General features: G+C 51.0%; 20 protein-coding genes across 47 annotated transcripts in view; 14 read left to right on the forward strand and 6 right to left on the reverse strand.

Moving 5' to 3' along the window:
• The window catches only part of POLR2G (RNA polymerase II subunit G), a 3134-nt gene extending 2865 nt beyond the window's left edge, over positions 1 to 269 (reverse strand). The window contains exon 1 of one of the 2 annotated variants that reach the window (XM_079930385.1): positions 118 to 269. In XM_079930385.1, coding sequence (XP_079786511.1) covers positions 118 to 129 — 12 coding nt within the window. In that variant the 5' untranslated portion in view covers positions 130 to 269. The remainder of the gene's footprint in view (positions 1 to 117) is intronic. The other variant, XM_079930384.1, reaches the window with a different exon arrangement.
• A 7844-nt stretch (positions 270 to 8113) lies between these two features.
• Positions 8114 to 10557, forward strand: ZBTB3 (zinc finger and BTB domain containing 3). Of its 3 annotated transcripts, none has more exons than XM_079929524.1 (2): positions 8114 to 8136; positions 8579 to 10557. In XM_079929524.1, exon 2 carries the CDS (start codon positions 8630 to 8632, stop codon positions 10184 to 10186), a length of 1557 nt encoding a protein of 518 aa, XP_079785650.1. In that variant the 5' UTR covers positions 8114 to 8136; positions 8579 to 8629; the 3' UTR covers positions 10187 to 10557. The 3 variants fall into 3 exon arrangements, with proteins under 3 accessions (XP_079785650.1, XP_079785648.1, XP_079785649.1); XM_079929522.1 differs by lacking the exon at positions 8114 to 8136 and adding an exon at positions 8141 to 8283; XM_079929523.1 differs by lacking the exon at positions 8114 to 8136 and adding an exon at positions 8145 to 8238.
• A 2912-nt stretch (positions 10558 to 13469) lies between these two features.
• On the reverse strand, positions 13470 to 21562 carry TTC9C (tetratricopeptide repeat domain 9C). Of its 3 annotated transcripts, none has more exons than XM_079930387.1 (4): positions 21331 to 21562; positions 20271 to 20563; positions 16661 to 16843; positions 13470 to 15717 (listed from the first exon to the last, which is right to left on the reverse strand). In XM_079930387.1, the coding sequence occupies exons 2-4, from the start codon at positions 20506 to 20508 to the stop codon at positions 15623 to 15625; spliced, it is 516 nt and encodes a 171-aa protein (XP_079786513.1). In that variant the 5' UTR covers positions 20509 to 20563; positions 21331 to 21562; the 3' UTR covers positions 13470 to 15622. The 3 variants fall into 3 exon arrangements, with proteins under 3 accessions (XP_079786513.1, XP_079786512.1, XP_079786514.1); XM_079930388.1 differs by lacking the exon at positions 21331 to 21562 and adding an exon at positions 16107 to 16211 and having other exon boundaries at positions 15635 to 15717; positions 20271 to 21318; XM_079930386.1 differs by lacking the exon at positions 21331 to 21562 and having other exon boundaries at positions 20271 to 21318.
• A 262-nt stretch (positions 21563 to 21824) lies between these two features.
• On the forward strand, positions 21825 to 31631 carry HNRNPUL2 (heterogeneous nuclear ribonucleoprotein U like 2). Its single transcript, XM_079930425.1, has 14 exons — positions 21825 to 22808; positions 24681 to 24816; positions 25110 to 25186; positions 25377 to 25516; positions 25826 to 25916; positions 26004 to 26116; positions 26338 to 26601; positions 26775 to 26897; positions 27277 to 27405; positions 28104 to 28272; positions 29616 to 29816; positions 30881 to 30954; positions 31219 to 31326; positions 31445 to 31631. Exons 1-14 carry the CDS (start codon positions 22268 to 22270, stop codon positions 31523 to 31525), a joined length of 2247 nt encoding a protein of 748 aa, XP_079786551.1. The 5' UTR covers positions 21825 to 22267; the 3' UTR covers positions 31526 to 31631.
• A 4725-nt stretch (positions 31632 to 36356) lies between these two features.
• Positions 36357 to 48682, forward strand: BSCL2 (BSCL2 lipid droplet biogenesis associated, seipin). Of its 8 annotated transcripts, none has more exons than XM_079930537.1 (12): positions 36357 to 37071; positions 38898 to 39119; positions 40632 to 40948; positions 42794 to 42875; positions 45774 to 45917; positions 46725 to 46859; positions 47047 to 47144; positions 47600 to 47741; positions 47884 to 47950; positions 48124 to 48210; positions 48306 to 48386; positions 48530 to 48682. In XM_079930537.1, exons 2-12 carry the CDS (start codon positions 38931 to 38933, stop codon positions 48670 to 48672), a joined length of 1485 nt encoding a protein of 494 aa, XP_079786663.1. In that variant the 5' UTR covers positions 36357 to 37071; positions 38898 to 38930; the 3' UTR covers positions 48673 to 48682. The 8 variants fall into 8 exon arrangements, with proteins under 8 accessions (XP_079786663.1, XP_079786664.1, XP_079786661.1 ...); XM_079930538.1 differs by having other exon boundaries at positions 48130 to 48210; XM_079930535.1 differs by having other exon boundaries at positions 47884 to 47949; positions 48120 to 48210.
• On the reverse strand, positions 37240 to 39725 carry GNG3 (G protein subunit gamma 3). Of its 2 annotated transcripts, XM_079930546.1 has the most exons (4): positions 39497 to 39725; positions 38310 to 38510; positions 37815 to 37914; positions 37240 to 37539 (listed from the first exon to the last, which is right to left on the reverse strand). In XM_079930546.1, exons 3-4 carry the CDS (start codon positions 37911 to 37913, stop codon positions 37411 to 37413), a joined length of 228 nt encoding a protein of 75 aa, XP_079786672.1. In that variant the 5' UTR covers position 37914; positions 38310 to 38510; positions 39497 to 39725; the 3' UTR covers positions 37240 to 37410. The 2 variants fall into 2 exon arrangements, 1 of the variants encoding a protein (XP_079786672.1); XR_013829573.1 differs by lacking the exons at positions 37240 to 37539; positions 37815 to 37914; positions 39497 to 39725 and adding an exon at positions 39165 to 39251 and having other exon boundaries at positions 38278 to 38510.
• Positions 48683 to 49060: 378 nt separating the features above from the next.
• LRRN4CL (LRRN4 C-terminal like) lies at positions 49061 to 52049 on the forward strand. Of its 2 annotated transcripts, none has more exons than XM_079930545.1 (2): positions 49061 to 49110; positions 50127 to 52049. In XM_079930545.1, exon 2 carries the CDS (start codon positions 50132 to 50134, stop codon positions 50822 to 50824), a length of 693 nt encoding a protein of 230 aa, XP_079786671.1. In that variant the 5' UTR covers positions 49061 to 49110; positions 50127 to 50131; the 3' UTR covers positions 50825 to 52049. The 2 variants fall into 2 exon arrangements, with proteins under 2 accessions (XP_079786671.1, XP_079786670.1); XM_079930544.1 differs by lacking the exon at positions 49061 to 49110 and adding an exon at positions 49444 to 49581.
• A 1680-nt stretch (positions 52050 to 53729) lies between these two features.
• Positions 53730 to 56448, forward strand: UBXN1 (UBX domain protein 1). The gene is made up of 10 exons (XM_079929823.1): positions 53730 to 53797; positions 53898 to 53985; positions 54125 to 54178; positions 54267 to 54361; positions 54460 to 54529; positions 54691 to 54882; positions 54977 to 55028; positions 55145 to 55261; positions 55793 to 55985; positions 56159 to 56448. The coding sequence occupies exons 2-10, from the start codon at positions 53927 to 53929 to the stop codon at positions 56206 to 56208; spliced, it is 882 nt and encodes a 293-aa protein (XP_079785949.1). The 5' UTR covers positions 53730 to 53797; positions 53898 to 53926; the 3' UTR covers positions 56209 to 56448.
• Positions 56449 to 57097: 649 nt separating this feature from the next.
• Positions 57098 to 59118, reverse strand: UQCC3 (ubiquinol-cytochrome c reductase complex assembly factor 3; the record flags this gene model as incomplete). The annotated part of the gene is made up of 2 exons (XM_079928211.1): positions 57098 to 58800; positions 58891 to 59118. 2 exons carry the CDS (start codon positions 59116 to 59118, stop codon positions 58651 to 58653), a joined length of 378 nt encoding a protein of 125 aa, XP_079784337.1. The 3' UTR covers positions 57098 to 58650.
• A 14-nt stretch (positions 59119 to 59132) lies between these two features.
• On the forward strand, positions 59133 to 67663 carry LBHD1 (LBH domain containing 1). 2 transcript variants are annotated; one of them, XM_079928208.1, is made up of 7 exons: positions 59133 to 59293; positions 60283 to 60322; positions 60399 to 60564; positions 61388 to 61615; positions 63913 to 64037; positions 65760 to 65857; positions 65942 to 67663. In XM_079928208.1, the coding sequence occupies exons 1-7, from the start codon at positions 59262 to 59264 to the stop codon at positions 65970 to 65972; spliced, it is 720 nt and encodes a 239-aa protein (XP_079784334.1). In that variant the 5' UTR covers positions 59133 to 59261; the 3' UTR covers positions 65973 to 67663. The 2 variants fall into 2 exon arrangements, with proteins under 2 accessions (XP_079784334.1, XP_079784333.1); XM_079928207.1 differs by lacking the exon at positions 59133 to 59293 and having other exon boundaries at positions 59805 to 60322.
• Positions 62108 to 63619, reverse strand: CSKMT (citrate synthase lysine methyltransferase). 2 transcript variants are annotated; one of them, XM_079928209.1, is made up of 4 exons: positions 63552 to 63561; positions 63173 to 63260; positions 62938 to 63071; positions 62108 to 62774 (listed from the first exon to the last, which is right to left on the reverse strand). In XM_079928209.1, the coding sequence occupies exons 3-4, from the start codon at positions 63002 to 63004 to the stop codon at positions 62119 to 62121; spliced, it is 723 nt and encodes a 240-aa protein (XP_079784335.1). In that variant the 5' UTR covers positions 63005 to 63071; positions 63173 to 63260; positions 63552 to 63561; the 3' UTR covers positions 62108 to 62118. The 2 variants fall into 2 exon arrangements, with proteins under 2 accessions (XP_079784335.1, XP_079784336.1); XM_079928210.1 differs by having other exon boundaries at positions 63173 to 63619.
• A 2726-nt stretch (positions 67664 to 70389) lies between the features above and the next one.
• INTS5 (integrator complex subunit 5) lies at positions 70390 to 75010 on the forward strand. The gene is made up of 2 exons (XM_079930389.1): positions 70390 to 70491; positions 71838 to 75010. Exons 1-2 carry the CDS (start codon positions 70412 to 70414, stop codon positions 74815 to 74817), a joined length of 3060 nt encoding a protein of 1019 aa, XP_079786515.1. The 5' UTR covers positions 70390 to 70411; the 3' UTR covers positions 74818 to 75010.
• Positions 75011 to 75203: 193 nt separating this feature from the next.
• Positions 75204 to 91973, forward strand: GANAB (glucosidase II alpha subunit). Of its 3 annotated transcripts, XM_079929527.1 has the most exons (25): positions 75204 to 75292; positions 78640 to 78744; positions 78894 to 79002; positions 79253 to 79380; positions 83088 to 83267; positions 83745 to 83810; positions 84621 to 84694; positions 84869 to 84952; positions 85032 to 85128; positions 85382 to 85562; positions 86148 to 86301; positions 86507 to 86742; positions 86825 to 86951; positions 87055 to 87134; positions 87376 to 87519; positions 87617 to 87713; positions 87993 to 88094; positions 88270 to 88513; positions 89604 to 89668; positions 89863 to 89939; positions 90050 to 90124; positions 90302 to 90415; positions 90539 to 90651; positions 90794 to 90894; positions 91012 to 91973. In XM_079929527.1, the coding sequence occupies exons 1-25, from the start codon at positions 75255 to 75257 to the stop codon at positions 91119 to 91121; spliced, it is 2901 nt and encodes a 966-aa protein (XP_079785653.1). In that variant the 5' UTR covers positions 75204 to 75254; the 3' UTR covers positions 91122 to 91973. The 3 variants fall into 3 exon arrangements, with proteins under 3 accessions (XP_079785653.1, XP_079785651.1, XP_079785652.1); XM_079929525.1 differs by lacking the exon at positions 83745 to 83810; XM_079929526.1 differs by lacking the exons at positions 75204 to 75292; positions 83745 to 83810 and adding an exon at positions 76116 to 76166.
• Positions 91974 to 94560: 2587 nt separating this feature from the next.
• On the forward strand, positions 94561 to 99059 carry B3GAT3 (beta-1,3-glucuronyltransferase 3). Of its 2 annotated transcripts, none has more exons than XM_079930205.1 (5): positions 94561 to 94704; positions 95835 to 96009; positions 97336 to 97696; positions 97867 to 98157; positions 98563 to 99059. In XM_079930205.1, exons 1-5 carry the CDS (start codon positions 94623 to 94625, stop codon positions 98659 to 98661), a joined length of 1008 nt encoding a protein of 335 aa, XP_079786331.1. In that variant the 5' UTR covers positions 94561 to 94622; the 3' UTR covers positions 98662 to 99059. The 2 variants fall into 2 exon arrangements, with proteins under 2 accessions (XP_079786331.1, XP_079786332.1); XM_079930206.1 differs by having other exon boundaries at positions 95874 to 96009.
• A 455-nt stretch (positions 99060 to 99514) lies between these two features.
• On the reverse strand, positions 99515 to 101538 carry ROM1 (retinal outer segment membrane protein 1; the record flags this gene model as incomplete). Its single annotated transcript, XM_079930459.1, has 3 exons — positions 100483 to 101538; positions 99848 to 100094; positions 99515 to 99733 (listed from the first exon to the last, which is right to left on the reverse strand). The coding sequence occupies exons 1-3, from the start codon at positions 101070 to 101072 to the stop codon at positions 99515 to 99517; spliced, it is 1056 nt and encodes a 351-aa protein (XP_079786585.1). The 5' UTR covers positions 101073 to 101538.
• An 83-nt stretch (positions 101539 to 101621) lies between these two features.
• EML3 (EMAP like 3) lies at positions 101622 to 111067 on the forward strand. 4 transcript variants are annotated; one of them, XM_079929423.1, is made up of 22 exons: positions 101622 to 101929; positions 102761 to 102932; positions 103014 to 103274; positions 103373 to 103486; positions 104516 to 104583; positions 104753 to 104876; positions 105094 to 105264; positions 105429 to 105498; positions 105585 to 105695; positions 105938 to 106033; positions 106400 to 106562; positions 106761 to 106850; positions 107267 to 107418; positions 107501 to 107626; positions 107714 to 107845; positions 108297 to 108364; positions 108918 to 109006; positions 109079 to 109176; positions 109296 to 109383; positions 109915 to 110013; positions 110297 to 110427; positions 110514 to 111067. In XM_079929423.1, the coding sequence occupies exons 1-22, from the start codon at positions 101908 to 101910 to the stop codon at positions 110715 to 110717; spliced, it is 2649 nt and encodes an 882-aa protein (XP_079785549.1). In that variant the 5' UTR covers positions 101622 to 101907; the 3' UTR covers positions 110718 to 111067. The 4 variants fall into 4 exon arrangements, 3 of the variants coding, with proteins under 3 accessions (XP_079785549.1, XP_079785547.1, XP_079785548.1); XM_079929421.1 differs by having other exon boundaries at positions 106400 to 106555; positions 106709 to 106850; XM_079929422.1 differs by having other exon boundaries at positions 103017 to 103274; positions 106400 to 106555; positions 106709 to 106850.
• A 159-nt stretch (positions 111068 to 111226) lies between these two features.
• MTA2 (metastasis associated 1 family member 2) lies at positions 111227 to 119839 on the forward strand. Its single transcript, XM_079929424.1, has 18 exons — positions 111227 to 111754; positions 112506 to 112573; positions 112996 to 113089; positions 114683 to 114800; positions 114934 to 114997; positions 115182 to 115299; positions 115576 to 115678; positions 115860 to 115959; positions 116134 to 116322; positions 116426 to 116500; positions 116620 to 116678; positions 116841 to 116938; positions 117055 to 117194; positions 117462 to 117690; positions 117887 to 117976; positions 118311 to 118429; positions 118530 to 118672; positions 118901 to 119839. The coding sequence occupies exons 1-18, from the start codon at positions 111727 to 111729 to the stop codon at positions 119064 to 119066; spliced, it is 2001 nt and encodes a 666-aa protein (XP_079785550.1). The 5' UTR covers positions 111227 to 111726; the 3' UTR covers positions 119067 to 119839.
• A 1420-nt stretch (positions 119840 to 121259) lies between these two features.
• On the forward strand, positions 121260 to 137183 carry TUT1 (terminal uridylyl transferase 1, U6 snRNA-specific). 3 transcript variants are annotated; one of them, XR_013829512.1, is made up of 11 exons: positions 121382 to 121469; positions 122602 to 123009; positions 123087 to 123277; positions 131241 to 131556; positions 131741 to 131841; positions 132896 to 133365; positions 133933 to 134042; positions 134211 to 134321; positions 134505 to 134597; positions 134967 to 136180; positions 137077 to 137183. XR_013829512.1 is itself a non-coding variant. In XM_079929915.1 (9 exons), exons 1-9 carry the CDS (start codon positions 121388 to 121390, stop codon positions 136109 to 136111), a joined length of 2619 nt encoding a protein of 872 aa, XP_079786041.1. In that variant the 5' UTR covers positions 121260 to 121387; the 3' UTR covers positions 136112 to 136974. The 3 variants fall into 3 exon arrangements, 1 of the variants encoding a protein (XP_079786041.1); XR_013829511.1 differs by lacking the exon at positions 122602 to 123009 and having other exon boundaries at positions 121260 to 121469; XM_079929915.1 differs by lacking the exons at positions 122602 to 123009; positions 137077 to 137183 and having other exon boundaries at positions 121260 to 121469; positions 134967 to 136974.
• EEF1G (eukaryotic translation elongation factor 1 gamma) lies at positions 137138 to 147234 on the forward strand. Its single transcript, XM_079929916.1, has 10 exons — positions 137138 to 137263; positions 138366 to 138524; positions 139209 to 139272; positions 139429 to 139571; positions 140081 to 140224; positions 141885 to 142014; positions 142402 to 142606; positions 146367 to 146539; positions 146633 to 146757; positions 146997 to 147234. The coding sequence occupies exons 1-10, from the start codon at positions 137252 to 137254 to the stop codon at positions 147153 to 147155; spliced, it is 1314 nt and encodes a 437-aa protein (XP_079786042.1). The 5' UTR covers positions 137138 to 137251; the 3' UTR covers positions 147156 to 147234.
• Positions 147235 to 157485: 10251 nt separating this feature from the next.
• Positions 157486 to 240577, forward strand: AHNAK (AHNAK nucleoprotein). 4 transcript variants are annotated; one of them, XM_079930267.1, is made up of 6 exons: positions 157486 to 157652; positions 167347 to 167450; positions 167717 to 167873; positions 168293 to 168480; positions 205924 to 206023; positions 234358 to 234440. In XM_079930267.1, exons 3-6 carry the CDS (start codon positions 167717 to 167719, stop codon positions 234423 to 234425), a joined length of 513 nt encoding a protein of 170 aa, XP_079786393.1. In that variant the 5' UTR covers positions 157486 to 157652; positions 167347 to 167450; the 3' UTR covers positions 234426 to 234440. The 4 variants fall into 4 exon arrangements, with proteins under 4 accessions (XP_079786393.1, XP_079786394.1, XP_079786395.1 ...); XM_079930268.1 differs by lacking the exon at positions 234358 to 234440 and adding an exon at positions 240263 to 240577 and having other exon boundaries at positions 157487 to 157652; XM_079930269.1 differs by lacking the exon at positions 234358 to 234440 and adding an exon at positions 216149 to 216519 and having other exon boundaries at positions 157487 to 157652.
• The last annotated feature ends 31260 nt before the right edge of the window (positions 240578 to 271837 follow it).

Consider the following 271837-nt stretch of genomic DNA (forward strand, 5'->3'; position numbering starts at 1 on the left):
ATGGAGACCAGGCTAGGAGCGGCAGGAACGTGAGGCAAGAAGCGGCCCCTAGTCCCGGTCCTCCGCTTCTCTCCTCCTCTCGACCCTGCCCTCGCCGCCACCCCGTGCCCTGCTCACGTGATAGAACATCGTCCCGGAGGAGCCTGGACAGCAGCCGGGCCTACAGCAGCGACGGCAGCGAGCCTCCACACCCACCGGAAACACAGCAACTACCTCGAGCCCGCTTCCGGGACTGCCCCGGAGAAGTGGGAGGGACTCGCCTCCTCCTCGGACCCCATTGAGTCTCGTTGTCGTGGGCGGGGAATCCGTGAAGCTCCTCCCCTCTGTGCAGCCCAACCGTGGTCGAAATGCCAGGCTCGCACAAATTATCAGTGTCCGGCGTAGACTATATGCTCAGTAAATCCTTTTAAAAGGAACTAATTGGGCTTCCCTGGTGGCGCAGTGGTTGAGCGTCCGCCGGCCGATGCAGGGGACGCGGGTTCGTGCCCCGGTCCGGGAAGATCCCACGTGCCGCAGAGCGGCTGGGCCTGTGAGCCATGGCCGCTGAGCTTGCGCGTTTGGAGCCTGTGATCCGCAACGGGAGAGGCCACAACAGTGAGAGGCCCGCGTACAGCAAAAATAATGATAATAATAATAATTAATTAATTAATGAGAGATGGCATAAATAAAGCGCTTTAGCAGAATCTATTCATTCAGCAAATAGCTGAAGACTGCTTTCACATAGTAAGTATAGTAAGTAGCTGTTCTTATCTCATTTAATCCATACAGCAACCCCACCAGGCAGGCTTTGTTATTACTCCCATTTACAAGAAGGTCCCAGGCTCAGAAGGTTGAGGTCACTCAGGGTCGGAATTCAAATTCAGGATGCCCGACTCCAAGACTCTTGCATATTCAGGCATTCATTGCCTGGCTCTGGTAGTTTAGAGATGAAACCCGCAAAGTCAGAGTCCAGAAGGTAGCGCCCCCTGCAGGTGTGACGAGAACCTCAAGTCACTGCGCTCCTCTCAACGCCCTCTCGCCCCTTCGTCCGCCCCCTTACACCCAAGGACCTAGAGAACTGGTGAGCCTTGTCTGTTCCTTCAGCTCTGCTCGCAGTTCTGTAGATAGTCCCTTTATTAAACTCGCCTCAGGTAACCAGAGTGAGCGTGCAATCTGTGCCCTGCTGGGACCCTGACTGATAAAAGGGCCATGGGAAGAAAGGCAGAAACACCATGAGACGCGGACCTATAATAAAGGCTCAGCAAGAGCAGCTGTTTCTAAAGCCCAGACAGTCTCTGGGACCTTGAGCAAACTCCCTGTTGCCTAAGTTTTTGTATGTTGTAAGAAATCCTGACCTTCCCTCCTGCAAGAACAGAGACTTCATGCTTTCTTAGAGCCGTCACACACCAGTTTCCATTGACGCTGCCCATTTCCTAGAATGATTGAGGTCACCAGTCAGCTGCTCAGACTCCTTGGGGATCCCCTGCACCTGCAACCACATAAGGAAGCAGATGGCGGGACGGAGGGCAGGGCCTCAACAGCCGCGACTCCCTCCTTTCCTCTTTTCGAAGCCAGCCTCCCCGCAAAAGCAACCTTACCTGCTGACAGTGGTGTGCTGGAGCCCCCTACAAAAGCCAGCTGTTAATATTTCAGGAATTTTGCAAGCCAGTGGGTAAACACAACCATTATTAAAAAGCTAATTGTCTTGGGACTTCCCTGGTGGCCCAGTGGGTAAGACTCTGCGCTTCCAATGCTGGGGGTCCGGGTTTGATCCCAGGTAAGGGAACTAGATCCCACATGCCTCAACTAAGTCTGCATGCTGCAACTAAAAATCCTGCAAAGACCAGCGCAGCCAAAATAAATAAATAGATATTTTTAAAATGTTAACAATAATTTAATTGTCAACTTACAATTAAATGAATTATACTAAAAAAGAAAGGCAGAGGTGTAGATGAAACAAGTTTGGCAATATATTGATAATCGTTGAAGCCAGATGATGGATAACGGTGGTTTCTTACACTTTTCCTACTACTTTTGTGTGTTTGAAATTGTTCATAATAAAAAGTTAGAAAAAAACAAAACTGTGATACTGTGATTTACAATAAATAAATAAATAAATAAATAAATAAATAAATAAATAAATAAAATATATATATATATATATATATATATATATATATATATATATTTGGTCTTTTCCCCCCGTTTCTGTCACAGAGCTCCTAAACCCTTGGAATTGCCTAAGTGATAAGATGATGAATGTGTCTTGATATTCATAACAAACCCCTTTCAACCACACACGAGTTTATGTTAATGAGATGACTTTTGGAAAGCACCTAAACCAGGGGAAACAACCAAGTGACTGGAGGATTGGAACTTTCAGTGTCAGCTCCTTGACCTGGCTAGTGAACTAATCAACCCTGCCTATGTAGTGAAAATCTCCATAAAAACCCAAAAGGATGGGGTTCAGAGAGCTTGGCGTTTGTGAAGACGTATAGAACTGGGGAGAGTGGTGAGCTCAGAGAGAGCATGGAAGCTCCACGCCCTTTCCCCATCCCACACCCTAGGCATCTTTTCTATGTGGTTCTTCCTGAGTTAGGGTCTTTTATAATAAAGTGGTAATCTAGTAAGTGAAATGTTTCTTTGAGTTCTGTGAGCCACTCTAGCAAATTAATTGAACCTAAGGAGGTGGGCGGGGGTGGTCTTTGGAACCTTCAATCTATAGCCAGTCAGATGGACAGATGACAACCGGAACTTACTATCGCCATCTGAAGTGGAAGGCAGTCTTGTAGGACTGAGCCCTTAACCTGTGGAATCTGATGCTATCTCCGTGTCGATGGTGTCAGAATTGAGTTAAATCATAGGACACCCAGCTGGTGTTTGAGAATTGCTTGGAAGTGTGGGGGGGAAAAAACACACATTGTAATTAGAGTCAGAATCATTAGCAATAAATACTTAAAACTCATCATTTCCTATTTAACATAGTTTACTATTATCAATGCTCTTGAGGTTATTTACACCTACTGTGTCTGTGTGGTGTACATGTTATATAATTGTCTACGTAGGTATAAGAGTTCCAGTTGCTCTGATATCCTCACCAGCACTTGGTACTGTCAGCAGGGTTTATTTCTTTGTTTGCTATTCTAATAAGTGTGATGGTATCTCATGGTGGTTTTAATTTTCATTCTCCTAATGACTAAGGACGTTGAACATCTTTTCATGAACTTATTTGCCAAGAGTGATCTTTTCAAAACTCACCTCAAATCATGTCAATCCCCTACTTAGGGCCTGATGGCTTCCCAGGGCACTAGAATAAAACCATCACTCTGACCAACCAGGCAGGGGCCAGATTCAGCCAACTCTATTTTCTGCCTCTCTTCCTCTTGCTTTCTCCACTCCAGCCACATTGGCCTCCTCTCCCACCTTGAGACCAATGCGTTTGCTATTTCCTATGCCTACAACGCTATTGGCTCTGATTTTCACCTGATGGGGATGGGGGAGCTCCTTCTCATTTTTCAGTTATAAGCTCAATATCACCACTTCCAAGAGGCCTTCCATGACTACCCTGACTCAAGTAGCCACACCCAATCACTCTCCTGTTGTATTGCTTTGTTTTATTTTCTTCATAGAACTTAGCCCTATTTAGCGTTACCTTATTAATTTATGTATGTGCAGATTGCCTGTTTCCCCTCAAGAAGGGCAGGAATTCCTGTCTGTTGTGTTCCTAGATGCCTAGAAGAGCCCCTGGCACACAACAGGTGCTTGGGATCTATTTGCATCACTGATCGAATCTCTAGCACCTAACAGTGCGCTTGGCAAATAATGGAGTTTAACAAATATGGGTTGACTGAACCTCATTCTCATATTGAATCTATTATGATCTCTTCAAGCTCCCCAGGCACGGTTTGGCCCTGATAAATCCTCCCCAAGCCCTAATCTCTTTGCCTCCAAAGCTTCAGAATCAGAGACAAGCTAGAACAGAAAGAAAATAGCAATGGAGAACAATCAGCTGAATTGAGATTCGGAGTACAAAGAAAGTCTACTGAAGGATTGTTTTACTTTACTTTTGTTGCACAATAAACCACCCCAAAACTTTGTGGCTTAAAACAACCACAGTAATTTATTTATCTCATAATCTACAGTTGGAGCAAAAGACTCAGTGGGGAAGGTGTGCTCCTGCTTCAAGCAAAGTCAGCTGGGCAGCTCAGCTGGGCACTGGAGGGTCTACTTTTTTTTTTGCGGTACGCGGGCCTCTCACTGTTGTGGCCTCTCCCGTTGCGGAGCACAGGCTCCGGACGCGCAGGCTCAGCGGCCATGGCTCACGTTCCCAGCCGCTCCGCGGCATGTGGGATCCTCCCGGACCGGGGCACGAACCCGTGTCCCCTGCATCGGCAGGCGGACTCTCAACCACTGCGCCACCAGGGAAGCCCTAGAGGATCCGCTTCTGAGATGGTTCAATCACATGGCTGGCAAATTGAAGCTGGCTGTTAGCTGGAAGCCTGGGTGTGGCTCTAGCTGAAACACTTACAGGTGTCCTCTTCGAGTGGCCTGGGTTCTTCACAGCATGGTGGCTGGGTCCTAAGAGCAAGCATCCCAAGAGGACCAGGCGGAAATTCTATCCCTTTTTATGACTTAGCCTCAGAAGTCATACAGCATCACATCTCTCTGAGGGTCACAATCTCTCCCGGACTCAAGGTGAGAGAACTTACCGGATGGAAGGAGCATCAATGTCATATTGTAAAAGGAGCATGTGGGAGGGAAGATCTTGTTAAGGCCACTTTGGAGAACACAATCTGCCGCAAGGATAGGTCTTACCAACCTACAGAGTAGTAGAGAGGAGCCCTTGTGATGATGTCTGTCACTTGTCTCCCAAAGATTTATATACAAGCAGCAGGTCCAGCCCCTGGAGGGCAACTCTGAGGAAGGATCATCCATCCTAGCTGCCCCTCTCGCTGGTTCTAGGTTCCTGCTTCTGTGCCACCAGTTCCTCCAACAGCTAGGATAATCCTGCCCCCAGTTGAGTCTGAATCCTCTGGCCATGGGTACAACAACCCTGAGGACCACCTGGGGGACACTCCAGGAAGACAAATCTACAAAGTGGTTAAGGGTGTGACTTTGAAGATAGGTAGACCTAGATTCAATTTCAGCTCTGCCTTTTATTAGCTTTGTGACCTTGGCCAGGTTACTTAACCAAGACTCACAAGAACCTCAGTCTCTTCTTCTGTCTAATGGGGATAAGAAAGGCTATAATGGAATTAGAGATCATATGTTTAGCACATTGCTAGCAGTTAACAACTACTAAATATACGGTAGGTATTTTTCTAATTTCTACTAATACAAAAACGCATAGAAGAAAGCTTTTCAACCTCTTTTCTTGGGGGAAAGTTACTGCAATAAGTATGAAATTTCTTTTGTTTTAGCTTTAAAATTTACATACTTTTTTTTTCACGTGCCATAGTCTATCTATGCCAGTTTAATATGCCTATTCCCCAGATAAAAACTTCTATCAAAAAAATCTGACTGAATGGTGCTCTTGAAAGATGTTTCCTGGCACCCTGTAGCTCTGTGTACCCCAGGGTGGGGGTATGTATATTCCAGTTTTTTTGTTTGTTTTGTTCTGTTTTTTTTTTTTTTTTTTAATGAGAAGACTTGTTTAAATTGAAGACACTTTTTTTTTTTTTAATTTATGACTGTGTTGGGTCTTCGTTTCTGTGCGAGGGCTTTCTCTAGTTGTGGCAAGCGGGGGCCCCTCTTCATCGCGGTGCACGGGCCTCTCGCTATCGCGGCCTCTCTTGTTGCAGAGCACAGGCTCCAGACGCACAGGCTCAGTAGTTGTGGCTCACGGACCCAGTTGCTCCGCGGCATGTGGGATCTTCCCAGACCAGGGCTCGAACCCGTGTCCCCTGCACTGGCAGGCAGATTCTCAACCACTGCACCACCAGGGAAGCCCTGTATATTCCAGTTTTGAGAAGCAAAACCAACAAGTTGTGCCCTGCTTAATGGTGCGCCTGGGTGTGAGAGAGGCTAAAACCTAGCACACACTAGGCTTATTAAGCCACAGTGGCCACTAGTCTGTGTTGACCAAAGGGATTTATACAGAGGTTAAAATAAATGTTATCTTTTTTTTTTTTTGGCTGTGCCGCATGGCATATAGGATCTTAGTTCCCCGACCAGGGATGGAACCTGTGTCCCCTGTAGTGGAAGCATGGAGTCCTAACCACTGGACCACCAGGGAATTCCCCAAATAACTATAATTTTAAAAACCTAGGTCCAGTATGTTTAGCAACCCCAGAGTGTGTCAAGCATACAGTCTTTGTGCCCAATCTCAGATTCATCTTCATTCTGATCTCTTCTGAACCTGTAGAAACATGATCGCTTAAGCTTCCTGAACAGCCTGTGCTCCTCACTGCTTAGCAGCTCCACAGCCCTCTCTCCTACAAGGGTTTTCCCTCCAGTCCCCTGGCTTTAAATACCATCCATATGACGCTGATGACACTCCCAATGTATATCTCCAGCCCCAGTGTTTCCCCTGATCTTCAAGCTCACAAGTCTAACCGGCTGAGGGGAAGCTCTACCTACAGCGTCAAAACAGAACTCCCCATTTTCCTATCCCATTGTCCCCATCTCAGAAAATGGCTGCCAGCCACACCATTGCTCATGCAAAGATTTTAGCCATCCTTGACTCCTTTTTCCTCTTGACTCTCATCTCCTATCCTAATTTTAGCAAATTCTGTTGACCCAGCACTTCTCCCCAGCTCCACCATCACTACCTTTGTCTAGCCACCATCATCTCTTGCAGAACAATTTGCACAGCTCTCTCCCTGCCCCCACTTGGATCCCCTATGTTCCTTTCTCCAGACTAGGCAGGCTAAGCCTTTAAAAGCAAGAATCGTATCAGAACACTCCCCTGCTTAAAACCTACCAATGGCTCCCGATTCTACTCAGAATAGAATACAAACTGCTCACCATGGCCAATGAAATTCCACACCCACCCATTTGTGTGAGGTCAGATTTTAATCTTCATATAATCAAAACAATATCTCATAATAGTTTGAAAACAGAAACAGATGTGAGACTCCAGCTGTCTTATATTAAGCCAGACATTAAAGAAATTGGGAAAAATGTAAAACAATGCCACTATTTTCACTACATATTTTTTTGACTTTGGAAAATAGAGTTATTTTTCCTAGAAAATGAAAATGTTACTTATGTCGGGGTTTTTTTAAATTAATTAATTATTTTTGGCTGCACTGGGTCTTCGTTGCGGTGCACGGGCTTCTCGTTGCAGAGCACAGGCTCTATGCATGCCGGCTTCAGGAGTTGCAGCACGCGGGCTCAGTAGTTGTGTCTAGACAACTAGCTGTTGTCTAGGAACTCTGGAAGATCTCTTCAGAAGTAGTCACGCTCTTTATTCTCCCGCCCAGGGACACTTTAGGGCCTTGGCCCACTCACTCCTTTCCTACCAGCTACTGCCCACTACGCTCCAGACAGAGAAGGACACTCATCTCTTCCACTGTAAGTTGGCTATAGAGTTTAGGCTAGGGACACTACGACCGCATTCGCACAGCTGCTAGTTCTCTGACACCACCACTGCTGAGCCAGGAGCCCAGAACCATCAGACTGGAGGGAGTGAGGCAGCAGGACATCTTGGAGTTTTTGAGAGAGTAAGGGCCCTACAAGAAACAACTGCAGTTCAGAGGTGCAGCTATCGCCCACGGTTACAGCAGAGCCAGGTCTAAGACTCGGGCCTCCGGGGTACCACACCAGCTTGTAGGTTCTCCTTTTCCCGGTCACCCAGCAGCGAGGGTGACGTGCTGTCCGCTAAGACACAACGCTCTGCGCCGTGGCGGGCCTCGCGGCCCGCCTGGAGGACGTCGCACTCCTACTGCCTCAGGTAGCTGGAAAAGCTCAACCAATCCAGAGGGCTCTGAGGCGAAGAAGGAGGTTAGAAAAGGAAAAGTTTAGGACAGGAGCGCTAACCAATAGGGAGCCCACCTGCCTGAGTGACGGCCACCAGCACCCACTTGGAGAAGCCGCCCCGAGCTGGGGGGATGGTTAGGGGAGAGTGAACCAATCCCTGACGAGGGAAGGCAAATTTGAGCCAATGACAACTGAGAAGGTGGGAAGGGGCGGAGCTCTCCCGGTGGCTGGTCGGTGGTGAGTGAAGAGATCAGCTTTCTCTGCTAGTTCCCACCCTCGGACTTCTTAGCCCCTGGAATGCGAGAGAGGCTCAGGGAGTTCCCGGAGTGGGGCGTAGAGGTATCGCCCGCAAAGGCCTGGGGGCGAGACTTCTTGTTGAAGGAGGTGCTGGAAGCTACCGGGTGGGCATCGAGGAAGCGGAGGCTGCTTAGGAGGCGGGACTTCCGGGGAGGGGCTTTGTCGACAGGGCGGGGCCTGCTGCTAAGGTTAGGCCGAAGGGGCGGGGCTAAAAGTAGACCACTGGGTGTGACCTGGGAGAACGAAGGGTAGTAATTTAAGCGAGCGTCTTGGGGTCAGGACGTTGCTGCCAGAGGCTTTGGGGTGGCAAGTAATAGCTCAGAGGTGACGTTATGGTTTATGGGAGGGTCACCTGCCCTAACCCCCTGTCCTCTTTTCCCAGGGAGCCACTGGTGGCGACCTTCCTAGGGTCCCTTTCCCTTCGTGGGGTGCTATGGAGTTCCCAGAACACAGCCAGCAGCTGCTGCAGAGCCTCCGAGAGCAGCGGTCCCAGGGTTTCCTTTGTGACTGCACGGTGATGGTGGGTAGCACCCAGTTCTTGGCCCATCGGGCTGTGCTGGCCTCCTGCAGCCCGTTTTTCCAGCTTTTCTACAAAGAGCGGGAACTGGACAAGAGGGATCTGGTGTGTATCCACAACGAGATTGTCACAGCTCCAGCCTTTGGGCTGCTTCTGGACTTTATGTATGCCGGCCAGCTGGTCCTGAGGGGGGATACCCCTGTGGAGGATGTGCTGGCAGCTGCCAGCTACTTGCACATGAATGATATTGTCAAGGTGTGTAAGCGGCGGCTGCAAGCCCGGGCCCTGGCAGAGGCGGATAGTACCAAGAAGGAGGAAGAAACCAACTCACAGCACCCTAATTTGGAGTTTTTGTCCAGCACTTCCCGTGGCCCCCAACCTTCGTTGGCATCTGCAGAGACATCAGGCCACTGGGGCAAAGGGGAATGGAAAGGCTCAGCAGCTCCCTCACCTACTGTCTGTCCTCCAGATGAGCCACCGATGCCGGCTGGGGCTGATACTACACAGCCTGGCGTGGAGGTTGACTCACCGCATCTGCGGGCACCTCCTCCACCAGTGGCTGATGTCTCTCTTGCCAGCCCCAGTAGCTCCACAGAAACCAACCCTGCAAACTACTTCTCTTCGGGCCTCCCAACGGTTTCAGTGGAGCCACTGGCTCCCCTTGATGTGGTTTCTGAGAATCTGAGGGTGGTGGAACCAAGGGGAACTGGAGGCCCACTGCAAGGCTTCTATCCCCCAGCTTCGGCTGCAGTCCCAGTCCCAGCCCCAGTTCCATCCCAGGCTCCAGCCCCAGCAGAAGCGGAGCTGGTCCAGGTGAAAGTAGAAGCTATCGTGATTTCCGATGAGGAGCCCGATGCCTCGGAGGAACAGCCTCGGGGTCCTGAGGGACTGTTCCCACCCGGAGGAGCAGTGTATGGTGAACAGCCCCCCCAGCCAGAGGCCTTTGAAGAGCCAAGGGCAGCAGGACTGGAGGAGGTGGGGGCCAGTGACCACTTCCTGCCGCCAGATCCTCACCTACCCTACCATTTGCTGCCAGGTCCAGGGCAGTATCATCGAGGACTGGTGACCTCACCCCTGCCTGCTCCGCCCGCCCTGCACGAGCCACTCTACCTGCCTTCCGAGTATGAAGCAGCCCCGGGAAGCTTTGGGGTTTTTACGGAGGATGTTCCCACTTGCAAGACATGCGGGAAGACCTTCTCGTGTTCTTACACACTACGGCGCCATGCCACAGTGCACACGCGTGAGCGGCCCTACGAGTGCCGCTACTGCCTGCGCAGCTACACGCAGTCCGGGGACCTGTACCGCCACATCCGCAAGGCTCACAATGAGGACCTGGCCAAACGCAGCAAACCGGATCCAGAGGCTGGCCCCCTCCTGGGAGTGCAGCCCATCCCCGGCTCCCCGACAGCAGACAGACAGAACAGCAGTGCCGGAGGGCCACCCAAAGATTTTGTACTTGGCCCCAAAAACTAACACGCCCTGATGCCAGGCCGGCTCTTGCCCCCGTTAGGGGGCAGCACGGAAGGTGGGAAGCATCTCATTTCCCTTGCTGGGGACAGAATGAAGATTCTGCCCAGGCTGTAGTTTCCTACCCTTTTCTTTTCCCAGCCAGATAGCAGGACTTTACGGGGCATCGCATCTCAGTCAACTCCTCACCAAGGGCACTGGGAATTTTCCTGAGGTGTAATCGCTTCTCATTCTGCGTTTGGACCCATAAAGCTAGCAGTGAAAAGTATCTCTCTGAACTGGACTTGCCTGGTTTCTTCCACAAAACTGCACACCTGCTGGTTCTTTCACAGCTCTCCTCCAGACCTAGGAATCTGATACCTATACTTGGGGTAGGGGTGGGGGTCAGGTTGTTTATGAGGAAAAAAGTGGGAGAGGCAGAGGGCAGTGTAGACTTTACTTAGGAAAAGTGTACAAATTAGGGAATTTCACACAATTACGGTTTATTGTTGTAGTTGAGCTCCTCCTGTGTCCCGGGCTGTACTGGGGACTTCACATAAATACTCATTTAATCCTCAACAAGTTTATGAGGTATTATCCCTCTCCCCGCTTTTTTCCCTACAGACAAGGAAACTTGAGACTGAACAATCAACGTTAACTTGTTCTGGGTCACAGAGCTAGTTAAGGGGCAAGCCAGAATTTGAACCCTGGCTTATGACTTCAGATACCATGCTGGTTTAAAACACTGTTGAAGATGGTTAACTTTGAACTAGAAGTTGTTTTCTTTTTTGACCTTTTGAGTGTTTGGTTTTGTTGCCTTACCCCTTTCTCTCTGCTTTCCATGTAGAAAGGCCTTTGATTGACTGTTTCAACAACAGATACCTTTTGAGTGTTTGGTTTTGTTGCCTTTTTTTTTGAGTGTTGCCTTACCCCTTTTGTTGCCTTACCCCTTTCCCTCTGCTTTCCATGTAGAAAGGCCTTTGATTGACTGTTTCAACAACAGATACCGTGTTGATGACTTGAAATTTTTGCCTGCACGTCTTAAATGTGCATTGAGGTCTCTGAAGATGACAAACTGGAAGGCAGAAAACACTAAGCTCCACGGTGGTAGGCGTGTGGGGGCAGACTGAGGACTTGTGAAATGGAAACGATGGGCGCTTGGGAAAACTAAAGCAAGAAACTCTAGATGAGACAATCTTAGAGTTCATCTGGTCTAACTCCCTCACTTAAAAGTTGTGATGACGGCCTAGACAGGTCAGATTACTCAGGTACGGTCACACAGGTGGTTACTGACAGTAGAGATAGCAAAGAAATGGGAATTTGGGGTGTTGGTGTGGCATGGGGGGAAAAAGCATTCTAGGAATGTAAGAGAAGGGTCTGCCCCTGCCTGTGGTGAAGAGTGGTCTTTGTAGGATGGACCAGAGGGCTCCCCACAAACTCTCTCTCTTTGGCACATAAGGAACTGAATGCAAAAAAAGCAGGAAGGAGTATTTAGAAAAAGATGAAAATATGAGTGAATTTTCTGAATTTCTTCTCTCTCTTTTTGGATTTGTCACATTCAGCCCTGTGAACTCACACTAGCAAGCTGTTTTTGAGTCATAGGAAGGAGACAGAGCTGAGCATCAAAGATTTGGCCAAAGAAAGCTCCTTACTTGGGTATGATGGGAAGCAAAAGTTGACGCTTAACATTTCCATGGCTGAGAGACTGAATTCTGCTTTTCATTTTCCTTGTGTTGGAATAATCTTTTCTTTTATTTTTCAAATGGCTGATTTTATTTATGCAAATACATTACTGCCTTAACTCCTTGGTGAAACAAGGCAAGATATACATACATACAGTAAGAGCTATTTTAGCTGACTGGAGCACCTTTTCCTGGAGTAAGTATCACATCAAAATGCCTATAAGAATCAGTTGCCTTTAAAAGAGTGAAATTTATGGTATGTGAATTAAAAAAAGGAGGGGGGAAAAAAGAAATCGGTTGCCTCAGAACATCAGTTCCTAAAAGCAAGGCATAATAAATATGTGTACATGTATATATAATGTATATAATTTCTCTGGACCATCTGGGGAACACAGGAGCCTTGTTACTGTCTCGGCCAAGTGCAATACTTAACTAAAGAGGATGTGTTAACTTGGTGAGATTCTCCTGAAGAGCAAGCATTTGCCTTTAGTTCCCAGCATGGAATGCTTTCTTCATTGGAGGTGGCAGCCAAGAATTTGCAAGATGTTTAAGCAGCAGCCAACACAATTACGGCCACAGTTGCCTCACTTTATCTATCTGCTGGACACCAAGAACAGTTTAGGCCTGTTCTGTAGAGGTGTGATCAAGAGAACTTTCTCTGGTTTCCACTACTCTTGACAGTCCCATCCATGGATTCAACGAACCATAGACCAGCTCATCTAACCTCTAGTCCAACACTGGATCCTCCTTTTGCCAGGTGTTGAAAGAGAACTCACTATTCCCAAAGGAAACATATTCTACTGTTGGACAACCCTAATTGTTGGATAATTATTCCTTCTACTGAGCCAAAATCGGCCTCCTTTTATGGTGGGATGGGCCAGGTCCCAGGCTATTAAGAGTTTAACCCTGAGAAGTTATTTGCTTTTGAGCTACAAGCTGATTTAGTTTTCAGACGACCACCCTTTGCTCTCCAGTTTTAGAGACCTCTTGCTAGTTTAGGATTTCATTTCTTAATTGGTATTTTGTAAGTGTATGCCTTCACTTGCTCTTAGCTTCACAAAACTCACCATTTTAGCCCTTCACATTAGATTTCACTTTCTCCAAAGCCAGTGTTTCCGAAGATGGTTTACTTCAATTACTAATACTTTTTTTTTTTTTTACTGTAAAATACATTTATTTTTATGGTCGATTGGTTGTTTTGTTTTGGGGTTTTTTTTTGTGTTTTTTGGCAAATGATATGAAGTGCTCTAAAGTCCCCTCCCCAATTTTATCAGTAAGCAGTTTCAGCATGCACCTCTAAAAGAACTCTTAAAAAGACCAAATACCATGATCACACCCAGCAAAACTGTTAATAATTCTTGTTCAAATTTCCCTGATTGTCTCGCAAACTTTTAGTTGTTTTTTCAAATCAGAATCCAAATTCCAAGAGTTTTAGGAGATCTGTGCCAGGAGCTGGGAAGAGACCAATATATATATTTTTTCTTAATTCACACACAGTCTCATAAAAACTTTTAGTTGTTTTCTTCTAATAGAGTCACATTTATTTGGTTGGTGGCTCTTAAACTTCTTTTAATTTATAGGTTCCCCTCTCTTTTTCCTTGCAATTTATAGAAGAAATTGGTTTATTCATCTTATGGTTTCAGCCTGGGATTTGCTGATTACGTCCCCATGGTATCATTTAACATATTCCTCTGTCCAAAAATTCCTTTCAAAATATATATTTAAAATATTGACTAAAAAGTAGTATAGGTAGGATGTGATTTTGGCAAAACTGTAAAGATGATGGGTATTGGTTTGGAGGGAAACACTGTTCTAAACTGTCCCTTATGTGCAGTATGAATCCTCACATCACCATGAATGCTTTCTCTTCAATCAAACCCTCAAATCCTGTGTGGAAACCATTAAGGATTGGTAAGGTGAGCAGCCTCCCCCCTCCACAAACTTCTGAGTACAGAGATTGAGGTACCTCTGGCTGATTCCTTCAGGATGTGGGCTGGCCAGACCTCCTCCAGACCCACATCTGACTGCCTATCTTTGTCCACTTTCCCGTTCGTTAACATCTCTGTTAGGAGCTGGCCTTCAAATATAAGGCGAAATGTAAGTCTGACCATTTTGTGTCTTAGAAGTGCTAAGAAGGGTTAGTGCAATAAATTTGTACAGTACATTTTTAAATATCAGTTTTATTTTTTCCTCATTGATGCAGAACATAGCTTACTGTAACATCAAGTCTTAGGGGAAAAGAAGAAAATCAGAAAGCAAAACCAACCCCAAACAAACATAACACACAACCATGCATGACATAATCTGGCAACAGTCTAGGCTTAGAAATTTAAGAAACTTGGAAGAGGAATAAAATATTCCACTTTTGTTAGTTCTGTCCTTGGACTTAAAAGATTATTTGGTATGAAAACTTTTTGTTTGTAAGTTGGTGGCTGTATTATTTAAGGGTACAGGGAGACTCAAAAGAGAAGCCTAGCTCGTTGAGAGAGAGGCATTACTGATAAAGGGAGAAGAGCTTGTGTACACTTGGCAAGACTAAGGGGTTTTTGTCTGAAATCTGTCTGTGTATGATGGCTAATGATACATGCTTATTACCTTCACTCATAAAGGTAGAAGCAGTGCTATTATGGTCTTATCTACTCTGTACAACTCATACATTGTGGACATTAGCAGAATGACAAAAGAGCTCCCGGTTGATGAAGCCTCCTACTGAGCCATGACTGCACCAGATCTGCGCCTGCACCCATGCCCAAAAAATCTTCCAGAAAGTTCGTTGGTGCTTAAAAGGCCCTAAGGGAAGAGAACCTTTTCTCACTGTTTCCTTCCTCTTTAAGGAAGTGAGCTCCTGCAAAATACAAGGGGGCGGGTAACAAGTAAAGAACAGATCTATGTTTTTATCCTGTTCTTTTATGGTATTGTTTCTAGAAGACTTGGTAAACTGTCTTTCCTATGTTTTTTTAGAGAAATGAGCATACTATAGATATGCACCTATTAAAAATTAAAATGTTTACGAGTGTTTTTTTGGCATGAGAGCTTTTAAAAGATTACAAAATATATACTTAAATGCTTGACTCCAGAAGTTTTAAGACAGAAGGGTTTAATAAAAAAATAAATAAGTATACTATATTAATGATCTGAGTGTGAACAATAGCAAGGACTAGAAATTACCAAGAGAAACAAGAGGAACTAGACACTTTTGTGGGGGAAAAAGAATCTGAATGTATGTGGAACATTAAGACAAAGGAATTATTTTAGTCAAGATGGTTAATTTCAAATCTTTCATTCTGAGCCGTGTGGGCCCAATTTATAATTGCCTAGTTTCACAGTATATATATTTGCCAGTTTGTGGCCTGTGTAAGTTTGGCTTTGGACATCTGAGGAAACGAAGGAAGAACCTCCTTTCTGCCTTCCTTATTACTTCATCCTCTGCTAGCCTTCTCCTTTGTATATGACTACATCTACCAACATCTATCATTAAAATCTATGCCAAAGATATGATTAATTCCACCCATAACTGACGAATGTTTTCTGGTTGTATTTCTCAAGGCAAATATCCCTAATAATACCACATACTAAAAGCCGTATAAATACATAGATGGAGAAACAAAAACAGACACAGACCATGTAAGCAATAAAGAGTTCGTGCAGAACTAGAAACAAAATACAAGTTCACCTCAGTCAGAGGTATGGGGTTAATTTCTCTTGCTGAGGCTCAGGTTTCCCCTTGATGGGTCCTTATTGGTTCACCGAAGTTCCAGTGGAGGGGTATCTTTCTTCTTTGCTAACCAAACATGCCCAGGTAGAGCTGCTTCTCTTTCCGATGGTAGCTGCTGAGTTCCGACTGCGTTAGCTGAAGGTACCGCCGGACACTGGCGTCTTAGAACAGGGCAGAGAAGGCAATTAGAGACAGGCCATAACCGTACCTCTGGGCAGAAGAGAATTATGAACACACTTCCATTTCCTAAAATCTTTCCATTTGCATATATCACAACAATTCTATGCAATAGTAAATCTCATTCATTAATTATGTGCATTATTAAAAAATCTTGTACAGGGATGCTAACTTAATAATGAAAAGGAGCTTGGAGAAATAGTTTTTGTCAAAGCAAGTCTCTAAAGCTACTATACATGGCTGGCAGTTAATCTATGTACTTGAAGGTAAGAAATGTGAACAACGGCTCATATATCTTCATTAATTCATAATGGCTTTCCCGTTTAATTAGAGAGATTTTGCTGAATTTTTGTAAGTTTGGGGACCCTCTTACTTCAGTAGCCGCTCTAAGCCAGAATGCAAAACGGGAGACAATTTTCAGTGCTGAACCACCAACACAGGAATGAGTCTGTCATTCTCTTCACAATATTCTTTTTCCCTTGGAAACAAGGGAAACAAGGCTCAAATTTTCTGTCAGGAGGCCTGTCCTTCTTCTAGGTCATACCTGGGGTTAGCTGAGCTAAAGGATGAATGGATAGTTAAGCAAAGGCCAGACCCCAGCTGGAGAACTGGTAGAAATGAGGATTATCATGTTTATTCATTGGAATCCAGATCCTATTTTTGTCCCCATCTAGGAACTGAAACTTGAAAAACAACATTTTAAGATTATTTCTGGAGCACATACAATATTGCTTTCCTGTGGAGGCAAGAATACAGGAGTAGAAGGCCTGTTTATCATGTATCTTTTTACACTTTTTGAATTTTGAATATGTGAATGTATTATTACCTATTTTCAAAATTCAATAAATGGAAAGCTAAAACACTCCCACAGATACTACCTCAGTGGAACAATTTTTTGTACTTACTACTTCAATCCCCTTCTCTCACCTTTTGGTTGCCTGTTGACAGCGGCCATGAGGTAATGCCGAGCCTGGTCATAGTCCTGCAGGTGGAAAAAGGCCACTCCAGCCCGATACAAGGCCTTGGCATTATCAGGCTGTCGCTCTAGGACTTTCTGACTGTATTCTTTCACCCGTTCGTAGTTTACTGGCTCCATCTGAAGAAGACAGGCTAATGGGACCAAATGGAAGGAAGAGAGAAGAGGGAACACTAAGTTCCATTGCCCAACTCAAGGCAGTACCAAACCTAGGATGATGTCAACAACATTCACTCATCCAACAAATACATTTAAGTGCCCACCATATGCCAGACATTCTTCTAGCCATTGGGGATACAGCAGTGAATATAAGCTTTACATACCTCACAGTTTACTTCACTATCTACCAAATGCCTAGCACGTACCTAGTGTGGGTCAGGCCCAGCTGTAAAAGTTGATAAGAACATATTTTAAAATTTATTTATGGGGACTTCGCTGGTGGTCCAGTGGTTGGGACTTTGCGCATCCACTGCAGGGGGTGTGGGTTCGATCCCTGGTCGGGGAACTGGGATGTTGCATGCTGCGTGGCACAGCCAAAAAAAGAAAAAAAATTATTTAAAACTCTTCATTGTATCTCTTCTACCCAAGGCTCTCTGTCTTGAATCTCCCATTTCACCACAATGCTTGTACTGAAGCTCTGTTAACAACAACCGTTGCCATTAATTGTGTGAGGAAATAGTAAGCGCTGTGCCATGTGCTTCTTTAATCTTCTCATCCACCCTCTGAAGTCAGTATGTGTTACCATCTCCATTTAATGGATGAAGAAATCAAGGCTCACAAGGGTCAAGTAAGTTGTCCAAGATCCCACAGCTTCTAGGTGGAATGAATAAGAAATCTGAACCAAGGACTCTCTAACTCAAAAATTACCACCATTCTCAATGATGATATATTACTTCACTATTCCCTTGGATGAAAGATGGGACCTCAAACCACAAATCTGTTTAGGAGGCAATGTTCAGGTCAGTGTTCTGCCTTTCTATAAGTAAGAAGGGAAGTGCATTCCCTGTTTCATAACTGTGGGAATTAAACATAGCATTATTAAATCACGGTGCTGAGAAGGAAGGAGAATCAGGGCTGATGTCTGCAACCCTTCTACAACATCCCCACCAAGTGGCCATATGGTTTATATCAATACTTCGGTACTCCCAGGCGGTCAGCTAACCCATCACTGTAGCTTCATTCATTCATTCGACAACTAGTTATGGAACACTGACCATGTGCTAGGCGGAGTTAGGAGCAGGAGAGGAGAGGAACGAGACAGACACCTTGGCGAGTAAATAGAGCTTGCATCCCAGTTCCCAGGTAGGAGGAATGCACTAAGAAATTCACTTATTTATTAGTGCTTTGAGGAAAACAGAACTGTGCTGGGACAGAGAGTGAATGAGGTCAGAGTGATGTTTGATTACAGAAGGCCTCCCTGAAAAAGTGACTTTTGGGCCAAGATCTGAATGACAAGGGTCATTCAAGGGACAGGGCATTCTACCTGACAGAAGAGATCCTACAAAGCTGGAAGGTGGACGCATGCTTTGTGAATTTGGTCTATGGCGGAGCCAGATCAGGTCAGGCGGTGCCGGGGAAGGTCAGAGTTTGAATATTTTCCTAAGTGTAATGCGATGCCATTGGACAGTTTTAGACAGTGACATGGTCTGATTTCCTTATCTGTAAAATGGGGAAAATCATAAATACCTTGCAGAATTTTTATAAAGATGAGAGATACTATAAATAAACTGCCCAACACGTAAACTTCACTCACATGTAAGTGAAATTTAATTTTAGTGAGTCTTTATAGAACATCTACCAAGCACCCCCAAGCAGAGGGTCTATAGATGGATAAGCTACAGTCTCTGCCTTCAAGTCCACCTGGAGAGTCACGATATTTACAAGTACCTATCTCATTTCCTTGATTTCTGGTCAATTCCCCAATGTGTATTCTCTTCTCTAATAATGCACAGTATTCTGCAATAAGAGCTTAAGCTCTGCAATTAAGACTTCCCATGTTTAATTTTAGCTCCAGCACTTATTAGATGTTTCCTTAAATCTACCTCAAAGGATTGCTGTGACACTTAAATAGGTTTATATGTATATGTGTACAAAGGGCCTAAACACGGTATTTCATAAATGTCACCTTAACGAGCCTTCCCTGACCCCTACCTAACACTTCCATGCCTATGGCACTCACTTTCCCCATTTTCTTTTTTTGGGCCACTCCACACAGTATGTATGATCTTAGTTCCCTGACCGGGGATGGAACCTGCACCCCCTGCATTGGAAGCATGGAGTCTTAACCACTGGACCGCCAGGGCAGTCCCTATCCCCATTTTCTGCTTTATTCTTTTCCACATTACTCATCATCTTCTAATATATGTTACCTCTTCTGTTAATTGTCCATCTCTCCATGAAAGCAGGGATCTTTATCTGTTTTATAATACTGCAGTATCCTCAGTACCCAATAAATAATTGTTGAATGAACTGAAATATTAGCTCCTCTAGTTACTGTTACTTGAGTCTAAGAGGAGCTCTGGACACACACTGTAAAAAAGCTAGATTTTCACCAAATCACAGCTGATGAGTGTTGTAGAAAGCAAAAAAAAAAAAAAAAAATCATTTAAACAACTATTACAAAGTATAAAAACTACCCCTGGGCTTCCCTGGTGGCGCAGTGGTTGAGAGTCCGCCTGCCGATGCAGGGGACACAGGTTCGTGGCCCGGTCTGGGAAGAACCCACATGCCGCGGAGCGGCTGGGCCCGTGAGCCATGGCCGCTGAGCCTGCGCGTCCGGAGCCTGTGCTCCGCACGGGAGAGGCCACAACAGTGAGAGGCCCGCGTACCGCAAAAAACAAACAAAAAAAAAACTACTCCTAATAATTTCTATGGCCTCAACTGGGACCATTAGAATACTTTAATATACTTCAAAATAACTTAATTAGCTCTATGGTTATTTTGCCTGCCATAAAACAGACCTAAGAAGTCTCCCTTCTTTTAGCAGATTAATCCTAGCGATACTAACTCTGGAATCCACCTCTTCATTCAAGGCCAGCTGGATAAGGAAGATATTGGTTACCCAGGTTACCATCTAGCTGATTTATAGGAAGAAGGAAAATGAGGAAAAGCTATCCAAAATATCTAAGATGGATAACTTACACCACCAGTTAAAGCAAGTGCCTTCTTTCCTATATTTTAAATATTAAAGAAACAACACTCTAAACGTAGGTTCAGTATTTTCCCTATAGCGTGCGAAATTCCCTAAACCTATCAGCATCACCCGGGAGTTTGTTAGAAATGCAAATTGGTACACACATCGCCCAACACACAAACCTCCGACCCATTAAATCGGAATCGTGGGAACAGGGCTCAAGAAGTTGAGTTTAACAAACTCTCCAAGTGAAGTCTGAGAAGCACTGCTCTACAGAAACTCAATTAGACCCTACAGATTGAAAATAAATTTCAATTCATGGCAGAATAACTAGATGACGGCAGAGGAGCACGTCAGTTTTCCCCAATGTTCTCAGACTTTCATGTCCCGGCCTTGACACTCTACCCACCCTTCAGCCCTGTTCTTACCAGCTAGGTTGTTGTAGCAGTCTGTCTGGGTGGTGCGCAGTACGTTTTCTTGTTCAGGTGTGAGGGCCGGGCCCTGGGGTCCCAGATTAGGTATCGGGGAGGGCAGACTTGGATCCAGACCCCGCAGCTGCAGCAGAGCTCGATGGTACCCACTCACAGCATCTCGGTACTTCCCTTCCCGGTAACATTGGTTCCCTTTCTCCTTGTACAGCTGGGCCTCCTGCAGGCGCTTCTCCATAACTTTGTCGCCCAGTGCTCTTGAGGAATTGGGAAGTGAAAGAGCAACCGAAGCTCTGGGGATAGGAGCGAAATAACCGATTTTGGTAGCCGACTTAAAAAAGCAGGAAATTCTCCTTCTCCAGGAGGCCTCTCAGGGAATGTTTCCTTGATTCTACTACAGCCCCTTCCTTTCTTCTCTGCAGTTATTTTTCAATCTCTAGAAGTGCAGGGCATTGATCAGGGAGAGGACGTGGGAAGAGTAAAGCCAGAGATTAATTTATTTCCTAAAGCGGCGACTCCGGGGGGAGGAGACTGCACGAAAAAGCGAAGGCCGTACTATAAAATTGTGGCCGCCGTGCAAACGCCAGCGGAATTTGCTTCCTCCTTTCCTTTGGACACACCTCCCTGACCTGGAAATGGAAGGGAGTAAGGCGGGGACAACTGCTAAACGAGGTCTAGAGGGCTTGCCTCCATCCCAGCTCTTTGTTCGCACTTATTCAACCAGCATTTGTTGACCTCCGGGCCAGGAGTTGGGGAACCGAGGTGAATGCAGTCCGTGCACCCCAAACAGCCCGAGGGTGACGCGGCCGCAGCGCCGCTCATGCAAGCCTCGCATGCCCCGCGGCCAGCCCCTCGCCCCCAGCAAGTGGCCGAACCCGAAGTCTCCCCGCTGGGCTTCGATTTACCGGCGGGGAGTAGGGAGAGTGCAGGGTCAGGCCTCCCTACAGCTTGGTGTCTAAATGGTGGCGCGCATTGCTCCACGCCGCCCAATCAGAAGCGGCCCCGGAAAAGTAATCCCGCAGAAACGACCCCGCCTCTCCAGCCTCCCCAGTGGACCAACCGTGGGGTGGGCGGAAATCCTCTGGCAGCTTCGCCAATTGAAAAAAAAAAAAACAAAAAAACCGAAAGCTCTTGAGGGACCAATCAGAATTGCAGATGACGATTCAAGTTGGCCAATACGGCGAGGCCAGGGTGTCTGTTGCTGGGTAGAAGTTGAAGGATTGAGGGGAAAAAAGAGGGCCGGGGTTAGTTACTGCAGTCCTTGCAAGGTTTTAGAGAGCCCTTTTGTGGACTAACGAGAAAGACAATTGCCAGTAGGCGTTCACGTTGCAAGAGCTTCCCTGCTTTCCTTCTGGCTTTTTTCTCTCTCAAGAAGTGGCTGCACGAATAGACACTAGGGAACAGAGATTAGCGAGCAAGCCCTACGACAACAGTGTGATCGGGTCAGACGGAAGTAAGGGTGGTGACGGGGTGGGAGGGGCGTGTGGCGAGGGAGGTCCGGGCGGCTGCGCGGAGCCCCGGCTGGAAGTACGGAGGGACGGGTGCGCACACGCCTCGGTACTACGAGGCACTTGAGCTGAAGCCAGCCTTTCCCGTCTCCGGCTCCGGTGCGACTGCGCCGTGAAGCCGCTGGCGGCGATTGGCCCAGGGGGTGAGAGGGGGCGGGAGGTAAAGAGAGGGAAGTCCACCGTCCTCGGCGCGCGCCCACCCGCCCGCGGCAGGGGAACCAAGGGGGCTGGAGAGGAAGCAGCTCCCTGCTGCGTTGTTTTGGGCTCCGAGGGCCGAAAGGGGGAGGGAGGAAGGGCGAGAAACAAACACTACGTAGCGGAGGCTGCGTGCGGCCTTCTGCCTGCGTGCCTACGTGCGTGCGCTCGCTCGCGCGGGCTCAGTGCTGGCGCGTGAGGCGGAGGCGGGCGGCGGCGGCGCCTGCGCGGTCGGGCTCGGTCGACGGCTCTCAGGGGAGGAGGCGGCGGGAGGCGGAGGAGGCGGCGGCGGCGATGGAGGTGAAGCGGCTGAAAGTGACCGAGCTGCGGTCGGAGCTGCAGCGGCGCGGCCTGGACTCGCGCGGCCTCAAGGTGGATCTGGCGCAGCGGCTGCAGGAGGCGCTGGACGCCGAGATGCTCGAGGACGAGGCCGGCGGTGGCGGGGCCGGGCCCGGCGGGGCCTGCAAGGCGGAGCCTCGGCCTGTGGCCGCGTCGGGCGGCGGCCCGGGCGGGGACGAGGAGGAGGACGAAGAGGAGGAGGAGGAGGACGAGGAGGCGCTGCTTGAGGACGAAGACGAAGAGCCACCCCCTGCCGAGGCCTCGGGCCAGGCCGCACAGCCGCCGCCGGAGCCCCCGGAGGCGGCAGCCGTGGAGGCCGCGGCCGAGCCCGATGCTTCCGAGAAACCAGCGGAGGAGGCCACAGCCGAGTCAGGTGGGGTGAACGGTGGCGAAGAGCAGGGCACCGACAAGGGGGAGGAAGATGAGCCGGAGGATCGGAGCGGAGACGAGACGCCGGGATCCGAGGCGCCGGGTGACAAGGCCGCAGAGGAACAGGGTGAGGAGCTGGCAGCGGAGCGGGTGCGCCCCTGACCCAGCACCAAGCCCTGCATCGCGGGGTTCGATTCCCATCGCCATTCGGTGGGACTCCCCAGGGGAGGTGGCTTTCGTCCTCTACCCACCTTTTTTGGGGGTTTGACTACCTCTGGTGGCCCCACTCTCTGCAGGCGGGAGGTTCCTGCCTAACTCGGTTGCTTGGTGGTAGTGGATGGAAGTAAGCGATGTTGCTTGCGAACTGCTTATGAGCTACCTGTTGGAGCAGCCTTCCGCGGTGCTGGTTATCTTTTCCTAAACCGAGAATGCACTGAGGAATTGTTGATTACACGGACAGCCAGACCGACTGTTGGAGGCTTCGGCCCGACTGTTGACTTTTTCGCCATAAAATTAAGCAATAAGCTCAGTTCGTCAAAGTTCGCTCCATCGAAAGCTCAATATTAGAGTTTGAGCCACACCGAAAATCTGGAAATCTAACATTGCTCCTGCTTTAGCAGCCTGTGGTGTGAGGGTGTCAAGTTTAATCGTTAACTACGGAAGAAAAAATTTTAATCTACAGCATTTAGAACGTTAATCAACATTATTTGGCTAGGGGTTTAACCTTGCCTGAATTCTTACAACTAAATTTTAATCTTTCATCTGAGTAGCTGGTTGGGCAAATTTGTATATTTGCTGCACACTTAGCTAGCTTTTTACATTTCGGGTCCTTGACTTCCTGAATTGAAATGGTTGGGCTGTTGGTGGGTCCATTGAGTAACCTTGTGGAAGAGACTGTATAGAGTTGCCCTAGGGAGTTAGTGACCTTTCTCTCTTTGAAGTAATTGGATGGTTGGAGCTGATCCATAACTGTCTTGTCAGAGTAGGGAGGAAAACTAGAGCTGCTTCCCATTCTTCATATGAAGTGGCTTGCTTTAGTTCCTTTTATAATACATTTTTTAGGCTGCTGCTTGGTATGATGGTATAATTGGAACCCATTCTACAACAGTCACATGCAACTTGCAGATTGTCCTATGTTCTGGAACAAAAATCCCATTACATAACCTTTGACTTAACGTGTACCGCCAGATAGCAGATAAAAAAGGTTGAGGGATAAAGGACTTCTTTAAAGAAGTTGTTATTAAAAACTTTAGTGTTACAAACCAAAAAAGTCCAAGGAAAAATTGTTTTTCTTCTCCTTTTGTGAAGAATGTTGCGAAATGTATGACAACGCTTTTCTGCCCCAAATTATGTGCAGTAAAGATGCAGTATTATTTGTGGGTCTCTTGTGACTTAATGGTTTGCTCCTGCAAGTTTCAGTAAAAATCTGTGATAAAAATACAGCTCTGTATATACACCATAGTCCATTAGCTATGTAAGTAAAGCTGTGGATGGCTGTGCGTTTCAAAGCTGGAAAGGCAAACCCTTAAAAAAAAAAAAAATTGAGGCTTCTGTAACATGAACCTGTGGAAAAGTGTTGGAAAACATATATTAAGTGTCCAGCTTAAATCCAAATTTGATAGTCAGGAATCGAAGTTAAGCTATGAAGTTTTTAAAAAACTCATGGGATGTTTCTTTTATGTCATATTGGTGGGAAAATCTGCAAGTTTGACCTGATTTAAGCAGATAAATTTAGAATGCAAAAATTGCCGAATTTTTAATCTACTGCTTGGCTGTAATTAGCCCATAATGTCCCTTTTTTTTAAAAAAAAAAAAAAATCCCAGCCAATGACAGGAAGATGATCATCTTTGGAAATAAAACATTCTGTGAATGCCATGGGAAAAACCTGGCTCTTCTGACTAGACAGATATGCAGGTCCTCCTTTAGTTTCTGTTGGTTCTGAGCTTATTCTACACTCCAGTATGAAAACTGCTGATTTTCTTTCCCTCCTTTTTGTAGGAGATGACCAAGATAGTGAAAAGTCAAAACCGGCAGGCTCAGATGGTGAGCGGCGGGGGGTAAAGAGACAGCGGGATGAGAAGGATGAACATGGCCGAGCTTACTATGAATTCCGAGAGGAGGCTTACCACAGCCGGTGAGGGAAATAGTCCCTTTCATTGAAGGGAGTGTCTGCTCTGATTTTGGTATACCTGATGTTGATTGGAGAGTTTGGAAAGAGGGGTGGATTAAAAATGGAATAGGTTTTTACAGGCCTAAGTTTTAGATTAAATCTACCCTGAGAGCTCCTGTTGCCCTTTTCACATTTGTTGAAAGAAGCTGTCTGCTGGAAGTTTATATTTGCTGATAAACAGACCTGATGTCATGCAGACACCTCTCCAATTAGAGGACTTTGGTTACACTGTATTTGCTTTTCTCTCATATGTATAGTTCAAAGTCTCCACCACCCCCGGAAGAAGAGGCAAAAGATGAGGAAGAGGATCAGACTCTTGTGAACCTGGACACGTGTATGTATAAGGCAGACAGGTTGAGGTTTTAAACCAATCAAAAGTGATTTTGGAGATTAAAACTTCATGGCCTGCAGCTTTGAAAAGATTTAAACTTTGTATCCATTCTTGAGAACTGGGTATACTTGTGTTCTATTGGTGGCTTCAAGTGTTGGGCATTGGAGTAAACAGATCGCTTCTTTCTTAACAGATACCTCGGATCTCCATTTTCAAGTGAGCAAAGACCGCTATGGAGGGCAGCCGCTTTTCTCAGAGAAGTTCCCCACCCTTTGGTCCGGGGCAAGAAGTACTTATGGAGTGACAAAGGGGAAAGTCTGCTTTGAGGCCAAGGTAGTGTGTACAGCTCATTAGGACCGTTCATTTATTAAATTAGTCATTAGACTACTATGTAGTGGGCTCCAGTACATAGTAGTTTACTGCCCACCAGTATTTTATTAGTGCAGAAAAAGGCACCACGCTTGAATGACAACCGTAGCGCCAGTAACCGAGAAATTGACCCTCATGGCTTTGGTTTAAGTTTATTGACAGTTGTTTTTCTGACGTTGAGTTGTGATAGTTGTCGTTTTCGGTTTGTATCAAAATCTTGTCTAACTCAGACTTTGCTCGAGTATCTGAAAGTTCCTTTTCTGACTTGGCCAGGTAACCCAGAATCTCCCAATGAAAGAAGGCTGCACAGAGGTTTCTCTCCTTCGAGTTGGATGGTCTGTTGATTTTTCCCATCCGCAGCTTGGTAAAGTTATTTTTAACATAATCATTTTAATGTTTGCTGCTCTGTGGGAGGTTTGTGTGTAGGTAACTAATTTGCTGATTATTCTAGGTGAGGATGAATTCTCGTATGGTTTCGATGGACGAGGACTCAAGGCAGAGAATGGGCAGTTTGAGGAATTTGGCCAGACTTTTGGGGAGAGTGATGTCATTGGCTGCTTTGCTGTAAGTGCTCCTGAAAGTTGTAGATTTGTAGCAAGGAGTAAATAGAGGGCACTAGGGATCAATTTGCTTCCCATCGACTGCTGTCTTTTCTGTCTTTGATGCATTGCTCACATAGTTGTTTAGTACAGCAGTTGGAGTAGAGAAAAAAAAGATTAAATTGTAAGATTAATCAACCTCCAGCTCTGTGTGCCCATAAATGCTCTTGTCTTTCGTCGTTGTAGAATTTTGAGGCTGAAGAAGTAGAACTTTCCTTTTCCAAGAATGGAGAAGACCTTGGCGTGGCATTCCGTATCAACAAGGAATCCCTGGCTGACCGGGCCCTCCTACCCCATGTCCTCTGCAAAAATTGTGTTGTAGAATTAAATTTTGGTCAGAAGGAGGAGCCCTTCTTCCCACCGCCAGAAGACTTTGTGTTCATCCATGCCGTGCCTGTGGAGGAGCGCGTGCGCACTGCGGTCCCTCCCAAGACCATAGAGGAGTGTGAGGTATGCTGGAGAGTGTGCAGAACCTTGGTGCTCGTGCTTGGAATGGTGGGTGGGTCGCTTTTCTTCTGAAAACTTTACCCAGCTGGGGGAAGGGGAGGATGTTCTTAAATTGGGCTTTGTAAACATGACCCTCACTTATTTTTTATAGCATTCCTGGTTCTGTTTACTTGCAGGTGATTCTGATGGTGGGACTGCCTGGATCTGGAAAGACCCAGTGGGCACTGAAATACGCAAAAGAAAACCCTGAGAAAAGATACAATGTCCTGGGAGCTGAGACTGTGCTCAATCAAATGAGGGTGAGTTGCTGGGAGGGGTTAGTCAGCTGTGATGTTAGCTCTTGAGGTACCAAGAAATGGATATAATCTTTTCCCAGTGGAGTTGGTCTTTCAGGTGTCTGAGAACAAGGGCCCCACAAATAAAGAAATGCGTTCTCAGTATGTGTTTATGGTAGATTTTTTTCTTTTCCTTTGCTGTGTTGTCAAATGTGAAAGCTGGTAAAGTCTGGAGTTTATCCAGATTGAGACTGGAAATGAGTTCTGTAGGAAATGGACAACATTCACAGCACTGAGCAATGTCAGTGAACTGATGTGGTGGTGGTGTGGCATTTACCAGTGATTCTTGGGCTTTAACTTAGTGTGTAACTCCTTGTGTTTCTCTTCTTCTCAAACTCATTAGATGAAGGGGCTCGAGGAGCCACAGATGGACCCCAAAAGCCGAGACCTTTTAGTTCAGCAAGCCTCCCAGTGCCTTAGTAAGCTGGTCCAGATTGCTTCCCGGACAAAGAGGAACTTCATTCTTGATCAGGTATTGTTCAAACATTCAAAAGAAACCTAATTTAACAATAGGTCCAAAGATAAAAGATTTGGTATCCATTTAATCTGATAAAATTGCTCAGGGACTTTGCTGGTGGTCCAGTGGGTAAGACTCCGTGCTCCCAATGCAGGGGGCCTGGGTTCAATCCCTAGTCAGGGAACTAGATCCCGCGTGCATGCTGCAACTAAGACCCGGCACAGCCAAAATAAATAATATTTTTTTAAATCCCTTTAAAAAAAAATTGCTCAGAGTCAAAATAGGGTGCATATATAGAGAAAGACTGAATTAAGTAACAGAATCAGGTTACCTGATTATGACTAAGTGGTTGTGTTACGGTTGTAATGTGTTTTGAGCTCAGAGATACAACTCTTAGTGTTTTTACCAGAGAGTGTATGGACCCAGACTGTAAAACACATTCTAGAGGCAATGGAAAGAGCGTTGGAGCTTTGGATTCATGGCTCCACCACTTACTAGGTTTGTGACCTTGGACAAGTCTTGGCCTCTCTGAGTCTCAATTTTCATGTTGTGTAAAACAGGATAACATCATGTAGCTTTTGAAGAATTCAAAGAGATTGTGTAAATAAGACCCCTAATCTAGTGCCTCACTTGTGAAAGATGCTCAGTAATTGTTGGTTGAATTAGTGTTTAATTTTTATTCCTAAAACGTCTATTACTCCTCTTGTTCCTAGTGTAACGTGTACAACTCTGGCCAACGGCGGAAGCTATTGCTGTTTAAGACTTTCTCTCGGAAAGTGGTGGTGGTCGTCCCTAATGAGGAGGACTGGAAGAAGAGGCTGGAGCTAAGGAAGGAAGTGGAGGGAGATGATGTGCCTGAGTCTATAATGCTGGAGATGAAAGGTGGGCTAAACTCTACAAGTTAGGGGTCCTGTCCTTGGTCCATGCACACCTCACTGGAGCCTCTTAGCACCTGGAGGATTCTCCACATGTAAAGTGTAAATCTGTGGAATAAATTAATGGGTGTGATCACTTGAAGATTAATGAATGAGCAGAGTGAATGGTGAAGCAATAACTCCTTGATTCATTCTGATAAAATACAAAAAGAGAAATGGTGATAGATCACAGGATGATAGCCTTAAGGCAGAGGCTTCAACGAGTCAGTTATTCATTTAGTAAGTACTTAAAGTGTCTACTATTTGTCCAGTACTGTGCTAGACATAGGGAAAGAATGAATGAAATGAAGCTCTGCCTCCACCGAATTTATATTCTAGAGATGGGCCATGCTTGTGGTTCAAATTAAAATGGTAGTGGTTGGAGTGAATGATCTCATCAGTATATTTTGATTTCTAGTATCACATTAGGCCTGTTTTTTATTTTTGTTGTTTGTTTGTTTTGGTTTTTGATACGCGTGGTACAAAGCCTTACAGCAAGGTTCCCTAGAAGGCAAAATTAACTATCTTGATTGATCTAGTTTTGTGCTGTTCACCTCAGAGTTTGGTTTTTCCCCTTGCTGCCTTCAGCGCCTGACATCCCACCTGAGCTGTCAACTACTGGCTCTTTGAATTCTGATAATGCCCAGGCATGGGAGCTGGTTACACATTTAAGAGCTGGATTCTCCAAGTTTACTTAGAATGAACTAGGCCAGTCCATACCGGTACTCAAGCACTTGGAGGAACTTAGTTCAGTTTTATAAAACGGAGGGCTAACTGGATTCATCTCAGAATCAGGAGAGCCACATTGAACTGAATTCTGCGGGGACTCAGCCTCTGAACTTGATGTCTAGAGACTGGCAAGTGTGCTGGCCCATCATACCCAGGTGGTTTTAATGAGGACCCCGTACTCTTGTTAACTGTTTTTCTTGTATAGATGAGTAAGTGCCTTTAGGCTGGGGTCAGTTTCTTCTTGAGTCTCTTTAAAAGTGTATTTCTTATCTAACCAACACCAAAAGTTTCTCAGTTACTTTTAGCCTCTGGCTGCCTGCTTCTGTCCTGATAAGAAACCTTAACCCAGTTCACTCTTAATTTATTATGGATCACTTGAGAACTTGTAAATCTACAGTTTGCAGATAGCCCTTTGCCTGGGGCTGTTGCAGTTTAGGGAAAACCCATAGAGTGAACCCAGCACACTTCTGTGCATTAGTACATGAGGCTTAGAAAATCCTATTCTTGTAGTGGGGTTTTCATCATGAGATCTTACCCGTCTACGTACTTGGAGGCCCACAAGCTTCTCTCTTACTCTTACAGCCAACTTCTCTCTGCCTGAAAAATGCGACTATATGGATGAGGTGACATACGGGGAGCTGGAGAAGGAGGAAGCTCAGCCCATTGTCACTAAGTACAGGGAGGAGGCAAGGAAGCTGCTGCCGCCCTCCGAGAAGCGGACAAACCGCCGAAACAATCGAAACAAGCGAAACCGGCAGAACCGAAGCAGAGGCCAAGGCTACGGTGAGTCCTGGGGACCTGCCAGCCCGAGCCTCAGTCTGTTCTCTGTGCTGAGTGCAGCAGGACCCACAAGGAAAGGGCAGGCAAACCAAGTCAGGTCACCAACAATAAGGAAGCCCCTTCTTATGGAGCTTATTTCTTCCTGTGATCTTTACTCCCAGCTTCTTGTGCTTTTTCCATAATCCTTCAACAAAAGGTAGTTATTTTTCAACAAAAATATTTGTTTCCTTGAAAAGCAATGCTTGAGCCTGTTCATTTATCTAGTTTTCATTTTTACATGTGGACTCCCCATTCACTATTGTAGTTTATTTGAAGGATTTGTGCAGTGAAATCAGATTCTTATCTTTTTCCTTGCTACTTTGTCAATTGGATCAACCCAACTGTATAGAGCAGAAAGTGAATGCATTATTCAGTAATCTGGGGGGGGGGTGTTAGACAGTAAGTTAGCTTATTAGTGGAATTAATTTCCCTCCTGAATGTCTAGTTTGTCAGTTAACACCCCCGGCCACAGTGTGCATTCACTGTGCATTAAAAATGTGTGTGTGTGTGTGTGTGTGTGTGTGTGTGTAATTATAAGTGTAAGTCAACAAACTTTTTGAGTGCCTGCTCTGTGCTGGGCAGTGGGAATACCAACAGTTCCTACCCTGGAAGAGCTTATCATTTAGACTTTGTTCATTTGTATAAAATGATGGGTCTGGGTTATATGATATCCAGGATCCCTTCCAGGGCTGAAAGTCTGTGGCTCTACGAATGGCAGTTTTTACTCATGTTTCTAACTCTGCCATGTATCCTTTTGGCATCTTAAATGTTTTGCAGGAATTGGGGAGCTTCAAAAGGTGAAACCAAGGTGGCTTGGTTTTCTTGTGTCTCTATTCCTCTGCCCTCCCCCACCTCAGACTTTTTAAAAGATCCTGGCTGGTGCTTTAATTAACATTGTGTGAGCCTGGCAGAAGCAGGCCTCCTATTCCCCCAGAATTGCCTTTGGCTCCGACTTTTTGATTTCCACTCAGATGTGGAGCCAGGACCCCATGCCAGCTGTCTGAGCGCGCTCTCCATTTCTCTTCCAGTGGGCGGGCAGCGCCGAGGCTACGACAACCGGGCCTACGGGCAGCAGTACTGGGGGCAGTCTGGAAACAGAGGGGTGAGTGCAGCTCTCCTTCTGCTCCTCCCTCTGGGCCGTGATAGCCATTCCTATTGGCTTGGGGGAGCAGAGTGGTTTGGGCTGTTTTCTCAGGGCTTAGGGTTTTGCCCATTTAATTTGTTCCTCTGGAAGACTTTATCCTGGGAAGGTTAAGCTTGTTTATAATATCAAGTGAAGATGTGTCTCATTTAAGACGGGGGATAGCAGTGGCTTGTGATGCTGAAAGCCCATACATCTTCGCTCTTTCTCCTTCTCCTTTCTCAGGGTTACCGTAACTTCTACGATCGATACAGGGGAGACTACGATCGGTTCTATGGGCGAGATTATGAGTACAACAGATACAGAGACTATTACAGACAATACAGTCGGGATGTAAGTATCATCTGGGGATAGAGAGATGAAGGGGGGCAGGGCCAAAGGGATGAGTGTCGTGCCTCTCCATCCTTAGCCAGCTGTGGCTCCAGGTGATGGAGTTTCCCCTTTCTTCTAGTGGCAGAATTACTACTACCACCATCCCCAGGACAGAGACCGATACTACAGGAACTACTACGGTTACCAAGGGTATCGGTGAAGCCCCTGCCATTGTCGCCTGTCAGCCATGAAGCTGAATCTCTGGGGGTGCCAAGCACCCCCCAAAACACAACCAAGGAAAACAGGGGCTGCCGGGGTGGGGCTGAGCTGCCGGGGAGGGGCGGTGGGGGGAGGGTGCGCAAGCGGGGGGGGGAGGGGTGGAAACAAACAACAAAACTGTACATTTTTTTTTAAAGTTTGTTGAAAAGAATATTGTCTTATTCTATAAAACATTTCAAACCTAGTTAGATATTTGTAATCAAAAAACCATTTGCTCAGAAAGCAGCACTTAGGGCTGCCTGTCCTATACCCTGCAGTCAGACAGGAAAAGAACTGAAAATGTCACCCTTCTGACATTCTGAGGCAGCTGGACTGGCAGCCGAGTAAGGGAGAGTGATGTCGAGGTAGTGCGGAGCGGGTGGGGAGGCGTGTGAGGGTACTCTCCATACAGGCAGGAGCGGGGACAGAGGGAGAGCTTGTGACTGGGGCAGTGAAAATAAACGATCAGCTCTTATCAATCACTTGCACCAACTAACCGTTTGTATTTTCTTTACCGACCTTTCCCTCTTGGGATATCTGGTCTGGTGGGCTGGGAGGCCATAGTGTCCCTGTCTCCACGTTCCTGTGCCTTTGTGCTGTTTGGCTGAGGCATGGAGACCACCAGTTGGGCGGTTCTGTTATAGGATCCCCACGCCAAGGAGGCGTGGGGACTGTTCCTGATTGCAGAGCAGAATAGCTTGCAGCCTCTCTGTGTCTGTTAATGGATTTCCGTAAAATCCGGGGGAAGAGTTGGGGTTGCAGCCCTCAGCCTGAAGACTGTGATTTGCCAGTCTCTACTCTCTGTCTTCCAAGGTTGAGACAGGTGGGAAGTCTCTGAAATCATCTCTGTTAGAGAATCTGTCCTCTTATAGTTCAAGAAAAGGAACGTTTCTCAGGGTTTCAGCTCACACAGAAACGAAGCAGGATTCTTTTCACTGCAGCAGGATATGTATATAGGTGAATCCTGTGGTGTGGGCTACCAGGCCCAGGCGCTGAGAATAGCAGCTATTTTCTACAGTGTGGAGGGCCGGGGCCCTGCTGGCTTTTTTGATACACAGATAGAGAGTGAATAGAAAAGGGGAGGGTGGGGGGCGGGAGGCAGCTCCGTGGGGCTGCTGGAACTTGGGAAGAGCATGAATGTGAGCGTGTGCAGCGTGTGCATGAAAGAGAGCACCCCTTCCCGACTTGTTGAAACAGGATTCCTCCTGGGGTGCCTTCCCTGTGTGTCCCAGAGAGGCCTCTAGCCAAGAGACTTCAGTCGGGAGAGTTATTGTTTTGTAACTTTACCAGCACCCTCCCAGTTCTTGACAGACAGCTTCAGGTTGTGGGTTCAAGAATACAGGTGGATTATGGGAATGCTCTTTCAATACTGAGCTTCAGTTTTCATTCACCTTCCTGCTCAGCATTGTGTCAGCCAAGAGCTTACTCAGCGAACACCACACATTGCTGCACTTCCTGGCGAGGGGAGCCCTGGGTTGTGCTACTAGAAGGTACTTCACTTCCATTTCCTTACCTGGGCAGTCCTCTGTTGAAAATTTTGTGCTGAGATTTGACCTCTCTCCCCCTCTCCCACGGTTACTGCCGTGCCCAGGAGGGTGCGCAGGCCCTCGTCCTGGCCCTCTAGTCGCCCTTCTGCTCCACAAGGACCTCTGACCCGGAGGCTGGAATGGGGGCTGGTAGGCAATACGTTTGCTTGCTCAAAATGATGTCCTTTCTCTGGGCACCTGCTTTTTCTGTGGTGCCGTCAAATGGATTTGTGTGTGGCAGTGGGTGAAGTGATTGCATGAATTTTTCTGTAACCCACTAACTTTTTATTATCATTAAGGGGAGTTTTTGAGAAAGTTTTGCTCATAGTGTCAGGGAGGTAAAAAGGAGGAGGTAGAAACTGGAGCCTAAAGAGATTCCCTTAGGGCAAGATTATAACAGAAAATTGACTCTGAGGCAGAAGCTGCCACCCCTATTCAAACGTTTAGTTCTCCAGCAAATAGCATCTTTTTATAGTCTACAACACAGTTCGGGGATGCTAGGCCCTCAGGACCAGGGGGACAAAGCTTAAGCCGCTTTGGGTTTTTTGGGGGGAGGGGAGGTACTTGCTGTTAATTTTTGACACTAGAAAGTCATTTTTTTTTAAAAAAAAAGCTTTTTCTAGGTGGGTGGAGAGTGAAACTGCCACGTCCTTGTCGGTTTAGTCCAAGAGATCACTCGCAACAACAGTAGATGTCTGGGTTTTGTTTCTGTCTTTTTTTATTATGAAAAAACAATGTTAAGGGGGAAAATGTGGATTAACAGGCGGGATCCCTACCCTTGTTTTCCTTAGAAGACTTGTTTAGTGTTTTATCAGACGTCTGTTGTAGTTGTAGATGGAAAAGCTTGTGAGAAAAACAAACACCACATGGAGCCTGTAAATGTTATTGCACAACCTGTAAAGCATTCTTGGAAGTGGCCAGTAAAAAAGGGTTTTACCATTTAAAAAAAATGTAACTGTGTCATTGTTTACATCTGTAACTTTTTCCTCCCCTGTTCTCATTACAACATTATGGCAAAAATGTAGGCACGGTAGCTTCCAGTTTTAGAATAAATAACCATTTGGATTGAATTCACCCTCTCTCCTGTCGCTGCACTGACTGGGTAGAGTGTGTCATTGGGGGCTTTATTTCTGATGCTGCTCCTCAAGTTGTACTGGGTTCCAACCAAGGTTGGCTTTCCTCTTTCATGGCTTTTCTCCCTTCCTATTCTGCCATGCTTTCACTTGGGAACCAGCCATACCTTCACTCGGGGTCACTCGGGGTTTGTTGGCTTACTTAAGTGCTTGCTTGAGCCGTTGGAGTAGCAGAAAATAAATGATAACCATGACCTCTGTGTATTTGGCCTATACTAAAACCAGTTGGATGCTTGAAGTTAAATGTAGGGTTCCATTTAGGAGCCAGATTAAGGTTATTCGTAATTACCACATAAGAGGAAAAGCCTACTTATTCAACAGAAGAGGTTTGATGGGGATTCTTTCCTAGTGACTATGTAGAATGAGAAGGTAACTTTGACAAAAGCACTACTGCATTACTAGCGCCGAACGGATATTGATTGTAACTTCTGATAAATGGTCAAGGACTTATTAAGGCTGGGCTCCCACAGGCTTATGACATCTAGTGTTTTGAAGTAGTGGTGACCCAGGTATAGTTACTGCTCTAACTCCTCCCACTGTACATGATAGAGATTCCCACCCCAGGGGCTTACAGCTTTGGGCCCAAAGGCTATCCTTGATTTCAGTGTCTGCCCATTCTCTAGGGTATTTAAAGTTACTCAGTGTTACAGCTAATAATTTAAAATGGTTATTTATAGCTCATGCCTTGTCTCTAGTAACCTCTAGACACCCCCCTTTGCCCCCAGCAAGGGCTGCAGCCATTCACCCCTAATCTGATGAGTATGAAAATTGAATGTGTAGAAAAACTGAGCAGAGGTTGCTTTTTTTTTTTTTTTAAATAACCTAATATCAAGATTACATTTATTGAGCACTTCTGACTTCTTACCAAGTCTGAGCTGATGTGGGCATTTTCACTTACCCCTCTGGAATTTGCCCAACACTGTAATACCTTAGGAAAAGAGAAAGATTCTTTTAGTGCTTTCTATGCCCTGCTTGCCATTTAAGCATGTATAGTACAATCGTTGGATATCTGAATGCCTGTCATATGCCAGACACTGACAGGATGCAGGGATTAAACAGACTTGATCCTTAGAGGAGTCAACGGGCACTAAGAACTAAGCAGGCTCCTGAACAGAATGGGGGTAGGTCCCCACTTCAGGAGGGCAGCCAGGTTACTTTCCTTGGTTTCTTCCTCTCCAGGATGAGGGAATTAAATATCTCCAGGGCGTATTAGGGCTCAGGAATTCATCAACAGCGGGGAAGCTGCTATTCCTGAAGGTGCCTCAAGTTCACTGGGTACTCCTGGAGCCTGTGGAGACGTCCATAGGAAACTTAAGTTCAGTTCCTGGTAGAACCCCCTTTATTCCTTTGGTTTCCTCTTTGTCCCCCTCCCCTGCTGTCTTCCTGTGTGAAGGTGTGGGGAAGCTGGGGGCGATGTGCTGTCTCTAATATAGGTCACCCCCTTCTGCAAGGCAGCCTCCGGCAGCCGACCCTACCCGCAAGTGTATCCCAGGACAAAGCATGACCCAGGCTTGCCCCGGGAAGCATGTGTCACTGGGTAGGGGGTGGGGAATCTTGACAACCCATGAGGAGCAGACCTCCTGAGACTTACTTTCTCTGCCTTGGCCCTGGTCCCACCTCCGTATGTGTCTTTCTTTCCCTTGGAAGGTAACGGCTTCTGGAAAGGTATGCTGGGGCTTTATAAACCTCCGCCAAGTTTGAGTCCGGGAGGCGCTCGTGAGACAAACCTCTGGCCGGGCAGCTTGCTGGACCACTACTAGGGGTGGTAGGCGCACCAGGGGCGGGGACACTGCTCCTGGCGGATGTGACAGAAGGGGCCTGAATGGGAAGTGGGAGAACAGCAAGCCCCAGTTCTAACAGGAAGCCCAAACTGAACAACTAAGGGCTTATCCAACTCCTAGGGAGAACAGGAAGCGACCAAGGAACAGCGCCCCGAGCCGAACGGCGCCGGGCATTGTCCTCACACTTACGTTTCCGCTCCAAGGGAGTCTCTACTAGGCAAGATAACAGAGACCTAGGTTCTCTCATAAGTTCCACGCGACCGGCGCCTACTGCAAGCGTGCTTGCTGGGACCCCCTTGTCCCATGATCCTTGGCTATAGCCACCAGTGTGCCTTCACCTGGATCGGGTGGACGTCGGCTTCCGGCCTCCGGGGTGGGTAGGAGTGGGTATCGAGTTGACGAGGGAAGGAGCAGCCATTTTGAGACAGATGAGCACGGAAGGGACCATATTGAGAACTCTGGATGCCTGGGGCCGCCATTTTAAGTATGGGCCCAGCCGAGAAGCCCTGTACGGTGAAACGCTGTGACATGCGGCGGCCATATTGGTGCGGATCCCCTTGGCGGCGGCCATCTTGAACGGAGACCTGCTGTGGGCGTCGCCATCTTAGAAGTAAAACGGCCCCTTCCCAGGAACTGGAACCAAGCTCCTCCCCTCTCACTGGGTACCTCCTGTCTGCGAGTGCCCTTCGGAAGCCCTCCCTAAGTCCACCCCGTTAGGTCTGTTTTCATTTTCACTTGTCTTCATTGCACTCGTGTGTGTGTGTGTGTGTGTGTGTGTGCGCTCTCCGTAGCCTCTGAGTGTCTGTCTGTAACTTAATTCTTCCACTTGAGACGTTCTCTCATGCCCGCCATCCACCCTAAGCCGGTGGATCTCCGATCCTAGACAATGTCTAACCCGCTTTGACTGGCCCTGTTCCCTGGTTATGGCAAGCTTTTCCACCTGCCGCACCCACTCCCAAATCTATTGACTGATGATCCTATCCCCCAAGAACGGTAACACAGGAACTGTCCTCTGAGACTCTGGATGACTTTATTCTTCAAATGGCTTTACACTTCCAATAGTTCCAGGTGAGACTGAGAGCCAGCACCCAGCCCATCCCTCTCTCCATTGTCTGAGCGGGTCACAGAGGGAAGCGGGCAGGACGCTGGCAGAGTCTGACAGCCCTTCTGTGGGTGGAGCTAAGGGTGCCCCGAGTCATGGGGTGCTTTGGGTCCGCCTCAGTGGGCGAGGAAATGGGGTCGGCAGATAGGTGAGGGAGGGCCTTGTGCTTCAGCTAACCTCACAGGGTTGGGAAAGGGCTACGGATGGGATGCAGGGACCCTAGTGGGCTCACCACAGTTCCTGACATAAAGAGGAAGGGTCCGGGAGAGGGAAAGGTGAAGAGTTGTGAGGAGGGACAGGGCAGCTCAAAGGAGGGCACAGAAGAATTTCTTCTCCCGGAAAGGGTTCTCCGAAGTGGGCACAGGGGTGATGAGGGGATCCTCACAGGCGTGGGCATCACAATAAGTCATCAGGTCTGCTGCTGCCTTGGACACCTGGGGCACAGCCAGGAGGGGAACTGTTAGCCAGAAACCCTGAAATGGACTGCAGCCTCCCTCCCCAAATGGAAAATCTTTTGCCGTCTCTAGGGCTCCCTAAGACAGTCTTCTCTTCCCTCATCACCCACAGAGACCTGGGGCCAGCTCTCCTTACAGATCCCAAGACTCCTCCTGTGATCTCAAGGAGTCAATGAAAGAAAGCATCTCTTATCCTGAGGTTTGGGAACCTACGATACAGGCTGCCAACTAATGGGATCCAGGGCCCCACCCACCTTTATCCGGCACAAGCTGGCTTCAATCTTAAGCTGTTCCACCATCTTGCGGGCTTGCCCAATACTCATAGTGCTGTTCACAGGGGTCTCCCCTTTCATCCTGGAGAAGAGAGCTCAGAGCATGATAGGGGGCCCTGCACAATCTCAGCTGAAGGCCCCCCTCTGTGCTTACTCCTCATCAACCTTTACAAGGCCGGGTCATATGCCCCAATATTTTATTCCCCTCTTATCCCCAACCTCCGTGGTCTTTCCCATTCCTGTCTTCCTCAGCTAAGGAAATGGAGAAGTGGGATGAGATGCTCCCCAAACTCCTACATGGCCTGGGCCACAGATCATTAAACATATAAATGATCTACGGCTTCCGAGCCCTCAAGTTATGTGTGTTCCCAGCTCTGAAAACCACAACTAGAAAGAGGCCCACCCTAATGAGAGTACTGAACCCCCACCTGCCCCCTTGAGCCCCAAAGGGAGAAAAGCAGGATGCTCGCTACTCACCTGAGGCCACGGGCAGCGACAGTCCTGGGGAGAAGGATCGTGGGGTGCACCAAAACCTTCTGCCTGAGATGGGTGCCCCACCTTGCAGGGAGTTGCAGCTGAGAATATCTGACGCAGCAGCACAAGGCCACTGGGGAGGGTCAAGTCAGAGGCCAGTGGAGGGCTGGTCCCAGTTTTTGCAGCTCCAGCACTGGCTGTTACCTGAAAGATGAAGGATGCTAGAAGGAGCTGCTCAGATCCTGGCACATACCAACTGTCTGGCCAGTGGGGGAGCCTGGCTGCTGCCTGCAGCCCCTGTGCACGCCCCCACTGTTACTGTCTCACTACCTGCCCCTCCCCCATTGCAGGCATTCAAAGTCTGGGCTAGAGACCTCCTCAAAGGAGCTGGAAGTAGCTGAGTCCCAGGTAGATTCCCCCCTCAAATGGGGTGGTCTGGACCTGTGACAGCCCCTGCAGTGGAGTCAGTACTGACTGCGTGAGACCCTGCTCATTTGAAAATCTGACATCAGCTGGGCAGTCGCCCCCTCCATCCCTCCTCCCTCTACTCTGACACAGCATTTAACACCTGAATCTTCACTTCTCTCCCAGGGGCCCTCCATTCCCCATATCCTGGAAAATGTGATGAGCTACAGGTATCAGCTTCTAGATCACCACTTTAACGTTCTAGCTACAAGTACTCGAGCAGAAGATCCAGGGGCAGCGAGGTCCATCAGGAAGATGTCTAAAGAAATGGCAGACCAAAGAGAAGAAGGAGCAGCTGGGGAAAGAGTGGCATGCAGAGATCAGATCAAAGAATCGGACAAAGACGAGGTAGAGGGGAGAGTCGGTGGGTGTTTCTGGAAATAGATGGGCTACCTGGGTGTGTGTGTGTATTGGCTTGAGATTGCCTCCCACGTCTGCAGTGTTGTGCTTGGTGCTGTGAGATGTACGCAAAGATGTACACAACACTGATCCTTCTGAGGGATCTTATTTGGGGTGAATAGACATATACAAAATAGAAATGCCACCCGCCAAAACCTAGTCTAGATAATGCGCTGTGGGGACTCTGAGGGAAAGTCTAGTTAGGGTCGGAGGAGGTCGATCACGCATCGTAAAAGCTGGAGACAAAACACGGGCCTGAAATGCTACCGCTCTTGTGAATAGGGGACAGCCAGCCCGCTGGCGCAACGCGCAAGATGCACAGGTACCCGCAGATTGCAACGTTCTCGGGGCGAATGCTCTCTGCCTTGGAAGCCCACGGATCCAAGGAGCTGTGGGCAATGAAAATCAGCGCCAGCTGGATGCCCGCCTCTCCCCCTCTTCGGGGGTTAAATGGCGGATAGTGAAGGTGTGGGCGGAGGGCCGTTATTGCGGCCTCGAGGGGCGGGCTGAGGGATCCTGCTGACTCATATCTGGAGCATATCTTGGGGCCTGGAGGGAGGCGCCTGTCCCCTTTGATTTTGGTATCCGGAGGGTAACGGACCGCAGGAACGGACAGCGCCGGGCGCGAGGAGGTAGGAACTTGGCGGCCCGGAAGGCCCCGCCCCCTGTACCGGGCCCCGCCCCAGACGAGCCCCGCCCCCAGTGCTACAAAGGGGGCCGACGAAAGGGGGAGGGACTTCCCCGGGAGGGGGAGGGACTTCCCCGGGAGGCGGAAGTGCTTTCTCGCGGTTGCCCGGTTAGTGCGCGGCTGGTGAGTCTGCATCCCTGTGGCGGCCCGCTGGCAGGTTTCTGTGTTGCTGCGGTTGGGTGGGGGCTCCGGGCGCTGCGCCCACCGCCGAGCCAGAGGGAGCTGGCGGGGAGCGGCCGTTGGCTGTAGGACGCCCTGCCCGGAGTGGGGCGCGGCCCTGTCTGAGAGCGACTGCAGCTCCAGGAGGAGAGGAGAAGCTCGGTAGGGAATTGTGGCTGCGCTGAGGTTGCTGGCTTTGAGTCCGGCTGTGCGACCTTAGGCAAGTCGCGCGTGCTCTCCGTGCAGCCACCTCGCAGTGTGGAATCGTGTCATCGTGTGTGTAAAACCGCCTTGGAAGAATTTTAAGGTGCTCATCCTCTGTATGTTACGTATTACTATGAATGCCCGTCAAGGTGGCTGTCCCAGAATCAGGTGACCCGAGGATGGGTTCAGCTGAGGAACTCTAGCACAGGTGGTGGAGAGAGCACAGTGGAGGAAAGGAAGGGATAATTGGCTGAGAAACGCAATCAATTGGAGAAAGGCCATATGAAACAAAGACTTTGCTATGTCTTGCTATCTCTGGTTCCTCAAAGCCAGTCCGGTAAGCTTGTCCTTTTTGTCCCCACCTCCCCCGTGAAAAGAGCCATTCTTTCCCCTTCTCTGTCTTTTTCCAGGAACCACCAGCTGCTTCATCCCATGGCCAGGGGTGGCGTCCAGGTGGCAGAGCACCTAGGAACTCAAGGCCTGAACCCGGGGCCAGACCCCCTGCACTCCCCATCATGGTCAATGACCCACCAGTACCTGCCTTACTGTGGGCCCAGGAGATGGGCCACGTCCTGGCAGGCCGTGCCCGCAAGCTGCTCCTGCAGTTCGGGGTGCTCTTCTGTACCATCCTGCTCCTGCTCTGGGTGTCTGTCTTCCTCTATGGCTCCTTCTACTATTCCTACATGCCGACAGTCAGCCACCTCAGCCCCGTGCATTTCTACTACAGGTGAGAGGGGTCTTCTATCAAAGTAGAGGAATCCAGTGAGAGGATTGCTGCAAGGACCCTTGGAGCTTATTGTCAACCCCCTTATTTACAGAGGAAGACACTTGAGCCCAGTGTGCTTATACTGATTTATAGCCCAAGGTTGGGGCAGGTCTGGGCTTGTAGAGCTCTAGGGTCCTAGTCCTGTCTCTGGTTACTGGAATCTGGTTAAAAAGAAGAAAAAAAAAATCCCTCTCCTAGATTGTCATTATGAGGGTCAGTTCAATTTAGGCTGGATCAGACCTCTCTCAGGGCCACTGTAGACTTTTGAGCCAACCCAACCCCTTGGGTCATCTCAGAACTAATCTGGCCTTCAGTAGAGGAGGTATTAGGAAAGCAGTAGTTTGCCTTTTACATGACTTCTTCCCACTCCCGGATAGTCTGCTGCAAGAGAATTTATGGAAACACAGGGTGTCTGGGTGCATAAACTCCCAGAGTCCTACTTCCCTACTTCTTGCCTGGGGCCTCAATTCCTTCCCATTTTACAGACCCTGCCAAATTCCCTCTCCTTCTTTTTTATTTTATTTTTATTTTTTTTTTGCGGTACGCGGGCCTCTCACTGTTGTGGCCTCTCCCGTTGCGGAGCACAGGCTCTGGACGCGCAGGCTCAGCGGCCATGGCTCACGGGCCCAGCCACTCCGCAGCATGTGGGATCTTCCCGGACCGGGGCACGAACCCGCGTCCCCTGCATTGGCAGGCGGACTCTCAACCACTGCGCCACCAGGGAAGCCCGTCTCCCCTTCTTTTAACAATGACTACAGGACCAATCAAGAGGTGCTGACAAGGGCACTATTATCAGTGGTCCAAAGTTTTTTGGTTTTTTTTTCCCTGTCCTGAGTCCGTGGTCATGAGCTGTAATTTCTAAGGCAGAGCTGCTTAAACTTTTATTTATTTTATTTTAATTAATTAATTTATTTATTGGCTGTGTTGGATCTTCCGTTGCTGTGTGCTGGCTTTCTCTAGTTGCAGCGAGCGGGGGCCACTCTTCGTTGCGGTGCGAGGGCTTTCCACTGCAGTGGCTTCTCTTGTTGTGGAGCACAGGATCTAGGCACGCAAGCCTCAGTAGTTGTGGCACACGGGCTTCAGTAGTTGTGGCTTACAGGCTCAAGAGCGCAGGCTCAGGAGTTGTGGCACACGGGCTCAGTTGCTCCGCGGCATGTGGGATCCTCCCGGACCAGGGCTCGAACCCGTGTCCCCTGCATTAGCAGGCGGACTCCTAACCACTGCGCCACCAGGGAAGCCCTGCTTAAACTTTTAAGAGGCATGATGGCCTGGCCCCTGGCCCAGGTTCAGCTTATGAAAGCTATGGCCCTTCCTGCCATAAAAACCTATATATATGCCCATGTGCAATTTTGCCTACAATTCAAAGGGTTCGTGAGCCTCTTAAAGATCATCTGTGGCTCCCTTTGGAGGAGTTTTCTCAAACTAGGCCCCAGACCAGAATTCCTAAATCAGAATTCGGAGGAGTGGGACCCAGGGATTTGCATTTTTATCAGCTCCCCAGGTGAGTCTTTAGAAAGACTTAAGTCCGAAACTATTCAACTAAGTGTCCATAGGTTCCCATTTAAGAATGTCTGCTCTAATGAAAGGAAATAAATGGAAGTAGCAGGAAGAGAATTAAAGACTCAATCGGTTGTCTTGACTCTCCTGGCTGCATTTCTTCTCCGTCTGTCTCTATAACAGAGAAGCGTGCCCATTCTGGGAGAAGGGATGGGGGATAGGAAAGGGAGCCCTAGGGGCCAAGGAGGTGTGTGGACAAGTAAGGCAGACTCTGTAACTTAGCAGAGTATCATCCCCATTCTCATTTAGGACCGACTGTGATTCCTCCGCCTCCTTACTCTGCTCCTTCCCTGTTGCCAATGTCTCACTGGCTAAGGGTGGACGTGATCGGGTGAGTACGGGAGCTGAAGAGAGGTTTCATTAGAGCTTTGATGACTTGAAACAGGAAGGCTTGAGGAAGACCTGGATGTCAGAGACCGAGTAATAGAGACTAAAAGGAAGGCTTTCAGGGAAAAGGGAGGTTAAAGAAAAATTAAAGTCCAAATGAATTGTGTGGATTATTCTTTCCTCCTTCTTAAATTGTTTCAGCCAGGCCATATCTACTAGATAAGGTGTATTTTAGATCTAAATGAACCTAAATTAACAGATCAGCTATCTCACAGAACTAGGATGGGATCCACCCAAGAGTTTTGAAAGTATGTTAAATTATGAAACCGTTGACAGATATGTGTAACCTGCCATTACAAAGGGTACTGTGCCAGAGGACTGGCCAAATGCCAGTATGCCTTCAACAAACCTGGAAACCCTGGGGAATGCAGAATGGGAATGCATCCTTCTCTATTAGGCAAGCTGCTGGAGGCTCTGAAAAAGGGTAGGATCCCAGAACACTTCAGAAGGATCCTGGAGGATCAGGAGCATTTCTGATCACCAGAGTTTTCTGAGTTGTCAGCAATGTAATAAGAAGTCATCAGAAATCAGACTTATTAAGAGTTTAAACACCATTTGAAAATGATTTTTCAAAAATTGTACTTGGGAGGATACTGACCTAAAGATAAACACAGGATAGAAATAAGTGGTCACTCTGAAGGGAGGAGTGTAAGCTGTAAAGTCTGGGGCCCCCTGGGGTTGACAATACAAATAACCTGGGAGACTGTGTATCCTGTCTCCTGTGACATCTTCCAGTTTACTGCCAGGGTAACACTATACAGAAAGCTTACCAGGTGGGATGAGTGGATCCCAAATGGAGATTTCAAAGTGGTGAAGTGGGGAAGGGAATTCCCTGGCGGTCCAGTCGTTAGGACTCCACACTTTGACTGCCGAGAATCCAGGTTCAATCCCTGGGGCAGCTTCACAGTGTGGCCAAAAAAAAACAAACAAACTGGTGAAGTGGAATGTTGGGCATTGCAAGACAGGATTATCATTTTAGTTCTGCTACTCAGGAAAGTAACTTGGAGATTATTATAGAATGTTCTGTAAAAACATTGGTTCAATGTGTTTTTGTGGCTTAATAATAATAATAAATGGAATATATTGAGAGGGGAATAGAAACAAAGCCACAGTACATTTGCACCTGGGATGCTGCATGCATTTGTGTGGCTGCCCATTGTAGATCATAATGGTTGGTGACGCAAGGAGCCTAAAACAATCGGGTACCAGGCTGCTGGATGAGGAAGGAATGGAAGGATGAAGGGTGAGGCCCGAGTCCCTGATAATTAAAGCAGATTGATCATTTCATTCATTTCTAGTGAGCATTTTTGAGTGAATGCATGAAATAATGGGTCTTCTCTGTGTGTAACACCTTGTTTAGAAATAGAAGATGTGGTCCTGCTTTCAAGGAGCTCACAGGATTGACAGAAATCTTTGCATTGCATTAAGTAGCAAAGATGCAGATTCTGCATTTCAGAAGAATTTGTGAAGAATTAGACAGGTGTGAGACTATGGAGATGGTGAGGCTCAAAGTGGGCCTTTTAAGGAAGGGTGAATGCTGCGTGGGAACGGAGGAGAGGGAGAACCTGCCCATCAGGCAGACACATGCGAACAAAGGCAGGACTCATTCACAAGATTCTGGTATTAGATTTTGTGGATGCCCTTGGAGGAGATGACATAATTACTGGTTTAAAAAGAAAAATATATATATATATAAATCTTTATTGAGGTATAATTCACATAGTGTACAAGTCGCCCTTCAAAATGTACAGTTCAGTCGTCTTTAGTATATTCAGAGATGAGCAACCATCACCACAATCAATTTTAGAACATGTTCATCACCGCAGAAAGAAACCCATACCCACTACCTAGCAGTCACTCCCCGTTTCCGTCCTGCCCACTCAGAGAACTACCTATTTTAATGTTTCAAAGAATTCAGTGAAGCAACTAGCTTAGATTCATCTGGCCTCTACAGGGGGGTAGGAATCTCATGGAATCCATTTTTGTCAAGACGTAATTCAGACCGAAAATAAGAATCTGTATAAAGAAAGACTTCGATCAGTGGTTTTTCAGCTATTACCCTACGGATAAAATGCTCAAAGTACCCTCATAGCCATATCTAGATTTTGGAGCTAGTACACTATTAGGGTTAGGGGAAAGTTTTTTTCAACTTCTTTTTTTTTTTAATCCACTCCCTCTTTGGTTAAAACCAGAAGCTTTACCATCACCGCTGTGATCCTTATGTATCACCCTGAGGGGGTCACGCGTAGGACAAGCATAGCTGAATGTAGGATTCGAGGAACATAGGAACAGTCAGGAAAACTAGGGTATGTTTGGTGGCACATCTTCAACCTCTTGAGGTTAATCCCAGTGAAGAAGCCTTCCTGTGTGAGTCTCAGGGTTCTACCAACAGAACCAAGATAAAGGACCCAGAATGACATAAGATGGTCTTGAGTGACAGTGACTATGCGACAGCTGGCTAGGGAGATGGTGAGCACTTCTGGCACTCGGTTAATTAATAATGTAAGTGAAGGTAGGCTGGGTCCGGGGGGATGGCCTCACGGGGACAGAGAGACCTGAGTCACAGATGGCCCAGTTGGCAACGTGACGGTTCACTTTTGGAAGAGAAATGTGACACAGCCTTTCTCGAATAGAGCGATTCGGTAGAGCAGACAGGATACTGAAGTGGGAGGGATCCAGCCACCAGAAGGGGGCAGCACTTTCTTGGGACCAGAGAGATTGAGAGGCCTGTTTAGAGAGCGGAGGGTTGTGGCAGAGTGTTTCGAGGGGACGGGGGGGAGGTGGTATGGGGCAGCGCAATTTAAAAAAAATTTTTTTAAAGAGATGGGGCTACCTTGGGCAGGTGCTGATGTATGGACAGCCGTACCGCGTTACCTTAGAGCTTGAGCTGCCAGAGTCTCCTGTGAATCAAGATTTGGGCATGTTCTTGGTCACCATTTCATGCTACACCAGAGGCGGCCGAATCATCTCCACCTCTTCCCGCTCCGTGAGTGTTCCTTCCTGGCCTGTCTAGGAGGGTGTGGAGAACGATGACAGATGTCAGACTGTCTGGGTAGGGCTTCAGGAGAAAACATCCCAGCTCTGAAGTCACAGACACATCAGGATAGGCAAGAGGTGTCAGTTTACCACACCAGACAAACACCCCCTAACATCTGATGAGCATGGCCAGCTTTGGGGTAAAGTCTGAAGAGTAGAGCCACCCTGAAAATGGGGGCTTCTGTGGAGCCAGGCAAGCCTGGCCTCAAATCCTCACTCAGAAACATGCTAGCTGAGGGGCAATTTACTTAACCCCTTAGTTATGAAGTGCTATAAGTGAATATAGTAGTAACTCCCTCATGACAAGACTAGTTTGGATTCAATGAGGAAATAGTGGGTGTTCAGTAAATGTTAGAGTCCCTTCTTAGTTATCAACAGAACCATGTCATGAAGCAAATCCCTGAATGTCCACATGCGGGAAGAGCTTCAGATGGCACGCTGGAACATACAGTCTGTTCTGGATTATAGAACCATTGGGGGGGAAGGTAGATCAGAGACAGTGTGGGGCTTCACCTAGGAGGGTTTCTTAGAAAAGGGGGCTTTGTTGTATTGGAATAGGGACACGCAGCCGGCTAGGGCAGGGCAGGGATGTCATTCAAGTGTTTGCGACGGTTGGGTCAAGACTTGGGTTTTGGGGGCGTGGTAGGAAGTGAAAGTGAGGGAGCAGGGACCGGGGAAGCAGCAGCCTTCCTGGCCTGCTCCGGGGTGGTGGAGGGGCGGGCCCCCCTCTCCAGCCTCTCCCTCCTGGCCCTGGCAGGTGATGCTGCATTACCGTTCAAACCTGCTCCAGATGCTTGACACACTGGTCTTCTCTAGCCTCCTGCTGTTTGGCTTTGCAGAGCAGAAGCAGGTCCTGGAGGTGGAGCTGTACCCAGAATACAGGGAGAACTCGGTAAGGGGGGAAGGAGGACTAGGACACAGCCCTCCCCACGAGCCCAGGATTTTACCTGAGGAGCTTCTGGGCTCGGTCAGGAGGGACAGCAGTAGAGGCTGGAAGCGGGCCTCAGGTTGGCCTGGTAAGAGTGACAGCGGCAGGATCCTGGCCTGATGTGCTGCCACCACTGCCCACCCGCCCGCAGTATGTGCCGACCACCGGAGCCGTCATCGAGATCCACAGCAAGCGCGTCCAGCTGTACGGAGCCTACCTCCGCATCCACGCCCACTTCACTGGGCTCAGGTGGGGAAGCGCCGCCGTGACCTGGGCAGCTCTCGCGGGGCCGTCCTTAAGTGAAGAGGGTCCTAAGCAGAGGCGCCGGCTTTTACGGGTTTTACTTAGGCCACAGACTCTCAACCCTGGCTGCACGTCAGCGTATCAGGTCCCTGGGGAACTTTAAAAGACACTGATGCCTGGGCCCCACCCCAAGACCAGGATTTGTTAGGGTCATACCAGGCCGTCAGACCTTTTGAAAGCACCCCAGGGAAAGGTCATGTGCAGTCAGTGTTGAGAACTGCTCTCTTTTTTTTTTTGAGAACTGCTCTCTTGAACACGTCAGCTCAGTGGGTGGGAGGCAGGGGATGCAGCCCAGCTCTAGCCAAACTGGCGAATCGCCCTAGAAGTTACTTCTGGGAAATGAGAAGGCTGGTACTCCCTGGTACCTGCTACTCCCCTCCTGTCTCTGCTTCCTGCTTCAGGTACCTGCTGTACAACTTCCCGATGACCTGCGCTTTCGTTGGCGTCGCCAGCAACTTCACCTTCCTCAGCGTCATCGTGCTGTTCAGCTACATGCAGTGGGTGTGGCGGGGCATCTGGCCCCGACACCGCCTCTCTCTGCAGGTCGCAAAGGACCCCTTTCCTCTCCCCATCACGATCCTTCTTTGGGGAGTGGGCAGGAGCACGTTGGGGGCTGGGGCTGAAGGGCCCTGATCACTGGTGATGGAAGGCAGTCCTTGCTGCTCAGGAGTTTCCCCCCCTACAGGTAAACATCCGAAACAGAGACAGGTCCCACAAGGAAGTCCAGCGGAGGATCTCTGCCCATCAGCCAGGTAAAGGTGATGGCTGGGGGCTGGGTGAGGAGGCTCCTGCGCCGTCCAGTATGAGGCTTTAGGTGCTCACATACCAAGCTGAAGGTCAAGGCAAAGGCTGAATGGGGTGAAATTGGCACTGCCATCCAGGCGCAGCTGCCCTAGCCCTGCCCTGTCCTCTACCCCCTTTGGAGGCACAGGGCCCCAAGGCCAGGAGGAGTCCACTCAGCTGTCACCCATTACAGAGGATCGTGAGAGCCGTGCAGATCCCTCGGAGCCAGGTAAGGTGCAGCAGCCCGACCTCCTTCCTGACTCCTCTCAGCCCTCCCCTTCAGCCTCCTCCAGACTGACCTCTGCCCTCCCCCTGGGGCTGCAGAAGGCCAGCTGTCTGAGGAGGAGAAACCAGATCAACAGCCCCTGAGTGGCGAGGAGGAGCTAGAGCCCGAGGCCAGTGACGGTGAGGGGCACTCTGCAGCGGGACCTGGGTGGACTGGGGTTGGCCTGTGGCTAGGGAGAAGGCCACATTGGGTTGGGTAGGGGCAGGAGCCCCTGGTCTGGAATTTCCCATTTGGGATTTCGTTTCTCCTTCCCCTGGCCCAGGTTCAGGCTCCTGGGAAGATGCAGCTCTGCTGACGGAGGCCAACCTGCCTGTTTCTGCCCCTGCCCTTGCCCCGGAAACCGTGGGCAGCTCTGAACCCTCCACAGGCACTGTCCGACAGCGCCCCATTTGCTCTAGTTCCTGAAGAGAATAGGGCAGAGTCCCCACACTCCAGCCCTCTCCCCCCCCCCCGATCCCTTTCCCTTTCCGGGGCTCCCCCAATAAACTCTCTTCATGCCAGCTGCCTCCCTGACTCTGAACTGGATTCAGGGCCATTTGAAAACGTGATGTTCCCCAGGCATCCCCCACCTCGATTGGAGGAGGTTGTCTTGTCAGGGGCTACCGATGGGGAAGACCTCCAGACCCCGGACTATTTCAGGCACAGCTGTTTCCATTCATCAGCCTAGGACGTCCAAGGAGCGAAAACCTGCCCACTCCATCCATGTGACTCTCATCTCCCTCTGGGGAGGGGGATAGCATAGGGCGGGTCTGGAAAGCTGGGATACATCATTCTGGCCTCCGTACCCCTCCCTTCCTCAGTCCATTGGGAGGCAGAAGACAGGAAATGACTGCCATGAATGTGGTATGATTTTTTACTGAAACAGCATTTTGTAGCCCAGGCCCCATGCTGTCCACAGCTGTTTTTCTCTCTGATACCAGCCAGGTGGCCCCGTCCTGTGTGTTCCCCTCCTCACCCCCTCACATGACTTCAGCCTTTGGATTCTCAGCTCCTGGCTGCTTTCCACATTCCACTGCTCTTTCAGAACCCAGGCATCCTGGCCTCCAGCTGAAACCGCTGCATGTGGCTTCCCCCACCCCTGGCCCCGTGACTCAGGCCCTCTGAAGGGACCAGCCCTCTTCTTGGCACTCACTGGGGAGGGGGGCAGGGGAAGGGGGGCCAGGTGGTGACATCACAGTTGAGGGGTATAAAAGCTTTGAGCCAAAACAGAATTGCAGTTGAAGACACTGAGAAAACCTGACTGCGCAGCCTGTGCTCCTGGGGACCTCTTAGGACCCCCGGCCTGCTACTCACTGCATCAAGGCCTACCCACTGGTAAGGCGCTGCTTGTGAGCCAGGGAGGTGGGGGGCAGGCAGGGACAAGGACTGATAGGTGGGGAGGGAGGGTTCCAGGGCCTCTGTGTCCCATCTCTTCTCCTTTCTCACCTCCATCTCCTTTCTGGGTTTCTGCATGTGTCACTGACTGATTGATACTTATTTTACTTAGATGGTTTCTCTGGGTGGCAGCTGTGAACTATCCCACCTTCCTTCCCCAGACTGCATAAATCATTTACTCCTGTTCTCCCCTCAGCACTCAGTTTATTCATTAACTGTTTCTCGTGCTTCACGCATTGCTGGTCGCACACTTCTCTCTGTCGGGTCAGACGCCATTTTATTCTTTTTCGCCCAAAACCAAGCACATAGGCTGTTCAGAAGTTGGATGACAAAGGGGTGTACTGTCTCATTTCCACCTCTTTCCTGTTCTCCTCTCGGTCCCCGTTCGGTCGTGTTTCCCTGTCTCTAGAGCTTTTGTTGAGGGAGGGGGGCCTGCAAGGTGTGAGGGCTGGCCGGCCTTCACCTTCCCCCTCCTTCCCTTCCAGACCCCATGCCGGGAAATCCCCGCCTTCTGTGGCTCCTGGCTGTCACCTTCTCCTTGGTTCCCAGAGCGCAGCCCTTGGCGGGAGACGCGGAAGAAGAGGAGCAAGATGAGACACCTCTGCCGGCTGTCCCCTGCGACTACGACCGCTGCCGCCACCTGCAGGTGCCCTGCCAGGAGCTGCAGAGGGCCGGCCCGACGACGTGCCTGTGCCCTGGCCTCTCCAGCGCCACACAGCCGCCCGACCCGCCACGCCTGGGGGAAGTGCGCATGGAGGCCGAGGCGGGCAGCGCCGTGGTGCACTGGTGCGCCCCCTTCTCCCCGGTCCACCAGTACTGGCTGCTGCTTTGGGAAGGCGCCGGGGCTCCGCAGAAGGGGCCTCCCCTCAACTCGACGGTCCGCCGAGCGGAGCTGAAGGGCCTGAAGCCCGGGAGCGCATACGTCGTCTGCGTGGTGGCCGCCAACGCGGCCGGGGAGAGCAGCGTGCCCGGGGCCGAGGGCCTCGACGGCGCGGGCGGCCCCGCCTTCGGGCCCTGCGGCCGGCTGACTGTGCTGCCGAGGCCACTCACGCTGCTGCACGGGGCCGTGGGCGTGGGCTCGGCGCTGGCCCTGCTCAGCTGCTCCGCCCTGGTCTGGCACTTCTGCCTGCGCGAGCGCTGGGGCTGCCCCCGCCGAGGCCGCCCGAGCGGCGCGGGACTCTGAGGCCGCCCGGGGGCCTCTCCGGCCAAGCTAAGCCCGGCGCCGCTCCGGGGGAGGTGGCGGCCCCCGACAGACGGCGGGATGGAAGGCCGGGCGCTGGGTCCCCACTGAGTCGGTTCAGGCCCCAGACTTTCCACTCTGCCCCGAGCTTAGGTTTAGGAGTAGAGAAGGTCAGCAAATTTTTTCTTAAGGGACCAGAATAATTTAGGCTTTGTGGTTCCAGGGGATAAAATCGAAGATATCATGTAGTTCTTACACAACCATGTAACCATTTAAAAATGTAAACATCATTCTTAGCTCTTGGGCCTTACAAGTCAGGCCCTGGCCAGATTCGGCCCATTGGCTACGGTTAGTCTACTTCTGTCGTACAGCCTCAAAAGGGCCTGCCACTATGGGTGGCTTCCGTGGGGTTTTGAGAATAAGCTGCTGCGGTATGGGAGTTTGGGGCTAGAGACCACTCCTTCTCCTTCTGCCTTTTTGTTTAGATAGTGAGGATGCGCACTGAGTTAGAATCTACCTGTGTCTGAGGCGGGTGGAAATAAATGACTGACATGGGGTGGAGAAGAGAAGGACTGCCCAAGCTGCTGTCTGAGACAAGCTTGCGGTTTTGCTAGTAAAATTATAATAATAATAATACAATAATAGCAAAGGATTCCCCCTCCCGCATTTGTGTTTATTGTATATTCACTGTAACAACATTAAAGGAGATGTAAAAGGAAAACATTTTCAATTTTCATGATCCTTTTCAGTTCCTCGTCCACACACCGATTTTTCGGAGTAGTATACATACTTTCGAGTTTTTAAATTAACTGGATGTAGAAAAGTCGAAGTTGCTACACAGTTTATTCCTCACTTTTACTGATCTTATAACCTTTCCTCAAATTATAAAAGTAACACATACAAATTTCAGTACTGAAGAGGATAAAATGAAAGTTCCCCTCCTCCTCAAGAGGTAATTGCCTGTAGCAGAGCAAATTTTTCTCTAAGCAATGCAAATATATTTTTTTCATTCAATATATTATGGACAATGTTCCCTGTTGGTAAATCACAGCCTCCTTAGTTATGTGAAAGGCATAACTTTCCACTGGAGGATGCTCCTTAACTGGCAAGAGCCTTGGCTCTTTGTTAGAACATTTGTCTTCAGCGTTTGCTATGGACATCCTTGTTTGTTTGTGTATCCTCACATGTTTGTGTACTTCCATAGGGTACTTACTTGGAAGTAAGTGAGAGAAGTAGTACTATACAATTTAATCATTCTTCTATTATTGGAACTCTAGAATAAATTTAGAACACATTTGTTATTTTGAATACACTCGCCACATTGCCATGAATACTTTGTCTTTTTAATCTGATTCCTGTATTTCTCAGCATTTATTCATTTACAAATAATGAGGGCCTACTACCTCACTTTTTTGTTGTTTTTTCTTCCCCGTACTTTTTCTTCCCGACTGTCTTAATATTAAAGACACGCTTTACATGCTTTCGTACTTAATCTCTATCACAGTCGTTCTAAGAGATGGTGTCACCTTTTCACAGATGAGAAGTTTGAGGTTCTAAACGGTTTGAAGCTATTCAGTACAAATAAGGAGGTGAGTTAGGACTTCTCGATACAAGTTGCCCAACTCCATAGCTGATGATCATTCCACCGCAGAGAGGCAGCACAGCCTAGCAGTTCCAGCACGCACACTGCATGGGTTTGAATCCTAGCTCTGCGACCTTCGGTAAATTATCTCATCTTTCTGTGTCTGTTTCCTGGGACTAATAATAGTATCTACATCATATGGATTTTTGTGATGATTAAATATGAATTAACCATATAAAATTCTCTAGTGCATATATTATCAATATCAGCAACTTATTATTATTCTGCCTCCTAAAAAACATTTAAAGTGAGCTTTAACTTAAGGGACCTAACAGCCTAGGTAGTGGCGGCGGGCTAAGTAATCAACAAGACTACACACTACGGGGACAAATGCTAATGGAGTAAATACCGGGGCTGGGAGATGGAGAGGGGATGGTCAAGGCAGGCTTCCCTTGGAAAGCACACCCAGGGACTTCCCTGGTGGTCCAGTGGTTAAGATTCCGCGCTTCCACAGCAGGGGGCGCAGGTTTGATCCCTGGGGACGTAAGATCCCACATGCGTGCGGCCAAAAAAAAAAAAAAGGAAAGAAAAAAAAGAAAGCAAACCCAGGGTCCAGTCCGAAAAAACGACTGGGAGTTAACCAAGCCCACAGAAAAGGCAGGACATCCCAGACACAGAGGGACGGGTATGTGCAAAGGCCGGGAGGAGGGAGAGTTTTGCGATCTGCACAAGTTACCCTCAAGTGGTGAGAGATGAACCCGCACCAACTACCAACATTTACACAGTGTAGTCTTGCCAGACACCTCAGGTTGGTGCTATTGTTATCCTCACTTTACAGATGGGACATTAACAAAAGAAAGGGTAGGAGGAAGCCAGACTACCAGCATTTAAGTTTCGTCCTCGGTGACTGAGGTGTCATGGAGAAATCTTAATCAGGGAGCTGATGACAGGATCAGTTACTGTGTTTTGCAAAGATCCCTTTGGCAGTAGCGCGGAGGATAGCTCAATTGCCGGACAGGATGAGCAGGTCAAAGGGTGCGCACATTTCTATGGCTCCTGATAAACACTGCTAAATAATTTTCCAACCGGTCGCGCTAAGGGGCCATATCGAGAGCTGTCTTGATTCGCCCAAGGGTTTCACGGCGGCATCGCCCTTCTACACCGCTGCGGGGCACCCGGGCTTGGGCGGGGGAGTGTGAGCTGCCTCCCGGGCCGCTACTCCTACGCCCCGCCTGTCCCCTCAGCGCCAGGTCCTGGCAGCCGGGCCAGGCCTGTGTTTTCTGGCTCTCTGCGGCACCCGTCCACGTCCGCCTCCACGTGACCCAAACAGATTCGGGCACTTCCGCTTCCTCTAGGCTTTCTTCTCGTCGGCGTCCAGGGCCGGTCTGGAGCCAGTGAGTGAGCGAGCGTCCGGTTGGGGCCGTAGGGGGCGGGTTTCCGCGCCGGCGGGGGACGCCCCGCGTTGACCCTCTCCGGCCTTCTCGTCCCTTCCAGGTCCCCGCGGAAGCGGCGGTGGCGGCGTCATGGCGGAGCTGACGGCTCTGGAGAGTCTCATCGAGATGGGCTTCCCCAGGGGACGCGCGTAAGGGAGCCCCCTAACACCCGTCCGCGGGGGTCGCCGACCTGTCCGGGCCTTTACCCCAGCCTGGCCTCAGGCTCTACGCCCCAGCCTGACCATCGCCATGGCTCGTGGGCGCTATTCACGGTGTTTCTGCCCCCAGGGAGAAGGCTCTGGCCCTCACAGGGAACCAGGGCATCGAGGCTGCGATGGACTGGTGAGCGCTCAGACCGGGTAGCAGGTGGCTGGGGACTCCTACGAGGGGCAGCCTGAACATTAACTTCCCTCCTGACTTTCCCTGTCAGGTTGATGGAGCATGAAGACGACCCAGACGTGGACGAGCCACTAGAGACCCCCCTTGGACATATCCTGGGACGGGAACCCACACCCACTGAGCAAGGTGGCCCTGAAAGTCCTGATCGAGGGACCCACTGTGATTATTCAGGAGGGCCTAAGGAGGAGGATGAACGGGTGATAATACTGATTGTTTGTCTGTAGGACCTGAGTCTGTTGTGGGAGAAAGCAAACCCGTTTTGACTGAAGAGGAAAGACAGGAACAGACTAAGAGGTACGAAGAACAAGCTCCCATTTCTGAGGCTCCTCCTCCACCTCTCCCCAGAGGTGTTTGGGCCTGTGTTCCCGGATTCTGTTTTCTGAATCCCTTGTTAATAAACACACCCTCCCAATTTATGTCCATTTCTCTTGAACCCTTTCCTCTCTGCAATACAGGATGTTGGAGCTGGTGGCCCAAAAGCAGCGGGAGCGTGAAGAAAGAGAGGAGCGGGAGGCACTGGAACGGGAACGGCAGCGCAGGAGACAAGGGCAAGAGTTGTCAGCTGCCCGACAGCGGCTACAGGAAGATGAGATGCGCCGGGCTGCTGAGGAGCGGAGGAGGGAAAAGGCTGAAGAGTTAGCAGCCAGGTCTGGGTGCTGGGGGTGTTGGCCAAGGGATGAGAAAGGAATCAAGATTTGCTTTGTCAGTGTCTGACCTACTTTCGTTCTGTCTGCATTCCAGACAAAGAGTCCGAGAAAAGATCGAAAGGGACAAAGCAGAGAGAGCCAAGAAGGTAGGTGATTGGGTACATACTGAGGGTCATGAAGTAGGGGGACTAGTAAATCCCCTTTTCTAGCTTCAGAGGGAAGGGTTGGGCTTAGTGCCTGATTGTTTAACTTTGTCCTCCAGTATGGTGGTCATGGGGGTTCTCAGCCATGCCCACCAACAACAGAGCCAGGCCCCGTTCCCTCCTCTCCCGGCAAGGAGCCTCCCACGAAGCGAGAGTATGACCAGTGTCGCATACAGGTACTGATTCTGATTCCTGTCTTGCTCCTGGGACCCTTTGTTGGCTTGTAAGGCACCCAGCCCAGCCCAGAGCTTTTTTCAGTTATGTACCCTTTGCCAAACCTCTTCCATCTTTGTAAATGACTTTTGAAATCCTACCTGCTCTGCTCTTAGGAAAGATATCAAATTTTACTTGCCCTAGTCTTATATAAATCTATCTCTCTTTCATATTCAGCAGTTAACTTCTTACTTGTTCACCGTATTTTCCTTTGGCTTATTATACAGCTATTTGCACGATGTGGTACCTATCCAGATATTTTGTGTAATCTGGTCTTTGTTTTCCTTAAATTGTGAGGGAGCTAGGAGTCTCTCTTCAGTGTTCAGTAAGGCCAAGCCTAAGTGCTTGTTCATTAGCTGCTTTAAATAGTAATTATGCTGCTTCAGTCTCTCTAAGAGGAAGGAGAAGCCAACTTTGCTCTTTTCCTTTTCCTTACCTGGGCACTTCACTCAGTTTTGACACTCACAATTCTGTATTTCTGTCTTGCCTTCCAGGTCAGGCTGCCAGATGGGAGCTCACTGACCCAGACATTCCGGGCACGGGAACAGCTGGCAGCTGTGAGGCTCTATGTGGAGCTCCACCGTGGGGAGGAGCTAGGAGGGGGCCAGGATCCTGTGCAGTTGCTTAGTGGCTTCCCCCGGCGGGCCTTCTCAGAGGCTGACATGGAGCGGCCTCTGCAGGAGCTGGGTATGACACGTGGGACCTGAAACCAGGAGGGGGATAGGGGACATGCCCGAGAAAGGAAGGGATGCAAAGAAGGGACTTTGTGGAGATAGTGTGAGGCCAGGAATTTGGGGGGGCCGGGGAGGGTGGGCAAAAAGCAGATCTTTTGGTTCAAACCTGTTTCGTTCCATCTTCAGGACTTGTGCCTTCTGCTGTCCTCATTGTGGCCAAGAAATGTCCCGGCTGAGAGGCCTTCATCCCACCACCCTTCTCTGACCTCTCCATCTTTGATAAAGCACTGACATTACCTTCCTAATAAATAGACCCTCTGAGTTGTGTATGCGACTGACTCCTTCCTGAATGGCCGGGAGGGACAAAAGGAAGGCTTTTAGAACAGACCCTATGCTTCCTCTTAAATTTCCACGGGAGACTTGTTTCTAATCTCTGGGTCTGATGAGTTGCTTGGGAGGTTGAAGGGGAGAGGTGCTGGAGTGTGGGGTGTACGTTGGATAACATCTTTTGCTCCTATGGGTAAGGCAGTACCTAAGCCTGAAATCCTTAGTAGCTATGTGCCTTGACTTCTTTAATTAAGCCTAGTTTCTTCTTTAGTAAACAGGGATAATAGTGCCTGTTAATTGGGGTTGTGGGGGCTTACGTAATGCTGACGTAAGGTGCTTTGGCACCGTGCCTGGCACCTGGTAAGTCCCCAATTAAGTATTAGCTACTAGAAGGGTAGTTTTTAAAATGTGGCCATTCGGGCTTCCCTGGTGGCGCAGTGGTTGAGAGTCCGCCTGCCGATGCAGGGGACACGGGTTCGTGGCCCGGTCCGGGAAGATGCCACATGCCGCGGAGCGGCTGGGCCCGTGAGCCATGGCCGCTGAGCCTGCGCGTCCGGAGCCTGTGCTCCGCAACGGGAGAGGCCACAACAGTGAGAGGCCCGCGTACCGAAGAAAAAAAAAAAAAAAGTGGCCATTCACAGTGAGAGGAGCCATAGTGTGACCTTCACAACTGCATCTCTTCTGCACTAAAAAGCATGAGTACTTAATATATACCACGCAGTTTTAAGTGCTTTGTATGTATTAACTGAGATATGAAGGCAGTATTATCTAGCTGTAGGTACAATGATCCCATTTTAGAGATTGGGACGCCAAAGCACATGACTTGTCCAAACTGACAGAGCTAGCAAGTAGCAGAACCTGGACACATCTCTGGGGAGCGTGACTCTAGGGCTCAGGCTCTGAACTGCCGAGCTCCCCTTGCGCTGCTGCTGCTCACCTCATCCTCGTGCTCCCTCAGACAGCTGCTGACCTCCCTCCTCTCATACCCCGACTAGGAAAGAGGCCACAAGTAAACTGTAAAGGTCGCACATGACAAATGTGCTCAGCTTACGACTTCACCATCTAGTAGCTGAAAACTGCACCAATGCTCATATCTGGGTTTACACCTCAGTGTTACCAAGCTTTATTTAGTGTGTTCCGGCTTTATTTAATACAAGCAGCCCCCCCATCCCCCATCAATTGCAATCTTGTTTGGAACCACGGGACATAAAATAGACAAAAGGGGAGTGAAATGGTTGACTTCGCTGTAGGGCGGCCACCCCACTGATAGCTTTATCTCATCCCATCAGTGGCATCGCCAATGGATCCTGTGACGGATTCAGAAATTGAAAGCCACTGCAGTGAACACCTTGTGGGAGGAAAACCCCAGTGCATTTAGTGAGAGGCTGCCCTGTGCCTGGCACTGCACTTTACATTCCTAAGTTCACCTTTTTACAACTCCCAAGATAATTGTCACCATTTATTTATTTATGTATTTATCTGCACCAGGTCTTAGTTGCAGCACTCTGGATCTTCGTTGCAACATGTGGGATCTCTTAGTTGCGGCATGCAAACTCCTGTTGCAGTACCTGGGATCTAGTTCCCTGACCAGGGATCGAACCAGGACCCCCTGCATTGGGAGCACAGAGTCTTAGCCACTGGACCACCAGGAAACTGCCCATTATCACCTTTTATGGAACAGGACTAAGGCTCAGAGATTAAAAACATGGAGGAGTTGAAACAAGATCTGACTCAAAGCACACCCCTTTTACCGCTCCTACCACGAATTAAGGTCACAGAAGGCATTATGGCACCTGTTAATTGCTAGAAGCCCCTCTCCAACCTCATTCGAAGGACAGGCACCCAGAGTGTCCTCTATGCGTATTTACTGCACAAGAGTTTCCAGGATAACGATTTCAAGAACATCACTTGGTTATCCCTGAAAGTACACTCACGCAAACCACGTGACCTGACGTGTGTTTTGAAAACGTGGTCGCTCTGCCTATAGGGCTTCAGCGTCACATGAAGGGCGGGGCAGGCGGGAGCTGCACTCAAGCTCGCCCGCAGCACTGACCCCCATAACACTCTAGGCTTTTATGGGCGTCCAACCGCAGTGCTCACTGTCTGGATGGAGGAACATGATTTATTGGTTCCTTCAGTTAGCCACATCCGATGCCCTGGCCCAAGACGTGGACGTTAAAACACAGTCAGTGCAGGGTTTGGGGGGGAACGTGCTCACCCGGCGGCAGCTTCCCAGGTCCCGAAGAGGTCTGCGCGTGTCTGGACTCCCCGCCGGCCCACAGAGGAGTAAGGCCGGCTCGGGCTCCTGCGCTGCAGCGGAGGTCCCGGCGCGCACGGGGGCAGGTCTGGCCTCAGGCTGACTTCCCGCCGCCGCCACTCATCCAGTTCTTTCTCCAGGCGACGTTCTCTTGCGTGGCCACGGCCTCCTGCAGAGTGGCCAGAAGTAGCTCTTTGGTCCCGGCCACCTCGTCCCTGCGCTGCGGGTCCTGCTCCGGCATCTCCTGCGGGCAGAAAGGGAGGTTCGTAGTCCGGGCTACCAGCCTGCGGTTCTCCGCCCGCTCGCCCCATCTCGGCCTCCCAGCTGCTCACACCTTTAGCATCGCCTGCTTCTGCTGCTCTCCCGGGGTCACGAGGACAAAGAGCGCGGTGCCCACGCCAGCCCCCACGCCCAGCACTGCGCCCACGACCAACGCTTTGCGCAGGGTCTCCATGGCCGACCGCGCGACCAGCGAGACGCACTCCGGAGCCTCCAGTAGCCTAGCAAGGCCGCCGCGACGTCTCAATCTGCGCAGGCTAGAACGCCTCACACAGGAAACCATAGAGACGGGGCCGGGCTAGAGAGGGCCTGGCCAGAGAAACGTTTCGAAGCTACAGCGCCTGGGTGTTAAGACTAGGTTTAGCTGAGGAGGTTGACCACGTCAAGAGGTGTTGGCACCCAGGGCCGAGCGTGGGGCCCCTTGTCATGAAATCCCGAGGAGGATTGCTAAGGGGAGTGTAAGTGTCTTCACTGTTGCTGTGAGTTTTACAATTGCCCAGCTCCGGAATGTCCTGATCAATAGAGGGTCAAGGCTGTGCTCTGTGCTTTTCCAATACAGTACATAAGGACATTCAGATACTTATAAACATCAATCTATTGACTGCCTTCAATCCCTTCAACTCCTGAATAAAAACTCAAAGCCAAGTGTACCGGGTGGGGGGAAGGGTATATTTATGTTTTCTTTTTATTTTACTTGTTGAAAGTAAACGTTACCTTTCTCTTCACGGTATATAACCTTTTTTTTTTTTTTTTTAAACCATGGATTTTGTGTAACATACCGAATTCTAGTTTGGAGAAGAAAACACCTCTTAGTTGTGTGACCCCGGGCAAATCGTTTAAGTTCTTTGTTTCTCGGTTTCTGCATCGGAAAATGAGGCTAATAACAGTATTTATCTCATAGTTTTAGGATAATTAAATAAGTTTATATGAAAAGCATTTAAAACAGTTCCTGGCAAATAGCATACACCATAAAAATATTCATTAAATAAGATACAAAGAAACATGTCAATGAGGGAGACCCAGTAAGAACCAGAAAATTCCAAGTTTGTTATCAAAGCTCTTCACTCACAGGGCTTTAATCCAGATGCCCTCGTTAACTCCTACTAACGCCTTTCCCAGTGTCACCAGGGAGTGAGTAGAAATAAAGCTCCTATCCCACCTCTTGGGATTGTCCCCTCCCCTGAAAGGCCCATAATCTCCTTGCATGTCAGCCTCTTCTCCTCAGAAGTGATTAAGGGGCCAGGCGCCAAAGCAGATTAGAGGAACAGTCTGCGGGGTGCTCTGGGCAGGGATACTCTACTGAGTTCAACCACCCTGCACTCCAAGAATCAGCACCCATGGCCCTTGTGCCAGGGAGCAGCGAGGATGGGCCTTGGCCTAGAGATAGCCCAGGCTCGTCCCAGCAACCGGAAAGTCCTAGACTCACCAACCCTCTCTGGGACGACAGAGGAGAAATTGGCCAGGTTGAAGGTCACCAGGATGTTCAGGTTAGTACTTCCCCACCTTGTGTCTTGCTGTTGGCTCATTCTAATTTGGCCCAAGCCCCCTGCTGTGCCCATCCAGGTTGTCTGTCAAAAGACCCGCCTCCCCTCCATCGTGGTGGAAGCCGCTGAGGCTGAAGGGAGTGAAGAGAGTGGGGAGCTCCGGTGGCCACACAAGGAGCTGCAGCTGCTCACTGATGATGAGGAAGAGGAGGTTGAGGTCTTCCAGGACCAAAGTGAAGAACCAGGTGAGGGAGGTGGCTGGTTCAAATGAGGCTGTTGTGAATGGGATGGTCTAAGCAGGACAACTTAGTTGTGTCTCTTGCATTAAGCAGCACACACAGTAGGTGCTCAGTAAACACAGTGAAGAAAAATGTAGAGGTGGGAGATAAAAGTCAAGGTGGGGCTTCCCTGGTGGTGCCGTGGTTGAGGGTCCGCCTGCCTATGCAGGGGACACAGGTTCGTGCCCCGGGCCGGGAAGATCCCACATGCCGCAGAGCAGCTGGGCCCGTGAGCCATGGCCTCTGAGCCTGCGTGTCCGGAGCCTGTGCTCCGCAACGGGAGAGGCCACAACAGTGAGAGGCTCGCGTACCACAAAAAAAAAAAAAAAAAGTCAAGGTGGTTGGCAAAGTTGATGAACTTTAAAAGGCAGTTGTGATGTCAGATAGGTGACACCTTTTAATATGTATTTTTAATACTTTAAGATATTTTTGTCATGGGGGAAAGAATAAAATCACCCCAAATCCGACTACCCAGAGATTAACATTTTGGATGCCTTCTCCTCCAGATTTTTCTTCATGTCTATATACTGTTGCAGAAGCTACTTTTACTATATGCCAGGCACTGTGCTGAACACTTTTACATATATTTTTCAGGACCCAGTGAGGAAGGATACTTTCTCCCTCATGAGGAAACTGAAGCTGTTAAGTTAGGCTCTTCATTATAATTGCTGTATTATTTTTATAAGCAAAAATTACATGCATTTGTTTTATCTTAAAAAAAAATCCAGTCATATATCAGGTATATTTTTCACTGTTAATGGGCTCTAACTCCCTCCCTCCCACCCCCCAGGCTGGACTTGGAGCTCACTGGACCCCAAATCTCCCTTAAGAACCTTTAACCCAGAACTCAGCTGGGGGCAGGAACAGGTAGATCAAGATGCCTACTGGATTCCAGAGGAGACAGATTGTCAGGAAGCCCCCAATCCCTGTCCTCTCTGGGACTCGGCATCAGGTTCCCATGTGTGCAGAAGCTGCTTTGTGGAATATTCCCATTTCCTGCCTCCCAGGAGCTTTGAGGGTAAGTATCACTCTCCCTCAAACATTTTACCTAGGTTTATGAAGCCCTTCTACCTATCCTTTCACAATTTTCCCCTTCTACAAGCTGAGAAAAGTGAAGGCTTACAGGTTAGGCCCCTGGGTCACACACACGTCATATCCAAGGAATCTGGATTAAGAATTCCTATCTGAAAAAAAAAAAAGAATTCCTATCTGTGCTTTTAGGAGCTCGGTTAACTGGGCTGGGGAGTGACCCACTTGTACCTTCTTTATTCAGCACTCATCTTGTGCCTGGCACTGCTAAGTGTTTCACCTGTTGTTGTATGGAATCCACATAACTCCAGGTATTATTCCAACCTTGCAGATGAGTAAACTGGGGCACAGAAATATTCAATACTGTGTGCACACAGCTAATAAATACGAAAGCCCGGATCCAAATCCTCATTTTCCGGTCATCTTGCCAAGACAAAAGCTTTCTCCAACTCCTCACCCAACAGAAACACTAGGGTCAGGTTTTAAAAGTCTTTAATTGGAGCTTTGAACCAAGTAAGCAAAGTAGGTGATGCCCCCGAAAGGGCCCAGCTCCTGCACAGACACAGTGCAGCCTTGGGACCCTTGCTCCAGGCAGGGCAGCCGCACATCAGGGTCCTCATCTGAGAACTGAATCAGGGTCCCCCCAGGGCTTAGGACCCTCAGGCACTCTGACAGCAGCTGGTAAGCCCCAGGCAGACCAGCCTGGGCAAGAGCATCCCAGGTACCCTTGTCTAGCACTAGATGGAAAGAGCCTGAGGAAGCCACTGGCTGCAGGTTGAGGGCATTAGCTTGCATGAAGTGGAGGCGTGAGGCAGGGTGCCCCGGGCACAGGGGTGTTTGGCCTTGGCCACCTTCCAGGAGGCTGTTCATGTGGGCCACAGCCACAGGAGAGGAGTCCACCCCCAGCACGCCCACTGGGTGCGGGCATTTGGTGTAGAGGCCCGTGCACAAGCTGGAGGTGCCACAGCCCACGTCCAACACCCGCGGTGGACAGGCAGCTGGTGCCTCCTGCAGCAGCGGCAGTAGGAGCCCCTGGGCTTCCTCGTATCCAAAGAACCAGTCGAAGGTGCCCGCGCTGCCCTGACGGGGCTGGGCGGGGAGCTTATCCCAGAGGCGGCGGTCCGCCAGGCAGCTACCAGCCAGGGAGCCTGTGGACGAGCGGAGGACTTGCGTCACCCAGCGCCCAGTTCTAGCAAAACGCGACAAAACCCACACCAATGTGGCCTGGGGCTTTAAGCGGCACAATTTCAGGGACTAGACTCCTGTGTAACAAAGAACCCAACTTGCCCTCCCTCTGTCCACCTTCCCTACCCGCCACGGCGCGACGGGCCGCCGCCGCCAGGCTCGCCAGGTGGAGGGTTCGGCGCAGGGCTGCCATCCGGAGGTGACGGCAAGGTCGGCCGGAGAAACTTCTGCGAAAATGTCGCCCGTACTCCGGCAGGGGCCTGAGGTCCAAGGGAAGATTTGCAAAATACGCTGTGAGGAATCGCGTACAGCCTCCCTAACTCTGCAGCCTCGGAGAAAAGGAACGCGGACACAAACTTACTACGGTACGAACGGCTTTTATTGTTTGCAACGGGAAGTGGAAGAGGAGGGGATGCGACAGCTCCGGCTCCTGGGGCGGCTCCACAGATCTGAAATCAAAGGAGAAGGTGTGAGCACCCCGGGGAGGAGTCTGCTGAACCTCGGTTCTGCCCTGCTCCTTGGAGCCCTGTGTCCCGGCGCTTGAGGATAGAACCCGCGGAATGGAAGCCGCCGGTACCGAAGACATGACGCCGAGGGGGCCGGAGCCCTTTCCCTCTACCTCCGTACATTACGCGGACCGGGACCGCACGCCCGGTCCCCGCCAAGAAAAGGAGGGTCAACAGGCCCCACCCAGAAACCCCGCACGGCCAGCCGGTGAAAACACTAAAACCGACACTCACTCAGTCGCTGTCCTCGGAAAGGCCAAGACCCCGACCGGGCTCCTTTATATAGCTCCAGGACCCGCCCCCTCCCAGCTGCGATTGGCTAGCGGAGGACTGAGGGGTGGGGCGCACACGGACCCTGCGCAGAGCTGAAACGCTGGTCCCTGAGCTGGTTTCGCAACGCAGCAATGGGTGCTCCGGGGGGGAAGATCAACCGGCCGCGAACGGTGACTGTGTGGGAGCCCGACCCTGTTTCCCAAGCGTCCTGGAGCCCTTTACCCTCGCCCGAGTTGGACTCGATGGGCCAGTGTCGCCGGGTGCGGGGTCCCGGGTCGCGGTGCACGGCACCCATCTGATTAAGCATCTTCCTCCCCCTTAGGAGCTGAAGAAGAAGCTGTTCAAGCGACGGCGGGTGTTGAACCGGGAGCGGCGACTGAAGCACCAGGTGGTCGGGGCTGTGATAGACGAAGGGCTGATCACGAGGCACCACCTCAAGAAGCGGGCGTGAGTGCCAGACCCTCTCCCTTTTGGTCCTCCCCACCATGCCTCCTTCCCTCCTCCTTGTCGAGCTCCGGAGCAGCTAACACCTTTTTGCTTTCCTTGTGTACTCACGTTTATGCAAGGAACGTTTGTGCCTAAACTCTGCTAGTCTCTCACTGTACCTGTAGCTCACAGCCTTTCTTTGGTTCTTGGACTCTGATGAGAATCTAAGGAGAGCTGTGGACTCCCCCACCTCCCCAAGTAACATTATTCACTCGCACAGATTATTTATTTATTTATTTATTTATTTATTTTGCGGTACGCGGGCCTCTCACCGTTGTGGCCTCTCCCGTTGCGGAGTACAGGCTCCGGACGCCCAGCCGCTCCGCAGCATGTGGGATCTTCCCGGACCGGGGCACGAACCCGTGTCCCCTGCATCGGCAGGCGGACTCTCAACCACTGCGCCACCAGGGAAGCCCCACACAGATTTTTTTATAAGTACATTTAAAAGCACACACATAAGTGTGCGGCGAATCATTCGATGAATTTTCACAAGGGCACATGTGAGATTTTGCATATAATCTGAGTCTTGGGGCAGAGTTCCCACCCCATTCTTTCACTGACTTGTTTATTATAAATATTTAGTTTATAAAGCGGCATAATAAATATATTTGGTCCTTGTCTCTGCTTTCTGGCAGAGCTAAATTTCCTGAGTGATAAGAGTGACTTTTTGTTCATAAGGATCCCCTTTTGAGCACACCTAAATTTATGCAAATGGTGATTTAGCGTGGGGCTGGTCATCAGAAAGATGAAGTGATTAGAGGATTGGAAATTTAATTCCCTCTCACTGCCTGTGGGAAGGGGGTGGGTGGGTGCTGTAGATTAAGCTCTACACAACCTCTTGAACCAGCTCCTGATTGGTCAACTGGTGGAGTTACTGGGAGGCTGGCTCACCTGGAGAGAGCATGGAACCTCTGGCCCCTTCCATACCTTACCCTATGCTTCTCTTCCATCTGACTGTTCCTGAGTTGTATCGTTTTATAATAAATCAGTAAATGCAAATACATGTTGCCCTGAGTTCTGTGAGCTGTTCTAGCAAATTATCGAGTCTGAGAAGGGGATCATGAGAACCCCAATTTATGACTGGTCAATCAGAAGTACAGGTAACAACCTGGATATGTGATTGGCATTTAAAGTGGGGGAAAACTTAACCTTTGGTATCTGTTGCTGTGTCCTGGTAGATAGTGTCCAAATGGAGTTAAATTTGTAGGACACCTAGTCAATGTCCATTGAGAATTTGGAGAATTACTTGATGTGGGAAACCTCCCCCACCCACCACATCTGCTGTTAAAAGTATCAAGAATAAGGGACTTCCCTGGCGGTCCAGTGGTTAAGACCAATTGCGCTTCCAATACAGGGGGCATGGGTTCGATCCCTGGTCAAGGGAACTAAGATCCTGCATGTTGAATGGCCAGAAAAAAAAAAAAGTATATACATATATATATATATATATATATATATGTATTTATATATTTATATATATTTATAAAATAAGAGGAGGAAACGTTTCTATTATGTACTAAATTTTAGCAATTAATGTTACTTTATGTATCTATTAAGACTAGTTTTAGGTAAAGTAACAGTTCTTTGACTTGGATCCAAAGACCTTTTCAGTAACCAGGACCACTGTGTGGTCTGTATTGGTTCAGGTTAACCTGGATATTTTTGCTCTTACCAATCCTTCAGGTCCAGTGCACGTGCCAACATTACTCTGTCTGGGAAGAAGCGCAGAAAACTCCTCCAGCAGATCCGGCTTGCCCAGAAAGAGAAAGCAGCCATGGAAGGTGAGGCGAGGGCACAGAAGCTGGGGTGAGGGGCCAGCTGGGTTCATTTGGGTTCTTTAATGCTTCCTCTTTCCCTTTGCTCAGTGGAAGCCCCCCTCAAGTCAGCCAAGACTAGTGAACCACAGCCCAAATCAAAAAAGAAGACAAAAGTTCCCCAGGATGTAGACATGGAGGACCTTGAAGATAAGAGCTAAATGTCACACCCCTTCCACCAGAAGATTCTCAGCTGGAGCCAGGAGGACTCGATGGTTATTTCAGAGGACTTTGGAGAAAGCGTTGCTCCTTTTCACTGTCCCCAGATTCCTCTTCCCTAATGGCCTAGTGACCTGCCCTGGAGGGATGTATTGAGAGGTAGAGGGTAGAAAAGAAAGATTGGAGAGGGGGTCCTAAGCAGTCAACTCCGTTTGTAAAAAAGCCCTAGCATTCTCACTGAGATGTGTGTGATTAAATGTAGGAATGGGGATAGGCCATGAAAAGGGGCTGTGAGTGTGGAAACAAGACAATTAGGAAACAGGACCCACAGCTCTTACTTGACCAAAGGCAACAAGAAGCTACCCTCCATGACGGCCCTGTCTCCCCGATGAGTGACACTCCATCTTTCCATTTCTGACAAAAATAAGGTGTTCCGTAGAGATAGCAGAGGAGGTAATGGTCTTGATACTGGCCCTACCACCTCCTCTGTGTGACCAGGGTGGACAAGTGACCGTGGTTGTCTCTGCTTCCTTTGCTGGATTATATTTTTATAAAGTGAACGTTATTTTTCCCTTTTAACGTTCAGAAATTCTGTTTGTTGGAAGCCAGGGCTGGGGTGGTTAATTAAAGTGAGAAGCTATGTGTGCAGAGATGTGGTCAACTGGGGAAAAGCATATTCTCTCCTTGCTCTGTTAATCAGTGCAGGCTTCCTGGAAGAGGGAGGGTTTGGGTACAGTGTTGTGCTCCGCCCTCCTCAAGTTTATATTTTGAACATTTTCAAACCTTCGGTAAAGTTAAGAAATTAGCACACTGAGCCCTTAAATATGCACTCTGCTTGGATTTATAGCTGTTTATTGTTTCCTCAATCCAGACACCGTTAAGGATCACGCATAGCATTTAATTGTCATGTCCCTTTAGTCTCCTTCAATCCAGAACAGTACCCCTACCTTGTCTTAGGTGACTTGGTGTCTTCGAAGAGTCTAGCCTAAATTAATTAATTAAAGAATATCTCACAGCCTGGGTTTGTCTGAGTGTTTCCATATGTTTCCTCATCAATAGATGTAGGTTAAGCATTTCTGGGAAAAATTCTACATAGGGGATATTGTGTACTTCCCATTGCATTTCATCAGGAAGTAAGTGTTGACTGAAAAAAAAAATACACAACCTAAAGGTTGAGAATTATGTTTGATTCAGCAGACTTGCTGAAAACTTAAACCTGGAAGACAGCCTGTCAGATAGCTCTGAGGTAAGGGAGGAGCCAGGATATAGAGGTGTTTTTGCAACAAAAACCAGGTAGTTGGGACATCAAAGATTATTGTTAATTAAAGAAAATCAGACTTCTCAAGTTAATTAATTTAGTGCTTTTCTATGTATGGGAAGATGCAAGAGTCTCAGCTCTTTGATATGCTCCTTAACTACCTATGGCCAGTATCCTGTTCTTTTTCCTCCTGAATCTCCTCCTGAATCACCGCTGGGGATGGCTGCAGTGGTTGATGGTTTGATGGAGGGCAGCCTGTTTGGAGACCGTCGGAGACGGTCATAGTGGCTGATTGCTTGATGGCCGCAACATTGTTTGTTTTCTGATACACCAGGCAGGCGAATTTTTCGTCCACACATATAATATTAGTTTGTCTCATTATCGGTGATTCCTAGTGTTAAGTGGGTGTCTGTCAGATTTCTCCACGGTTAAGGTATTCTTTCCCTTTGTAATTAATAAGCAATCTATGGAGTGATACTTTGAGATTGTATGAATACCCAGTTCCCCAATGACCTCCCAACAATGGTTTTAGCATCCATGATGATCCATACCTGAATTAGTTAGTGCTGCAAAATGGTGATTTTTCTAATTGTATCATTCATTCATCCATGTTACTCATTTTACATATTCTGTAAAGGAAACCCCTACTTCCTTTTTAAAATCTCATTTTGGTTGTTAAACATCTGTTACTATCACTTTTTCATGCTCCAAATCATACCAAACTGGCCAGCCAAAGCCCGTGTCTTTTTTTTGAGGGGGGGTTCCGGGGGGGCACACAGGATATAGCATCTTGGTTCCCCAACCACGGATTGAACCTGTGCCCCCTGCAATGGAGGCACAGTCTTAACCACTGGACCACCAAGAAAGTTCTGGTCCTGTGTCCTTTTGACACAGCACCACCAGTATCTGAGCAATCCCTTGCTGTCTAGCACAATGTTCCAGGCTCACCTGCTACTTCCCCTGGGCTAAAACTTGGTATCAGCTATTTTTCTATGGAGACAGTATTATGTCCAGTTTTGAACACAGAAAGGAAAAAGTACTTGTGTGAAACTGAAATATATTCAGAGGCGGTAAGGAGAGGAGGGGAGAAGCTGCAGGGAGAAGGAATTTCAACATCTTGGGATTCTCATCTCCTTTCATAATTTTGTTCTACCCCCTGTGCCTAAGGCAGAAAGGAGCTTGCTGTGTTCAAAGAAGAGTTTCTGTACCTGGTATTGTGCTAAATTCTTTACACAAATAATCTGAAGTGGGAATTTCCTGGCAGTCCAGTGGTTAGGACTCCATGCTTCCACTGCGGGGGCATGGGTTTGATCCCTGGTCGGAGAACTAAGATCCTGCATACTGCATGGCATGGCCAAATAAAGAAAAAGAAAAAAAAAAGAGAGAGAGAAAGAAATAGGTGAATAATCTGAAGTGATCTTTGCAAAAAGTTTGTGAGATACGATACAACATGCGCCATTTTACAGTTAAGGAAAGGGGCTCCGAGCAGCTGAGTCACTTGCTCAGGGTTACATTGCTAATTAATAGCAGACATGAATCCAGATCTGTCTAACTCCAAAACAAGCACCCTTAGATTGTGAAATCTTTAAGGGCAAGGACCACATAATAGTCTCATAGCTGGAAGAATTTATCGGGTTCAAAAGGCACTTTTTTTTTTGGCCATGTCGTGAGGCATGCGGATCTTAGTTCCCCCACCAGGGATCTAACGCATGCCCCCTGCAGTGGAAATGCAGAGTCTTAACCACTGGACTACCAGGGAAGTCCCCAAAAGCCACTTTTCATAGATCAAAAGTCAAGGCCCAGAGAAGGGAAGTGTTGGGTCCAAGTTTGAAGCAGAGCTAGGAGCAGAAATTGTCTCATTTACTGTCTTAGAGCATATACGCTTCATGAGTGATCGAACTTCTAAAATTTAAGGATAAATATAGAACCACCATAATTAATCATTTAGCTTTTAAAACACCGTCACTTCAAAGGTATCTTTAGAACCTACCATCTGGTGTTATTCTAACTCACATTTCCACTGAGAACGATAAGCCCTCTGGTTAATACAGGCCTCAGAACCTACCTTCCTTTTCATTCATCCAACCAACTATTAAGAGCCTGATACATGCCAGGAAGACACTGTTGTATGTGATGATGATAATGCCTTTAACGAAACTGGCAACATCCCTGTTGTCAAAGAGCTGGAGTTCATTCAACAAATATAATAAAAACAGCTGTTGCTTATATAGTGCTTACCTACCATTGCAGGCACCAAGTGCTATACAGTAAACATATTACCTGGTTTAAATTTTCACAAGCCCGTGAGGTAATTGTACTATTAACATCCCGATTTCCAGAAAAGCAAACAGGCAGAGAGGGGTTAAATGTAGTACACAGCCGGTTAGTGGAATAGCTGGAACGTGATCTAGATAGACTGGTTGGAGCGGGGGCTCTTGATGAGGTGTATTATATCCTCATAAGGTTACCAAGCTCTCTCTGCAGCTATGGGGATGTGAGGTTGGGGGAGGCCCCCCTGCACTGGGAGACTGGGGAGCCTGACAGAGATCGTAGTGCTAACCTAGGACTGGGAGAACACCTTCAGCGTAGCCAGCCCAATTTTTTCAGGCTTCCTCCTCTCCCTCTCTTTCCTTGTCTTCTCTTCATCTTCTCTTACGGACTTTCACTCCTTTCTTTCCGTCTCTCTTCCGCTTTCCTTCTTCCCTTCTCTCCTTTAACTGCTTTTTACATTGTCACTGGTTATTGATTAAAATGTTTCCTAAGGTGCTTCCTTTTTTAAAACCTCGAGAGTTGAAAATTTTGTTTCGGTTTTAGGAAAATTAATTAAATCCAATTAAGTGGTCGCAGCTAGCCTTAGTCTGTGTAAATAGCCCTCTCGGGGGAAAAAAGTGGTTGCGTTGAGGGTGGGTCGGCTTCCCGCTCTCAGGTGCAGTCCCGTTCTGGGACGCCGACTCATCTCGGAACCAATGTGTGAGGGTCACGGACGTCGCCGGATTGGTTTTCCTGAGAGGCTTTGTCGCTGGTTCCTTTCGGGTTTCCCGGCAGCGCGCATGCGCCTCCTGCGCTCCGCCGCTCCCGCTTCGGGCTCGGGCTAGGGCTCCGGGATGTCCGCGTTGTGCGACCCTCCCGGGGCCCCAGGGCCTCCCGGGCCTGCCCCGGTCTCCCACGGTCCCGCGCCGCTCAGGTAGTCAGAGCCCCTGGCATCTTTCCCTACCGCGGGGTCCCGCGCCGATAACCAGCCTTCTCGGCGGAAACCCGGATCCCACCTCGAGAACTCGCGTCCGGGTTCTCAGAGATTCCCGGACGGGTCTTCCCAGAACTCAGGGACTGCCTCACTAAAACTCTGGGCTCCAGTGCCCGCACTCCCAAGATCTCGGTACTGCCTACCCCTAAACCCCAATGCCCAGTTACCCCGGATCCTGGCCTTGCTCTTCCAAGAATTGGGAATATCAGAACTCTTGGGAAACCAGGTGCCCTGTCCCTTAGACCCGAGGGAACCCAGGGTCCCCTGACTTCATGGAGACTCCCTGAGCACCCAGGCCCAGAAACCCACAGAATGCTTTCTTCTAGCCTTTCCCTTGCTCTCCAACGGAGACACTCCCCTCACCGTAGAGTGTTTTTTTTGGAGGAACCAGAGATGAATGGCACAGTCAGAGCCTTATCAACCTCTAGAGGATGCTGTCAGAAAATGCAATAAGAGGAAGTAACACTGGCTTCTGAACCTCTAAGACTGAACCCATATGTTTCAGGAGGGGAAGGGTTGAAGGGCATTAGCTTGTCTCTGCCCTGGGGCACCTTGATTGCTGGGGCATACTGAGGGTTCTGGGAAGGTGGTGGCTGTTGATGTGGTGGAGTCCAAGTGGTTGGTGGTTAGGATGCTTGCAGAATATGGGAAGAAGCAGGTTTGGGGAGGGAGAGCTCTTACTAAGGGGCAAATTTGGGCTTAGAATTTTCGTTCCATTAAGAGCAAAATCCAGCGTTCTCGTTTGTATGTAGGGGGGAGTGCAGTAAAGCTAGAAAGGTGTGTTTAAAGCAGATGTTACAGGAACACAAACTATACTTACTCAATTCAACAAATATTTATTGAGTATTTCCCATATTCCAGGCACCCCAGTAGAAGAGGATCCACTGTTGAAAAGCAGAGAACTGTTAACTACCCTCTTGGACTTTATAGTCTGATTACTTACCTTGGTTTCCTTCCCTGTAAAATGGGATCATAATGGTACCTACCTTATTGGGCTGTTATCTGTATTGAAACAATACAAGTAAAGTACTTAAAAGAGAACTTGATGTATTACAAGAGTTATCTAATATTGATACTATTGTTATTTATTAAAAGAAAAATAGCTAGCATTTACTGAGTAACTAGTGTGACCTAGATATGGTGCTTACGTGCTTTATGAATATTATCTTTTGAGGGAGGTACAGTTATCCCTATTCTACATAGAAAGAAACTGAAGCTCACAGAGGGAATGTAACTTGCTCAACAACTCCCAACACTCTAACTCTGCTCCTTTTGCTTCCTTACAGTGCTCAGGAGCTGTCGCAGGAAATCAAGGCCTTTCTGACTGGTGTAGACCCTGTTCTGGGCCACCAACTCTCTGCTCGGGAACATGCTCGCTGTGGCCTTCTTTTGCTCCGCTCTTTGCCACCTGCGCGGGCTGCTGTGCTTGACCACTTGCGAGGTGTCTTTGATGAGAGTGTCCGGGCCCACCTGGCTGCCCTGGATGAAAGCCCTGTGGCTGGTCCACCTCACCTCCGTCCACCGCCACCCTCCCATGTCCCTGCTGGGGGACCTGGTCTAGAGGATGTGGTGCAGGAAGTGCAGCAGGTGCTGTCTGAGTTTATCCGGGCCAACCCGAAGGCGTGGGCGCCTGTGATTAGTGCATGGTCCATTGACCTCATGGGGCAACTGAGCAGCACTTACTCGGGCCAGCACCAGCGTGTGCCCCATGCCACTGGCTCTCTCAACGAATTGCTGCAGCTGTGGATGGGCTGTCGGGCCACACGCACATTAATGGACATCTATGTTCAGTGCCTCTCGGCTCTCATTGGTAGTTGCCCAGATGCTTGCGTGGATGCCTTGCTGGATACCTCTGTCCAGCATTCCCCACACTTCGACTGGGTTGTGGCGCATATTGGCTCCTCTTTTCCCGGCACCATCATCTCCCGAGTTCTCTCCTGTGGCCTTAAGGACTTCTGTGTTCACAGTGGGGCTGGAGGTGGAGCTGGTGGCAGTGGTGGAGGCTCTTCTCAGACCCCCTCTACAGACCCCTTCCCTGGATCTCCTGCCATCCCTGGGGAGAAACGGGTGCCCAAGATTGCCTCAGTTGTAGGCATCCTAGGGCACCTGGCCTCCCGCCATGGAGACAGCATCCGACGGGAGCTCCTGCGAATGTTTCATGACAGTCTGGCAGGGGGCACTGGCGGCCGGAGTGGGGATCCCTCCCTTCAGGCCACAGTTCCCTTCCTCCTGCAGCTGGCAGTCATGTCACCAGCTTTGCTGGGCACAGTCTCTGGAGAGCTGGTGGATTGCCTTAAGCCCCCAGCTGTGCTGAGTCAGCTGCAGCAACACCTGCAGGGATTCCCCCGAGAGGAGCTGGACAACATGCTGAACCTGGCCGTGCACCTGGTGAGCCAGGCCTCTGGGGCAGGTGCCTACCGCCTGTTGCAGTTCCTGGTGGACACAGCCATGCCTGCCTCAGTCATTACCACCCAGGGCCTGGCTGTGCCAGACACCGTGCGTGAGGCCTGTGACCGGCTGATCCAGCTATTGCTGCTGCACCTGCAAAAGCTGGTTCATCACCGGGGAGGGTCTCCTGGGGAAGGAGTGCTGGGCCCCCCCCCGCCCCCCCGCCCTGTGCCCTTTCTAGATGCGCTAAGAAACCACGTTGGAGAGCTGTGTGGAGAGACGTTACGTTTGGAACGAAAACGCTTCCTCTGGCAACACCAGCTCCTTGGCCTGCTCTCTGTTTATACCCGGCCTAGCTGCGGACCTGAGGCCTTGGGCCATCTCCTGAGCCGGGCCCGAAGCCCTGAAGAGTTGAGTCTGGCCACTCAGTTATACGCAGGGCTGGTGGTCAGTCTCTCTGGCCTCCTGCCCCTGGCCTTCCGAAGCTGCCTGGCTAGGGTACATGCAGGGACTTTGCAACCTCCCTTCACGGCTCGGTTCCTGCGTAACTTGGCACTGCTAGTGGGGTGGGAACAGCAGGGTGGTGAGGGCCCTGCAGCCCTAGGGGCCCGGTTTGGGGAGTCGGCCTCAGCTCATCTGTCTGACCTGGCTCCTCTCCTGCTCCATCCTGAGGAGGAAGTAGCCGAAGCCTCTGCCTCCCTCCTGGCCATTTGTCCCTTTCCTCCGGAAGCCCTGTGCCCTTCCCAACTCCTGGGACTGGTGAGAGCTGGAGTGCATCGCTTCTTTGCCTCTCTCAGGCTGCACGGTCCCCCAGGGGTGGCTTCCGCCTCCCAGCTTCTTACCCGCCTCTCCCAGACCTCCCCGGCTGGGCTCAAGGCTGTCCTGCAGCTGCTAGTTGAGGGAGCCTTACATCGGGGCAACACAGAACTGTTTGGTGGGGAAGTGGATGGGGATAATGAGACTCTCTCAGTTGTTTCAGCTCCTTTGGCTTCGGCCTCCCTGTTGGACACAAACCGGCGGCACACTGCAGCTGTGCCGGGCCCTGGAGGGATTTGGTCTGTTTTCCACGCTGGAGTCATCGGCCGTGGCCTAAAGCCACCCAAGTTTGCCCAGTCACGCAATCAGCAAGAAGTGATGTATAACACCCAGAGCCTCCTCAGCCTCCTGGTGCACTGCTGCAGTGCCCCTGGGGGGACTGAATGTGTGGGCTGCTGGGGGGCTCCCACCCTGAGCCCGGAGGCAGCCAAAGCAGTGGCAGTGACCTTGGTGGAGAGTGTGTGTCCCGATGCAGCCGGTGCTGAGCTAGCCTGGCCTCCTGAGGAGCATGCCCGGGCCACCGTGGAGCGGGATCTCCGCATTGGCCGGCGCTTCCGGGAACAGCCTCTGCTCTTTGAGCTGTTAAAGTTGGTAGCAGCTGCTCCCCCAGCCCTGTGCTACTGTTCCGTGTTGCTGCGGGGGCTGCTGGCCGCCCTCTTGGGCCATTGGGAAGCCTCTCGCCACCCTGATACAGCCCACTCCCCCTGGCACCTGGAGGCATCCTGCACCCTGGTGGCTGTCATGGCTGAGGGAAGCCTCCTGCCACCGGCCCTGGGGAATATGCACGAGGTATTTAGCCAACTGGCACCTTTTGAAGTGCGTCTGCTGCTGCTCAGTGTCTGGGGCTTTCTCCGGGAGCACGGGCCCTTGCCCCAGAAGTTCATCTTCCAGTCAGAGCGTGGCCGCTTCATCCGGGACTTCTCCAGGGAGGGTGGGGGTGAAGGTGGAGCCCATCTGGCTGTGCTGCACAGTGTCCTCCACCGCAACATTGACCGCCTGGGCCTTTTCTCTGGCCGTTTCCAGGCACCTTCACCGTCCAATCTCCTTCGGCAGGGGACATAGCCTTTCCATGCTCCAGAAGCCGAGGGAGGTTGAGCCAGGAGAGACAGACAGGGGGCTAAGGTGCTGCAGAAATGTGGAGGTTTCTCTTCTAAGACCTTGGCCTAAAAGAGCGCTGTCACTTTCTTCCTCCCCCACCTTTTTTTCTAAATAAAATTTGCCGAGTTGAGAAAAACAAGAGTCCGGTGCCTCTGTCTGATGTGGAGAGCCGGCAAATTCGGACAGCTCCCGTCTCTGAACAATCCCGCCCCCTCCCTCAAGCCCCGCCCTGGCCCCGCCCCCACCAGCATCTAGAGTACGCTCTCGGCCAATGGGACAGACGCCAGCCTTCAGTGTGGCCCGGCCAATCAGGAAGCCGGAAGGGGCGGGCGCTAAGATACGTGGCTCAACGCGCGCTGGGGGAGGGGAAGCTCCGGGTCAAGGAGCAAACCCGGCACAAGATGGCGGCGGTAGCGGCAGTGGCGGCGCGTAGGAGGCGGTGAGGAGCCCGGATCCCGGGGAACGCGCCCGGGACGCCCCCAGACCCCCAAATCCCGTGTCTCTCCTTCCTGTATGTTCTCCTGAGACTCCGCCACCCCCAGCCTCGTGAGGACTCTTTGTCTCTCTGGAGGCGGCCTCGGGTGCCCCCAGCCTCCTCGCCGCGTCGGGAGGCCCTTGTTTCTGGGGCTCTCCGCTCCGGCCCGGTGGCTCTAGAAGGCCGCAGCCTTGTGTTCTTCTTGGCCTTGGCCGCTCTCAGCCGCCGCCCTCCCCTGGCGGCTTGCGGCGGTTAACGCTGCCGCCTCTTTCCTGCAATGCGCGGGGCCATCGGGGCAGAGGAAGAGATGCGGCCCGGCCTCCGGGAATGCAGCCTGCTGCCCTGCGGCCCCTCAGCCGCGCTGGAAGCACCGCGGCCGGCAGTCTTGCTTCCACTGCCCTTCCCGCCCTCCCCTCAAGAGCCCCGGACCCTGCCCTGCCCTTGTCTTCACGTGGACACCAGCCCTGGCTTGTTTGGTGTCCACGGTCGTTGGGCACGGCTGGGGCAGGATCCCGTAAGTTCACAGTCGACCTGGATGACGTTGCTCAAACACAACAGTGGTTTGTTCTGCATTTATATTACTGAAAAGATGGTTCGAAACAATCATCAGCGCCACAGAGTGTTTACCAGGACCTAACGGATGTATCGGGGTGGGAGAGGCACGTACTGTCGGCAGCGGTGAAAAAAGCGTGGATCGTAAATTTGACTCCAGAAGCCTGTGACCTGAAACAATAAATGAGTGCACCTTTCCTTGCGACTCATTCCTGACCTTGGCTTGTGACCACCTCTTGCCCAGGGGCGTTCAAGGCATTCCTGAGTTCTCAGGGCCTTCCAACAGGTTACATCTGAAAAATCTTTCAGAAATTCTATCCCCATTGGCGTCTCTCCAAACCCATTTTATAGATTGTGCAAGTAGGACTCCAGAGAGTATTTAATTCACTGTACTTCTGATTACTGCTGCTTTGGGCTGGTGGACACGGGGTCAGTTGCTCAGGGTGTCCGCTGCAGTCACTCCTCAGGACCTGGGCCACATGCCTTGCTTTTGAGTTTTCTGGTAGCATTTCTTCTGCTTGTTTTGCTACTGTTTGTTCCTGCTTGACCTATTAAACCACAAAGCCTGGTGTTTTCCTCATCTTTCTGTGTGGCCTGGCTTGCCTTGCACATTCTTCTGGAACTGGAGGGCTTACTGTGTTCTGTGATCTCCTTTCTAGTGATTTTCTTTACCTTTAGCTTTCAAGCAGATACTGAGGATATGCTGGATACAATGTGTTTGTAGGCCCTACTCTTTGGTTACCCTGTTAGCAGGTAGCAAAGTTTTAATGCTGAGGAGAAATGTGTGTTTTTGTTTGTTCTCCCTTATTTGGAACACTTTCTCAGAGTGTGCTCCTAATCAGCCACTGGGAGAGCATGTTTAAACTGCAGATTCCCTGGGACCCGGGAATCTTCATTTAGTAAGCACTGCACGTAACTCTTAACAGACGCTAAAATGTGAGAATCCCTATTTAGGGTTTACTCAGAATGGATGGATATATCCTTAACAAACTAACTTGTTCAGATAAGCCTGTTAGTCCCTTGTCTGTTATTATTTTTTTTTTACATCTTTATTAGAGTATAATTGCTTTACAATGGTGTGTTAGTTTCTGCTTTATAACAAAGTGAATCAGTTATACATATGATCCCATATCTCTTCCCTCTTGGGTCTCCCAAAAATATGGAACGCTTCACGAATTTGCGTGTCATCCTTGCGCAGGGGCCATGCTAATCTTCTCTGTATCATTCTATTTTAGTATATGTGCTGCCGAAGCGAGCACCCTTGTCTGTTATTTGATAGCATGTTGGGGAAGTGACAAGTTTGTGGAAACCCTGGTGATGGTCCTCAGTGAGGCAGGCCCTGCTGGTGGTTAGTGCATGTGCTGTGCATAATGAAGTGCCCGGGCCCTGGAGTTAGGCAGAGCTGAGTTCACCAGTGTCACCTCATACTGGCTGTTAAATCTTGGATGAATTATTGAACCTTTTTTTTTTTTTTTTTTTTGCGGTACGCGGGCCGCTCACTGCTGTGGCCTCTCCCGTTGCGGAGCACAGGCTCCGGACGCACAGGCTCAGCGGCCATGGCTCACGGGCCCAGCCGCTCCGCGGCATGTGGGATCTTCCTGGACAGGGGCACGAGCCCGCGTCCCCTGCATCGGCAGGCGGACTCTCAACCACTGCGCCACCAGGGAAGCCCCAAATTATTGAACCTTTTATGCCTCAGTGCTCCCATCTCGGAAAAATCCCAATCCTACATTCACCAAGAAAACAGTGAAAGAAAGGGAAAAGAGTTATTAGTGTGTATAAAGAATTGGTTCTGAACACTGGTTGCCTATTAGAATTGTTTAGGGGAGTTTAAAATCTGATGCCCAGGTTCCACTTCAGGCCAATTAGATTGAAATCTCAGGGTGAGACCTGGGCATAGACACTACTAAAAACTGCAGGGAGAGTTAAAAACTAGTATAGGGCTTCCCTGGTGGCTCAGTGGTTGGGAGTCTGCCTGCCGATGCGGGGGACACGGGTTTGTGCCCCGGTCCTGGAAGATCGCACATGCCGCGGAGCGGCTGGGCCCGTGAGCCATGGCTGCTGAGCCTGCGCGTCCGGAGCCTGTGCTCCGCAACGGGAGAGGCCACAGCAGTGAGAGGCCCGCGTACCGCAAAAAAAAGAAACACAAAAAAACTAGTATAAGGCGGTTAGCCAGGCCCCCGGGTGCCTATTAGGACTCAACACAGGTTAGCTGTTGTTATTCTTTTCAAGCTTACGTGGTGACAGTGGTGACTTATGTCAAAGATACAGCAGTGGAGATCAGAGGAACAGGATGCCTAGAGTGTTAGGGATGTTAGGACCCTAGGAACCTGTGACCAGCAGGCCAGCTGAGGGTACATCTTGAACTTTTTCACTGTAGGTCCCCCCAGTGTCTTTCCAGTGAAAAGGCATGGCTTACTGTGTTTCTCTGTTCCACACATAAGGTACCACCACTTCCCCTGGGACTGGCTGTTACTGTTCCTTTCCTCTGAGAGGCTGATGTAACCTGAGTCAATACCAGGCCTCTGAAGGCCAAGGATCCTTTGTCCACTTCCTCTGCCTTTTGAAGGAAAGGTGTGCGTGAGCCAGCTCCTCAGGCCTGACACTTAAGCCCTGTCCACTCTGCCGTGTTTTCTGTTTAATGGGACTCTATCTTTCTCCCCTTTTAGGGTTGTGGTGGGAAGAGGCCTTTACCTCAGAAGGTGGGGCCCTTTCTGACCCTGTGCTCATCGTGCCCTCTTTGTCCTTTTCCCCCCTAGGTCTTGGACTGGTTTGGTACTGGCTTGTTTAGGCGTCTGCCTGGGAATTACCCTGGCTGTGGATAGAAGCAACTTTAAGACCTGCGAAGAGAGTTCCTTCTGCAAGTATGATATTTCTGGGAGACAAGAATGGAAAGTAGGGTAATGTGGGAGGTGTCTGTGGCAGATGAGGTAGCCTGGGGCACTGCAGCTGATAGAAGGACTTAGGGGCCTTGGGGAACCCTCCCCCGTTCTCAGTCATTTCACATTGGCAGGAGGCAACGAAGCATACGGCCAGGCCATTCTCCATACCGAGCCTTGCTGGACTCTCTGCAGCTTGGTCCTGATGCCCTCACGGTCCATCTGATCAACGAAGTCACTAAGGTCAGGGGAGAAAAGGAAGAGTCTGGTGGGGGTGGAGAAATGGCTAAGGGGTAATTCGGGAAGGGGAATCCTATAGCCAACATCCTGTGCCATCTAACCTTGGGACTTGTACTTTGTGAGGAATTCAGATTTCAGATCCCTTAGGCAAAGGGCTAGAAGGAGGAGACCCCCTCGGGAGAGAAATGGGTTCAGAGGGCATTTCCTGGTATAGCCCATTCCTTTCTCCAGACCCAGACCTCTGCCTCCACAGGTGTTGCTTGTGCTGGAGCTCCAGGGGCTTCGAAGGAACATGACTCGGATCAGAATTGATGAACTAGAGCCCCGGCGGCCCCGATACCGTGTGCCAGACGTGTTGGTGGCTGATCCCCCCACAGCTGGGTAAGTTTTTCCTGAGGAACATCTCCATCTCCATGGCCCTTTCCCTTCCTAATGAGCCTTTATTTGGCAGCTGACTTTCTCTTCCACATTGGGGTAATAGCTGAATAGCACCCGGCCACTCTCCTCAGCCTTCCCTCATCTGTTCTTCTGTTTCACTTGTTTTCTCAACTGATTGATTGATTGATTGGCCGAGCTGCTCGGCTTGCGGGATCTTAGTTCCCCAGCCAGGGATTGAACCTGCGCACTGTGCAGTGAAAGCACAGGGTCTTAATCACTGGACTGCCAGGGAATTCCCTCACTTGTTTTCTCTTTCACCCTTTATCTTCATTCAGTCAGCAAAGAAATACTGCTTCCTCTTCTGTGCCAGGCCTGGCCTAGGTGCTGGAGATACAAGAGGGAGTCAGCAAGGCCATGGAGCTCGCCTTCCAGGAATACAGTGTCTCTGTGGTTGGTTCCTCCCTTCCCTTCCCTTCCTGTCCTGTCCCCCCGTCTTGTCTCGTCTGTTCTTTTCTTCTCTTTCTTTTTTTCTCTTTTCTCTCTCTTTTTTTTCTCCCCTTCCTTCCTTCCTCCCTTCCTCCCTTCCTTCCCTCTTTCCCTCCTTCCCTTCCTCCCTCCTCAATTTCTCCTCAGATATTCAGGATAGGATTATTCAAATACTCGGGTCATGACACATCGTCGTCATTATTCCACGCATGGCTCTCTGTTAAGTATTTAACTTAGAAAATAACATGATAAACCCTTCACCTAACCCAAACATATACATCTCACTGTCCTGTACCCGACTCCTTCGGAGATGATTGTTATTCTGAAGTTTATTATTCCCTTGTTTTTTTGTTCTCACAGTTATATCGTGGGTACGTATATACATATACACACTTTCGTACATTTGCCTAAGCAATAAATTATGTGATTTTGTTTTTGAGCTTTATAGGGAAAGTATCTTAGTGAATGTGGTCTTTTGGGATTTCCTTTTTTCACTTAACTGGATTTAACTTTGTTGCATGTAGCTCCAGAAACTCATTTTTACTGCTGTATAATGTTATGTTATATGAATATATCCCGATTTACTTCTCCATTTCTGTGTTGATGGGCATTTGGGTTGTTTCCAGTGTTGGCGTGAACATTCTTGTCCATGTCTCCTGTCTCCCTGTGCAGGAGTTTCTCTTTGGTGTATAGCTAAGAGAAGAACTGCAGAGTTGTAGAATATGGACATCATCAACTTTCCAAGATAAAGCCAAAGTGGCTTACCAATTTACACTTCCACCAGCAATATATAAGAGGCTTATTGAACTGCATCTTCTCCAGCCCTTGGAACTATTGGACTTAATTTTTGTCAGTGGAATGGCTGTAGGATGATACCATGTGGTGGTCTTGGCTTGCTTGTCTTTCCCAGTTTATTACTGATATTGAGCATGTCTTCATGTATTTATCTGTCATTCTGTTCTGTGAAATGGAAGTTCACTGCTCTGCTCATTTTCCTTTTATGTTGTTTGTCATCACTGATTTGTGGAAATTCATTAGTCTTGATACCAGTTCTTTATTACTTACATGTATTGCAGTTATCTTTTCCCAGATTGTAGCTTATCTTTTTACTTTTCTAAAGGTGCCTTGAAAAAAGAAGATTTTTTAATTTTATTTTTTAAAAAATTTTATTTATTTATTTTTGGCTGCATTGGGTCTTTTGTTGCTGCGTGCAGGCTACTCTTCATTGCAGTGTGCGGGCTTCTCTTTGCGGAGCACAAGCTCTAGGTGCGCAGGCTCAGTAGTTGTGGCTCGAGGGCTTAGTTGCTCCGCGGCCTGTGGGATCTTCCCAGACCAAGGATCGAACCTGTGTCCCCTGCACTGGCAGGCGGATTCTTAACCACTGCGCCACCAGGGAAGTCCCAACGATTTTTTAATTTTAGAATAGTTTTAGATTTATAGGAAAGTTTCAAGAATATTACGAGAGTTCCTGTATACCCTGTACTCTTGTTTTCCCCTGTTAACATTATTGTGATATATTTGTCATACATAATGAATTGATATCATTATTGTTAACTAAAGTTCATATTTTTTTTTCTTTTTTCATTCCTTTTTTTAAAGTGTTTTTATTGTTTATTTTTTTGTGGTACGCGGGCCTCTCACTGTTGTGGCCTCTCCCGTTGCGGAGCACAGGCTCCGGACGCGCAGGCTCAGCGGCCATGGCTTATGGGCCTAGCCACTCCGTGGCATGTGGGATCTTCCTGGACCGGAGCACGAACCCGCGTCCCCTGCATCAGCAGGTGGACTCTCAACCACTGCGCCATCAGGGAAGCCCTATTTTTTTTTTAAATTTTATTTATTTATTTATTTTGGCTGTGTTGGGTCTTCATTGCTGCGTGCGGGCTTTCTCTAGTTGCGGCGAGCAGGGGCTGCTCTTCATTGTGGTGCACAGGCTTCTCATTGCGGTGGCTCCTCTTGTTGCGGAGCACGGGCTCTAGGTGCGTGGACTTCAGTAGTTGTGGTGCTCTGGCTCAATAGTTGTGGTGCACGAGCTTAGCTGCTCCAAGGCATGTGAGATCTTCCCAGACCGGGGATCAAACCCGTGTCCCCTGTGTTGGCAGGCGGATTCTTAACCACTGCGCCACCATTTCATTTATTTTTAATTGAAGTGTAGTTGATGTACAATATTACATAAGTTATAGGTGTACAATATAGTGATTCACAATTTTTAAAGGTCGTACTCCATTAATAACTATTATAAAATATTAGCTACACTCCTTGTGTTGTACGATATATCCTTGTAGCTTAAAGTCCATATTTTTTTCAGATTTCCTTAGTTTTTTTGTTATTTGTTTATTTACTTATGGCTGCATTGGGTCTTCGTTGCTGCGTGCAGGCTTTCTCTAGTTGCGGCAAGCGGGCTTCTCATTGCAGTGGCTTCTTCTGTTGCGGAGCATGGGCTTTAGGCGCGTGGGCTTCAGTAGTTGTGGTGCACGGGCTTATTTGCCCCGCAGCATGTGGGATCTTCCCGGACCAGGGATTGAATCCAAGTCCCCTGCATTGGCAGGTGGATTCTTAACCACCACGCCACCAGGGAAGTCCCAGATTTCCTTAGTTTTTACCTAATGTCCTTCTTCTGCTTCACGATCCAATCCAGGATACTGTTTTATATTTAGTTGTCATGTCTCCTGAGGCTCCTCTAGACTGGGACAGTTCCTCAGACTTTTCTTGTTTTTGATTACCCTTAACGTATCTTTCAATAAATAGAAATTCTGAATTTTGTTGTCAGGTAGATAAGTCTCTTACCTTTTGGTGTTAGTGTTTTCTAAGTTGTGTTTAAATAATCCTTATCTACCTCAGAGTCAGAAAATATTTTTTTATATTTTCTTCTAAAGGTTTTACTCTAAAATTTTAAGTCATAATCTGTCGGGAGTTGATACTTGTATCTGGTATGAGGTAGGAGTGTGATACCATTTCTTTTCTATACAGAAAATGTGTTTTTCCGCTCTGTTATTGAATAGTCCTCCAGACCTCACTGAACTGCCATGCCATCTGTTACATTTCAACATTCTAAGATGCTTGGGTCTGTTTCCAGGCTCTTTATTTGATTCCTTTGGTCAACTTATCTGTCCCTGTACTGTTACCACACTGCCTGTATAGCTCTTAGCAGGTCCCCCGTCTTCTAAGTGTCATGACTGCTCCTGGCACTTTGCACTTCCTTATATCCCTTTTGATCTTTTTCCCAGGCTTTCTGTCTCTGGCCGGGATGCCAACAGCGTAGAGCTAACCATGGCTGAGGGGCCCTATAAAATCATCTTGACGGCACAGCCATTCCGCCTCGACCTACTGGAGGACCGCAGCCTTCTGCTCAGTGTCAATGCCCGAGGACTTTTAAATTTTGAGCACCAGAGGGCTCCCAGGGTCTCGTGAGTACAGGGATCAGGAGTGAAGGGGACCTAGTGTGAAGGAACCTAGGGGTGTCGTAGGATCTGGCACTGGGTCCCTGGGAGGAAGACAGGGTGGTAGTAGAGCCAGGTCGGGGCTGGGGGCTGGGCGAAGCTGACCATCAGGGAGGGTAGGAAGCAGACCTGGGTTGAAGTTTTCTCCATTTCCTGTACAGACCAGGAGGCAGTCACTTTTGTCCATGAGCTGTACCCTGGGCACCTCCTCCCTCAGAGGCCTGCCTGGGTCTGCCTTTCCCTCTTCCCCCTCTCACACCATCACACTTCCCAGATTTATTTTCTTCCTTTTTTTTGTTTTGTTTTGTTTTGTTTTTTGTTTTTAATTTCTTCCCCCACCCCATCTCTGGAAGTTTGTCGACTGAAACTCACTTTTATGTTTCTGTTTTTGTGTTGGTTTTGTGCCTCCTTTTCCCCTTTCCTACCCATCTCCTCCTGCCCCAGTTTCTCGGATAAAGTTAGTCTCACGCTCGGTAGCATTTGGGATAAGATCAAGAACCTTTTCTCTAGGTAAATCCATGACCACTGGTACTGTATCTGTTCCTCTGCCCTTACCCCCCCTTCACTCTGGCCCCCAGGGAAGGTGCCCCAGACCCTTCCATACCCTGTCCTTCACTCACCTCTTTTTCCCCAGCTATATGGTCTCTGGTTCCCGTTCCCCATTCCCTTGGCTAGGAGCCCCCTGGGAGAAGGAAGATGAAATGTTGGATATCCTTGAGGAATGTAGGGAGCTTCTTGCTTTGCCAGGGGGTGGAGAGATGCTGCCTGTTGCTGGGGTTCCTGCCTCTCAGCTGGCTTGCACTGAGGCTCTGGGCAGAGCTGCTTGCCAGCTGCCCTTGAAAGCATCCTTTGGCAGAATCTCTTGTTTGAGTCCCTGTGTAGAGGCTTGACCATGGTTATGACTCACTTGCCTTTGCAAAACCCTGTGTCACGCCAAGAGGCTGAGGCCCAGTGAGGGAAGTTGGGGCCAGAGTCTCTTGGTAGAGGCAGCAGGGCTAGGACTGGCATTCCGAACCCAGGCCCTTGAACCTGTCTGCCTGTCTCTTCTGGAACGCTGGCAGAGGCTGATGGTTTGGGCCTGTGTTTGGAAGGCACCCCTTGGTGGCATTTACTTCTCATTTCCCTTTCTCATTTCTCTCCCTGTCCTTTGCACACTTATCTGCTCACTGGGGGTCCCTTTCCAAGCTTTAACATTCAGTCCCTTCCTCCAGTGCCTTCGTTCCTTTGGACCCTTGGCTCTCTATTCCCTCACCCCTCCTTCCACTAGCCCCTCGTCCCTGCCCCCTCTGGATTGGAGCAGACAGCTCTCCTACCTTCCAGGCAAGGATCAAAAGACCCAGCTGAGGGCGATGGGGCCCAGCCCGAGGAAACACCTGGGGATGGTGACAAGGCAAGTTGGTGGGGGTGGGTGGTTGGAGCACAGGGCTGGCTGGGAGGTTGGAGGGGAAAGGCCCACAAGAAATTTGAGCTTAGTCTTGCCATCGCGGATGGGATTTAGAAAATGGGCAAGGGAAGAGAGAGGACCTGGTGTGTGATTGAGTAGTGGTCTGCTTTCTTCTTCCAGCCAGATGAGACCCAGGGGAAGGCAGAGCACGATGAGCCAGGAGCCTGGGAAGAGACATTTAAAACTCACACTGACAGCAAGCCCTTTGGTGAGGGGCTGGGGGAGCCTTGGGCAAGAGGACAGAGAGTCCTTGCCAAGCAGAAGCTCATCTTTTGCTTTTCTTCCAGGCCCCACGTCTGTGAGTTTGGACTTCTCTCTGCCAGGCATGGAGCATGTGTATGGGATCCCCGAGCATGCAGACAACCTGAGGCTGAAAGTCACTGAGTGAGTCCTACAGTGACATCAGGATATGGGGGGAGGGAAGGGGGCAGAGGCCAGGGCTGTGGGAGATGTGCACACAGATTAGACACTCCAGACGAGCGTGGCTCACTTCCTGTGCCAGAGAACCTTGGGCCATCAGAAAATGCTGCTTTGAGAAAGGGCAGAGGGGCCAGTTTTTATCCCTCATCTGTGTCTGTGGGGCTGGGGCTGTGCATGCCATGGCCCGGGGCCAGTCTGTCTGTCTGCCTGCCTGCAGGGGTGGGGAGCCGTATCGCCTCTACAATTTGGACGTGTTCCAGTATGAGCTGTACAACCGCATGGCCCTATATGGGTCTGTGCCCGTGCTCCTAGCACACAGCCCTCATCGGGACCTGGGCATCTTCTGGCTCAACGCCGCAGAGACCTGGGTTGACATATCCTCCAACACTGCAGGCAAGGTGAGCGCACAGGCGTGGGGAGCAGTAAGGGAGGGAATCGTCAGGCCTTGAGACAGATGGGTTTGTTAGGGGCATTTGCTTTGAAGAGGCTGGTAGAGTGGCCTATTTGGATACCTGTTTGGGGACTGGATGAGAGACAGGCCCTGGGCCTTCTGGGCAGCATATGAGTTCCCCAGACACTCCCAGAAGACACAGACTCATGGGGAAGGTATTTCCTTTTCTGCATTTATTAATACATTTGTTATTGAGTATGCGTTAGGAGCTTCAGACCCTTTTCTAGGTGCTGGGGATATATTGCTCACTGAGTTAGGAAAGGAGGAAGACAGATTAAACAGGTAACAGAGGGAAGATGAGTTCAGTGGTGGTAAGTTCTAAGAAAGAAATGCAGTGGTCATGTGATGGGGATGGGCGGTGCTGCTTATGATGGGGCCCAGGGAAGCCTCACTGAGGAGGTGACGTTTAATCTCAGCCCGAAGTGACTCAAGGAGCCAGCTGTGTGAGGACTCTGAGGAAAACACTGCTGCTTTGTCTTTGGGTTGGGAAGCAAGAGGGTGGTGTCAGACCTCTCTCTGGTCCCCTCTGCAGACCCTGTTTGGGAAGATGCTGGACTACCTGCAGGGCTCTGGGGAGACCCCACAGACAGATGTTCGCTGGATATCGGAGAGTGGCATCATTGATGTCTTCCTGCTACTTGGGCCGTCTGTCTTTGATGTCTTCCGGCAGTACGCTAGTCTCACAGGTACGCAGTGTCCCTACTCTGTCAGCCTGCAGCCTCCCTTTCTGGTCCTTGGCTTCTTGAGGGATGACTGCATTTTCAGAAATCCTGTGCCTTGGCCTATTCTCTAGCCCGGTGCCCTTTCATCTCCCTCAATTTCTGGGCATCCCCATTGGCCCCAGGTTGAGCCTGACCCCATTGTGACACCCATCCCTCACTGAACCTGCAGGGACCCAGGTTTTGCCCCCGCTCTTCTCCCTCGGCTACCACCAGAGCCGCTGGAACTATCGGGATGAGGCTGACGTTCTGGAAGTCGATCAGGGCTTCGATGATCACAACCTGCCTTGCGATGTCATCTGGCTGGACATTGAGCATGCTGATGGCAAGCGGTATTTCACCTGGGACCCCAGCCGTTTCCCCCAGCCCCTCACCATGCTTGAGCATTTGGCCTCCAAGAGGCGGAAGGTAAGAGGGCCGCAGCCATGGTTGGTTTTCTCAGGCATGATAGCCCTGGAGAACTCTCACTACCCGTGTTCCGTGCCCCCAGCTGGTGGCCATCGTGGACCCCCACATCAAGGTGGACTCTGGCTACCGCGTACATGAAGAGTTGCAGAACCTGGGTCTGTACGTTAAAACCCGGGATGGCTCTGACTACGAAGGCTGGTGCTGGCCAGGTAGGTGGGCCCGGAATTAAAGGAGGCTATTGGGAGGCCAGGGAGCTAGAGTGGAGGCTATTTTACCCCTCAGGGGTTGAAAGCCATCCTTGATTTCTTCTAGGCGCAGCCGGTTACCCTGATTTCACCAATCCCAAGATGAGGGCCTGGTGGGCTAACATGTTTCGCTTTGACAATTATGAGGTATGGCAGCCCCTCCCCGACCTGCCTCTGTCTTTCCCACTCTGCCTCTTGGAATCAGTCATTCTCTGCCTGCTATCCCTGCTATGGTTGGTTGCTCATAAGATATCGGGGCCTTGATGATCCTGGGGGGGGCCCTGAGAAACGCATCTTTCTGGATTCCTAGGAGCTCTCTGCTCAGACACTGTTTTGTCTTCTCCCTCCCCTCTGTCGTCTGTCCCCATTCTCTGCCTTGTGTTCTCAGGGCTCATCTCCCAACCTCTATGTCTGGAATGACATGAATGAACCGTCCGTGTTCAATGGTCCTGAGGTCACCATGCTCAAGGATGCCCAGCATTATGGGGGTTGGGAGCACCGAGACGTGCATAACATCTATGGCTTCTACGTGGTAAGGGACTGAGAGAGGAGAGACCAAGGACCGAGAACTTGCACCGATGACAGCTGGCTTTTGCTCCTCACTACCCTTCTTTCCTGTTCCCACGCAGCACATGGCGACTGCTGACGGGCTGGTGCTGCGCTCCGGGGGCATAGAACGCCCCTTTGTCCTGAGCAGGGCTTTCTTTGCTGGCTCCCAGCGCTTTGGTAAGATTTGGAGAATAAAGCTGTGGCAGAGGGACCTGGGCCTGGTTCTTGGAGAAGTCTGTCCATCCTCTGAGAGTTACGTATTTCCTTCCAGCTGTTCACTAAAAGCGAGGCAGGGAGTGGGAGGGCCAGTCCGTGTTGAAGTGCTCTTGTGAACTCCGCCGTCTTCAGCAGGACTCTGGGGGCCCCAGAGGAGATGTGGCAGGTTAGAGAGGTCAGCTGTATAAAAGGCTGAGCCCCTTCACTGTTTGCAAGTTCCCTCCCTCTTTTCTTCCTCAGGAGCCGTGTGGACAGGCGACAATGCTGCCGAATGGGACCATTTGAAGATCTCTATTCCTATGTGTCTCAGCTTGGGGCTGGTGGGACTTTCCTTCTGTGGAGGTGAGAGGGGGAGGAACTTGGAGCCTTGCTTTGGCGGGAGAGGGGCAAGGTAGAGGGCATAAAACCTAGGCCTGTGCAGAGAACTGACAGTCCACGATGGGGCCTTGGGGGGCTCCTTAGGCAGCAGCCCTCCCTCACCCTCTTTTCCAACCGGTTTCCTCCCTCCCCTCTCTAGCGGATGTGGGCGGCTTCTTCAAAAATCCAGAGCCAGAGCTGCTTGTGCGCTGGTACCAGATGGGTGCCTACCAGCCGTTCTTCCGGGCACATGCCCACTTGGACACTGGTCGGCGAGAGCCGTGGTTGTTACCGTCTCAGTACCATGACATAATCCGAGACGCCTTGGGTCAGCGATACTCCCTACTGCCCTTCTGGTATACCCTCTTCTATCAGGCCCATCGTGAAGGGATTCCTATCATGAGGTGAGGCATTCAGTTGAGTCTGTGTAGAATGGACTGAGATGGCTGGGAGACTGGGTTCCATCTCTGGGCCTCTTTCTTCATTTATGAGGGCCTTGTAAAGGAGGGAAATCTGACTGCAAGGTCAAGAGTAAGAAGAGACCAGTGGGGAGATGAAGAGCAGTGAACGTTACTGAGTGCTTATGACATGCTAGGCATTACTCATCACTATCCCCAGAGCCAGAAACAAGTCAGACAAGTGTCGTACCCTTGTGGAACTTACATTCTTGGGAGGAAGACAGAGAGACATGTAAACAAATATGGAAATAGGAAAACTGCCAAAACTGACAAGGTTTTTGAAAAAAATAGAACAGGGTAACGGAGTTAAGTTCCACAAACAGGCCACGTAGGGCTTCCCTGGTGGCGCAGTGGTTGAGAGTCCGCCTGCCGATGCAGGGGACACGGGTTCGTGCCCCGGTCCGGGAAGATCCCACATGCTGCGGAGCAGCTGGGCCCGTGAGCCATGGCCGCTGAGCCTGCGCGTCCAGAGCCTGTGCTCCTCAACGGGAGAGGCCACAGCAGTGAGAAGCCTACGTACCGCAAAAAAAACAAAAAACAGGCCACGTAAAGATGAGCCCTGACTGATGAGTAAGACAGGCTTTTGTGACGCAGAGGAAGAATGTTCCAAGCAGGGGAGACTGCAAGTGCAAAAATTATGAAATGGAAATGAGTTTGTTATGTTCCAGGAGTAGGAACAAACCAGTGTGTCTCAGGGGTAAAGAACCAGAGGGAGAGGTAGATGAGGTGGAGTGGAAAATTCAACCTGAACTAGAGGGCTTTTCAGGCCAGGATAATGAAGTGGCCGCTGGGAGGTAGCTGTGCAGAGCAGTTTCCAGAGGGAGCAGGGTGGGAGGAGGCAGGGAGACACGTTAGGAAGTTAAATGTCTAGACCAAGGTTAGAGTGCATAGCTGAGTCCTTAAGCCTGCTGGGCTGTCTGGCTGCCAGCTCGCGGGTCTTTCCCCTGTGCTCTTCTTTTTGCCAGTGCCTGGGGTAGCATCTTTGACTTCTGCCAAACAGCAAGTGTCTTCCTTTCTTGTCCTGCTTCCTTCCTAGGCCCCTGTGGGTTCATTATCCTCAGGATGTGACCACCTTCAGTATAGATGATCAGTTCCTGCTTGGTGAGAAACAAGGGGGACAGTTAGTGGTGGGTTGGGATAGGGCTGAGAGGAAGCAAGCACTGTGATAGATACGTCTGTGGATGTGCAGGGAGGGAGGAGTGAACGAGGCCAGGGGTGCAAGGGGGTGGGTGCTCTAGGGCTCCCTCTTTGGGAACTGATCTCCCCAATTCAGAGTTGATTCTGCTGTGTCTTAGGGGATGCATTGCTGGTTCACCCTGTATCAGACTCTGAGGCTCATGGCGTGCAGGTCTATCTTCCTGGCCAAGGGGAGGTGAGTTAAGGAAGGGTGTGGTGGGGAAAGGTGGTGGAGGTCAGAGAGGGTAAATAGAGTGGGGGGTCCTCCGTGCAGTGAGTGACCGAGTGTATCTTCTGCACCCACAGGTGTGGTATGACGTTCATAGCTACCAGAAGCATCATGGTCCCCAGACCCTGTATCTGCCTGTAACTCTAAGCAGTGTGAGTATGCCTGGCCCAGCTGCCAGCTCCATCTGCCTGTAGGTTTCCAGAAGGGGAGAGAGTGTATACTTTGGAGTCCAGTTCCTAAGGGGACGCAGATATACACAAGCAAAAGATATTGCAGGGCCCAGGGTTGAACAACAGGGCTACTTCATCCCAGCACTGCTCTTGCCCTAGATCCCTGTGTTCCAGCGTGGAGGGACAATTGTGCCCCGATGGATGCGAGTGCGGCGTTCTTCAGACTGCATGAAGGATGACCCCATCACTCTTTTCGTTGCACTCAGCCTCCAGGTGAGCGCATAAGCAGGGAGCCTCCTCAACCATCTGCCTACCTTCCTAGGATTCAGTCCCCTGGGGATGTGCCCCTCACTCCCTCTTGGGCTCAGGCTCTCGCCTACCCCACTTCCTGCTCAGGGTACGGCCCAAGGAGAGCTCTTTCTAGATGATGGGCACACGTTCAACTATCAGACTCGCCATGAGTTCCTGCTGCGTCGATTCTCATTCTCTGGCAACACCCTTGTCTCCAGGTAAGGAGGTACCCTTTCTTCCTTGGCAGCCTCTGGGATGCTTACAGCTCACTGTGCTCTTACATCATGGCCTTGCTCTGCTCTCCTCCTCTCTGCTCTGACAGTTTTTTTTCTGATGGGTATCCATTTTTGCTTCCTCCAGCTCAGCAGACCCCAAAGGCCACTTTGAGACACCAATTTGGATTGAGCGGGTGGTGATAATAGGGGCTGGAAAGCCAGCAACCGTGGTACTCCAGACAAAAGGTGAGTGATCTGGCCCCCAGGTGGGGAAAGAGAAGAAGCAGGGCAGGGTTGGGGACCCCCTGTGTATAGGAAAGTAGTTGCTATTGACTCTGGCACTCTTTCTCTTTCCTCCACCAGGATCTCCTGAAAGCCGCCTGTCCTTCCAGCATGACCCTGAGACCTCTGTGTTGATCCTGCGCAAGCCTGGCGTCAGTGTGGTATCCGACTGGAGTATTCACCTGCGATAACCCAAGGGATGTTGGGGTGGGGTGTGATGGTCTTGATAGTTACTCTTCCTTCTGCCCTGGAGTTTGACCTTCCCCAGACTTCACCTTTCTTATCTCAAGATCTACATTCTGCCAACATCTGGGCAGGATGAGAGGGCTTTCCCTGGGCTCTGAATTCATTTTGTGATCTCCTGACCTCTCCCACCCCATTGACACCACATCTCCCTTCATCCCCAAATATTCTGTTGCTCTGACTGGAGCACATTCACCTGTGAAGACCTGGGGACCACAGGGCCCTTGCTTTCCCTTCTCTTTTCTTTCTTCTGGGGGCCCTGAATCTCCTCCATACCCTCTCTGTTCATGTCTCTTGTGTGTTGATGCCATTTCTTGGAAGAAGATGAGGGCAGTGAGCTTTAGGGCTCCTTTTCTCCTTCCCCTTTCCTCCCCACCAAACTGTTCTCCCTCCTTTTTATTTCTTCCTCCTGGCTCTTCTCTATCAGGCCTCTCTGTTTTATGCCCCATTGATGCACAGGGTCCACCCCTTACCCTGATAAGGGATGAATGGATCAAAGGAGTGAGGTTGCTGGAAAACATCCTCTTCCCTGGCATCCCAGCCTTTCCTCTCCCTGCTTCTATCTAGAGCAGCTGCGGTTCTGACAGGGGCAGTTCTACCTCCCCTGTCCCTTGGGGGAAAGAAGTTTCCACTCCTTAAGAGGGGATGAGCGAGACTTCTTTTGCCTCCTAAAATTTTGTCCCCTTGAGGGGCATTCCAGATGGAGAAATCAGTTGCGGTTTCATCGAATCATGGTCACCTGTATTTATTGCTGGGGGAAGGCTGAGGGTGGGGGAGATGATCATGTGCGCTCAGGGTTGGCCCAGGGCCCTGGGTGGGGGGTGGGGGAGGACTAACTGGGGACGATGGGGAATGTTTGTGGGAATTTTTTTTACTTCCTTTTGGCCCCCAGCTGTGACAGGTTTTGATAAAAGGAGAAACAATAAAGAGAGAAACCATAAATAACTGTTGGCGTCTGGATTCCAGTTCTGGCCTGAACCACAGACCCCTAAAAGCCCGAGGACCTGACATTTTCATTTAGCTTCAGCATAAGCCTCATTGGTTGAGCAAAATGAGTGAGTGCAAGCCTCCTTCAGCTTGCTTGATGCCAATTTTTTTTTAATTTATTTTTGGCTGCATTGGGTCCTCGTTGCTGCACGCGGGCTTTCTCTAGTTGCAGCGAGTGGGGGCTACTCTTCGTTGTGGTGCGCGGGCTTCTCATTGTGGTGACTTCTCTTTGTGGCGGAGCATGGGCTCTAGGCGCATGGACTTCAGTAGTTGTGGTACGTGGGCTCTGTAGTTGTGGCTCGCAGGCTCTAGAGCGCAGGCTCAGTAGTTGCGCATGGGCTTAGTTGCTCCGTGGCATGTGGGATCTTCCCGGACCAGGGCTGGAACCCATGTCCCCTGCATTGGCAGGCGGATTCTTTTTTTTTTTTTTTTTTGTGGTACACAGGCCTGTCGCTGTTGTGGCCTCTCCCGTTGTGGAGCACAGGCTCCAGACGCGCAGGCTCAGCGGCCATGGCCCACGGGCCCAGCCACTCCGCGGCACATGAGATCTTCCTGGACCGGGGCACGAACCTGTGTCCCCTGCATCAGCAGGCGGACTCTCAACCACTGCACCACCAGGGAAGCCCCTGGCAGGCGGACTCTTAACCACTGCGCCACAAGGAAGTCCCTGATGCAAGTATTTTCATAGAGGAGCCCAGCAAGGTCATCAGATTTTGGTAGGCCTAGTTAATAGTGGTGACCAGAGCTAATGGGGTCCGTCTTGAATAGAAATAGCTATATGTCAGATGTTCTCATACTAAAGACTGCTTCTCTTTAGCTAGCAGCATTTTTAAAAATTTCCCATTGTTTTAGTGACAGGAAATAGTTTCCTCCATTTTGTAGACTGACCACAAGTCTTAGAGATTATTTTAACAAGAAACTAGGTTTTGTTTGGAAAAATTACTGCTCAGGATGGTTTATGCCTGTGAGGAGTTAGGGGTTGTGTTTCTGGAATTCCTCAGCTCAAGAAATATTTCCAGGGGCTTCCTGGGTGGTGCAGTGGTTAAGAATCCGCCTGCCAATGCAGGGGATATGGGTTCGAGCCCTGGTCTGGGAAGATCCCACATGCCGCGGAGCAGCTAAGCCCGTGAGCCACAACTACTGAGCCTGCACTCTAGAGCCTGTGAGCCACAACTACTGAGCCCACGTGCCACAACTACTGAAGCCCACGTGCCTAGAGCCCATGCTCCACAACGAGAGAAGCCACTGCAATGAGAAGCCCACGCGCCGCAATGAAGAGTAGCCCCCGCTGGCCGCAAATAGAGAAAGCCTACGAGCAGCAACGAAGACCCAGTGCAGCCAAAAGTAAACAAATAAATAAATTTATTTTAAAAAGAGAAATTTCCAGTTAATTCTCTGGGAGGTAGCTCATTGCCTTGACATTTTACCCCCACCCCTTCTGTCACCTGTTTCAGTGTGGGTCAAAGGAGACAGTACAGCTCCTGGAGTCAGGTATCTAGAAGGGACATAGAAAATTGTACGATGGGAATTACATGATTTGGCGCACTTTTAGTTACTTATCTGTAAAATGGGGACAATACCTATCTCTCACACAGAAGTGGACCAAGATACTGTGACAACCCTGAAGAAGAGCAGTTTGCTCCTGAACTACTGCCAGATGTGCTGGAAAAACACTATGGATATAAACTCTTCATCCCAGAAAGGGACCTGATTCCAAGTCATACTAGAAATTCAAAAAAAAAATCCAAGAAATATTAGAATATGAGAGGTTGATTAATTAATGAAATATCAAAAATACCCCTTTACTATTTTTTGGTTTAATTTATTAGATTACTATGTATTTTTTGCATTTTTGCCAAGAGTACCTTGTTAAATATCAAAATTCTGCAACATCAATCTTTAGAGTTTTAATATCCTAAATTGTATTAAAATTATAATCAAAGGATTATAGTGAGGATTGTATGAGACACCCAGGGCACAGGCTTGGTACATGATAGGCCCTAGATTTCACTCATTCATGTAACAAGTATGTACTGAGGTACTGTTACTACCTGCAGTGACTGATGGATGAATGAATGACTATAAGGAGAAAATCTGCGCAGAGGGACTAGAGATCAAGGGGAGGGTCCCAAAGGCACTCCCAAGTACCCTACCTGGCTTTTGACCGCCGGCCGCGCGCAGTTGATACGCCGGATATGACGTCACCCACTACCGTGGTTCCCAGAACTAGGCGGTGGGAGCGGAAATTAACCCGGAGGGAGGGAGTGTGCAGACTGACCGGAAGTGGGCCGCGACGTTTACTGCCAGCTCCAGCTCCTGGGAGCAGGTCGAGAGGAGGGTGAGGAGGGCGGGTCAAGGGGCGGGGCCGCTTCAGGGGCGGGGCTTGCAGGCTGGCGGGCTGGGGGCGGGGAACTTCGTGCCTGCAGGACCCCGCCTGCCCAGGCGCCGGCGGTGGCGCGGCCATGAAGCTGAAGCTGAAGAACGTGTTCCTCGCCTACTTCCTGGTGTCGATCGCCGGCCTCCTCTACGCGCTGGTGCAGCTCGGTGAGCGGGGCGGGGCGGGGGCGCGGCGGGTCGGCCCTCGGGCACCCGTCGCCGAGCGTCCCGCCCTGGGGATGAACCCCCGCGCAGACCCCATTCATCCGGCTCGGCCCTTCTACAGCCCTCTGCGGCCGCCGGGCGCACTCCCCTCTCTAGAACGCACCGCGGCTGCCCGCCGCACCTCGGGTGAAATCAGACTCCTTCCCAGAGCCTGCAAGGCCCCGCATGATCCTGCCTTGGTCTGCCTCTCTAACCCCATTTCCTAACCCTCTCGCTCGCTCTGCTCCGGCCACACTGGCTTCATGACAGTTTCTTGAAAACCCCACACTCATTGCTTCCAAGCACTTAACCTGTCCCCGCTGCCTGTGGTGCTCTTCGCCCAGCTCTTTCCCAGCTCCCTCTCTCATCCTTCAGGTTTCAGCTCACATGTCACCGCCTCACAGGCCTTCCTTGACCACCTTAGCTAAAGTACCTCTTCTCAATCTGGATTCTCTTTAAGTCTCTATCCTATTTGTTTCCTTCATGGCCCTTACCACGGTTTCTAATAATTTTATTAATTTGTTTCTTTGCTTAGTGTCCAGCTCCTCCACTAAACTGAAACCTCCATGAGGGCAGGGACCATGTCTGTTTGCTTTCCTAAGCTGCATCCCGGGCACCTAAGGCAGTGCCTCCCAGGAGGAGCATTCAATAAATATTTATCCAATGATGGAATCAATGAATTTAATGAGTCTTTGGTCACACAGCCAGTGGAACAGATTGAACCCTGCCTCTTATGCAGGGATTTAGAGACTGGGCCACTGCATGATCCTCAGGTATTTGAAAGACTGTCCTGTTTTAGGAGATCAACTTGTTCTTTATGGTTCCAGAAGGCAGAATTAGGACCAGAAGGTAGAAAGGATGGAGGCAGGTAATCAGCTCAATAGCCAAATGAAAACTGTAATGGATGGAATTGGTAAAGTCGGAGAGGGGCTGCTAATTGAGGCAGTGAGCTCCCCACCACCCAAGGCATAGAAAAGCTGTTAGAGAAGTTGTAAAGAGAGCCCTGCACTGGCTAGTTGAACAGAAGGTTATGGCCCTTTGGGATGCTGAACATACTGTGGTTCTCTGCCCCCATCCCTGCTTCCTGGGACCAGGCCAGCCATGTGACTGCCTCTCTCCCCTGCGGGCAGCAGCAGAGCAGCTTCGGCAGAAGGATCTGAGGATTTCCCAGCTGCAAGCCGATCTCCGCCGTCCACCCCCTGCCCCCGCCCAGCCCCCTGAACCTGAGGCTCTGCCTACTATCTATGTTGTTACCCCCACCTATGCCAGGTATGGGCTGTGATGCACCCAACATCTGCATGGACCAAGAGGCTGGGGTCGATGATGAGTTTCGGGAGGCGCTGGGCCAGGGGATGTTCCTCAAGCTAAGGCATGACAAATGACAGGCTAAATGAACCACATCATTACTCTAAGATTTGTGGGAAAATGTTTTTCTATTAAAATAGACAGGGATGCGCTGTGAAGTAGAATACAATATTCCTGAGAAGTTTTAAGATAGAACAATAAAGTTGCAAAGAAATTCTGAACTTGCCAGTGAGTTCACTCTCTCTCCTTAGGGAGCCTTTGGTGAGAAAGTTTGGGAAGCCCTTGACTAAATCGAAGTAGAAAAGGACTTGGCCCTGCGGTCATACGGGGGTCTAGAAATAGTTACACCAGCTATTATTTGCAGTGTGTTTACTCTCTGCCCCACACTGTGCTAAGTGTGTTCCTTTTTTTTTTTTTTTAATAAAACGTAGCGTTATTGGTGACACAAACCAACTGGGAAATGTGGTTTTGAATCTGTAGCCAAAAGGGCTTGCTGACATCTGCCTGGAATCAGATGGCTGACCCACCTACGCCAGGGCATCTCTAGACCCTCTCCACCTCCCTACACACACCATCAAGCCTGGGGCGGGCAGGCCCATCTGAAGGGTAAAGAAGCCTGCAAGAGACTGGGCCCCTACCTTCCCAGTTTCTTGTCTAAACTCGGATAAATCTTCGTCCCCTGAAGAGGAATGAGCCAAAGGGCTCCTCTAAACTCTTCTACCTGGAAATCCAAGCATAGGCGGCAAAGAACATGGTCCTACTGGTATTCTAAAAAGTCATGATCTTATTTAATCTTTAAAACAACATTGTTGTAAAGTACTGTTATTTTAAAGTTATTTAAAGGAAACTGAGCCTTGGGGAGATGGAGCCATTTCCCCAGATATCTCACCTAATAAGTTACAAAACTGGCGTTCAAACCCAGATCTGATTTCAAAGACTGTGCCCTTAATTTATAGTCAGAGCCCTGGGGTTGAGGTGAGTGACAGACATGGACATTAAGAACAGGGCAGGTGAATCAATTCCCTGGCGGTCCAGTGGTTAGGACTCAGCGCTTCCACTGCAGTGGGCATGGGTTCCATCCCTGGTCAGGGAACTAAGATCCTGCAAGCTGAGTGGCTGGGTCAAAAAACAAAACAAGACAAAGAAAAGAACAGGGCATTTGGGTGCTGGTCAGGGAAAGGTCACGGGGGGGGGGGCGGTGCTAGGAGTGGCCCAGGAGAAGCCATATGTACCCTCTGGAGTGGGCAAATGGTGCCCACCCCTTTCCCTCCTGCATCTTTCCCCCTGCAGGCTGGTGCAGAAGGCGGAGCTGGTGCGGCTGTCCCAGACCCTAAGCCTGGTGCCCCGGTTGCACTGGCTGCTGGTAGAGGATGCTGAGGGCCCCACCCCGTTGGTCTCGGGGCTGCTGGCTGCCTCTGGCCTCCTCTTCACACACCTGGCGGTCCTCACCCCCAAGGCCCAGCGACTCCGGGAGGGCGAGCCAGGCTGGGTTCGGCCCCGAGGTGTTGAGCAACGGAACAGGGCCCTGGACTGGCTCCGGAGCAGAGGGGGTGCTGTGGCGGGAGAGAAGGATCCACCCCCACCAGGCACCCGGGGAGTCGTGTACTTTGCTGATGATGACAACACCTACAGCCGGGAACTCTTTGAGGAGGTGAGCACTGAGATGGGGTTGGGGAAACAGGCCAGGTGGGGCCCGCTTCATCTTTTTCCCTAGGTGAGGAGTGGGGAGCGGTGGGGCAGAGTGACTCAAGTGGTCCTTCCCGCTGCTCCCATTCCTCTGGGCCACCTCCTGTCTGTTTCTTCTTTCCTGACTTCCGGTAGATGCGCTGGACCCGTGGCGTCTCAGTGTGGCCAGTGGGGCTGGTGGGCGGCCTGCGATTCGAGGGCCCTCGCGTACAGGATGGCCGGGTCGTGGGCTTCCACACCGCGTGGGAGCCCAATAGGCCCTTCCCACTGGATATGGCGGGATTTGCCGTCTCCCTGCCCCTGCTGTTGGCGAAACCCAATGCCCGGTTTGATGCTACTGCTCCTCGGGGCCACCTGGAGAGCAGCCTCCTGAGCCACCTTGTCGATCCCAAGGACCTGGAGCCACGGGCTGCCAACTGCACTCGGGTAAGGGGATGGAGGTGGGCACGGAAATCTGACTGTGGGAAATCTGACTGTGGGATGGGAGAAGTGGAATGAGGCCCTGGGGAGTAGGATCAGGGATGGGTGTTTGAACCAGGAGAGACCCTCCAGGGCTCAGATTCAACCTTGCTTGCTCTCCTGAAGGGGAAGCTGGGAGGCAGGGAAGGAAAGTGGTCTTCCTGCCACTCTGTCTCCTGGCACCCGTGTGACACAGAGAGGGTAAGGGATTAAGCCCCATTTTAGAGGCACTAAAGGCTCCCCCCACCCACCCTTCATACTTGGCAGCCAACCCAGTGTGTGTCGAGGGGGTTGGAGAATCCGTTCTACACTGCATGCCCCAGAGGCTTGGCTGTGGCTGGGCCCGGCTCTAACTGAAAGCTCTCGGGACAGGTTCTGGTGTGGCATACGCGGACAGAGAAGCCCAAGACGAAGCAGGAGGAGCAGCTGCAGCGGCAGGGCCGAGGCTCAGACCCAGCTGTCGAGGTGTGATGGCGGCCCTCCACTGCCCACCACCTCATCAGACACAGATCTGTGGGACTGGATCCCTGGCCTGCCCAGGATGTGGTTTTCCAAGTCCTGAGCCCTCAGAGCCAGGGGCGGCCCTTCTGCCCCTTCAACCCCAGGGCGTGGCCCAGCTGCTTCTCCCCTCCCCCAGCTTGCCTTGTGGCACTGCTCACAGGCTAGGGACAAGCAGCCCTTGTGTTGAGCCAGATGGGCTTGTCTGGGGCGGAGCAGAAAACAGAGAGTCTCGGGCGGGAGGGCGGCTGAGTGACTGGGTAACTTATTGGGGCTGGGCATGCACTGGGGGGCTGGAGGAGCTGGGCTGGACCCTCCCCACCTGAGCATGCTGACCCCCCCCCCCCGCCCCAACCTCCAGAATAAAAACACTCAACTTGGAGGGGCTTCTGTTTTCCTTCACTTCCCATGTCAGGTTCTTGCATTTGATCCTTACCAGGTCAAACCCCTGGAGTCCTGGCTTCTCCATCAGACGGAAATCAGTTCTCTCAGGGCCCCCACCCCCTTGAAGAGGAAGATCAGTGGCTTCAGTCCAAAAGCTTTATTGAGTCTGTGCACCAGAAGCAGCCTCCAGTCCTTCCCATGTCACTTTCCCACCACCCTGGTTTTTTTTTCTGTTCTTCCCTGGTGGTTCTGGCCATGGGCTAGGCCCTAGGACACCTGGTTTTCTCTCCTACCCCAGTCCAGCTCACTGACTATCCTTAACCCTCTAATCCCAGAGATCCCTCCTCCCCCACCTGGAGCCTATAAGGAGTTGTGAGGTTTCCAGGCTTGTCCATCTCTCCCCTTCCCCCCACCCCTCATCCCCACCCCAAGCTCCAGGCCACTAGGCCTCAGGTAGACCCTCCTTGGGAGGTTCCTCTTCTGGTGGGGCCTCCTCAGGTGCTGGCCTGCGGGCCACCCCTCCCTGTAGCCACGCTGTTTTCAGCATGTCTTTCAGCCCAGCAGGAAAGAGATAGCCCTGGGCCTCTCCCTCCCCATCGATGACTCCTCCGAGCCCCTCCAGTGCCGTTTGCAGGTACCGCAGGCCCAAGAGTACCAGAGTCTGTGGGGAAAGCAAGGGGCAAGAGGTCAATGAGGGTCACAGCAGTTTCAGGGGCCCCTGGGTTGGAGGCGGTGAGGAGGCCCAGAGGAGGCCTCAGACACTTTGCTGACTCACCTGCAGCAGGAAGGTAACAGCCAGCATGTTGCCCAGTGTGCTCGCCAGCCCCTGCAGGTGCCCCAGCAGCACCTCATGGCATCCTTGGGCCCAGAGGTTTAGGTTGGGCTGTCGGGGATCAAAGAGGGGGTGGGCGTGGGGGTCTGAGAGCTGGCTTTGCAGGCAAGGTCTGGGTGAGTGGGGATTACAGCAGGAGAAAGGGACCCCATCAATCAGATATAGGCCTTCCACATTGCTCTGGATCCGGCTGCAAAGGGAGGGGCAGGGGTGTTAGGATGTCTGGAGATAGAGGCCTGGGGGAGAAGCTGCAGGGCACAGGAGTTGAGAAGGGAAAAGACGAGTGAGACATGTACTGACTGCTTTACTATGTGCCAGGCATGCAGACATCATTCGTTTATCCTTACGACAACTCTGTAAGGTGGGACTTTTATCATCTCCAGTTTACAGACAAGCAAATGGGCCCAGAGCAGTTTGGTAACATGCCCTGGGTCACACAGCTAAAACATGGCAGAGCTGTGCTCCATTCTCTCAGTCACTAGACTCTACTCATTGCCTGTCTGGGTGAGGTGGGGTTGCAAGGAAGGAGGAAGAGGAGGAGAAGAAGGAAGAGGGAGGAGGAGAAGCAAATCACTCACTCAGCCACGTCCTGGTCATTGGGATCCAGGTAACGGTTGCTGACCCACTGGATCCCAAACCAATCCTTGTACCCATGGCGCCCGCAGCAGTGGTGCCTCAGCTGCAGCTCGTCCAACAGCCGTTTGGCTTGACAGCGTCCGGGGACCTCTGTGTCCTTGTAGTTAGCCAAGGCAGTCCCCAGGCCCTCCTCCAGTCCTGTGTCCAGAGTCCCAGGCAAAGCCAGGGCTAGCCCCAGGGCAAGAACCAGGAGCCCCCCGCCACCAGCTGTGCCAGCCACCAGCAGCGGGCCCAGGACCCCTCGCCAGGGAGGGTATTGAGCTGCATCCAGACTGGCCCTGCTGGCTCCTGAACCCACCAGTCCTGTGCCCAGAGCCACTGCACTGGCTGCCAAGGCAACCTGGGGCAGGGCAGCGACCGGGCAGGAGGGAGCCAAGAAGGTGCCAAGGTGCCACAGCTGGACCAGGAGATGCCCGCTACAGAGGAGGGTGAGGCCACCGACCACCGCCAGCAGCCAGGAGAGGAGCCAGAGGCCCTGCGCCAGACGGATGCGGGGCTGGAGGGGCAGCACCAGCGGCAGCACCGGCGCCATCTCCCATCTCTGCCCAAGGGACAGCAGAGCTGTCAGGGACAGGGGTTGGCCGCGGCAGGATGCTGCGTCAGCCCAGCCTGGCTTGAGCTGGGCTAATGCCACCCTGACCCCAATACCCTGGGCATCCTCCCGCCATAGCCTTAATAACCCTCTGCCCTGTGCCCTGCCAGTCCCAATTCGGGATGCCTTGGCCTTGCCCCTTAGGAAAAGCCCCGCCCCCGGGCAAAAGGCCTATTTCGTGACCCCGCCCCTGTCCCTTCGCGGAAGTGGGGAGGGGCTGGTCGGTTCTGCCTCGACAGGCTAGGGGCTGGGGGCGGGAGACCTCACGGCCCGCGCTCCTTCCCAGGTCCCCAGGGAGTCCGAGGGCCAGGATCCCGGAAGGGCCTGGAGGGTAGTGGCCGGAGGGGGCCGGGGGTCAACGGGTTGGCCCCGCCCCCGAAGCGAGCTGCGAGGCCCGGACAGGGAGGGGTTACCAGGCGGCCCGGCCCCCCCCTCGTCCCGCCCCCCCACCTCCCGCGCTTCCTGGCGGCCTCGCGTCCGGCGCCTGTTTGTGCTGCGGCGCTGGGGCCCAGGACGGCCCCGCCACCCCACCCCCGGGAGCCAAGAGCGGTCCCGGGAGAGTCCGAGGCCCCGGCGGGCCCCGGAGCCTGCGGCCCCGCCCCACAGCGCCCCCTCCAGGCCCTTTCCCCGCGCCCGACAGCGCCCCCGGGGGGTGGCTCGGCTCCCTTGCGCGCGCGCCCCGGGGTGCTTCCCCTTCCCCTCTCTCTGGCCATGGCCCCGGCGGCTTAGACGCCTCCTCCTCCGCCGCCGCCGCTCGGAGCAAGCCGGGGGCCGGATGGACGGGGCCGGGGGGCCCGGTGAGTACGGGGCGGGGCGGGCGGCGTGCCCCTTCCCGGAGCGCCGGCCGGTCGGGCGCTGCCATTGCCCGACGGCTGTTCGGGGCGTCCCCGCGTGCTCCTCGGCTCCGGGGGCTCTGAGCATCCTCCACTGTACCTCAGGTCGCTCTCCCTAGTTACTTGGGTCCTCCAACTGTCATTTCGGACTTCCCCAACGTCATCCTACCTCTCGTGTTACTTTGGGCCCCTCGAAAATTTCCTTACCTCCTGTGTTACTCTGGGCCTCTTTTCCTGGGATTTTGGGTCTTTTTACTTCGGACCCCCACTGTTACCCTGGGACCTTCGCTATGACTCTTCTCTCCACTCATACCCTCTCCTGTCACTCTAGATGTCGTCTTCTTCTCTGAGTCCTCAGGATGACTGTACTGTTGTGTCCCCCCCACTTTTCTCCGGGTGCTCCCTCTGAGTTTCTCTGCCTTCTCTGGAGACCTGAGCTTGCTCTGGGCTGGGCCCTGTCGTCCCTCACCAGCACTGCGCTTCAGCCTGTGGTTCCCACGTTCCTCGCCAGTACTCCATTTTTTCCCCCGGGTACTCCATGGTACTCCCTGTCTTTGCGGAGGCTGGGACGGCAGCAGGAAGGGAGCTTTGCCAGGTTCCTCGCCTGCCCTGCCACAAGGAGGCCCTTGATCCTTTACTACCCGTCTCCTCCCCTCTGGGAGCGCATCCAAGCCTGGAGCTGCTCGAAGGGTGCAGGTCCTATTGGACAAATGCACAGCTGGGGGCAGAGAGAATCCCCTCAAGCCTTTCCCCAGGTGGTGGGTACATTCTGACTGCTTCTTGCCCCTTTCCCAGGTGAGGGCCCTGCTCAGGAGGCCCTGCAGTCCCTGAGCCGGCGGCTTCAGGTGCAGGAGAAGGAGATGGAGCTGGTAAAGGCAGCCTTGGCAGAAGCTCTTCGCCTGCTGCGGCTGCAGGCGCCTCCCACCTCCCTGCAGGACCCTGGCGCACCAGGCCCTACAAGGGACAGGTATGCATGTTGTCAAACCTTCTTCCTCCCCCTTGCTGGGGCCTGCCCCAGGCGCATCGGGCTGATGCACTGGCTCCCCAGCAGCGCTGCAGCTCCCCCGGGACTGCCACCCACACACAGCCCCTCCTCGGTGAGCCGAGGCACCCAGACAGAGACAGAGGTGGAGACGGAGTCATCACCTGGCCCCCCTGGCCTGATCAACGGGCCCGCGGCCCCGCATGGGGGCGGTGAAGAGCCCGGTGGGACCCAGTCCGAAGGAGGGGGCAGCAGCAGCAGTGGCACTGGCTCGCCCGGCCCCCCAGGGCTCCTCAGGCTGGTGCAGCCCCCACAGCGTACTGACACGTGAGTGTCCTGCGGCAGAGGCTGGGAGGGGAGGGAGGAGTGGGGAGCACGATCCGAGGGAATGACTTTCACCTGCTCACTGTACCCCGTCCGACCAGGCCCCGGAGAAATTCTTCCTCCTCCTCGTCCCCCTCAGAGCGGCCTCGCCAGAAACTCTCCCGGAAGGCAGCTTCCTCGGCCAACCTGTTGCTGCGGTCAGGGAGCACAGAGAGGTGGGCGAGGCTCCCCTCCCCCCAGCCCGCCCCACCCCAGGCTCAGGTTCTTGACTTTTCACATCCCTCACCTCACTTCCCTGGGTGGGGTGGGGGGACCTCATTGCCCAACAGGAAGAAAGGAACAAGCACTCCTGGGGTGCCTGCCGTGTACCCGGCACTGTGCTAAACCCTCGACCTCCTCCGTCTCATTCAGTCCCCATGACATCCTTGGGGGGTAGGTGGTCTCATGCTGATCATTGTCCAGGTGAAGAAGCAGGCTCAGAGAGGGTAAGTCATTTGTCTGGGGTCACACAGCTAGAGCCAGGATTCCAACCCCACTCTTCCTGACTCCAGTTCCCCTGCCGTTTCCACCATATCACAACATACCTTCCAAGATTCCAAGAGGTTTTCCAAAAGCACCCATGATTTTCATGGTGACGGTCCTCAGAGTCTCAGCCTCCTCCCACACCCCAGCGTACCAAGCTTTACTTCTAGAGAGCAAGGGGAAATCCTGGTGGCTGAGCATAGTTGTCTCAGAGTGTGTACAGGCCCCGGGACGCCTGAGTGTTCATTCTAGCCCGATCCTTGGCCTCTCTTTTATTCTTTGAAGAGAGATGGTCACCTTATTATCTAAGGACAGTGATCTCTGGAATTCACCTGTCACTTTCCCCTTGAGAGAGAAGGACTATTCTTGCTTACCTCTCAGATCCCTGAAAGGCAGGGCTGATGTACATTCTGGATTCACTAAAGGCCCATTTTACAGATGGGAAAATGAAGCGGTTAATAGCCAGAGGCCTGGTGGTCTGGAGGAAAGTGTCACCCCACCCTGCCTCTTACAGGCTTACTCAGCCTCTTTATCCTCAGTCTTCTCATGCCTTAAATGGAGCTAAAAGTCCCCACCTGAGCTCTGAATGCACACTTTGCAAACTGAAATTCTGCAGAGGTGACTGTCATCTCTAGGGTAGCCTCCTTTCTTACGTCCTGCCCCTCCACAATTATGTCTTAGGACCTGACCCCAATCCCTGTGCTTTTCTTCCTTCGCAACAGCCGTGGGGGAAAAGACGCCCTCTCCAGCCCTGGGGGTCCTGGATCTCGGAGGAGCAATTATAATTTAGGTATGTACAGAGGGATCCGGAAGAACTTGGATGATGGGGTTAGGGTTTGGGCTGCAGCCCCAGGAGCTATTTTGGGGGACCTGTGAGGTATGGTGGGTTGAGTTCTGCTCTGGCTTTCCTGGAAGGGAAGCTACAGGGTCGTGATTGACACCCCCTTCTTTTTTTGTAGAAGGCATCTCAGTGAAGATGTTCCTTCGCGGCCGCCCCATTACCATGTACATCCCGTCTGGCATCCGCAGCCTCGAGGAGCTGCCCAGCGGCCCACCCCCGGAGACCCTCAGCCTTGACTGGGTGTATCCTGCCCCTTCCAGTCCCATGGGAACCACCCTTCCCATCCTGGAATGTCCCCCCCGCTTGCACCTCCTGGGTCTGCAAGGAGAGTGAGACCTCTGAATCCTCCGCTTCCATCCTCTGCCAGTGGCGCTGCTGTAGCCAGAGCTCTGTCTTCCTCTCCTTTTCCTCGTGGTGCCCTTGATCTGACCCTTTCCTTGACCATGATCCCCACTCCAGTTACGGGTACCGGGGTCGTGACTCCCGCTCTAATCTGTTTGTGCTGCGCTCTGGGGAGGTGGTCTACTTTATCGCCTGTGTGGTGGTGCTGTACCGGCCCGGGGGAGGCCCAGGGGGTCCTGGAGGTGGCGGCCAGAGACATTACCGGGGGCACACGGACTGCGTTCGATGGTGAGGGTCCTAGGGCTTGGGAGTGGGCAGCTCTAGGCATGGGGATGGTGGGCTTGGCAGGAAGAGGGTCTGGGTGGGTGTGGAGGAACAGGAGAGGAGAGTGGCCTGGGTGGTCTTGAGAGACCACCGACCCCCTTCCCTAGAGTGTCTCCTCCCCCACTTAGCCTGGCTGTTCACCCTGATGGTGTGCGTGTAGCCTCAGGACAGACAGCCGGAGTGGATAAGGATGGAAAGGTAAGGCCACAGTCAAACGCCAGGCAGACAGGATGAAATTCCAGCCCAGCTGTCCTTCACACCCCTGACCCCTTCTCTTCCACCAGCCCCTGCAGCCTGTGGTTCATGTCTGGGACTCAGAGACGCTACTGAAGCTGCAGGAGATCGGACTGGGGGCCTTCGAGCGGGGTGTGGGGGCCCTGGCCTTTTCAGTTGCGGTGAGCTGGCCCCGGCGCCTCGAGGCCCCCATCTTCCCTGTCCGGGAACCCCCTCCTTGTACTTCACCAGGAAGCCTCAGAAGTCCTGGCCTTCCTAAGCCCCACCCAGCCGGTTCTCCTAAGAGACAGTGTGGCCCCTTCTGCTCTCTCAGCCTGTCGTGGCACCTCTGGCCTAATTTGGACCATGAATCCTGAGACCTCCAGGCCTTACTCGGCCCCTCTGATGTGTCCCCCATCTTCAGGATCTGGGTGCTTTCCTCTGTGTGGTGGATGATTCCAACGAGCACATGCTGTCTGTGTGGGACTGCAGCCGGGGAACGAAGCTGGCTGAGATCAAGGTGAGGTATCCTGGTGGCCTGGTGGGGCGCTGAGGTTGAGGTGCTGGGAGTGGTGGAGTGCAGAGAGCTCCAGACTTCCCCGTACGTGTACCTCCTTTCTGGCCTGGTCCCCTGGAGCAAGCCTCCTAGCCTCTCTGAGGCTGTGAAGTGGGGACCACGGAGGTTCTGACCTCGTGAGGGACACCGTGTTAGGCACTAGTGAGTGACTGCCAGTAGTGCTCTTAGGGGACCAGGGCCTTGGAGGAAGGGTTGTCCTGAGGGTCCTGGGCTGCTGCAGACCAGTTGTCAGGATGCCAGTTGAAGAGAGTCTGGTAGAACGAAGGTGCACAGGGCTTGGAGTGGTTGAATCTAGTATCTTCCCTTCAGAGTACAAATGACTCAGTCCTGGCCGTTGGCTTCAACCCTCGCGACAGCAGCTGCATTGTCACCAGCGGGAAATCCCACGTCCACTTCTGGAACTGGAGTGGTGGAGCAGGGGTTCCTGGGAACGGGACCCTCACCAGGAAACAGGGTGTCTTTGGGGTGAGGTGTGGATGGGTGCAGGGTGGTGGGGGAGGGCAGAGTGGCGATGGAAGTATTGGTCTGAGTACTGTAGACCCTGACGCTACCCAACTCCCAGCTGTCCCGAGACTTGTAGCGTCTTTGACCTCTACTCTCTGCTCGCCTGGCCCCTAGAAATACAAGAAACCCAAGTTTATCCCCTGCTTTGTGCTCCTTCCGGACGGAGACATTCTCACAGGGGACTCCGAGGGGAACATTCTCACCTGGGGGCGGAGCCTCTCAGATTCCAGGACCCCAGGCAGGGGCGGGGTCAAAGGTATGTGATTGGGGGTGGCATCTGGGAAGGCTAGTTCCCCAGACGGTCTGTGAAAACAGAGGAGAGGATTTCCCATCCTTTGCCCTTGAGAATTGATCGTGCTCTGTCCGAGGGTGGGGCCCTCTGGGGGGCTAGTCTAGGAGGGCAGGGGGCAGCACGGCAGAGAGGGCTGGGGCTTTGGAGTGTGCCAGACCCTGGGTTCAAATCCCAGTTTCGCCCCTAGTTGCCTGGCCCTTAGGAAGTTACCTCACTTCTCGGAACCTTGGTCGTCCAGTCTGTAAACTGGGGAGAAGCCGAGGACCAGACTAGGCACTCAGCACCCGGCAGTCATTGCTCTATTGTGACGGCCTCGGCCGCTCCTGTTCCCTACTTCCCTGCACCCCAAAAGCATGACCCACCCAGGACTTTGCCAACAGAGACCTACGGGATTGTGGCCCAGGCGCACGCTCACGAGGGTTCTATCTTCGCCCTGTGTCTCCGGCGGGACGGGACCGTGCTGAGTGGTGGTGGGCGGGACCGCCGGCTGGTCCAGTGGGGGCCTGGGTTGGTGGCCCTCCAGGAAGCTGAGGTGAGGGCTGGGCTGGGGTCAAGGGAAGGAGAGGGAAGAGGAATGGTCAGCGGGCCCCTGACTTTCTGCCACCACTCTGCAGATTCCTGAACACTTTGGGGCCGTGCGGGCCATTGCAGAGGGGCTTGGCTCTGAGCTGCTGGTGGGAACCACGAAGAACGCATTGCTGAGGGGAGATCTGGACCAGGGCTTCTCCCCTGTAATCCAGGTTGGGGGGGGCGCCAAGGGTTCGAGCGAGCAGGAAGGGAAGGGCTGTTGGGGAGGGGCAGAGGTGACAGCGCACGCTCTGCCGCAGGGTCACACGGATGAGCTCTGGGGGCTCTGCACACATCCCTTCCAGAACCGTTTCCTCACCTGTGGCCATGACCGGCAGCTCTGCCTGTGGGATGGGGAGGGCCATGCGCTGGCCTGGAGCATCGACCTCAAGGTAGAGCTCTGTGTCCCCGGATCCTCAGTGTCACGCCCACCATGACTCCTGTGGCCACCACTCCTTCCCCAACACCCCCTTCCCTTTTGCTCCTAGAGGCAGCCCGTTTGTACTGGTGTGGCTGTACTGGCTGGTAAAATATTCATTCTTCTGTACTGATGCCTCCAGTGCCCCTGAGCACTGCCCTCCCCCCAGCCCTTAGACGTCCTCTTGATCCAGCAACTGACGGTTAATCTCCAGCACAGCTGTGGGGTGTCACTTCTGGTTGTTAAGTGTTTTGAGTAGCACCTCTGCTTAGGCTCCGGTGATACCCTGCCTCCATCCCAGGTTTCCTGTCCCTCTCATCCTTGAGAGGAGGGGGCTTTGACATTGTTATCAAGATGACAAGGTATCCATCTTAGTTCCCTCACTAGAAAGGCATCTTCTTGAATTCACCTTTCCCCCCTCCCAGGAGACTGGTCTCTGTGCTGACTTCCACCCCAGTGGGGCAGTTGTGGCCGTAGGACTGAACACAGGGAGGTGAGAGGGAGCCAGGACTCCTGGGAGGGGAAAGCAGGAGGTATGGGAAGGGTTTCTGGTAATGGCGGGGGTGGAGGAGTGTGATCGCTGCCTGCTCAGGAGCCCCAACTGCACCCTCCCTCTTCTCAGTGCTTTTCCCTGCAGCCAGGGTCTCCCCTGCTCTCCTATGGCAGCTGTCATCACACCCTCCCCCATCCATTCTCCCCTCCAAGCAAGCCTGGGAGTGGAGGAGGTGGCAGCTCAGGCTAGAGAAGCAGCGGGGATGGGAGGGGCATAGGGGAGACTAACACAGGGAAGTGACAAGCTTAACAGACTCCACAAGGCCCTGGTAGTTGGGCCCCTGTTCTCCCTTTCAGATGGCATCAGGAGCCTCTCAGCTTTTATCTGCCCATAGCCCCTTCCCACTTCCCAGCATAAGACCGCAATGATAGATAACCTCTCTGTCTACATCACAGCCTTTCTTTTGGTGTCTCTGAGGCTCTCTGACTTGCCAACCCCTACCCTGCTCAGGACAGGTATCCTCACACCTGCTTTCCACCCCCCTCCCTTCTAGGTGGCTAGTTTTGGACACAGAGACCAGAGAGATCGTGTCCGACATCACTGATGGCAATGAGCAGCTCTCAGTGGTCCGGTACAGCCCAGGTGGGAGCCACCCCCACCCCGGAACCTAGACTCATCCCTGGCCCTTCCCTCTCTGAGTGACTGTCTTTGTAGATGGGTTGTACCTGGCCATCGGTTCCCATGACAACATGATCTACATCTATAGCGTTTCCAGTGATGGTGCCAAGTCCAGCCGCTTTGGCCGCTGTGTGGTGAGGAAGCTGGGGTGGAGGGCGGGGCATTGCCATAGCAGGTAAACTAATGTCCTTTAGGAGGGTGAGGGGATGGGAAACGGTGGCTACATTGTTAGTCTCTTGACCCTTGCTCCCAGGGTCACTCCAGCTTCATCACTCACCTTGACTGGTCCAAGGATGGGAACTTCATCATGTCCAATTCTGGGGACTATGAGATCCTTTACTGTGAGTGACAGTAGGGGAGGGCATGGGGAGAGGGTAATAGGGGTGGGTTTTATTTATGTGAGGGGGCTCCTGGTTGGGAGGGGATGAAGGAGAAGATGTGGGGGAACTCCAGGTGGAGGGGCAGTCAGACAGGGAGGTGGAGATGGGTTTGAAGTGGAGTCAGAATTATACACATAGGAGAAATGTTGTCATTTGGACAAAAAAACCACACACACAGTTTTGCACCATGTCTTGTTCCCACAAGGCCTTGGGGGAGTTGAAAAATGCACCAAGAAAAGATTGTTTTGGAAAAGTTTCTCAGGACAGGTGTGGAGGGATTGATTATCAAGGGAGGAGGAACTGATGAGAAACAGGACAACTTCAGCTGAGAACTCAGGAAGCACATGGGGCTGGGTGTTGCCCTGGGCTGAGGGCTACCACCCTGACCAGATCACGTGCCACCGCCTCAAGCCAGTCTTTCCAACCCTTCCATGGCATCTTCCCCACTGAGGGCAGGGTGAGATTTGAGCTGGGTGGGCTCCCTCTCCCCAGGGGACGTGGCTGGAGGCTGTAAGCTGCTGAGGAATCGTTATGAGAGCCGAGACCGGGAGTGGGCCACCTACACCTGCGTGCTGGGCTTCCATGTCTACGGTGAGCAGGGGCCCAGGGCCGCGGAACCCTGTGGGAGAGGTGCGGGGACAAGGTGCAGCCCGTCCCGGGCTCGCAATGCTGGACAGGTGTAGAGGGGTGGGCGTCAAGAAACTGGCAAATCCAGCCCAGGAGGCCCCTCCGGCCGGCCCTCGGGACCGGGAAGGATTGCCTGGAACGCGCGGCCGGTGGGTGGGTGGCCGGGCCGCCTGAGCGCCGGAAATGGTGCCGCTCTGGACCGTGGGTGGCGGCCGGGAGGCTGGGCTGAGGCTGGCCCCTGTGCTAGGCGTGTGGCCTGACGGCTCGGATGGAACCGACATCAACTCCCTGTGCCGCTCCCACAACGAGCGCGTGGTGGCTGTGGCCGACGACTTCTGCAAAGTGCACCTCTTCCAGTACCCGTGCGCCCGCGCCAAGGTAAGGCCTCCCGGGGCCTCCGGGGCCGGGCGGGAGGGGTCCCAGGGCTCCGCGGCCGCTGTAGCCCGACCTTCCTTCCTGCCCAGGCGCCGAGCCTCGTGTACGGTGGTCACGGCAGCCACGTGACCAGCGTCCGGTTCACGCACGACGACTCGCACCTCGTCTCGCTGGGCGGCAAGGACGCCAGCATCTTCCAGTGGCGAGTGCTGGGCCCTGGGGGCGCGGGGCCGGCGCCTGCAACGCCCTCTCGAACCCCCTCCCTGTCCCCCGCCTCCTCTCTCGACGTCTGACCGCTGTCCTACGGGACCCACAGGCCCTGCAGCGTGGCCCCGCCCCACCCAAATTCCCCATTACCGGGGCCGACCCTGTCCTCGACTTCGAGACATTCCCAAAAGCGCATTTCCCTGGAGGGGGCGAACGGCACCCCTGCACACACTGTATAGACCCGCTGGCTGAGCCGGGCAGCCCCAGCCGGGGCCCTGACTCCCGCTGCCTGCTGAGGGGCAATAAACCAAAAGCAAAGTCGCCTCCCGGTCCTTTTGTGGGGTGCGGCTGGGCGCCTAGGGCCTTTGTGGGGATGGGGAGCAAGGAAAAGGGGAATGCGGAAAGGGTGACGGAGCGTCGACCTTTCATGCAAATAACGGGCAAAGCCGCTTGCAAATAACTCCGAGAAGTGCAAAGGGCGCTTCGAGTCTTTCGCGGCCGCATGCGGAGCTGCAGCACTCCGGGGCGAGGAAAGAGTTAAGCCCAACTCCTCTCCCCGCCCTCGGGGGAGGGGCCGAGCCGCAACGGAAATAACCGAGCGCCGGGCCGCGGTTGGCCGGGGGGAGCCGAACTTCTTCCGGAAGTAGCCGAGCTTTGAGGTCTAGTTCTCCGACCGGAGCCGAGCGCTGGGCCTTGTTCTGCGGATCCGCCGAAGGTGTTCCGGAAGGAGGCGAACCCCGAGGCGGGCAGGGCAAGCCTTCGCGGCGGCCCTCCGAGTCCAACGTCTGGCGGGGCTCGGCGAGCGCGGGGGGAGCAGCAGCCTGGATCCGGTCCGGCGGGAGCCGAGCTCCTTCCGGAAGAAGCCGAGCGGGCCGGCGCCGGCCTCGGCGTCCCGGGCTAGAGGCGGTAGAGGCGGCGGCGACAGCGCGGGCCGGGATGAACCGCGACGGCTGAGGCGGCGGAGGTGCCGGCTGCGCGGGCCCGACTGAGACTTCTGTGAAGCACCAGCCCCGCGCTCCGGGCTTCGCTTCGAGCCCTGCCCCAGTGAGCCTCCCGGACCCCTTTGTGCGGCCGGAGGCGGCGGCGGGAACGGCCATGGCGGCCAACATGTACCGAGTGGGGGGTAAGTACCGGGCGTAGGGGCTGCGGGGCCCGGGGCGGGAGAGGCTGGGGGCCAGGATCGGAGAGGCTTGGCACCCAGTGGCGCGGGGAGCCGCGTTTGGGGCGGCATGGTCCAGAACGCGGACCGGAACCGGAACCGGGAGGGAGGGGAGGGAGGGCGCGGGGATCGCGACTCGACTGAGCACCGAGACTCCCGGAGAGGCTTCGGGCGGCCCGACGGCACTCGCGGGGCTGAGTCTGGGGTCGCCGGTGTCGCGGAGTGGGCTTGGGAAAGTGGTTCTGAAGGAATTGACAGGGCAGGCAGGGGACGCGGAGGGCCGGGGCGACCGCTTTGCCACCTGCGGGGGAGCCGTTGGGAGGTTTCCTCTTCCCAGGCGTTATTGTGCGCCTCGGTTCGCAAAGGTGGGGGCCCTGCGCAGGAGTGAACAATTAGTCGCTTGGCCCAGACTGGGATGCAACTCCGTCGCTGAGTGGTGGGACTGCTGGGGAACCCCCTGCTTCTTGTCTCCCCCTGAAGGCTCACTTTTGAGTGAAGGATCTGATTTTAGAACTAAGTGATAAGGGGTGGAGAGTGGGGCATCCTTTCCTTATTTTCTGTTAGTTTCTCCACTTCCACATTTAAGCGTCCTCTCTACCTCGACCCTTATCTCCTTTTGGTCTACTCGGGCCTGCTTTCGCTCCTCCCACCCTGGTGCTCGGCTCTCCCATCTACTCCTCTGATCTTGCCGGTTCTTCCCCACCCCCTCCTACAGATTACGTCTATTTTGAGAACTCCTCCAGCAATCCTTACCTGGTTAGAAGGATTGAAGAGCTCAACAAGGTGAGTGGAGCAGAGTCCCGCCACGTCGCCACCAACCCCCCCCCCCCCCCCCCCCCCCGCAACCTCCTCTTTCTTCTGAGGTCTCTAACTTCAGGTGAATGAGAGAGAGAGAGAGAGAGAGAGAGGGAGGGAGAGAGAAAACACAAACCCTATCCTAAGTACCCATTCATATTCATTCATTCATTTATTCATTCATTCCACACATTCAGGAAAGGCTATTGAGAGCTTAGTGGGAACTTTGCTATTCTGTTTCTTGGGGGCCAAGGAAAGGGATTTGGAAGTCTGTCCTTAAATGTAAATCTCTTGATTCATAATTTCTTGGGCTTTTCTTACATCCTTTAGACTTGCTCACTGTTGTTAGTCTCTTTATGCATTTCCACTTTCAAATGACTACTTTTCACCACCATTTTTTCTCTCCTTAGACTGCAAATGGAAATGTGGAGGCAAAGGTTGTGTGCCTTTTCCGGCGAAGGGACATTTCTAGTAGCCTCAACAGCCTGGCTGATAGTAATGCCAGTAAGTGTCTTTGTACCCCACCCCCGGCCCCCCGTCTCCCCCTGCCCATGATCTGAAGCCTGCGCATGTCTCTGCAGGTGTTTCTCTTGGTAGCATGCCCAAGGCAGGGGTGTGAGTTTGGGGGTGGTAAATGCCTGGTCTGCAGAGGGAGGCCTGTTTTTACACGTTGGGTTGGAAGCAGGGTGGAGAGGCCATGATAAGGAAAGCCAGAATTTGGCTTGTGTGTGAGCGTGTATTTACGAGATGATAGTATTTAAATAGGGGATGAGGAGGAGCTTTAGAGAAGCAGGACTCTTGGGGGACAGTTTTGGTTATGTTGGGACAATGGGTGGTGACTGTGAAGGTCAGGTGAAGAGGAAGAGATCGTACTTAGAAGCCTGTGTAACAGGGAAGCAGGTTTTTTTTTTTTTTTTTTTTTTTTGTGGTCATGAGGTGGTAAGGATACATGGGTGGGAGGGAATAAATAGGAAGCCAGGAGTTTTCTTGCACTTTTCCTCTTTCTCACCTATCCTGACTTCCCCTTTACTCCACTTTACATCTTTCCCTTTTCTTTTTGCCCTATCCTACGTCTCTTTATGCTTTCATCATCTTTTCAGATACATGTTCTTCCATTTCCCTTAGTTTCTTTTTCTTTTTTCTGCTTTGGCTTTCTTTTCCCTTCCTCTTGTTTTTCCTAAATTATTTTTCTCATTTTAGGCTTTTTTGGGCCTTGGACATGAAGGGGTTAATGAGGACCTGGGCCTACCAAGTTCTCCGGCCCTTTGGGGTTTCCAGTCCCTTCTGGCAGGGGCTGACCTTGGCCTTGTCCAATCAGAAAGGGTGTGGGGGGTGTGGTCCCCCTTGCCTTAGGGCAGGGTTTCCGGAGCACACAGGCGAGGGGGTGGAGCCTACCGCACACCCCCCTTTCTCCCTGAGGCTGGGAACAATGTACCAATGAGCCTGGGCCTGTGGCTCCTTTGCCCCCTCCCTGTTTGGTTGGCACCCAGCCAAATTAACCCTTTCCACCAAGGTTTCAGGGCAAGTTGCAGCTCCTTGGGGAGGAAGGTGTTGGCACTGGCTTGAGAGGTACTGTCCTTGAAAGCCCCACAACAAACGATTGTTAGCCAAGTAGAAAACAAGGGATAGTTAGGGTCGCACGTGACATTTAAGAGCAAAGTCTCCTGAAATTTGCAAAGAGGAACTGGTAAACACACTCCTGTGTGGGGCTTTTACTCATTTATTTAATTTGGATTTCTGGACCCCAGGCTAGTTTAGCAAGAGACAGGTGGGATCTTCTTGCTGGGTCTCATGTGAGCAGATTTGTGCTGTATGAGTGGTGTCTGAGCCGTGGCACCTGGGTCTGTGATGTATTTCTGTGGCAGTCTTTGTACTCTCAGCAGCTCTTCCCTAAAGAGTGATGGAGAGTTGGGAGTATTTGTAAGGGGGGTGGGGGTGGGGAAGCTAAGAGGGAAAGCTGGTGGTGTGAGAGGCAGGTACCTAGGGAATGTGAGAAAAACAAGTGAGACAGGAAATATTTTCCCTGGGTTAGAGCTTCTAAGGTGGCTTCTTTCTGAATTAGTTTCTGACTCGGCGTCTTCCTCCTAAATCTCCCAGGGGAGTTTGAGGAGGAATCAAAGCAGCCAGGGGTGTCGGAACAGCAGCGACATCAACTGAAGCACCGGGAGCTTTTTCTTTCTCGGCAATTCGAATCGTTACCAGCCACCCACATAAGGTATGGGACAATCAGGGCCACTGTGGCCTGCATGCACTTATTTAGAAGGTGGAAAGGAGGGACTAGTGTATTGGAGCTGCTGTACAGAGGAAATGAGGAACTCACCCAGGGTTTTCTGACCTCTCTCCTGTAGGGGGAAATGCAGTGTGACCCTCTTGAATGAGACAGATATCTTGAGCCAGTACCTGGAAAAGGAGGTGAGAAAGAGGTGTCGGGAGAAGAGGGAGGGAAGTAGGTATTGCCCCGAAAGGCAAGAAGAAAGTCTGACTGGGATGAGGTACAGGTTGACGGGCTGCCTGTCTTGGGAACTCTGGATACACCCCACTGCCCCCTGCCTATGAGGACTGCTGCCCTGCTTACCTTCTCTCTTTCCATCTCCAGGACTGCTTTTTTTACTCACTGGTGTTTGATCCTGTGCAGAAGACACTTCTAGCTGATCAGGGGGAGATTCGAGTTGGTTGCAAATACCAAGCTGAGATCCCAGATCGCCTGGCAGAGGGTATGCAGCAGGAGACAGTGTATTATGGCTACGGGGTTGTGTAACATCAGAGTCTCTGAATGGTGTGCCCTGGCGTTGTGTGGTGCACAGTCTGCCTGGCTCTGTGTTGTGAACGTAGCAGAATGGGACCTTAGGAACCGGAAAGGGGCAAATGGGCACATTGGGAAGAGAAGTCTGAGAGTTGAGGTGGCTGACAGAATCCAAGGAGGAGACGAGGTGTTACTTTGTCAAGACATCTATTATCCTCCCCGATGATACCATTTCCCCATTCCCCAGGAGAATCTGATAATCGGAACCAACAGAAGATGGAGATGAAAGTCTGGGATCCAGACAACCCTCTCACAGACCGGCAGATTGATCAGTTTCTCGTGGTGGCCCGGTGAGGGGTGGGTGGATGGGGCAGATGGGCTGGGGGTGGTGTGGACATAGTTCTGATTCATGTTCGTAGAGATGGACTTTATTTATTTTTGGCCTGGGTGTTGTCCTTTTTTCTCATCTGGCTTGGTTCCTCAGCCCACTTGCGCTTTCTGCTTTCCCTGACTCCTCACTCTCTCCCTTAGAGCTGTGGGGACCTTCGCGAGAGCCCTAGATTGCAGCAGCTCCATTCGGCAGCCAAGCTTGCACATGAGTGCCGCCGCCGCTTCCCGAGATATCACCCTGGTGAGCAAGAAGTTGGTGGGTAGTTGGGTAGGCTGGGCTTTGTGGGGACCTGCAGAGCCTTGGGACTCTGCAGGGAGGAGGGTATCTCTGAGGGAGTGGGAGTATTTAAAGAGCAACAGAGGAGTGGTGCTGAGGGTTTCAGGTCATCAGCATTGTTTCCCACCTTTCCTGTAGTTTCACGCCATGGATACATTGCAAAGGAACGGCTACGACCTGGCTAAGGCCATGTCGACCCTGGTGCCCCAAGGGGGCCCGGTGCTGTGTCGGGATGAGATGGAGGAATGGTCAGCCTCAGAGGCCATGCTATTTGAGGAGGCCCTGGAGAAGTACGGGAAGGATTTCAATGATATTCGCCAGGACTTTGTAAGTGGATGGGACTAGGAGGAGAGGTGGAAGAGGTGACAGGTGAGGGAACCAGGACCAGGGGCCAGATAGCAGCTCATCCTTCTTCCTTGTGCCTCCTCAGCTACCCTGGAAGTCACTGGCCAGCATAGTTCAATTTTATTACATGTGGAAAACCACAGACCGATACATTCAGCAGGTGAGGTCTGGGCTGGGGAGGCTGGACCAGAGGCCTCCTGCTCACCTCTGCCTTTGAAGTTGATGACATCCTCCCTGCTGAGATGCTCTGATCCTTTTTACTTTTTCTCCTTCCTGCAGAAAAGATTGAAAGCTGCTGAAGCAGACAGCAAACTAAAACAAGTCTACATCCCCACCTAGTAAGTGCGACGGATAGGGGAGACAGGCATGTTTCCCTTCTCAGCCCCTAACCTGTGCTTTCCTAAGTGGTTGGGGGGTGGGTCGGAGACGCTGTCAAATTACAGAGACAAAGTGGAAGTGGATTCTTTTCCTTGACCAGTTCCTGGTTTCTCCTCCATTAGCACCAAACCAAACCCTAACCAGATCATCTCTGTGGGCTCAAAACCTGGCATGAATGGGGCTGGATTCCAGAAGGGCCTGACTTGTGAGAGTTGCCACAGTGAGTTCCAGGAAGGGATAGGGATGCGGGGGGTGAGCCGGGCATTTGCTCTGGCCCAGCAACCTGAGAGGCTCAGGTAGCCTCCGGACCATTCCCTCCTCTCCATGTTCCTGCAGCCACACAGTCTGCCCAGTGGTATGCCTGGGGCCCACCCAACATGCAGTGCCGCCTCTGTGCTTCCTGTTGGATCTACTGGAAGAAGTACGGGGGACTGAAGACCCCAACCCAGCTTGAGGGGGCTGCTCGGGGCACCACAGTAAGGATGGACGATGAGGGACAGGTTGGGGAGAGCAGTAAGCTAATTGGTGTGAGCTTTAAGTGAAGGCCAGAACACCCAGCTCCAGTAAGGTTATGGCTTGACTGGGGTGGGGGTGGGGTGGTACTGGACAGTGGTTGGGGAGCCAGGCAGGTCAGGATGGCAGCAAAGAGATCAGGCAGGAATAAAAGACCCTCCATCAAGAATGGAAGAAGGGAGCCTTGGCGACTGACTGTGTTCTCCCCTTTTCCTATGTCCTTCTTCCAGGAGCCACACTCGAGGGGTCATTTATCCAGACCCGAAGCCCAAAGTCTCTCCCCCTATACGACCAGCGCCAACCGGGCCAAGCTGCTGGCTAAGAACAGGCAAACATTCCTGCTGCAGACCACGAAGCTGACCCGTCTTGCCAGACGCATGTGCAGGGACCTGTTACAACCGAGGAGGGCTGCCCGACGACCTTATGCCCCCATCAATGCCAATGCCATCAAGGCAGAGTGTAAGGGCAGGAGTGCTGGGGCTGGTGGCAGGTTCGGGGTTGCTCTGGCCAGAGACCAGTGTTTCTCTGGGTGTTTAAGGACAGTAGTAGGGATAGTAGGCCACAAGGATTTGTTACGAGGTTAGGCATGGTTCCTGGCCCCAGAGGAGGCCTGAATAGTGAAGCGCCTTCAAAAGCGTTCATCTTTGTTCTCCAGGCTCCATTCGACTCCCTAAGGCCGCCAAGACTCCACTGAAGATTCACCCTTTGGTGCGGCTCCCCCTGGCAACTATTGTCAAAGATCTGGGTAAGGGTGGGTATAGGATGGGGAACCTTTAGGGTGGTGTCTGGCTCCCGGTCCTTTTATCATCAAGATCCTTCTCTTCCCCTGCTTTTTTCTTTCCCACTGAGTCCGAAAAGGTTTAGTCTAACAGACTGTACTTTTGTAGGTTAAAAATGTTACTTTTCACATGCTATCCAGTATAACTATATATTGATTGATAAGATCATACTCATGTGTGACTTTTGAAATACTGGTGATTACTCTCCAGACCCCTCCCCCGTCACTGCTTTTGGGGATGCATACAGAAGAGGAAGTGTGAACGTCCTCTAAGGTTTCCTTTCTTTTTTTTCCCTGACAGTGGCCCAGGCACCTCTGAAACCAAAAACACCTCGGGGTACCAAGACGCCGATCAACAGAAACCAGCTGACCCAGAACCGGGGACTGGGGGGCATCATGGTGAAACGGGCCTATGAGACTGTGAGTTGACAGACTGGAGTGGGCCGAGTTGGGTGGGCTTTTGTATCTGATAGGTGTCTGAGAGTCTCCTCTCTCATTGTGCTGCCCCATTCTTTTCCAGATGGCAGGAGTCCCCTTCTCTGCCAATGGAAGGCCTCTGGCCTCAGGGATTCGCTCAAGCTCACAGCCAGCAGCCAAGCGTCAGAAACTAAACCCAGCTGATGCACCCAATCCTGTGGTGTTTGTGGCCACAAAAGATACCAGGTAGGGAGCCCTCCATGGGAGGGGCTGAGAGGTTGACAACCTAGATTGGTGGATATGGGAAAGGAAGTAGGAAGGAGTATCTGAGCAAGACCAGCTCCACGAAGACTGGGTGCAGGGTGGGTGGGGATGTTAGGAAGGAATGGGCTGGAAGGTGGAATTGTAGTGGAATGTGGGGTTTCATCTTGAAGGTCTTTGCCTTTTTTATTGCCCCCTTCTCTTCTTGGCCAGAGCCCTGCGGAAGGCTCTGACCCACCTGGAAATGCGGCGAGCTGCCCGCCGGCCCAACTTGCCCCTGAAGGTGAAGCCACCACTGATTGCAGTGCGGCCCCCAGTCCCTCTTCCTCCATCCTCACATCCTGCCAGCACCAGTGAGCCCATTGTCCTGGAAGATTGAGCATCTGTGGGGAAGGGAGGTGGGCTGAAAGCTAGAGGGTGGGTGCACAGGGCACCTAGCCTCCCTTCCCTTTAGTATCAAAGGGAATGAGGAGTGAAGGAGGGAGGGAGCAAGTGAGCGTGTCCTTGGAGGGGTTGGACGCCCTCTGGTGTTAGCACTTGGAGGCTTGTCCCCTTCCAGTGCTTCTCTGTGCCTGGTGGTGGAGGGCAGACTGCAGGAACTGGTCCATTGTGGGAACCTAGCCTGTTTTGGGGGGTAGGACCCACAGTTGTCTTGGACAGTTTTGGGGGGAGGGTTTTTAAATTTTTTAAAAATTTTGCCTCCCTTTGTGAAAGGGGATGGGGGAGGGGAAGAGTAAACAGATATCAGGTGGTGGTATCTGGTTGGGGGTGGGGGGCGTGCACTGCCATGACTGCCATGTCTTTTTTTTTTTTTTTTTTTCTCCTAATTGAGGGTTTCTCTTCCTGTCCGGTGTCCGGACTTTCCTAATTGGAGTTTGAGGTCCCATAACCCCAGCCTATGCTCGCTCTTTCCTTCCCTCCCCTTGTCCCCTCTGCCTTTTGTACGCCAGTTCTCAGAAATAAAGACCTTTTGTCTGTTTTTTTAACCTCGGATTCTGTAATTGGTTCTTATAGTAACAAATAAAAAGCTGTTTTCTTCAGCTCCTCCTGGCTCAGCTATTCTCTGCCGTGTGCATGCGTGTGTGTGTGTGTGTGTGTGAGTGTGTGTGAGTGTGAAGGTGCTTCTTTATTTCCTCTTAATCCCCTTTCCTTTTTTTTTTTTTCTGCGATACGCGGGCCTCTCACTGTTGTGGCCTCTCCCCTTGCGGAGCACAGGCTCCGGACGCGCAGGCTCAGCGGCCGTGGCTCACGGGCCCAGCCGCTCTGCGGCATGTGGGATCTTCCCAGACCGGGGCACGAACCTGCGTCCCCTGCATTGGCAGGCGGACTCTCAACCACTGCGCCACCAGGGAAGCCCTCCCCTCTCCTTTTTACTTAGAGGATTCTGGGAGTTGTTAGAGGCCAGAGCAGGATGTAGCCCACTTTGGGGTGTACTGTAGGATCATATCACCTAGGTCTGTGGTGTATTTGCACAGATTGCTGCTTCAAGGATCCCCAAGGGCAGCCTCAGCAACTGCCTTGATATTGGGGCCCACTCTAGTGCTGTTTCCTCCCTTTTTAAGTTTGGGAGACAGATTAGACATTTGAGCTGGTCCCAACAAGAGGAGCACCTTAGGAGAGAGAACGAGAAGTTACGCCTACTGTGTGCTCCTTGAGCACTTTCTTTAGAGATGGGGAAAAGCCTCAGCAGTTGTGACTTGCTCAAGGTTAGATCCTGAGATGTCTGCCTCAGGTCCGCTGCTCTTTCCACAGCCGGAAGCTGTGGAAAGCTGTGGGTTGATCAAACACATCAGGAGCTGCTTAGACCAGCTGATAGGCCCCTCCATCTCATGGTCCTTGTCCCTGGGGCCTCCCTAGCTCTCTTCCTCCCTCCCTGGCCTGAGCCAACACCTTGGTAGTGTAGGGAGGAACTGACCACTATAACATTCTAGGGGGAAGCAGCACCCTCCAGTGTCTTCACTCAGCTGCCACCATAGCAGGTTCTGCTAAATGCCTTTAAGTGGGCCGGTGGCTCTGGCTCCTGGTGGGTGCACTCCACGCAGCCCGCTTACGCGGAAGAGAGGCGATCTGGCTGTAGCCCGTGGAGTGCGGAAGGTGCCCGGTGGGGGCAGAGCTCCCCAACCAGGGTTAGGGAGAGGTTGCAGAACTCCCATTCTGGGAGAGGACCGACGGCAGAGGGAGAGGGTAACAGCCCTGAGGAGGTTGGGAGTCTAGGGACAGTGCGGGCTTTGTGGAGGATCCGCCTTTATTCACTAGGTAAATATGGGGTTGAGGATACAGTCTCTACTGCCCCTTGAAGGAGGACACAGCCTGCTCTCGACCACCCAGCAGGGAAACCGCCTGCCGTCAAGCAGCGGGCCCGGCAAGAAACCCGGCACACGCTGTGGCTGCCTTATGAATATTCATGACCTTTGGGCCAATCAACGTCTGAACAGCTCAGAGCACGCCAATTGGCTTACCGCATGCAGATAAGCATCGTAGATGGTATTCCTAAAGCTGGTAGAGGCTTAAGTCGGGCTGGAAACGGAACCTTGAGCGAAAAGAGCTCGGTTTTCGGAGGAGTGTACCGCGCGATTGGGCGACGGCTACGTCACTTCCTATCGGACGGGCGGAAGTTGCTTCCCAGCATGGTGCAATTTGTAGAAGTGAGTTCCGGTCGTGGCCGCAGTGGTTGCATTTTGTTAGTACCGGACAGTTGTGATGGCTGCGGTGGATTCGGATGTCGAACCGCTGCCTCGCGGGGGTTTCCGCTGCTGCCTCTGCCACGTCACTACGGCCAACCGTAAGCGGTGGCTAGTGAGGGGGGTGTTTATGGGCTTTCGTCTTTGGGTCCTAGCGAAAGTTAGGGTTATAGGTCATAGTTCTTGCCAAGTCGGTTGGTAGGGTCTCACCTCCGTTTTCTCTCCGCTGTCCGAAGGGATTACAGAGCGGGGGAGAGTCCCACCATCTTACACCCCAGCTTCCCAGTATCTGAAATCTCGACGACAGAAGTTTCGTTATTTTATTTCCTCTTTAACCGTCATCTATTGGATATTCCCTTTGTGCCTGCTACTCCGCTGGGTTCTAGAGCGGGGAGAGGGGATTTAGAGATGAAGGAGCTCACCACCTAGAGATGGAAACAATTTCAGTACCTTATAGATGTGTTTGGAAAGCTGCCCGGTCACAGAGAAGGTAGTAATTAAGTGAGGGAAGCCCTACAGAGGAGCTTCCCAAAGGCAGAGATGGGTGAAGTAGTATGGTATGCATGTTTGGAACGTGGGTTTGGAAAAGGAGACAAGGTCCTTTTATGACAGCGTGAGAAGCTCAATGAAACCTCATATTCCACTTTTGAAGTCTGGAATCATAATCTCCCCTAAACATGATCTTTCATTCTTTTCCTTTGTGAATGGCACTACCACTTGTCCAGTAGGGCAAGCCAGAAATCCAGGATAGTCTTCTCTGGCCCCACATATACACTGGTGACATCAAGCAGCTGACTCAAAATGTAATAAAAATTTAAAAATCAGCTAAGTTTTCCCGCATTCACCATGTACCAGACTCTCAGGCAAGTGCTATATATGAATAATATCAATGTGGTAGGTACTATTATTATCTCCATTTTATACCTGAGGAGACATGAACAGCGAGGTTAAGTAAGTTGCCCAAGATTTCGCACAGCTTGACAGAGCTGGGATTTGATTCTGGGTAGTGTGACTTCTGATCCTGCACTTGTAATCTCTATAATATACCCAGAAATGATAAATAGTCTAGGGTCCTGATTTATTTAGTTCTTCTATAAATGACCTAGATAAGTTACCTGTTAATTTCTTTACAGTGTGCAGGTGTTGCTCTACCTAGCACTTGTAGATGGTTTAAGAAATACTTGTGGGGCTTCCCCGGTGGCGCACTGGTTAAGAATCCGCCTGCCAATGCAGGGGACACAGGTTCCAGCCCTGGTCCGGGAAGATCCCACATGATGTAGAGCAACTAAGCCCGTGCACCACAACTACTGAGCCTGCACTCTAGAGCCTGCGAGCCACAGCTACTGAACCCATGTGCCACAACTACTGAAACCCGTGCGCCTAGAGCCCGCGCTCCACAACAAGAGAAGCCACTGCAATGAGAAGCCCTCACACTGCAACGAAGACCCAATGCAGCCAAAAAAAAAAAAAAAAAAGAAATTGAAAAAAAAAAGAGAAATACTTGTGTACAGCCAGTTCTCCTGGGAACCACTTAAAATGCTTTATATAGACAAATGGACGAGAGAGGAAGCTGCAAGGAGCCAGGACTTTGTCATTCAAATGCCACATTTTCTATGGCTTGGAAGAATCAGTAGGATCTAGGTATGCCGAGAAAAAAGTCGGGGTAGGTACACTGAAGAGCAATTCGGATGTTTTTGTCCTCACGTTTGTCTTTGCAGGACCCAGCCTAGAGGCCCACCTGGGAGGCCGAAAGCACCGGCACCTGGTAGAACTACGAGCTGCTCGAAAGGCCCAGGGACTTCGAAGCGTGTTTGTCAGTGGCTTTCCCCGGGATGTGGGTTCTGCTCAGCTCTCTGAGTACTTCCAGGCATTTGGACCTGTGGCCAGTGTTGTCATGGACAAGGACAAGGTAGAGTGAGTGGCTCTGGGGGTAAAGAATGAGTCAGGTGTCCTGCACACCAAAAGAAGTGGGGCGGGAGACCAGCAGCCTGTTTCTGCTGGTTCCTAATGTGGCTTGCCCTTGGTGGACACTCCAGTACTTGGGCTAGTCCAGCTTTGTGAGTCTCTCACCCTCGCCCCCCCACCCCTGCTTGGATTTTATCAGTTCGTCAGAATTAGTCACTGGGGAACTTGTTGGTCATTTATTTATTCAGTCAGTCTTTTATTTGCCAAATATTTATTAGCTGCTAACTTTGTACTAGGCACTGCTTAGAACTGCATTCTGAGTAGTGCATAGGTTAGTCATGGTCCCTGCTTGCACAGACCTTACAGTCTAGTGGAGGAAGTAGACAATTAAATGAGTAACTACTACAGTGAAGTGGGTGCTTTAAGACCACACCATTGGGAGATCTATCCTAACCCTTCAAGAAACTGGTTGATAAACCAGCTAGCAGTTTATTAACTTATGCTGAAAGGTACTGAGGTCATCCGGTCAGAATACCCTGTCGTCTGGACAATGCAAGACAAACAGACTTGTTCTTTGTGGTCCTTTTTGTCTTGCTTCCATGCCGACCTTTTGTCAGAGTCTCTCTAGTCCCCTGCAAAAAGTTTGCCGTTGTGGTGATGTGCTCCGTGGTCATATTGTAGCTCTGAGGCTACACTCTGGTTTTGTGGGCTTAGATGATCCCAAATCTACTTAGCAGCTCAGGTCTTCTTTTACCACGCCGTGGGGTCTGTTTTTCTTAGAAATTGCATTCAGCAACCGACTCACAATGGTTTAAACAAACAGGGTTCAGTTGTTCTCTTATAACAAGAAGTCCAGACCTGGGCCGTCCAAGATTTTACTGTTTTCCTGCTCTGTCATTATGGGCATATGGCTCTCACTTCATAGTTGTGATTATGCTGGTTCCACATCTTCCGACAAGAAGCAGCAGCAGGTTGAAGGGCAGACTATCAAAGGCTAGGGTCATCTGAGTCTGATCCCTTCCCCCGCTTTCTTTATTTCCCAGGAAAATATTTCTCAGAGGCCTCTTCAGCAGACATCTCCTTACATTTCATTGTCCAGAACTCTGTCTATTGCCTGGTTACTCCTAGCTACAGGGAAGCCTGGGAAATGAAGTTTTCTTAGCTGGGCACTTTGCCCCTCTGAGCAAAAAGCAGGGTTCTGTTAGTAAGGAAGTTGGGAGAATGTATATTGGGTGGGCAATTGGCAGTGTCTGTCCCAGGTGAACTCTTCAGAAAGCTCAATGCCACCATTTTTGTTCATATTTATTTCAATTGTAAAGAAAGATCTTTTCCTGAATTTAAACCTCAAGTTTTTGAGGCTTCTATCAATAATTATAACAATAATGACTAAAATTTTTATGGAGCAATTATTATGCACCAATTATATGCTAAGTACCGTATATCTTTTTTTTTTTTTTTTTCCAGTAGGTGGGCCTCTCACTGTTGTGGCCTCTCCCGTTGCGGAGCACAGGCTCTGGACACGCAGGCCCAGCGGCCATGGCTCACGGGCCCAGCCGCTCCGCGGCATGTGGGATCTTCCCGGACCGGGGCACGAACCCGTGTCCCCTGCTTCGGCAGGCGGACTCTCAACCACTGCGCCACCAGGGAAGCCCTAAGTACTGTATATCTTATTTAATCTCCACAACATTTCCTTGAGATCATCACTGGGGAAGTTGGAGATTCGGGGGAGTCCCTACTTGGGAGGCAGTCACGAGTTACTTAACCTCTCTGAGTTTCAGCTGCTTAATTTGTAAAAAGGGAATAATAACACATACCTTGTTGTAGGAATCTTATGAGACTTTGAGATAGCTTACGTGAACTGTTCGGTTAATAATAAGCCCTCAGGGGGCACGGGTTCAGTCCCTGGTCGTGGAACTAAGATCTTGCATACCACACAGCGCGGCCTAAAAAAAAAAAAACAACTTGCAAAAAAAAAATAAAGACCTCAGTAAATAGTGGCTGTAGTTGGGGATGCTGGTATTGAGAGGAGAAAAATGGCCGGGATACATCCTTCTGAATCTGCTTATCCCACCCTCCCTGATGCCTTTTGTGCCGTTCTTGAGAGAAATATGTGCACACAGACAAGGCCAAGCAAAGAGACACCTAATTGCTAGCTGGGGCTTCGGCTGCAAACTTGGTGTTGCACTGCAGTCTGTTGAGCTGTGTGATTCCTCAGAATCAGAAGATTCACTTGGGCAGGCCCAAGTGGCTGCCTTTCTCCTTAGTTTCACTTTGGTTCTTTGTGCTATTTGACATAGGGTAGAAGTGAGGGTAGACGGGGGACCCCCTTTTCTTTTTCCCCTCCTTGTATTGTCAATTGATATTATATATTATTAAGATATATAATTCACTGTTTGTTAGTATATTTGGAAGATTCTGCAACCATCATATGATCTAATTCCAGAATGTTTTTTATCACCCCAAAAAGGAACTGTGAATCTATTATCTGTCATTCTCCAATTGTGATTCAGGCCTGTGTGCTGGTGAAGCCATCCCTCTGGTTAATTTTTGTATATGGCGTGAGGTAGGGGTCCAACATCATTCTTTTACATGTGGTTATCCAGTTATCCCAGTTGAGAAGACTGTTCTTTTCCCATTGAATGGTCTTAACACCTTTGTTGAAAATCAGTTGGTCATAGATGTACGAGTTTATTTCTGGAGTCTCAATTACATTCTCTTCATCTGAATGTCTGTCTTTTTTTTTAAAAAAAATAATTTTTGGCTGCGTTGGGTCTTCATTGCTGCATGCGGGCTTTCTCTAGTTGTGGCGAGCAGGGGCTAACCCTTCGTTGTGGTGCACAGGCATCTCATTGCGGTGGCTTCTCTTTGTTGCAGAGCATGGGCTCGGGAGCGTGGGCTTCAGTAGTTGTGGCTCGTGGGCATAGTTGCACTGCAGCATGTGGGATCTTCCTGGACCAGGGCTCGAACCTGTGTCCCCTGCCTTGGCAGGTGGATTCTTAACCACTGCACCACCAGGGAAGTTGTGAATGTCTATCTCTATGCCAGTACCACACTGTCTTTTTTTTTTTTTTTTTTAATTAAAAAATTGTTTGGGAACTTCCTGGTGGTACCGTGGTTAGGACTCAGCGCTTTGGCTGTCAGGGCCTGGGTTCAATCCCTAGTCAGGGGACTAAGATCCCGTGAGCTGTGCGGCATGGCCAAAAAAAAAAGTTTTTTTTTAATTGAGGTAACGTTGGTTTGTAACATTATATAAATTTTATGTGTACAACATTATATTTCTATTTCTGTATACCCTACAGTATGGTCACCACCAAAAATTTAGTTTCCATCCATCACCGTACAGTTGATCCCCTTTACGCATTTTGCTCTGCTTCTTCCCCTCTGATAATCACTACTCCTCTCTGTATCTATGTGTTTGTTTTTGTTTGGTTTGTTCATTTATTTATTTATTTATTTAATAGATGTTTTTATGGTACATATAGTACTTTATTTTTTTAAAAACTTTATTTATTTTGGCTGCGCTGGGTCTTAGTTGCAGCACGCAGGATCTTTGTTGAGGCACGTGGGATCTTTTAGTTGCAGCATGCGGACTTCTTAGTTGTGGCATGCATGCAGGATGAGTAATACTCTAATATTCTATTGTATATATACACCTCATCTTCTTTATCCATTCATCCATTCAGGGGCACTTAGGTTGTTTCCATACCTTGGCTATTGTAAATAATGCCGCAGTGAACATAGGGGTGCATATATCTTTTTTTTTTTTTTCCCTGTACACGGGCTTCTCACTGTTGTGGCCTCTCCCGTTGTGGAGCACAGGCTCCGGACACGCAGGCTCAGAGGCCATGGCTCACGGGGCCCAGCCGCTCCGTGGCACGTGGGATCTTCCCAGACCGGGGCATGAACCCGTGTCCCCTGCATCGGCAGGCGGGCTCTCAACCACTGCGCCACCAGGGAAGCCCTCATATATCTTTTCAAATTAGCGTTTTCGTTTTCTTTGTATAATAACCCAGGAGTGGAATTGCTGGATTGAATGGTAATTTTAGTATTAATTTTTTTGAGGAATCTCCATACTGTTTTCCATAGCGGCTGAACCACTTTATATTCCCAACAGTGCACGAGGGTTCCCTTTTCTCCACATCCTCACCAAGACTTATTTCTTGCCTTTTTGATAATACCCATTCTAATAGGCATGAGGTGATATCTCATTGTAGTTTTTTTTTTTTTTAATCTTTTTTTTTTTGGCTGTGTTAGGGCTTCATTGCTGTGCACGGGCTTTCTCTAGTTGTGGCAGGCGGGGGCTACTCTCCCTTGCGGTGGCTTCTCTTGTTGTGGAGCATGGGCTCTAGGCACGCTGGCTTCATTAGTTGTGGCACGTGGGCTCAGTAGTTGTGGCTCGCGGGCTCTAGAACACAGGCTCAGTAGTTGTGGCGCGCGGGCTTAGTTGCTCTGCGGCATGTGGGATCTTCCCGGACCAGGGCTCAAATCCATGTCCCCTGCCTTGACAGGCGGATTCTTAACCACTGCGCCACCAGGGAAGTCCAGTCTCTTTGTTTTTAAAATTTTGGTTGAGTTGTATAAGTTCTTTATGTATTTTGGATATCAGCCCATTATCAGATATATCATTTGCAAATATCTTCTCCCATTTGGTGGGTTGTCTTTTTATTTTATTGATGGTTTCCTTTGTTGTGCAGAAGCTTTTTAGTTTGATGTCGTCCCATTTGTTTATTTTTGCTTTTGTTTCTCTTGCTTGAGGAGACATATCTAGGAAGATATTAAGAACAGTATCAAAGAGCTTACTGCCAGTGTTTTCTTCTAGGAGTTTTATGGTTTCAAGTGTTACATTCAAGTCTTTAATCTATTTTGAGTTTATTTTTGTGTGTGGTGTGAGATAGTGATCTAGTTTCATTTTTTGCATGTGGCTGTCAAGTTTTCTGAACTCTGTTTATTGAGGAGACTGTTCTTACTCCATTGTATGTTCTTTGCTCCTTGTTGTAAATTAATTGTCCATATACATGTGGGTTTATTTCTGGGCTCTCAGTTCTGTTCCATTGATCTGTGTGTCTGTTTTTCTGCCAGTACCATGCTGTTTTGCTTATTATGATTTTGTAATATAGTTTGAAATCAGGGCGTGTGATACCTCCAGTTTTGTTCTTTTTTCTCAGGATTGCTTTGGCTATTTGGGGTCTTTTGTGGTTCCTATAAATTTTAGAATTTTTTGTTCTGTTTTTGTGAAAAATGTCCTTGGGATTTTTTTTTTTTTTTTTTTTTGAGGTACGTAGGCCTCTCACTGTTGTGGCCTCTCCCGTTGCGGAGCACAGGCTCCAGATGCGCAGGCTCAGCGGCCATGGCTCATGGGCCTAGCCGCTCCACGGCATGTGGGATCTTCCTGGACCAGGGCACGAACCCATGTCCCCTGCATCAGCAGGTGGACTCTCAACCACTGCACCACCAGGGAAGCCCTCCTTGGGATTTTGATAGGGATTGCATTGAATCTGTAGATTGCCTTAGGACATTTTGACAATGTTAATTCTTCCAATCCATGAACATGGAATGTTTTTCTATTTATTTGTGTCTTTTTCAGTTTTTTTCAACAATGTCTTATAGTTTTCAGTGTATATGTCTTTCACCTCCTTAAAGTTTATTCCTAGGTATTTTATTATTTCTGTTGTGATCGTAAATAGTTTTCTTAATTTTTCTTTCTGCTGGCTGATTGTTAGCATATAGAAAGAGAACAGATTTTTGTACCCTGCAACTTTGCTGTATTCATTTATTATTTCTAGTGGGTTTTGGTAGAGTCTTTAAGGTTTTCTATATATAAAGTCATGTCAACTGCAAATCGTGATGGTTTTGCTTCTCCTTCCCAATTTGATGCCTTTTATTTCTTTTTCTTGTCTAATTGATCTGGCTAGGACTTCAATACTGTTTTGAATAAGAGTGGTGAGAGTGGGCATCCTTGTCTTGTTCCTGATAGCTTTCAGATTTTCACCATTGAGTATGATGTTAGCTATGGGTTTGTCATATATGACTTTTGTTATATTGAGGTGCATTCCTTCTCTACCCATTTTATTGAGAGTTTCTATCATAAATGGGTAATGAATCTTGTCAAATGCTTTTTCTACATCTACTGAGATGATCCTATTTTTATTCTTCAGTTTGTTAAAGTATGTGTCTTGTTGATTGATTCATGGTTGTTGAACCATCCCTGCATCCCGCTTGATGGTGTGTATGATCCTTTTAAGGTATTATTGTATTGTATTTGCTAATACTTTGTTGAGCATTTTTGCATCTATGTTCCCAAGAGATATTAGCCTGTAGTTTTCTTTTTTTGTGTTGTCTTTGTATGGTTTTGGTATCGGTGATGTTGGCCTTGTAAAAATAAGTTAGGGGGCTTTCCTGGTGGTGCAGTGGTTGAGAGTCCGCCTGCCGATGCAGGGGACATGGGTTCGTGCCCTGGTCCGGGAAGATCCCACATGCTGTGGAGCGGCTGGGCCCGTGAGCCATGGCCACTGAGCCTGTGCGTCCGGAGCCTGTGCTCCGCAACGACGGGAGAGGCCACAACAGTGAGAGGCCCATGTACCCCCCCACCAAAAAAAAAAAGGTTAGGAAGCGTTCCCTCCTCTTCAGTATTTTGGAATAGTTTGAGAAGGATAGGTATTAAGTCTTTGATGGTCCTGGACTTTTGTTTTTTGGGAAACTTTTTGATTACTGTTTCATTCTCCTTACTCGTGATCAGTCTATTCAGGTTTTCCATTTCTTCATGATTCAGTCTTTGAAGGTTGTGTGATTCTAAGAATTTGTCCCTTTCTTCTAGGTTGTCCCTTTGTAGGTTTGTTGGTGTATAGCTTTTCATATTCATAATATTCTCTTACCCTTTGTATTTCTGTGGTATCCGTTATTATTTCTCCTCTTTCATTTCTGATTTTATTTATCAGAGGCTTCTCTCTTTTTTTTCTTAGTGAGTTTAGCTAAAGTTCTGTCACTAGTACCACACTGTCTTGATTACTGTAGAGAGTACCTTTGTATAAGCAGGATGAGGTTCTAGCTTTACCAGTGAAGAAAATATAAAAAAATATGGCCTTTTGCCAGAGCAGTTATATTTTTTCTGCTCCTGCTAACGTTTTACCTTAAAAAAAAAAATGACCCAATGAATATCATTAAACTCAACCAAATCATAGCAGCAGTGCTGTCATATTGCTGGTAAGTTTGTTGAAGATAGGGTTTATATGTTTATATTTATGCCTAACACAGTGATCATTACATGGATTCTTTTTTTTTTTTTTTTTTTTTTTTTGTGGTACACGGGCCTCTCAACCGCTGCGGCCCCTCCCACTGCGGAGCACAGGCTCCGGACGCGCAGGCCCAGCGGCCGTGGCTCACGGGCCCAGCCGCTCCGTGGCATGTGGGATCCTCCCGGACCGGGGCACGAACCCGCGTCCCCCGCATCGGCAGGTGGACTCCCAACCACTGCACCACCAGGGAAGACCCTACATGGATTCTTAATATTAAAAGAGTCTAATTAAAGCAGGAAAAGTTAGGGGGTGAGTCACAGTATTACCAGTGAAATGTCATTGGGAAGACGGGGGTTTTATAAAATAGGTAAAATGAGGTTTTTCAGAGGCAGGCTTGGGTGAGAATAAAATGTATGCGATTTGAGTGAAGGAGATAATTGCTTTTCTAAATATGTTCCCTGGTGGGAATTCCCTGGCGGTCCAGTGATTAGGACTCCACGCTTTCGCTGCCGAGGGCGTGGGTTCAATCCCTGGTAGGGGAACTAAGATCCCATAAGCCTCGAGGCGTGGCCTAAATAAATAAATAAATATGTTCTCTGATGTTATGGAAACAGCAAACAAATTTCCCAATTTATATGGTGGTCCCCATTTTAAAGATTCTCACCCACTGTCAGACCATGTGTTTGGATTCTGGGTTCTAAAAACATCATCATTGTCCCTCTTGTGGTTTGACAGGGAGTGTTTGCCATTGTGGAGATGGGGGACGTGGGTGCCCGGGAAGCTGTTCTCTCACAGCCCCAGCACAGCTTGGGAGGACATCGCCTGAGGGTCCGGCCACGGGAGCAGAAAGAGTTCCAGAGCCCAGCCTCCAAGTCCCCCAAAGGAGTGGCCCCCGACAGTCACCAGCTGGCAAAAGCACTAGCGGAGGCCCCGGACGTGGAGGCACAAATGGCGAAGCTCGTGGGGCTGAGGGAGCTGTCTGAGGCTGAGCGGCAGCTTCGGAGCCTCGTGGTGGCCCTGGTGCAGGAGGTCTTCACAGAGTTCTTCCCTGGTGCGTCACCTCCCTCACTGTGTCTGAGCCCTCCCTGTCCTTCCTCCCCTGTGTTTGCATCCCCAGTCCTCCCTCAGCTAGTGGTGTTCATTTGCCTGCTTTTCCATCTTTGTGCCCCATTTTGTTCTTCCACCACTTACTCCCTGCAGTGTCTCTTGACCTTTATTCTCTGCTTGGCACCCAGGCTGTGTGGTCCATCCTTTTGGCTCTTCCATAAACAGCTTTGACGTCCATGGCTGTGATCTTGACCTCTTCCTGGATCTGGGGGACTTGGATGAGCCCCAGGTATGTGACCATGGAGGCAGCTGTGAAGAGTCAGTGGAAATGGTCATGTCTGGGCAAACACTTGACCTCTCGTGCCTTAATTCCTCATCTATAAAATGGGGGTAATAGGACCTGCCTGAAAGGGTTATTATAATTGGAGAAATGTGAATATGTATGGATATTGGATAGGATAAGATGAATCAACATGGGATAAATGGCATTTGTAACAGGGAAAAAAACAGATTTCAAAATAGCATGTATAATATCTTATTTGGGGAGATAATGGGTTATGTTTTTGCTTATCTGTGTTTTCTAACATGTAATGTACAGATCCTGCCTTGGGAATAGGAAAGGGTCATTATTTTTTAAATAGACTATTTTTTAGAGCTGTTTTAGGTTCATAACAAAATTGAGCAGAAAGTACAGAGTTCCCATATACCTCTCACCCACAGAAGGTTTTTTTTTTTGCTGCACCTCACAGCTTACAGATCTTAGTTCCCCCACCAGGGATTGAACCCGTGCCCCCTGCAGTGGAAACGCACTGGATTCCTAACCACTGGACCACCAGGGAATTCCCTTTTTAGTCTTATTTAATCTGGAACAGTTCCTCTGCCTTTTTTTGTTTTTCATGACAATAACGTTTTTCTAAAATACTGACCGTTTATTTTATGGCATTAAAAGGTTAATTTTTAAAAAGGCTTGTGAGGGCTTCACTGGTGGCGCAGTGGTTGAGAGTCCACCTGCCAATGCAGGGGACACGGGTTCGTGCCCCGGTCCGGGAAGATCCCACATGCCGCGGAGCGGCTGGGCCCGTGGGCCATGGCCGCTGAGCCTGCGCGTCCAGAGCCTTTGCTCCACAACGGAAGAGGCCACAACAATGAGAGGCCCACGTACTGCAAAAAAAAAAAAAAAAAAAAAAAAAAAGCTTGTGAAGGTTAAATGAGTTGATATTTATAAAGCCTTTAGAATAGAGCCTGGCACATAATAAGCAGTAATAGGTATATCTTAGGGATGGAATGTTCCCTGGTTAGGGGACCGCAGGTGAGGCAGTTACTCAGCTCGTTTCCATCCACAGCCAGCCCCAAAGGCTGCAGAATCTCCATCCCTGGACTCGGCCCTTGCATCCCCACTGGATCCTCAAGCCCTGGCCTGCATCCCAGCCTCCCCTCCAGACTCACAGCCTCCAGCTTCTCCCCAAGACTCGGAAGCCCTGGACTGTGAAGTCCCTTCCTCCTCTCTGGCACCCCGGACTCCAGACTCTGCTTTGGCCTCTGAGACCCTCGCCTCTCCCCAGTCCCTGCCTCCATCCTCGCCACTGCAGGAGGACCTGGGAGAGGGGGACCTGGGGAAGGCCATGGAACTGGCAGAGGCCCTGAAGGGGGAGAAAGCAGAAGGGGGAGCCATGCTGGAGCTGGTGGGATCCATTCTTCGGCGCTGTGTCCCTGGAGTGTACCGAGTCCAAACTGTGCCATCTGCCCGACGCCCTGTGGTCAAGTTCTGCCATCGGCCTTCAGGTCTCCACGGTGACGTCTCCCTCAGTAACCGGTACCTTTGTTTGGGGGGTGGCGGGGAAGGCCGGATGGGCACTCTGGGGAGGTTGAGGAGGGTGCCCTGCACCAGCTGAGCCTTTGGTTGTCCTTATTTGGTCCTGTCTGTCTTTCTGATGCTCATCTCATGTCTGGCTTTCATTTCAATGTTTGGAAAGTGTGTTTCTTGGGATACTGTTTTTAAGGATTTAGGAAAGAGTTCCATGGTTGAATAAGTTTTAGCATTGGGAAATGCTGAGTTAAACACAGGCAGGTTTCTCCCTTCCCTCCCTCTCCCCCACTTCCTCTTTCCTCCCTCTCCCTCCCTTCCTATCTTTCTTTGCATAGTAAAGGCTCTGATCAGTCTTACAATAACATGCTCTGTAACTAAGACATTTATAGGATGTAGTGTTTCCCAGACACGTTTGATGTTCTCTTGTACATACTCTCTCCAGACCATGTCAGAAAACTCGGGAAACCCTCTGTTGGCCTTCTTCCAGCTGGCCCCCATTACACAAGCCTGGAATAAGAGCTGCGGGTGATAGGTTCCTGAGCCCTAACACCCTTGTCCCCCCCTCTGTCCCAGGCTGGCCCTGCATAACTCCCGCTTCCTGAGCCTCTGCTCTGAGCTGGATGGGCGAGTACGGCCCCTTGTGTACACTCTGCGCTGCTGGGCTCAGGGTCGAGGGCTGTCAGGTGAGAATGAATCAGGACAGACTTGGGGCTGTGTTCGTGTCGGGGCAGAGGCAGGGACTCAGGGAGAGAAGGAAGGTGGCAGGTACAGGAACCAGGGTTGCGAAAACTGCCAAGGAGGGGATCAGAACCGCCTCTAATCTAACCGGAATTAATTGATTATTTACCCAGGGAGTGGCCCACTTCTCAATAACTACGCCCTGACCTTGCTCGTGATCTATTTCCTTCAGACCAGGGACCCTCCTGTGTTGCCCACTGTGTCCCAGCTCACCCAGAAAGCAGGTACAGTAGCCCGGCCTCCACCCGCTCTGTCTCGTGAGCTTCATCTCTCTTCTTCATCTCACTTAGACATATTGAGCTTCCCTGGGAATGAGATCTCTGCTATCACTCCCATATCCAACCTCCCCCGCCCCCCCTCAATCTTCGTGCTTCCAGGCTCACCCTCACCTTTTTTTACTTTCACAGGTGAGGGCGAACAGGTGGAGGTTGATGGCTGGGACTGTAGTTTTCCCAGGGATGCCTCGAGACTGGAGCCCAGCACCAATAAGGAGCCCCCGAGTGAGTTTGGGGAGCCTGGGAGAGGACTAATAAATGGTGCTAATGACACAGTTACTGGCACACAGCAACCTCGTGGGATAGCTAATATTGTTATTGCTACTTAACAGATGAAGAAACCATGCCTTGGAGTAATTGAGTGGCTTGCCCGAGGCCATGCTGCTGGCGAGGGGAAGGGGCGTATCTGGGAGCGCCACGGGAGAGAGGTGTGACCTCCTGTTTATAGGGATCAGAGGAGCCTGGCCCTGGCACTCTTCTGAGCCACTTGGGAGGGAAAAAGAAAGTCCAGCTAAGGGAATGGCTCTGGCACAGGGCTGATCTCACTTCTGGCCTCCAGGTGACCCCTTTTCCCTGGGTTTTCTGTTCCTCCAGGTTCCCTGCTGGCCCAGTTCTTCTCCTGCGTCTCTTGTTGGGATCTTCGTGGCTCACTGCTGTCCCTGCGGGAGGGTCAGGCACTGCCTGTGGCAGGGGGCCTGCCCTCTAATCTCTGGGAGGGTCTGCGCCTCGGTCCCATGAATCTCCAGGACCCCTTTGACCTGAGTCACAACGTGGCAGCCAACGTGACCAGCCGGGTGGTCGGGCGGCTACAGAACTGCTGCCAGGCGGCAGCCAGTTACTGCCGAAGCCTCCAGTACCAGTGCCGTTCCTCCCGGGGTCGGGACTGGGGGCTGCTTCCCCTTCTGCAGCCCAGCTCCCCTAGCTCCCTGCTGTCTGCAACACCCATCCCCTTACCCCCCGCTCCCTTCACCCAGCTCACTGCTGCCCTGGCCCAGGTGTTACAGGAGGCTTTGGGGTGCCATATAGAACAGGGAACCAAGAGACTGCGGTCAGAGGGAGGTGGGACTGGGGAGCCTTCCCAGGGAGGGACAAGCAAAAGATTGAAACTAGACGGACAGAAAAGCTGTGAGGGGGGGCAGGAGGAACAGCAGGGACGTGCAGGGGGCCACAGTGAAGATGGGGTGGAAGAAATGGCGATAGAGGCTGGAGAGTCAGTGCAAGACTGGGCCATGAGGAGCCCTGGGCAGCCAGGGGAGCTGGCCCCGATGACCGGAAAGCATCTAGGCACTGGAGAAGAGGGGCGGTCAGGCCCCGCAGCGCTGGCTGAGCAGGGGCCCAGAGGACCTGCGGCAGCCCAAGAAGGGTCTCAGGCCGAGGCAGGGAAGGGGGCGTTGCTCTCCTCAGTGGGCTGGCGCTGCGCCTTGTGCCACCGAGTGTGGCAGGGGCGGCGGCGTGCCCGAAGGCGCTTGCAGCAAATCAAGGAAGGCGGTGGAGCTGGTGCTGGCACAGGAGCAGAGTGGCTGGCAACTGAGGCTCGGGTCACCCGGCAGCTGCGAGGCCTGAGCGGTACTGAACAGACGCCAGGGGCCGAGCCACTCCTGACCTTCGTGGTGTCTGTCTCCCAGGCTGACCAGGCTCTCACTGTGACCCCACTCCGGGATTCTCAAGGCCTGTTCCCTGATCTCCATCATTTCTTACAGGTTTTCCTCCCTCAAGCACTTCGAAACCTGCTCAAGTGAAGATGGGGACCGTAAAGGGCAATAAAGCTGCTAGTTTAATAAACGCTAGTTTCTGCTAATTTCCACCTGGTAATAATCCTCCTTCCCCCCAGTGCTTAATGCAGCCTCTCCCAGGTACCCTCTCTCGCCACCCTAAGATAGGTCTCTCAGTATGTTTCCTTCAGAGCCCAGGAGGAGTGTGTGTTTGGCACCTGGACCCACTCAGTAGAGCTCTGGAAAGATGGAGTGCTGGGTGGGTGGCTTGAGCAGCACCTGAGACGTACCAAGTTTGCTTCCACATTTACCTTACTGCCCAGAGTTGTGAATGGGGACAGGGCTTGAAATTTGGATTCAGGGTTCTTCATTCTCTCACTTAATAGAATTCATCCTGTTCTTAAATTGGGTTCAGATCTGAGCATGGGTAAAGGGCGACCCATCCATTGAATTGTCAGCCCTTCCCGGGTGACAGGACGTGGCTGGGTTCTCCCTCAGCCCCTCCCTTGTTGCAGGCCCGAGGACTAGCTCCTCTTCTAAGCAGTAACAGCATCCTTGAGCTGCAAGGTCGTTTAATGGCAAAAAACCTCTTTTACAGAGGGCTTCGGACTTCGGCTCGGGTTAGATGTACAAGCTCTCCTCTAGAAAGAGCCGGAACAAAAGGAACGTGGCACCTCGCCACCTCCACGCAGTTGCTTCCGCTCCTATGAGTGTCACACAACCACGATGTTCGGGGGTCTGGCAGGACCTCCAACAAATCACCGCGGGCCCCGCGACCCGGAGGGAAACGCCTCTGGGGCCCGGCGCGATGCCGGGCTGGCAGCTCTGCCACGTAGCTGCAGAGGGCCGGCTATCCAGCTAGTTCTCACAGTCTCCCCACCCTCCGCGCCTTCTACCTCCATGTCGGGACTCGGATTGGGCCCCCCCCCTCACCGCGCAGGCGCGAGCTTTTTCCGCGCAGGCCCCAGGCCCCACCTCCTGTTTCCTTTTAGCTGCCGTGGGATACCGAACTGTCGTGCGTAAGCCTTCTATGCCGTCCTCGCTTTCCGGCTGCTGTTTCTCCACGGCTCTCCCCTCCCCCCCCCCCCCCCCCCCCACCGTTCTCTCCCTGACGGCTTACTTTGCGGCAGCGCGGAGGGCCCCACCCCCTTTCTCTGCGGAATCACCATGGCGGCTGGGGTAAGTTTGCCGGCTCTGGCAATCCAGGTCACCCTATCCGACGCCATCCTCTGCCGGAGTGGGTCCAGCCGGCGTCAGAGGGTTTCTGGAGCCGAGTGGGGAACTGATCCGGGGTCTAGAGATCGTACTGTTGGAGAGTAGGGCTTCCAGGCCCCGGAGGGGAACTGAGGCTGGGGCTCTGGGAGGCCAAAGAGGTGGAAGGGTCTGGGGTAGAAGAGAAAAGGGATGCCAGATCCTGGCAGTCTGGGACCTGAGAACGGAGTTCGGTTCGTTGCCTTCTCGAGACGTGGGATCCGGGCAGGTTGACAGAACTTTTGCGACCGTTTTGTGGGGCAACAGGAGGGACAGGGGAAGAGGAGGGTCTTTGTGGGCACGTACGGCGGGCCACGGTTAAGGGTCGTCCTGCGGGGAGGTTTGGCAGCGAGAGGAGTCTCCGGACGCTGGAGTCAGACCAGTTGGACCCCGCTGGCCACGTTAATAGAAGGAGAGAAGGAAACCCCTGGGAACTCACTGCGGGACAGGACCGGAGGGATGGTACGCGTGACAAGGAATGAAAGGTTTTTTAGGGAGACCGAGTTGGCTTAGGAAGAGAAGATGCCATTCGGTCTCTTTGTGGCTGTTCGGAGGGGGACTTGGAAATGTCTTGGTTGGTGTGTGTGTCTTGGAAACAAGGGTGATGCTTTTGAAGGGTGAGCGGCTCAGTAGAGTAAGCAGGCGCTCAGTGACCATCAATGAATGAACAAGGGCTCTGGGAAGGGAGGGGTGTGTATTTGTCGGCAGATGGAATCTGAGGGAGCTAGAAGTTGTGCATTTCTTAGAGGTGTATTTGAGGGGAAGAGAACGCTTCCAGAGACGTCCTTACGGAAGGTCACATCTGTCAACAAGCTTTATTTAGCAGTTGGTGTGTAGTTCTGTCCTCGTATTTTGGAGGACTCTGATTACACAAGACTGCAGATACTGAAGAACTAACTTGGTTCACCAAAGGGAGTAAAAGAGTGAGTCGAAACAGATTGGGATTACTCGGGGACGTTGTTCCTGGGTAACACTTAGGACTGGGACCCTTCTAGTCATTAATGGCTTATTCCCCGCCTTTTCCCCACAGACCCTGTACACATATCCTGAAAACTGGAGGGCCTTCAAGGCCCTCATTGCCGCTCAGTACAGCGGGGCTCAGGTCCGCGTGCTGTCCGCACCACCCCACTTCCATTTTGGCCAAACCAACCGTACCCCCGAGTTTCTCCGTAAATTTCCTGCTGGCAAGGTGAGTAGGGAAGTGGAGAGGGGGCTTTGGTCCTGAGAACCCAAGGAGAACTGAGATTCCATCACTCTGAAGATGACCTCCATCTTTAAAAGGGAGCTTTCCATGTTACTTTTTTTTTTTCACGCTTCAGAGAGTTAAAAACTTTTATTTTGAGACAGTTGTGATTTATTTGTTGTTAAAAATAGTACAGAGCTGTTCAGTCATTTCCTGTGAAATTCACAGGCTTCTTTTTATTTGTGGGAGAGAGGATCAGTTTTGACTGATTTCAGTGCAAATAGATCAAATGTTTGCTATGAGTAGAATTCTTGCCCCAAGAGGCTTACAGAGATAGATAAATAGCCATGCTACATGTAGAAGAGATCAAGTGCAGTGGGGGAGTACTATAATACTTGGGATAATACAGACAGAAATATCAGACTCGGGTTTCTTGCCTTTTGCTTATTTGACTGAGATTATATACAAATATCTAATATCTAAAATTTGGGGGTCTCTTATGTGAGTTCAGATTGTAGGGGATGGCAAGTTACTCATACAGTTTTGGTTCTTGAGTTTCAGATAGTGTCAAGAGTTTGGTCAGCAAGGGTTCTCAGCCTTATATAAAAAACTTTATTCAAAACGATTGAGTCCCTGGGCATGACTAGTGAGAAACTGCTGTGTATTTACTTATGACTGCTTTGTCCCCAGGTTCCAGCCTTTGAGGGTGACGATGGATTCTGTGTGTTTGAGAGCAATGCCATTGCCTACTATGGTAATCTGCAGTGGCTGGGGAATGGGAAGGTCTGGAGGTGATGGGGTGCAGGAGAGGGTGAGGGGAGCTGGAGCGGGCAAGGAGAGGAATTTTCAGGGACCTGCACTGGCTTTGACACAGCCCCAAAGCTCTGACCTTTATGTTCTGCCTCTGCAGTGAGCAACGAGGAGCTGCGGGGAAGTACTCCCGAAGCAGCAGCCCAGGTGGTGCAGTGGGTGAGCTTTGCTGATAGCGACATAGTTCCCCCAGCCAGTACCTGGGTGTTCCCCACCTTGGGCATCATGCACCACAGCAAGCAGGTGAGCCTTGGAACTTGGGGAGAAACCAAGAGCAGGGGTGGCGTCAGCTCCTCAGTATCAGGGAGGAAGAAATAAAAAAGATTGAGGAAGGGTGATGCCAAGAATATGTGGATAATAAATACCTAATCTTTGAGCTTTCAGTTGGGAGCGCTGGGCTGTTGATGGTATATGGATTCTTTGTCAGACAGACCCAGTGGAGGTGGGAGGTCTGAGTGGCCAGAGGAGAGGCCTCTGCTCTAGAAAGGTTGTACCAAATGGTAAGGGAGTGGTTAGACCAGATGACCTCTAAGGTTCTTTCTAAAATTCAAAGATATATGCCTACGATCAATGCAGTGGGAAATGAAGCCAGACTGCGCCATGAAGAAATTTAACGTTGAGAGCTTCATTTGTGATACATTTGGAAGGAGCCAGGACTCAGTGGAATAGCTACCTTAGTTCTATTATTGGGGGAGAAGGGCAGGGACGAGGGTTGGTACCCACTGCCGAGTCTGATCATTTTAAATCAATAGGCCACAGAGAATGCAAAGGAGGAGGTGAGGCGAATCCTGGGGCTGCTGGATGCTCACCTGAAGACGAGGACTTTTCTGGTGGGCGAACGTGTGACGCTGGCTGACATCACACTTGTCTGCACCCTGTTGTGGCTTTATAAACAGGTGAAGTTTGTAAAGAATCTGGGTTGACAGAGGGTAGGTGGGGATTAGAAACAGAGTGACAGGCTTGCCAGGTTATCTGTATCCTGCTGATGTGAGGGAGTCTGAGGCAACAGCCAGTCTTTAGGAATTCCAGGGTTGAGTACCACTGTTCACGGAAAACTGGGCGCCGCTCCGCGGCATGTGGGATCTTCCTGGACTGGGCCACGAACCCATGTCCCCTGCATCGGCAGGCGGACTCTCAACCACTGCGCCACCAGGGAAGCCCTGGTTTGTTTGTTTTTTTGCTACGTCATGCAGCATGCAGGATCTTAGTTCCCCGACTAGGGATCGAACTTGTGCCCCCTGCAGTGGAAGTGCGGAGTCCTAACCACCCGACCACCAGGGAATTCCCAGTTTCTGCATTCTTTTGTTCCCTTAAGATCATTAATTACAAAGACCTGTTCAAGGACAAGTAGTACAGGCAGGTTCAGATCACAAAATGGCTTAGGCCAAAAATGGCTTCTCTTATGTCAAGAAAGTGCCTGGTTCTCTTTTTCCACAGACCCTCTACCCTGTCTTCTCACACCACGACTGCTTTCCCTCCTGAGAAGTTTGGTCCTGTTCTGTTGCCCTTAATTTCTGTTTGGCAGCTAGTACGTTTAGTTTGTTCCCGTGTTTCTCAGGTTGCCCGGTTGTGCTTAGTTGTGAAGACAGAGGTAGAGGTGATAGCTTCAGCATCAAGATCTTTGGAGGCAGAACTAGGATCAGTTCGTGGCTTCAGTACTTACTGGTTGTTGGGGGGAGGGTGTGTGTGGATTCATTTAGTCCTCTTTTCCCCCCTGTGGAAGCCATAAAACCAAGGTAGGAATAATCACTGTTGAGGTTATTGGGTTAAAGATGGCACATTGCTGGTTCCTAAACAGCAGCTCTTGGACTGTTGCTGGACCAGAATAGTAATGTGATAACAGCAAAGAAAAAAGCACCTACTACGTGTCAGAGCCTGTGCCAGGGCATAACAAGGACAACCTTAGTGAGTCTTTGCTTGTTGTGTGGGTGAAAGAAATGTAGCCTGGAAGTTGTGGAGTAGGATTTGAACCCAAGTACTGCAGAATCAGCACTACAGAGCTGACTGCGATGTATCCTTGACAGGATTATTTTCCCTCTGATCTTGGCAAACCGAAAAAATGGTAGATGAATTTTTCATGAAGCTAAGTTTAAGCACCCTGTTATTCTGAAATAAACTTTTTTGCTGTTGACTGTTTACTTTCTGAAGTTTGATGATGCATGTATATATCTCTCACATATCACATAGTTCACATAGAGAGTTTTCATTATTTGCTTGGCAAAGTGAATAGTTCGTAGTTCTCTGTTGGTCCCCAGCCTTTTAAGTTCTATTGACACGTGAAATGGCTTTGTAAAAGGAGTAAGGCACAATATAAATATTCCTACCGGGTAGATTTGCAGTGAATAGGGGGTGGGACGAAGCATCCATTAAGTTGGATTGGACTGCAGGAGAGAGATTAGTAAAGTAAGTGGGCAGTAGCCCTCCAGGGAAAGCTGGTGTTCTGGGGGCTGAAAGGAAGCTGGAGCTTTGGTGTGGAAAGAAACAAGGGGCTCTGACTGGAAACTCGTCAGGATTTTTCCCTCCGCTGAGTTTATGTCCACTCTTGCATCCTGGCAGGTTCTGGAGCCTTCTTTCCGCCAGGCCTTCCCTAATACAAACCGCTGGTTCCTCACCTGCATTAACCAGCCCCAGTTCCGGGCGGTCTTGGGGGAGGTGAAACTCTGTGAGAAAATGGCTCAATTTGATGGTAAGTCTGAGGAGGTAGGGGAGCGTGCCGGCAGGGTCAGGGGACTGGTTTGCTCAGTCTTAACCCATTGACTTCCTGTCTAGCTTTTGGGTTTTGTGGACCCACAGAACGTAGGGCATCGCACGTAGCAGCTAGTATTTTGTGATAGTTGTCCTCTGCACACACATGCTCCCGCTCATTTGTGTTAATGTGTAGAATCATGATGCACGTGTATGTGTTGCTGAGGGTTGCATTCTTGCTCAGGATGTACTGTGAGGTGGCGGCGGTGTAGCGTCAGATCCCTTAGCTCCCGCCCAGCAGCTTTCCTCCGTTACTTTGCTTGTGCCTGGCTTGGGAGGGTTGTAGAAAGAGACCAGACGTTGACTTTTCTCCTTCCGTTTGCACCAGCTAAAAAGTTTGCAGAGAGCCAGCCTAAAAAGGACACCCCACGGAAAGAGAAAGCTTCTCGAGAAGAGAAGCAGAAGCCCCAGGCCGAGCGGAAAGAGGAGAAGAAGGCAGCTGCCCCTGCTCCCGAGGAGGAGCTGGATGAATGTGAGCAGGCGCTGGCTGCTGAGCCGAAGGCCAAGGATCCCTTTGCTCACCTGCCCAAGAGGTATGGATGGTGGAGGGTGGGGGGCATGGGGCCCAGGAGGGCCTGTGCTCACCTCTGTGCATCCCCCTCATACTGCTAGGGCCTAGGATTTTCGGTTGTCCCTACAAAATTGAAAGATGCATTTTAGTTGCAAATAAAGCAGCTTCCAGACTTTACCGTCAAGAGTTGGGTGACTTTTGAAAGTAGCAAACAAGTTCCTAATGCATCTGGTATTTGAGGATATCAGAACTCCCTTTCTAGCAAAGAAAGCACATGGGCCCAGGGCCCAGAATCCGGTGTGGAGGTGAATTGATTGGTCTTGCGTGCGCACGTTAGGATTTGAGATTGAGAACGCTCGGAACTAATACACTGAGGGGCGCAGGAAGGAAGAAAATGCAGAGAGCGTCCATCTGCCCTGCTCTGCTGGCTTTGCTGAGGCAGCGGACACCATGTCAGTGTCCTCTGATTGTCTTTTTGCTGTTCTGATGCATCAGCCTATATAAAAATTGCTCACTTTAAGAGAAAGGATGATGACCATGGCTACGTAGTGTCTGTCTGGTTTATTGTTTCCCAGCGTGGGGGAGTTAAACCCCACAAGGAGAAGGACGTATATGGGGTGGTCGTCTGTGTCCTCTTCTCAGTCACCATAGGGGTTCCTGGAAGAAGGAATACAGTAAAGGGGGGATTTTTAGTGTGAAAAAAGTGGGACAGCCAGTACTTGCCCAGTTGTTTACCATCAAATCTTTCTTCAGTCACTGCTCCGGGTCATCTTATTAGAATTTCAAGCAATATGAGAAATGTCTTTTCCATGGTCACGTCACTTAGTTCGCTTTTCTGTTTTTCTTGCCCATTCTGCCTTTCCTAAAGCCATCTATCCTTTCACTAGTTGGTTTGTTGGGGTGCAACAGTGTTTGACCTCCCCATTTTGTAGTGGTTTGTATTTGCGATGAAGGAGCACGCACTGGTGGTAGGCATAAGAAGAAGTATGTGGAGTTGTAAGCGACCTAGTACTGGATGGTTACCATTAGGAACCGCTGCTTCGCCATTTGGGGAGCAACTTGGGGTGTAGCTGAGAGCTCTTACTCCCAGGCACTTCATACAAGGCGGCTCCTAACGCAGCTGCTTTTTAAGGATATATTCCTTTCTGAATCTAGCACAGGGGCAGGTCAGGAGTGAGCAGGATTTTTGGTATCTGTAAGTAAGCTATGATAACCAACCCAAATTATGTACACCCTTGTAACATATGTACTGCTAATAGCTAGAGATACTCACGTATATTGGGTCTGTACACTGGGCAGAAAATAAATCAGGCAGTAAACTTAAAATCTTTAATAAACTTAGCATTTTTTAAAAAAATAACTTTTTAAATTTTTTGGCCGCGTTGGGTCTTCGTTGCTGCTCACGGGCTTTCTCTAGTTGCAGCAAGCGGGGGCTACTCTTGTTGCAGTGCGCGGGCTTCTCATTGTGGTGGCTTCTCTTGTTGCAGAGCACAGGCTCTAGGCGCGTGGGTTTCAGTAGTTGTGGCACGCAGGCTCAGTAGTTGTGACTCACGGGCTTAGTTGCTCCGCGGCATGTGGTATCTTCCTGGACCAGGGCTTGAACCCGTGACCCCTGCATTGGCAGGTGGATTCTTTTTTTTTTTAACAGTTTTATTGAAGTATAATTTCCATTATGAAGTATAATTTCCATTACGAAGTATAATTTTCCATATAAAATTCAGTCGTTAAGGCTTCCCTGGTGGCGCAGTGGTTGAGAGTCCGCCTGCCGATGCAGGGGACACGAGTTCGTGCCCCGGCCGGGAGGATCCCACATGCCGTGGAGCAGCTGGGCCCATGAGCCATGGCCGCTGAGACTGTGCGTCCGGAGCCTGTGCTCCGCAACAGGAGAGGCCACAACAGAGGCCCGCGTACCGCAAAGGAAAATAAATAAAATAAAATTCCGTCATTATAAGTATATAGTTCAGTGTCTTTAACTAAATTTATAGATCTGTGTAACCACAAAAATTAAATTTTAAAACATTTCCAACACTACAAAAGTTCACTGGCAGGCGGATTTTTAACCACTGCGCCACCAGGGAAGCCCCAGCACTTTTTTTGTTTTCTTTCGTATCATTTGGGAGTGCTTATTAGTACTTATTCGTTACATTACCATGGTGTACTCCTGGGCTGCCAAGATGATTTTCCCCAGGATTCTTAATGACTCAAAAGTGATGTCTTCAAAGACAAGACTCGTTTGTCCAGAGTTAATTTTAGTCCTTTTAAGACCTTCCAGCTACCCTAACCCTGTGGTCATTTGTTTGGTTTTTTAAAAATTTTATTTATTTTTTTATACAGCAGGTTCTTATTAGTTATCCATTTTATACATATATCAATCCCAGTCTTCCAACTGTGGTCAGTTTGGGGAGAAAAATGGACACATGGTCATAAATAATAAAGTTCAAACAGCTCAGGAGAGAGTGAAGAAAAACTCCCCAGCCCTAATTTTTTTTTTTTTTTTTTTTTTTACTGAATTTGTTACAATATTGCTTCTGTTTTATGTTTTGGTTTTTTGGCCCTGAGGTATGTGGGATCTTAGCTCCCCAACCAGGGATCGAACCCACACCCCCTGCATTGGAAGGTGAGGTCTTAACCACTGGACCACCAGGGAAGTCCCCCCCAGCCCTACTTTTTGGGTGGTTGAGGAAGTAAAGCACCTCAGATGAGGTCTCTGATGTGCATTTGGGAAGGAACCTGGGACCTCGGGTTAAAGGACAGATTCTCTGCTTTGCTACATTGCAGCAGTGAGCAAGTCACACCACTTAACCTTATTGGTAAAGGGAGGGATGGTAACATTCTCTGACTCTAGGGTTTGTTGACATTAATTATATACTAGTGAATAATTGAACCAATTAAACATTCAGTATAAGGGGGTTTAATAGATTTATGGCACATTCATGCAGAAGATTATTTAGCCATTAAAACATCTGCAAAACATTCTTGATAGCCAGGCAGTATTAAGTAAGCAAATTGTGTAAGGCACAGAATTACATGCACCATCTTTGGAAAATTGCTAGTGGGAAGTACATTAAAATATTAGTTATCTTGTTTGCTGGCATAGTGAGTGATTTTCTTCAGTCAGTATGTGTTTTTATAATTGGAAGGAAAGAAAAAAAAACCAGAAGCCCTACCATGGGGGGAGGCACCTCTCCTCTTCTGAAGCTGGCATCCTTGGCTCGGTGTGCCAGATTGCTTCAAAGATCACCTGAACTTGTTTCTGAGCAGAGTAGCTAAAGGACACGGGTGTAGGATTTGGGGTGGAGGCCCTTTGCAAACATTCACTTACATTGCCATCATATTATAGTGTGTGTAACCTGAAGAGGCCTGTGTGATGGGGAGGGGTGGGGGCAGCGACTTGGGTGAGTCAGGAACTTGAGGGTGACTCTTGGATAAGAGCCCGGGGAGGGGCCGGCCAGGGAAAAAAAAAAAAAAAAGGAGTCCTCGCTGTGAGTCTCCACCAGGGGGCAGCAGCTCGCCGTGTCTTTCTTCGGGCAGATCCTGGGCCCCACCCTCCACGTGCCAAGCATATTTAGGCTGGGGGTGGGGGGATACGGGAATGCCCTGGGCGCCTTTCATACCCCCCAGCTCTCCTCCCTTGGAAGGTGATACACGTCTGCCAATCCAGTGACCCTACCTTTAAAGCAGTATGTTTGAGTGGAAATGCCCTTAGTTTCTCTTAGCATGGCAACGTTGCCGCAGTAGGACCTTCTCCACCTTGATCTCCTTGCTTTTTTTCCTTCATTCAGTACCTTTGTGTTGGATGAATTCAAGCGCAAGTACTCCAACGAGGACACACTCTCCGTGGCGCTGCCGTACTTTTGGGAGCACTTTGATAAAGATGGCTGGTCCCTGTGGTACTCCGAGTACCGCTTCCCTGAAGAGCTCACCCAGACCTTCATGAGCTGCAACCTCATCACTGGTGAGCAGAGGGTAGCTCTGGGAAGAGGAAGGGAGGAGACAAGGTAGTGGGTGACATGATTTCAAAGGCTGAATGTTCTTCCTTGCCCTTCAGGAATGTTCCAGCGATTGGACAAACTGAGGAAGAATGCCTTTGCCAGTGTCATTCTGTTTGGAACCAACAATAGCAGCTCCATTTCTGGAGTCTGGGTCTTCCGAGGCCAGGAGCTTGCCTTTCCGGTGAGGAAGGTGCAGGGGAGGGGTCTTGTCTCTTTAGGGCGGGGCGAGGGTTTGGGAAGTGCACTCGTATTCCTGAGCCGTTGGGCATTCCGGAGAGTTCAAGGAATGTGTCCACGAAGGAGCTGTCATGTTCGCAGGAGTCCTGGGGTCTGATGACGGGTGTCTGAGCTGGAAATAGCAGGTGTGGGGCAGCGGCCAATAGCCTGACCACATGCTTCTACCTGGCTTTTCCTCCCCAGCTGAGTCCAGATTGGCAGGTGGACTATGAGTCATACACATGGCGGAAACTGGATCCCAGCAGCGAGGAGACCCAGACGCTGGTTCGAGAATACTTTTCCTGGGATGGGGCCTTCCAGCATGTGGGCAAAGCCTTCAATCAGGGCAAGATCTTCAAGTGAACATCTCCTGCCATCACCTAGCTGCCCGCACCTGCCCTTCAGGGAGAATGGGGGTCATTAAAGGAAACTGAACATCGAACCCTCTCCTGCCCTGCCTCCTTTGTGGGTGATGGCTTCTTCAAAGGGGAGTAGATATGTTGAAGCAGGGTGTTGTGTATACCTGCAGGACCTCCCTGTGTAGGAGAGAAGTGTTCAGAAGAGCAGAAAGAGAGGCCTCTCCTCAGTTTTGATTTTTTTTTTTTAATTGCCTTGCCTCTCCTGTGATGACCATCTTCTAGCCTAGCTGGGAGAGACTGGATGTAGTTAGGAGGTGGTGACACGGGGCTTTTGCAACTACCTAACTGGAGACCTTCCCGCGTGAAGGGGGAGAATACCTGCCGATGGGGTGAGAGCACAGCATGCAGAGCGACTTACCACTACTTCCCGCAACTGCCCTGTGAGGTGGGGCAGCAGCCGTATCCCAAGAGTCAATAGTTTCAACACTTCAGACAAACAGCGAGAAGAGACTCCTTGGAACAGATACTGGCCTGTGGCCCCTAACCTGGCTGCGGATCATCTCTGGGGTATCCCTACTTTCTAACAAGGAAGTGGGGTTCAGAGATTTAAGCAACTTGCCTGTGATCACACATCTTAGGTGGTGGAGACAGGATTTTGAACCCAGTGGGTGTCCCTGGAGCCTGTACCCTAAAAACGCCCTAGCGCTTCCTGCAACGTAGAGCAGTCATAAACGTCTTTTAACAACCCTGCTCAGACCAGTGGTTGCTATTTTTTCTCCTTTGAGCTTAATTTTTTGTTATACCCTTTTCAGGGATAACTTGCCCCTACTCTGATTGTCTTTTCTGTGTCTTCTGAAGAGCATTAAGGATCTCTCTGTAAATTTAACAGCTCAGGTGAAGTCGGAAACCTGGTTTGATTCACATTTTGAGGCTTTGGTCTCCAGGTTGTGGTTTTCTGAGTGGTTATTTTTTCCCATCCCTTAAGTCCAAGCACAAAGCAAGGGCAGGGGGTCTTGGCTTGGGAGGGGAAGAAGGTAATCTTTCCCGGTACAGGTGGGGGCTGCTAGCTTTTGAGGGAGTAGGGCTGTAATCTCGCTGGTACCTTAACTGCAGTTGGGGTTCTGTGAACAAATGGGCAGGGGAGAGTGGTGGTTTGGAATCCAGTTGGGTGAGGATGGGTTGATTCTTGCTCAGAATTTGCACCTTGGTAGTTGTGAGTTGGTTCCAGACTTGCCACCTGTCTTGCTTCTGAGCATTCTGGGCTCCTGGAGGATAGGAGCTAGAAGTGCTAGGTGCTGGCCAGGGTGTGCCCTGAGCTGGTTGCCTGCGCCTCACAGAACCAGTCAGACTCCCCTTCCGGGTTCCATTTCCCTCCACACCCTCTGCTCCTTGGCTTGTGTAATTTTCACGACCTTCCTGGTATCCTTAATCTTCCCAGGACCTGAAGATGGAGGCAGGAGAGATTGAGCTGTGCAAGTAGGTTTGCAGGGTTAGGCCCGAGAGGCCTGGGGAAAAGGGGGCGGCTTGGGCAGCGGCGGGCCTGGCAGCCCACGTGCATGGGGGGCGGTTCTGGCCTGTGGGGGGGTGGGGGGCTGGACCGCCTCCTAGCCTCCCTCAGACTGCAGGAAGAGTGACTCATCCACACGTCCTTCTTCTTGTGCCTGTAGCTCTGGCGGTTGGTGCCGAGGAGTGTGGCCAGGTTGGTTGAGGCCAGGCCTGCGCTTGGGGCAGGGCCAGGACCCACAAGTAGGAGGTGGGGTGGGAGGCCCAGAGGAGAGGGGGTTGTGTGGCCTCAGGAAGGTTTGCTGTTGGCCTCCAAAGGGTGGGGGGGCCTCTACCCTGCCGGGGTGGGCAGGAAAGAGATTAATATCAGGAGATTCTAGGGCAGATGTGGGGCGGGGAAAGGGGGAGTACAGCTGTAGTTAGGTCGGTCCCCGCCCTGCCCCGGGGAGCCCTGAGTCACCACCGCACCGCCTGAGGACTCGGGATCTCTCCAGCATCCCACCGGGTGCCCGCCCCGCCCTCCGTGCTGCGCTAGAGCCCCGCCCCCCGCTCCTCCCAGGGCGGGGTGGGGGCGCTCTCGGCCCCGCCCGGCTCGCTAGCCACAGCCAGTGAGCCTGCGCCGTGGGGACGTCTCCCGTGGTGGGGTCGTTTTCCAGACGTGCCGGGGAGGCTCACCGTGCAGCTGGCGTCCCCGCGCCCACGGTGCTGCTCGGGCCGGCAGGGGCTGGGGTCGCGGGGCGGAAAGGGAAGGGGCTGCTGCGAGTGGGTGGAGAGCTGAGGGCAGGGCAGGATCTTGGAGAAATGGGATAGGATGGGGGGAGGAGGAGGCTATTTCACCCACTTACGGAGCAAAATCTCAGAGCCTCCAGAAAGGGAGGGTGAGAAACTGGAGAGGGGGCCAGGGCTCAGACGTGCGTTTGACTGCAGATACAATCTACAGTGGCTGGAGTGTGAATGGGAGGCTGAGACTTGGTTTAGCTCGTAGATAAACCAGTTATAAACTGGTTATAAGCGGCTGTTTATTTTAGCTTTGTTGGCGTTTCTGCTTAAGTCACTTATTAAAAAGTCAAAAGCCTTTAAAGTTCTTCCAAGAAACACCTAGGTTGTCTTTTCTTCACGTCCTGGTTGGAGCTGGACATCTGCTGCTCACACTGGGTCAGTCTCATCCATCCCACCAGCTGCCCACATGCCCCAAATGTGCCACTTCCCCTTTTGAAGGGTGGGGGAAGGGTCTAGAATGTTGAAGGGAGAGGAGTGAAGCGCTTTGAAGACTCCACCCAGTCATTTCTGAAATTAATACCGTGATTTTCATGGCAACCTTTCATGGCATGTCCTCAGAACCCGAACTTTCCCTCCACACATCAGGTGGGTGTTCCTGGGTGACTGTGGCTTACCCGGCTCACCCCATCAGTGGTACCTGCAGGACACTGTAACTTCCCCAACTTGCTTTGGTCCTCTATGTTTTTTGGTTTTTAGGTTTTTAAAATAAATTTATTTATTTTTGGCTGCATTGGGTCTTCGCTGCTGTGCGCAGGCTTACTCTAGTTGCGGCAAGGGGGGCTACTCTTTGTTGCGGTGCGCGTGCCTCTCATTGCAGTGGCTTCTCTTGTTGCGAAGCACGGGCTCTAGGTGCGTGGGCTTCAGTAGCTGTGGCGAATGGGCTCAGTAGTTGTGGCGCACGGGCTTCGTTGCTCCGCGGCATGTGGGATCTTCCCGGACCAGGGCTGGAACCCGTGTCCCCTGCATTGGCAGGCGGATTCTTAACCACTGTACCAGCAGGGAAGTCCCCTCTCTGTATGTTTGAATGTAATTCTGGGGCACCCACCTTATTTATTCTTCCCCTAATGCTATGGAGCTAAAATATTGGTGCTCCAGAAAGGTTAAGAGAAACTGTGCCACCTGCTCTTGTCTGTTTGCTCTAATCAGGCTGGCATGGCTCCCAGAGAAGGCTGTTGTTTTACTCCAGTGGAATGACTGGGGTGTCCCAGTGCCTCAGCACGCAAGGGGTGGGTGGAGTGGGGGTAATGGCGGTTGCTGGGGAGTAGCTCTGTATTCATTTGAATCTCTTGTAAGAGAGAATGCCTTGGGCAGGTGGGGCTGGTTCAGTGGCAAAGGTATCCTTGGTGACCCTGGATCTCTACGTGTTCCTGGATTTTTTTCATTCTTGTAGCCCTCTCCCCTCCTGTGGCCGCCCCCTTTTGTTTTGCTGATTTCCTCAGGATTCCAAGGGGAGCCTGTTGACCTTACTTTGTTTTACACGATGGGCAGGGCTTGCGCTGAGCGGGAGCTGGATGGTCATTAAGGGTTTGGGGCTATTTCTGATCAGATCTCCCATGGAATGTGCCTCCCTCTACTTCCAGCTGCCCCCTCCCCTCCGCAGCAGGAACAGCTGTCATGTGAGGGCCTCTCCCGCTGGCTCAGCCCTTTTGCAATCGTTTGGCTGGCTCTGCCTGGATGGGGGTGGATAGTGAGGATGGGCAGAGCCAAGGGGTAAACGAGGGGACACGGCAGGGCAGGGGAGCCATTGGAGGGTAGGGAGGGCTACGGAGTTGAGGGCAGAGGGGTTGCCAAGGCCAGGCAGGAGGAGTGGAAGCTAGACCAGGGAGGTTAGGGTGCTCATCGAAAGACGTGGGGCCCACACTGGGATCGGAAGCTTTCTAGGTGTAAGGGAGAGTTGGTTATAGCGGGACCCTGGCCAGTCATTCTCCAGGGAGATCTGCATTTCCCCTGATTCACAGGAGAGCCACGGGGTGCTTTCCTGCCCATTGGCCTGTATTCAGGACCTGAGTCACCGAGTTGCCTAGAGTGTTGGCTGTCCTATAGTGGCGGTTCCTGTGCCCGTACCCCATCCACTCCTACTGTTAGGACAGGGGTTAGCAAACACGCCCCTTTTATCCCGCTGTCTTCAATAGCAACTTTACATCTCTTTGACTCAGTCTTACAGAATGTACCTCGGGGAGACCACAGCAAGTAGTCCCTTTCTTTTACCCAAGAGAAAACTAGAGCCCAGAGAGGGGAAGTGACTCATCAAGGGTGCATGCTTCTCTTTCCACAGTTTTTGCAGCCGCTCACCGAGTCACTTTTGCTCCTAAGAAGAGCAGGAGGACGCGTCCCTCAAAAGCTATGGACAGGGGCTTCCCTGGTGGCGCAGTGGTTAAGAATCTGCCTGCCAGTGCAGGGGACACGGGTTCGATCCCTGGTCTGGGAAGATCCCACATATCACAAGCGACTAAGCTCGTGCGCCACAGCTCCTGAGCCTGCGCTCTAGAGCCCATGAGCCACAACTACTGAGCCCGTGCGCCACAACTACTGAAGCCTGTGCTCCTAGAGCCCATGTTCCACAACAAGAGAAGCCCACACACCGCACCAGAGTAGCTCCCGCTCGCCGCAACTATAGAAAGCCCGCGGGCAGCAACGAAGACCCAATGCAGCCAAAAAGTAAATACAACTTAAAAAATTAAAAAAAAAAAAGCTGTGGACAAAGTACAGTAGTTTTGGAAGCGAGGAGAGGGTTGTATCTAAGGCTGCCAGCAGCCCGAGTAGGCAGCCCTGACCCGGGAAAGGCTTATGGAAGTGGAGCAGGTCCTGGGGCAGGGGCAGGCCCAGCAATCCAAGTCCCGGGGCGGGCAGAGGGCACAGGGTGTAGCAGAGGCGGGACTTCGAGTGACAGGAACCTCAACTATGTGGTGACTCAGGCCCTGGGCAGCCTAGGCCCTTCCTTCCCTGCTCAGCCTGCTTCTCCTTAAACTAGACTTGAGAAGTATGGGCACAGGAGGGAGAGAAACCCTGGGCTGGTCTTCCCTTCCCTGGGGAACTGAGGGAAAAGCAGAGGAATTTGGAAAGGACGGCAGAAAGGCAGATCCCAAAAAAGGAGAGAGGAGGCTGGTGTTCCCCTCTCCCAGCCCCTCCCTCCCTGCTGCCCGCTCCCTGCTGTGGAGGGGAGCTGCCTGGGGCGTTGGCTGCTCTGTCCATTCCAGCTCCCTCCCTCGGCTCCTGTTTACAAGTCCATCCGCCCAGTCCCTGGCTCAGCTCTGGGCTCTTTTTTTCTCTCTCTCCCTCCCTCCCTGTACAGCCTCATTCAGTCCTGTTTTGCCACTTCTTTTCCTTAATCTTGGGTCTCCATTTCCCATTATCTTTCTGCTCCCCCAGCATCCCGGCACCCACAGCTCAGGTGCCTCTCGGCCATCTCTCTCTGCCGCTGGGGACCCAGCTGTCTTGATGTGGCCGCCTGCCCCACTCTCCCTGCTCACATCTGTTCCCCGTCTCTTGCCTAGACAGCCTTTCTTTGCCTTCTTACATCCCAGAGTCTCTACTCAGGGCCCTGTGTCTCATCTCTCGTTCTCTAATCAGCTTTCACTTGGGTTCTGCTTGGGCCTGAAGATTTCAGTTAGGACTGAGTGTAATGGGAGGGTTTCCGGTATCCTAGCTGTCTGATCTGCGTAATTCAGGAACTCCTTATTTGAAGCCTGAGGTTTAACACAGGCTGGGATTTGAATTGAGCTGGAGAAGGATGGTTTGACTTGGCTTCCTATTTTGGGTTTGGGTTAGGAGTTTGGGGTTTGAGAATTGCTTAGAAAATAATGTTTGGGTCCCAGAATGGCCCAATAATTTTGCTGTTCCACTAGGGAAGATGATAGATTAGAATCAATGACAGTGAATGGAGAAGGACCTGGTGCTTGGCAGGGATGCTCATCTCTGGGCTGGTGTGGGTATGGGGTAGAGGTGGGGTCTGGGAGATCCCAGATGGCTCGAAGAAGGGGTAACAGTAATTTCTGTGCTTCTAAGGCTGACATGCCAAAGGGCCCTCATCTGGGGAAAAAGTCTGCTTTCAAAGAGACTGCAAGCAGACTGCACACTTCGCTTCCTTTCTGGGATCAGAGTTTAAAAGCCATGATGACTCTTTGAGCAGTTGGCTTCTTTTCTTCCTCGTAACTCACTGATTTCAGAGAAGGGGACTGTGGAGAGAAGGGAGGGGAAGGGGAATCCCCTGGCATGGGGCCTGCCCACGGAGCTCCCCTTTGTGGTTGCTATGGAAACAGGCATAATAAGAACAAAACAGAGGCACGTTGCCTGGCAACAAAGGAGCCCAGGGTTCATCACACACATACTACATACATATCAGGGAACCCCCAGGGAGGGCGTGACACTTCTGGGGAAGCTAGGGTATCCCAGTGATGAGGAGTCCTAGAGCTTACCTAGCTTTTCCAGTGAGTCTGGAGGACTGGTGTGGGATGCTTCTGAAGGATGGTGTAGTGGCAGGGGAGGGCTCACGTCCTCTCAGATCCCTGGGTAGCCCTTATTTTGACAGGAAAGTCTGAAGCAAAGGTTTTCTTTGCGATGTTGGAGCCAACTGAGGGGACTCATAACTAAAAAATAGTGCGTCTGTGTGGGGGGAAGTAAGGTAGGGGTGTAAAAGATATGTAAGAAAAGATAATGTCCAGTTTTTCCAAAGCATAGGACTCAGAGTACAAGGTAAGGTGGCATCAGAGGATAGATCCTTCTGGACTGAGCGCCTTGAGGGCAGGGATTCCATCTTGCCAAGTACTCCATTACCTGCACAAGCACCACCAGCACCACCACCCCCAGCGGCCCCTGACCCAGTGCTGGACACAGTGAATGTTTGTGCAGCTGCATGAAAGACCTACACGTGGGGGAAGTGCTCCCTGAGGCTGAGAGCAAGGGGAAGCTGACTTCCCCTCATGGGAATCATGGGGTACAGGATGCTGTTGTATAAAGAACAAGGGCTTTGGGGCCATTTATACCTGTAGTTCATCCACTCATTCACACATTTAACCAAGTGTTCTGGAGTGATTGCTTGGTGCCAACTACTGCTCTAGGCGTGCCGTATACAGCTGAGAACAAAGAATTCCTGCCCTCGTGGAGCTTAGATGCTGGCGGGAGCTTTGACTCCTGTTTCTGAGGGTTGTGTGATTTTAGGTAAATCACTGCCCCTCTCTGAGACCCTTTCCTTCCTGCATGTGAGGATTAAACGAGCTGACACGTCAAGTGCCTGCAGCAGTGTCGGGCACAATCCCCACTGAGGTAGCTTCGGGGAGTGAAAGCTGGGGGCTACAGCAGTGGGCGGAAGGAACAGGGTCGGCAGAAATTTCTAAAAGTGTGTGTCTCCAGTTGCACCATTGCCACCTGTTGAAGATACTCCCTTCGCCTGGGCTGAGGAGGCTGACCTAGGAAACCCCAGCTTTGGTCTGGCAGGCACGATCATGGCTTTTTAGAGGGCAGGGTCTAGGTTACCGCTTATCTACCCTCCTAGCCTAGAATGCGGCAGGAGCCAGTCCCCAGGACCACCTCCCAGCAGGTATCCTGACCCTCCTACCGCTGAATGAAGTACCTGGACAGTAATCCCTGCTCTGCGGCTGCTCCCCGACCATCCTCTCCGCCTTTTTCTCTGTTGACCAAGAGGGTGGCCGGGACAAACAATGGAGCAGATAAGTTGGCTCTGAGCCCAGGACACTAGCCTCTGCTCTTTCACTCCTGGGGGGCTGATGGCGCCCAAGCTGAGGTGAGGGGACAATATCCACACCGTTCCCCACTCTTCCTTTCCTGCTCCAGCCACCTCCCTCCAAAATCCCATGGCCATCTTTCCAGAGCTATCTTTCTGAAAAACCTACCTGCAAATCAGCTCCCGTCTTAATATGCACTGGAAACCCTTGTACTTTCAAGGAGCCAAATGATTCATTTTGTAAAGTTAAAATCCTTCGGTAAACTGTTAACAGTGATTACTTCTGGGGAGAGGGACTGGGTTGGGGGGGAGATGTCTACTTTTTTTTTTTTTTTTTTTTTTTGCGGTACGCAGGCCTCTCACTGTTGTGGCCTCTCCCGTTGCGGAGCACAGGCTCCGGACGCGCAGGCTCAGCGGCCATGGCTCACGGGGCCAGCCGCTCCGCGGCATGTGGGATCTTCCCGGACCGGGGCACGAACCCGTTTCCCCTGCATCGGCAGGCGGACTCTCAACCACTGCGCCACCAGGGAAGCCCGAGATGTCTACTTTTCATTGTCCTACTTTTCTGTACTGACATTCTTCACCCTATGGAGGTATTGATTTTGTTTCAGAAACAGCAACAAGGATTATCTGACTTGTAGGATCACAGGCCACTTTGTCTGTATTCTTGGTTCATATTTAAAAACTGAGTAAATGTTATTTAAAATTAGATAAATTTTAAAAAGCCATTGGTATAGGAAATAATTAGCTCTTGGTCTCTATTTTTATTTTTTAAAGCATCCCAAAGTTGAAAAGTTTAGATTTTTTCTTTAAATAAAGTAGGTGCTGGGAAAGGGGTGCAGACCACAATGGAGGTGGAGGTGATTCTTCAGAAAGTCTGCGTTTCTGATTGTGTGTTTGTGATATGGGTGGTGGAACCAACTCTGCTGCGGGTTTGAGTCACTGTGTGTGTGTGTGTGTGTGTGTGTGTGTGTGTGTGTGTGTGTGTGTGTGAGAGAGAGAGAGAGAGAGAGAGAGAGAGAGAGAGAGAAGGAATGAGAGAATGCTGGTGCCCAAGTCTGTGCTTTGACTATGTGTCTCTGCATGTCTATGCTTGTCTGAATGTCTACACATGTGTCTCCACCTTTCTGTGTTCATTATCTGAGTGTCTGCCTGTCTGTGGCTCCTTTGGCTATCTCTTCCCTCCCCCATGCCTGTACCCTGTGCTGGTAACTGGACCTGGGACACAGCCCCCAGGGCTGGCAGCAGAGTTGGCTGCTGGGTATTTTTAGCCTGTAAACATGCTTGCCATTTCAGAGGACAGGGCCGCTGGTCTCAGCCCCAGCCCACTCATGATCATACAGCGAGGAGGGCGCTCCCTGCTGGGGCCAGGTCTTCTCAGGTCCCCAGCCTGGGGTCTCCCTTCTGCACGCAGCATTCCAGAAGGAAGGAAAACTGGCTTCGCGTGGGTAGTGGGTGGCCATCCAGGAAGGAGGATAAGAGAACTCACGGGGTAGAAGCGAATGAGGGTGTAGCCAGAAGGCCCCTGCACCCCGTCATTAAGCGTTTAATAAAATCTCCGTGTAGTTAGAAGTGCCTGTGGGAAATGGCTTAAATTTGGAAACTCTGCGTCCGGCCAGTGGGGTGGTGGAGGGAGGGGGTCGGAGAAGAAATAGGTAGGAAGAGAAAAGCGGGGGTCAGGGAGGTAGACAGCGGGCTCTGCTCCTCCAAGCGGTGCAGGCCTGACTCCGGTGTCGCTGCAGCGGCCGGAGCAGCACGGTGGCACGGGGGGGCACTGGTGACCCTGACTCCAGCAGGTGGGGCGAGCGTCTCCAGGCTGGTTCTGTGGGGGGAGGGCCCCCAGAAAGAGGGAAGGTGAGAAATGCGCGCGGCTGCGTGGAGCCTGGGAACCGAGTGAGGAGCCTGGGGCCGAGGATTTGAAGGGTAGCTGCCCGTGTCGAGAGAAAACTCAAAGGTCCGCGTCAGGCTGGCGGTCGCGGCTGAATCACCCAAGTCCCCCAGCCGCAGCCTGAACCCCTTGGTCCTTCCTCAAAAATGGGCTGATTCGCAGTTCCAGCTGTGAGGATGAACCTCAGGGAGCTTCGAGGAGTTTCTTGCCGAAGAAGCCACATAGCGCATCCTTTGGGGGTAGATCCAGGCCCGGGCCAGGACGGGGGGCAGTGGATGGGGGGAGGGGAAGGCAGCACCTCGGACGTGCGGCGTCCCCGGGTCCCCGCGGCCCCCAGTGCCCTCCCAACAGCGCGTTCCCTGGTGCCTTCAGGGTTGGCCCCGCTCACCAGTCCCAGCCCCGCTTCGGCCTCGCCCGGCCCCGCCCTCTCCCCACCGCTCAGGGCAGACCCGCCCGCCCGCCCCAGCCGGAGTTACAAGAGCCGCCTCCGCGCACGGGGGCCGGGCCACTCGGAGCAGCTCCGCCGCGGGGACTGCACCGCCCGCCCTGCCGGACCCGCCCCGACCGGGGCTCGCCGCCCGCAGCAGCCGCAGCACCGCGACCTCGGGCCCTGCGCTGGCTATGGCTGTGCCCTGGGGCTGAGCGCGCAGGTAGGGGCGCCGGGCGCACCTCGGCGCAATCGGGGAACGGGACTCCGGGAACGCGCGAGGGGAGGTGGGTGGCAGGGCTTGGGCGAGGCGCCTTGGGCGGGTGTCACTGGGAAGATTCAGTTCGGCGCAAGGTGGGCAGCCCCGGGCCGCACGGGGAGGCGACGCGTCGCGTCCTGGGAGCCGAGCTCTGCCTCCGGAGTTGGGGCGCTGGTAGGGGCGCAAGTTGGGCAAAGTTGGAAAATCGCTCCGAGACGCGGTTTGCTCCAGTCTGTCTTTCTCTCGAGGGCTGGCTGTGGTCCCTGCTGCACGGCCGGGCGCCCGTTCTTGGCCTGGTGGCCCCTGTCCCACCCCCTCCTTCTCCGTGGGGCGGTGGCTGAGCGCGCTGCTTCGTTCCTATTCCATGTTTACTGGAGAAGTTTCCGAGATCGCGGCGCGGCCCCTCGGCCCCGCCCGGCGCCCCAGCGGCCCCGCGCCGCGCACCCCCTCCGCCGTCCCTCCCCGCGCCCCACACCTCCGCCCCTGACTTCGCGTCCCGGGTCCTCCCGGCCCCACCCAGTTCTGCACCACCAGCCTCTCCTTTTCTTGCTCCGAGCGGCCCCTCAGCCTCCCTCCAGCTGCCCCGCCCTAGTCTTGCCCCTCTGTGTTCCCAGCTCCAGAAAACTCCCTTCTTCCGCTGGGGTCGCTGAGCCCAGGAGTTTGCAGCTCGCCCGGCAGCGGGACGGGTGGGAGTGGGGGTGGGGGACATAATTGGAGAGATGCCTGCGCTGGGGTGGGCGGGGAGGGGGGCTGTGCCGCGGCATAGCCCTCGGGACCGCCCCTTCCCCTTCCGAAGCGGCGCTCTCTCCCCAACCCCACTCCCAAACCCGGCCGGGTGGGACGGCCCCCGCCCCAGCGCCTGGCTCGGCGCCAGCAGCCTGAGGAATGTGGTGGTTGGAGCCGGTGACTAATTCAAACCAGAACTCGGGGAGGAGTGGTGAGGGGCAAAGGGGAGGGCGGCGAAGGGGCTGGTTAGGGAGGCGGGGGCAGGAGCCCGGCTGGCGTGGGAGGAGGGCTCAGCTGCCCTCCCTGGCTGGAGCCCTCCTCTCCAGAGACGCGCTCCTGGAGAGGCGGCTGGGGGGCGAGGTCCTGCCGTGGAGTTGGAAAGGCACTGGGCTTAGGGTGTGTTCAGAGAACTGTGTTATGTAAGGCTTTCCCATGCAGGGAGAGGGTGTGCAGTGTGCGAGGGCCGGCCCTCCGCTGGCGGGCTCGGCGCCCCCTGCAGTGCCAGGGCCTTGGGAGGCGGGGGCGCAGCCCTTTGGCGTCTCTGGCCACGAGGGACACGTGGGGTCTGAGCAGGGCTGACTGTGCCCCATGCGTGGGAGGGGAGCCGAATGGGCAGATGGGGCATCTCACGGCACTAGCTGGGCCCCAGCACCACGTGGGGGCAGCTCTGGCGCCTCTGCACGTTGTGGCCACGGAGAATTGTGTGCCTCGTGTGTGTGCCTTTCACAGGGCGTGGCTGCCACCGAGGAGGAGGTGAGGTGCCCCCAGGGAGCCTGCCGCTGGGTGCCCTGCTCTGTGGAGTGGATTTGTGGAAAGGCAAAGTGGGATCTTCCCATGGCAGTGAGGTCCTTAGAGAATGACCTGGACTTTCGGGAGGAAAAGGGACCCAGATATTTACCTCTGGGTCCCCAGCACAGTGCTGGGCTGCCAATAATTGGTTTGGAAACAGTTTATTAGAATCCAGCCTCTGACTGCAGGGGTCGCATGCCCTGTGCACAGCCTAGCACACGATAGGGATTGGGTTGATTCTGTGGGACACAGTGGCGCATTGGAGGGTTGCGGTGACAGGTGACGGTGAGGGATTTCGGGGAAAGGAGGGAGAGACTGAAGATGCCTTGGAAGGCATTTTAGGGCCTCCTCGCCTGTAATGGGTCTAAATTCAGGGAGTAGATTCTGCTTTCATTCCGCCCCTCTTCCCCTGCCCCCCATGAGGGAAATCTGTGGGGCAGGGTGTGGCTCTCACTTCCTTTCCGAGGCTGAGTGGGGCAGCTGCCTTCACCTTGGCACCCAGGGGTGATGGGTTGGGCCAGCACTTGGTTGGTGTGTGTGCAGAGTGGGGAGTAGAAGGGAGCCCCAGGCTGAGGGGGTACCTCCTTGCTCTGAGCTGGGAACTGTGGGATGAGGTAGCAGGGAGAGGACCTGGGACCATGAGAGCTGGGCTAGCAGAAGTCAAAGGGTCTGGAGTATTGGCAATGCAGATTGGAGGGTGTCTGAGCCCCTCTTCAAAGCCCTGTCTTTAAAGGTTATATGCAGGGACGTTGTTCAGAGAACCAGGACACAGAGGGAGCCACAGAAGTCATTGGGGCTTAGAGCTGCAGCTGTGGGCCCACAGCAGTGAGTCAGGGGTCCTGGTTTGGGCAACTTCTTGCAGAGCTAACCTCACAGAGCTGAGAACTTGTACCAGCCAGACTTGGTTGAAGGGCATGCGTCTACAGGTCCAGGGCTCAAAGTGGGACCCAATAGAGTAAACCATGGGGGACTTGTGGAAGGAGAAAGCCAGGATCAGCCAAGGGCAGGGTATGGGCCGGGGGTCCCCAGGGTCACCCTAGTCCCAGGAAGGCCGTGGGTGGAGGTGCCCGGGCACTGCTGGGCTGGATTCTTAGGCTCACTTGGAATTGGCTGGCTGGCCCTGGCAGAGCACGCCACCCAGAGCCTGAGGAGCTTGTTTGAGGGGTTGGGGCAAAGCTGTGGGAGTGGAGGAGTGTGTGGGGCTCTGGGGTGTGGCTGTCACCTTCCTCAGAACCTGGGAACCACTGGGGGACGGACAGAGAGGCAGACTGGGAGAGCTAGTCTGACTCCTGCTGGGAACTCTCCCATGCCGGCTCTGTCCTCCCCACCACACCTGGAAGCCCCAAGCTTCTCTCCCTGGAGCTGGGCTGATCAGGTACGTGTGCACACGAGGAAACGAGGTGGCCCCTGGAGAGCGGTGAGAATGGGACGTTTCAGCTGGTGGGTGTCTGGGGCCTTCTGTTCTCCCTCTGACCCCCATGGGCTTTATCCAGGCTCCTAGGGAGCTGCCATTTCCCTGGGCTGCGACCATCCCGCTGGGCTCCCAGGCCTTCCTGAGAACAAGCGGTTTCCTCCAGGCCTGGGCGAGCCCGAGGAGTGGTGAGGACCACGCTGGGGGGAGGGGGCACAGCGGGCTCAGCAGGAACGTGTGTTTTGATTGAGCCCCTCTTCCTCCCGGCTGGCCTCAGTCCACATCTGGGGGCCCGCTGGGCTGTTGTACTGGAGGTCTTGGGTCCGGGGTCCCTGTTTCACTGTGGCCTTGAGTCCCTGTGACCGCTGTGTCACAGCAGAGAGATATGTGTTATTACCTGTGAGAGGGTGTCTCTGGCTGTGCTCACTGGTCCTGGATGTGTCACCTCTGCTTGCGTCTGGGGTTTATAGAGCAGGGGACAACAGTGGGACTCTGTCCCAGTGGTGGAGGTTTCATGGGGGCTTCAGGGGCTGTAGGTAAGGGCTCAAGTAAGTTTCTCCATCCTGGACAGGTTCCAGGCCCTGGAGTTTGTGTCCAGAGGCCCCAGGGAGGGTGAGCACAGCCGTGGGAGTGAGGCTGCGCTGATCCAGGCTGAGCGAGGCGCCGCACAGGGCCGGTCAGGGAGGGGCATCCTGCCCGGTCCCCGGGGGCTGGAGCGGAGGTTCTAGGGAAGGGGAAGCGCCTGGTTTTGCGTCCTGGCCGGGCTGGGGGGGGTGGCTCTTTGGCAGCTGAGCCGAGTGGCCTGGCCCCGAGCCCCTGCACTAGCGTGACCCGACCTCTGGGCGGAGAGATCCGCCTTGGTCTTGTCCGCGGGCAGCTCCCAAACTGTAATCTACCCCCGGGGCGAGACCCGGTGAGACAGCGAGCTCTTCTTCACCCCTTGCCCCAGTCAGGAGGACCCCCCCCATCCCCCAGCTGCTGTCTTAATCCCAGCCGTCCAGGGTCAAGGCCCACTCTTCCCTGGCGAGGTGGCCAGGTGTGGGGACTGCCCGCTGGAGAATGGAAGCTGTCCCCAGTCCCTGCCAGAAGGAGAGGGGAGTCCGTCTTGGTCAGGGGAGGAAGAAGGAATCTCTCTCCCTGTTGGAAGCTTGAACTTGGAGCGCTGGGGCTGCGGGAGTGGGAGGGGCCAGGGGACAGAGATGGAGAAAGGTGGCTGGGTGGAGCCCTGAAAGCGGCTGGCTGGCTGGAGTGGGGGTGGGGGGCTGCTCTGGAAGTCGAGGGGCAGGAAACTCTAGTGTGATGGTGAGGGGCCAGGCGAAGGGGCTGACGTGGAGGAGAGGGCTGGAGTGATGAGGCTGGAAAAACTTGCTCCAAGTGGGAAGTGTGGGCGGGACCAGCAGCCCCGGTAGCCAGGGAGGAGCTAGGCGGGCGCACGCGCTAGAGGGAGGCACGGAATCTGGGCACCAGGTTAACAGGCAGAGGCTCCCTCCATGATGCGCAGGGCCTGGGGCCGCGCAGACAGGTGTCTGTGGTGAGCTGGGGGAGGCAGGGGCTGTGGGCCTGCTCTGGGCTGTGAGGAGGGGGGACTGAGGAGTGTGTCTGCGTGCCCGGGTTGTGTGTGCTTCCCTGTGTGTCTTTCTTTGATTGTTTCTCCAGTGCCCATGTTGCCTGTGTCTTGCAACATGTTCGTCAAATTCTCCCTGATGATTCGCCCTCCCCAACACACATACCCCATTCAAGTTGAAAGTGCCCCCTGGGGGTGTGCCGTCCAGAATCAGCTGACCTCAGAGTTTTTGGTTCCAGCGTAGACTCTGAATGGAACGCGGTGCTACTCCAGTTAGAATGGGGCAGGTTGTTTTCCAGACCAAGGTCTGGCGGCTGCCTATGTGGAGGTCCCTTTGGAGGCTTCGGCGCTGGAAGAGAGGCGCCCCTGTATTCCTCCTTGTTCCTCTGGACCTGGGATTTCCCAGTGAGTGGAAATGTTTGCCTTGCCCTGCGGGTGCCCGTCTCTAGAGTGGGTCTGGTGCCTGCCAAGCCCAGAAGGGGATGATTCTCTTGGTCTTCACCGGCTGGGGTCCAGAGAGTCTGCAGGTGAGCTGGGTTCCGGGGGGCTCAGGATCTCTGGCTCCTGGGAACACAGCGTTGATGACTCAGAACCAAAAGGGCCCTCGGATCCTGGGCTCTGGGGTGCCTGGGACCCTGCCCATTCTGTGCTAGCTGTCCCCAAGCTGGGCCAGGACAAGGCTGGTGTGTGGGCAAGAAGCTGATGGCCACTCCCCCTTCCCCGTGTGCTGGTGCACCTTGACGGGCATCACTGCCTCCTGGGGTCTCTACCCGCGCCCCTACCCGAATCTCAGCCCCTCTCTTTCTGTGTGTTTCTGTCCCTCCGAGACATCCTCCTCCCACCACGGCTGCTCCCTCTGGATGAGCGTGGAGGCCTCTCCGCCTTCCTGTGGACGTGCCTCTCCAGCTCTCACTCTGCCCCCCTCCAGTATAGGTCTCTCGGTCTCTCCCTCCCGTGTATCTCCCTTGTGCATCTTTCTCTGTGGTTTCTCATCCTCTCTTGTGTGTTTATTTGTGCCTTTGTCGCTGTCCGTGGGTAGAGAGGCCTTGGAGTCAGAGAACCCCGGGCTTGTATTTCAACTCTGTCTCATACTCGGGCAAGTCATTTTACCTTGGGGCCTATTTCTGCACTCTAAAATCAGGATATTAATTCTTAATCACATAGGGTTGTTTGGGGAAGGAAGGGGACCCCTTGGTGTCTTGGGGCACCATAGGAGCTCTGCAAAGTTCTCTTTCTCTCCCCCTGGGGCGGGGCCGGGGGCGGGGCCGGGGTGGGGGTGGCGGTGGCGTTTTCTTTTAATGCGGAGCTTTCTCTGCCTTGTTACTGCCCGAGGAGTGTTCAGGAGCGTAGACGGCCTCTCCGGGCGTGTCTCTCTTTTCTCCGAATGTCTCAGCCCCTGGTCCTGGTTATAAGTGTTCACAGCTTTCCCGCTGGTGGGAGTCTGTGGCTCTGGTGTGAGTCACCTCATTGTTCTGAGCTTGGGGACTGCTTCCCCCTGGCCTGTGTGTACGGTGGTGGCTCGGTTTGCTCGTGTGCTGGGTGGAAGTTTCATTGCTGTCAGCGTCCTCCCCACCGTGGGTGGGTGTGCTTCCTTCTGCCTTGGAGTGTCACCTCCTGTGTCCCGCCTGTGCTGGGCATATGGACAAACTTCTGTCCCTCTGCTGGGTGTCTTGACTCCGGGGTTGGTGCGTGGAGGCCTTGAGGCCCGTGGGCCTGACTCTCGGGTGTGTGTGTGTATCAGTTCCTGTCATCTTGACGCTGACGCTGGCTGCGAGGTTGTCTTTGGCTGCTGCAGCAGTTAGGCTGGGTCCCCTCCCTGGCTGTTTTCATACTGGATCTTGGGCAGAAGGGGCTCTGTTTCCTGGGAGCAGTGGGAGAACATGTTCCTCTGGAGGTAACACCTGGCGGAGACCATCTTCCTGGGGCAAAGAGTCTGTTTCCTGGGCCTTGTCCCGGATTTGCCTGGGTGTTGCCCCCAGTCTGCAGAGGTGGCATGGGCAGAGCCCTGCTGCTCTGCACATCCTCCTTTGTGGTTTTGAACTGTCAGGGCAGCTTCGCTCTTCTCTAGCCGCTTCTGGCCTGAATTACGCTCTGTCCCTGCAGCCTCAGTTGCGTGTCCTCTCTACCTTGAAGCTGGAGTGGCCTCACCAAATCACTCCTTTTTTGCCCTCCAGGCAGCCCCGTGTCTTAGAGGGTCTCCAGTCCAGCCCATCCCATCACGAAGGTTACTGTGAGCCAGTGTCGGGTGGACTGCGGGCAGGGAGCTAGCAGTCCTGGGTTCTAGGCCCCCAACACTCCGCCATTCTCAGGGCTCTGGACCTCACTATCCCCATCTGTAAATAGCAGGTGGTGCTGTCCCACAGGACTTTGCAGCGGTAGAAATGTCCTGTACTTGCGCTTCTAATGTGGTCGCCCTGCGTGGCTGTTGAGCTCTTGAAGTGCGGCTGCTATAACCAATGGACTAAATGTTTAAGTTAAATTAACTTACATTTAAATAGCCACATGTGGCCTAAGGTTTCTTCCAGTCCGAGGGCTTATGCCACTTGACTGAATGTGTGGAATTCCCCAAAGCTCCAGAGACCCTGCCTTGGGCAGCAGCAAGGTGGAGCCCCAGCCCCCCGGGTAGCTGGCTTCACCTGACTTGTGCGGGAGGAGAAGGAAGGCCCATCTGGGCTCGGTACAGGCCCCAGGGGTGGGCGAGATGGAGGGCTGGGACCCAGGTGCAGAAAATAGGCCCTTGCCACCGTGGCCTCGAATCTCCTATCTGCACCCCCGTGCCCGGCCAGGTCAGATGAAAGAGGAGGGGAGTCTTTCCCGGCTGTGCCAGGAGGTGAGGCCTGAGCCAGAGCAGGCGTGGTGGTTGGCAGCCCTGCCTGGCCGGGAAGCCAGCGGATGCCCTGCCAGGGCCAACCTGCAGCCTTGGGTCCAGCGCCTCCTCTTCTCACGGACTGTGGCCCTTTCTCTGCTCACCATGGCCTCCTCGCTAGCCCCAGGGGTTGAGGCATGTGGTACATCCCTCCTGAGCCTCCCAGCTGTGCTTCCCTGGACTCCGGGCCTGGGGCTCTGTGCCGAGCAGCTGGCAGGGAAGCCCCCTGCCTCTCACCGGGCCCCAGCCCCTCTGGCCCCCGGGGGTCTGGCCCGTGAAGCACTTGGTCGATCGGGTTTTAGGCGTGACCCTTGGCGTGTCTGGAGCTACTGCGGCCGCAGTGACTCACTGGGGAAGGAGGGAAGGTGGGGCTGAGACGTGGGCGAGGGTGAGCTGTCTGGCTTGCTGCCCCATCGCCGCCTGCTGGCTCAGCACCAGATGCTGGGCTGAAAAAAGGGGCCCTGCTCAAGGAGGAAGAGGGGCGTGCCAGTGCAGGCGGTGGCTTCGGGGATCTGAGAAGCCCTCGGGTGGAAGCCCTTTCCTTCCCTGCCCTGCCTGACTCCTTGTCTGCAGGGCTGGCTTCTCAGTGCTGGACGCCGGGGGAAGGCACCATTTAAGCTCCAGCTTGCTGTTTCACTATGGGTAGGGTCAGCGGGACTTCCGGTAGGAAGGAAGGAGGTGAGTTCCTCAGCTCACACCTGTGCCAACTGGCTGCCGCTGGCCTCCTAGCCGGCACCTGTGCTGACGTAACTACCGCGTGAGCGAGTGCAGGTGGTTGGCGAACCGGGTGTCTGTGACTGTTTTCTCCGGTGTTGTGATCTGCCTGACACTGGAAGTCCTCAGTGCCTATGAATTTCCATGAATCCCGTCCTCAGAGGCAAACTCAGCACCTTCAAGACTCCATTTAGATTTCATTCCCCCAGAAGGCTCCCAAGCCTTCCGGAACATTCAGAGGCGAAATTGGTCATGCCCAGAGCACCTTGCTCATAACTTATATCCGGGACAGAAGCTAAGTCTTTTAACGCTCCATAGCTGGCACGTGGAGTGCATTCAGTGAACGTTTGGAGGACGCATGAGTGAAGTTAGGTGATAGCCTGATGCAGTGTAGAGTTCAGTGCTGGGCTGAGCTGTGTCTGTCCCTTGCTAGACTTCTCGGCAGTGTCCTGTACAATGTTGGACATACAGGAGACGATCAGTATGCATGTATTTATTGATTGGTTGGCTAGTTTCTGGGTGTCAGCAGATTTAGGGAGGAGCTTTGGGCGAGGTTCTCCACGATTTATAGCACCCCCCGCACGGTTTCACAGGCGTACTTCTGGGTGTCTGGAGGCTGGAGGCCTGCCTGGTGTCTTCCCCGGCGCCTCTGCAGCCGACAGTTCCTCCCGTGGCTGGAGGGTGTCTTTGCTCCCTCAGTGCCCGCACCTACGGGGGCCTGGTTTCAGGGCCCAGCAGGTGTAGCCAGATGGGCCCTGACTCACCACGTCCTGAGGCAGCACAGCTGGACTGCAGCCTCTTGGGCTTGGGCCGGTGCTGGGGGGCCTGGGGCTTCCACTGTTTGGCCTCTGCCTGTGGCAGGGCTCCTGGAGCTCCCAGCTGGTGAGCGTCCCCCTGGTTCTGAGGCTGGGGTTAGGGTGACCCGGAGTCACTCACTGTCGGCCACTGGCAGAGGGAGGGCACCACCAGCCAGCCCTGCTTGCAGGTTGCCAGTGGCCCCCAGTGCCGGAGAGTCTGAGGAGGGGTCTCGCACAGGTTAGAGCTGCAGGCCTGATATGGCATCGGAGGAAGAGTTACAGGCTCAGAGCCCGATCGTAGCTGCTCTCTCACGGTGCACCCCCGGCCGGCTGGCCTCTCCGAATCTCGGTTTCCCCACCTGCACTATGGGGGCTGAAGCTGTTACAAGGGACCTAATGAGAATGGGGTTGTTGGGAGGCTCCGATGGGCCAGAGCTTTTCTCACATGCTTCCTCTTGCTCCTTCAGTCCTCATGGGAATTCTTTATCGTCTCCATTTTCTCAGATGAGGAAATGGAAGTTCAGAGAAGTTAAGTGACTTGGCCCGGGTCACACAGCCGGGAAGATGCAGAGTCAGGATTTGAATCTGAGTCTGGCCTCTTCCAAACCCCCTTCCTGTGATCCCAGGCTGCAGAGTCTTGTGTGAATGGAGCTGATGACAGTAGCGGGGTTGGGGATTTGGTTTGGCCCGGGGGGGTGGGCAAAACGACCGGCCATCTCTTGCACAGCAGCTGGTCGGGGTTTCGACAAGCCGAGTGCTGAGTGTGAGCCCGAATGTGACCTTCTCCCTAGGCTGTGTGACCGAGATTCCCAAGAGAGAGACACTCCGAGAAGAGGAGAGGAAGGAGGGGCGGGCTTCTGGCAAGGCATCCGCTCCTGAACCAAGTCCTGCCAAGGTCAGTAGGAGGGAGGGTGACGAGGGCGGTGGAGGGGAGAGGATGGGGAGGGCAGAGGCCTGGGAGGCACGTGCTATCGGGAGGCAGGGCCGGGGGGGACAGGACGAGGGGCCGGTTGCCTGCGCTGCGGCTGTGTCCACCGCCCACCTTGGGAGCCCGCCCACAGTGGAGGCAGGCACCTCGGAGACAGTGCCCCACGCCCAGGGGGATCCCTGGCTTCCCCATCCCCTCATGCCCCCACTGCCCCGTTTCCTCACCTCATCCAGATGGAGAAGGAGGAAGAGACGACCCGGGAGCTGCTGCTGCCCAACTGGCAGGGCAGCGGCTCCCACGGGCTGACCATCGCCCAGAGGGACGATGGCGTCTTTGTGCAGGAGGTGATGCAGAACTCCCCTGCGGCCCGCACTGGGGTGGTCAAGGAGGGTGAGTTACCTCGGGGTTTGGGCTGCTGCTGGGGCGGGGAGGGGGAGGGTGCTGGAGGGAAAGGCAGGGGCAGCACAAGTGGGTGGGTGGTTGTGGAGGGCTGGGTCTCAGTGGCCTCAGGATGGCCGGTACCTAAGCCCTGCCCTCCCCTGCCCGCTCTCTATCCCTGGTTCTCTCACAGTCCTCGCGGGAGGTGGTCCTGAGGACTGGTGGACGCGCCGTCCTCTGTTCCGACTCCTCCACCCATGAGCTCTGCCACTTTGGGCAAATTAGGTGGCCTCTCTGCCTCAGTTTCCTCATCTCTACAATGGGTGTTACCACACCTGCACGTCAGTCTGAGGGCCCGGCACAGAGTGGTTGTGTGTTGTTTCCCCGAGACCCTGGGTGGTCTTACCCGCTTCCCGCTCCTCCCTGCTCAGGGGACCAGATCGTGGGTGCTACCATCTACTTCGACAACCTGCAGTCCGGAGAGGTGGCCCAGCTGCTCAGCACCATGGGGCACCACGCCGTGGGCCTGAAGCTGCATCGCAAGGGGGACCGTTCCCCTGAGCCCGGCCAGACCCGGACCTACGATGTCTTCAGCTCCCACAGCCCTGACGTGGTTCTGGTGAGTGCCTGGCCGGCTGGCCGTGCCCTTAGCTCCCCCGACCACGCCGACGGGCTGATCCCCCTTCCTGAGCCTCTGTCCGCCCGCTGGGCAGCTTGTCCTTCCTGGCTTCTCTCCTGCTCTCACCCTCTGCTCTCTGTAGAGCCAGCCTGTTTCTCCTTTTCACGTGTGGCTGCCGCTAAAAGTCTTCTGTCAGTCTCTTCCGAGGGTCCCCGCCTGGGGACCCACTCGTTGGTCTATTCCTCGGTGCCAGGAGGAAGTTGGCTGCTTTGCAGGCATCTTTGAAATGATTTCACAGGTGCCCAGTTCTGCCTCACAGACATCATTTTTCTACTTCCAGAGGCCTGGACTCATCTGTGAGTCAGAGGCTGGGCAGCAGAGTGCCTGAGGGACAGTTCTCTGCTGCTTCTGATGGCTTGTTTATTTAACAAATAATGAGTCCTCGAAGTGGAAATGTTAACCCTGGCACAACCAGGCTCAACAAATGCTTTCCGAAGGGTCCCTGGGAGGATTCCCCTGCAGATTAAACAAACAAGCCAGGCAGGTGAGAGGCGAGAGGTGAGAGCTGAAGGTCCAGTCAACACGGAGCTAGTCACCGGGAGGTGTCCCTGAGACCTGCTGGGCTGATTCGAATCTAGAATTGATTGTAAATCCTTCTCCCAGACTCCACTGTCTGGGAGTCTGCCTGTCCCCACGCCCCATGGCTTTTGCTTACCAGAGATTCCCCAAGTAATTTCTGTTCTCCTCCTGTGGTGTGGCCGTCAGCCCCTCTCTTCAGTCCCCTGTGCTGTGTCCCAGGAGGCTCCGTGGGCCTCCCTTACGGTCCCGGCTTCTTTGGGAAACAGGCAACCATGCTGTGGGCTGGGCTGCGGCCAGGCGGCTGTCACTCACGCAGACGCTGCTGCAACCTGTGGGGGGCATGTGTTTCTGCAGAGCGGGGATGACGAGGAGTACCAGCGCATCTACACCACGAAGATCAAGCCTCGGCTGAAGCCGGAGGATGGAGTGGAAGGGGAGCCTGGGGAGACCCAGAGCCGCACCATCACGGTGACTAGGAGGGTCACAGCCTACACTGTGGACGTGACAAGCCGCGAAGGAGCCAAGGACATCGACATCAGCAGCCCTGAGTTCAAGATCAAGATTCCACGGCACGAACTGACTGAAATCTCCACCGTGGATGTGGACACCCAGCCTGGGAAGACAGTGATCAGACTGCCCTCGGGCTCGGGGGCACTGTCCCCCACCACAGGCTCCACTGTGGACATCCAAGCAGGGTCCATTTCCACTTCAGGACCAGAGCTCCAAGGTGCTGGCCACTCGAAGGTCCAGGTCACCGGGCCTGGGATAAAGGTGGGAAGCCCGGGTGTCAGTGTCAGTGCAAAGGGCTTGGACTTAGGTAGCAAAGGGGGGGTCCAAGTCCCAGGGGTGGACGTTCTGTCTTCTCTTGGGGGTGGGGCAGCAGAGTGGCAGGGCCCAGCTCTTGAGAGTGGCAACGATGGGAAAATTAAATTTCCCTCCATGAAGCTCCCAAAATTTGGTGTCTCAACAGGGCTTGAGGGTCAGGCCCCAGAGGCAGGGTTGAGTGTTTCTGCCCCTGAATTCTCTGTGGGGCACAAGGGTGGCAAGCCAGGCTTGACCATTGGCGGGAACATCCAGACCCCTCAGCTAGAAGTCAGTGGTCCCTCTGCCAGTATTAAGGGGCTTGAGGGGAAGCTGAAGGGCCCCCAGATCACTGGGCCATCCCTTGAGGGTGACCTGGGCCTGAAAGGTACCAAGCCACAGGGGAGTTCAAGGGTGGACATCTCTGTGCCCAAAATCGAGGGCAGCATCGCTGGCTCCAGGGTGGAAGTTCAAACTCCTAACATTGATATTCACGGGCCAGGGGGCAAACTGAATATGCCCAAGGTGAAGGCCCCCAAATTCTCTGTATCAGGTTCTAAGGGAGAGGGAGCTGGCATTGATGTGACACCTCCTGGGGTCTCTGGGGATGTTGGCCTACCTGAGGTTGCTTCTGGGGGACTGGAAGGGAAGGTGAAAGGTCCTAAAATCAAGACTCCTGAAGTGATTGTTCAGACACCTAATATCTCCATGCAGGATGTGGATCTGAGCCTCAGGTCCCCTAAACTGAAAGGAGACATTAAGGTTTCTGCTCCTGGGCTTCAAGGTGATGTTAAAGGCCCTCAAGTGGCAGTTAAAGGCGCCAAAGTGGACATAGAGACACCCAGCCTAGAGGGGACCGTGACTGGCCCCAAGTTTAGTGGTCCTTCTGGGAAAGAAGGAACCTGCAAGATCTCTATGGCAGACGTAGACTTAAATGTTGCCGCACCAAAGGTGAAAGGGGGTGTGGATGTCACGCTTCCAAAAGTAGAGGGGAAAGTCAGTGTCCCTGAAGTTGATGTCAGAGGCCCCGAAGTGGATGTCAGTGCCCCAGATGTGGACATTCATGGTCCGGACTGGAACCTGAAGATGCCCAAGATGAAAATGCCCAAGTTCAGCGCTCCAGGAGTTAAAGGGGAAGGGCCAGATGTAGATGTGAATCTCCCCAAAGGTGATGTCAGTATTTCAGGGCCCAAGGTCAGTGTGGAAGCCCCAAAGGTCAACATAGGGGGCCTGGTGGGCAACCTTAAAGGTCCTGATGTTCAGCTGCCTGAAGTGAGTGTCAAGACACCAAAGATCACCATGCCTGATGTGGATTTGCATGTGAAAGGCCCAAAGGTAAAAGGACAGTATGATGTAACAGCAACAAAACTTGAAGGAGAGATGAGAGGCCCCAAAGTGGACATTGATGCCCCTAATGTGGACGTTCATGGCCCAGACTGGCACCTGAAGATGCCCAAGATGAAAATGCCCAAATTCACTGTGCCAGGGTTCAAAGCAGAGGGCCCCGAAGTGAATGTAAACCTGCCTGAGCCTGATGTGGACATTTCTGGGCCCAAGGTAGATGTCTGTGCTCCAGATGTGAGTATTGAGGGACCAGAGGGGAAATTGAAAGGACCCAAGTTTAAGATGCCTGAGATGAATATCAAAGCCCCGAAGATCTCCATACCAGACGTGGACTTACATTTGAAAGGCCCTAGTGTAAAAGGAGAGTATGATGTCACAGTGCCGAAGGTGGAAGGTGAGATTAAAGTTCCTGATGTTGAACTTAAAAGTGCCAAACTGGACATTGATGCTCCAGATGTGGACATTCAAGGCCCAGACTGGCACCTGAAGATGCCCAAAATGAAAATGCCCAAGTTCAGCATGCCCGGCCTCAAAGCAGAGGTCCCAGAAGTGGATGTGAACCTGCCCAAGACTGACATTGACATCGCTGGACCCAAGGTGGATGTTGAACTTCCAGATGTGAATATTGAAGGACCTGAAGGAAAGCTGAAGGGTCCCAAGTTTAAGATGCCTGACGTGAATATCAAGGCCCCCAAGATCTCCATGCCTGATGTAGATTTGCATATGAAAGGTCCCAAGGTAAAAGGGGAATATGATGTTACAGTGCCAAAACTGGAAGGGGACCTGAAGGGGCCAAAGGTAGACGTCAGTGCCCCAGATGTTGGAGTTCACAGTCCTGATTGGAACCTAAAGATGCCAAAGATGAAAATGCCCAGATTCACCAGGCCCAGCCTTAAAGGAGAGGGCCCAGAATTGGATGTGAACCTGCCCAAGGCTGATGTTGACATTTCTGCACACAAGGTAGATATTAGTGCTCCAGATCTGAGCCTTGAAGGACCAGAAGGGAAGTTGAAAGGCCCTAAGTTTAAGATGCCTGAGATGCACTTCAGAGCTCCCAAGATGACCCTGCCAGATGTTGACATGGATTTTAAAGGACCCAAAATGAAAGGGAATCTAGATATGTCTGCACCAAAAATAGAAGGTGAGATGAAAGCTCCACATGGGGACATCAAAGGTCCCAAAGTAGATGTTAAAGCACCAGATGTGGAAGTTCAGGATGCAGACTGGAGTCTGAAGATGCCCAAGATGAAAATGCCTAAATTCAGCATGCCAAGCTTCAAAGGCGAGGGCCCAGATGTGGACATGAAACAGCCCAAGGCTGACATTGAGGTCTCAGGACCCAAGGTGGACATTGAAGCCCCAGATGTGAGCCTGGAGGGGCCAGAAGGAAAGCTTAAGGGTCCCAAGTTTAAGATGCCTGAGATGCACTTCAAGGGCCCCAAGATCTCCATGCCTGATGTGGACTTAAACTTGAAAGGCCCCAAAGTCAAAGGGGATGTGGATGTGTCTGTGCCCAAGATAGAAGGTGAAATGAAAGTGCCAGATGTGGACATCAAAGGCCCCAGAGTGGATGTTGATGTCCCAGATGTGGATGTTCAAGGCCCTGATTGGCACCTGAAGATGCCCAAGATGAAAATGCCCAAGTTCAACATTCCTGGCTTCAAAGGAGAGGGCTCTGAAGTGGACGTGAATCCACCCAAGGCTGACATTGATGTCTCAGGACCCAAGGTGGACATTGAAGCCCCAGATGTGAGCCTTGAGGGGCCAGAAGGAAAGCTTAAGGGTCCCAAGTTTAAGATGCCTGAGATGCACTTCAAGGCCCCCAAGATCTCCATGCCTGATGTAGACTTACACTTGAAAGGCCCTAAAGTCAAAGGGGGTGTGGATGTGTCTGTGCCCAAGACAGAAGGTGAAATGAACGTGCCAGATGTGGACATCAAAGGCCCCAAAGTGGATGTTGATGTTCCAGATGTGGACGTTCAAGGCCCCGACTGGCACCTGAAGATGCCCAAGATGAAAATGCCCAAGTTCAGCATGCCTGGCTTCAAAGGAGAAGGCCCTGAAGTGGATGTGAACCTGCACAAGGCTGACATAGACGTCTCAGGACCCAAGGTGGACATTGAAGCCCCAGACGTGAACCTTGAGGGGCCAGAAGGAAAGCTTAAGGGTCCCAAGTTTAAGATGCCTGAGATGCCATTCAAGGGCCCCAAAGTCTCCATGCCTGATGTGGACTTACACTTGAAAGGCCCCAGAGTCAAAGGGGATGTGGGTGTGTCTGTGCCCAAGATAGAAGGTGAAATGAAAGTGCCAGATGTGGACATCAAAGGCCCCAAAGTGGATGTTGATGTTCCAGATGTGGATGTTCAAGGCCCTGACTGGCACGTGAAGATGCCCAAGATGAAAATGCCCAAGTTCAGCATGCCTGGCTTCAAAGGAGAGGGCCCAGAAGTGGATGTGAACCTGCCTAAAGCTGACATTGACGTCTCTGCACCCAAAGTTGAGATTGAAGCCCCAGATGTGAGCCTTGAAGGTGCAGAAGGGAAGCTCAAGGGTCCTAAGTTTAAGATGCCTGAGATGCACTTCAAGCCTCCGAAGATCTCTATGCCAGACATTGATTTAAACCTCAAAAACCCCAAGGTGAAAGGTGATGTGGATGTTTCTCTGCCCAAAGTTGAAGGCGGTCTGAAAGGGCCAGAGGTTGACATCAAAGGTCCCAAAGTGGACATTGACGTCCCCGACGTGGATGTTCATGGCCCAGACTGGCACCTGAAGATGCCCAAGATAAAAATGCCGAAGATCAGCATGCCTGGCTTCAAAGGAGAGGGCCCAGAAGTGGATGTGAACCTGCACAAGGCTGACATTGATGTCTCAGGACCCAAGGTGGATGTTGAAGTTCCAAATGTGAATATTGAAGGTCCAGATGCAAAACTAAAAGGTCCTAAATTTAAGTTGCCAGAAATGAATATAAAGCCTCAGAAGATATCCATGCCTGATGTTAGTCTGCATTTGAAAGGCCATAAAATGAAAGGAGATTATGATGTTACGGTTCCAAAAGTAGAAGGAGAGATTAAAGCTCCTGACATTGACACCGAAGGTACAAAAGTAGACATTAATGCACCAGATGTGGGAGTTCATGGTCCAGACTGGCACCTGAAGATGCCCAAGATAAAAATGCCCAAGATCAGCATGCCTGGCTTCAAAGGAGAGGGCCCCGATGTAGATGTGAACCTACCCAAGGCTGACATTGACGTCTCAGGACCCAAGGTGGACATTGATGTTCCAGATGTGAATATTGAAGGTCCAGAGGGGAAACTAAAGGGTTCCAAGTTCAAGATGCCAAGCATGCATATACAAACACACAAAATCTCTATGCCTGATGTTGGACTTAACCTGAAAGCCCCTAAACTGAAAACTGATGTAGATGTTTCTCTTCCCAAAGTGGAAGGAGACTTGAAAGGTCCTGGAATTGACATAAAATCCCCTAAAATTGATGTGGATGTTGGTGATATAGATGTTGAATGTCCAGAAGGAAAGCTTAAGGGTCCCAAGTTTAAGATGCCTGAGATGCACTTCAAAGCCCCCAAGATCTCCATGCCTGATGTGGACTTAAACTTGAAAGGCCCCAAAGTCAAGGGGGATGTGGATGTGTCTGGGCCCAAGATAGAAGGTGAAATGAAAGTGCCAGATGTGGACATCAAAGGCCCCAAAGTGGACGTTGAGGTCCCAGATGTGGACGTTCAAGGCCCCGACTGGCACCTGAAGATGCCCAAGGTGAAAATGCCCAAGTTCAGCATGCCTGGCTTCAAAGGAGAGGGCCCCGATGTAGATGTGAATCTACCAAAGGCTGACATTAATGTTTCTGGCCCCAAAGTGGACATTGATACTCCTGATTTGGATATTGAGGGACCAGAAGGAAAATTAAAAGGTTCTAAATTTAAGATGCCTAAGTTGAATATCAAAGCTCCCAAGATATCCATGCCAGATGTGGACTTGAATTTGAAGGGACCCAAACTGAAAGGAGAGATGGATGCTTCTGTGCCAGAACTAGAAGGTGATCTCAAAGGTCCGCAAGTTGATATCAAAGGTCCTAGTGTGGATGTGGAGGTGCCTGACGTTGATCTGGAAGGTCCTGATGCAAAGTTGAAAGGCCCTAAGTTTAAGATGCCAGACATGCACTTCAAAGCCCCCAAGATTTCCATGCCTGATGTAGACTTACACTTGAAAGGCCCCAAAGTCAAAGGGGATGTGGATGTGTCTGTGCCAAAATGGGAGGGAGATTTGAAAGGTCCCTGTGTGGATGTGGAGGTTCCTGATGTTGATCAAGAATGTCCTGATGCAAAGTTGAAAGGACCTAAGTTTAAGATGCCTGACTTACACTTCAAGGCCCCCAAGATCTCCATGCCAGATGTGGACTTACACTTGAAAGGCCCCAAAGTCAAAGGGGATGTGGATGTGTCTGTGCCCAAGATAGAAGGTGAAATGAACGTGCCAGGTGTGGACATCAGAGGGCCCAAAGTGGACGTTGATGTCCCAGATGTGGACGTCCAGGGCCCAGACTGGCACCTGAAGATGCCCAAGATGAAAATGCCTAAATTCAGCATGCCTGGCTTCAAAGGCCAAGGCCCAGATGTGGATGTGAACCTGCCCAAGGCAGACATTGATGTCTCAGGACCCAAGGTGGACATTGAAACCCCAGATGTGAGCCTGGAGGGGCCGGAAGGAAAGCTTAAGGGTCCCAAGTTTAAGATGCCTGAGATGCACTTCAAGGGCCCCAAGATCTCCATGCCTGATGTGGACTTAAACTTGAAAGGCCCCAAAGTCAAAGGGGATGTGGATGTGTCGGTGCCCAAGATAGAAGGTGAAATGAAAGTGCCAGATGTGGACATTAAAGGCCCCAAAGTGGACGCTGATCTCCCAGATGTGGACGTTCAAGGCCCCGACTGGCACCTGAAGATGCCCAAGATGAAAATGCCCAAATTCAGCATGCCTGGCTTCAGAGGAGAGGGCCCTGAAATGGATGTGAACCTGCCCAAAGCTGACATAGACGTCTCAGGACCCAAGGTGGACATTGAAACCCCAGATGTGAGCCTGGAGGGGCCGGAAGGAAAGCTTAAGGGTCCCAAGTTTAAGATGCCTGAGATGCACTTCAAGGCCCCCAAGATCTCCATGCCTGATGTGGACTTAAACTTGAAAGGCCCCAAAGTCAAAGGGGATGTGGATGTGTCAGTGCCCAAGATAGAAGGTGAAATGAAAGTGCCCGATGTGGACATTAAAGGCCCCAAAGTGGACGTTGATCTCCCAGATGTTGATGTTCAAGGCCCCGACTGGCACCTGAAGATGCCCAAGATGAAAATGCCCAAATTCAGCATGCCTGGCTTCAGAGGCGAGGGCCCTGAAATGGATGTGAACCTGCCCAAAGCTGACATAGACGTCTCAGGACCCAAGGTGGACATTGAAACCCCAGATGTGAGCCTGGAGGGGCCAGAAGGAAAGCTTAAGGGTCCCAAGTTTAAGATGCCTGAGATGCACTTCAAGGCCCCCAAGATCTCCATGCCTGATGTAGACTTACACTTGAAAGGCCCCAAAGTCAAAGGGGATGTGGATGTGTCTGTGCCCAAGATAGAAGGTGAAATGAATGTGCCAGATGTGGACATCAGAGGCCCCAGAGTGGATGTTGATGTCCCAGATGTGGATGTTCAAGGCCCTGATTGGCACCTGAAGATGCCCAAGATGAAAATGCCCAAGTTCAGCATGCCTGGCTTCAAAGGAGAGGGCCCCGAAGTGGATGTGAACCTGCACAAGTCTGACATTGATGTGTCAGGACCCAAGGTGGACATTGAAGGCCCTGATGTTAATATTGAAGGACCAGAGGGAAAGTTGAAAGGTCCTAAGTTCAAGATGCCAGAGATGAACATCAAAGCCCCCAAGATCTCCATGCCTGACTTTGATTTGCACCTGAAAGGTCCTAAGGTGAAAGGAGATGTGGATGTTTCTGTGCCTAAGGTGGAAGGTGACCTGAGGGCCCCTGACGTTGACCTCAAAGGCCCCAAAGTGGATATTGATGTCCCAGATGTGGACATGCATGGCCCAGACTGGCACCCGAAGATGCCCAAGATAAAAATGCCCAAGATCAGCATGCCTGGCTTCAGAGGAGAGGGCCCAGAAGTGGATGTGAACCTGCCCAAGGCCAACATTGATGTGTCAGGACCCAAAGTGGACATTGAAGGCCCTGTTGTTAACATTGAAGGACCAGAAGAAAAGTGGAAAAGTCCAAAGTTTAAAATGCCTGAAATGCATTTTAAGACTCCAAAGATACCCATGCCAGATATTGATCTTAATCTAACAGGTCCAAAGATAAAAGGAGATGTGGATATCACATGCCCCAAGGTAGAGGGAGATTTTAAAGGACCTGAAGTTGACCTCAAAGGCCCCAAAGTGGACATTGATGTCCCTGATGTGGATGTTCAAGGCCCAGACTGGCACCTAAAGATGCCTAAGATGAAAATGCCCAAGTTCAGCATGCCTGGCTTCAAAGGAGAGGGCCCCGAAGTGGATGTGAACCTGCCCAAGGCCGACATTGATGTGTCAGGACCCAAAGTGGACATTGAAGGCCCTGTTGTTAACATTGAAGGGCCAGAAGGAAAGTTGAAGGGTCCTAAGTTCAAGATGCCTGAGATGAACATCAAAGCCCCCAAGATCTCCATGCCTGACTTTGATTTGCACCTGAAAGGTCCTAAGGTGAAAGGAGATGTGGATGTTTCTGTGCCTAAAGTGGAAGGTGACCTCAAGGTCCCCGAAGTTGATGTCAAAGGCCCCAAAGTGGACATTGATGTCCCTGATGTGGATGTTCAAGGCCCAGACTGGCACATGAAGATGCCTAAGATGAAAATGCCCAAGTTCAGCATGCCTGGCTTCAAAGGAGAAGGCCCAGAAGTGGATGTGAATCTGCCCAAAGCTGACATTGATGTGTCAGGACCCAAGGTGGACATCGAAGGCCCTGACGTTAATATTGAAGGACCAGAGGGAAAGTTGAAAGGTCCTAAGTTCAAGATGCCAGAGATGAACATCAAAGCCCCCAAGATCTCCATGCCTGACATTGATTTTAATCTGAAGGGCCCCAAAGTGAAGGGTGATGTGGATGTGTCCTTACCAAAAGTGGAAGGTGAGCTTAAAGTTCCTGAAGTTGACATGAAAGGCCCCAAAGTGGACATTGATGCTCCAGATGTGGACGTTCATGGCCCAGACTGGCACCTGAAGATGCCCAAGATAAAAATGCCCAAGATCAGCATGCCTGGCTTCAGAGGAGAGGGGCCAGAAGTGGATGTGAACCTGCCCAAGGCTGACATAGACGTCTCAGGACCCAAGGTGGACATTGATGCCCCAGATGTGAATATTGAAGGTCCAGATGCGAAACTGAAGGGTCCCAAGTTCAAGATGCCAGAGATGAATATCAAAACTCCTAAGATATCAATGCCAGATTTGGACCTTGATCTTAAAGGCCCTAAAATGAAAGGAGAGGTGGATATTTCACTTCCAAATGTAGAAGGTGATTTGAAAGGGCCTTCTCTTGACATCAAAGGCCCGAAGATAGATGTAGATGCACCAGATATTGATATTCATGGCCCAGAAGGCAAATTAAAAGGTCCAAAGCTGAAGATGCCTGATGTGCATGTAAACATGCCCAAGATCTCCATGCCAGAAATTGACCTGAATTTGAAAGGCTCAAAACTTAAGGGAGATGTTGATGTTTCTGGACCCAAATTGGAAGGTGACATTAAAGCTCCCAAGTTAGATGTAAAGGGCCCAGAAGTGGACATTTCTGGTCCTAAGCTCAATGTTGAAGGCAAGTCAAAGAAATCTCGTTTTAAGCTTCCCAAATTTAATTTTTCAGGCTCCAAAGTTCAGACACCTGAGGTAGATGTCAAAGTCAAAAAGCCAGATATTGATGTAACAGGTCCAAAAGTTGACCTTAATGCTCCCGATATTGAGGTCCAAGGAAAAGTGAAAGGATCCAAGTTCAAAATGCCTTTCTTGAGTATTTCGTCTCCTAAAGTGTCTATGCCTGATGTGGAGTTAAACCTGAAAGGTCCTAAAGTCAAAGGAGACTTAGATGTTGCAGGTCCTAATTTAGAAGGTGATTTTAAAGGACCCAAAGTGGACATTAAGGCACCAGAAGTTCATCTTGATGCACCTGATGTGGATGTTCATGGTCCAGACTGGAATTTGAAAATGCCCAAGATGAAAATGCCCAAGTTCAGTGTGCCCGGCTTCAAAGCAGAAGGGCCAGATATGGCTGTGGATCTGCCAAAAGGAGACATCAACATAGAGGGCCCCAGAGTGGACATTGAGGGCCCAGAAATCAATGTGGAAGGTCTAGAGGGAGGCTTAAAAGGTCCCAAATTCAAGATGCCTGATATGAATATCAAAGCTCCCAAGGTCTCCATGCCTGATGTGGACTTACACTTGAAAGGCCCCAAAGTCAAAGGGGATGTGGATGTGTCGGTGCCCAAGATAGAAGGTGAAATGAACGTGCCAGGTGTGGACATCAGAGGGCCCAAAGTGGACGTTGATGTCCCAGATGTGGATGTTCAAGGCCCTGACTGGCACCTGAAGATGCCCAAGGTGAAAATGCCCAAGTTCAGCATGCCTGGCTTCAAAGGAGAGGGCCCCGAAGTGGATGTGAACCTGCCCAAGGCTGACATTGGTATTTCTGGCCCCAAAGTGGACATTGATGCCCCAGATGTGAATATTGAAGGTCCAGATGCGAAACTGAAGGGCCCCAAATTCAAGATGCCAGAGATGAATATCAAAGCTCCCAAAATGTCCATGCCTGACCTTGACTTTAACCTGAAGGGCCCCAAACTAAAGGGTGATGTGGATGTGTCTTTGCCAAAAGTGGAAGGTGACCTCAAGGCCCCTGAGGTGGACATCAAGGGCCCCAAAGTGGACATTGAAACTCCTGATATTAACATTGAAGGCCCAGAGGGGAAATTGAAGGGGCCCAAATTCAAGATGCCAGAGATGCACCTGAAGGCGCCCAAGATCTCCATGCCTAACATTGACTTAAACCTGAAGGGGCCCAAGGTGAAGGGTGATATAGATGTTACCCTTCCCAAGACTGAAGGAGATCTGAAAGGCCCTGAGATCGACATCAAAGGTCCCAAAGTGGATATTGATGCTCCAGATGTGGATGTTCAAGGCCCTGATTGGCACCTGAAGATGCCCAAGATAAAAATGCCCAAGATCAGCATGCCCGGCTTCAAAGGAGAGGGGCCAGAAGTGGATGTGAACCTACCCAAGACCAACATTGACATGTCAGGACCCAAGGTGGACATTGAAGGCCCTGATGTTAACATTGAAGGACCTGAGGGAAAGTTGAAAGGTCCTAAGTTCAAGATGCCAGAGATGAACATCAAAGCCCCCAAGATCTCCATGCCTGACTTTGATTTGCACCTGAAAGGTCCTAAGGTGAAAGGAGATGTGGATGTTTCTGTGCCTAAGGTGGAAGGTGAACTAAACGCCCCTGACGTTGACCTCAAAGGCCCCAAAGTGGATATTGATGTCCCAGATGTGGACATGCATGGCCCAGACTGGCACCCGAAGATGCCCAAGATGAAAATGCCCAAGTTCAGCATGCCTGGCTTCAGAGGAGAGGGCCCAGAAGTGGATGTGAACCTGCCCAAGGCTGACGTTGATGTCTCAGGACCCAAGGTGGACGTTGATGTTCCAGATATGGATATTGAAGGTCCAGATGTGAAACTGAAGGGTCCCAAGTTCAAGATGCCTGAGATGAACATCAAAGCCCCCAAGATCTCCATGCCTGACTTTGATTTGCACCTGAAAGGTCCTAAGGTGAAGGGAGATGTGGATGTTTCTGTGCCTAAGGTGGAAGGTGACCTAAAGGCCCCTGAAGTTGACATCAGAGGTCCCAAAGTGGACATTGATGCCCCAGATGTGGACGTTCATGGCCCAGACTGGCACCTGAAGATGCCCAAGATAAAAATGCCCAAGATCAGCATGCCTGGCTTCAAGGGAGAGGGGCCTGAAGTGGATGTGAACCTGCCCAAGGCCGACATTGATGTCTCAGCACCCAAGGTGGACATAGACACTCCTGACATTGATGTTCATGGTCCAGAAGGGAAACTGAAGGGCCCCAAGTTTAAAATGCCTGACCTGCACCTCAAGGCACCCAAGATCTCCATGCCTAACGTTGACCTGAATCTGGAGGGCCCCAACGTAAAGGGTGATGTGGGTGTTACTCTGCCCAAAGTTGAAGGTGACCTCAAGAGCCCTGAAGTTGATGTCAAAGGTCCCAAAGTGGACATTGATGTCCCAGATGTGGATGTGCATGGCCCAGACTGGCACCTGAAGATGCCTAAGGTGAAAATGCCCAAGATCAGCATGCCTGGCTTCAAAGGAGAGGGCCCAGAAGTGGATGTGAACCTGCCTAAAGCTGACATTGATGTCTCAGGACCCAAGGTTGACATTGATGTTCCAGACGTGAATACAGAAGGTCCAGATGCAAATCTGAAGGGCCCCAAGTTCAAGATGCCAGAGGTGAACATCAAAGCTCCTAAGATCCCCATGCCTGGCATTGACTTAAACCTGAAAGGACCCAAAGTAAAGGGAGATGTGGATGTTTCTCTGCCTAAGGTGGAAGGTGACCTCAAGGGCCCCGAAGTTGACGTCAAGGGCCCCAGAGTGGACATTGATGTTCCAGATGTGGACGTTCATGGCCCAGACTGGCATCTGAAGATGCCTAAGGTGAAAATGCCCAAGTTCAGCATGCCTGGTTTCAAAGGAGAGGGCCCCGAAGTGGATGTGAACCTGCCTAAGGCTGACATTGACGTCTCAGGACCCAAGGTGGACGTTGATGTTCCAGATGTAAATATTGAAGGTCCAGATGCAAAACTGAAGGGCCCTAAATTCAAGATGCCGGAGATGAACATAAAAGCCCCTAAAATCTCCATGCCTGACCTTGACTTTAACCTGAAGGGCCCCAAAATGAAGGGTGATGTTGATATCTCTCTGCCCAAAGTTGAGGGTGATCTCAAGTCCCCTGAGGTGGACATCAAGAGCCCCAAACTGGACACTGACACTCCTGATATCAGTATTGAAGGTCCAGATGGAAAACTGAAGGGGCCTAAATTTAAGATGCCAGAGATGAACATCAAAGCCCCCAAGATCTCCATGCCTGACTTTGACTTAAGTCTGAAAGGGCCAAAGGTAAAGGGGGATGTGGACTTTTCACTGCCTAAGGTAGAAGGTGATCTGAAAGGGCCAGAGGTGAACATTGAAGGTCCTGAAGGGAAACTCAAAGGACCCAAATTTAAGATGCCTGATGTCCATTTTAAAACCCCACAAATCTCCATGAGTGACATTGATTTGAACTTGAAAGGACCTAAGATAAAAGGAGATTTGGACACTTCCATCCCTAAACTGCAAGGAGATCTGAAAGGCCCCAAAATAGATGTTAAAGGCCCTACGCTGGACATAGACACTCCTGATTTTGACATTAATGGTCCAGAAGGGAAACTGAAGGGCCCCAAGTTTAAAATGCCTGACCTGCATCTCAAGGCGCCCAGGATCGGTGTGCCTGGCTTCAAAGGAGAGGGCCCCGAAGTGGATGTGACCCTGCCCAAGGCTGACATTGACGTCTCAGGACCCAAGGTGGACATTGATGTTCCAGATGTGGATATTGAAGGTCCAGATGCGAAACTGAAGGGCCCCAAGTTCAAGATGCCGGAGGTGAACATCAAAGCCCCTAAGATCCCCATGCCTGGCATTGACTTAAACCTGAAAGGACCCAAAGTAAAGGGAGATGTGGATGTTTCTCTGCCTAAGATGGAAGGTGACCTCAAGGGCCCCGAAGTTGATGTCAAGGGCCCCAAAGTGGACATTGATGTTCCAGATGTGGACGTTCATGGCCCAGACTGGCATCTGAAGATGCCTAAGGTGAAAATGCCCAAGTTCAGCATGCCTGGCTTCAAAGGAGAGGGCCCCGAAGTGGATGTGAACCTGCCTAAGGCTGACATTGACGTTTCAGGACCCAAGGTGGACGTTGATGTTCCAGATGTGAATATTGAAGGTCCAGATGCGAAACTGAAAGGCCCCAAGTTCAAGATGCCGGAGGTAAATATCAAAGCTCCCAAAATCTCCGTGCCTGATGTCGACCTGGATTTGAAAGGACCCACAGGCAAAGGAGATTTCGATGTGTCTGTCCCTAAGATTGAAGGGACTTTCAAAGGCCCCAAAGTAGACCTTAAAGGTCCAGGTCTGGATCTTGAAGGCCCTGATGCCAAACTCAGTGGCCCACATTTGAAGATGCCCTCACTGGATATATCTGCCCCTAAAGTAACTGCGCCTGATACTGATTTGCATCTCAAGGCACCCAAAATTGGAGTTTCTGGTCCCAAATTAGAAGGCGGTGAACTGGACCTCAAGGGACCCAAAGTTGATTTCGAAGCTCCAAGCTTAGATGTACACGTGGAGAGCCCAGATATTAACACTGAGGGGCCAGATGTGAAAATTCCCAAATTTAAGAAGCCCAAGTTTGGGTTTGGGGCCAAAAGCCCCAAAGCTGACTTCAAATCACCTTCCCTCGATGTGACAGTTCCTGAGGCAGAGCTGAATGTTGAGGCTCCTGAAATTGGTGTTGGTGGCAAGGGCAAGAAGAGTAAGTTTAAAATGCCTAAAATTCACATGAGTGGTCCTAAAATTAAGGCCAAAAAACAAGGATTTGATGTGAATGCGCCTGGGGGTGAGATTGATGCCAGCCTCAAGTCTCCTGATGCAGATGTCAACGTCGCAGGGCCGGATGCCTCACTTAAAGTCGACGCGAAATCTCCCAAGACCAAGAAACCTATGTTTGGAAAAATGTACTTTCCAGATGTCGAATTTGACATTAAGTCACCTAAATTTAAAGCGGAAGCTTCCCTCCCTGGCCCCAAAATGGGGGGTGAAATCCAGGCACCTGACCTGGATGTTTCCTCACCAGAGATTAACGTGGAAGGTCCTGACATCAAGCTGAAAGCTCCCAAGTTCAAGGTGCCAGGTGTGGATGTCTCAGGGCCAAAAATAGAGGGCGACTTGAAAGGCCCCAGGGTGCAGGCAAACTTGGATGCATCTGACATCAACATTGAAGGCCCAGATGCTAAAGTCAAAGCACCGTCATTCAGCATTTCTGCCCCTCAAGTCTCCATCCCTGATGTGAATGTTAACTTGAAAGGACCAAAGATAAAGGGTGATGTCCCCAGTGTGGGACTGGAAGGACCAGATGTAGATCTGCAAGGTCCAGAATCGAAAATTAAGTTCCCCAAGTTTTCGATGCCCAAGATCGGCGTCCCTGGTGTGAAGATGGAGGGTGGGGGAGCTGAGGTCCAGCTGCCCTCTCTAGAAGGAGGCTTGAGCGCACCAGATGTTAAGCTTGAAGGGCCCGATGTGTCTCTGAAAGGGCCAAAAATAGACTTGCCTTCAGTGAACCTCTCTGCGCCAAAAGTCTCTGGACCTGACCTTGACCTGAACTCGAAAGGACCAAGTTTGAAGGGAGGCCTGGATGTATCTGTTCCCAGCATGAAGGTGCACGCTCCTGGGCTTGACCTCAGAGGTGTCGGTGGAAAGGTGAAGGTGGAAGGTGATGGTATGAAAGTGCCTGGAACTGATGCCACAGCAATGCTTGATGTCGGTGCGCCAGATGTGACCCTGAAGGGACCAAGCCTGCAGGGAGACCTGGCTGTCTCTGGTGACATCAAGTGTCCTGAAGTATCAGTAGGTGCTCCTGACCTAAGCTTGGAGGCACCTGAAGGTGGTGTCAAACTTCCTAAGATGAAGCTGCCCCAGTTTGGCATCTCCGCTCCAGGGTCCGACTTGGACATCGGCGTCAAGGGGCCACAAGTCGCTGGAGAACTAAAGGGGCCCGGCATAGATTTGAACCTCAGAGGCCCGAACCTGAAAGGGCCTCAGATCTCTGGCCCTCAAATCTCAGCACCAGATGTGGACTTGAACTTGGAAGGACCAAAAGCAAAAGGCAGCCTCGGGGCCAGTGGTGACATGAAAGGCCCCACAGTTGGAGGAGGTCTTCCGGGCATCAGTGTTCAAGGCCTAGAAGGAAACCTCCAGACGCCTGGAATTAAGTCATCCAGATGTGAGGTGGAGCTGCCAGGTGTGAATGTGAAACTCCCAACCGGGCATATTTCTGGTCCTGAAATCAAAGGTGATCTGAAAGGTTCAGGAATAGGTTTCCACGGGGCCCTTCCTGACATTGGCATGAAAGGGCCTTCCTTTAACGTGGCATCTCCTGAGTCAGATTTTGGTGTCAGCTTGAAAGGCCCGAAAATCAAAGGAGGCATGGATGTTTCAGGGGGTGTCAGTGCCCCAGATATCAGCCTGGGTGAGGGGCATGTGAGCGTCAAAGGTTCCGGCGGGGAGTGGAAAGGACCCCAGGTCTCCTCTGCTGTCAACCTGGATGCACCTAAGTTTGCCGGAGGACTTCATTTCTCAGGACCAAAGATAGAAGGAGGTGTCAAAGGAGACCAGATTGGACTTCAGGGTCCTGGGCTGAGCGTGTCTGGGCCTCAAGGTCACTTGGAAAGCGGATCTGGAAAAGTAACATTCCCCAAGATGAAGATCCCCAAGTTCACCTTCTCTGGCCGTGAGCTGGTTGGCAGAGAAGTAGGGGTGGATATTAACTTCCCTAAAGCGGAGGCCACTGTCCAGTCTGGTGCCGGAGAGGCCGAGTGGGAAGAGTCTGATGTAAAACTTAAAAAGTCCAAAATCAAAATGCCCAAGTTCAACTTTTCCAAACCTAAAGGGAAACCTGGTGTCACCGGCTCACCGGAAGCGTCCATTCCAGGGTCCAAAGGTGACCTGAAGAGCTCCAAGGCCAGCCTAGGCTCTCTGGAAGGAGAGGCAGAAGTCGAAACGTCTTCGCCCAAAGGCAAATTCTCCTTATTCAAAAGCAAGAAGGCACAGCACCGCTCAAATTCCTTCAGTGAAGAAAGGGAGCATTCTGCATCTTCTACCCCTCCGGGAACTTTGGAGTTCGAAGGTGGGGAAGTGTTGCTGGAAGGCGGGAAAGTCAAAGGGAAACATGGGAAGCTGAAATTTGGTACCTTTGGTGGATTGGGGTCAAAGAGCAAAGGTCATTATGAGGTGACTGGGAGTGATGATGAGGCAGGCAAGTTACAGGGGAGTGGAGTGTCCTTGGCCTCTAAGAAGTCCCAACTGACATCTTCTAGCAGTGACAGTGGGACTAAAGTTGGCATCCAGCTTCCCGAGGTGGAGCTGACAGTTTCCACAAAGAAAGAGTAGCAGGCCTCTGTGTGTGTGTACATATATGTATAAAAATACATCAGCCTTGGGTGAGTTTGTATATAAACTCCAAAGAGAAACCCGCCGACAGCCTCAGCAGTAACGCAAACACCTGGCCTCTGGCAGGGGCGAGCGCTGAAAAGACAAGCGCCTATAGGCTCCTCCTGGAGCTTTACAGATAGGTAAAGAGTTCTAAGTTCTTCGTCCAGCCCGTGTGCAAAGTCAACAGTATTTGCCTTAAGATTTCAGGTTTTTGTTTTTGCATTGAACGCTGAGAGCTCCTGTTTACTAAGCAAGCTTTTGTGTTTATTATCCTCATTTTTACTGAACATTGTTAGCGTTGGGGTCATGGAAACCCACTTTTTCATTGTAATGACTTTTGGGGCTTCTGTTAGTCAGGGTGGGGGGTGGAGAAGGCAGTAGAGGGGGGCCAGACCTTCATTTCTCCTGCCGTCCGGATCTACTCAAACAGGAAACATCCAAAGATGGCTGAGAGGAGCCGCCAGGCAGGGCGTGTGGGTGTTTCTAGAACTCTTTAGCGTTGCTTTTTCTTCCCCAGGGGTGGCGGTCCCAGCCCGTTTGGGGCTCACCATGAGAGGGAATTTAGAGTCTGTTTGCAAATTAGCCAACCCACCGACTCGACACGAGGGCCTTCCATTCTGTGTGTTGTAAGAGAAATGTTTTCTTTGTGATCGCCACGTTCCTGATATTAATTCTGATTTCTTTTAACAAATGTTATCGTGATTAAGGAAATTTCCAGCACTTTAATGGCAAATTAATTGAGAATGTAAGAAAATGGATGCTGTCAAGGGCAAATAAAGCTGTTTATTAACCCGGATGTCCTGTGCCTTTTATATTCTGTAATGGGAGGATGAGGCCTAGGGAGGCTGCATACCCAGCCCTGACAGGTCAGACTGGGTCCCCTCAGTGGCATTGCTAGTTGCATTAGTGGGTGATGGGACGGGTTCTTTGCTTCTCGATTCTCATGGTGAGGCTGGTTGTACCATTGCTGAGATATCAAGAGAGGCTGGGCACGCTGGCAGCCCGAGCCCCGGGACCTGCCCACCAACTCGGCATCCTCAGATAGGAGTATACGATTCAGAGATGGTTCAGACATGAATGGAAGAAAAGGCCTATGGAATGGCAGAAAGGGATCTGACCGTGGGCCACAGGCCTGCCAGCTGTTCCAAACTTGGCTGTAGGTTTGCTGGCTGGCCTCGTTACCTGCCCTTCTGGGCCTCAGTTTCCCCTTCGAAATAAGGGTGCTGATCTCGAATCACATGTCCTTATGCTTCCTTCTAGTCCACGTGAGCGCTAAACTTTATGAAAAATCTCTTCTGACAGAAGTCCCCTCCCCCACCCCCTTTTTTCTGGCCTTCCCTTGAGGCACGCAGGATCTTAGTTCCCCAACCAGGGATCGAACCCATGCCCCCTGCATTGGGAGCACGGAGTCTTAACCACTGGACCGCAGGGAAGTCCAAAAGTCCCCTTCTGATTTACAGCTCTGTAGACAATACAGAGTGGGGGGACCTTCTAGAAACTGGCTTCTGATGTTGGTCATTGCTGGGCAGAGGGCAGCGCCTTCTTAGGCCAAAATGATCGAACCAAGCTCATCCCCCTTGCCATTCCCCAGAGCTGCTTCCTTTCTGCCAGTGGAAGCAGCTCTGTACCTCTCCCATCAGCCCTGGAGTGGAGATACCAGCTCCAACCCCCTCCTGCCCTCTCCAGAGCCAGCTTATCTGCGGGTCTCAGCGCAGAGCAGCGGGATCTCCTGCCCAGCGTGAAATCCACCTGCCCTCGCTTGGATTTCAGACGGGCCCTTGCCAGCTTCATCCACTCCCGCGTCAGCCAGCAGAGCCTGTGTCCTTGGGGGGCTTTGGAGCTCACGGGTGGCTCTTGCTTTCAGAAAGATAGGTAGCAAGGGAGGTGCTTGATCCCCTGTGGCTTTTTAAAATATTTTTAAAAAATTTTATTTATGTATTGAAGTATAGTTGATTTACAATGTTATATTAGCTTCAGGAGTACAGCAAAGTAATTCGGTTTTATATAAATAAATATATATATATATATTCTTTTCCAGATTCTTTTCCCTTATAAGTTATTAGAAAATATTGAACATAGTTCCCTGTGCTATACAGTAGGTCCTTGTTGGTTATCTATTTTATATATAGTAGTGTGTATCTGTTAATCCCATACTCCTAATTTATCCCTCCCCCAGCCCCCGTGGCTTTTTAAAAGCTGATTTTGTGAATTGGGCAAGAGTTTCCTCACCCATAAACTAGGGGTAGCATCCACAGGCCCAGAGTCTGTCTGTTCAGGTGTTTGGGTTGTCTGCTGTGCAAGGGTGTCGCATTTAAGGGTATAGCATTCATGTCACAGCCATTTGTTTGTTTATTGAGAGCATGAGGGTGGGCATGGAGTCCTAGGGAGGTGGGTGTGAGCCCCTGCACACACACTGAAAAGCTAGAATGTGCACACGCCCACTGGCGCACGTGCCTACACGCAGCTGCCTTCCGTCCTAACCAGGTCTGGGCACCCCACAAGTGTGCTGCTTTCAACCACGGCCCAAATCCCAGTTCTCCGTTCTGAAGCTGATGAGTGTGGAGTGGGACGGAGTGTGCAGATGTGTGGTCCTGGCGTCTGGAGGGGGGATAAGTGGGTGACAGTGCGGTGCACTTGTGTACACAGCCAGGGGGATGCCCACTGGGACGCTGGAAAGATCTCCCAGGCAGAACTACCCAGATTGTCCAATAATATGGCAATTAAAAAAAAATTTTTTTAGCTTGAGGAAGGGGTGATGTACACTAGTGTGGCCCTCAGCGTCCATTCATTCAGCAAGTATTTTTAGAGCATCATGTGGTTAGATGCTGTCCCTGCCCCCCTGGTCTCAGAATCCTCCTCTGCTGACCTCCACAGACCAAATGATGTGATGGATGTGGGACACTGGAACACTGGAAATACACACGTGTAAGTGACGCTTCTACCAGGGATGATGAGGATGATGGTGATGTTTCCCTGGACTCTCAGGGTGAGATCTCATTGGCTGGGACAGTCAGGAGTAGTGGGTCAGATGGATCAGGAACATGGCAACGGGCCATTCAAATGTGAGAAACTTCCCAGCTGCCCTCCTCCCACATCAGGCCCAGGCTGGAGGCAGTGACCACAGGACAGGAGCCCTCCCTGCTGCAGTGACTGTTACCACCGGAAGGGGGAACATGGAGGAGGTGCCAGGGGGTGGAGACGCATATGGAGGGCCCATCCCAGCGAGCTTTCCTTCGCTTGTTCTGCCCACCCACTCTCAGTTCCCCCCTTCCTCCATTCTTCCTGATGCCTTCTCACCGCCTACCTGATGGGGATGGTCCAAGTTATTCCCCAAAGTCCTGCAGGGCCCAGATTCAGGAGGTCTTAATACTCTGAGGTCCCAGTTCCTGCATTTGAGGGCGGGAGTGGTCTCAGGAGACCTGGAGGGGGCTGGGCTGGGCTCCTCTGTGTCCTTCCTTGGAGTTCCAGCACGGAGCCACAGCAGGGCCTGCAGCCTGACAGTGCACCTTGCTTTAAGCAGTGTGACTGACTGTGGGCGTGGCTAAGGGGACGTTTGGCAAATTCAATTCTTTTTTTTTTTTTTTTTTACTTTTTTTGGCCACACCCCACGGCATGTGAGATCTTAGTTCCCCGACCAGGGATCGAACCTGAGCCCCCTGCATTGGGAGTGCAGTCTTAACCACTGGACCGCCAGGGAAGTCCCCAATTCAATTATGTTGAAATGCACCCCATGCTCACAAAAGGCAGTGTATGTTTTTCACCAGCTCAAACTCATTTCTGTACGTGTCAGGGTCCCTACAGGAAACGTTCGTGAAGACAACTCAGCCACGGAGAATTTAACGGCGGCTGTTCACGCAGTAGTGGGCCAGGACCAAGCAGCCAACAAGGGGTGGTGAGACCCCCAGGGACAGCGGGAGGCTGGTGCTACCCCTGGGCCTGAAGGGGCCTGGGAAGAGATGGTATTCCTGGAATCTAGCCACGAGGGGCCACAGCATCTGCCAGGACTGCCTGCCATGAGAAGCAGGAAGAAGCTTCCTGACCTTTCCTTCTGATGGTGCCTTGCGCTGGAGGGCAAGCGAGCCCAGGTCTTTTCTTTTAAAAAAAAAGTTTATTTATTTGGTTGCGCCGGGTCTTAGCTGCGGTAGGCGGGCTCCTTAGTTGTGGCATGTGAACTTAGTTGCGGCATGCATGTTGGCTCTAGTTCCCTGACCAGGGGTCGAACACGGGCCCCCTGCATTCTGAGTCTTACTCGCTGCACCACCGGGGAAGTCCCGAGCCCAGAACTTGCGGGTAGAGGGATCGGCCTTCCGCAGGCACAGAGCAGGGCAGAGAAGCACGGAGAGGGGGTCTCAGGGTGGATGGCAAGATAGAGAACGACCGGGACAATGCCCTCATCCTCATTTTTCTGTTTGGCAAGTGTGACTTTCTATGTATTGAGGTTTCTTAAAATAGCCATGGTTACGTGGGATGTAGCTAAGGTATGATCATAAAGTAATACGACAATTTTTGTTTTAAACAAACACACTTATACTCGGGAGGTGCTACACTTCTGTGAAAATTTTACTGTTAAGAATATTTTTGTCCCCTCTCTTTTGGAACTGCTCTCAACATCACTTGTGCATTTAAAAAAGGAACAATTTCCTTGGGGAAGCACAAATCTTCCTCTCTTGAGGTCTGCAAATGGCCAAAGGGCCTGGAAGATCCTCCAGGGTTCCCAGGACAAAACTCTGAAAAGACCACTAGCCTGGGAGTAAGTGGGATTCGCCATGACCTTGAACAAGTGAAGGCCCCTCTTTGAGCCTCGGTTTACTCATTTGTAACATGGATAAGGCAGGCATTCTCTAAGGCCCTTGCCAGTTCCAATAGTCTATGATCTTCTCAGAAGCAAGGCTGGTTAATTAGGTGGATGGGGCTGTTTGGGGTCAAAAACAAGGCACGATTATAATGTAGCGCAACTAATTTTCCCATGTGGCTGGTAAACCAACTCAAATGTTTTGAGCAACAGCACTGTTGAAATACTGCTATGTCTCTAGTGGCCCAAAGCCAAGGCACTGCACCCCCAGTACTTTGCATGTTGCTGGCACGTGCGTCTCATTTCTCAAGTCCCATCTTAGCTCTCTGGCATTGCGTGTTAGCTGTGACGTGAGAGATGCTGCTCAGCTTGTAACTGACGTTCCTTTTTTTTTTACAGTGTATTTATTTATTTTTGTGGTACGTGGGCCTCTCACTGCTGTGGCCTCTCCTGTTGCGGAGCACAGGCTCCGGACGCACAGGCTCAGCGGCCATGGCTCACGGGCCCAGCCGCTCCGTGGCATGTGGGATCTTCCCGGACCGGGGCACGAGCCCGTGTCCCCTGCATCGGCAGGCGGACTCTCAACCACTGGGCCACCAGGGAAGCCCTACAGTGTATTTATTTTGAATTCAGACCTACAGAGAAGTTGCAAGAATGACACAGTGAATAACCATATAACTTTCACTTAGATTTCCCAGTTTTACCTTGTTGGTTTTAATCTCTCTCTCTCTCTCTCTCTCTCTCTCTCTCTCTCTCTCTCTCGATGTTACGATTATCATTATATCTGCTGAATCATTTGAAAGTGAATTGCAAACATCATGACCCTTTACTCCTAAATCCTTCAGCATGTATGGACATTCTCTTATATAACCACAGATAAGAGCCAAATTCAGGAAACTTAACATTGTTATTATTATCTGACATATTGCCCATATTTAAATTTTACCAATTGCCCCAGTAACTACAATTTCCTTGTAGCAATGTCTTTTTGCCCATTTAGGCTTCAACCACCTGTGATCCCACGTGACCTTTAATTGTCATGGTCTCTTTAGCTTCTTCAGTTTGGAACAGTTCCTTTGCTTTTTGTTGTCATTTGTGACACTGAGATTTTTGAAGTGCACAGGGCCAGTTGTTTTGCAGCAACGTCCCTCGGTGTGGGTTTGTCTGAGGATATTTCCTCATGCTTGGGTTCAGGTTATGTGTTCTGGGGCAGCGATCCCACAGAAGTGGAGTGGGGTCACTGCTCAGGACCCTCATGACTTGGATCGCTCGGTGAAGGAGGAGATCGCCAAGTTTCTCCATTGTAACAGCGCCAAGTCTTTTCCCCCTTTGGAATTAACAAGTAAACCCAAGTTTTCAAGAAAGAAGTCCAAGTTTGGGCAAGTTTATTTTGCAAGCAAAATAGGGCTGAAAGGGCTGGTGGCCTTGAAAGGGCTGGTGGCCTGCGTGCCTCGGCCTTGGTGTGCTTTCCGGCTGCTGTTTGGAAACTGGAGTTCTGGCTTTGGGCTCAGCACCACAGAGCAGCTCTCTGTCCGTCCTCATCAGGACAAAGAATTCAGTGCATGAATGCTTGCCACGGGTTGGGAATGCCAGAGCTGTTTACCGGCCTCTGAATCGCCCCGTGGAGTCAGGCATTTGCTAGAGCTTCCCAAGGCTGACTGATGCCAGCAGAGGTGCTGCCGTGAATGGGCCAGAGCAAATGTGTGTGGAACATTCTGCTGAGGCCAGTGGTTTCAATTCCCTTTAAAAATCTCTGTTATTTTCCACCACAAACTTGAGACCTGGCCTTAATGGAAAACCTCCCAGCAGCGGGGCTGAGGATCGGAAGGGTTAAGAACGAAGAGCTTCTCTCGGGACAGGGACTGGTGGTCCACAAGGTGCCCATCTCTTGAGATCTCATGCTGAGTTCTCACTCGGCCCCTGGCCAGAAGGCTATAGAAAAGTGAGGTTCAGAGAAGTGAAGCAATCCGTCTCCACCCTTAGAGCTGGAAGAGGTGACTCTGTCTAGGTCAATCCAAGCTTACTAATTAAAAAAAAAGCATTTTGGGACTTCTCTGGTGGTCCAGTGGTTAGGACTCCATGCTTCTACTGCAGGGGTTCCATCCTTGGTTGGGGAACTAAGATCCCGCATGTCAGGGTGTGTCCAGAAAAAAAAGAATTTTTTTAAAATTTAAAAAAGCATTTTTCCCCCTTTCCCCTGATGCCATTGCTGTTTCCCTGAGGAACCCGGGAATTTTTTTCTGTGGAGGTTTTAGGAAATGGAAGCTGTCTTTCAAAATTTGTAAGGCCTTGACCTTTTGAGAACTGAAGCAGTTATTAAATACTTATGGGCAAAGCCCGTTTCCTCAAGGAGACTACAAGGGAATAAGTAAGGGAATAATAAGGGAATAATGATGATGATGATAATGATGATGGTAGCTATCAGTTCTGCCACTTCCTAGCTGTGTGATCTTGGGCAAGTTATTGAACCTCTCTGTGCCTCACTTCCCTTATCTATAAAATAGTGATGATACATTACCTCTCTCATAGCAGTTTTGTGAGGAGGATGTAAGTTAACACATACAGTATAATGTATTTGGCATATAGTAAGTACTGGAAGTGTTAGCCATTTCTATTGAATACTTACTTTGTGTTAGGCATTGTATATGTATTGTACACACGTTATCTCTTTTGATTTCTATAACCCTATGAGGTGGGTATTACTTTCCTCAGACATAGAAACTGAGGCTCAGAGAGGTTAAGCAATTATGTTCAGGGTCACACAGCTAGTAAGTAGCAGAAACTGGAAACCCCGGCAACTTGGCTGGTTTCTGGTCCAGCCCAGAAAAGGCTCTTATTCATTTGCCCATTTGGGGGGTAGGGGTAGGCTCCAGGCCTCAAGTGAAGTGAACCCTTGGCCCAGGTTCAACCTTGTCAGCTGCTGCCAGCCCCTCCTCCCCAGTGTTACCCTGGGTTTTTTCCCCTCCTGAGTATTCACTTTTCCAGGATGATGATAAACAAGGGAGAAACGACAATCAAAGCATGTGCATTATAACTGCCTCACCCACTGTCCCTGACGGCTGTCCGGGAAGCCTGGAGGCTCCCCTTCCACCACCCCATCCAGTGGACTGGCTGCCCCCCAGCTTCGGAATGCAGGCCAGCTGAGGCCTCTGGGGATCCTCTCTTGGGGAGGACCTGGGAATGTGAGGGGGCTCCAGAGAGGAGTTTTGGGCAGGAGAGTTGGTCCCAACCGTGGACAGTCTCCCTCATCCCTTCGCCTGCAGGCCTCCTGGGCTCCAAAGCTGAGGCTAATTGGAGCCCAGCTGGAGCGAGAACTCGCTAACCATGAGCCCTGTGAGCGGAGCACTTGCTCTGTCCCACCCACCAGCGGCGCCCCGCCCAAGGGGAAGGAACTGAGGCCTCCACGAGTTTGGACCACTGGCTCTTTCCTCCGGAGATTATGGGGGCCCGAGGGAAGAAGGAAGTAAAAAGCAATCTATGGGGAAAACCAAAAAGCGAGCGCGGGACAGGGCAGAGGTGGATGCGGCGTGGCCGGTGCCGGGAGGGAGAAGGCAGCAGGGGAGGAGCAAAGCCCCAGGAAGGGGGACGATTTGGAACGAGCAGCTGGGAGCGTGTCAGGGCGTGCGGAGGGAAGGAAAGAAGAGAGGACCTCCAGGGAGCAGGGACTGCGCCGAAGGGCTTTGAGGGGACTTTAGCCCCGCTCCCTATCTAAATCCCTCCTAGCGCCCCAAATGAATTTACCACCTAAATAAAACAGCATTCTTGCAACTTCAAGTTCTTCCGCTCCAACCAGAAACCAGGTGACACCCTTAAGCCCCCCATAATGTAATCATGGGGCCGCCATTTTCCAGGGAGTAAGAGAGCCTTCCGGAGACTCGCAGTCCCGGAGAAGTGAGAGGGAGCATGGGAGGGAGGGACGGGGTGGGGTGGGGGGGGCGCACAGGACAGTCTCTAGGGAGCATCTGACGCCACGCCCCGTTCGGCCGAACTGCCAATTGCCAGGCCGCATCCAGGTCCCCGTGACTCGTTGCCAGGCAGATTTCTATCCACCTCTGGGCTGCTGCGAGTCACCAGCCCAGCTTTGGCCGAGTGGGGTAGGGCGCGGGGCACAGCGGGGAGGAAAGAGGGGAAGGAAGACCGGGGGTGGGTGTGGGTGAGGGGCGTGGTGCGTCGGGAAGTTGCTGGAGGCCAGGTTCACAGCTCCCAGGGAGGGCGCGGCCGCGGGAGCTAGCCACCTTACCCCGGTGGGTCCCTAAGTCCTAAGCCTTGCAGGGACACGAGCTTTTCCCTTAGTCGATCTGAGAAACTGCTCTGAGAAACTGCTGTGCTGGAGGGTGCCGGGGCCCTGTATGTTAATTCTTTGGGATATTTACATTTAAAAAGAGGACTTTGGGGCCCTGAGATGTGGGTCCCTCCTGGTGGTTATTTCAGGCCTTTGGGCAGGCCGGCTCTGGTATTTTGGGCCTGGAAAGCCTTTCAGCAAAGCCTCACAAACAGCATGGGTAGGTGCCCACCTTGCTTTCCCCTCTGGGGGCCTGACATGGCCCCTCGCCTGTAGCCCGGCATTCAGACTCTTGCCTTTTTGTTTTTGTTTCGTATGGCCACGCTGGGCGGCTTATGGGATCTTAGTTCCCCGACCAGGGATCTAACCCATGCCCCCTGCAGTGGAAGTCCAGAGTCTTTACCACTGGATCGCCAGGGAATTCCCGTCCCCTGCCTGTCTTAAGGTCCCCCACTCCAGGCCAGGTGAGGGAGGAGGCTTTTGACACCCCCTGGCTTTCCAGCCAGTGCCCTGTGGCCTGGGTTTGGGGTTTTACCTGGGGGTGTGGTCTCCACCAGGGCGCAGGGCCACCATCCTGGCCTCCATCCTCTGGCTCGGTGGCCGGGCCGTGGGGAGGGCTGGAATGTGAACAGGCGGGAGAGAATAATGCCAGGGCTTTTTCTGCTTGTAAGAGTGCAAGTTCGCTCACAACTTGAATTTCAAGTGGGCCCTTCAGGCAGATTAGGGATGTTAAGTGAGAGAGTGGAGGCATTCGGTGTGGATTGACTAAATTCCTAGAAAATAAATTCTAGGAATTTAGCTGCGGGAGGGAGAAGTGTCAGGTGGGCACTGTCGGTGCCACGCGTGGCTGGGGTTGGAGCTGCTGCTCCAGGAGGCCTGGAGGGGGAGAGGTGGTGTTTTTCTTTCCTTCTTCTATTTAAACACCCTGTGTTCCAAAAAGTGCATGTTTCTTGAATCTTATCTAAGAGACAAATGAATGCTTTTAGCTAAAGTTTAAAAAAATTATCATTATTTGAAAAACCTGAGCTACAGTTCTCTTACGGAGGAGAACCAGTCCCTCCAAATAATGGAACTGCCCTTTGGTAACTGCCCTTTGTTTGAAGTAATTATTGTCCCTAAAAATGGGAAATTACACGTTACTGTTTATCAAAAGGAAATAAACACCTTGGGCTAACAGGGTTCTTGCCACTGGATGGTGATTCCAGACCTTGCCAGCAACCCAGGGAAACAGCCTGCACTGCATATTTTGCTCACACACACTTTCGGTGTTTTGTGATTTTTTAAAGGGGAAACGTCTGGAATCCGTGCGTCCCCCAAAGATTGCTTGCCCTGTTCTTGTTATGTAATCGTGGAGAACTGATAGGGCTTTTCTGGTGGCTGAAATAAGTACAGGCAAAAACACGGGGGGTGGGGCGTGTCTGCCGCTCCCTTTGCTCTGATGTGGATGGGCCCCTTCTCACTAAGTGAGTGAAGAGTTGGCCAGGGATGCTTTATAGAGACAGCATGTAGGTTCACAGAGGGAAAATAAGGTCTTGGAGGTGGCTCTGGGCGTGTCTCAGCCTTTCGGGCTCCACCCAAGGCCCCAGGGAGTCCTCGAGCACTCCCCTATTTTTTTTATACTTTTATGAATTTTATTCAATAACACCTGTATCGATTCACGTAATTACCACCACAATCAGGAAAACCTCCCCACGCCCTGAAACCCTTAGCTCTCCCTTTATAGTCACACCATCCCTCGATTCCCTGGCAACCACAAATCTGTTCTCCCTCAGTATAGTTTTGTCTTTTTGAGAATGTCATATTAAAGGAATCGCACAGATCATGTGGTCGGTAACCTAAGACTGGTTTATTTCATTCAGCATAATGAACTTGAACTTTATCCAAGTTGTGTATATTGATAATTCATTCCTTTTTATTGCTGAGTATTATTCCATTGTATGAATGTACCCTAGTTTGTTTATCCATTAAACTGTTGAAACACATTTGGGTTATTTCCAGTTTGGCACTCCCCTCTTTTTAACTCTGGTCCTTGTCCGCCCCTGCAGCCTCAAGCCGGCCTCTCCAGCCACACCCAGCTGTTTCATCTCCTGCTCTCTGGCCCCCTGGCTTTCAACAAGCTTCTCTTCCGCAATCCTTTGGGTTTCAGCTTAGGGAGCACTTCCTCCTGGAAGTCTTCTTCCCCTGACACACAAACAGCGCCCCCCGTCCTCCCCCCACAGTCTGTGCACCCGCGTTGCTCTGTACTTTCCTGTTCTCAGCACTGTTCACATTAGATCATCAGTAACTGGTTGCTTGTCTAGCTGCCTCCGCATCAGACTGTCAGCTCCGTGAGGGAGGGAGGCGGTCAGCTCATCCACCATCATATCGCCAGCGCAGTGCCAGGCAAATGGTGCACAGCTTGTGGCAGAAACTCCATCAGCCCTCCTGTCACTGTCTTATCACTTAATACCCTTCCCCTTAGCGACACGGACTCCTATTTTCCTTCTGTCCATTACCGCATATTTCCCTGATCTCCAATGCATTCTCTTAGACTTTGGGTAAAAACAATCCAACGAAAACAAACAAAATGAAATCCAAAAGCAAACCAAAGAAACAAACACCAGAAATGATTCCCTAACAAGTTATTACGCAAGTTGTGCAAATCAGCTGCTCTCCTTGAGCTGTTCATGGGCCTGACCTAACTTCAGTAAAGGATGGAAAGTCAGCAAACTTCAAAATCCACACTTTTCCAGCATGTGGGACTGCCTTGTTGGGGTGGAAAAGGAGGTAAAGCAAAAGCTTGGAGACTCAATCTTGTAATAACCTATAATGGAAAAGAATCTGAAAAAGAAATGTATATATATATATTTATATATGTAATGGAATCACTTAGCTATACATCTGAAACTAACACAACATTATAAATCAACGATACTTCAATTAAAAAAAAAGGCTTGGAGACTGAAAAAGTGAAGAACTGATCTAAGAAATGTGGGGTGGCTGCTTCAGAGGGGGTGCTGAGTGGGGAAGAGACCTGTAGGGCTTTGGTGGGAGACGCAGGTAGGTCACGGGTGGGTTGGAGATGGCCCCCACCAGAATTACAGCAGAGATTTGATGGCCAAGAATTGCAGTTGATGAAGGGGGAGGGGAAGAAAACTGGGGTGTGAAGGAGGAGGAGGGTCCCCAAATCTGGTCAGTTTGGTCCAGTACCGGTGACGGACACCTGAAATGTCAGTTAAGTCTGGAAAGTGTGACCTTTGATTATTCTGTTCCCAATCGATTATTTTGTTTGTATTACAAAATGCATCTTTCGGATGCGATTCTTTTTTTTTTTTTTAATATTTATTTAGGGACTTACCTGGTGGTCTGGTGGTAGAGAATCCGCCTTACAATGCAGGGGAGGCCAGTTTGATCCCTGGTCAGGGAACTAAGATACCACATGCCGCAGGACAACTAAGCCCGCGTGCCACAACTACTGAGCTCGCACACCTCAACTAGAGAGCCTGCGAGCTGCAAACTATAGGGCCCACGCACTCTGGAACCTGCGCGCCACAACTACAGAGCCCACATGCCCTGGAGCCTGTGGGCCACAACTAGAGAGAAGCCTGCGCGCTGCAACGAAGTGCCCGCGTGCCGCAACTAAGACCCGACACAGCCAAAACCAAAAATAAATAAATAATAAATAAATCTTTAAAAAATATATTTATTTATTTGGCTGCACCGGGTCTTAGTTGGGGCACGTGGGATCTTTGTTACAGCAAGTGGGATCTTTAGTTGTGGCATTCAGACTCTTTTAGTTGTGGCATGAGGGATCTAGTTCCCTGACCAGGGATCGAACCTGGGCCCCCTGCACTGGGAGCACAGAGTCTTAACCATTGGACCACCAGGGAAGTCCCTCGGGTGAGATTCTGATGCCCTGACCAGGCTTTCTTATTTCTTATTTATTTATTTATTTATTTGGCTGCATTGCGTCTTCCTTGCTGCGCGCGGGCTTTCTCTAGTTGTGTCGAGCGGGGTTTACGCTTTGTTGTGGCTTCTCTTGTTGCGGAGCACGGGCTCTAGGCGCGCGGGCTTCAGTTAGTTGTGGCACACAGGCTTAGTTTCTTTGTGGCATGTGGGATCTTCCGGGACCAGGGTTCGAACCTGTGTCGCCTGCATTGGCAGGAGGATTCTTAACCACTGAGCCACCAGAGAAGTCCCTAGGCTTTGTTTTATTAAGGGAGCAATACAAAAAAAAATCACCGTCATTTTTCTCCCCCATCCCTTCCTTCCTAGTGAGATTTGTGACCAGAAATCCCAGCCAGGATGTGCAGAGTTGTGTTTTCCCCCTGAAGCAAGGTGGGGCTGACCCTCTCTCCATGGCAGCTCACTGCCACCCTCCACCCAGCTGTTCTTTCTGAGCTGGACAGACACAGGGACAGTGGCTCCGATGCCAGTGCAGACTGTTGCAGATTGAGACAAAGCCCTTGTGTATTTTGCTGGGAAGCACTTGGCTGTGAAATAGTGACATGTGAGCAGGGGAGCACATGTGGTGTCTGAGCACATGGCACTCACATCCACGCCTTTCAGGGCGTTTCCAAGTCTCTGTTGAGGACCGTGAGGCTGGGGTTTGCCATATGTGTTTATCTTCTCAGGTTTGGGCAAAGTCCTTCTAGAAAGTAGATTTGAAAAAAGAAAAAAAAAAAGAAAAAGAAAGATTTGGAGGCATTGAGATCAGAAATCTCCTGGGGAATTGTGTATTTTAAAGCAATGCCATGTGTTTAAGCAATGTACACCTCGAGTTGCCAAGAGAGAAACACCATTGCCAGCCCCATGCAGACTTGTGCAAATGGTAGCTGACCCAGGTGCCTTATGCTGGTTCCTTGTTCACAGAGCAGGCTCCTGAGCTGGGAAGGACTTGCCAGCCGAGAGCGAGAAGAAAGCATTATTCTTTTAATAATTAAAAAAAATTTTTATTCAAGTATAGTTGATTTACAATGTTGTGTTAATTTCTGCTGTACAGCAAAGTGATTCGGTTATACATATATATATATATATATACACACACACATTCTTTTTAAAAAAATAAATTTATTTATTTATTTATGGCTGCATTGGGTCTTCATTGCTGCATGCAGGCTTTCTCTAGTTGCGGCGAGCGGGGGCTACTCTTCGTTGCGGTGCACGGGCTTCTCATTGCGGTGGCTTCTCTTGTTGCAGAGCACAGGCTCTAGGCGCGCGGGCTTCAGTAGTTGTGGCACACGGGCTCAGTAGTTGTGGCTCACAGACTCTAGAGCTCAGGCTCAGTAGTTGTGGCACACGGGCTTATTTGCTCTGTGGCATGTGGGATCTTCCCAGATCAGGGCTTGAACCCGTGTCCCCTGCATTGGCAGGCAGATTCTTAACCACTGTGCCACCAGGGAAGCCCCATATATGTACGTTCTTTTTCATATTCTTTTCCATTATGGTTTATCACAGGATATTGAATATAGTTCCCTGTGCTATACGGTAGGACCTTGTTGTTTATCCATTCTCTGTTGAAAGGATTATTTACTATGTGAAGTGGTGGGTCAGGAATCTCCCCGTTGATTCTCTGAGTTCAAAGTGGAAAAGAAATGAAGTGGAGGTGATTCTTTAGCTTGAGGTCCAGTCCATCAACTGGGCAATGGTGGTTTTAAACCCACTTGGTTGTTATAAGTCATCAGACCTCTGCAAAGCTGCTCACACCGCCCTGCGTTTCTCCCTGTCTTGCTCTCTGAGGTACAGCACGTGGGTCTGGGGAGAACAGGTTCAAACCTGACACTGATCTTTAACAGAGCCAGTCTTCCCTAGCAAACATGACTTTCCAGAATAATTAGATTACCTTTGCCTCCCAGCACCCGTGTGAACTGGCATCACATGACGCTGGCTGGCTCAGGGTCAGCTGGGGCATCCCTGGGGCCTCTGAGGGATGATCTGAAGGCCTCAGGAGAGGCTGCCCGAGCCTGAAATCTCTCCCTTACTGGCTTTTTAAGGGTGTCCGCCATTTCACTATTATTGAGTCATTCCTCTGTGTGTACCCCAGGGCCCGCTCCTTGCCATCATTCTGTGGAGGCAGGCTGTTCTGGGTTACAGGATTCCCTTAACCCTCTCTCCTTAAACTGTATGTTTAATCTCTTGAGTAAACCACAAATTCAGTTCCACTTTTTCTTTTTCCAGTTTTATTGACATGTAATTGACATGTAATGTTGCGTTAGCTTTAGGTGTACAAGGTAATGATTTGATCTATGTGTATACTGTAAAATGATTACTATGGTAAGCTTCGTCTCAGTGCTGCTTTTTCAGGTTAGACCTCTCTGGAGTCACTTCACCTGTCCTATTCCCTATTCCATTCAGCTCAGACTGGAAGCAAAGCAGAAATCAGGGGCCCTGGTGTCGGGGACAGAGGGGCAGAAGGAGGGGAAGTGAGGATGCTGAGGAAGGGCAGGCTCTCACATAGCTCCCAGCACAGTCAGGGCTGCTGGGCCTTGCTCTGGCGCCAGATGACACTTGAAGGGAGAGACGGGCTCCCCGCTTTTGGCCAAGGTGGAGCAACGCCTGCTCCTCCACGAGCTCCTTTCCTCTCTAATCTTCCTTCCTTCCACTCACTTTCCTCTTACTCTCTGTCCCTCTGTCACCCTACTTGTTGGCTCTCAGCCATCATCATTCTAAGTGGCCCCGTGCAGGAAGGGAACTCTCCTTGGTAGCCCTGAGGACCCAGGCCTCCGAAGCCAGACCAGAGCTTGGCTGTCCCCTTCCCTCCTTCCGTACTTGGTTCTCAATCCCTTCTCAAGGCCTGGGGAGTGGCACTGGAGCTGCCCAACTGCAGACACCTCTTCCTTTTTCCCTGGCCTAGGAGAGCTGACCCTGCCTCTGGGCATATTTTATCAACCCCCCAGCTTCTCTCCCAGAGACACGCGCGCAGCAACGAAGACCCAACACAGCCATAAAAAAAAAAAAAAAGACCATAGCGTATTGTTTTGCAATTTGCTTTTTTCCCCTTAACAATATGTTTTGGAGATGTTCTGTGTAGGTAAATACAGATCTGCTTCATTCTCCTTCACTGTTGTGAAATATTGCATAGCCTAGATGAAATATTGTATGTTGCATGTTGTTTCCCGTGTCTAGGAACACCCCAGCACACGCCATTTTGAGCACATGTACAAGGATTTCACTCAGATACCTAGCAATGGAATTGCTGGGCAAAGGAGCACATGCATTTAACATTATAATAGCTGCTCCCAATCGCCCTCCCAAAAGGCAGTATCTATGTACATTCTGGGTATGAAAGCCCCTGCTTTCTCTATACCCTTATTTGTTTTTATTGAGCTCTTCTATTTTTTACCAATGTGTTGGTCAAAAAAACATGATTTCATTGTTAAAATAAAAACTTCAGTTCAATCTTCCTGGCCAGGAAACTGTGAGCGATTCACATTAGTAACATAATAACATGTACAGTAATAACACTATTTAACCACTGTGTGCTTTGTTACTATTTTACAGGGAGTGAGTAACTAAGCCGGTCTCTACTCTTTTGCAGGGGAATCTCGTTATGTATCAGTTTTCTCCACACACTTCACTGTACCTTTTAGATGTAAAACGCCAGCGTCTGGGGTCTTGGAGGGCCTCTGGGGAATGCCCCACCCAGTCCCCCATCCTCTCTTCTCTGGAATGGCTCCAAAGAGTTCTTTGGCCACAGCCTGCCCTTCCTTCACGTCCGTTCCTGCCACACAGTGGTCATGCCCTGGAATGATGATGCCAATTGTCTGGTCTGACACAGCAGTGCATTCTCTGCTCCCGGCCTCTGGGTTCCTCCTTTGATCAGGTTGGGACACGTCAGCAGCAGTCGTTGGTTTTGTCCCTTGCTTGACTTAGATGATGCCAGGCTTATCTTCTGGTACATCAGAAGCTGTACCACCAGCTGGATCCTGCCTTAATCTTTTCCAAGCTCACACGTCATCCAGTACAATGTTTTCCACAGAGGAGTCCCTTTTATTTATTTTTTATTTGTTTTGGCCACACTGTGCAGCATGCGGGATCTTAGTTCTCTGAGCAGTGATGGAACCCTGCGCCCCCTGCAGTGGAAGCGCGGAGTCTTAACCACTGGACCGCCAGGGAAGTGCCGGGGAGTCCCTTTTGTTTGTTTGTTTTTGTTCGTTTGTTTTTTGCGGTACGCGGGCCTCTCAATGTTGTAGCCTCTCCCGTTGTGGAGCACAGGCTCCGGACGCGCAGGCTCAGCGGCCATGGCTCACGGGCCCAGCCGCTCCGCGGCATGTGGGATCTTCCCGGAGCGGGGCACGAACCCGCGTCCCCTGCATCGGCAGGCGGACTCTCAACCACTGCGCCACCAGGGAAGCCCGGGAAGTCCCTTTGAAAAGGAAAAGCTTTAAGAGCATTTAAATTTTGACACCATTTAATTTCATGACTCTTTCTCTTCCCCATCTCCACCTCGATGTCTTGGGTTCCTTGTTCTATTTTTCTCATCCTCTGTACTCAGGAAGACACCAAAATGGTGGCTGTGAAAGGATTTTTCTCCCTGAAAGTTTCCTCTGGACACTCTTCTCTGTTACTAACAAGACACACCTTAGAACCACTTAGTGCCTTAATATTAATCTCTGGGGATTGAATTGGACTCACCACTCAGTGCGGCTGTATTTAATAGTGGCTTCCTTCCGAGGCTTACATTTTTAGAGAGGTCATAGGATTTTAAGGCAGGGGGACTTGTTCTGATGGTTTCAGGTTAATTTCCTATTTGTATCAGATTAATTTCCTATTTGTGTCAGAAAACCGTTTGCTTGCTGATTTGATTATCTCCTTTCCTAAAGTCAATTGAGACCGAATTTGGTTGTTACCCCTTTATCCAGTCCAGCTACCACAGAACCTTTGTTTTGCCAGTGCAGTAATATTATTCTCTCGTTTCTAAAGTGCTCTAGTTCAGGCTATGAGTTCTGCCAACAGGACAGTGCGAGGCAATCGATATAATTAGCAAAGAACCATATTTTCTTCAGGATAACTTCTTCTTTTGGATATTTTGGTCACTTTGCCTTGGACTTTGTTTTTCTTTCATATTTTCTAGTATATGCTGGGAAACATAAGTGGATGGTTTAATAGTTTTGCGTGTGGGTTCATGAACCAGGTGGCCTGGGTTCAAATCCCAGCTCTGCGACTTCCTAGCTGTGTGACCTTGGGCAAGTTACTTAAGCTCTCTGTGTCTCAGTTTTCATGTCAGTGGTTGTTAAAGAAATGCAAGTATCATTCAGTCAAAAAAATATTCCTTCCTTCCTTCCTCCTCCCTCCCTCCCTCCCTCCCTCCCTCCCTTCCTTCCTTCCTTCCTTCCTTCCTTTGTCAGTCATCTATTCAAGCCACAAACTTTTCCAGAGTGCCTGGGACAATGTGCTAGGCTCTATAAACAGGGATACAAAGACAAATAATCCATGGTCTCGGCCCTTAGGAAAGTCTAATGAGGGATGTGCTTGTTACTTATGGTGAGGATAGATCACCTGGAAGAAGAAAGCATGAATAAGAAAACTGACCAATTTGAAGTTGAAGATCCAGACTCATTCTTTCATCAATCTCCAAGTTACTTTCTCCCGAGAAAGAGTAATTTCTTGGGCTGATGTTCAACTTGAGCAAACACCTGAAAGGAACAGCCTGTGGAAGCTACTGATAGTAACTCTGTTCTCCACAAACTGTTTCCATGTTGTTGCCAGACAGGATTCTGGCATTGGCCAGGGAATCCCGTGCTCAGGTAGGCTTTCCTTCCTCAGGGGACCCCCTACTCTGAGATGGTGGTGTCCCCTGCGTTGGAGATCTACCACATAGGCTTCAGGAGCTCTTAGTGGAATTCAATCCACTGGTTAGAGCTCCTGCCACATGGCATCCGGGTCAGTTGTGGTACAGAGAAAAGATGCAGAGTGGACGGTAACACACCCTCCTTTCTACACGTTCCTCACTTGACAACATCTTGTTCCTCAGTATTGAATTGCACCTTATCTCTTTTCTTCTGCCACCGCCAAACCCTTGAGGCCAGGGACTGGGTCTGCTGTACTGATGAACCTGAGATGGCCTTGTCCCCTTTCTATGAGGGTCACTGGACTTTCACAGAAGGATGTCTTTCAGCTGATGCCAGCTCCCTTCTTAAGATCCTGTTATCTCTCCTACAGGCAGAGCTTCCAAGTGATGGGTGGGCTGGACTGAGATGCGGTGGGGCGTAAACGTGGGGCCCCTCGTTTTTTTTATATATTAGGCATTTGAGAAACGTTAATTGGTTGGGTGATTTGATGTGCGACTGGTAACAACCCTTGTCCTTGTTGTTAGAATGCACCACAGCCATCAGCCCTGGAATGCAAAGACCAGAATAAACCTGAGGAAGCCACCAGCCAAGCCCGGGCAGAGTCAGTCTCCACCCCAAACACAGGTGAGAGAAGTCTCGTGGGCCCCGAAAGAATGATAACTTTAATTGTAATAATGATACCTCCATCCAGACATGAGGCTCATGGGAGCCTGTGCAGATGACCATGCCTCCCTGGACCAGAAGCCACACTCAGGAGAGAGCTGGCTCGGAGCACCAGGGCCCCCCCACCTTCCTCTCTAGGACCTAGAAATTCAAGTCTTCCTCTCTCCTTTCAGCTGTTTGAAAAGCCTGTGGAAAACGCACAGAAGAATTAGAAGAATACAGAAGAATAATTGACTCCTTCCAAAGGAGTCTCAAGGGTTTCTTTGTATGTAGGGCTGTTAACATGTGTGGCATATGAGGAACAGCCACACGGCTTATAGGACAGTATCTGCTGAATTCAGGGTGGGGCAGAGACCAGAGACTTAGAACTTAAGGGTTAGTAGCTACTTCTAGTGAAGAGCCACAGAGTTGAGGAAAAAGTATTTTGGATCCTGTAGCGGAAATGCTTTCTCCAGAGGGGAGACGCCCACGTGAAGGGGGAGATGAGAGGAAGAAGTAACTGTGGGAAGTGGAAATCCTGGTCATGGGGATCTTAATTTGGGCCATAGTCAGGGTTGGGGCTCACTGTATTTGAGGTAGTTGCGGACATTTAAAAATCAGGAGATTTCCAGAGAATCGGGAATGTGGTCGAGAGGAATAGCCTAAAAAAAAAAAAAAAAAAAAGAGGAATAGCTGGAGCAGTCACCGTTCGTCACTGGGGAGTATTGGGGTTTCCTGTCCCTTCGCCCCCGTAGACGCCGTCCCCCCCCCCCACCTCCTCCATCCCGGCATTAGCCTTATCCCTCCAGGGGTTCTGTGCATACCCTTCCCTCACCTCCCTCAGTCACCCCTGCTCTCCTCAGCACCCCACCTCTATCTTGGCATCTCCTTTCGGCAAATAAATACGCTCTCGCCCTTCCCCCTTTAAAGCAACCCTCCTTCAGCCCCTCCCCCCCTTGCTGTGGTGTTGTCCTTGTAGAGCCAACCTGCTTGGAAAGGTCACCTGCTTTCTCTATCACCTCTTCCTCATGTCCCACTCATGCCAGTGCCCCACCCACTGCTATGGGGCTTCCCCCGTCTCCACCCAGAGCGGTTCTTGCTCATCCTTCATTCTGCCCAGGGTAGTCTCAGGGCGTTTGGTGCTGTGTCCTCTCCCTCCTGGAATCCCCCTCCTCCCCTGGCTTAGTGATTTCTCTCTTTTTTCTTTCTTTTTTTTTTTTAAAGACTTATTTTTTTGAGATTTATTTATTTGTTTGTTTTTTGGAGGCGTTGGGTCTTCGTTGCTGCACGCAGACTCTCTGTAGCTGCAGTGAGTGGGGGCCACTCCTCACCGCCGTGTACAGGCCTCTCACTGTGGTGGCCCCTCCCGCTGCGGAGCACGGGCTCTAGGCGCGCGGGCTCAGCAGTTGTGGCGCGCGGGCTCAGCAGTTGTGGCACACGGGCTCAGTAGTTGTGGCACGCGGGCTCAGCAGCTGTGGCGCACAGGCCTAGTTGCTCCGCGGCATGTGGGATCCTCCCGGACCAGGGCCCAAACCCGTGTCCCCTGCACTGGCAGGCGGACTCCCAACCACTGCGCCACCAGGGAAGCCCTTTTTTTCTTTTTTTTTGACCTCACTGCACAGCTTGCGGGATCTCAGTTCCCCGACCAGGAACTGAACCCAGACCGCAGCCGTGAAAGTGCCAAGTCCTAACCACTGGACCGCTAGGGAATTCCCTAGTGATTTCTCTTCTGTCTGCATGGTTAGGACGACCTTCCCAGGCCCCTTATGGCCTTGTCTCTTCCCGTGAGCTCACAAGTGGCAGAATTTCCCGAGGACCTGTCCTGGGCTCTTTATTTTTCTCGTTCTGGACTCTCTGGGCAACCTCTTGGTGCTGCTGATTCTCAAGCCTGCTTTCCAGCACTGGGCCCACCTGCGCCTCCCCTCACCCTGCCAACCGGACCCCCGTCGAGTTTTCTCTGCCTCTGATCAGCTCTGTAACCATCTGGTCGCCACACCAGCACCCCCCTCCTTAACATCCCTGACATCTTAGGTTTTCATTATTGACTGCAGTTGCCACCATTATTTACGGGTCCGCCTGTCTTAGACCTTTTCCTCCACAGAGGGAGTGAGCTTTAAGTAGAGGCCAGTCTGAAAGAAAAATCGGATCATGTTACTCCCGTGCTTATAATTCTTCAGAGGCTCCTCTTGGCTTTCAGGGTGAAGTTCATGTCTTTGTCTTAGCACCCAAGGCTGCCATGACCTGCTGACATTTCAGCACCCACGGCTTTCCCATGTGCACCTGTCGCCCCACGCATACCAGAGTGCTTGCTGGTACCCAAATTCATGATGTTGGTCCCTGCTCCTGTCTTCACAATTCTCCCCAACACTCTTTCTGCCCCCCGTTTTTCTGGGCCTTTGAGTCACTACCTCAGACCCCCTGAGCCTCTGGGTCTGGGCTCAGTGCCCTCCTGCGGTGCCGGGCACCCCCATTTCAACTCCCACAGTACTGGGCTTCTGCTAGACTTCGCATCCCCTGGGGACCCGGGAAGGTCCCCTGCACAGTACGCCTGGCACATACGATAGAGAGATGGCGGCAGGAGCTTCTGACTGGCTTCCCAGCTCTCACGTGGCGGCGTACTCCTCGTCCTTTTGGGAACAGCTTAGACTCTCACAGTGTTTGCGTTTCCAACGCAGCACTTTTTTCTAGTACGATGTACTTCAACACTTATTAAGTGTCTCAAGATTTGAAGACGATTGGGATTTGACCCCTTTCCCCGAAGGACCTGTTATACACCGGATGCATCACATCTATTCACTCAGTAAGCATTTACTGACAGCCAGCACAGAAGGAGGTAGAATTCATGCAGCCAGGCACGGAGATTCACATAAAGTCTGCGGAGCTTAGAAGAACTCGCTGGGGCTTTTCATCTTCGCGAGCTTTGCTTTCAACGACGGGAGAAAGATTACAGCTGTCCTTGCTGGGACTCCTCTACTGGCCAGGTTACAGGCTTTTCCCTGATCACAAACGTTTCCTTTGAAACTGCCTTCACGGCCCTCACTTTCATGGACTTTGAAGTGGGAATTTCATGTAAACCTGACTTCAGCTGAAACGAACATTTCCTGCCCCCGCCATTGGCCTCGGGCTTTCTCTACTTCAGCTTCTCAAGAGGTTTCTGCCGTGTCCCTTAATAGTTAAAAACAGAACAGAGCTTGGGGTCGGCTTTCTCACAGCAGCACTGCTGTCAGCTGTTGTCATAAAGAGTCATTTTGGTAAATAAGCAGAAAATCAGTGTGTTTGATCAGAGAGCCGTGGCTGGACTTTGAGATAGAGGTTCAGACCAGTGGGGCTTTTGCTCCAGACCTCTATCTGGCCACGTGGTGTCTTAAGTGCCTAAGAGGGTTTTGAAAGATGAAATGCTGGGAAGTTGAATCTATAAATGTCCACCCCCAAAGTCACAATGTTTGCACGTCACACTGTCTGGCATTGAGAGCTGGGTAGCCTCGTGGTTAAGAGCTCCGCTCCGGAACTGGACTGCCGGGGTTTCAATCCTGTTTCTGCTACTCTAACCTTCTGATGGGACAGGTTCTTGTTTCCCCATTTGTGAAATCAGGATGATTAGAGTATTTCCCTTGTGTGGTGGTAGTGAGGATTAAGCCAGTTAGTAGCCGAGCAGGGCTTAGACACAGAGTAAGCACTCAGTAACGTGACCTCTTGTAATTATGCCCCTTTATCAGCTCCACACAGGATGTTAAACACAATGACTTTCTCTGGGTCACCAGAGCCGTCATCAGATCTCCCCACCTTTGCTGGTCCACAGCATCCCTGCTCCCGTTGTTTCAATCCTCTTTCCTTCTCTGGCCGTCTTATTCAAGTCCTCTCTCTCTCTCTCTCTCTCTCTCTCTCTTTTATTGGCTGTGCTGCATGGCTTGTGGGATCTTAGTTCCCTGATCGGGGATCCAACCTGGGCCCCTGGCAGTGAGAGCACCAAGTCCTAACCGCTGGACCACCAGGGAATTCCCAGTCGTATCTCTTTCATATGTTCTTTCTGCCTGGAATAGGCTTCTGTTTCACCTCTGCCCCTCCCCCCGTGTTCTGTCTCTCTCGGTTGAAGCCCTCTTGGCGGATTACGTGCAGATATTCCTGCAACCACCACTAACCATGGGGAAACTCTAGGATGATTTTTTTTTGTTTTTTTTTTTGAGTTTGTATTTATAAATCTCTAAAGCCTTTATTTATTTATTTATTGCACATTCGGGATCTTAGTTCCCTGATCAGGGATCAAACCTGTGGCCCCTGCAGTGGAAGTGTGGAGTCTTAACCACTGGACCGCCAGGGAAGTCTCTCTAAAGCCTTAGAGAGCCCTTGCCAGTGGACTAACCTGTGAGATTGCCATCTAATTTTTTTTAATTGTAAAATATACATAAGATTTAGCGTTTTAACCATTTTTAGGTGTACGGTGCAGTGGCATTAAGTACATTCATGTTGTTGTGCCGTCATCACCATTCTCTGTCCCCAGAACACTGTCATCTTCCCAAACAGAAGCTCTGTACCCATTAAGCAATAACTTCCCCTTTTCTCCCTCCAGTTCCTGGCAACCACGATTCTGTGTTCCGTCTCTGTGAATTTAACTACATTACGTGCCTCATATTGGTGGAGTCATACATTTGTCCTTTTTAAAAAATATTTATTTATTTATTATTTTTGGCTGCGTTGGGTCTTCATTGCTGCACGCGGGCTTTCTCTAGTTGCAGAGAGTGGGGCCTACTCTTTGTTGCGGTGTGAGGGCTTCTCACTGCAGTGGCTTCTCTTGTTGCGGAGCACGGGCTCTAGGCGTACAGGCTTCAGTAGTTGTGGCTTGCGGGCTCTAGAGCGCAGGCTCAGTAGTTGCAGCGCACGGGCTTAGTTGCTCCGCGGCATGTGGGATCTTCCCGGACCAGGGCTTGAACCTGTGTCCCCTGCATTGGCAGGCGGATTCTTAACCACTGCGCCACCGGGGAAGCCCCATACATTTGTCCTTTGATGGTTGGCTTACTTCACGTAGCATGATGTCTTCAGGGTACGTCCATTCTGTAGCATGTGTCAGAACCTCCTTTCTTCTATAGGCTGAATTTTATGTATAGGTCACATTTTGCTTATCCAGTCATCTGTCAATGGACATTTGAGTTGTTTCCACTTTTTGGCTATTGTGAATGGCACTGCCGCGAACATTGGTGTACAAGTATGAGTCCCTGCTTTCAATTCTTTTGAGTGTTATGCCCTGTGGTGGAATTGTGGGATCATATGGTCCATCTCCTATGCAAGGTTGACTTTATAAATCAAGATCAGAGCTTGAACACCTGGTGGGAAAATTCTCTCTTTACCTCCCTTCTCCCCCACCCCCACCCACCCCAGGCCCTCCCACGGACTTTATCTCCATCAATGTCAACTCTACCCTCAGGCGCTTCAGGCTAAAACTCGAGTCATCTTGGACTTCTCGAATTCTTTTACAACTCATGTTTAGACAATGAGCAATTCCCATCGGCTCCATCCTCTGTACCCAGAATCGAGTCACTTCTCACCATCCCGAACATTGCTGCCGGATCCAGGCCACCACACCTCATCTGCATTATGACAATTGTTTCCTAACTGGCCTCCCTGTTTCAGTCTTGGTCCCCCTCTGGTCTCTTCTGAGCACAGCAAGAAGTTCAACCCGTGAAAAACATTAGTCAAATAATGTCATTCCTCATTCCAGCATCTCACTCCCCATCTCACTCGAGGCAAAATTTAAATGCTTGCAAAGGTCTGTTGGCCCTCACTGCTCATCTGACCCCACCTCTCCTTCCCTCATCAGCTCAGGCCACAAGTGTCCCCTTGCTGTTCCGCCTCAGGGCTTCTGAGTTTGCGGAGAACTATGCCTAGAATGTTCTTCCCTTGACAAACTCTTCGCCTTCCAATGTCACGTCTCTAGAGAGCCCTTCTCTGAAAACTTACTTAAAGTAACAAGCCCTTGCTCTCCTGATTCCAGGCGTCACCCATGCCTTTTACCCACTTACTTATCACTGTCTGACACATACTCCCTCCCTAATCTGTTCCTTTCCTTCCTCCTCACTAGAATATAAGCTTCATGATGTCAGGGGCTTTGTTTGGTTTCCTGTCATATCCTCAGTGCCTGTAACAGTGCCAGGAACAAACTAGGTGCTCAATTAGTATCTGTTCAATGAATGGATGGATGGTGCTCTGAGGTCCCCACCTTAACGGCCCACAGATGTTCCTAGTCTCTGAGAGTTATGCAGACGTATGAAAGTCCCATGGCTACCAGGTTCCAGTCTCATCCTTCTGGCCCAGGGCAGCTTCAAAATGAAGCAAACTGGGTTGATCACTTTTTGCAGCCCCCTTTAGCCTTAGTAGTTCTTGTAAATGCCCCTGATCACTGCAAGGATTTATCCTATAACAAACAGCCCTTCAAAAACCTGTGCCAAAAAAACCCCAAAACAAAACAAAAAACAAACCTGTGCCGTATCTGAGTTCCCCAAACTGGACTCTGTGGGCATCTTCTCAGGGGCTCAAGGAGTCTACACAAATCAAATAGTGTTTTTACATTTTGATGACAATCTGAGGGGAAAAAAAGCCAACAAATTCTTGGTCTTTCGATGACTGCCTTACAGCTGAGGAGTGTCATATGAGTGGTTCCAGGGTGGTTGCATTTGTGTGTGTGGTATTCTTGGTGCCCAGGGATGCCCTGAAGTGATGGTCTTTCATTTTTATTTGTTCAAACTGGGGTCGCTGGTTCGTGAATGTCTTCTTGCAAATCCATGATAATTTTTTTTTCCCTGTAAATGTGTCTGAAAGATATGTATTCAGACTGCACAGCTAATAACCCTGAGCTACTGTGCAGGCTGAAATACAACACCAGGCTAGAAATCTTCCAGGCTCCAGGCCTCGATTTTACGTGGGTCTGAGTCAGCCTAGGGCAACAGGGTATGAAGCAGAGGCAAGAATATTGGTCTTAGAGTCAGGAGACTGGAGGTGGCACCAATCTCGGTCTTTGAACTAACCGTGTGACCCTGGGTTTGTTGGCCCACCTTTGTGGGTTTCATTCTTCCTCTATAAAATGAACCAGAGAATCTGAGTCTCTTCCAACCCTGACAGTCTCTTTTGTGAGATATGTTGGGGAGAAATGCCCATTTGGACACCAGGAAAAATACATTGTTGGCACCAAACCCTGGCGCCAACAGGACTGGCCATGAGGATAATAGTGACACTTACTGAGGTGTCCATTCAAGGCTCGTCTTCTCTGAGTGGACTTTGCTGAGGATTCTACCTAGAAATCCCACCTCCATCTCTATCCTTTTTACCCTAGTTGATTTTTCTTCATATTCTTCTCCTGTGCTTTTGAGGAAATCTGACCTTTATTAAGGTTATTTCTTATTATCTGTCTTCTCCTTCTAAAATTAAACTCTATAAGGGGGAGGCTTTTGTTTTTTTGTGCAAGACTGTGCTCCAGTGCCTTGGAATGGTGTCTGTCCCTTACTGGGTACCTGATCAACATTTTCTGAATGATTTGGGCACCTCCTCTGCTTTGGGTCCTGTGCAAGGTTCTTTACATTTTAATCAATAAGTGCATGAAGTAAGTATTATTATTAGCCTTGTGTATTGGCTGAGAAAACTGAGGCTTCACAAAAATCAGGTAACTTGCCTGTAAGTGTCACAGCTGAAACTTAAACCTGGGTAAGTTGCACACCTTCTTGTATTCATCCTTAGCTTTGGCACCTCTCAGCCAGGAGGGCTCTAGTGCCAAATGCATGAAGCACAGATGGGCTATTCTGTGGCTCCGGTTTTTTTCCTTCTTTTGTGCAGCTCTGTGTACAGGGAAGGGGAAATTAAACTCTCATTTATTGAAGAGACTGTCTTTTTCCCATTGTATAGTCTTGGCTCCTTTGTTGTAAGTTAATTAACCATAAATGCATGGTTTAATTTCTGGGCCCTCTATTCTGTTCCTTTGATCTATGTGTCTGTTTTATGCCAATGCCATACTGTTTTGATTACTACAGCTTTGTAATATAGTTTAAAATCAGGATGTGCGATGCCTCCAGCTTTCTTGCTTCTCAAGATTTCTTTGGTTATTTGGAGACTTTTGTGATTCCATAAAAATTTTGGGATTTTTTTTTTCTATTTCTGTGAAAAATGCCTTTGGAATTTTGATGGGGATTGCTTTGAATCTATAGAGTGCTTTGGGTAGTATCGATGGAAATCAAACTCTCAGAGTCCTCCTTGACTGCCTTTGCTTGCTCTGACTGCGCAAAGAACTCACTGTGCAGAATTGCAGAACTGGGTGGTTTGTTAGCTATCCTCTGGTTCCACCAATCCCTTCATTTTAAAGTGGAAGAAACGGAGACCTAAAACAGCTGAGTGCCACATAACTCCTGTATTGTCTTGATCTATGGACTGATTCATGAGCTTTCAGTGGTCTGGGTGGTAAACCAGAAGGCCCTTGGCAGCAAAGCTGGGAGCCTGCACAGTGTCAGGGGCCCACCCCACCTTGATACTGTGGCCATCTGCTGGCCCCTTGGGCCCTGGGCCTTCGGGGTCTTCTGTTACTTGGGTGCTGTTCAGTTTCCAGGGAGCAGACACTGGCTGAGGGCCCTGCCTCTGGTCAGACCACCCCCCCCCAGACAGTGCTTCTTGATGTGAAAACCATGTCTGTCAAAATGTCATCTTCTTGGTGTTCAAATGTTCCAGGAGGATGGGTTTCAGGACCATTCTGTGGGCATTTTCATGTCTTCCTGTTCCTGACATGTTGTCCCTATCTTTTCCCTCCTGGGTCTCTTAGGGGTTAAATGCTACCAGGAAGAAACAGGGCAAGTTCTCCCCCTTATGCTGAAAGTAAAGAATGAGGAATAGTTTCTGTTCCTGAATAAGCTGTTGCTTATTGATGTTCTGATCACAGAAAAAATGTTCTTGTTCCTGTTGGTTACACATGAAATTGCAGCGAACAGTACAAGTCTGACTATAATTAAGTACTCGAGTGGTGTGGTCTCTATTATACCAGGTGTAGAAATTCAGGGGAGAGAGTCTTGGAGAGGGATGAAATGGTCACGTAATAATAAAAATGAAATAAGAACTAACCCTTATCAAGTGCTTTCTGTGTGTCGGGCACGATACAAATGTGTTACGTGACTTGAACTCATTTAATCTTCTCAATAACCCTGCGAACGCTGTTCATCTCCATTTTCCAGTGGAGGAACCTGAGGCACAGAAAGATTGAGTAATTTGTTCAAAGTCATACAGAGCTGGAAGTGCAAAGCCAGGATCTGAATCCAGACAGCCTGGCTCCAGCGTCTTTTCTCCGAAATACTGCACCTAATGGCCTTGATGAAGGCTTTGTGAAGGAGATGAGACTTGAGCTGGACCTTGAAGAAGGAAAGGTCTGACAGCGTGGGGACATATCTGAGTGATGGAGTGGGCATGGCAGACCCCAACAGGGAGGAAGGGACTGGCCTCACTCGGCAGAGTGCGTGTACTGGGGAGCAGCAGGGAAGACGGCGGGGCAGTGAGTTGGGAACAGATTATAAAAGGTCTTAGCATCTAGTCAGAGGGTTTAGACTTGAACTGGAAGGACCCAGCCTTTGAAGTGTGCTGAAGGATGACTTGCTAGAAGCAGAGGTTTGGGGAGGTTTTTTTGGTGGCAGTGGTAGGTCTGAGCGTAGGAGGTGCGGAGGTAGGAGGTGAGGCACTGGAGGGTCGAGCCTAGAATGCTGGTCTCAGCTGGGCCAGCTTGGGAGGGAAGATGCATGCAGAGTGGGAAAGACAGGGGACGACCGGAAGGGCTCTCACCACCTGAGATCACCATGATGCAGTGACATTCTGGGCAAGCAGGGGCCCCGCACCCCAGAGCTGCACACACCTGGCCCAGGAGTGGGCCAGGTGGCTGCCCCAGCACTAAGAAGTATGCCTGAACTGCCCCGCATCTGTCTGCCCTGCTCCACCCTCAGAGCACAAAAGGGCTGCGCTTCCCCTGCACCCTCCAAGTCCTGCACACCTTTCTCGTGGCCACCCCAACCTAGGACCCCACAGGGAGGGGAATTCTGGAAATTCCACATACAGAGCAGATTCACTTTTCTTTCATTCTTCTCTTTCCCTCCTCAGCGATTTGACTGAAAGGGCTTCCACAGGTGCAGCATAAATTTTCTCAGCGAATCAGTTGTAGCCAAACATCATATCTGAGGATCTCCCACCCTCCCTGCAAGTTCGTAATAAATCTCACCTCTTCTCTGAACTTCCTGAAGTTTCATCTGTGCCACTCCCATCCGGGGCACGTGGTTTTCTACAGCTGCATCTTCTGTACGAGTTTGCTCGGGCCTCCAGGACCAGACGGCTGAGCAGCAGACATTTGTTTTTCACAAACCTGGAGGCTAGAAGTCCAAGATCGAGGTGTGGCAGGGTGGGTTTCTCGAGGCCCCTCTCCTTGGCTTATAAATGACCGTCTTTTCCTGTCTCCACGCGGTCGTCCCTCTGTAACTGTCTGTGACCTTATTTCCTCTTGTTATAAGCACACCGGGGTCATATGGGGTTAGGGCCCACCCTAGTGATCTGATTTTAACTTAACTGCTTCTTTAAAGACCATCTTCAAATGCAGTCACTTTCTGAGGTACTGGAGGTACTTCTACATGTGAATTTGGGGGGCAGGGGCCACAATTCAGCCCATAACACCTTCCTTCTCGTGCAAGTTACCTCAGGGTGAAGGGTCAGCCCAGCAACTACCCAGGCTGCGCTGTTCTTACATCCAGTCCCTCATGAGGGACAGCCTCTGGGCTTTTCTGTGAAGGGCGTTATTTACTGAGGCCCGGTTTCCTACGCAGTGTCGTCGCAGTGTCGTCCTTCTCCAGGCGAGGAGCTTTCTCCACGCAGGCATTCCAACTTGGTCAGATCCGAAAGTTAGTAAATCCAGGGGAGATTTTTTTTTTTTTTTTTTTACTGTGTGCAGAATTCCTGGCATAGCAGAGAGCTCAGGAAGGAAGGCCCTGTTTGGGGCCAGAGATCAAGGCTTTGGAGGCTTACCCCTCTGAGAAAGCGTTAGGCCCTCCTCTCACTAATCCTGTTTGCTCCATTAGCCTCTGAATTGATGTACCTAGAATGACGCACTTTGTCACAACCAATGATTTCATGTAACCCTTGAGCTTTTTTTTCCCCCACCCTTAGAGTACCAGTCACTGGGGGATCTAGAAAGGAGTAGAGACGCAAGGTTGGCAAAGGGGAGGGTTCTGTGGCTCTCAGGGTCCAGGACAGGTCACTGGGTCCAGTCTGCTCTCCCAGCGGGCACCCGTGGGGGCCAGAGGGCTGCCCGCCTGGCAGGAGGTGGGGGTCTGGGCGAGGTGAGGCTTCCCAGGCCCTGCCTACTGTCCTCCTGCTGGAAGTGGGGAGGGAGCGGGTGACAGCCTTCTACAGATCCGGCAGAATCGAGCCACAAGGGCACCGGGCATCTTCCTCCCTCTTCTCTAGATTCCAGCTCCCAGGCACCGGCCACAGTTGCCATCGCTTTTTATTAAAGTGAAAAACACTTCACTGAAGTGAAATATTCGAGATATGAATATTCTCCAAAGCCATTTTGGAAACTTTTCAAGAATAGTTTCTGAGGCAAAACAGGGAAAAGGGCAAGATTGCACGCAGGGCTGGATGACCCACTTGGAGAGCCGGTTCTAGAAAGAGGACTTTGATTTGATGCTACGGCCTCACGCAGAGGGAAGGAAGGGAGCGGGAGGGTTGGGTTGGAGGGCTGGAGGCCTGGCCCTTCTCCAGGGTGTCCTCCTTGGTACGTGACAGGCCCTTGGGGAGACACCTTAATAAAGGGGTCGCGAGCAGCCTGGCAGCCTTCTGACCCTCCTGGTACCCAAGACAAAAGTGTTAGCCTGAAGTGACTCTTTAGGTAGCTTCCTAGCACATTTACCCCTTTACAGACCCCAAACTACGCAAGTAAATGGACCTCTTTTAAAAAGATAAAGGTATTAAAAACATCCAACTATCTTATTACGGTAAGTGCTGAAGGAGATGCACTTTGTAATCTTAGCTGTCACATTAGTGAAACACTTTTATCCCAAAAGGCCTGGGAGGTATTATTTTAAAGCTATTTTTGTACTAGTGTAGACTTTCTTCTTTTCTAAACATGGCTAGAGTGGTCAGCTTGGGAAAAGTAGAAGAGGAGAAAAAAGGAAAAGAAGAGACACTTTCCTACCAGCGCTCTCCGGAGGTCTAGAAGCTGGTAGAAATGGCCTGAGTGAGAGCTGAACCAAGGGCCCTGGGTCGGTGGCGGAGGCTGGGAGGGGCACTGGCAGGGCCGGAGGGGCCCAGTTTTGGTGTGAGGCGGCCTTGGGGCCTGCCCCACCCCCCTCCCAGCCCCTGGGCTCTTGCTGAGAGGAATGGAATGTGTGTGCGGACCGGACCTGCCAAGCCGAGGCCTCTGAGAAGTCAGGACCCTCCTTACCTATTGCCAGATGTTGTTTCTGGCAGGTAACTCTTGGGAGGCCTGAGCATGGGGGAAGGGAGACCCCTGCGGTGTGCAGGCGCAGGGACTTGAGGGATGACGGAGGGCAGGTCCCGGCTCAGCTTGGTACCCAGGCTGCTCGGGAAGTGTTTGTGGACCGACTGTCAAGTTCACTTCTGTTGGGCAGCTCCCACACTCCTGGCACATTGCATTCCTCCTCTAGTGTCATCCGCACAAGAACAGGTGAGGAAAGTCTCATGTCCATTTCCAGACAGGGGACTTTGGGATCTGTACGTTCTGTGACTTGACTGAGGTCACACAGCTAAGAGGCCGTGACATTCCCGGCTCTCATGCTGAGGGGGCATAAGAACCACTGGGGAGCCGGTTAAAAACGTGGGCTTCCCCGCACCACTCAAGATTCTGATTTTGTCATAGCATTTTTTTAAAACTGTGGTAAAATACACAGAATAGAAAATTTACCGTTTAACCATTTTGAGTGTATCGTTCAGTGGCATTAAGTACGTTCGCATGGCTCTGCAACCATCACCACCAACCATCTCCAGAACTTTCTTCATCTCCCCAAACTGAAACTCTGCCCCCATTAAACAACCACGCCCCTCCCCCTCCCCCAGTCCCTGGTGACCTCCGCTCTACTTTCCGTCTCTGAATTTGACTACTCTAGGGACCTCTGTAAGTGGAATCCTGTAGTCTGTGTCCTGTTGTGTCTGGCTTATTTCACTGTCACAGTATTTTAAACAAGGGCCCCTGGCAATCCTCATGTAGGGGTCTGGACCTCTCTGAGGAATTCTGGCCGAGGCTGGGAGGCGGGTGAGGGGAAACGCCTTCCTGGCACAGGCTTTGCTGGCTGAGTTTATATGCATGGGAGGGCTGGGATGAGTCGGGGAGTGCTGGTGGAGAGGTAGGAAGTGGGAGGTGACGGTATGGTGTCAGAGGGACCCTGGGGTGGGCAGTGGCTGGTTTCTGGCAGGCATTGCTTAGGGTAGGGTGTTGACCAAGGCCTAAGAGCTCAGGGCGGGAGGACGGGAGGGACAATTGTGTGGACTGGTCGGTTCAGGGAAGGCTCCCCGTTTCTTCTTAGCTTCTCTTTCTCCTAACAGCTAAGGAGGATGGAGGTGAGGCGCGCATACACTGCGCCTGCGCACGCATCGCACTCTCCCGCCCCCAAACCCCCCCGACCTGGCTGCGGTCTGCCTGGCCTCCTATTGGTTGCCTGGCCCCGGGCCGGTCTCCCTCCGTCTCTGTACCTCTCTTTCCCCATTTATGACATTTATAGTTACAGTACCAATCGCATAGGTGTGTCGTAAGGATTAAATGAGAGAATTCCTGCAAGGGCTTAGAACAGTGCTTGGCACAGATTAAGCGGCCAATCAATACCCAGCATAACGCAGAGGTTTCTGGTGGGGCTGTGATTTGCCCCGACTGTTTGTTTTTTTCATAGTAACGCAAATACAGACTCGGAGAGGAGGTGGAGGACTTGTAGCCGCAGGGTGTACTGATAACACGGGTAGTGAGGGTGGGCGCTGGTGGGTGGTCCCCTTGCCAGCCTGAGCCCGTGCCACGTCTTCTGCTTGGTTTCAGCCTCTCTTTCTCTCAGCCATATGACTAAGAGGTCGTCGGCAAACCGGGAAGAGGGTTCTTACCAGAACCCTACCATGCTGGCACTCTGATCTCAGACTTTCAGCTTCCACAGCTGTGAGACAGATTACTGTCGTTTAAGCCACCCCGTCTATGGTATACAGTGTTTGTCATAGCAGCCTAAACCGACTGAGACACAAGGGATGGGGCTAAACATCCTACAGTGCACAGACCCGTCTCCCACAGCAAAGAATTATCCAGCGCAAAATGTTTTTTTTAATTTTTTATTTTATTTTGACTGCGCCAGGTCTCAGTTGTGGCACGAGGGGTCTGTAGTTGCAGCATGCGGACTTCTTAGTTGTAGCATATGGGATCTAGATTCCCGACCAGGGATCGAAACCGGGTCCAGGCCCCCTGCATCGGGAGCGCGGAGTCTTACCCACTGGACCACCAGGGAAGTCCCAGCACGAAATGTCTGAAATGTCGCTTCAAGACACTCTGCTCAATGGTAGCTTTTTTTTTTTTTTTAATATTTCTTTATTTGGCTGCACCGAGTCTTAGTTGCGGCACACAGGATCTTTAGTTGCGGCATGTGGGATCTAGTTCCCTGATCGAACCTGGGCCCCCTGCATTGGGAGCGTGGAGTCTTAACCACTGGACCGCTTAACCACCGGGGAAGTCCTGCTCTAGGGTAGCTCGAACTGTGCTTGCAGCCAGAAAGCACTCCTGCAAGGACTGCCGGCATCCCCATAGTTCCAGATGGTGACCCTTTTGTCCTCATCCCTATGGCTGCAGGAGGCTGACGCTCATGCCCACCTTCTCCCGTAGTGGTGCAAATAAGCTCAGAAGTTCTTTAACTTGCCGTGGTAGACCACTGGCGGAGCCGGCATCTGGGGCGTGGCAGGGAGGGTTAGGCCCGAGGGGTTGCAACAGACCCATCATCTCATATTATCTATGTATTGAATTGACATTCACCAACTGGGTTAGCACAGGGTTATTGTGGATAACTGGGCTGTTTAGAAGTCCCACTGCTCCCCCCTCCCCCACCCGGAAAGAACAGAGATGAGTTGAAGGTTGTCAGGAGATGATGATCTGCTGCAAATGGTCATTCACAAAGTTATTGACCTGCCCACCTGCGATGGCCACTCATTGGACCCTTTACTCAGCACTCAAGCCTCACTCCGTGGCTGCATGACAAAGCAATTGGATGATGTGATGAGTTTTAAACTTCTCAACTTTTGTGGTTTTGGTGGCTAGGAACCAGAGCCCTAGTTACAGGAATGTTTTCTAATCTCTATGGGGTTTTTCCGTGTAATTTTTGGTTTATGATCCAGCGCTCATACGTGGATGAGCTGTACTTTCTGCTTTCCCCGTGTTGTCCACTTTGTAAACTTGAATGGTTTCACATGTCACCTTCTCTGTCCCTGACACCTCTCCCTCTTGTGGAATGACCTGTTCCTTTCCTTGTACCCACACAGCCCGTTATGCTGTGAGAGCCCATAGCTCTCATTACAGTCTGGTTATGTCAATATAATCCCAATATAAGGAATATAACTCATATAATTCTCCCCAATGGAAGAAGATTCTGGAGGGGAGGGACTACATGTTTTCTCATCCTTGAGCCCTCAGTACCGGGGCTGGGTCTGACCCAGGATCAGGCTGCAGGAAATGTTTACTGAGCTGAACTGAACTTCAAAAGAGTAAAGCGTGTGCAACAATTTGATGGTGAAGATGGCAGATCTGGGCCACTCGATAGATACATGGAGGAAAGAAAGACACTGCAGCAAGTTCTAGCAGGGTATGTGGAAACTGCCTGAGAGCGTGTCCATCTTTTTTTTCCAACCAACTACAGCTGCTAGCATGCATTCCTCAGTGTCAAAAGGCTTGAGTGTTTCAAGATGCATTTTTGGAATGCTGGGCTAGCCATCGAGAATTTAAGATGTTTATAGGATATGCTTTCTGGTGAGATCACTGCAAAAGTTTGAATTGTAGAATATGAATTTTCTTTTAAAGAAATGCAATTATATTACTTTGAAGACTATACTAAGTGTAATTGAACTAAGCTGAGAGGAAGGACCTAGGCTTTGCATAACCACCAAGTAAACTAGGTCTTTTAGAAGAGAAACTTGGGGACCTTAATGAGTATACAAATGATTCATAATTAGCAGGCATGTTGTTTGTAAATAGTTTATTATCCCACATAGTTTAAATGCTTCCTCATTTTAGATATACGATCAATTTGCTTAATAGCCTCTGTTTAAACGATCACAAATACTGGATCAGGGATATTTAAAAATTTTTTATTTTATTTTTATTTTTGGCTGCGTTGGGTCTTTGTTGCTGCGTGCGGGCCTTCTCTAGTTGCGGTGAACGGGGGCTACTCTTCCTTGCGGTGCGCGGGCTTCTCATTGCAGTGGCTTCTCTTGTTGCGGAGCACGGACTCTAGGCGCACGGGCTTCAGTACTTGCGGCATGCGGGCTTTAGAGCACAGGCTCAGTAGTTGTAGCGCACGGGCTTGCTGCTCCGTGGCATGTGGGGTCTTCCCGGACCAGGGCTCGGACCCATGTCCCCTGCATTGGCAGGCGGATTCTTAACCACTGCGCCACAAGGGAAGTCCCGGCATGTTTGAATTGACACGTTTTTGTTTCATTCATTGATCTAACCAGTATTTATTGAAAGCTCATTATGTTCCAGACCCTGGGCATAGCAATGAGCAAAATCAAGTCCTTGTCTTCTTGGAACATTCTAGTGAGGCGAGGCGTGATAAGGGTTGCAAAAATCCAGATGGCTAATATTCTGTATAATTAACTTGTTTCAACGTAAGGCACTTTTGTGTTGTCCTGGAATAGCTAAAGATGGATACATCATTAGAAACACATTCCTGGTCTATAGGACTTGGAGATAAAAACAGAGAGAATGACACCTTCACCCTCACCTTGGATTTCTCCCATTAGGGACTGCTCACACTTATAGTGCAAACCCTTTAAAACCACATCACCCTTTGATTCATCCGCAGAAATGCGTTGGTGGCTTGTGTATACCCAACACTTCTTTGCAATTAACAATTACAGTGATTTGCATGAGCAACGATTTAACACTCATGGGAGTAAAAAGTCATTTTCAGGCTTGATTCCACTGACCTTCATATCAAAGGAGCTCAGCTGGATTGCCAGTTTTTACTTATTCTGCCCATTCTTTTGGCAGATTTTAGAGAGCAGATATTTTCAGAGTTGGTGATTCAAAAAGTAGCAAAATATGTGGATTTGGAGTGAGAGGACCTGGATTCACGTTATCCACCCGCCATTTATTGGTCAGGTGACCTTATGAAGCTCCTCTAACCTGTAGACCTTAGTTTATCATAAAAATGTGGCTAAAAAAAAAAAAAAAACAAAAAAATGTGGCTAAAACTGCGTGTGCTGGTTACTTCGGGGGTGTAAGTGATTTATAATAATTTATAAATGAAAGTGTCCTATGTTGAATGAACATGGGCCGTTGCTATGATAATTTATAACACACTTCCATGACTTTCTTCAGTAGTTTTCAGTTCTGTAGCTTTAATAAATAGGGACAGAGAAAACTGCTGACCCACTGGGCGTGGCAGCTGCGTTTTCAATAACTGTTAGTCCTAAGGAGGGATGAGGTGTAGGGCTAGAGACCAGAGATGAAATGAGAGGGGAGGGCAGGTGTGGTGGGAGTGAGGAACAGCCGGTGGCTGGGCGGGGGTCTGTGGTTATAGAGGGAAAGGTCTTTTTTTTTTTTTGTTAATTATTTTATTGAAGTATAATTGATTTACCATGTTGTGGCAATCTCAGCTGTACAGAAAAGTGACTCAGTTATACACACACACACATTCTTTTTTTAATATTCTTTTCCATGATGGTTTATCCCAGGATATTGAATATAGTTCCCTGTGCCATACAGTAGGTCCTTGTTTTTTATCCATCCTATATATAATAGTTTACATCTGCTAATCCCACACTTCCCTCCCCCACCAACCTCCCCCTTGGCAACCACAAGTCTGTTCTCTATGTCTGTGAGTCTGTTTCTGTTTTGTAGATAGGTTCATTTGTGCCATGTTTTAGATTCCACATATAAGTGATATCATATGGTATTTGTCTTTCTGACTTACTTAACTTAGCATGATAATCTCTAGTTGCATCCACGTAGCTGCAAGTGGCATTATTTCGTTCTTTTTTATGGCTGAGTAGTATTCCATTGTGTGTATGTACCACATCTTCTTCATCCATTCATCTGTCGATGGACATTTAGGTTGTTTCCACGTCTTGGCTGTTGTGAATAGTGCTGCTATGAACATAGGGGTGCGTGTATCTTTTTGAATTATAGTTTTGTCCGGGAATATTGCTGAATCATATTTTAATTCTATTTTTAGTTTTCTGAGGAAGCTCCACACTGTTTTCCATAGTGGCTGCACCAACTTACATTCCCACCAGCAGTGTAGGAGGGTTATAGAGGGAAAGTTCTGCATGTAAGATACTGAAAGTGGAGTAGTTTCAGGCCCTCTTAAGCCCTAGGGTGCCACCTAGCAATGGGGTTGCTGAGACGAGGTCCCAGCTACCCTGTTTTAGAATGCAGGAGGCCAAGAGGCCGTTTTAGAAAGACTTCTATTTAAAACTTTAAATGTCTATCCCTTAAAGGTTTCATCTTCGGCCATTCAGGAAATTCTACTCTATAAAGTGACTCATTCATTCCCCGAGGGTTCCACAACGCCAAGGTTTTACTGGGCCAACCACAGAGACGTCCATTCCTGGAAGATTGTTCCCATTTTGTCATGGACTTGGAGGGAATATTTTTGAATTCTCAATTATGGAGAACTCAAAACACTTTTTTAGAAATTAGTTCTAAAATCCTTAGGTATTGTCCTTCTCTTACTCTTGAGTATGAAAATTGGAAATGTCTTATGCTCTCCAGATTAAATAATCTTAATGTGCTTAAAAAGGCAATTTAGATTCCAACCCTACTGTGATACAGACACCCCCTCTCCAGGACATCCCAACCACCTTCCCTCCAGTTAGTGGGGGATCCTTTGATCTTCTTTCTTTCTTTTTTTTTTTAATAAATTTATTTTTTTAATATAAATTTATTTATTTATTTACTTTTTATTTTTGGCTGTGTTGCGTCTTTACTGCTGTGCGCGGGCTTTCTCTAGTTGCAGTGAGCAGAGGCTACTCTTCATCGCGGTGCGCGGGCTTCTCATTGTCGTGGCTTCTGTTGTTTTGGAGCTCGGGGTCCAGGTGCACAAGCTTCAGTAGTTGTGGCACACTGGCTCAGTAGTTGTGGCCTGCGGGCTCTAGAGCGCAGGCTCAATAGTTGTGGTGCACGGGCTTAGTTGCTCCGCGGCATGTGGGATCTTCCCGGACCAGGGCTCGAACCCGTGTCCCTTGCATTGGCAGGCGGATTCTCAGCCACTGCGCCACCAGGGAAGCCCTGATCATCTTTCTGTAATCGCATCCTCAACCTTAAAATCCCACTGTCCTCACCTCTCTGCTTCCAAAGCTCAGGGCTTAGCTTCCTGCTCTTCTCTATCCACTAAAGAAAGGCTTATTTTCCCTTGAATCATTTTTTTCTTTTTTTATTGAAGGATAGTTGGTTTACAATACTGTGTTAGGTTCAGGTGTACAGCAAAGTGATTTGGTTACACATATATATTAAAAAAAATTCTTTTCCATTATAGTTTATTACAAGATAGTGAATACTGTTCCCTGGGCTGTATGATCATTTTTTAAAGATATGACAAAAAAACCAAGTTTTTACCAATTATTTCAGACAACTCAAAACTGTTGAAAGGGAAAAGTGGGCGTCACCCCCGATGCCCTCTCCAAGGTAAGCCCCACTTGGCCTGGGTATGCACTCTTTCTGGGAAAGCTCTCCGAGGCTGAAGGCTTCGGGACAGGGTCTCTGGATCCAAGTGTCCAGCTCTTTGTGGTCCAGCCCACATTTCTGCTGGCCACTGTCACGTGAGTCCCTCATTTCAGATACAGCAAACCATAAGATCTGCTGGCAGAATCCACTTCTATAGCCACTGTGGACAGGCATTAAGTGACCTGCAAGACAGGTTTCCTGTATGTAACCGTGGGAACTACCTTGGACCTCCGTGTGCCTCAGTTTCCTCATCTGTAACGTGGGTTAGAGCACCATGATCCCTCACACACTCTTTTGCTCTGATCAGTCTATGCGTCCAGCCCCCTCCTCAATTAATATTTCTAGTTTCTCTTCCTGCACGGGTCATTTTTTTTGCCCAGCAGAAGGGCTTGTGGAGGAGTGTGGAGAACAGGAAGACTGAGGTCACCTTTGGGCTGTTAGCTGTGTGACCCTGCCAATCATGTGGTCCTCTGGACCTTAGTTTTCTCATCTGAGAAATGGGGGACCAGGGCTGTCTGATCTCCAGGAGACGTTCTGGTTCTCCTCTGAACCCCATGATTCTCATGACCTCCTCCTGCCCAGGGCGACCCCTCTGGTCCTGAGGGAACAGTCAGCTCAGCGTAGCTGTTTGCTTCTTTCAGCACACAGTGGCAATGGTAGGTTTTGGGGAGGGGACAGTCTGGGGAAGATGGGCCCTTTTCTAGAGCCCCTGAGTCAGTTCCTCATGGTCTGACTTCCTTTTTTCCTTTGAATGGTTGTGAAATCCCAGCATATCACCCACGCTCACGTTCGGCTCTGAGAGCATCCCAACACCATTCCAATCCCAAGTACGAGCGATTTGGAGTGATTTGGAGATGCGTCCTTGCGTGGGGTTTTGAAGGGGCTATAGGATAACCAGGCATCCCGGCTTGCCCTGGACTGTCCTGGCTTTAGCCCTGGAAGTCGCATGTCCCAGGAAACCCCTCAGTCCACACCAGGGTGGTTGGTTCCCCTCCCTGTGGTCCCCATCAGGGCCTGGCTGATTTCCCCAGTGGGACGGGCCACGGTTAAATAAAGGAGTCAGCACGGCAGTGAGTCTCAGAATCAGCTGGGGTTCTGGACACATACAGATTCCTGGGCCCCATCCTGGAGGGTCTGAGTCAGTAGATCTGAAGGGGGGGCCAGGAATTTGATGTGATCAGGCCCCCAGGTGGGTCTGGGGCAGGTGGTTCAGGTTCCACACCTGCTAGGCTTGGAGAAATGGAGGAGACAGAGTCAGCTCCTGCTCTTCTGACACAGGCAGGAGCCAGGTAGAGCCAGAACTCCCTCTGATACGCAGGGGAACGAAATCAGAGCTGTAAAGTGAGTAACGTGAGTACTGGCCAATGTTTTTCCCTCCTCCCACCCTCCAAAGTCATTCAGTGCTTACAAAGCTTGGCTTTGTTCATTATGAGGGCTGACGTGGCATGCTTTGGCAGGGGGTCTGCACAGAGGGTGGGTTAGTTGCCAGAAATGGCCATCGCCTGAGGCTCACATCAGACTCTCCTGTCTCAAAACACCCCTGCACCGGGTGACCCCTCTGGTGAGGGGACTGAGGGGGACCATCACTAAAGCCCCTTGCGGCTCTGATGTTCTGGCCCCGGGCGGTGAGGAAGTAGCCCTGTCCTTATTCTTGGTGGGCAGCTGTCACTGCCGTCGCTTACAAGCTAAGCCTTATTCTAAGATGAAGTGATGCTCTGGTGTCCTCAAGGGCCCTTAGTGATAGGGTTGGTGGAACAGGACCTGGAGGTCGGGTGGCCGTAAAGGGCTCACTTATCCTCTGGGTTCGGGGATGCTCCCTTGTCCCTGATGCCAAAGGATAAAGTGGCAGAGATGTCCTTTTTTTTTCTTTTTCTAATTGAAGTATAGTTAACTTACAATGTTGTGTTAGTTTCAGGTGTACAGCAAAGTGACTCAGATATATATATATATTTTTTTTCTTTTTTTCAGATTCTTTTCCCTTATAGTTTATTACTAAATATTGAGCATAGTTCCTGATGTCTTCTTATTCACGCCTCGCGTTGTTATTTCGATGGTTTGGTTTTCCACAGTCTCTCTGTCCATGGTCATTCTGAGGGTGCTGGCTGGTGGTGGAAGATGGTATTCTTTCCAGACCCTTTGGTGGCCTCAGAGTTAACTTAGAGCTTCTGACTGGGCACATGGCAGTGCGTTTAGACACAGTCCTCTTGCTGAGATGTGTTCCAGGAGCAGCGCCCCTACATCCGGACCTACAATTCAAACTCCAGCTCCTGCTTCCAGTCTCCTCCAGTCCCCACTCCTCTGGGTGAGCTGAAACCCCCCTGAGGGCTCTCTCCCCTCCTGTGGACACCAGACTGTGACCTTCTTGGAAGACAGTGGTGCAGTGCCAAGTTCAAGTCCTGGGTTCAAATCCTGGCTCTGCTATTGACTAGCTGGGTCTCCAAGATAAAAACATGGCAGGGACTGTGATGGTTCTAATGAGGCGGTCGCTAGGAGACTGTTCCGCCAGTTCCTTCCCACCTTCCCCACCCCTCAAATAACAGCAGCTAGCAAGAAACTACAGGAATCTAACAGACCCTTAATCCACTAACCCCTTCTGCAGACAATGCAAAGGAACAGGCTGAGCAGCATCGTGGGTAGGACCTCTGGCTCCAGAGAGGGGCTGCCTGCATCCAGTTCCAGCCCCCCCACCCCCTACAAGCTGTTCTTCCTTAGCCTCAGTTTTCCCCTTGCCTTGTAGATAGGGTTGTGTTATTAAATGAGGGACCATACGTGAAGTGTTTGGCACGGTGCCTGGCACGTTGTAAGTGCTCAATAAACGTTAGCCATTGCTATTTTTGTTATTGTTGCTATTGTCTGCTTTAGAGAGGGCCCCCTGGCATGCTGGGTATTGGCTGGTGCGAGTGAACTGTGTCAATAAAGCCAACCCCGGCCAGAGATGGATGCTTAATAGGATGTATGGCCAGCATCTGCCGTGCCCTCCCCGGTTGCCGTGGTTACTGACCTGGGCACCTGGTTCTCTCTCTGTTGCTGGTGCCTCTCCAGCTCAGGTCTAGGTGACGTCATTCCAGCCTGGTGTCGTTCCATGACTGCTTCTCTGCGGTCCCCTCCTGGACGCTCTGGTTTCAGTTTTGCTCCAGCTGAGCAGAGGCAGACCCCACAGGTGACAGAGTGAAGGGTGAACTGGAGGGACCAAAGGCCAGGTGTTGGTTGAAAATCTCCAGGGGAGGCACGGTGAAGGCTGGAAGGGCACGAGCCATGGCAAGGGAGAGAGGACAGCTTTAAGAAGTGTTCTGAATTTAGAACTAATAGGATGTGGCATTCTAACACATGAAGAGAAGAGAGGAAGTGAAAAATAAATGATACTTCTAACTTGAAAAGCCCTATTCTATTCTTTCTATGCTTTACTCAATGGATCGCATCAATTCCTGTGACTTTAAAGACCGTTTCTAGGCTGATAATCTCCAAATTCTCAACTCCTTGAGCTCCAGCCTTGCCCCCTTCACTTGGATGTCTCTGGAGGCATTTCAAACTCAGCATTTCCAAAATGAAACTCCAAAAGTGGCTTGCCTCCCTCACTCCCAAATTCTTTTCTCCATCTCAGTAAATTGCGCTACTCTCCCTTGTGTCCAAGGTAGAACATATGAGTGTCATCCTCCATGCCTCCCTTTTCCTCATCCCTTGTATCCCACTCACCAGCAAGTCCCATCATGTGCATCTTGGGACTATATCACAAAGGAAACACACCATCTCTCTCCATCTCTACTGCCACCATCCAAGGCCAAGCCACCACCCTCTCTCACCTGGGAGACTGTGAGTCCACACTGGGCTCCTGCTTCCACTCTGGCTCCAAATTCCAGCCATTTGTTCTAGGAACACAAATTTGACTGTTCATCCTCTTACCCAGTGATTTCCAACTGCACTTAGCATGATAATCACCACCATCCCATGGCTCACACTTTTCTGTCCTGGATCTCGCCTTCATCTGACTTCCCGCCTCCCGTCACTCTTCTTTGGCCTCACTGGCTTCCTTGGGGTCCCCATGACGCGCCAAGTCTTTCCTTCTTTGGGTCCATCGTGGTTCCCACTGTCTGGAATGCTCTGCCTCATCTTTGCACGGCCAGCTTCTTTTCATCCTTCAAACTTCAGCCTAAGTGTTCCCTCTCAGCTCCCTGCCCAAGACCTAAGGAGACTCAACATCCTTCTCGTCATCCTCTTTATTTATTTTTATTTATTTATGGCAGCGCTGGGTCTTCGTTGCTGCATGCGGGCCTTTCTCTGGTTGCAGCGAGAGGGGTCTACCCTTCGTTGTGGTGCGCGGGCTTCTCATTGCGGTGGCCCCTCCCGTTGCGGAGCACGGGCTCTAGGCGCGTGGGCTCAGCAGTTGCGGCTCGAGAGCTCTAGAGCGCAGGCTCAGTAGTTGTGGTGCATGGGCTTCGCTGCTCTGAGGCACGTGGGATCCTCCCAGACCAGGGATCGAACCCGTGTCCCCTGCATTGACAGGCGGACTCCCAACCACTGCGCCACCAGGGAAGCCCCTCATCATCCTCTTTAGCCAATCATTTCACTCAGAGCACTCACTGTTCACAACTTGACATTTTCACTTGTTCATCTTGTTCATTGTTTGTCTCCCCCACTGGAGTGGCAAGCCTATAGGGCAGCCTGGCACAGAGACGGTGCCAACAGGCATTTGTTGAATCGATGAACAGGTGGCTATGGGGCTATGCGCTTAAGGAGCACAGGGGGCCAGGAGAACGCTGATAGTCAAGGGGTGGCAGAGGGGCTGTCAAGGGGACTTGAGACCAAGGGATAGGGAGGTAGTGTCAGTAAAAAGAGAGGAGTACCACATTGGTAGGGTATACTTTTGGCTGCAGGTAACAGCAAAAGTGTCCAGTGGTGATGTAGACAAGAGGGATTATTTTTAAAAATTAAAAAATTAAAGTATAGTTGATTTACAATATCGTGTAAGTTTCAGGTACACAGCACAGCAATTCAGAATATATATATTCTTTTTCAGATTCTTTTCCCTTATAAGTTATTACATAATATTGAGTATAGTTCCCTGTGCTATACAGTAGGTCCTTGTTGGTTATCTATTTTATACATAGTGTGTATATGTTAATCCCAACCTCTCAATTTATCCTTCCCCCAACCCCTTTCCGCTTTGGTAACCATTAGTTCGTTTTCTGTGTCTGTGAGTAAGAGGGATTCTTTTTCTCATGGTTGAGATGGTCAGTAGCAAATCTCTGGTCAGTGCCACTGAGGTCCTTTTGATCTCCCCTCAGCTCCAGGCATCACATCCTCCCACGACTGAGTTCAAAGACAGAAAAGGGAGCAACCTGGGCAGACATTGTCCTCACGGCTCCCTCGTATTGGTGGGGGTGGGTGGTGGTAGAGGGGTTGTCCCCAGAAGACCCCCATTTATCTCCCCCTATATCCCGCTGGTCAGAAAGGACCCATGCTGCCCTTGGACCAGAAGCTGTGCCCATCTTGCTGAAATAAAAGAATCTCTTTCCTGTCCTTGAACTAAGCTGGGATTCTGCCAGCGAAGGAGAAGGGAAATGGCTTTGAGTCAGCAGCAAGCAGTGCTGGCCCCAAGTACATCTCACAAGGAAGAGTCTTTTCCGTTGGCTTCACTGCTACGGAGAGGTCAAATGGGATGGGCGTTGGGAAGTGGCCGCTGGATTCGATGCTTGTAGACTATTTGTGGCCCTTGAGAGGCAGTTCCCATCGAGTAGCCGGGCTGGGCTGCACCCGGCAGGGGCTTAGGAATCCCTGGGAGAAGCTCAGGAGATGAAAGTGGGCTACCAGGAAGTTTGGAGTTAAAGCGAAGAGGAGAGATGGGACGGTCTCTGGGCACAGGAGGCAGACAGAGGAGGTCTGACTTTTCATCCGGGACAGACTTGAAGATGTTTACAGGCGGAGCAAAAGAAGCCAGCAGGAGAGGGAGGGTAGGGATTTTGAAGCAAGATGGGGTCATTGATTCCTGTGCTCTGAAAGAAGTATGGGAATGGGATCAGTGCACAAGAGGTGGTGGCTGTTACTGGAACAAGTGGGGAGGCTTTTCTGAAGAGACTCAGATGCTTCTGAGACTGGGGGGAAGGAGGAGGGAAGTGGGGAGGACGGTGAAGACTCCCAGGAGAGACAGAGATTCCTTATTTTCCTTGATGTGACAATGGGCTCACTTAGAGATTGAATTCATGATATTGATCTTTCCATCAACCCATCATTTTAACATCTGATATAACAGACTCTAAAGAGACAGATCACGTTCCTGTGATCGTACACCGGAAGGTCCAAGGACAAAGCCTATCCCTGAGTTTTCTTGTTCAGATGGACGCAGCCACCCAGGACGTGGTCAGGGGCATGGCTATTGCATGATGCAGTCCAGGGGGTGGAGGTCACTTCACACACAGCATGGAGCTGCCAGATCCTGTAGCCGACGGGCAGCAGGGCGGAGAGGGAGAGTCCTGGGCTGCACACAGAGGATTTGGGAGCCAGGTCAGGGTCCCCCACTTACAAGCTGGGGTTCGCGGGCATCTTCCAAGCCTGAGCTTATCTGCTGGGGTGTGGGTTACGGTGCTTGTCTCCTCCCTCCGCTGCCCACAGTTATAAAACGTGCTGGCTTCTCACAGGGATTAAGGGAATGCCTTCTTGCCCCGTCACCGCCCCTCTATGGGGAGTTTGGACCCTGCTCAGTAGCCCCTGGAATAGGATGGTACTTTCTTCCCCGTTAGCCCTGGCCTGTCACTTCCGAAATCCTTCCCCTTGTGTTTCACGGGATGATGGCGCAGCGCCCAGCTCGTAGAACTGGGAGCCAAACCTTCTCCTCTGTTTACTCAGATCGTAGCTATGGCTGCAGCAAAAAGCAAACAGCAGTTTGACTAGATGCATGAGCTCAGTATTCCACAGCCTCGGAAGCTCGTGTCTGCTTACGTAGGAGGCGTAGCGCACAATATTATGTTGAAGTGACTAACAGCCCCAACAGGAAAAAAAATGCATTTTTAAGAAAAAGTTCTTAGCAGGAATGTTCAGATGCTGAGTTGGTAAGACTGACACTAGTTCTGTGTGTCTCCTCTTCAGAATCTCCTTCCTGTCCATCCCCATCACATGCTGCCTCGGGGTGTGGGTTCTGAAGGGGACATGTCTGCCATGTGGTCGCCCTCTTTACCAGCCCGTGGGGGTAGGACTTTGGGCTCCACACATGTTCACGGAGTCGCTGGGGGAGGCTGATGCTGGTAAGAAGTGAGGAACAGAATCATTTGATCCCATGAAAGCTGCCATGATTGGATCAGTCCTGCGTATTGGCTGGGTCACCTGGACCCCACCTCGTCATATCTAAAGTGGGACTAACGATAGTTTCTCCGGCACGGGATGGCTGTGGAGAGTCAATGAGTTTATACCTGTGAAGTGTTTAGGAGGGTGCCCAGAGGCAATCAGCGACTCAATCAACAAACACAGAGCGCCTGTAACTTGTCCCTGTTGTGCCTTATGGGAAGGAAACCCCAGATGCGTCTATGCCCTCGAGGAACCAGCATCTATCTGGAGAAGGAAAATTGGACACTGTGGACATCAATAGAGAACAGTGAGGCCTGGGGGAGCAGCCTTTCCTGTAGCGAGGACATCCTGGAGGGTGAACAGCTGCTGGGTGGGGTGCGCTGTCAGCCAGCCCTGCTTAATCTCTTGGCAGCCGAGGCAGGGAGAAAGGAGAATCTGGTATTCATTGTGTGGCTGTTTCTGATTTCCTTCTGCTTTTGAGATCCTCTTCTGAGGGAGAACAATGGCCCCAGAGGCTCAGGCTTCCTTGGCCAGGTACCCGCCAAGCTCTGGGGGAGGCAGCGCCCAGAAGGAGGCAGCAGCCAGCCGGGCACTCGCAGGCGGGTAGCGTTTCATTCCCGTCTTCTGAGCATCTCTGGGGACACCGGGTTTTGGTGGCTGGTTCAAATCCCAGCCTATTATTTATCATTGTATCCCTGGGGCTTTGAGTGAGTCCTCCCAATCTCATTTACGAGTATTCTTTTAAAACTTTCTCTATTTGACAAGGAAGAGCAGTCCTTCCTGTACCACCAGGAAGGCAGTACCGTCAGAGGCTGAGAGAGCAGAGGGGGCCGTCGAACACATGGGACTCCCTGTGGGCTCTTGATTTTGGAGCCATGAGGTTGCTCCCTGCCACTGTGTCCCCAGCGGGAGGTGGAGAGTGCAGGGTCCTCGAGCACATCGTCCAGCCCACAGACCAGCGCCTGGGAGGGGTCCTCAGCGGAGGGCCCCGGGGCTGGCGTTTCCCCAGCTGGTGCCTCGTAAGGCCAGCTGGGGGCAGAAGGCCGAGGACTGTGTCCAAAGAATGGGGTGGGGTTTCCTCATTCCTCTCTGTCATCACACTTGGCCTCTTATTTGTGGATTTTAGTTCATTTAGCGGCCTTGCTGGATTACTCTTTCATCACCAGAAAGCAGAGAGAATCCAAAAGTGACTGACCCACATGTGGAAAGGGGCAGAGACAGCCGGAGGGCCATTGGATTACGATCTTCAAGTCTATTGAGAAAGAGGCTCTGAGGACGGCAGGTCAGCGTAAGAGGAGGGAGGGGGAGGCACAGCCCTGCAGGGGCTCGGGCAGGGGTCAGCTGTCTTCAAGATGTGACAAGACCAGGGCAGGGTTGCCCAAGCTTAAGTCACTCCAGTGCCATCATCACAATTTCTGCCACATCCACATGCCATCGTATACTATTTGTTTAATAACTGTCTTTAAATAGATTTATTTTAAAAACCGTACTTAAAAAAAAACCCTTGCATTTAATTAGAAAAAAAAATCTTTATGTAATTACCATAAATGAAACCCAGAATTTTTCTAATAAGCACTGAAACAAGTTCATAACTGTTAAAGTAAAAATATTCGTCATCGGGCTTCCCTGGTGGCGCAGTGGTTGGGAGTCCGCCTGCTGATGCAGGGGACACGGGTTCGTGCCCCGGTCCGGGAAGATCCCACATGCCGTGGAGCGGCTGGGCCCGTGAGCCATGGCCGCTGAGCCTGCGTGTCCGGAGCCTGTGCTCCGCAATGGGAGAGGCCACAACAGTGAGAGGCCCGTGTACTGCAAAAAAAACCCAAAAAACAACAAAACAAAATATTCGTCATGTACCACTAAAATTTTGACCGCCACCCAGAGCTTTGCGTAAGTTCCTGGTATAGGCTTTCTTTTTGAAATTTATTTTTATTTAACAATTTTTTAATTGAAATATAGTTGATTTACAGTATTCTGTTAGTTTCTGGTGTACAGCAATGTGATTCAGTTATATATATATAATTTTTCAGATTCTTTGTCAAATATATATACATATATATATATACTTTTTCAGATTCTTTTCCATTATGGTTTATTACAGGATATTGAATATAGTTTTCTGTGCTGTACAGTAGGACCTTGTTGTTTATCTATTTTATATCTGTTTTGTACTTGTTAATCCCATACTCTTAATTTATCCCTCTCCCCCCTCCCCTCTTTGGTAACCATAGGTTTGTTCTCCATGTCTGTGAGTCTGTTTCTGTTTTGTAAATAAGTTCATTTGTATCATATTTTAGATTCCACATGTAAGAGATATCATATATTTGTCATTCTCTGTCTGACTTACTTCACTTAGTATGATAATCTCTAGGTCCATCCATTTTGCTTCTAATGGCATTATTTCATTCTTTTCTTTATGGCTGAGTAGTATTCCACTGTGTGTATATATATCTTGGTTTTTACACACCAGGCTTTTACACACCAGGGGGTCCACGCGTGTCTGAGGGGGGTGAGGTTGACATTAGCTACAAGTAAGGAGCAGGGTGATTTGTGTTGACTTGTGACCCCATAAAGATGCTCCAGGAGAGCAACTGCTGCTTGACCAAGGTTTCCCCAGGCCCCATACCCGCATCTCCAACATGGGAGAATGACAGTGTCTCCGGGGGAGGATGGACTGAATTCATGTATTTACAAGGTATTTAGAACAGCGTCCAGTGCACAGTAAGGGCTCGACAAGTGTTAACGCCCACCATGACTTGAGAGATGCTGGCTGACGGCTCTCGGCTGCCCTGGGCATCCCATCGCCTGTCTTCCTGGAGACAGGGCCAGGACTGACATGGTCTTGGCGTTCCCTCCCCCTCTCATGGTCTCTTGCTCTGTAACTTCTCCACTGGGACAGGTGTGGCCGGGTGGCCTGACCATCATTTACCTCATGATTATAGGATTAAGTTAGGATGCAGTCATGGCATTAGTCAGCATGAAACATCCCCGTTGGAACTGGTGGTCATCTGTGTCCACTGGAGGCTCTGGCATGGCTCCCGGGGACAGGCACTCATGGTGGATCTGGGTCTGCACCTCCATCTGAGCAGCCCCGTGTTGTTTCTGGAATGGGACTCACAGCTTGGAGAAAGAAACGAGCTGTGGGAAGCAATCCCAGGTTCCCCGGTGGGACTGGAAATACTGCTTCAGGCCCTGGAATTTTACTTTCCTGTTTGGCCTGGCACTCGTCCTCCCCTCCCCCAGCCCGCCACATATTCGTCTCGGTTGCATCCTCTCCCTCCCCCTCTCGAATCCTTTTCCTCATCTGTAAAAGTGGAGGTTGCGCTAGATCGTATCTGAGGCCCCTTTGAGCTTGAGAAAGCTATGATTCACCTCTCAGCCACCCCCTCACTTTTCCCGCGGGCCTCCTGATTGACACTGAGAAGAAAGGTAGGAAGGAAAAGAGAGAAACAGGGAGAGCCGTGCATCCTACAGTGTAGGCACCGGCCCCCACGACACAGAAGTATCCGGTCCAAAATGTCAGTAGTACTGAGGCTGAGAAACCCTGCTTTAGGGAAGGAGAGCCAGAAGGAAAGAAATGATTTAAAAGGCAAATGTATAACAAATGCGCCCGAGATGATAAGTGATTAGACAAATGATGATGAAAGGGAAAATTCAGGGAGCACAGGAAATGCATGGGAAAGAGGTGTATAAATGGGGAGAGAAAACGTCGCTAGGGTGGAGAAGGATGTGTTTGTAAGGTGATCACGGTGTGGGTTGTGAAAGCGAGCTGCTGGCCTGAGAGTATAAACCAGCGCTGGGGGGATTGCCATCCCCCTTCCTTGGCCACTCTGGAAGATGCCGCTCCTCTGCAGCTCCTCCTATGGAATTTCAGCAGTGCAGCCAGTCAGCAATGGTGCCTGTTAATGCCACCAAGTGGCTCTAAGGTAACAGGCTGGATGGTCCGAAGACTTAGGCAGTCGTTACCGTGTGAGCGTTATCATGCTTCATTTTTTCTGTGAGACCTTTGCTCCTCATTGAACTAACAACCACTCAGTTCTCTCCAGCTCGAGAGGAAGACACCATGAACACACGATGAAAAGAAATTAGCATAGAGTGTATTCACGACCGCGGGGGTAGGTAAACATTTCTGAAAGAGAACACCAAAAGCACTTCTAACCATAGAAGAAAAATGGCTACATTGGACTGTATCAAAATTAGAAGGCTCTCTTCATAATAAGGTACCATGAAAAACATGAAAAGACGAAAACGCTAATTCAAAAAGATACATGCACCCCAACGTTCATTGTAGCACTATTCACAACAGCCAAGACATGGAAGCACCTCAATGTCCACCGACAGAGGAATGGGTAAAGAAGATGTGGGTACATACGCATGTATTTACAATGGAATGTTACTCAGCCATAAAAAAGAATGAAATAATGCCATTTGCACATACATGGATGGACCTAGAGATGATCCTACTAAATGAAGTGAGTAGACAAAGAAAGGTAAACATCATATGATATCGCTCATATGTGGAATCTAAAAAAATGATACAAATGAACTTATTTACAAAATGGAAATAGACTCACAGACATGGAGAACACACTTGTGGTTACCAAAGGGGAAAGGGAGGGGAGGGATAAATTAGGAGTTTGGGATTGACAGATAAACGCTACTATGTATAAAATAGATAACCAATAAAGCTCTACTGTAGAGCACAGGGAACTATATTCAATATCTTGTAATAACGTAGACTGGAGAAGAGTCTGAAAGAGAATATATATGTGTGTATATGTGTGTGTGTGTGTGTGTGTCTGAATCACTTTGCTGTACACCTGAAACTAACACAGCATTGTAAATCAACTATACTTCAATAAAAAATAAATTTTAAAAGGCACCATTAAAAACATGAAAAGGCGAGTCTCAGTCTCAGAAGAAGATGTCTGCAGTACATATAACTGGCAAGGTGTTCATTTCCAGAGGAAATGAAGAGCCACTATAAATCAGTAAGAAAAAGGCGAATGACCCAATAACAACTGGGCAAAAACCTCACGGACACTCACAAAAGAGCATATCCAGATGGTCAAAGAAACTATGAAAAGGTGCTCAACATCATTACTCATCAGGAAAATGCAAATTAAAACCACAGGAAGCTCCCACTACACAGCCACCAGAATGGCAAAACTGAGAGCGAGCCCCAGGCGTCACTGAAGACAAGGGGCCACTGGAACCCTCACGCATTGCTGTGCGGGGTGTAGGAACGGCACAGCCGCTTAGGAAAATTGTTGGGCAGATTCTAGTAAAGCTAAACCTTTCCCAGTCTAGAACCCAGTAATTCCACTCCCAGGTACACAAACCCAGTGCCCGAGCTGACAAAAGGATATGTACAGAGTGTTCAAAGGAGAAATTCCCTGGCGGTCCAGTGGTTAGGACTCCGTGCTTCCGCTGCAGGGGGGTACAGGTTCGATCCCTAGTCGGGGAACTAAGATCCTACATGCCACGTGGTGTGGACAAAAGATTAAAAAAAAAAAAAAAGAATGTTCAAAGGAGTTGTCTCCAAATCCCATCCACAGAAGATGGGACATAGATTGTGGTACATTCATACAAGGGAGTGTTACACACACAACCACGACAGAAGACACATTGTCTGAGTCCATTCGTATGAAATTCAAGAAGAGGCAAAGCAAAGATATGGGTCAAATCATGGTCGTAGCTGGTGGGCATATGGATTGAGATGTGCAGGGGGGAACTTTCTGGGCTGCAGAAATAGTCTGTCTCTGGACTGGGGTGGTGGGTATACACGTGCATATACACGTAAATAATTATCAAGCTGTCCATTTAAGATGAGTGAGTTTTATGTACTTTATATATGTTATGCTTCGATTAAAAACAATGAAAAGACGCAGATTCTTATGTCCAAGTGAAGTAATAACAACAATAATAATGTATCGAATACCTTCTATGTGCCAGGTGCTTTATACAGATTATTTCACTTCATCCGCCCAAACTCACCTGTCGGCCAGGGATTATTCTCATTTTACACGTGAGGAAACTGAGGCTTCGAGAGGTTCACTAGCTTGTCTGAGACTCACAGCTAGTAGGTGCCGGGGCCGGGGCTCGAGCTCCACAAGCTCTTGCCACTCGGCTTGGGATCTCAGAGTGATTTTTTTTTTTTTTTTTTCCGGTACGCGGGCCTCTCACTGCTGTGGCCTCTCCCGTTGCGGAGCACAGGCTCCGGACGCGCAGGCTCAGCGGCCATGGCTCGTGGGCCCAGCCGCTCCGCGGCATGTGGGATTCTCCCGGACCGGGGCACGAACCCGTGTCCCCTGCATCGGCAAGCGGACTCTCAACCACTGCGCCACCAGGGAAACCCCCGTGGAACATTTTTGAGTAGGGAGGTGTACGAGGAAGCCCGGACGTGCACACCCACGTGGGAGGGAAATCGACTCGGTCAGGAGGCCAGTGAGGAGAGAAACGTGCGGGTCCAGGTGGAGATGAGTTGGGTGCACCTCAGGGTGGAGGTGGTGGGATGGAAGGAAGGTGCAGGTAGATGGGGAAGAGGGTGAAGGAGTCCTCAAATCTGGGAACCACTCTTCTGAGTTTACGAAGCAGGGAGAAAGTCAGTTTGGAGATGATGAAAGGGATTCCTTAATGGCTAAGACCAGAGGGCGCGCATCTCATCCCGCCCTGGTTCCGCACCTCCTTCGGCCTGCTATTGGCACATTCTCAAGAACACACTGTCCTCTTCTGGCCTCAGACTTGCACAGGGCACCCGAAGGACAGACACTGGCCTTCTACAAGCTTCCTTTCCACCCTTGCCACACGGGAACCCACAGAGGGAGGCGTGTCAAAACCCAAACAGATCCCACAGCGGAATCGTTTCCCTATAGGCCCCTCCCCAAAGTAAGAGTTTGTTGAGGTGCTCTTCCAAGGGGTGGGGGGACCTTTTTTGTTCAGCCTGTGAAAAGTTAACAAAAGGCCTCCCGATTTTATGGAGAGATGCAAACAGTGTTTTGAATAAAAATCCCTTTGTTATTGTTGTTTTACAGAGCTGTAGCCGCGGCCAGGAAGAAATCCGCCCCCTCTGAAGGCTGTTTTTGTGACTGTTCTTGGGAGCATTGTTCTAAAAATGGGAAATTACATATCACTGTGCCAAAGGAAACAAACACCTGCAATTAAAGGAATACCTTCCACGAGGTGGCTTTTAGAGTCCCGGCCGGCTCTGGACGAAGGGCTGCTGCGCCAGTTCTTTTTGGTGCGTTTCTTCACTTCTAAGGGAATCGGGTTTGTAACCAGAGTGGGCTTTGGCAACGATGGGGCTCGGGTGGTGGTCCTTCACTTATTCACTCAGTAAACATCTATCAAGCATCTGTGCTGGGTCAGTCTTGGTGGTTTTCACTACTCCCTTCCCTGGCGTTGTTAAAATTACCGAGAGCGTTGGCTACAGGCAGCGACTTTCTGACACTATTTTTCAGAGTCAGTGTTTGACTTCTGCCCCCAGATGATGAGGTACCAGAGAGAGCACCAACTTCTCTCCTTCCTCTCCTTTCTTCCTCCCCTTCCTCTCTCCCTCCTTTCTCTTCCTTAGTTACAGAAGTAAACCCGCTATTTTCAACATGTCAGTCCATACACTTCTTTAGGCAAAGGACTTTTCTTTTCTTTTGTTTTTTTTTGGCCGCGCCGCGTGGCAGGCGGGGTCTTAAGTTTCCCCAACCAGGGATGGAACCCGTATCCCCTGCAGTCTAACCACTGGACAGCGAGGGAATTCCCAGGCAAAGGATTTTTCAAAGTTTCCGGTCACTGGGGTACAGTCTGAAATTCTTGTCTGTGGTGTAAGATATCGAAAGATAAATTTTTGGTTATCTGGTTAATATTTAACATTTTCAGCATCAATATAATTGCAAAATAATCAGGTCTTGAAATGTATTGATCGTGAAACGAATACGTTTCAGATGGATTTGTGGTTTCAAAGAATCCAGTTTCCTAAGCTGATCTCATCTCTATGAGAAACAGGAACGAAGAAGGGAGCGATGGGAAACAATGAGCTTCTAACTTTTGGGAAAGCGTTGACTTTGGTTAGAACTTCCTGCCCATGAAGTGCTTGCCTTCCTCCAATGGGTTGGCCAGAGAGTGATGGCAGGTCCCACCGGGAAGTAGAGAGACGGAATAAAAAGGCTCTCCGGTCCCGTAATGTACTTAATCTACTGTCTTAGTTTCCAGATGGGTCTGAACTTAGCCACTAGAGGAAGAGCCTAGGAGCTGAGTCTTGAAGGAATCTTAAGGTTGCCAGATTTAGCAGATGATAATACAAGATGTCAGGTTAAATTTGAATTTTTTTTTAGGTTTTTAAAAATATATATATTTATTTGACTGCACTGGGTCTTCGTCGTGGCATGCGGGACCTTTAGTTGCGGGATGTGGAATCTAGTTCCCTGACCAGGGATCGAACCCAGGCCCCCTGCTTGGGAGATCAGAGTCTTAACTGCTGGACCACAGGGAAGTCCCTAAATTTGAATTTTAGTTAAATAATGAATTTTTTTTTTTTTTTTGGTATAGCTATGTCCCAAACATTGCACAGGGCACGGAGGATGGAGCTTGGGTCTTCAAGTGACTTTGGGAAGGGGAGACATTATAGTCTGTGGAGGTGGGAACAGCATGGGTTTGTTGCCTGTTTAAATATTCATGTGTGTGCCTCATGGTAATGCAGGGAAGTGTCACCCGAGGAAGGAGGTCTGCCTGCCAGGAAGATGGTCTGTTCTGGGCTGGTGGCATCAGGAGATTGACCCTTTGCTCTCCCTTCTCTGGGCTGGCGGGAGACAGATGAGAAGTGGGTCCTGGTTGTCCCTAGATAGCACTGCCCGGGTCTGCCTTGTGGTTCTGTGGCATCAGGACCCGCCTGAGGGACACGATGAGAAGGGCTCCATGTCCCGAAGGCGGCTGCACGCTAACTGAGCATCCACACCGAGAGCTTCAATGAGAAGCACGTGGGTGGATTAATCAGTCAGAGGCTAGTGGACCAGACGGCGTATCCTCCCCTGTGGACGGGCGTCAGGAAGGTCGGGAAGTGAGCACAGACTTAGAACCAGTAAGCGTTCTTCCATTGCTTTTTCTCCCTGCTCAGGACCTCTGTGCCTCCCTCGCACTGCTATCCATCCCCTCCTCTTTGGCACAGGATATCAGGTTAGATTTCCACGTCCTACACGACACTCAGATTCTGGTCCTGCCCCCCAGATGACTCCCTCTTCACCTTGCTGGAGTGTAGGGTGTGGCTGCATTCTTTTCTCCTAGTTAGAGACAACCTCTTGTTTCATCCCCATAGATAGCTCACCCCATCTACCATCTGTGAATTTACCAGCCTAACCTGAAGGGCAATCTTTTTTTTTTAACATCTTTATTGGAGTATAATTGCTTTACAATGGTGTGTTAGTTTCTGCTTTATAACAAAGTGAATCAGCTATACATATACATATATCCCCATATCTCCTTCTTCTTGCCTCCCTCCCACCCTCCCTACCCCACCCCTCTAGGCGGTTACAAAGGACCGAGCTGATCTCCCTGTGCTATGCGGCTGCTTCCCACTAGCTATCTATTTTACATTTGGTAGTGTATATATGTCCATGCCACTCTCTCACTTCGTTCCCGCTTACCCTTCACCCTCCCTGTGTCCTCAAGTCCATTCTCAACGTCTGCTTCTTTATTCCTGTCCTGCCCCTAGGTTCTTCAGAACCTATTTTTTTTTTTTAGATTCCATATATATGGGTTAGCATATGGTATTGGTTTTTCTCTTTCTGACTTACTTCACTCTGTATGACAGACTCTAGGTCCATCCACCTCACTACAAATAACTCAATTTTGTTTCTTTTTATGGCTGAGTAATATTCCTTTGTATATATGTGCCACATCTTCTTTATCCATTCATCTGTTGATGGACACTTAGGTTGCTTCCATGTCCTGGCTATTGTAAATAGAGCTGCAATGAACATTGTGGTACGTGACTCTTTTTTTTTTTTTTTTTTTTGCGGTACGCGGGCCTCTCACTGCTGTGGCCTCTCCCGTTGCGGAGCACAGGCTCCGGACGCACAGGCTCAGTGGCCATGGCTCACGGGCCCAGCCGCTCCACGGCATGTGGGATCTTCCCGGACCGGGGCACGAACCCGTGTCCCCTGCATCGGCAGGCGGACTCTCAACCACTGCGCCACCAGGGAAGCCCTACATGACTCTTTCCGAATTATGGTTTTCTCAGGGTATATGCCCAGTAGTGGGATTGCTGGGTCATATGGTAATTCTATTTTTAGTTTTTTAAGGAACCTCCATACTGTTCTCCATAGTGGCTGTATCAATTTATAATCCCACCAACAGTGCAAGAGGCTTCCCTTTTCTCCACACCCTCTCCAGCATTTATTGTTTGTAGATTTTTTGATGATGGCCATTCTGACTGGTGTGAGATGATACCTCATTGTAGTTTTGATTTGCATTTCCTGGAGGGCAATCTTATTTCCAAACCTTGTCCACTGCTATACCCCCAGCGTAGGTCGGGGAAGCAGCAGGATTTGAGGCCAGAGCACCGGGGAGGACCAGGCTCTCAGGAGGGCCTCCTGGGCCAGGCGAAGAGTCTGGAATTTATCCTGTAGGAGCCTGTTAGCAAAGGGAAATGAAGGATGCAGATGGAATTAAGGTTGCTAATCAGCTGATGCTGAGATGAAGAGACCATCTTGGATTACTGGGGCGGGCCCAGTGCAGTCACAAGGGTCCTTCCGCATGGGAGAAGGAGGCGGAAGAGGAGGCCAGAGGCAGAAGAGGAGGCTGCACTGCTGACCTTGAAGGTGAGAGAAGGGGCCATGAGCCAATGAATGAAGGGGGCCTCTAGAAACTGAAAAAACAAGGAAACAGACTCTCCCTTAGAGCCTCCGGAAGGAACACAGGCTGCCAACACTTTGATTTTTAGTTCAGTGAAATCATTTTGAATTTCTGACCGCCAGATCTGTAAGATGATAAATGTGAATTTTTTAAAAAAGCCATTAAGTTTGTGGTGATTTGTTACAGGAGCCGTAGGAAACTAGGTTAGAGGCTATTTGCCATACTCCAGGCCGCAGATGGTAAAGACCTGCTACTGGAATCAGAGTAGGGAGAAGGGGACACATTCAAGGTAAACTGAGAAGAGACGGACTCAGAGACCAATGGACACATAGGGTCAGAGGTCAAGAGATCCTTCCTCTGGCCCCAGTGCTCTGAGGCCTGGCCCTCATCTTCTTTCTCCCAGGGAGTCCCTGACCAGCATCTCCATCCTGTCCCAGAGCTGAAGGACTATCTACATGTGTCACCAGGGCCACAAGAGGGAATTTTAAAGGACTCTGTAGCTCCATGTCTTGCAGTCACACAGGATGCTTGGGTGCGGCAGGCACATACCTTTAGATATTTTAGGAGTTATCTAGGCTACTGTCATAGGCTAGGAATCCGTTCACTTGATGGGGGACGAATCTGAGTTCCAAACGCCTGGTTTATCCATTCTGATGCGACCGTGCATGCTAAGCTGAATCTATTTTCGGATTTATTTATATTTGCACGTACCACAGCTTTATAATTTTAGTTGGTCACAGAAATCCGTTGGGTGGCTAACTCCTAATGATTCATGCTCACATTGTTTCCGCGTGCCCGCTGGTGCGTTCCGTAAGTGCCTGGGAGGAACGTTCCCTAACGACACGTTGCAGAAGGCATTGTTTGTGTGGCCGCTTCCTCATCAATCAAGGTTTTCTTTATCATGTGTCTGAAGCCATTCTGAACAGCAGTCACCCTACGGTGAATTACTACCCACAAATCCCCTGGCATTCGCAAACAGCACGCTGGCATTAGCCATAAACTAGACATCATTTTATCCACATCATCTACATAAAGTTGGTAAGGGCTGGTTTCACTTCCTCTTCCTGCTCTGTGAATCATTTATAGATTTTTCTGCCTGGCTAACATCAATCCACTCACATGTTGAGGGTGTAAAACTACAGCTTTCCTACGGATCCATCAATTTAGGCATTGACATAGCAAGGGCAAGTGTTTGCATTTCGCAACGTGGTGGCAATGGTTGGTAATGACCACTCCTCTTTAGCTTTTTTTTTTTTAACATCTTTATTGGAGTATAATTGCTTTACAGTGTTGTGTTAGTTTCTGCTGTATAACAAAGTGAATCAGCTATATGCATACATATATCTTTAGCTTTCTTCAAGAGTAAACGTTCGGGGCTTCCCTGGTGGCACAGTGGTTCAGAATCTGCCTGCCAATGAGAGGACACAGGTTCAAGCCCTGGTCCCGGAAGATCCCACATGCCGCGGAGCAACTAAGCCCGTGTGCCACAACTACTGAGCCTGCACTCTAGAGCCCGCGAACCGCAACTACTGAGCCTGCGTGCCCCAACTACTGAAGCCCACGTGCCTAGAGCCCATGCTCTGCAACAAGAGAAGACACCGCAATGAGAAGCCTGCGCACCGCAACGAAGAGTAGCCCCTGCTCGCCGCAACTAGAGAAAGCCCGTGTACAGCAACGGAGACCCAGTGCAGCCAAAAGTAAACAAATAAAACTAAATAAGTAATTTATTAAAAAAAAGGAGTAAATGTCCCTTTGGTGGCAGACTGCGGGAGTAATATACTTTTCAAAGATCAATTTCACCCAGATTCACGGTTTCATTGACAACGTGATCAAGAAAAAATGTGGTCTTTCCCCTGGGCTCCTCAGAGGTATGAATGCTAAAAAATGCTAAAAGTAATATAGTGCTAAAAATACATTTCTTGTTTTTAATCTTTTTTTTTTTGGCTTTACTGAGACGCATTTTACATTTTTTTCTTTACACAGTTTGTGCGTAATCCTTCTCAAATGCAGGAAGCTTATATCCATACATTGGCCTCCTTGTGTTCTAGAGTTCGGCAGATTCATAGTGAAAAAGGCTGATTATATAATTATATATTTATATGATCCAGGGCTGGACATGTTTTTTCTCCTCCTCCTCCTTCTTCAAATGTACAAATCATTCTTAGCTTGAGGTCTGTTCAAAAATAAGCCATACTGCCAGCCATAGTTTGCAGAGTCGTGCTATAACGTAGGCCAGGGGAAAAAAAAAAAAAAAAGACAAAAAAGAACCCAGAGACATACCTTCATTCCTCTAATCTCCTTTTGCTTTCTGGCAACATGCGTCACCCAGATACGTGCTCTTTCTGTGGCTGTGATCAGTTCATCTTGCCTTCTGCTCTTTTGAAACTAAATGTACATTTCTGTGTGCTGACAGCTCGCGTTCTCTGGCTCGCCTACCTCTGCAGCTCCCTTGAGGTGGAGACTCCCTTTTATCCGCAGATACCTGTTGTATTTGCCCGAGGTAAATATTTCCCCCGTTGTGACTAGGTAATTAAAATTCTGAACCTTTCTGACCCCGGATCCTTATCTGTTTGAACAACACTCATCTAGGTGGATGGCTCAGAGGAGCCCCCGGGGAGTCCGCAGTGAGGAAGTTGGGGAGGAGGGGGAGGCAGGAGGCGCCCCACCCTCTACCAAGAACCTTCTGGAATTGCCAATCCCCCTGAGCTGCACTGGAATTTTTACAGTCACAGGCCCTCTTTTGTGGCAGACGATGAGGGAGGGGTGCGATGGCTTTATGGTTTGTGTGTGTGCGTCTGCGCAAGCGTGCACACACCTGTGTGTTTGGGGCAGGGTGGGTGGGCGTTTCTCATCGGTATCACTTGGTGGGTGGACGTTTCTCATCGGTATCACTTCAGTTATTAGCTCAGGAAATTCCTGCGTCTGGGATCCTACTCTCTGTAGGGCAGGGGTTGGGGCGTGGGCTCTGGAATCCGGGTTGTGGGAGGAATAAACAAGAAATTGCAAAAACGCCTGCCAGCGAGTAAGCGATCAATAAAAGAAATTGTTAGGTTACTTGAGACTTTAAAAATGGAGCGGATGGAGGTCAGAGGTCAGCTCCACCAGCACCCCGTGGTCCTCTGTACCTCCGGGGCCATCGTTGTAGATTCCGTTGGACGCGCCCTTGGAATTGTTCGGGAATAGAATCATTACTAATTCCCAAAGTGCTGACACATCACTGGCAGCGTTCAGCGGGCGGCAACTTGGTGTGACTGTCCTTGCTCTTCCTCAGAATTCTGATGAAAAACCCCCTGAAAAATCAAATTAAAGCAATCAAAGATGATAAAAGATCCCTAGAAAGGAACTGTGCTTCATCATCTGTCCCGCGGAGTGAGCCGGACTGGGTGGAGCCGCAGGGCTCAGAAGCTCCAGGGCCGGACCAGCGCGTCCGCTCCTGGACGCCTTGGTCGACACTGCCCCCCAGTGGCCTCGGAGGCACCGGCCGCTGAGGGCGGGGAAGGCGCGTCCCCGTGGGACCACGTTGCTTCTTGGAAAAATACGGACGGAAGAGGTTTCTCTCTCTCTTCAGACCTCTCCTTGCGTGCTCTCTGCTTATGCCCTCTCCATTCCCGCTTCCCCTGTGCGCGTCCTCCACTTTCATTCAATTGCTCGGGATGGTGTGGCTTGGACAGGGACCATTTGCCACAGGGACAGGGGATGTTTGGGGGATATTTATATCCACATGGGACCCATCTTTAGGACGAGTTCTAGCCTTTGCCCATTTCGCTCTAGGACGAATCCCCCCCTCCCCCGCACCAGGAGGCATGTGGGATCTTAGTTCCCCCTAAGGGGATGGAACTAAGGGATGGGACCCGCACCCCCTTCATTGGAAGCGCAGAGTCTTAACCACTGGACCTCCAGGGAAGTCCCTAGGGGGAATTTTTACAGCAATCATCGATAGTTTTTGAGCAACTTATGCTGTGTGGCCTGTGTAAAGGCCCTGAGGTAGGAAGAGGCTTGGTGGCTTGGTTCTTAAAAATACTGAAGGCCAGAGGGGTGGACTGCAGAGATGGAGTGAGCAGTGGGAAGGAGGGTGGGAGATGAGAGCCAGCGATGAGCACGTTCTGCATTTGAAGTTTATAAGAAGAGTGCTAGGAAGCTTTGAAGGGCTTTACTCGGTTGGGGTGGGGGAAGTGGCCCAGGAAGGGGGTTTTCATTTGATAAAAACTACTTTGGGGCTTCCCTGGTGGCGCCGTGGTTGAGAGTCTGCCTGCCGATGCAGGGGACACGGGTTCGTGCCCCGGTCCGGGAAGATCCCATATGCCGCGGAGAGGCTGGGCCCGTGAGCCATGGCCGCTGAGCCTGCGCGTCCGGAGCCTGTGCTCCGCAACGGGAGAGCCCACAGCAGTGAGAGGCCCGCGTACCGCTAAAAACAAAACAAAACAAAAAAAAAACACTACTTTGGCCTCAGTGTGGAGTGTGGACTGCAGGGGTGCTAGCGTGTGAGCTGGGAGCCAGTTAGGAGGCTCCCCTCCCCCGGGGTTGTGCGGCAGAGGAATGCGTAGCGTGGCCCAGGGTGGCTCTGTGGACATGGAGGTAACCTGCTTGGCTGGACGTGACAGTGCTGGAGAGGGAAGGGCTGGGGATGCCCCTTGGACTTCAGGCCAGAGCAACCGGGCGGCTAGGGATAGAGATGGAAAGAGATGGGGTGGGGCGGGGGGGAATCAGACTTCTGTTGGACAAGAGGAGTTTGAGATGCTGGGTAGACGGTAGGATCTAAGGGGAAGAGGTGTGGACTGTTCTGGTGGTGGTGATAGAAACCTGGAGGTAAAGTTCTTTCTTTCCTTTTTGTTTTGTTTTTTTTGCGGTACACGGGCCTCTCACTCTTGTGGCCTCTCCCGTTGCGGAGCACAGGCTCCGGACGCGCAGGCTCAGCGGCCTTGGCTCACGGGCCCAGCCGCTCCGCGGCACGTGGGATCTTCCTGGACCGGGGCACGAACCCGTGTCCCCTGCATCGGCAGGCGGACTCTCAACCACTGCGCCACCAGGGAAGCCCTTTCTCTCCTTTTTTATTTTTATTTTCGCTGCACCACACAGCTTGCAGGATCTCAGTTCCCCAACAGGGGTTGAACCTGGGCCCTGTCAGTGAAAGCCCAGAACCCTAACCACTAGGCCACCAGGGAACTCCCTTTAGAAGGTTCTGAATTTTCTCCTGGGGTCCAAGGGCAGGGCTCAGTGGGGCCTCAAGAAGGGCAGGGGCTCGGGAAGAAGCCCAGGCAGCCTCCCCTCTTCCCTCTTGCTTCGCCCTCTGCCTGCAATGCTCTGTCCGCCTCCCCCCATCTCGTTGAATTCCTCCCATCCCTGCTCAGACCCTGAGCGGGGGGGACTCCCGGGCTGGCCTGTCTGTGCTGCTCTTGGTCACATCACTCCCTGTATTTCTTTTATGCTTTAATCAGAGCTCTATCTATCTGTCTATCTGTTTCCTTGTTGATTTGCAGGGCGCTGACCATCTTCCCTGCTAGCTTGCCAGCTCCTTGAGAGCAGAGGCCATTGTTTTCTTCACTCCACTCTACTTGGGCCTCAGTGTGGTTCTGGCGCCGAGCAAGGGCTTCATGCATATTTGTTGGGTTATGAAATCTGCTCCCGGGTTCCTCAGAGCGCCCAGCACCACTATGAACACATGGAAAGTGCTGGTAAATACCCAGGGATTGATTTCACGCCCGAAGACTCCTTTGCCGCAAGAAAAAAGGGGGTGGCGTGAAAGTTGGCTGGGAGGGGACTCAGGGAACGGCGGGAGGTGGGGGCAGGTCAGAGAGGGGCTTCGGGGTCTAACAAGAGCATCATCGCCGGTGGACGGCAGTAATTAGGTGCTGACCAGCCTGGTCCCGACCCACCCACCCCCCAGACTCCTCTTCTGGGCAGTGACTGACGTGAATGGACAGTTTGACACGTAGGCCTCTGCAATTTCAGCCTGGAAATAGGATGTCCTAACAATGATGACTGATAAAGGATCTAGAAAATGCATGAGTAGAGGGTTTTTGCTTTAAAAAATAGTTCGACAAATAATTTCGTGTAGCAAATATGAAGTGAGCGAAACAGCCTGCCTTCTCTGGGAGTGCCCCTCAGAGTCTATTGCTCCTTGAAATCAGCCCCAAGGACCCTGGATTCCTAATCAAGGAATCGAGTCTGTTCCTCCCTCCAGCCTTTGTTTCCTAAGTTTCTTAGGAATTTGCTCCTTCTGTAGGTGGAGGGCATCAGTCGTGTGCTGGGTGTGATTTGCAGGACTGTCACAGGGCCACTCAGCCCCTCATAGCACCCTACTGCTCTGTCAAAATGCTTGAAACGTCCACCATTTAGCTTTGGGAGACAGAACTCTCTGGAAAGCTCCATCTTTGTGTGCAGGCATGTCTGGGTAGCAGAATCACCTGACATATTTTTTTCCACCCAAGAGTGGGATCCCAAAGGGTCTGGAAGAAACAGAACACTTAACTTCATTATTAAGTGGGTGTTAGGGGGGTCAGCCTCAGGTCAGCTGCCACCCTGTCTAACCTCCCCCCGCCTTCCCCCATAGGTCAAGTTTGAGCAAGGCCCTGGGAACGTTTCCAGGCCAGCTGTCTGCCCGTGGAAGGGAGTATATGCTAGAAGCTGGTCTGCCACCTGTGGACCGGAAGTGAGACAGGGTCTGGGCCCCTTGGGGATGTGTTTCCATGGCCACTGCTTTGTTTTGCTCTAAACCTACCCCAGCAGCGGCACACCTTCTCACTCTAGCAGGTGAATAAAAAAGAGATGGGGACACAGAGATGTGATGCTTGTCCTTTATTGCAGGGAGCCAGGCAGGGCTGGTGGGGATGGAGTGAAGGAAACATCCGGGGAGTGGCAGGGGTCTCGGCAGGTGGAGATCTTCAGCTTCTAAATCCTAAGCACAGTGTGGGCTTTGGATTATTTTGTCCTAAAGCAAACAAACAAAAAACCCAATACAATAGTGAATGAACATCAAAGTCAGAACCAGAGACGTTAATGTCACCTAAGAGGTTCGGTGTTTCTGGGAGGAGCTAAGCTTAGACTATTTCTCAGAAGCTTCTTTATTTTTATTTTCTTATTTTATTTATTTATTTATTAATTTTTTAATTTTTGGCCGCACGGCATGCAGGATCTTAATTCCCTGACCAGGGATCGAACCCACACCGCCTGCAGTGAAAACGCCGAGTCTTAACCACTGGGCCGCCAGGAAAGTCTCTCAGTAGCTTCTTTAAAAAAGGTAAGATAGGGCTTCCCTGGTGGCGCGGTGGTTGAGAGTCCACCAGCCGATGCAGGGGACACAGGTTCGTGCCCCGGTCCGGGAAGATCCCACATGCTGCGGAGCGGCTGGGCCCGTGAGCCATGGCCGCTGAGCCTGTGCGTCTGGAGCCTATGCTCCGCAACGGGAGAGGCCACAACAGTGAGAGGCCCTGCGTACGGCAAAAAAAAAAAATAAAATAAAAATAAATAAAAAATAAAAAAGGTAAGATGGGGCTTCCCTCGTGGCGCAGTGGTTGAGAATCTGCCTGCTAATGCAGGGGACACGGGTTCGAGCCCTGGTCTGGAAAGATCCCACATGCCGCGGAGCAACTAGGCCCGTGAGCCACAACTACTGAGCCTGCGCGTCTGGAGCCTGTGCTCCGCAACAAGAGAGGCTGCGATAGTGAGAGGCCCGCGCACCACGATGAAGAGTGGTCCCCGCTTGCCACAACTAGAGAAAGTCCTCGCACAGAAACGAAGACCCAACACAGCCAAAAAAAAAGGTAAGATGGCTGTGCCTGCTCCCTGGGGACATTTGCACTGTGACTCTCCTCTCTGGATTAGAAAAGTGTCCCCCAAGGGAGTTGACACTGCAGCTGAGGGATGTGGGAAATCCTCCGCTGGGCAGTGGGAGTGGAGGGAGCCGTGTACCGTGAGCTTTGTCATGCTGTCCTGGGCCTTCTGGGGGAGGGTGTCCACCAGCATCTTCAACTGGGCCCCTGCATTTTTCATGTCTTCCTCAGGGCTGAAGGGTTCAAGGGCAGCCTCAGAGCTGGGAAGCGTGCCCATGAAGAGGTTTTCGATGACATGTAGAAAGTTCAGGCAGACCTCTGTAGATGCTGGAGCACAGAAAAGAGAGAGCGCGTGTATCCAGGCCCTTGTCTACACTGGCCAGCTTCCTGCCTGGGCCTGGCCCAGATGCACACAGCTGCGCCTGTCAGCAAGACATAGCGGCCCTTTCGTCGACGGCCTTGAATGGGAGACCTGGTGGCGCTCCAAGCAGTCGGCTCTTTGACGCCATGTGGATGCCTTCTGGGCTGTGGCCAGCTTTTCGTGGCTTGCCGGAGCCTCCCTTGTACGTCCTGGGTTGCGGCGGCAAGGCGCTACTGGCTCTTTCTGATAGAGTTCTAGGCAGGGCACTGAGAACAGAAGCTGCTGATCTCATTGTTTGGTGTGCCGTGCGGGGGCTGGGAAGAGGCCGTCGAGGGTTTTGGCTCCCACCGGAAACATGCCTCTTACCGATGGTTAGTGATGGTCTGAGCCACACGTGACAAAGGCAGGCTCTGGCAGGAAGAGGCACTTGTGCCAGCCAAGCATGAGCCCCAGAGCCTGGCCCAGAAGAGGAATCCACTGTGGGCACCAGGCCTTGTGGGCTCATCCACACACAGACACGTCTCTGCCTCTATTCCTGGCCCCGCCGTGTTCCCTTCACCAGAGTTCTCCCTACCCCACCTCCAGTTGTGCTCCTTTTTAGCTCCCTGCCCCCAGGAATGTGGGGAGAGTCACCATCCCCTACTCCCTGCTGGCCCATCTTCCTACTGAGTGTCAAATCCCCGTCCTTGAATTTGCTGCCTGGTGTGCGAACTCCCCTGCCTGGGCTCCAAGGCCCCACTCAAAGTGGCCACTCCAAGTCAGACCCTCTCCAGAACTTAGATCCCTGCTTTGCAACTTACTGTGTCACCAGCCACGTTACTTTATCTTTCTTTAGCTCAGTTTTCTCATCTGTAAAATGGGGATAATGTCCCCACTTCATAGGGTTGTTGCGAACGGGGTTCAGCACCGTGATGGGCACATTGTAAGTGCTAAATAAATGTTAGACCTTATTATTGGTATTATCATTTGTGCACCCACAGGAACGTACCAACACATCCCGGCCCCACCTCCTAACATATTTCAGTCCTGTCTTGCTGAGCCACCCGCCTCTGTACCTCGCATTGAGATCTTCTAATTAACATACGTTTCAGTCCAAATGATGTTATTTCCCCTTTAAAATAGACATCTCTGCACCATAGTTGTTCCCACTGCCTCTTGGTCTTGGTTTTCTAACTAACTCCCCCGTCTCGCCAAGGTCATGAAACTTATCTCCACGGTTGTCAGGAAACTTTGAAAGTGAACTATCGGGAATTTGTTTAAAATTTTTTGTTGTAGAAGGAGTAGAAGAGGCTGATACAGAGTAAAAAACAGTTCAGTAACCCAGCTCCCAAGAGATCAGGGGGTTTCCGGGGAGGTGTGATTCACCCCACCCCCATTCCTCTCAGTGACAGCTGCAACTCTTCAGAGACTCCTAACCCTTGTTTTGCAGAGGACAGAAAATGTTTAGAAACCTCCGTTCTGAGTTGGCAGTTTCCCAAAGGGAAGAGCCCTTTCTAGAATATTCCTCTCTGTGCAGGATGGGAGACCTTGCCTTGGGTTGGGTTTCTTTGGAACCCATGAGGCTCCTTCCAGCCCCTTTGGCTGCCAGAGTGGTGTGTTGACCCCAAATCGGGAGGCAGCACCCAGGTCTCTTGGCGTCTCGGGGTCTGTCCAGCCCTGGGCTTTGAGAGGCTTGTTTGTTCCTCTTATTCTGCTGGTCATTGCATCTAGGTGGGATATTCTCCATCCCTTCCTCCAGTCTGTTCCATTCCCTGCACTTCTGAGGTTGTTGGATATGGAAGATGGGGTCCTTTTCAGGTTTCCCCACAGCCTCGGGGCTCTCCCCACGTTCCCGAGATGAGATTGCTCGCTGGACCCAGCTTCCTGGCTCGGAGTCAGCTTTCCCAGCCTCTCCCGGCAGCTAAACAGAGGGCATGGGCAGCCGTCCCCTCTCCCGAGCAGAACTGGGAGAGTTCTTGAGCTCGGCTTGGGGCAGAGGGCTCTGGACACTCACCAGGGCTGCAGAAGAGAGTCAGGGGGACCAGGGTGAGGGCAATGGCGAGCTTCATGGTGGGAGGGAGGCTGGTGAGGGAAGCTCTGTCCCTGTCTCTGGATCTGGTGGTCTTGTGGGAGATGTACCCATCCGGGTATCTTCTTATATGCTCCTGGAGCGGGGAGGGCAGGGCGAGGGCTCCACTTATGGGACCACACTGTTGACATGGGCATCAGCTCAGTGGAGAAAGTAAACATTCTTCTTTCTCAACCCGGTTTCTGTCCCCATGGAAACTGAGCTCACACAATAGGCCACTTGGGAGAGGGGAACCCAGGGTCCAGTGTAGAGGCAGCAAGGGTTCCCAAGTCAGAGGGTCTGGAGAGCTGGCCGCCTGGGCCACTCTCTCTGAACCTGAGCACTGGGCAGTCCAGATCGACAGCCAGAAGCAGTTGTAGAGCCCACCTGGACCCATCACCCTGGGAGAAACTGAGGCTTAAGGCCCCATGGCAGTGGCAGCCACAGGCCTAGGACTCGGGACTCCTGAAACTTCAGTGGGCTCCTCCCCAAGGAAATGGCTGGACCTTAAGCTTCCAGGGTCCCACGGTCCAGAGCATCTCGTGGTCAGACTTGGGGGAGACCCTGGACTGAAGCATGTTGACAGGTGAAGGAGTTCTCCAGAAGGCCCCTGAAACCCAAGCCCCAGGTCAGGCTGGAGGACACACTGCACCAGCTGGGTCTGGAGTCCTGCCCTCCTGGCGGCAAATCTATGGGTGGCAAATTTGGGCCTTATTGCACTTGACCTCTTAATGGCCTTGACCCTCTTGCCGGAGCTGTTCTCTCGCCTGCACTCCCATGACTCAGTCCTTTCCTGTTTTCCTCCCTGACCGACCTTCTTGTTCTATAGACGTTGATTCTTCACTGACTGAGCTTACGTATTGGTGGTTCCAGGCTGTGGCCGTGGCCCCTTCTGGCCTCCTGACGCTACGTCAGAGGCTGCCTGTTTCTCTCTCCAGTGTCTGTGCCTTAGAACACAGGCCTGCCGGGGTCGAAGTCACCTGCTAAACGGCCTTCTGCCTCCTAACTTGTCCTCCTTGGCCATCCTGGGAAAGGCCACCAGGAGGATATTTCTAAGCCTGCTAATCACATCCTCCTCCTTCTTGAAGCTTCCTTGGGCGGATGGGATAAAATTCAAGTGTGATTTATTACCAGGCCCTTGTCCACTGGCCTTTGCTTACCATTTGAGCCTTATTCCTCTGCTCCGCTGCGTGGGGATTTAACCCTATCTTAGTATTTGCCGATTTGGGAACATGCCTCGTGTTTCTTCATGCCTTTTTACCTTTGTACAAGCTGTGCCTCGTGCCTGGAACACACATCTGCCTTGCCTCCTCCAAATCCTATCTGTACTTCAGGATTCAATCAAATGTTGATTCATTCATTCATTCAATAAGTGCTGACCACCTGCTAGGAGTTTCAGGCACTGTGCTAGGCGTTAGGCGTTGGCTCAGACACGGAGCAGCCCTGCTTTGGAGCCCCTTCAAGATGAAATTGCCGCTGGGCTTCGAGGAGTGAGGTCAGCAGAGAGCAGCCAGTGACCGGTCCCGGGAGTCGGCCCAGTCCCTGGGGGTCTGCCGCCGCTGCAGGGAGCTACTTGCTCAAGGTCACACCCTCCCCGGGACAGCTCTAGCAGGTGGTCCTTTTACTCTAGAGCGCTGTGCCTGGCTGGCCAAGTCTTTGTCGGGCCTGTGTGGCCTGCAGGCCGGTTCTCCCCTCTGCCCAGCCCAGATTCTGCCCATTTCCCTTCACAGTTATTGATCCCTAGGAATAATCTTGTACCCCAGACTCCAGCTCAGCATCTGCTGTCAGGACAGCATCAACACACAACAGGGATGCAGGAATGAACCAGGCGGGCCCAGGTCCCTGCTGCCGTGGAACTTCACTCTGGTGGGGAGACAGCAAGCGGACGGTGAAACAAATGAAACACTCGCAGGTGTGCTAAGCGCTACGGGAGGACGAAGCGGGGACCCTATGGTGGAAAAGGAGAGTGAGACCACTTAGCGGGGGGATGGGGCGGTCCTCTCTGAGCAGGTGACTCGGTGCCGAGATCTACAGGGGAGGGGCCTGCGCAGAGGGGGTGCCCAGCACTGAGGCCCTCAGGTGGGAAGGACCTGGGCTTGTCCGGAGCACTGAGGGGCATTGTGCCTGGAGTGGGGAGTGGGGACCAGATCCCGAAGGGCCTCCAATTAAGTTCTTTATGCTCTGGAAGGGGTTTCCTTTTTCATTGCTTTAAAAAAATTGTGTTAAAATGCACATAACGTAAAATTTACTGTCTGAGCCGTTTTTAAGTGTCCTGCTCAGTGGTATTAAACACTGTCACATCGATGGGCGCCCATCACCCCCATCCACCCCCATAACTCTTTTCATCTTGTAAAACTGAAACTCTGTACCTGCTAAACACCAACTCCCCACCCCGCTTCCTTCAGCCCCTGGCAACCACCGTTCTACTGTCCATCTCCACGATTCTGACAAGTCTAAGAACCTTATAAAAGTGGAATCGTGCCGTAATTGTCTTTTTGTGACTGGCTCATTCACTCAGCATAATGTCCTCAAGGTTCACCCAGGTAGCATATTGCAGGATTCTTTCCTCTTTGAGGCAGAATAAGATTCCATTTTATGTCTAGATCACACTTTTCTTATCCATTCATCCGTTGATGGACACTACAGTCGTGTCTGCATTTTCACTATCGTGAATGATGCTGCTGTGAACAGGGGTGTACAGTCTGGAAGGTGTTGATAGGGAGTGATGGGGTCTGATTTCCCTTTTGATGAGATGTCTCTGACTACTGCTCTGAGGGGAAAGGATGGGGTGGCGTGGGAGTGACTGAGCGGCTCAGCAGAAGGGATAGTGGGTTTGGACCAGCTGATGGCAGTGGGGTGAGGATGTGAGAGACCCAGGGACAGGCTTGACGTTGGATAGAATAAGACGGACTGGGGAGGGAAGCATCAGGCTGGGGCAGCCAGGGACCTGGGGTGCTATTTCCTGACCTAGAAAAGACTCGGGGGCTTCCCTGGTGGCGCAGTGGTTGAGAGTCCGCCGGCCGATGCAGGGGACACGGGTTCGTGCGCCGGTCCGGGAGGATCCCACATGCCGCGGAGCGGCTGGGCCCGTGAGCCATGGCCGCTGAGCCTGCGCGTCCGGAGCCTGTGCTCCGCAAGGGGAGAGGCCACAGCAGTGAGAGCCCTCGTACGCAAAAAAAAAAAAAAGAAAAGACTCGGGAGGAATAGGATGGGGGTGGGATCAGAGCGACGCGTTCTTCAACCTGCGGTGCCCGTCAGCCATCGCTCTCACTGTCAGCCTCTATGGCCCTCTGTTTCGTGCTTTAACTTTGCAATTCTTTACTTGTTCTAACCTCTTACATAATGTTTGCTAAAAAGGAATCCGTGTGGTATTAATCGATGAATGTGAGAGTTGGAGGCTCAGAGCCGCCTTAACACGGTTCAAAGCACAGGTTCTGAAGTTGCCATCGTGTGGACTCATGGAGTAAATTACTGTGTAGCTGAAAGATCAGGAGAGGAAGGTCTTCTGAACTGATCATGAAACGATCTCCGAGGCAGGCTGCAAAGGGGGAAAACAAACAAACAGACAGACGAACAGGGGACTTCCCTGGTGGCTCAGTGGTTAAGAATCCGCCTGCCAGTGCAGGGGATACAGGTTGAAGTCCTGGTCCAAGAAGATCGCAGCTAAGCCCGTGCGCCACAACTACTGAGCCTGCACTCTAGAGCCCGCGTGCCTAGAGCCCGTGCTCCACAACAAGAGAAGCTACTGCAATGAGAAGCCCTCGCACCGCCACAAAGAGTAGCCCCCGCTCACTGCACCTAGAGAAAGCCCGCGCGGCAACGAAGACCCAACACAGCCAAAAATAAAATAAACAAATAAATAAATTTATAAAAAAAGCAGACAAAAACAAAGTGGAACAGAGTAAAAAACAGAATATAAGAGCAAAAGAATCCACATATGTAATTGCTTGTCTATGCAGAAGACGTCTCTGGAAGAGGATGGTGCTGGTTGTTTCCACAAGGTGCATGGAGGGGACCCAGAGAAGAAGACTTCACTGTAAGCACTTTGGTGCCCTTTGCATCAGGAATTATATAAAAATATTATCAATAGAAAAGGAAGAATAGGTCTGACACTTGCTACAACATGGATGAACCTTGAGGACACAGAGCTAAGCGAAATAAGCCAGTTACAGAAAGACACGGGCTGCGTGAGTCCACTTCTACGAGGTACTGAGGGTAGTCGGACTCACAGAGAGAGAGAGAAGCATATTGGGTGCCAGGGGCTGGGGGGAAGGGGACGGAGAGCTGTTTTTGTTTAATGGGGACAGAGTCTCAGTTTGGGATGATGAAAAGTCCTGGAGGCGGATGGTGGTGATGATTGCACGACAATGTGAATGTGCTTAATTCTACTGAACTATATACACTTACAAACGGTCGAGATAGTAAATTTCATGTTGTATGTGTTTTCTCATAATTAAAAAATAATAATAATAAAAAAGGGAGAGAACAGCTCAGAGAACGAGCCTGAGTTGAATCCCAGGTGCGTCGCTTACCAGTTGCACTATCTTGGGCAAAGTACTTCACTCCTCTCTGCCTCGATTTCCTTGTCTGTGTGATGAGCATAATAATATTATGTATTGCATCTGGCCATGAGGATTAAATCTGGGTGATGCACGTTAAGGGGTGCCTGATATGGAGAAAGTGCTCAGTGAATGTTGGCGAGTATCCTACTGGCGTGTCTCCACGTCGAAGGCGCAAGAGAAGTACTTTCAATTTTGAGTTTCCTGGGCTTCCCTGGTGGCACAGTGGTTAGGAATCCGCCTGCCAATGCAGGAGACATGGGTTCGAGCCCTGGTCCGGGAAGATCCCACATGCCGCGGAGCAGCAAAGCCCGTGCGCCACAACTCCTGAGCCTGCGCTCTAGAGCCCACAAGCCACAACTACTAAGCCTGCACACCACAACTACTGAAGCCCACGCGCCTAGCTCTGCAACAAGAGAAGCCACCGCAATGAGAAGCCTGGACACCGCAATGAAGAGTAGCCCCTGCTCGCCACAACTAGAGAAAGCCTGTGCTCAGCAACGAAGACCCAATGCAGCCAAAAATAAATACAATAAAATAAAATAAAGAAAGAAAAGAAAATGCATGGTATTAAAAAATTTTTTTTTGAGTTTCCTTGTTCAAATTCACACACTTGACTCTGGGGGATGCAGAGGATCTTGGGTAAACTGCCCTGCATTCACGCTGGGCCTGGGCCCCCAGGATGAGGGTTTCCTTTGTTCCTTCTACACTGCTGTGTCCGCCACATACACCTGTGGGCTTAGCTGACTCCCACGTTCCTGACCTGACCCCAGGGCAGGGCTTGATAGGCAAGGTTACATGAACAAAGAGTGGTTCTGAGGTCCCCCGGTTGGTAAGCCTCTTATCCTCATCCTTGAGTCATAGAACTAGGGTGTCTCCATGAAGCCTCCCCCAAACTGGCTGTCAGACAGGGAGGGCCTTCTGGGCACATGGCCTGTCTCCTTAGTGACACCGCCCAGGGGCTGTGCAGAGAAGGGCCCTATGAGTGTCATCAAGACAGTTCATCAGGTCAAAAACCTTCAGCCTTCATGAAGAACCTTGGGCTAATCCCCCCAGAGCGGTCTGCGTGCTGTTCTCCAGGGCTGTGTCGTGCAGAATCGTGAATGTACTGTTCCTGCTTCTGTTCCTCTCTCTGGATACTCCATTGCTGGTTCCAAGTGTCCCAAGACGGGCTCTTCCATCCTGGCCCTTGGTGGGATGGTGGGGAGGGGCATTTCTCTCCCCCGCCCGGGAGTCTGCAGAGCAGCTGCTTCTCTGCCTTGTCCTGTGGGCAGTTAGGCAAAAAGGGTCAGTCAAGGCTCAGAGCCCAGAGCTTCTTAGACCCTGACAACTGCTCCTCAAACCTTAAACACCCCCGCACTGCGAATTCCAGGCCAGCACCTGCAGCCCACCGTAGCACATGGTAAGAGCCGGGAGCCACCGATTCTGGCCGCGTGTGGGCAGCCCCCTGGTCACTGTGCAAAGACAAACTGTCTGCAGGAAGATAAGGCTCTTGGTTGTTAGCACCATGGGTGTGGCAGTGAGCTGGCACAGTTCCTGCTGGGTCCTCCTAGCAAAAAACTGTACCCTGTGCTGCCTGGGCCTGGCTCTGGAGCTTCAGGGAGAGGGCCTGGCCACAGCTAGGGCAGTGGTCAAGGAGCCTGTCCTGGGTGCAACCTTCCCCAGGCTCCAGCTCGGAGGGTGAGAGCACCTTGTGCCTGGCTCCAGCATCTGCTGGGGCCTGAGGGTGGGAGGGACCCAGGGAATCTAGAAGCCCTGCTTGGGGATCTGGATTTTAAGGTGTGCCGGTCCCTCTCGCCTGCATGCGGCGTGTGTGTGTGTGCCCACACGTGGCTGCCAGCTTGGTGAGCTCTGTTCAATGCCCCCTGGGGAGCCTGCCCAGGTCCCCACTTAGAGGGCCGGTAGGGATGGTGGTGGGGAAGCCTGGGCCAGAGGCAGCCCAGGGAAGGTATTGACTGAGACCTGCTGTTGGCCCCTGGGCTTGGTGTCGACTCTGAGCCAGAGGCCGGGGTGCAGCCTGGGCTGGCGTCTGGCCTATGGCAAGTCCCAGCCTGGCCCAGAAAACAGGTTGGAGGCTGTGGGAGGGCCATGCTGATCCTATCCATCCGGCTGGGCCAGCAGACTGGGACTGGTCAGGCCGCAGGCTCGCGGGGTCAGCGCATGGGGCAAGCTGTGGAGTGTTTAGCCTCCTCCCTCCCCCCGGGCTTCTGGCTCCATGCCCGTTCAGGAAACGGCCCCTGAGCAGAGCAGGATTTCCCTTGTGGGTTTGCTTCCTTCTTTTCTGCCTCAGTGGCTCCTGGGGATGGCCCCTGCTTTGACCCAGCCCTACCAGGAGGGGTCTGGCAACTTCTGGACGTTTCAGCCAGAATGAGCAAAACTCCACTGGCCGTGATGCCTGGGGCCTGTGAGCTTTCAGAAGACCTCAAAATTTGTCATGTATCTGTTGGATTCCAAGTGTAAAAAGAAAACCAAAATTGTAATTAATGAATATTTATCTAGGTAACATTATTTCCACTAGCTTACTGGGACTCTGTTCAACTATGATATAGTTATATGTGGATGCAGTAAAGTTTAAGTTGTATGAACCCAATGCATAATCTATTCTTAGGGTCAGAATTAGTAAATTTATACAAGCCTCTTTCAAAAGTTTATGGCCCCAATTATATTTATTGTGGGAAGCGTATATATTTGAATGTGTTTGACATGATATGGGATAGAAACATCAACACTAATAGGCCCTCACAATATCTCCAGCTGTGGTCATAGCAGAACACAGCCACCATCCAAACAGGCAGGGAGGGACCAGAGAGAAGAAATACCCCAGCTTCTCTCTTGTCCTGTCCTCTGGTCTATAGCCAGAGCCTTCCATTGGCCTAACCAACCGGCATCAGCTAGCAAGGAAGCCCCGGTTTTGTGACCCTTAGAGGTCAGCCTCCAGGGACGTGGAGTAGATCATGAGAAGGTGGAGAATGAATGGGGGGAGGGGGTGAGTGTCACATATAAGAAAACCAGCCTTGGGACTTCTCTGGGGGACCAGTGGTTAAGAATCCATGCTTCCAATGGGGGGGGCTTAGGTTCGACCCCTGGTCAGGTAACTAAGATCCTGCATGCCACGCGGCGTGGCAAAAAAAAAAAGAAAACAGAAAGAAAGAAAAACCAGCCCATAATAGTATCATTCTACATACGCAGCTCTGGATCTCTCTTTTCCCACTTAATATACGTCTTGGATATCTTTCTAAACCTTGGCACTTACAGATGTTGATTTTTTTCATGCTGCAGAGTATGCGTTTGCAGGATGTAATAAAATTTAAGTTACCAGTACCTTTCTGATGGACACTTGTATTGTTTCCAGTTTTTCTGCCATTATAAACCCCTCGGCAACTACGTTCCTCTTTCTGCCCAACGCCTGGATATAGATGTGCTTCTCTCCCCACCGGTACTGACGTTCTCTGCGGAGGGGTTGTTGTTGGTGAATGACAGGGCTGGGGAGGTGGGAGTGGGAGGGCGTCGGGGTGGGTGAGGAATGGGGGATCTGATGTGTGCAGGGATCTTGATCACCTTCCCAGGGGCAGGTTGTCCCTCAACCCGCAGAAGAGGGCAGTAGCCGACCGAGATGCTCACGTGGGCCGCGGAGCGGCATCCTGTGAGCGCGACACCCACCCCTCAGTTGCGGGTTGTACCCGGGTATAAAGTGACCTGGCTTTTGCTGTTTCTGGAGTTTCAGGGAGGGGTGGGCCGCGGCAGGTTTCGACCCGCTGAGGATCTGAGCCTTTTCTTGGCTCCCCAGCCAGGCAGGCTCCTGGAGCTGAAACCTGGGGGCTGGGAGCTGGGGATGGGCCTTCCTGAGACCGGGGGCCTGGCAGCCCCAGCAGGTTCTTGGCTCTGGGGGAAGCTCCCTCCAAGGGTGGGGACAATAAAGGTGATGGAAGGCCCTGTTCTGCAGGGTGGAAACTGGTTTCCCCTCCGTTTTACCGGCAGCTCTGGGGATTTGGGCAGCAGGTTTGCGTTGACAGCATGTGACACGATTCACTTCCTGACCTTTCCCAGGGAGTGTGTGCACTTGGTTGCTGAATTCTTCAGGCTCTCTGCTCTGCAGTGAGTCACCAGGTCCTGCCCTCCACGTCTGTCCTGCCCTGGGCTTCTGCCCACTGTGGACTTGGCAGGTCACTGCCAAGGTCCCTCTGCCCAGCGCCTGTCGGCCCTGCCCTCACCCGTCAGGGGGACATAAGCCCACGTGGTCAGCAGACGGGGGTCAGGGCCCAGCTCTGCTGCTGGCTGGCCGAGAGGCTCTGCAGGGCTGCGGTGGTCCCGCACGCACAGGGAAGGGGAGAGAAGACCACCACGGGCTCCTTCAGGCTCGTAGTCTGAGACCCAGCGGTGTCTCACCCAGAGGAGCCTGGTGAGCCCCTGGCCTGCGTCCTCCACCCACGGCCTATGCTGTCCCCTCTGGGACCCACATCACTTTCCGTCCATCAGGGTGGTGCAGGGGCCTCAAACACAGGTGTTCACGAAACGAACTAGAACTTTATCATCTATCTCTATTTTTATAACTAAAATAGTTACAGTTTATATCTATATATTTTATATGTAATGTGTTTTATCACATATACATATAAACATACATAATACATATAATAATAATATTTATATGATAACTAAAATAACAAAAATAAAATGTAATTTCAGTCTCAAGCCTTCACTCTGCTAAGGGGGTGGAAACCTAGTCTCAGCCCCCTTGGGGCTTCTCCTGTCCAGAGCTGTGCCTAACCTCCAGGGGGGCTTGTTCAGAACCAAGGCTTTGGTGGGGTTTGTGTGGTGAGAACGTCTGGTGCTTGATGTCACCTGTCACCAGCTCATCTCTTGTTGCTGGCCATCAGCCTGTGCAGGCCTGCAGTTCACTGGCTTTGTCTGCCACCTCGGGGCCACCCCTGGGTGCACAGAATCCCACGGCTGCTCCCACGTGGTGCGGGGCTGGGAGATTCTGCTGTGACACCACCTCAGATGTTATCACGCATCCATTTCTTCTTTGGGGGGTTCTGCTCTCTGCTCTCAGATTCTTCAGACCCACCTGAGCACTTTGCCATCTCACTAAGGCTTGGTCTCTCCGGTGGCTTACCTGGTGGATTTGATAACCAGAGAGGATCCGTTTTTAACGCCTCCCTACTATAGACAACAAAACTTATTCTCATTAATAACTGTGAAATGAAATGAAGAAAAGAAATGAAACACAGAAAAGAAATGCAGACAGTGATCACTGATTTATTTATCTGTCAAGATCATTTTCTTTTATTGAAATACACACACCCTGCTGGCAAATATAAATATCAGAGCACACAATATTCACACATTAAAACACAGCTCTTCAACACTATTTACAATAGCCAAGCAACCTAAAAGTCCATCGACAGATGAACGGATAAAGAAGACGTGGTACATATACACAACAGAATATTACTCAGCCATAAAAAAGAATGAAACAATGCCATTTGCAGCAACATGGACTAGCCTAGAGATTATCATACTAAGTGAAGTAAGTCAGAAAGAGACAGACAAATACCATAGGATATCACTTACGTGTGGAATCTAAAATATGACACAAATGAACTTATTTATGAAACAGAACCAGACCCACAGACATAGAAAACAAACTTTTGGGGACTTTCCTTGTGGTCCAGTGGTAAAGAATTCACTTTCCAATGCAGGGGACACAGGTTCTATCCCTGGTCGGGGAACTAAGATCCCACATGCTGAGGGGCAACTAAACCCACACGCCACAACTACTGAGCCCGCACGCCTCAAGTAGAGAGCCTGCGTGCCGCAAACCACAGAGCCTGTGCGCCACAATTACAGAGAGGAAAACCCGCACGCCACAACTAGAGAGAAGCCCCCGCGCCGCAACGAAAGATCCCACACGCTGCAACGAAGATCCCGCGTGCCACAACTAAGACCAGATACACCGCCCCCCCAAAAAAAGAAAACAAACGTATGGTTACCAAAGGGAAAAGGGGGTGGCAGAGGAATAAATTAGGAGTTTGGAATTAGCAGATACAAACTACTATATATAAAATAGATAAACAACAAGGCCCTACTGTATAGCCCAGGGAACTACATTCCATATCCTGTGATAAACTATAATGGAAAAGAATATGAAAAAGAATATATATATGTATATATCTGAATCACTTTGCTGTACACCAAAAACTAACACAACATTGTAAATCAACTATACTCTAAAAAAAAAACCACACAAAAAAACAAAAGCACAGCTATTTATTCAATAGTTTGTATATTTACCTAATGAACTCTGATCCTTTGGTTATAATCTGCTATACTAATTTCTTATGTAAATAATTATCCAATTAAAATTTAGCCAGAAGTAAAGTTTTATAAAACTGAAATATGTACCTGCAAAAGGTAAAATGAGGCAACTACTAAATTGTACCACTGATGTACTGTTTTATTTATTTTATTTTTCTTTAGTTTTAAAACAATCAGCAGTTGAAAAAAGAATACATTTCAACTTTAAAGATATTAAAATTCAGTCCAATATTTCACGTATGAACGAAAATGTTCACTTCTTAAACAAAAAGATTATACCTTACACTGTTTTACTGTTTAAAATGTTAAACCCAAAGAAAAGCTCAGGTGGCCTAAGATGACAGAAATGAAGCAATTCAAGTTCTCTTTCTTGCTTTTTACAAGCACAGCACTTTGGTTGTTCACTTTGAATTTGCTGTTTGAGGACAGCCGTACGTAGCCCACAGGAGCTGGAGACGAACTGAATCTGAAGCCAGCTTCAAGGATTCTGCCCCTTCACAAACTTACTCTTTTTTTTTTGAGCCACTGATAAAATAATGTTCTTTATGACAACAGAATATAGTATACAGATTTATAGCAAAACAATATAAAAAAACTAGATAAATGAAAGAAAACAAACTGTAAAATTGACTCAAGTAAACTTAAAGATATGCTGGGACAGTAACCAAAGAAATCATAGAACCCTAAGAACCAGAAGGTCCAGTTGATTTTACAGCCACGTTTTACTAAACTTTTAGGTAATAATAATAGGAATAGGAATAGTAGATGATGTATATTGAGCTGTATCTAGGTTCCAGACAGTCTGAAGTGCTTTACATAATAAGCAAATTTAATTTTCACAGTAATCTAAGCGGATAGTCAGTGGCTTCTATGTGAAAACTTTCCATGATGGCAAGCTTCCTACTTTGTACTTAGCCTGTTCTTTAGTTGAATAGCTTTAACCAACAATTTTCTTTTTACATATATGCAAATATCCTCTATTATTCCCACCTATTAGCTCTAGTTCTGTCTTTTAGAGCTATATGACATAAGTGAACCTCTTCTTTCATAAGGCAATCCTTTATATCCTGGAAAGCCATTATCATGTCTGCTTTCTCTTGTTTAAGAGACTTCATTTAAGATCTGTACAGGGACTTCCCTGGCAGTCCAGTGGTTAAGACTCTGTGCTTCCACTGCAGGGGGTACAGGTTTGGTCCCTGGTTGGGGAACGAAGATCCTGCATGCCACGTGATGTGGCCAGAAAAGAAAACAAAAGAAACGTTTTGGGTTTCCCTGGTGGTGCAGTGGATAAGAATCTGCCTGCCAATGAAGAGGACACAGGTTCGATCCCGGGTCCGGGAAGGTCCCACATGCCATGGAGCAACTAAGCCCGTGTGCCACAACTACTGAGCCTGCGTTCTAGGGCCCACGAGCCACAACTACTGAGGCCGCGTGCCACAACTACTGAAGCCTGCACACCTAGAGCCCGTGCTCTGCAATAAGAGGCACGCATGCAGCCATGAAGAGTAGCCCCCGCTCGCCACAACTAGAGAAAGCCCGCTTGCAGCAACAAAGACCCAACGCAGCCAAAAATAAATAAATAAAAAGGAACGTTTTGCATAAATTATTTAATATCCATATTTTCCCACCTTCTAGTCCTGTAGCCCTCTTAATTTCCTGCATAGGTTTACAAAGATTGCTGTTAGTAGTTTTGTGTTCCTGTCTTCACGACAAACTTACTCTTGACATGAACCCATTGGAGACCAACTGTATAACTGGGAGTTCTTAGAAATAATTTCCACATAGAATACAATGCCTGTTAAAAGATAAGCAGTAAACATGTGCTGATTTGGAGCTCACGTATATATTATGAAAACTCTACATGACCTGTATCAGATGCTTGCAACTTGGACTTAGGAGAATATTCCAGGTAGGGGTATTTTATCACTGATATTGTTTAGAATTGCTGGTGCATGGTGATAGTACATAGACACAGAGAATGGACTTGAGGACCCGGGGTGGGAGGGGGAAGCTGGGGCAAAGTGAGAGTAGCATCGACATATATACACTACCAAATGTTCAATAGCTAGTGGGAAGCAGCAGCATAGCACACCTTCCTCCCTGCAGGGCACATGGAGGGCAAGCCCACCTCTGGGGCTTTGCTTTCGCTCTCCCTCTGCCTGGATGCTTCATCCCAGATTATTTCCTGATTGCGGCTCTCACAGCCCCTCTGTGGATAAGCCTTCCCAGATCACTGCGGCCCCTCTCCCCCGTCGCTCTGGATTTCAGAATCCGGCTTTCTTTCCTTTAGAACCTTCATTACCATCTGAAATGATCTCATTTACATGTTTGTCTATTATTTGCCTTCCCCTCCCTCCCCCAACGTAAGCTCCGTGCTCGCCCATGATGCTCCAGGGCCGTGCACACAGTAGGTGCTTATTAAGTATTTGTTGAATGAATGGATGGGGCTCTTAGCCTCTCGCCGCCCCAGCCTCAGCACCGGGTGTTCTGTGAGCGTCGGTGGTGGGGAGGACGAGGATGGCACTCAGAGCAGGGCCTGGCACATACTAAATACCAAAATACTCAGTGTTTTCTGGGACAGTTATTGCACCCAGGCCCTGGGGCTTGGCCTCAGTAATTTCCCCATTTCCTGAGATGCCCTCCGCTGTCCTTCCCCATGTTTACCTGCTGAGATCTCCCTGTGTACACCGACCTTCCATTCCCATCTCCACTTGCTGAAATCCTTCTCACCTTCGAGACTCAGGCCAAAGGCAACCTTCCACTAAGACTTCTCTCACCTCTTCAGGGAGAATGTGGCATCAGCAGTGACGGCAGCAGCAATAACTCCCACCCGCCCTCTGCCCGGCACCGCACTCAACTCCATCTCTCATTTTGGCCTTACAACAGTCCTACGAGGTAGGTTCTGCTCCCGTCCCCATTTCAAAGATGGAGAAACTGAGGCTCAGGAAGTTGCCGGAAGTCTTGCAGTCACAAGTAAAGGAAGGAGTAAGTCAGACAGAGAAAGACAAATATCATGTGATATCGCTTATATGTGAAATCTAAAAAAAGAAAATGGTGAAAATGGACTTATTTACACAACAGAAATAGAGTCACAGATGTAGAAAACAAACTTATAGTTACCAGGGAGGAAACGGGGGAGGGAGGGATAAATTGAAAGATTGGGATTGACATACACACACTACTATATATAAAATAGATAACTAATAAGGACCTACTGTATAGCACAGCGAACTCTACTCAACACTCTGTAATGACCTATATGGGAAAGAATCTAAAAAAGAGTGGATTCATGTATATGTATAACTGAATCGCTTTGCTGTACACCTGAAACTAACACAACATTGTAAATCAACTATACTGTAATAAAAATTTAAAAAAAAAATCAAAGTTTAAACAAAACAAAACAAGTAGAGGAGGGAGGATCTAAACCCTGGGAGGCTGACCCTGGCCACGATCTCCAGCCCCTGTGCTGAGGGTCCCCACCCTGCCCCCGCCATTGACCATCCCATCTCCAGCCCTGTGTTCTGGAACCTGGGACATCGCTGGGGGGGGGGGGGCGGGGATTAAACCTAATTCTGGCCCTTCATCCCTCACCCCAAGCACCTGCTGTTTTTATTGCCAAGAAAAATTGGTTCCATAGAACTATTGTGAAAATTTTGAAGGAAAAGAAGTTCAGGTGCGGGGAAGGGACTAACGGAACTTGACAAATAGAAGGTAATTACTGTAAATCGCATCTTAACATTTTTTGTGTAATTACATACTTCTCTGTGGTTCAAACTGCTCAAAAGTTAGTTTTAAAATACAATCCTGGGACTTCCCTGGCGGTCCAATGGTTAAGACCCGGCACTCCCAATGCAGGGGGGCTGGGGTTGATCCCTGGTCAGGGAACTAGATCCCACATGCTGCAACGAAGATCCCGGACGCCACAACTAAGACCCGGCGCAGCCAAATAAATAAATGAGTAAATAAATAAATATTTTAAAAATAAAATAAAATAAAATACAATGCTGACTGAAGTAATTAAGTTCTCCCCCCCGGCCCCATCTCCCCTCTGGAAGGCTGGGCCTCTGTGAGGAAAGGCCATGACCTGAAGCTGGCCGTCCTCCCAACAGGCGACACAGCGCCCGGCACAGGGATGTTTGGAGCGATGCAGGACTTTGAGCTTTCTTTCTCTTAGCCTCAGAGGTGTCATCTGTAAATTGGGGCCAGTGGAGGCCGCCAGCCGTCCCTCTCAGAGGGGCTGTCAGAGTTCAGCAAGTGACGGGAGGAAGCCCATGCATTCCAGAGGCCTCGGCTTGAGTGGGTTGAGGGGAGCGTGTGGGGAAGAGACAGTGGTTGGCTGGGGCCCAGGGCTTGGCCCTGCTTCAAGGGTCTCACAAGCATATGGGGAGGCAGACGGACAAGGCGACCATGGTTCACGGACTGTTCCCTAGGAGCTGCTCAGAGGAGGAAAAGACAGAACGGCTTCCTGGAGGAGGTGTCTTTGAGTTGGGTGGGTGGGTGGGTGGGAACTGGAAGGAAGCGAGGTCAGAGCTGGGAGGGGCCGGCCCCTCCATCGGCTGTTGTCCACATGCCGAGCCTGGGGCTGGTACTGGGGACACCGTTTAGAGTGGGAGACAGAAGCTAATTGCAACAGTGACAGTTTCCATGAAGGAGAGATTCCGGCATGGAGGAGGGATCACTGGACCTGGGTGTTGGAGCAAGGGTCCCTTGGGTGGGCTCTGAGATCAGCAGGCGCTGTCTAGTGGGGGGAGGAAAGGGGGCTCTGAGCAGAGGGAAGAGTGTGTGAAGCTTGGTGGCCGGAGGGAGCGGGGGCCCTGTAAGAAGCCGGCGTGGCCAAGGTCCACGAGCTCGATGAGTTGGAGCCCTCTGGGCAGGGGCCCGTCCACACAGAGCCTGGAGTGACAAAGGGGCATTTGCGTTTAACTTGGTCACAGGACACCCGGAAAGGTACTAAAGTGGGGTGCAGGGTAGGCTGGAGCAGGGGCAGGGGGCACAGGCGGGGGACGTGCATCTGGTGGATGGAGGAGAATGGGGCTTGTTGGGGTGGGGGAGGGCAGGTGGGCACAGCTCAGTTCATGGAGTCTTCTAGAAGCACCACTCTGGAGGATGGGCTGGGATTGGGGTGGAGTTTGAGTTCATTGTTATTTGGACTCTGTGGTCATGGCTGTTATGTTTGTTAAATGAATGTAAACAATCGCCCTGATTGGGCTCATGAACTTGGATACAGAGAGGGACACTGCCCACACACCCACACCCATGCAGGCCTGGGGCTGGGCCTCAGCCCCACAAGCAGTCCTATCATGCAGATGGGGAGTTGGCTGTAGAAATGGCCCTCCAGGGGCCATTCCAGGCTGGTGACCTGGGCGCCCTAGCCGTGGACCCGCATTCTGCCTGTTCCCTGCCCCTCTCACGTTCTCACGGAGCCCAGCCCCGCTTCCCCACCCAGGCCCTGACCTGCTGGAGCCACTGCCAATAGGGCCTTCACCTCACCTGGGAGCTGACGTCTCTCCTGCAACAGCAAGGGGGCCCCTGACCCTGAGCCCACGGACGGTGGGGCCTGGGGCCTCGTGGTGGGCCCACCTCTGGGCTGGGGTTAGAGGGGATGATGGGCAGCGCTGGCTCTGTTTCCCCAGGTCTTGGGTGGGTTTGCCCCCGCCGGGCGCCGTTGTGACTAGGGCTGAGGCTTGGGCTGTCATCCAGCCTCCTCAGGCATCCCTGCTTGCTTGCCTGGGCAGTCCCATCTCCCCTGGCCTCGCTTTTCCCATCTGAAAAATGGGCATAGCACCGGGTGGGCAAGGTTGTTGGGCTTAGGGAGGGTGAGTGGCATCACGGGTGGCCTTGGACGTTCCTTGTTCCAACCCCGGAGATGAGCGGCCCTGCAGTCCGGCCCAGCTCTGGGGAGAGGCTTTCTCAGGCCCGGGGGGCTCCCTCTGCCAGGAGATGAGCTCACAGGGCGGGCCGGGCCTTGGGGGCCACACATCCGTTGTCCTCCCTTTCCTGGGAGTTGGTCCAGAGACGAGGGGCAGGGCGTCTGCTTTTCATCGGGTGTGTGTTTCTAATTCCTTTGGCCTCTGAGCTCCTTTTCAGAAGGAGGAAGAGGCACTTAACTGACTGTGAGCCAGCACGGTGCTGAGGAAGAAGGGCTGGGCTTGGCGTCGAGGAGAACAGGATCCGGGCCTAACCGGGCCCCTTACTGGCGTGTGACCTCGGTGAGGTGTTCACTGCCTCTCAGCACCCAGGGCCCCATGTGGAAAATGGGAATAATGATTTCTGCCCCGTCTACTCCACAAAGCAGAGAGAGATGGGAAAGTGCTTTGTAAACTGCAAAATATGAAACGTCCCCTCTGCAGCGGCATGGTTGTAGGTGGGGTCCCGCCCAGGGGCCTTGCCCCACCCGGGGGCAGCCAGGCCTGCTGGCCGAGCCCCGGGTCTGTGTCTCCAAAAGGTCAAAGCGACTTTAGGTCCAAGGAATGGAGACCCATTTTAGGAGCTGCTGGCTGGGGACCCTAAGCAGGGCAGGGGCTCAGAAAAGGAAGAGTTCAGTCTGGCTGACGTGGCCTGGGAACAAAGTAACACACCAAGGAGAGCTAACGCTTACGGAGTGCCCGGCACACTTCTAAGACTTTTCTGTGTATTAATTGATTAAGCATCACAACCACCCTCGGAGGGAGGTTACTGTTTTCCTCCCCGTAAACCCTTCAAGGGTGGAA

This window comes from Stenella coeruleoalba (assembly GCF_951394435.1).
Source record: "Stenella coeruleoalba genome assembly, chromosome: 8".
NCBI lineage: Eukaryota > Metazoa > Chordata > Mammalia > Artiodactyla > Delphinidae > Stenella > Stenella coeruleoalba.

Bases quoted from the DNA above. Each gene is read 5' to 3' on its own strand.
- BSCL2 (XM_079930535.1), top strand. From the start codon at position 38,931: ATGAGCTACAGGTATCAGCTTCTAGATCACCACTTTAACGTTCTAGCT. The intron at 40,949-42,793 runs GTGAGAGGGGTC...ATTCTCATTTAG, and splicing joins CCCGTGCATTTCTACTACAG to GACCGACTGTGATTCCTCCG. The intron at 48,211-48,305 runs GTAAGGTGCAGC...CTGGGGCTGCAG, and splicing joins TGCAGATCCCTCGGAGCCAG to AAGGCCAGCTGTCTGAGGAG.
- ZBTB3 (XM_079929522.1), top strand. From the start codon at position 8,197: ATGCGAGAGAGGCTCAGGGAGTTCCCGGAGTGGGGCGTAGAGGTATCG. The intron at 8,284-8,578 runs GTGCTGGAAGCT...CTCTTTTCCCAG, and splicing joins GAGACTTCTTGTTGAAGGAG to GGAGCCACTGGTGGCGACCT.
- EML3 (XM_079929421.1), top strand. From the start codon at position 101,908: ATGGACGGGGCCGGGGGGCCCG. The intron at 103,487-104,515 runs GTGGGCGAGGCT...CCTTCGCAACAG, and splicing joins CGGTCAGGGAGCACAGAGAG to CCGTGGGGGAAAAGACGCCC. The intron at 106,851-107,266 runs GTATGTGATTGG...CTTTGCCAACAG, and splicing joins AGGCAGGGGCGGGGTCAAAG to AGACCTACGGGATTGTGGCC.
- LRRN4CL (XM_079930545.1), top strand. From the start codon at position 50,132: ATGCCGGGAAATCCCCGCCTTCTGTGGCTCCTGGCTGTCACCTTCTCC.
- UBXN1 (XM_079929823.1), top strand. From the start codon at position 53,927: ATGGCGGAGCTGACGGCTCTGGAGAGTCTCATCGAGATGGGCTTCCCC. The intron at 53,986-54,124 runs GTAAGGGAGCCC...TTCTGCCCCCAG, and splicing joins GGCTTCCCCAGGGGACGCGC to GGAGAAGGCTCTGGCCCTCA. The intron at 55,262-55,792 runs GTACTGATTCTG...CTTGCCTTCCAG, and splicing joins ATGACCAGTGTCGCATACAG to GTCAGGCTGCCAGATGGGAG.
- INTS5 (XM_079930389.1), top strand. From the start codon at position 70,412: ATGTCCGCGTTGTGCGACCCTCCCGGGGCCCCAGGGCCTCCCGGGCCT. The intron at 70,492-71,837 runs GTAGTCAGAGCC...GCTTCCTTACAG, and splicing joins CACGGTCCCGCGCCGCTCAG to TGCTCAGGAGCTGTCGCAGG.
- AHNAK (XM_079930266.1), top strand. From the start codon at position 167,717: ATGGAGAAGGAGGAAGAGACGACCCGGGAGCTGCTGCTGCCCAACTGG. The intron at 167,874-168,292 runs GTGAGTTACCTC...CTCCCTGCTCAG, and splicing joins CACTGGGGTGGTCAAGGAGG to GGGACCAGATCGTGGGTGCT. The intron at 168,481-169,413 runs GTGAGTGCCTGG...GTGTTTCTGCAG, and splicing joins ACAGCCCTGACGTGGTTCTG to AGCGGGGATGACGAGGAGTA.
- EEF1G (XM_079929916.1), top strand. The intron at 138,525-139,208 runs GTGAGTAGGGAA...CTTTGTCCCCAG, and splicing joins GTAAATTTCCTGCTGGCAAG to GTTCCAGCCTTTGAGGGTGA. The intron at 139,273-139,428 runs GTAATCTGCAGT...CTGCCTCTGCAG, and splicing joins CAATGCCATTGCCTACTATG to TGAGCAACGAGGAGCTGCGG.
- GANAB (XM_079929527.1), top strand. From the start codon at position 75,255: ATGGCGGCGGTAGCGGCAGTGGCGGCGCGTAGGAGGCG. The intron at 78,745-78,893 runs GTATGATATTTC...TCACATTGGCAG, and splicing joins GAAGAGAGTTCCTTCTGCAA to GAGGCAACGAAGCATACGGC. The intron at 90,652-90,793 runs GTAAGGAGGTAC...TGCTTCCTCCAG, and splicing joins GGCAACACCCTTGTCTCCAG to CTCAGCAGACCCCAAAGGCC.
- LBHD1 (XM_079928207.1), top strand. From the start codon at position 60,173: ATGGCCCTTGTGCCAGGGAGCAGCGAGGATGGGCCTTGGCCTAGAGAT. The intron at 60,565-61,387 runs GTGAGGGAGGTG...CCCACCCCCCAG, and splicing joins GGACCAAAGTGAAGAACCAG to GCTGGACTTGGAGCTCACTG. The intron at 61,616-63,912 runs GTAAGTATCACT...CCTCCCCCTTAG, and splicing joins GCCTCCCAGGAGCTTTGAGG to GAGCTGAAGAAGAAGCTGTT.
- MTA2 (XM_079929424.1), top strand. From the start codon at position 111,727: ATGGCGGCCAACATGTACCGAGTGGGGG. The intron at 116,323-116,425 runs GTAAGTGGATGG...GTGCCTCCTCAG, and splicing joins ATGATATTCGCCAGGACTTT to CTACCCTGGAAGTCACTGGC. The intron at 117,691-117,886 runs GTAAGGGCAGGA...TTTGTTCTCCAG, and splicing joins CAATGCCATCAAGGCAGAGT to GCTCCATTCGACTCCCTAAG.
- GNG3 (XM_079930546.1), bottom strand. From the start codon at position 37,913: ATGAAAGGGGAGACCCCTGTGAACAGCACTATGAGTATTGGGCAAGCC. The intron at 37,540-37,814 runs GTGGGTGGGGCC...GCTGTGCCCCAG, and splicing joins CCAGCTTGTGCCGGATAAAG to GTGTCCAAGGCAGCAGCAGA.
- CSKMT (XM_079928210.1), bottom strand. From the start codon at position 63,004: ATGGCAGCCCTGCGCCGAACCCTCCACCTGGCGAGCCTGGCGGCGGCG. The intron at 62,775-62,937 runs GTAGGGAAGGTG...GCTCGTCCACAG, and splicing joins GGCCCGTCGCGCCGTGGCGG to GCTCCCTGGCTGGTAGCTGC.
- B3GAT3 (XM_079930205.1), top strand. From the start codon at position 94,623: ATGAAGCTGAAGCTGAAGAACGTGTTCCTCGCCTACTTCCTGGTGTCG. The intron at 94,705-95,834 runs GTGAGCGGGGCG...TCCTGGGACCAG, and splicing joins CTACGCGCTGGTGCAGCTCG to GCCAGCCATGTGACTGCCTC. The intron at 98,158-98,562 runs GTAAGGGGATGG...CTCTCGGGACAG, and splicing joins GGGCTGCCAACTGCACTCGG to GTTCTGGTGTGGCATACGCG.
- TTC9C (XM_079930387.1), bottom strand. From the start codon at position 20,508: ATGGAGAAGCGCCTGCAGGAGGCCCAGCTGTACAAGGAGAAAGGGAAC. The intron at 16,844-20,270 runs GTAAGAACAGGG...TGGTCCCATTAG, and splicing joins CTGCTACAACAACCTAGCTG to CCTGTCTTCTTCAGATGGAG. The intron at 15,718-16,660 runs GTGAGAGAAGGG...CCCTGTTCTAAG, and splicing joins TGTCAACAGGCAACCAAAAG to ACGCCAGTGTCCGGCGGTAC.
- TUT1 (XM_079929915.1), top strand. From the start codon at position 121,388: ATGGCTGCGGTGGATTCGGATGTCGAACCGCTGCCTCGCGGGGGTTTC. The intron at 121,470-123,086 runs GTAAGCGGTGGC...TTGTCTTTGCAG, and splicing joins CCACGTCACTACGGCCAACC to GACCCAGCCTAGAGGCCCAC. The intron at 134,322-134,504 runs GTACAGTAGCCC...TTACTTTCACAG, and splicing joins CCAGCTCACCCAGAAAGCAG to GTGAGGGCGAACAGGTGGAG.
- HNRNPUL2 (XM_079930425.1), top strand. From the start codon at position 22,268: ATGGAGGTGAAGCGGCTGAAAGTGACCGAGCTGCGGTCGGAGCTGCAG. The intron at 24,817-25,109 runs GTGAGGGAAATA...TCATATGTATAG, and splicing joins GAGGAGGCTTACCACAGCCG to TTCAAAGTCTCCACCACCCC. The intron at 25,917-26,003 runs GTAAAGTTATTT...TGATTATTCTAG, and splicing joins TTTTTCCCATCCGCAGCTTG to GTGAGGATGAATTCTCGTAT.